The 250,426-nt window shown below is 55.0% G+C and overlaps 12 protein-coding genes, 1 long non-coding RNA gene, 2 other non-coding genes and 2 pseudogenes across 43 annotated transcripts; 6 read left to right on the forward strand and 11 right to left on the reverse strand.

Annotated features, from left to right (window-relative positions):
• Positions 1–8,119: 8,119 nt before the first annotated feature.
• Positions 8,120–8,225, reverse strand: LOC141573016 (U6 spliceosomal RNA). The gene has a single exon (XR_012498601.1). It is a non-coding gene; the product is annotated as a U6 spliceosomal RNA (small nuclear RNA).
• Positions 8,226–19,210: 10,985 nt separating this feature from the next.
• NFIC (nuclear factor I C) lies at positions 19,211–80,413 on the forward strand. 4 transcript variants are annotated; one of them, XM_074337564.2, is made up of 11 exons: positions 19,284–19,445; positions 28,576–29,107; positions 53,597–53,668; positions 57,608–57,682; positions 58,463–58,586; positions 59,196–59,320; positions 64,928–65,053; positions 66,639–66,823; positions 67,411–67,558; positions 69,803–69,888; positions 74,092–74,316. In XM_074337564.2, the coding sequence occupies exons 1-11, from the start codon at positions 19,416–19,418 to the stop codon at positions 74,107–74,109; spliced, it is 1,521 nt and encodes a 506-aa protein (XP_074193665.1). In that variant the 5' UTR covers positions 19,284–19,415; the 3' UTR covers positions 74,110–74,316. The 4 variants fall into 4 exon arrangements, with proteins under 4 accessions (XP_074193668.1, XP_074193665.1, XP_088648399.1 ...); XM_074337567.2 differs by lacking the exon at positions 67,411–67,558 and having other exon boundaries at positions 19,211–19,445; positions 74,092–80,413; XM_088792273.1 differs by lacking the exon at positions 64,928–65,053 and having other exon boundaries at positions 74,092–74,287.
• A 452-nt stretch (positions 80,414–80,865) lies between these two features.
• On the reverse strand, positions 80,866–80,939 carry TRNAT-CGU (transfer RNA threonine (anticodon CGU)). The gene has a single exon. It is a non-coding gene; the product is annotated as a tRNA-Thr (tRNA).
• An 853-nt stretch (positions 80,940–81,792) lies between these two features.
• On the reverse strand, positions 81,793–85,137 carry LOC109453924 (small integral membrane protein 24-like). The gene is made up of 3 exons (XM_019744053.3): positions 83,898–85,137; positions 83,693–83,804; positions 81,793–82,923 (listed from the first exon to the last, which is right to left on the reverse strand). The coding sequence occupies exons 1-3, from the start codon at positions 83,974–83,976 to the stop codon at positions 82,800–82,802; spliced, it is 315 nt and encodes a 104-aa protein (XP_019599612.2). The 5' UTR covers positions 83,977–85,137; the 3' UTR covers positions 81,793–82,799.
• Positions 85,138–85,276: 139 nt separating this feature from the next.
• Positions 85,277–91,726, reverse strand: LOC109453922 (uncharacterized). The gene is made up of 6 exons (XM_019744051.3): positions 91,367–91,726; positions 90,060–90,267; positions 88,284–88,373; positions 87,386–87,500; positions 87,033–87,095; positions 85,277–85,787 (listed from the first exon to the last, which is right to left on the reverse strand). Exons 1-6 carry the CDS (start codon positions 91,562–91,564, stop codon positions 85,652–85,654), a joined length of 810 nt encoding a protein of 269 aa, XP_019599610.3. The 5' UTR covers positions 91,565–91,726; the 3' UTR covers positions 85,277–85,651.
• Positions 91,727–91,854: 128 nt separating this feature from the next.
• Positions 91,855–131,794, forward strand: FZR1 (fizzy and cell division cycle 20 related 1). 5 transcript variants are annotated; one of them, XM_074337562.2, is made up of 14 exons: positions 91,855–92,589; positions 123,009–123,131; positions 124,395–124,520; positions 124,641–124,704; positions 124,798–124,925; positions 125,625–125,707; positions 126,253–126,436; positions 127,216–127,281; positions 127,811–127,913; positions 128,018–128,202; positions 128,394–128,627; positions 128,952–129,056; positions 129,683–129,775; positions 130,082–131,794. In XM_074337562.2, the coding sequence occupies exons 2-14, from the start codon at positions 123,063–123,065 to the stop codon at positions 130,121–130,123; spliced, it is 1,482 nt and encodes a 493-aa protein (XP_074193663.2). In that variant the 5' UTR covers positions 91,855–92,589; positions 123,009–123,062; the 3' UTR covers positions 130,124–131,794. The 5 variants fall into 5 exon arrangements, with proteins under 5 accessions (XP_074193663.2, XP_019599679.2, XP_074193662.2 ...); XM_019744120.3 differs by having other exon boundaries at positions 91,931–92,589; positions 129,683–129,784; XM_074337561.2 differs by lacking the exon at positions 91,855–92,589 and adding an exon at positions 99,154–99,291 and having other exon boundaries at positions 129,683–129,784.
• DOHH (deoxyhypusine hydroxylase) lies at positions 93,793–99,169 on the reverse strand. The gene is made up of 5 exons (XM_019744129.2): positions 99,038–99,169; positions 96,353–96,671; positions 95,782–95,858; positions 94,957–95,197; positions 93,793–94,556 (listed from the first exon to the last, which is right to left on the reverse strand). The coding sequence occupies exons 2-5, from the start codon at positions 96,624–96,626 to the stop codon at positions 94,237–94,239; spliced, it is 912 nt and encodes a 303-aa protein (XP_019599688.1). The 5' UTR covers positions 96,627–96,671; positions 99,038–99,169; the 3' UTR covers positions 93,793–94,236.
• LOC141572668 (small ribosomal subunit protein uS13 pseudogene) lies at positions 108,176–120,822 on the forward strand (annotated as a pseudogene).
• Positions 131,795–133,400: 1,606 nt separating the features above from the next.
• TEKTIP1 (tektin bundle interacting protein 1) lies at positions 133,401–136,637 on the forward strand. 2 transcript variants are annotated; one of them, XM_019744127.3, is made up of 4 exons: positions 133,401–133,761; positions 135,863–136,101; positions 136,190–136,318; positions 136,425–136,637. In XM_019744127.3, exons 1-4 carry the CDS (start codon positions 133,475–133,477, stop codon positions 136,601–136,603), a joined length of 834 nt encoding a protein of 277 aa, XP_019599686.3. In that variant the 5' UTR covers positions 133,401–133,474; the 3' UTR covers positions 136,604–136,637. The 2 variants fall into 2 exon arrangements, with proteins under 2 accessions (XP_019599686.3, XP_019599687.3); XM_019744128.3 differs by having other exon boundaries at positions 136,193–136,318.
• Positions 136,638–136,739: 102 nt separating this feature from the next.
• Positions 136,740–146,502, reverse strand: MFSD12 (major facilitator superfamily domain containing 12). The gene is made up of 10 exons (XM_019744122.3): positions 146,047–146,502; positions 142,084–142,294; positions 140,163–140,301; positions 139,858–140,034; positions 139,474–139,566; positions 139,286–139,378; positions 138,657–138,827; positions 138,471–138,565; positions 137,310–137,440; positions 136,740–137,200 (listed from the first exon to the last, which is right to left on the reverse strand). The coding sequence occupies exons 1-10, from the start codon at positions 146,342–146,344 to the stop codon at positions 137,178–137,180; spliced, it is 1,431 nt and encodes a 476-aa protein (XP_019599681.1). The 5' UTR covers positions 146,345–146,502; the 3' UTR covers positions 136,740–137,177.
• A 5,045-nt stretch (positions 146,503–151,547) lies between these two features.
• Positions 151,548–153,779, reverse strand: LOC148755224 (uncharacterized). Its single transcript, XR_016018987.1, has 2 exons — positions 153,148–153,779; positions 151,548–152,567 (listed from the first exon to the last, which is right to left on the reverse strand). It is a non-coding gene; the product is annotated as an uncharacterized LOC148755224 (long non-coding RNA).
• Positions 153,780–153,781: 2 nt separating this feature from the next.
• Positions 153,782–159,137, forward strand: HMG20B (high mobility group 20B). Of its 7 annotated transcripts, none has more exons than XM_088792276.1 (10): positions 153,782–153,880; positions 154,161–154,216; positions 154,522–154,630; positions 155,060–155,332; positions 155,948–156,068; positions 156,272–156,318; positions 156,552–156,624; positions 156,868–157,083; positions 157,819–157,951; positions 158,478–159,137. In XM_088792276.1, the coding sequence occupies exons 2-10, from the start codon at positions 154,179–154,181 to the stop codon at positions 158,488–158,490; spliced, it is 1,023 nt and encodes a 340-aa protein (XP_088648402.1). In that variant the 5' UTR covers positions 153,782–153,880; positions 154,161–154,178; the 3' UTR covers positions 158,491–159,137. The 7 variants fall into 7 exon arrangements, with proteins under 7 accessions (XP_088648402.1, XP_019599843.2, XP_019599839.2 ...); XM_019744284.3 differs by having other exon boundaries at positions 153,783–153,880; positions 155,129–155,332; XM_019744280.3 differs by having other exon boundaries at positions 153,785–153,880; positions 154,444–154,630.
• Positions 159,138–159,269: 132 nt separating this feature from the next.
• GIPC3 (GIPC PDZ domain containing family member 3) lies at positions 159,270–167,200 on the forward strand. Of its 4 annotated transcripts, none has more exons than XM_074337580.2 (6): positions 159,270–160,789; positions 161,536–161,721; positions 161,834–162,014; positions 163,423–163,535; positions 163,811–163,905; positions 164,020–167,200. In XM_074337580.2, the coding sequence occupies exons 1-6, from the start codon at positions 160,565–160,567 to the stop codon at positions 166,892–166,894; spliced, it is 3,675 nt and encodes a 1,224-aa protein (XP_074193681.2). In that variant the 5' UTR covers positions 159,270–160,564; the 3' UTR covers positions 166,895–167,200. The 4 variants fall into 4 exon arrangements, with proteins under 4 accessions (XP_074193681.2, XP_019599491.2, XP_074193683.1 ...); XM_019743932.3 differs by having other exon boundaries at positions 163,811–163,892; positions 164,020–164,309; XM_074337582.2 differs by lacking the exon at positions 163,811–163,905 and having other exon boundaries at positions 164,020–164,231.
• Positions 167,201–167,375: 175 nt separating this feature from the next.
• Positions 167,376–175,779, reverse strand: TBXA2R (thromboxane A2 receptor). Of its 2 annotated transcripts, none has more exons than XM_019744276.3 (3): positions 175,152–175,779; positions 169,592–170,460; positions 167,376–168,534 (listed from the first exon to the last, which is right to left on the reverse strand). In XM_019744276.3, exons 2-3 carry the CDS (start codon positions 170,375–170,377, stop codon positions 168,289–168,291), a joined length of 1,032 nt encoding a protein of 343 aa, XP_019599835.1. In that variant the 5' UTR covers positions 170,378–170,460; positions 175,152–175,779; the 3' UTR covers positions 167,376–168,288. The 2 variants fall into 2 exon arrangements, with proteins under 2 accessions (XP_019599835.1, XP_019599834.1); XM_019744275.3 differs by having other exon boundaries at positions 175,172–175,777.
• Positions 175,780–179,519: 3,740 nt separating this feature from the next.
• Positions 179,520–195,189, reverse strand: CACTIN (cactin, spliceosome C complex subunit). The gene is made up of 10 exons (XM_019744257.3): positions 194,959–195,189; positions 191,195–191,672; positions 188,324–188,419; positions 187,678–187,823; positions 186,571–186,733; positions 186,364–186,478; positions 182,931–183,123; positions 182,125–182,247; positions 181,740–182,023; positions 179,520–181,120 (listed from the first exon to the last, which is right to left on the reverse strand). Exons 1-10 carry the CDS (start codon positions 195,132–195,134, stop codon positions 180,630–180,632), a joined length of 2,265 nt encoding a protein of 754 aa, XP_019599816.1. The 5' UTR covers positions 195,135–195,189; the 3' UTR covers positions 179,520–180,629.
• A 1,541-nt stretch (positions 195,190–196,730) lies between these two features.
• Positions 196,731–199,699, reverse strand: LOC148755225 (uncharacterized; annotated as a pseudogene).
• On the reverse strand, positions 196,731–248,039 carry PIP5K1C (phosphatidylinositol-4-phosphate 5-kinase type 1 gamma). 11 transcript variants are annotated; one of them, XR_016018986.1, is made up of 20 exons: positions 247,821–248,038; positions 224,167–224,198; positions 222,328–222,420; positions 220,237–220,367; positions 219,329–219,446; positions 218,819–218,971; positions 216,961–217,260; positions 215,800–216,005; positions 213,891–213,974; positions 212,299–212,347; positions 210,175–210,259; positions 208,403–208,564; positions 207,503–207,641; positions 207,356–207,388; positions 206,067–206,171; positions 203,976–204,099; positions 202,403–202,480; positions 199,996–200,079; positions 197,727–199,726; positions 196,731–196,903 (listed from the first exon to the last, which is right to left on the reverse strand). XR_016018986.1 is itself a non-coding variant. In XM_019744133.3 (19 exons), the coding sequence occupies exons 1-19, from the start codon at positions 247,912–247,914 to the stop codon at positions 199,724–199,726; spliced, it is 2,073 nt and encodes a 690-aa protein (XP_019599692.1). In that variant the 5' UTR covers positions 247,915–248,038; the 3' UTR covers positions 196,731–199,723. The 11 variants fall into 11 exon arrangements, 3 of the variants coding, with proteins under 3 accessions (XP_019599692.1, XP_019599693.1, XP_019599697.1); XR_016018985.1 differs by having other exon boundaries at positions 197,102–199,726; XR_012498012.2 differs by lacking the exon at positions 202,403–202,480.
• Between the last annotated feature and the right edge of the window lie 2,387 nt (positions 248,040–250,426).

Raw genomic sequence — 250,426 nt, forward strand, 5'->3', positions numbered from 1 at the left:
CCACGGGCAAGTGGTTAGAGCTACTCAAACTGCAGTCACCCTGTCTTCTCCAAAAGGGTCATCACTCACCTGCTCTTGGCTCAGGTTCACTTTTCAAGGTGTGAAATGTGTCTACAGGGGGAGAAAAACTGGGTACATTTCCTGTTCCACAGATCTCCAAACCCAGGAAGTGCTTCCAGGTGTCTAGCCCAAGTCTCTCTTGCTGCTTTGCTTCTCCTCTCAGCTGTTTGGAGGACCATGGGGAGGACCCCAGAGAAGCCCTGAGCATGTCAACAGTAGTACATCCCCCCTTCCAGGAGGGTTTGGGTGAGGGGCTAGGGAGGCCCAGCTCAGTGGAAACATAGGCAGTGGCCTCTAAGCGTGGAACTGGATCCCACGAAGGTGCTCGGATGCAAGTCTGAGGTGACCTGGCAATCTACAGGGCCACGGAACCCTGGAAGAGATGTGTACCTCTCTGTGCCTCAGTTTCCCCATCTGTAAAATGGGAGCAATATCCCCCTCAAAGGCAGCTTTGAGAGTCCATGCTAAGAGTGTGTAAAGGATTTAGCACAGGGTCTGGTGCCCAGCAGGCTCTTGTCGATATTATAATACCAGTGAGTCTGTCTGCACTGCATACAGGGGTGCTATCCAAAGCATTTAACCACCACCAGAGCTTGTGCTGACTATGAGAATAGATCCCTGTTGTGGATACTGGGAACAGCTTATGGGTGGGTGAACAGGTGCTCTCCGTCCTAGGCACATGTTGGGGGGCTGGACACCAGGAGCACCTACTATGCATTCTTGTCAAACCAGGGCAGACTATGGAGGTGGATACAGTGGTCAGTGGGCAGAGGACAGAGAGCCCGGGGCAGGGCCAGACATTGGCATGGAGGGAGCCTGAGTTGGCCTTGGGCTCAGAGTTTGACCAGGGGCAGGTGCCTCAGTTTGCACATCTGTGAAATGGGGCAAGGAGAGACGGCTACATGTGGGCGAGGGATGTGAGATGGACTCACATGCAGAAGAGGCGCAGGTGGTGCCTGGCATACAGTAGGTGCAAAATAAACTTGCTCTGCTTTCATTGTTGCCACCTCCCAAAGCTGTCATGAGGATAAATGAAGCTTACCCTAGAAGGGCCGGGCCCACGGCAGCGGGCCGATAAACGCTTGTTGAGTAAATAATCATAACCGGGTAGCCCCTTTCATACACATAGTCTTCTCCAGTTTCCAGAACATCTAGACCTCTATGCAGAGTCCCTCCCCCCTGGGCACTGCTGACATTGGGGCTGGGTTGTTCTCTGTGGGGTGTCCTGGACACTGTGGGGGCTTGAGCAGCATCCCTGGCCCCACCCACCCACTCCATGCCAGGAGCACCCCCAGTGTGAAAACCACAGATGTCCCCAGCTATCACCCATTGTGTCCCCTGGGGGGAAGAACCACCCCCCTCAGGACCCCTGATTTATGGCCTCATTAGCATATGGTCAAAGTTCTCCTTTAGCAGAGGAGAGAATTAAGGCTCAGAGGAGCACTGACTTGCCTCCTGTACACAGCACATTGGGTGGAGTGGGCCCCTGTGCCCTGGGCTCCTGCGCTGCTTATGACTTTAGGCCCACGTGGGGAGGGGTGGGCAGTCGATACCCCCGGCCATGCCAGGGTTCCAGGAACTGGCAGAAGGAGCCCAGGGCATTCCAAAGTTGCAACATCTGAGGGCGGCATACTGGCATGCCTGGGCAGTGCCACCACCTCAGCCCTGCAGGCACCGCCAGGAAAGAGAAAGCAACTCAGAACTGGGCACCAGGACAAATGGTGGAACCCCACGCCTCGGGGTGCCCCTGGAAGCAGGGCCCAGTTAGAGACAGTGTCTTACTGTGTGGCCTATCAGGACATGGCTGGGCATGTCCTGACCATTGAGAAGGCCCCAACTAGTCAGGCCACACCCCCAGGTGAAACCCATTGACCCAATAAAAGGGTTAGGGGCAGGTCCCTTAAAGTCTCCCAAATCCAACGCTCTTTGTCCCTTACAGAGGATCCCCTGTTAAGTGCTTCCTAATATGGGGGCTCCAAAGGTTAGTTTGATGGAGCTCCCCACTCAGATATGTGCTCCTGAGCTGTTACCACCTTATTGGAGCTAGAATTATGCTTAAAATTTCAGTAAGTCATTCACTAAACATTTATTGAGGATGTGAAGATGAGCAAGGCAGAGCTAAGGAAAAGCCACATTAGAGGGAGAGCATTCAGGCAACGGTGCAGCCTGTGCAAAAGCCCTGGGGCAGGACCATGCCTGGTTCATTAGAGGAACAGTAAGGAGAGGGCCATGTGGCTGGAGCAGAGTGACTGAGGGGGGGAGAGGGGAAGGTGAGGGCAGGCAGGGGAAACGGCAGGTCAAGCAGATTCCCTGCCAGGTCCTTGTGTGACGCATGGAGGAGAGTGGATTACATCAAAGGCAATGGGGAGCCCTGGAGGGCTTTAGACAGTGAGAAGATGTGATGTGCGTAAAGTTTGTAGGCTGTGAGGCAAGTTCCTTTTCCTCTCTGGGCTATAATCTCATCCATCAAAGGGGGGAGTGATAATACCTACTTGGGAAGCTGATGTGAAGGTAAAGAAAGGGTCCAGTGAAGTGGTTGGCATATAGTAGGTGCACAGCCTTCATTTGATCCAGGCCCTATTATCGCCAACCTGGACATATCACCCACCAGTACCCCCAGTCCTGGTCCCCCAGCTCATGCTTTTGTTCCTTACAGTCTGTCCCCTCCACAGTGGCCAGAGGGCACCTGTGAGCACCTGAGTCAGGTCCCACCCCTCCTCTGCCCACAGCCCTCCTGGGCTCCCACCTCCCTCAGGGTAAAAGCCCAAATCTTCCTCCAGGCCCACAAGACCCTGCACAACCTGCCCTGTCCCCTCCCTGCCCTCACCGCCTCCCGGTCTCCTCCTCGCTCACTCTGCTCCAGGCACATGGGTCTCCTCCCTCTTCCTCCAACATGCCAGGCCTGGTCCTGCCTCAAGGCCTTTGCACATGCTGGTTCCCTCTGGAACACTCTCCCCTCGGAGAACCACATGGGTCCTCCTTCACCTCCTTCAGGTCTCAGCTCCTTAAAATTGCACCCCTCCAAGCCTGACCCTCACTTCCGCTCCCCCTCTCTTCCTAACTTTATTTTTCTCAGTCATACTCACATCGAGCAGCCCTCAGCCTCCTCGTCATGCTGATAGCCACTTATATGTCCACTAGATTTGCATTCTGAGTTAGAAGCAGAGTAAACGAGCTGGTGGCTGTGTTTGTGTTCATGGGAAGCTTCCATGGCCTGGCCAGGCCTTGCTAAGCAGCTGGCCGGGCCTTAGTTCTGGCCTGCGTCTGAAGGTGTTCGCCTGGTTCCTTCGTGTGCAGATGTGTGTAGGGGTCTTCACCTCCCACCCAGCCCAGAAGCCCAGCTTGGACCATCACAGGGCACTGAGGCCCAGGCCAGCTCTTTCTTCCTCCATTTCAGGCCCAGGGGCCCGGCCGTTAGCTCCAGAATCTCTCTGCCAATGTAACCCCAGTGCTGAGGTTTTCCATGAGGAACAAACAGATGGTCTCAGGCTGGGGAGGGATGTGGGGTGCTGAACTGACCCCTGGAGCAGCCCTGCTGCCCTCCCAGAAGGGAAACTGAGGCAAGGAGCTCCTCCGTGCCTCTGTGCTCAGGGTGGGGGTGCCACCCTCACAAGGTCCCCCAGTTTGGCCACGTAGTGCTTGGCAGAGGACAACGTGGGGGAGGGCGGAGACCTGGGCCTTCTGCCATGTCAAATTCCTCCCAGCAGTGGTGGAAGCAGGGGGAGAGGTTTTTTGTTGTGTTTTTTTTTCTTTTCTTTTTTCCAACAGAATCAAAAGGAGAGAGAGAGAGAGAACTGTTGGCAGGACGAAGGTATTGGAGCCAAGCCTAGGCGGGCTCACTTCTGGCCTCGAGCTCGGCAGCTGGGGGTGGGGTGGGGTGTCAGGGAGGGACAATGGAGAGGTTCATCTTCCACCCGCATCCTCCTCGCATTTTGCAGAAAAGGGGTAGCCTCCTCAAAGGACACCAGATGCAGCCTTCAAGGGCCTCTGGGCAGCGGCTGCAGCCTCCTCTCCCACCAGCAGGCTTCACTGCTCTAGACATTTGCTTAGACTGTTCCCTCTGCCTGGGATGCCCTTCCCATCCATCTCAGGCCACCCTGGATCTGGTGGATTCTGTCTCCCTGGATCTACAGGGCTAATGGGCACCAGTGTGGAGCCTGAGGCAAAAAAAGAAAAATAGTAATACTGATCCTGTATTTATTTAAACATGATATTGCGTTCACTGTGGATTTTCTGCATTCATTTGGATTCATTTTAAAAGATGCGTTATGGGGATGTAAGGTACAGCACAGGGAATATAGTCAATAATATCGTAATAACTATGTAGGGAGCCAGGTGGGTACCACTTCGTAAATTATACAAATGTCTGACCACTACACTGTATACCTGAAGCTAATATAAAATAATATTGAATGTCAAATGTGATTGAAAAAAAAGATATGTTAAAAGATTAGTTATCTTGATGACTGAATTTTCGGCACCCCCCTCCCTCAAATGTTGTGCTCGCTACAATAAGTGCCTCACTTGCCTCATGCTCATTTTGGCCCTGGAGCTATAGTTTGTGCCAGGGCCCATCAAAAGCCCAGGGGAGGGGAGGGATATCAGGCAAGGAATAAGAAGATGGAAATCTGGCCCCCACTCCTGGAGACAGACCCGTGGGGACATGATTTCAGCAGACCTGGTCACACCAACTTATCCACTGTGTGACCCTGGGCGAGTCATTTCCACTTCTGGGCCTGAGCCGATTCCTCATCTATCAAGCGTTCCCCTGCCTGCCTCGAGGGCTGTGTGTCTGTCAAATGGGATAATAGCCCTAAACAGCTGCCGACACAATGTAAGCTGTCATTAGGGCTTCATGGCCACCCATGGGCCTCAATTTCCTCATCTATAAAATGGGTGTAATGATACCTGCTGCTGCTAACTTCCCAGAGCTCCGGAGAATTCAAGGGGTAGTGATGATGTTTTGCAGAAGGGACATCTGATGGCTGAGACAGTTCTACAAAGATAGGGACAGTGGCTTCTGTTGCGAAGTCTGGACCCCTCATCCCCTGCCCCAATTTATAATAACACCTCCTACAGAAACATTGAAAAGGCAAAAAAATCAGCCAACACCATTGTTGCAATTTTGACCTCTTTCCTCCTAGTCCATCCCTCCCCAACACCTTTTTTTTCCTTCCCCCTACCCCCGGCCCTTTTTTACAGCAAAGAGCTAGAAGGTTAGGAAGATGGGCCTTGTGAGCCAGGCTGCCCCAGTTCAAATCCCAGGATTACCATGTACTGGCTGTGTGACCTTGGGCAACTCCTTCAACCTCTCTGTGCCTCAGCTTCCTTGTCTGTAAATGGGAATGATGACAGTACTTTTCATGTGGAGCTGTGGCAATAATTTAACTCAGGGATCAGCAAACTAGAGACTGGATTTGTTTAGCACTTGAGCTAAGAATTGTTTTTACATTTTTAAATGGTTGGAAGAAATCAAAAGAATAATATTTTGTGGCATGTGAAAATTATGTGAAATTCACATTTCAGTGTTTGATAATAAAGTTTTATTGGCTCACGGCCCATTAGTTGACATGCCATCCTTGGTGGCTTTTGGCTCTCAAGTTATAAGGGAAGAGCTAAGTAGGTGTGACAGAGACCATCTGGCCGGCAAAGCTGAAAATATTTACTCTCTGGCTCTTTACAGAAAAAGTTTACGACCCCTGAGTTACTTTGAACAGCACTGGGCACAAAATGGGCTTGGTTTAGGCATGGTTGCTATTGTTAAATGTGAGGTTTGTACAAAAGTCACAGCTATTTCTTCCCCTGTAAATGTCGCATTTCTCCCACACCACTGACGATTCTTGGAAGCCTGCCTTACTCCATCCTGTGAAATCTTCACAATCCCCTACTGTTGGGCACTTTGGTTGTTCCTAGTGGCCAAGGCAGAGCTTCAGTGAACAACCTCATTTCTCCAGCTGGATTTGTTTTTTATGTAACAAACATATCTCTGTCATTCACTGGCTGCTAGGCCCTGTTCTAGGCACTGTGCAAATAATTTATTTAATCTTTGCTATGATTACCATGATCCCCCCATTTTACAGATGGGCAAACTGAGGCTCAGAGAATTAAGGTGACTTGCCCAGGGTCACACTGTCAGGATTTGAACCCAGGCTGGCTGGCTCCTGTCTGTGCCTTGAGCCACTCTCTTCATTCCTTGAGGTAGAGACCCAGAAACCAAATTCTTGTATCAAATGAGGACAAAGATTCAGGACTCCGACCATTGGCAAACTGCCCCCACTGGACATCTATGGAGATCACTTAGGGCCAACCTGGGGTTTGATGCTCTTGACCCAACTACGGTCTCCCAAGGGAAAGCCCTGGGCTCAGAGTTGCCAAGAGAATTGGCCATCCTGGTTAGAATCCAACAACTCCTGGTTAGAATCCAGGTGTGGTGGCCCTGTCCCAAACCTGTAGCTGCTCCTGTCCCCTGGGCCTGGGGAGTATGGCCAGCAAGGCTCTGCGTAATCCAGCCACTGCTGGATTTATCCCTCACCTGGCTCACTCCCTCACCGCCGCTGCCATCTGATTGGCACTCTTCCCATCACTCACCCAAACGGCACATCTGTGCCTGTGTTCATTCTCTGCCATGAGATGTGGGGCAGCTGGAACTCCCAGTCTTTGTTGGTGGGCATGTCAAATAGTGCAACCACTTTGGAAAACAGTCTGGCAGGTTCTTAAAAAGTTAAACACACACACTAACCACCAGGGGATCCAGCCTTTCACTCCTAGGTCTTTACCCGAGAGGAATGAAAGGCTATGGCCATGCAAAGACTTGCACATCAATGTACTTAGTGTATGGCCTATTCCACTCTTGGACAGTCACCTGGGAGGAATAAAAGCAACTGTCTTATGAAGGCTTGTGCACAGAGGCTCAGAGACGCTTTGGCTGTAACAGTCCAGACCTGGAAACAACGCAGGTGTCCATTAGCAGGTGAATGGATAAACAAATGGTAACATATTCAGACAATGGCTTACTAGCATAAAAAGGCATGCACTATTGGTACACGTGACAATGTGTATGAACTGCAAAATAATTATGCCCAGTGTAAGAAGCCAGACCAGAAAGCATGTGATGGACACAGTCACACACATTACTTTACTGTCTATGTATGCTTTTGTGCTACAAAGGCAGAGTGGGATAGTAAGAAACTTCAGGTAGCTAGTAAGTAACCCTGGGCCTCAGTTCCTTCATCTGCAAAATGGGACTAGGTATCTGCCGCTTTGTACTGTGTGGCTTTGTTTGTGTTCTTCTTATACAAGTGTTGGAAGCATGTCTTTATCATTCAATGATTTGGGTTTTCTTTTTTCCCCTCCATAACAAGGCACCTTGAAGATTAGCTCATATCAGTGCTGTGTTTGAGGAAGCTGTGTGTGTGTGTGTGTGTGATTCTTTTAAATATGTGTATTTACATATTTAATAACAGGGGTGCCCCAAAATGTATGCTAGTGGACACTTTGGTCAACATTGCTCAAGCAGTAGTTTGCCGTAATCAGAAGTGTCTGGACGCTGATGGTCACCACTTTGAGCACCTCCTGTAATTGCAGAAGTCAAATGTGACTTGTATTCATCTTCTGTTATTGGTATTTATTGAGTATTACAACTTTAATACAGTTTTCCATTCGTAAAATGGGTATACATTTTGTTGGCACCCTCTGTATATTTAATATTCATATTAAATATATATACATATATTATATAATATATAATTACATATGTATATAGTGCATATTGAATATCTAATCTGTATACATATATACACAATACATATTTAATAATACACATTTTATATAGAATACATTTTATATATGTAATATGTATTATACTTAATACATATACATTTTATATAATACATTTTTATATGTGTATACTATATAACACATAATACATATATTTAATACATGTATTAATACAGCATATATACCCTTTCTCAATATGCATATATATGATTCTTTTTTTATTAGTTCCAGGTGTACAAAATAATGCAATAGTTAGACAATTCACCCCTCACAAAGTGATAAAAAAAATATGGAACGCTTCACGAATTTGCGTGTCATCCTTGCAAGGGGTCATGCTAAACTTCTCTGTATCATTCCAATTTTAGTATATGTGCTGCCGAAGTGAGCACTATATGATTCTTTTTTTTTTTAAATTGGGGAAGGGGTACAGGGCTTTATTGGGGAACAGTGTGTACTTCCAGGACTTTTTTCCAAGTCAAGTTGTTGTCCTTTCAGTCTTAGTTGTGGAGGGTGCTGTTCAGCTCCAGGTCCAGTTGCCATTGCTAGTTGCAGGGGGCGCAGCCCACCATCCCTTGCGGGAGTTGAACTGGCAACCTTGTGGTTGAGAGGATGTGCTCCAACCAACTGAGCCATCCCGGAGCTAAGCTGCAGCTCAGCTCAAGGTGCTGTGTTCAATCTTAGTTACAGGGGGCGCTGCCCACTATCCCTTGTGGGAGTCGAGGAATTGAACTGGCAACCTTGTGGTTGAGAGCCCACTGGCCCATGTGGGAATTGAACCGGCAGCCTTCGGAGTTAGGAGCACGGAGCTCTAACCACCTGAGCCACCGGGCCTGCCCCTATATGATTCTTTTTAAAATGGAATTTAAAAGGCCTTCGGTCCCTCTGAGACTTTCATTCATTCCACAAATATTTATTGAGCATTTACTATGTGCCAAGCACTGTTTTCAGTGTCAGGGATTCAGCTGTGAACAAGACAGACTCTCCCCAACCCCCCAACATGGAGCTGACAGTCTATTCTCAGCACATTCTAATTTTGAGTTAGTGATTTAGCTATTTATCTGGGCTTTAGATGCTGGAATGCGTTTAATCCCGGTCTGACTCACAACTTGCTTTCATCATTGTTGCATTTATTAGTAAATGTAAAAGTTTGCTAATAGAGTAAATGCCTCAAAATTCAACAACACCAAGATAAGCAGAACTTTAGCACTAACCCACACCCCAAAATAATTCTCCTTCATCCATTCTCTCCCCAAAGTTAACTACACTTCTGAATCTGGAATTTATCCTTTTCTTGCTTGAAAATAATTGTATCTCAATTGTATTCCCCCCAAAATATTTCACTTTAGTTACTATAACATCATAAAGAGAGTATCATGCTGTGTATAATATTTGGGAGCATCTTGTTCCACTGGATGTTATGTTGCTAAATCTATCCATACTGTTTGTGTGTGGCTGGAACACCACTGTGGCTGCTGATTAGTAGACCTTGGGTGAATTTTCTCCATTCACTCAGCGATGGGCATTCAGGTTTTGTCTGGGTTTTCACCTTCTTCACATTGCAATGAGGAACATTCTGGGGCATGTTTCTGGGGCAACAAACAAAGGTTTCTTGTGGCAATGTATCTGGGAGAGGAAAGGCTATGTTATGTGGCACATGAATGTTCGGTGTTGTGATTAATGTTAGTTTGTTTTCCGAAGTGGTTGCAATGTGGAAGAGCCCTGTGTATTCATAGCCTCGCTGACATTTAGCGTTCTTGGACATTTTAAATTTGGGGCAATGATATAGGGGTAACATGGGGTTTCATTGTGGCCTTGTCATGCATTTCTTGATCCCTAAAGAGATTGGACATCTCTCCATGCACTGGTTGCCCACCCACATTTCATCATTCACAATATGCCTGTTCATGCTTTTTGCACATTTTCCTCTTGAGTAGTTGTCTTTTTCTTACTGCAACTTCATTCTTTTTAAAGGACTGTATCACATTGCATCAGAAGACTATGCCATTATTTATATTTATAGCATACATTATCAACTTGGGCAAAAATTGATTCTTGGGGTTGTGAAAAAAATCTTACTCTTTCAATGTACAAAACACACACACACACACACACACATATATATATATATATATATATATATATATATATATATATATATATATATACACACACACACACAGTACATAAACAAATATGCAGTATATCTATGGTATTAAAATTTCATTGGGGTGGATGATTAAGTAAAAATGTCTAAAACAGCTCTAGGGGGAGCAATAATGGAAAAAGGCTGAGAAACACTGAGTTATAGCAATTTTCACAAGTATATAGCAATGAACATTTTAAACAGCATATATACCCTTTCTCAAGTTCAGGATAGACTCCTGGAAGATGGACCATATGGTCTGAACTTGTCTTAGACCTCTGCCATACTTATCAAACTGCTTTCCCAATTCATACACAAATTTACCTCCAAGCAATTTATGAAAATGCCTGTTTCACCACATCCTTACCAGCACTGGGTTTTATCAATTTAAAAATCTTTACCCACTTTGATGAGTACCAGATCATGGTATGCTCTTATTTTTTGTTACCCTTTCTTTGGTCTCTGTAAAGCAGACATTTTTTAAATGTTTGCTTATCAAGGCCAATGTATATGGAGGAAAGGAGATCCTTATTATAGAGGGGCAGAAACATAGCTGAGTTGTGTCCTACAGTTAAACAGAAAGCAGAACTTGTAAGTAACTGATGAACTTGGATATTTAGCAGAGAGGGATTTCCTGGTTTCTTCTTGTTGCTCACAGTAAAACGTGAAAGGAAAGCGAAAGATGGAGGGAAGGACGGGTAAGCAAAAAGAAAGCAGGATTTGATGATTTGAGAGATTCTCAGTCTATTCAGATGGCAAAAGAAGCTAAAATTAGATCCATTGTCAGGAAAGCAGCCTATGGACCATCATCACTTACCAGCAGGGTGACCTTGGGCAAGTGTCTAACCTCTGTGAGCCTCAGTTTCCTCACCTGTGAAATGGGGTTGGAGGTAACAGCACCCATCTCATAGGGGTGTGAGGGGTAAATGAGTAGGCTCAGGTAAAGCACTTAACACTACCTCTGCAGGTCAAGGGGTGGCCTCCGGAAGAAAATGATGGGTGGGGAGCTGCTGCTGTGCCTCCGCTTAGTGCCCTCTGGACCCCAATCCCTGCTTGGCTGCTCTCAACTCACCCCTCCAGTCTTCCCCTCCCAGGTACCTAATTCCCTGAGGCCAGGGAGGGACTGAGGATTCCAGCTGGGGATTAACAGAGGCAGATTAGAGATGCACTGGGCAAGGAATGGGGGTGGGGGGGGTGTCTCTATCTTCTTAACCCTTTCCTCTCCAGAGTTAGAGTTCTCACCCTGCTTCCTTTGGCTTCAGGTTTGGGAGAGGGGAGGCACCTCCAGAACCTCCCTCACCCCCACCAGCGGAGGACCCTAAATAAGGAATTATGATCAGGTTCCTTGGGCTTCTGACATGCTGGTTGACCTGGGGAAGATGAGTTCCCTTCTCTGGGCCTCACTTTTCTCCTCTGAATAACCAGGAGAAAAAATGTGCAGACGAAACAGAAAACCTCAGCGTCCCAGAGTGAATGCTCTTGGGTGGTTGCGATTGGCTACACGGAGTGGATACTTGCTGAGCATCTACTGTGTAGGCAGGGCTGTTGTCACCACCATTTGCCCAAGATTTCCCAGGCCTCTCCCTCCGGGGGGGGGGGGGACAGCATCGCAAATAGAACCAGAGGATCAACTTCCAGAAGACCCCAGAGTCAGCCATAGCTCCAGAAGGGCGGTCCAGGGCCTGATTCTCTCCACTTGGGGTGCTGCCTGCCCCCACCCTAAACCCTGGCGTCCTCCCTGGGGGAGTAGGGAACCACTTCCCCAAAGGGGTCCCTGAATTCCTGAAGGGAACTGGGGTCGCAGGCTGGGGCAAACCCAAACAGAAGGATTGTAACGGAATCTTCACCCCACCAGGCTGGGAAAGCCCCCCTTTCATTGTCCCCAGCTAGGCTAGACGCAGAGCCTGGGAGGGGGAAAAAGGGGAGGTGCCTACTCTGCGGCTGCCAGAGGAGGGGGGACTGCGGGAGAGCGCTTGGGGGTGGGGAAGCGCTGCGGCACCGCATCCCAGCCCTCAGCTGCCGGCGCGGCAGGGGCGGGGGCGCTGACCCTCCTCGTCCCGGCCCCCACCCCCGCTGCAGGGACAGCGTCTTTAATCCTGACCCGGGGAGGGGCCGCCCGCTCCCCTCTCCACCTATGGAGCTGCCACGAGCTCCCCACCCCTGCCCCGCAGGAAGCCCCTGCGGGACCCCCAGGGGACCCCCACCCCCCAGGTCTGTCGCCCTCGGTGTCCAAGTCTCTTGTCTATTCCCATCTGTCCCATCTCCCCTCTGTGCGTGTTTGTGACTGTGTATCCGGGACACCTGCACTCACGGGCCAGGGTGGCTGGCAGGATGGCCTGGGACAGGGGTCCTGAGGATGGTGTGTGGGTCAGTCCTAGGTCTGGGGTGTCTTTCTATGACTGTCAATGTGCGTGTCTGGGTGACGTCCTGCAGGCTGTGAGTCCGTATGTGGCAGCGTGGAAGCTCTGGGTGCCTAGGTGACACCCCTCAGGCTGTGAGCATGTGGGTCCCCGTGTCTGTCTGGGTGACACCCGCAGGCTGTCTGTGTTGATGGCATCCTGCAGGAGGTGTGCGTCCACGACACCCTATCGGCTGTACGCGTGGGTCCCTGTGTGTCTGGGTGACACCCGCAGGCTACGTGTGTCTGTAACACGCTGCAGGAGCCCAGTGTGCGGGTCTGCGCGCGTCGGTGTATGTGGTGACTGTGTTGGAGCCGAGGCGGCCCGGGCCGCGAGTGTCCCCAGCCGTCTGCGTGCGTGTGTGTGTGAGCGCGCGCGCGCCGCGGCGAAGGTGGATCCGCTCAGTAAGCCGCGAGCCCGACCCGAGACCCACGACCCGTCGCCGCCGCCGCTCTCCTGGCCTCCCCTTGAGCGGGCCGGGCCGGGGATGGAGCTGCGGCAGCCTGGGCCGGGGCGCCCAGCGGCCTGAGGCGCGGGCGGAGAGCGGGGCCGGGGGAGGCGGGCCGAGGGGAGGGTCCTGCGGGCTGGGGGGGCGGGCGCGGCGCGCCCCCTCCCTCGCGCGTTCTCTCCCTCCCCCGCGCGCCCTCCCTCGCCGCCTCCTCCCGCCGCCTCCGGCCCCCCCTCTACGGGGACCGAGCGCGCTCGCTCCGGCGCCGGCCTCGCCTCCTCGCAGCAGCGCCATGGTACGTCGCCGCCCCCACTTTCGTTTTCGCCCGGGGAGTTTTTGGGGTGGTGCGTGGGCTCCCGGCGAAAGTTGCTAGGTCTGGGGGGACCGTCTGGGGGAGGGGCTCGATGCGTGGACACCCCCCCCCCGCCCGCCACATCAGGACCCCAGTCAGCCGATGCCCCCTCCCCGCGGCTGGGGGCGGAGTTGGCGGGCGGGGCGCAGCGGGGGACCCCAAGTGGGGGGCCCCTCGTGGGCTCCGCGGAGTTAGCGGGAAGGGCGGGGCTCCGGGAGAGGGTCCCCCCAACCAGGCCGGGCCCCCGCCCCCTCTCTGGCGGGGCTGGAGGCGGGTGGGCGCGGCCGGGGGCGAACGACCCCCGAGCGTGCAGCCCGCGAGGGAGCGGGAACCGGGAGTGGACACCCGGCGGTACGGGGTGGGGCGGAGGTCGCGGCGGCCGCCGGGGATACCCTGGCCCGGGCGAACGCGGCGCGCCAGCTAGCGGAAAATGGCCGCTGCGGAGAGGGGCGGAGAGCGCGCCGCGGCCGCCGCCGGGCGCCTTGAACTTGGAGCCAAGCGGTCGGCAGTGCTCGGCGCCGCGCCGGGACAGCCCCCGGGCCTGCCCTAGCGCCGCCTGAGGCCCGCCCCCAGGCCGACCCCGGCCCTGCCGTGGCGCACGCCGGGTCTCCGCCGGCGGGGGTGGTGGTGGGGGGGATCACCAGGTCTCGGTGCCGCGCGTCCCAGGCCCGCGAGCATCGGTGGCTGCACTTGAGGGTTCCGGTGTCCGGTCTGCTGGCGTCGGTGGCATCCGCATTCGAGGGGTGCGTTTGGGTGCTCCAGTGCTCCCAAACGGTCAGCATGGGAATTGGGGATGCGTTCGCGGGTCTGTGCGGCTGGGTCGTCCCGTTCCTGTCCGAGGGTCTGTGGGTCCCAAAGGCGTCGGGTCCTCTCCTTTATGCGTCTGTGTATGTCTGCGCATCCACGTGGCTGGGTGTGTTGTGTTGCGTATGTTAGAGCATTGTGCGGCCCTGGGACAGTGTATCTTTGGGTAACTGGGCAACTGTGCTGTGCGTCCCTGTGGAATGGTGTTGTGAAGCTGTGTGGCTGCGTTGTGTGTCCCCGGGGGCCGTGATGTCCCTCGGTGAGTGTGTGGGGTGGCCCGTGTGAGTGTGTGGCGGTTACGGGGTTGCCGGTGAATGGGAAATAGTGTCGTGTGGATGCGTCCCCGGGGACAGTTGGGTGTCTCTGTCTGACTGGCGCTGAGTGACTATCTTGGGGATGGGTCTACATTCTCCCTCTCCCCGTCCCCCGCGTCCCCCAGTTCTTGTTTTTCTTTTCTGCAACTGGGCTGCTAGGTGGGGGGTGGGTGCTTCCGCTACTATGCCAAAACCCTGTCTCCTCATCTCATCCCCCACCCTGTCCCCTCCCTCCACTTCGCCCTGCCTCGGGTCCCTAATGGGCGCGGCCCCAGGTAGTCTGGCCTGAGGTTCTGGCGCGTGGTGGCGCCGGGACCCGACCACTCGGTGGCGGCGATGTCTCCCTCCAGGGGCGGCGCGTGCACGCGCGGGGATCTGCCCCGAGGGAGGACGGAATCGGCGGGGTACCCCCCACCCGCTGCGGATAAGGTACTGAAGGAGGGGTGATTACAGAAGCCCAGGGGTTAGGTCGGGCCCAGCGGGGGTGGCCAAGGAGACCTCCTCACTCCACAGCCTGAGGGCAATCCCCCCAGTCCTGCCTCCTAGCACTTGTCCGAGACTAGGCCACACAGGGTGGGGGAACGGGGGCAACAAAGTGTTCTTTTCTGCCCTCGAGGGAATCCTTTTTGCGCCCACCCCCACCCCAGGGCCTTTATATAATTTTTAAAATATGAAAGCCTCAAGGCCAGGCCAAGTTTCTGCTTTCTACCTTAAACCTGCATCCCATTTTAAGGGGCTGTTTGGGAAGAGAAAAAGGGGTTCAGTGGCACAGGTACATACGCATCGATCAGGGTCCCATACTTTCATCAGTTCCCCCACCCTCAGACTCCTCCAGTCTTACCCTGCCTCACCTCCACCGCCTGACAGCACTCAGACAATCGTCTCCCACCACACTCCTGTGTAGTCACACACACCTGGCCTGCCCCACACCATGCTCGCTTCCATTCCCACTTGTCACCAGGTGCTCAGGGGGACACATTCATGTGTGCACCTTCATGAGCATACACCTATGACATACCCTTGCAGGGTGCCCAGGGTCCCAGCCACATGTGTACATAACTGCGCACACACAGGTGCGCACAACCACACAGATCTACACTGACATACAGGCACAAATACACACACACATTCACAGACAGGCACCTGCATTTGTGGGAGGCGGAGGACCCCAGCTGTGGGGGGAGTTGATAAGGATGCCAAGGGGAGGAGCAGGGATGTGGTGTGCCATGTGTCATTGCATGTGAGTGCACATGTGCCTGTGTGTGAATACTGGAAGGGGTTCTGTTGTGGGCGTGTGTGCTTATAAGATGTCATTGTGTTTGGGTGTGAGTGATTGTGGATGAGTGTATGTGTATTGTGTTTGAGGTTGTGTGTGCACTTGTGTGGGTCTGTGTGTGTGTCTGCAGGGCTGTCTTCATGTGAATCTCTGTGTCACTGTGTATGTGTCAGTGTGTTACTGTGTGTGGTCATGTTGGATCTGTCTGTATCTGAGTCTGTGTGTGTGAAAATCTGGGCCTGTGTAGCATGTTTGTGTATGTCTGTGTGAATCTGACTCTGTGGTGTGTTGTGTGTGTCTGTATCTGTGCCAGCCCTAGAGTCACATCCCACCTTTACTTCTCATGACCGAGGACCTGAACATGCCCTTCTAGAGCCTCAGTTTCTCATCTGCAAAATGGGAACACACAGGACCCCCTTTGAGGGCTGAGGAGAAATGGCACCATCAGGACCAAGTATTCACAAGGCCTGGCCCCAGGCCTGTCCTCTGTTCTCTGGGTGTGGCAGCTGTGGCGTTACCACGCAGGCTCCTGTCATCCCTACCTGAGCTGCTCCGTGAATTCCACTCTTTCAAAGTTTACTTTTTAACTACGCAAGCCACCCCTACCCCGGTGGAACCCCAATCCAGAGAGGTCCTGTGTCCTGCAGCTTTGAACAACTGAAGGTGGAACAGATGCACATTCTTGTAAAGGATACATACATATTCTTGTAAAAGATACGTGTGTGTCTTTTTTTTTTTATTAAATTTATTGGGGTGACAATTGTTAGTAAAATTACATAGATTTCAGGTGTACAATTCTGTATTACATCATCTATAAATCCCATTGGTGTGTGTCTTTATAAAGGATATGTGTATATTCTTATAAAGGATACGCATATATTCTTGTAAAGGGTACATGTATATTTTTAAAAATTCCAAATGAGATCTTGTGCTACAGCAGGGTTTCTCAACTGGATGTGGTTCTGCCCCCAAGGGACACTGGGCGATGTCTGGGGACATTTGTGGTTGTCATGACGGGGGGGGGGGGGTGCTCCTGGCATCAAGTGGGAGGAAGAATCTGGTCCAGACCTCGCTTTCCCCAGCATGTGTCTTGGAGACGTCTCCATGTGGGAGCCCCTTGTTCTTTTAAGAAACTGCGTAGTATTCCAACCTGTGCCCACGCTGGCACTACCAAACTGGCCTCCCACAGAGGGACATGATGGCTGGTTCCAAGTTGTTGGCATTAGTGTTACAGGGAGGCAGTCAACACTCCTGTGCATCTGTATCTGGGACAAGTCACAGAGAAGCCTAAGAGGGAATTCTAGGGAGTGTGCACTTCTACTTTTTAACGAATGAGCTAAACTGTGCTCCAAAATGCCAGGAACTATACCCCCTTCCTGGCCCTCACACATAGGTCTGCATCCACCGGTTGCTTTGCTAAGAAACCGCTGCATTCAGGCACTGTTCTAAGCTGGTTTATCCACAATCTGGTTCACAGAGGAGGAAGCTGAGGCACAGGGATGTTAAGCTGCTGGTTGGAGAAGATACAGACCTAGGCTACAACTGTGCACCACAACTGCCCTGCTGCGGACCTACTGTGTGCACTGCAGGGGTCTCTCCTGCCTGAACTGTGGGAGATTTTACACACACACACACACACACACACACACACACACACACACACCTGTTAGTGAACTTGCAGAAGGTCTGCCATGACTAATGATATTAACAGTCCTCACACACATTGTCTCAAGTTCTCCGATTTCCCCAGTCTTCCAAGATGCGTCCTAATGTTGCTGTTTCACAGATGTGGAAACTGAGGTTCCAAGAGGAGCAGTCTGTGGTCTCCAAACTTTACCTTGGAAAGGAACCTCAACTGCCCCGTGAAGGTTGCAGGCAGGGCGGGGATGGGGGGCCAGTCTGAGGGGGATTCTCGGAAATCCACTTTAATTTTTAAATGTCTGTGAATTGAGGATGTGCCCTCTGTGTTCATGGCATTTTAAAAATAAAATACTGCTTTATGTTGGTATTTGGGTTCCTAGCACTTGCCTCCCCGTTTATCCTGGGATTTGAAGTGCCCACTGCAGCCGCTCAATGGGGTTTTTTTAAACCATCTGTGAAGTGCGCATGATGTGCTAAGCGCTGTCTGAATAACCATCAGCCACATGCAGTGAGGAGCGCGAGGACCTGGGAGTACGTGCTGTGTATGAATCCTGCTCCCTCCTAGTCCGGCCCTGGGACCCTGGGCTAGTGGCCTCCATTCTCTGGGCTTCAGTTTCCTTCCCTGTAACACAGGAGAATATCAGCGTTGCTGGCATCTTCCATACCCCTGGACATGGGGCAGCTGCCCCAAGTTGCTAACAGGGTGTCATTGGCCTCAGGATACCCAGAGAGACTAGTCAAAATGGCCAAGTTTTCTAAGAATGCCTCCGTGTACATTTGGTAGAAAGTCAAGACCCTGCTAAGTGACTTTATCCTTATGCCAACTGACCCCACATGGGTGGGCACTTTACAGAGCAGGACACCAAGGGACAGAAGCGAGGGTCCAGGTCACCCTAGTTTGTGAGGTGGGAAGGAGAGCTGCGGCAGCCTCTGAGCCCGGATAGGAGGATTCAGGGAGTAAACCGGGTGAGGATTTATTTGGTCATGATCATCAGATGTCCTGGGGGCTCAGACTGGGGGAGGGCAGGTCTGTGTTTAGTTATTCTACACAGAGAACAATGGCGCTTGAATTTGTGCTGCAGGGGCTGATGGCCTGGCTCCTAGCTATTCACTGTGCCTGTTTCCAGATCTGTGAAATGGGCACAAGGCTGGGGTGGGTAGGAATCACTGGACACCTGGAAACAGGTTTATCTGGCCAGCCTGAGGTTCTGTCTGGTCATCTTCCTGCTGGGGTAAGGGGGAGACATAGGGGAGGCCAAAGCCACCCCTCAATTCCCTTTCGGTGCTGGTGGAGGAGGAAGGAGCCGATTCCTGGAGGTTCCTGGGTTAGCTGGGGTCCGTCTGGCCAACGGGGGTACAATTATAGCCAAGCCCCTCAGCCCAGGCACTGCAGCCCCTATCTGACCCTCGGAGGAGCAGGGGAAAAGAGTGTGGGGGACCCTCCTCTCCTGCACCCCGGGATGTACATCTTTAAGGGGAAAGCCGCGCGCTCGGGCCGGGCCTCTGCACACGTCACTGCTTCATTCTTTCCCTCCCCCCCCCCCATCCCCTTGGCTCGTTTCTCCAACTTCCCGGCCAGCTCGGGGTGGGTTGGGGGGGAGTCTTAAAAATCCACCTCCGGCCCCCAAATGTCCGCGCCTCCTCCCCACTTGACTTGGGCGGGAGGTCTTGGAGGAACCTCTGGGGTCCGGGCGCTCGAGGCCGCGGGCCCCTATCGGTTGGCCAGGACCTGGGCGGCTTAAAATTCGTAGTAATAGCAATAATGGGGTTCGTGAGGCCTGGCGGGGAGCGGCTCTCCTTCCTCGCTCGCGCTCTTTTTTTCCCTCGTTTCTTTGAAAGTTGGATGTTGTGAAGTGGGAGGTTCGAGTGGGAGGGGAGAGAAATTGGGGGGAGAGGGGGGAGGTTGCCAGAGGGAGGAGAGACAGAGACTCAGAGACGGAGGAGGGGAGAGGGAAAGAGGAGGTGGGGGGGACAGGAAAGGAAGGAAGGGAGAGGGGGAGAGAGAGAGAGAGAGAGAGAGAGAGAGAGAGAGAAGAGAGGGAGGGAGAGAGCGGGAGGGAGGAGGGAGGGAGACCAAGGGAGGAGGCGGCGAGGAGCGCGCGCCGGCCGCGGCCGCGGGGGGGGGGGGGGGGGTTGGAAAAATGACTCAGTAAGTTCAGCGCGCCCGCTCCGGCCGGCCCTGCGCCTCCCGCCGCGCCCGGGATGTATTCGTCCCCGCTCTGCCTGACTCAGGTACGCCCCCCGTCTGCGCCCCCCACGCCACGGCCCCGCGCCCCCCGCATCCCGGCCGGGGAGTTTGGAAGCCCGAGGAGGCGGGACGAAAAAGGCGCGCGTCCCTCCCGCCCAGCTGGCCGGGATGCCCCAATACTGGCCAGGGGCGGGTAGGGGGTGGGCTGGGCCCGGAGACCCTCCCTTACACCTGGGACCCTCACCCGGGACTCCTGCTCAGCGGCCCCCGCCAAGGGACGCCCAGGACCTCTCCCCTTCCCGGACGTGGGGCTCTGACTGCAGGTTCGCCACCCCCATGCAGGACGCGCTCCCCCGCTCACCCAGGAAGGTCTGGGGGGTGCTCCCAAAGACAGGGCTCTGCGTGAACCGTGTGCCTGGACCCGGGCCTCCCTCTAAGAGTAATTGCGGGGGTCCTGGCTCCCTGGGCTCCCCAGCACTCTTGAGGAGGGCACCCCTCCGATGTAGTCCCCGGACCCCCAAACCAAGGTTGCGTCCTACCATGCCAGCCCAGGCCGCCTTCCCCCCATTATTGGCCCACGTGTGCGTGGAGGGGGAGGGGGCGCGCGAACTTGGAGGCGCCAGCGGTGGGGGGAGGGGGTGCTCGACGTCCCGGCTTGGTCTCCCTCACCACGCCAACCCCCCACCGCCCCGATGTTTTCGCCGCATCGATTTGGGGATTATTGAGTCGCCGGCAGCCGGGAGGAGCCGGGAGGCCGGCGCTCCGGGGTCTGGCGGGCACTGCGGCGCTGCGCACGCCCTAGCCCGCCGGCACCTGCCCCTGCCCCCTCCCGTAGCCTCTCACCCCTGGCCGCGCTCCCAGGCTACCCCGCTGAGTTCTGATGCAATGACCTGAGAGGGGTGGGTGGACCCTCCCCCAGACTGCACGGCACTCCGGGGACTCTCCAGCTCCCTCCCGGACCACCCCCCAGGTCTTCTTGTTCTATCGTCCAGCCCTGCCCTCCCACCCCACGTCCTTGTGTGTCTAGGTCAGTGGAGTACCAGCCTCAGTCTGCTCTGAGATGATATGAGACTAAGGCAGGTTCTGGAGAGAGGGGCAGCATGGCCTACAAAGTACAGTCCTGGGTGTCCCGAGGAGCACTGAGTGGGGAGTATCAGGGACTGCCAGTCTCCGCTTTTTGTCATTGGCCTCCTCCGGCCCTGCTGGGGAGTTCCTGTCTTCCAGCAGACACAGTGAGGGCTGGTGCTTGGCGGGGTGTGTGTGTGTGTGTGTGTGTGTGTGTGTGTCTAAGGATTCTCCTACCCATGATCTCCTGGGTGACCTTGGACAAGTCCCTGCCCCTCTCCAGGCCTCCGTTTCCCCCTCTGAGCAACTTTTGGGGAGTCTCAAAGCATTATTGCTGGCCTACTTCTGTCTCCCAGTTGCCCTGAAGCTCCCCAATAACAACTAGGGTTCTAGTCCAGTTGCCGCGTGACCTTGGACCTCCCAGTCTCTGGGCTTAGGGGGGTGGGTGGCCTGGGTGGCTCTGGGTGCCCCCACCCCCTCCGCCCTTCCCGCGCTCTCTAGCTCCAAGAGCCACATGGGGGGTCAGGCAGAGGAAGGCTATTCCAGGCAAGCAGATTGGAAGGCCGCCTTTTGTCACTGCGCCCTGGAATTCCCCCATCAGGACGCCTCAGGAGACAGGCCTCCATCCACGTTGCCGAGAGGGGGTGGCAGGGAGAACCAGAGCCCTGGAGTTGCCAGTGAACTTGGACACTCACTGGGCCTGGCTTTCCCCATGAGCAGGGCAAGGATCAGCTGGGCGGCTCTCGGTGAGAAACATAAAATCACAAAAATCAGAGGTTGCTGGGTACAAGGGATGTGGGGACAAGGAGACAGAGACAAGCAGAGAGATCCAAGCACTCCTCCTGGGGTGGGAAGGGAGCGGCCCAAACGAAGGGGCTCCTCCTCCTCTGTTTATTCCACACATGGCCCCCACCATGGAGGAGAGCCCCTGAACCCCTCTCAGGCTGCCTCCCCCTGTAACCTCAGTGTAGTCCTCACAGCCCCAGCGTGGTCTGGGGTCTCCAGTGGGGGATCTGGGAGCACCCTGATTGCCCCTGCAGGACCCCCACCCCTGGCTGGCTGGCTCAGTCTCCCTAATCTGTCCCCACCCCATTTCTCTATCTTCATCTCTGTCTCTATCTCTTCATCTCTGTCTTTTCCTCTCTCTCTGCCTCTCTGTCACTTAGTCTATCCCTTCTGTCTCTGTTTCTCTCTTTCCAGATCTCTCCATCTCCGTTTCTCACTGTCTTTCCCCCCTCTCTTTGTCTCAGTGTGTCTCTCTCCTTACCCCACCTGTCTCTCCCTGTGTCTCTGTCTCTGGGCCTCCATCTCCCCCTTTGACCCGACTAATTTTACAACCTGAGTCCAGCCTAAAATAGCTCCCTTTTAGCTGATCTGACCCCGATCTTTCTAGGAGCTGAGACCAGCTAGGGGAAGAAGGGGCCCAGTGGCTCTGGTGCCAACCCACCCTGTACCCACCCCCCCACCCACCCCGGCCCTGTCCACCGAAGGGGGGCAGCAGCGGCTGGGGCAGCCCTGGAGGATTCTGGGAGCCCTGTCCCTGTTTCAATGGTGGTGACTCAAGCGCTTTTTCACTTTTACTCTTAAGAGGAACTGTGTGGAGCAGCCGTTACTTCCATAAATCCTGCAGGCGGGAAGGCCAGCCTCCCTGCGCTTGCCCCGCTCTGGGCCTCCCTCCTTGTCTCCCTCCCGCCCGCCACCACCGCCACGTTAGTTATTCCGGGTTTGGGGCCAAATCCCTCTTGGCTGCAGTGCCCAGGATTCCCTGAGGCCATGGCCAGCCCTGCCGCCAGGGCCCCCTCCCTCATTCATTCATTCTTTCCTTCATTCCTTCATCTCGATCCTTCTCAGGGAGGCACTCTTTTTACTGCCATTTCTCCAGGGGGGAGACTAAGATTGGGAGAGGGCCCCCGACTTTTATTTAATAGATTTTATTAAGCACCTTCTATGGGCCAGGTGTAGGGGGGAGGCCAAAAGCAGTGAAGTCTAGGTCTGGTGTGGGTTCTGCGGGTCAGGGTTCCCCCAGCACCTCTGGGCTGGGAGAGGGGCCAGTACAGCATGACTAGTGAGGCTGAGGGTTGGGTCATTTCCCACCTGACTGGTTGGCCAGGCCTGGGCAGGTGGGCACTCCCTGTGTGCCCCTTACCTGGGGTCTGATTGCCTCCGATTGGATCTTGTAAAAGGCACAACCATGTCTCTCCCTGTCTCTCTCCGCGTCTGTGTCTCTCTGTCTCTTCCCCCCTCCCTTTTCTGCGGTGGAGGTGCCTCAGCGCCAGGACCCGGCGCCTTGTAAATCACGAAGCTGGGATTCTGGCCGAGTCAGCGTTCTCTCTCTCTCTCTCTCTCTCTCTCTCTCTCTCTCTCTTGCTCCCCCCCCTTCCCTCTCTCTCTGTCTCTCTCTCCCTCTTCTTATGTCTCTTTCTCTCGTTCTGCCTGAGCTTCCCTCCCTGTCTCACGAGAAATGGATGGGAAATACCGCCATGTCCAGTGCCTTCTGCCCCATGCAGCCCCTGCCCATTTTAATGCACCTGGGTGCCTGTGAACCAGAGGTCTGCAGTGCAGGGGCTCCCACAGGCCTGAACTGCACACCACCCGTGTATGTACGCTCCCTGACACCATACCTATGAGGACACAGCCCCACCCCGCCTTGGATGTGCCCTAAGGGGGAGGGGACACAGACCTGCATGCAAATCTTGTTTAGGAGGCGCAGAATGGAGTTCTCCTCTTTCCAGTTTTGTGACTCTGGGTGGGTGACCTAGGCCTCCCGTGCCCCTTTCTCATCCCGTGAAATGACGTAAATGGTAACCCTCAGCTCAGGCTGCCTGAGGATTCAGGGGGGCAGGCAGCTCCCAGGTGCAGGACGTAGGGCCTGGCACACAGTCAGTGCTCATAAATGTTTTTTGCATGAATGGACAGATGGGTGGTTCTGCCAGCTGAGAGAAGGCGCGGGAGTCTCTCTGAGCCTCAGTCTCTCCCCTTCGGTCCCGCAATGCAAATACAATTGTGCCTTCCTCTGATGCTTCACCTTTAGCACAGTACCTGGTATACAGTAGGTGCCAAGTAACAGTGGATAGCAGTGACCCCCACAGAAAATGGAGCTTTGACCCTCAAGGGTTTTTCTGTTGGCCTTTCCTTGAGGCCCATCCCTGTCGAGGGTCTCCCTGAGTTTGGCCAGACCCACGTGGCTACCAGCAGCCTTTGTCAGTTGGGGTGCATGAATGGGGGCAACAGGCAGAGGATGAGGTTGTTCCTTCATTGATCTGGATTCTGGGGACACAGTGGTGAACAAAACAGATCAAATCTGTCTCCTTAGGGGGCTGCAGTCCAGGCGAGGGGAGGGGCAGGCACAAGGTGACAGGGCAGGACCAGGCTGCTGGTTTGGCTGGCATGGACCTCCTCAGGAGAAGATGGTGTATTGCCTGGAACTGAGCAGAAGGAAGGAACCACACGGAATTCAGAGAGAGCATGCAGGGTGCAGAGTGGGCATAGTTGGGGAGCCCCAAGAATGGAGCCAGACCTTGTGCTCAAGGGGCCCAGCAGAGGGGTTAAGGAGTCAGGGCGTCCATGGTCATAGGGACCTGGGTTCAGGTCCCAGCTCTGCTCCTCCTGGCTGCATGGACGGTGGCTTCAACGCTCAGTGCCTCAGTGTCTTCCCTCTGGACAGTGAGCACAATAAATGCTCAGCCTCTAAAAGCATGATCTCCTCCTTGTCTCTCTCTAACACCGTGGCCCTCTGGCTCAGCCCCCATCCTCTTCCTGGGACACCAAGGCACAGAGAAGGAAGTCAGGAGATCCAGGGCTCAGACTCACTGGTCAGTTTAGCAGGGGTTTTTCACTCTCTGGCCTCAGTTTACCCAAATTCTTCCCCAAGGTCCATCAGGCTCTGCAGAACCAGCGTCCCCTCCCCTCCCTGCCTTCACCTCCACTCTCCCTCTCGTTCACTCTGCGGCAGCTCCACCAGCCTCCTCCCTGTTCCCATATAATATTAGGCACAGTCCTGCCTCCAAACCTCTGCACGTGTTGTTTTCTCTACTTGGAAAGCTCCTACTCCGATTATAATCTTTCAGGTCAAGAGAAATCTTCCCTGACCACTTGCCACTAAAAGACAACCCCCAAGGGATGTCCTACCCCCCTCAAAGTCCTTTAAATTTCTTCAAACCACTTTGTTCCGTCTGACGTTTTATTGCATCCTTGTTGGCTTGTTTAATGTCCATTGTGCCCCAGATCAGGATCCAGGTGAGGGCTGAGCCCAGGTCACTGCTGGGTCCCCAGGACTGTGCATGCACCTGGCACACGGTAGACAGTAAATGTTTATTGAACAACTGAACGACTCTTTCCCTTATTAGATAAGAGCTGTTCATAAGCTCTGATGCTCTGAGCTTGCGGGGGAGGAGTGACGCTAGGTTAGGACCCTAAGACTGGTACCAGATGGGTCTGTGTTCACATATGAGCTCTGCTGTTTGCCATTTAACCTGGAGGAGACGACATTGCAGCCAGGGCTTTGAAGGATGCGTAGGAGTTTTGGATAAGTTCTTGAGAGGTAGATAAGAAAGACCCGCAATGTTTGTTAAATCGGTTAGTGAAGGAAGGAGAGAGAATCCTTCCCAGAACACTTTTGGGGTGAGAAATGGAGTTTCATGTCCTGATTTGCTGTCCTGGACTGTCAGAGTGGGAGGGCCACAGGGAAGTCCAGTGCGGGGCACAGCCCAGTGCACAACTGTCCAATCCATAGGGCTCACCAAGGACTTGGACCCAACTGCTGCTGCCCTTTTTGGCTACAAAGTCTTAGTGAGCGAAGTGGGGTTTCTGGGAAAGGCCTGGCCTTGCTCCCCCTCCCACCACAATTTGTATCTCTGGTTACCAGGGCAATAGACAAGCCTGCAACCCCCAACAGGCTGCAATGTCACTTCCTGCCCATTATATAGAATGAGAAACTGTAGCCCAAAGTGGAGCAGTTATTTGTTCCTGGGTCATACAAAAGGTGAAAATGGAGGCTGATATCACCCAGCCTCATTCCCTCACAAGGTCTGCTTGGCAATGAGTACCTCAGCTCTGGGCCTCAGGGTTGGGGAAGGAGTGAGAGCTGCTGTGGTCCAGGCTAGGTCTAGGAGAACCCTGAGGCGAGCAGGAAAGGCTGCCTGAAGGAATACTGGTGATAGGGCTTTGAGGGATGTGTAGGAGTTCAGGAGGATTCTCTGCATCTGGCTTTCCTTGGCTGTCTCCTTTGCCCAGTCAACCAGTAAGGGCATTGGGCAGTGCCTGGGGAAGAGGCCTTGGTTGTTACAGGTCTTCTGGGACAAAGAGAGTGACAGACCTGCCTTTCACCTGGCCTGACCTCCCTGGGAGGATGAGGGAGGACAGAGCAGCAGGTCCATGACCCAGTTACGGACTGTTTGTCTTCCTTTCTCCAGGACCAGCTTGGGGTCACTGGTGACGTGGGCTCCCACCCCTGCCCGCCTCCCTGGCATCTTTCTCCAGAGAGGGCCCAGAGAAGGGGTAGAGATCAGAGGGGGAGGGGGGCTCAGATAGGGGAGGAGCTGGAAGAGGGGTGGAGGCTCACAGAGGAAGAGCCCAGACCAAGAAAAGGAATTGAGGGAGAGGAGCTCAGAAGTGGGGAGGTACTCAGAGAGGAAGGGGTTCAAGGAGAGGAGGAATCGGGGGGTGGTCGCCCGCCCCTGCTGGCTGACACCCCAGCTGCCCCTTCCTAATTTCCTCTTATCAAGGGCCCCAGTAATCACCAGAACTTGGGTGGCAGCCACGGCCCAACATCCACACCATTGTCCTGGCCTCTGGCCACTCTGGCATCCCCTCCATGGGGGCAGCAACCTGTGCCTCTATTGATTCCCTGACCCAGGCTTTTCCAGCCAGACTACCTGGGCTCTGGTCCCAATTCTGCTGACCGGCTGTGTGACCCTGGGCGAGTGGTTCTCCATCTCTGGGGCTGGCATGTCAAGTGCCACAGGACAGGCAACTCTGAGGTGGACAGGGACTGGCAGGGAATGGGCCCCCTCCGTTCTCCCTCTGCCTCAGCAGTTCACCCGGGTGGGGGGGGGGGCAGCGGAAAAGGGCCCCAAGGTCCAGTGCGTGCCACAGCTGTTCCAGTGACTCACGCTTCGGGGGACATTGGAGTGAGGAGTTGGGCGCACAAGCTGAGCCCTGTCCCACCCCACCCTGGCGAGGACGGGAGGCTATTTTCAGAGCCTCAGTAATAGGTGAAATCTGAGGTCGTCCCCCTCCCCCCAGCACCCCATGGCCAGAGGTGGCCCAAGGGGAGATGGAGCACAGAGCAGGGAGGGTGCACGGGTGGTGGGTACTGTGAGTGTCCAGGCCTGGAGGTAGGATCCAGCCCAGCCACATCCATCTAGAAAGCAAACCAAGGGTCCAGAGCAGCTGTTTTATCTCTGTCCCAGAGACCTCAGCCTTGTGGAGAGCAGGCTGCTCTGAGAGAGGGGCTCAGTGGCCTTCGTGGAGGTGGCGTCCTGGGTTCTTATCCTTACACAGGCCCTTACACAGGCTTTGGGCCTTTTCCTGCCCCCTGGAAGATTGCAGGCAACCAAAATAATCATAACATCAGTAACAATAGTAATAGCGTAATCCAGCCTTTTGAGAGCTGGGCGGATAATGGGGTTCATAAGCCAGGAAGAGATGTCACCTTATTCAAGAAGTGCAGCCCAGCCCAGACAGGAGTGGGCCGATGGGACTGATGGTGTTCTTCTGGCTCCCTTTCTCCTTGAATGTCTTGCTCTTTGAGGTTGAGAAACCAGGTCCCAGATGTTCTGCAGTTTCCCTTGCTGGAAAATGGAGAGAATGACATAACCCTCCCACCCCCATGGAAGGGGATGGGGGTCTCCCATGTGGCTTGCCGAGGGGCCCGACTGGAGCTGCTGCTTTCATGAGGGAAGTCAGATGGGTGTGGGGTCCAGTTCCAGCCCCTCATGACTGGGTCCACTCTTGGGGCCTCAGTTTTCTTGTCTATAAAATGAATGTTGTGGGCCCAGCAATACCAATTAGGCCTGATGGGAGGGGGATGTTGAAGTCACAGCTCTAGCCAGGTCTCAATCTCCCCAGGCCTCAGTCTTCCACAGGCCAACTGTGGAATGGGTCTGTGAGGGACAGGATAGGGTGAACTGGCCCCCATGTACCAGCTCTGAACCTCCACGGTTGAACTCCCCTGTCTCTAGTGCATTCTGACCTCATGTCTCCTTGGGCCTCAGTTTTCCTGGCCCCTGCAGTGGGTCTGTGCAGGAGACTCCACCCTTCCATCAGCCCCTGACGTCCAGGTGTCCCTAGCCTTGGCCTGTGGGCCTCAGCCAGTCCTGTCTGTACATGTGGTCTTTAGTAATGGTCCCTTGTCCTCATTTTTTCCATCAATGTCAAGGGCCAGTAGAAGCAGCCCTGGATGCCCCCCCCCCCATCTGGTATCAGCTTCCTCTGTGGAGCAGTGGGTCTGAGGAAGGAGCCTGGTTTCTCCTGCAGTTATTGAGCATCCATTGTGTATTCAGCTCTGCTCTAAACGTTAGAGCTCACACTACAGCCAGGAGCCCAATGCCCACCATCTGTTTCTGTCAATAAAGTTTTATTGGAATACCGCCGTGCCTGTCCTTCGCATCTCAGCTATGGTGAATGTTGCACTACAGGATAGAGTGGCAACAGAGACTAAAGTATTCACTATCTGGTTCTTTATGGTACTTTCAAAGTGGGATTTGCTTCTAGAAGGCAAAGAATGGATCCAGGACATCCTATTATCCCAACTTCACTTTTCCCATCTGTGCGGTGGGTCCCCATCAGCCTCCACCTGGAACCCTCAGCTTGTCTTGTCTTTACATTGGGGTTCAAGATGGTCCTCAATGCTTGGACTAGTCCCACCTAGTTCAAGCCTGTTTCCCCATCTGGGCAATGGGTTCTTTACTGTTCTCTGTGAACTTCTGCTGGGTCCCTTCAGTTGTCCCCAGTAGGTGGAGGGGTCTGCAGTGGCTCCCTGCCCACATTTACTTGGCCCTCCCCGCTTAGTGGGTTTACCTGGAGATCCCCAGGCGTCAAGTCTTCTGGGCCGGACAGTGGGTTCCTGGCTCCCAGCGCCTCCTGACCTAGGGCCTCTCCCACCCACAGGATGAGTTCCACCCGTTCATCGAGGCGCTGCTGCCTCACGTGCGCGCCTTCGCCTACACCTGGTTCAACCTGCAGGCGCGGAAGCGTAAGTACTTCAAGAAGCACGAGAAGCGGATGTCCAAGGACGAGGAGCGGGCAGTGAAGGACGAGCTTCTGGGTGAGAAAGCTGAGGTGAAGCAGAAGTGGGCGTCGCGGCTGCTGGCCAAGCTGCGCAAGGACATCCGGCCCGAGTGCCGCGAGGACTTCGTGCTGGCCATCACCGGCAAGAAGGCGCCTGGCTGCGTGCTCTCCAACCCCGACCAGAAGGGCAAGATGCGCCGCATCGACTGCCTGCGCCAGGCCGACAAGGTGTGGAGGCTGGACCTGGTCATGGTCATCCTCTTCAAGGGCATCCCGCTGGAGAGCACCGATGGCGAGCGCCTGGTGAAGGCCGCGCAGTGCGGCCACCCTGTGCTCTGCGTGCAGCCGCACCACATTGGCGTGGCCGTCAAGGAGCTAGACCTCTACCTGGCCTACTTCGTGCGAGAACGAGGTGAGCTGGCTCTGCGTGGACCAGGGCCCAACGGGGAGATGGGGGGGGGCGGCACTCGTCTCCGAAGGTGGGCGGGGACCCATGAGAGGTGCCGGGGGTTGGCGGGCTAACCCAGGCGAGGTCTGAAGGAGGAGGCAGCCCACACGCCCTAAAGAGGGAGGCAGATGCAATGGGAAGGTCTGAAGGGTGAATGAGCTTACACTGAGGTCCAAGTGGCCAGGCTCATGCTGTGTGAAGGTCTAAGGGAAAGAGAGATGGTTCAAGGAGAGTCTGAGGGGGGAAGCAGGTGTGTTCTGGGGGTCTGAAGGTAGAGGCAGGCGCTGATCTTAATGTCTGAGGGGGGCTGGCAGGCTCTTGAGGTCTCAGGAGATGAGACCCTATCCCAGAAGGTCTGAGGGGCAAGATACAGCCTTGTCAGGAGCAGGGATGAAGACAAAAGAGTGACTGATGGGAGACAGACAGTCTGATGTTTTCAGAAAAAGTTGGGAGAGTGCTGGGGTTGTGTGCTGTGAACGCTGGTTGATTGACTCTCAGAGCTCCAGCAGAGTCCTGACGGGGCAAACATTTGTGCCACAAGTGGAAAGCTGGGGTGCTGTGTGACTTTGGTTAGGTCACCACCTTCTCTGATCCCCAGCGTCCCCCTGCTCTAGCCCTTCCAGCTGGGTGTTTCCTGGTTCTGTGGTCAAATGCCTAAGGTTGAAACTTGCAGGGTTTATGAGAGTGGGGAATTCTATGGCAGCTTCCTGGAAGAGGAGGTGTGGCTGAGCTAAGCTCTGCAGGATGGCTGGGTAGTGAGTGGAGTGGGGTATGCCAGGTGGTCAGAAGCTTAGGTGGAGATGTGGAGGCTGGATGAGTGGTCTAGCCTCTCGAGGTCACGGGTGCTGGTGGTCAAGGGGCCACTGCTTCCTGTCGGTGTGTCTGTGTTCCATATGCATCTCCTGTGTGACTTTGGACATATCACTGTTCTGTGCCTCAGTTTCCCCCTCTGTACAATAGGGATAACAACCGTGCGGACTCCTAGGTATGGGGTATAAGGATTAGATGAGGCCGTGGAGCTCCATGTCTTCAGGATGTGTGGGAAGGAAAGCCAGGCAGTTTCCCAGTCTTGACCTTGATTTTTTGACCTTGACCCAGTCTGCCCCTTCCCCTGCCCCCACCAATTAGCAACAAGGACACTGGGGCCTGCAGTGAAGCCGTGTTCAGGGGGCATGGAGTCAGAGGGGTGGACCAGGTGACAGTCTCAGGCAGGGGACAGGGGGCAGGGGCAGTCTTGGCTCATTACCATGCAGGTCCAGGTCTCCCCCTCCACAGCCATCCTCCATGCCCAACCCTGCCCCCACCTCCTCCGCACAGAGATGATAAAATTTTGAAGCGAGTTTTCTGCTGGCATCAGCACAATCTCCAGGCGCCTCCCCTCCCCCAGCCAGCCCCCTTCCCCCCTGGGCTCAGCAGGCAGGCCAGGCCTCCAGCCTCCCTAGACACCTTCAAGCCTGGCTGCTATGCCTTTGCCGGCCAGTCTGGTCAGCCTCCTTGAATGAGGGCCAGGGAAGGTCAACGCTGCACCCTCCCCTGCTTCTAGCCGGCTCCTTCATCCCAGGGGAATCCCTGCTCACACTGGCCGCAGCTGACCCAGCCCCAGCTGGCTGGGAGTGAGGGTCGGGTGTGGGGCGATTCCAGCCCCAGTTTAGCTGCCTGCTGCTGGGTGATCTGGGGCAAGTCACTTACCCTCTCTGCTTTGTTTCCTTGTCTATAAAATAGGAAGCTCAAAATTAGCTGCCTGTTGGAGCGTTGGGTACTCGTGGTCAGTGCTCAACAAACAACCTTTATGGGATTGAAGACAAGTGCCAAGCACAGGGTTAGGACTCCATGGATGGTTATGGTACATCCTCATTCTGATTATGATTTCCCACCTCCAGGCCTTTGCTCATGCTGTTCCCTCTGCCTGTGATGCCTTTCCTATATGGAAAACTCCTCCTTATACTTCAATTCCCCCAACTCCTAGCTCTGCTTTCTCTCTGACAGGCATTTTTTCCTGAGGGCTTAGCAGTTCCTTTCCATTCTTACAGCAGCCCTATGAGGCAGGAATCATTGTTGTAGCCATTTCACAGATGAGGAAACAGAGGCCCAAAGAAGGAACCTGTCCTGTGCAGCTAAGAGAGGGCAGAAATGGGATTTGGATGTAGGCAGCTTCTGTCACTAACATTGCCCCCTTCCCTAGCCTTCCATGCTCAATGGTGGAAAGGGATGGAGGGAAATCACGGTTTGCAATGTGGGCAGCCAGGCATCATGGCTTGACCACCTCCAGGCTGGGTCTGTGTTCTAGGCTTCCACCAGTCAAAGTCTCATCCAGGGTCCCAGGCCGAGGCCACCCTCCAGGATCCCCCTACTGAGCCCCAGTGCCCCGACATTTATCCCAGGACCTCATTCTGGGCCAGAGTTAAGTCTGTTCTTGGCCAGGCAGGTATCAGTTTAATGGCAGAGAACACTGGCCACCACTTCCCTGCTCCCACCCTGTGGGTCCCAGGGCTGGATGGGGTCCCAACCTAGGCCAGAGCACAGCATCCACTTTACTCAGCCCTGCAGGGAGGCCATGGAATTGATGGGTGGATGGGGATGGGCGTCAGCTGACCTCGAGGGGCACAGGGTAGGTATTGGGGGGCACCCACCATCCAGCTAAAAGGAAGTACCACCTCCAATGTCAGGAGTGGGGCCTCGTAGCAATGAAAGGACACACACACACACACACACACACACACACACACACGCAGACAGAAACACAGAAAGACTCATAGGCACCGCACATGCCTGCCCTGTCTCACTCAGTCTTTCCTTGACCTTGGACAAGGCCTGCTCCCCCCTCTCCCCAGCCTCCCCACCTCTCCTAAGGGGTGTCAGGTGGACTGGTGGGGCTGTGCCCCAAAGGGGAATCCCAAGCCTCCTTGGGTTTATTTTGGGGAATGTAGGGGTGGGGACAAACCATGAGAATGTCTCTTCAGCACTGGGGCTGTTAGAGCCCAGAGCACCTCCTGGGGCCTAATCTGGCTGCCCCACGTGTCCATCTGGTGCCACTGTGGCCATAGGAGCCTGGTTCCTGCACTGAACGCAGTGTGTTCCCTGGGGCCAGGCTAGGGGACAGCTGGGGTGATTGTAATGAGGGGGTGATGTGAGCCTCCCCTTGGGACATTGAAGGCTGCCTGCTAAATGCATGTACTTTGGGGCGGGAAAATGGTGGCCATGTGTACCTGAGCAGGGGATGGGGAAGCTGACAATTCACAGTTAAATTAATAACATGATGTCAGGGCAACAAAGCAGGGGAGGGGTATGGAGAGGGGCAGGAGGCATTCTAGACAGGGAGGATGAGGCCTGCAGGAGATGGGGGAAGCCTGGAGGGATTGAATGAGAGTGCAGCAGGCAGGTCACATCCACTGCAAAGGCCCTGGGCATGGAATGGCCAAGAGGCTGTCGGAGAGGGAGGTGGTGAGGGTGATGGGGAGGCCAGGAGCCGGTGAATCTGGCATTCCTCAACCTGCCTTGCATTTGGGAAGGAGCAGGGTGGAAACAGGGCCCAGAGAGGGAAGCCGACTGCCCAGCCCCGGAGCCCAGCCAGACCTCCCCGCCCCCTCTGACGGCCTAAGAAACCTGAGGCTGGTGGGCTCAGTGCCAGGGGCAGGCGGGGGAGGGGCTATCAGGCCTGCCCGCTCCAGGCAGCTGCCAGCCCTCCCCAGCCGCCAGCCCAGCTGGTGCCCATTTGCTGATGCTGCCGTGGGCTGGCCTCCTGTTCCCGCCTTGCGCGGTGCCAACCTCCTGGGACAGCGCTGTGGACAGGGACCAGCTTGGGAAGCTTGCATCGGAGATGAGCTGCCCAGGGTGCCCCAGGGAAGGGGGCAGTTGAAAATGAGGGGTCCCTAACCCCTTCTGGATGAAACTGGGAAGCAATAATGACAGAGATACTAGTAATTGTCAACACATATTGAGTGCTTGCTGTGTGGCCAGTTCTGAGCCCATCCCACATCTCAAGTGGTTTAATTCTTTCCACCACCCTGGGAGGGAGGGACCGCCCATGTTTCTGATAAGGAAACAGAGGCCCAGAGACAGTCAGGCACTTGCCCAAGGTCACACAGCTCCTAAGAGGCAGAATAGATTTAGAACCCACGGATCCTGAGTCCTGAAAACCCCTGAAAGGAAAACAACTAAAAACCACTTTTGAGGTTATCAGGCGGGACCCCACACACTCCCAGTTGTACAGATGATAATAAGGGCAGGCCCTGAGTACACAGTGAATAAATGAATGAAGAGGGGTGAAACATACGAGGTCAGAAAATTAAGTTCCTGAACTCATCCTGGAAAAAGTGTTACGTACCTCATTGCTGAATATCACTACGGTCACCTTCCAAGTACTCCTCTTGGGAAGTTATGCACCAATGCCACCCTTCAGAGCAATTTTGGAACTCTTTTTCTGGAATGGCCACCAGAGCTGTCATCGTATTACCCTTGATGTCCTGAATGTCATCAAAATGTCTTCCTTTCAATATTTCCTTTATCTTCGGGTAAAGAAAGAAATCATTGGGGGCCAGATCAGATGAGTAGGGAGGGTGTTTCAATACAGTTACTTGTTTACAGGCTAAAAACTCCCTCACAGACGGTGCCGTGTGAACTGGTGCATTGTTGTGATGCAAGAGCCATGAATTGTCGGTGAAAAGTTCATGTTGTCTAACTTTTTCATGCAGCCTTTTCAGCACTTCCAAATAGTGAACTTGGTTAACTGTCCAGTTGGTACAAATTCATAATGAATAATCCCCCTGATATCAACAAAAGGTTAGCAACAAAGTTCACGCACTTAATTCCCAGACCTCGTATTAAAGTGCCTGCTGTGCCCAAGCCTGGGTGCCATGGTCTCCATAAAGGGCATCTTGGGCTCAGGTGACAGGGGAAGGGCCTCTGCCTGGAGCGAGAGGGCCTGGGTCAGCCACAGCTCTGCCCCTGACTTGCTGTGTGACTTAGGGCAAAGTCTTGCCCTCTCTGATCTAGGGTTGGGGGGAGGCTGAAGGCAGCAAGGTGGGGCCTTGTGGGCCACAGAAAGAAGCAGGTTGGGCCCTCACTGAGGGTCTTCTGGTCCCCCATTAATCTTCGTCCCAGCAGTGGGTGCTGTGCTGGGGAGACAAAGGGTAGACGGGAGGGTACATGAGGGTGCCTGTTTCTTTGTATAACGGGCACGATTCGTGTTCATGCTTGCTGCATACTATGTGAGGTACATCCCCCTTTCTGAGCTTCAGTTTTCCCGCCTGTAAATGTGGTGAATACGAACTGCGTCCACTGCACTGAGGGATCAGAGTCAGTGATCCCGAAAAAGCATATAGGAGGCACTGAATAAGTGCTCGGCCCCTTTCTGGAACCTCTGCCCAGCCGCCTGAGGCAATGGGGAGAACTCAGTTTTGCTCTGAGACCCTGAGCCTCTTTCTGCCCACCCAGTGAACCCACAGGGGCACCTATGACCCAGGATGGGCTCCTGCTGGAAGCCAGACCACGTCTCCTCTCCAGATGTCTGCGTGGTGGAGGTGTGAGGGGCTCCTGGCAGCCTGGATTTTCCCAGGGCCAGGCATCCAGGTGTGCCAGCTGTCTGTCTGCAGGGAAGGTGGCTGCACAGTTTGAGGCCCAGATGCCAGCTGACGGTGTATTTATAGTGATGGTGGGAGGCCTCTGGGCTCACAGTTAGTGGCAAAGGAGGACTAACAGGTGAAGGTACTGCTAACACAGCAGGCCCGGAGCCCATGAGGGGAGCGGTGCAGTGTCGGGAAGTTAGGGGCATAGGAGTGGGCTTATTGCCGCTGAACTGTGCACTTAAAAATGCTTAAAATGGTCAATTTTATGTTACTGTTATTGAACCACAATTTGAAATGTTATTTGTTGTTGTATATAATAATTAATAAGTAGTGATGCTTTCCATAGGCATAAATGTAATAATAAGTAATTAATAAATATAATATCAGTGATGGTAATATAATAGTAATTATTATCACGACCATTATCATCATCATTACTGTGGTTTTAGGCCCAGCTCTGCCCTCTGGCCCGCTGGGCAGCCTTTGACAAGTTAGTACCCATCTCTGTGCTTGTATTCTGCATTTGCAAAATCAGCATAGGGAGTCTCCAGCGATGGGAATTCAGATAGCATCTATGAGAAAGAAGGCTTGCAGCACATGGCGAGTGCTCAGACATGGGAGCTCTTGGTAAGCAAGTCCTCCCCTCTGCGGACGCCCCTGCATGTGCGTCTGGGTGACATGTCCGCACATGCCAGTGCCAGGGTGCCGAGGCAGCCCGTGAGGATGCCCTTCTCCACACAGGCATGGCCCAGCCCTCTGAGGAGCCCTCAGAAGTGGAAGGCATCACATTGCACCTGTGGTGGCCACCCTCTGTGGCAGGGCTACAGTTGGCACCCTGGCCCCTGGCCCAGGAGCTAAGGGGTGGCTGAGGGCAATTAGGGACATCTCTGGGCCCCCCTTCCCAGCCAGCTGTCAGGTCAGCCCCTCTCCCTTCAGCTGGGTGTGGGCAGGAAGTCACAGATGGTCAGAGATGGTGAGGGATGAGGGAGGGAGCACTTGGGGACACAGATGTCTTGTCCACATGGGAAACTGAGGCCCAGAGAGGGGTGTGGCACTGTCTGGGGTCGCCCAGTAAGGGCCCTTCCTCTGGTCCATTCTGACCCATCTTCTGTTCCAGGCCAATTTGTGGGTTGCCAGGGCAGGGAAAGCGAGGACCCTCATATCCTGGAGTAAAGGAGTTGCAAGTTAGGAAGGGGTTGCACAGGTCAAATGGGGGGCACTGTAGGATGCCAGAGCTGAGGTGGTTTTCAGGGCATCCAGGGAGCAAGTTCTGCAAGTCCCAGAGTTGGGGTCTTCACCTTCTAGGCGATTCTAGAATTTTTCTAGGTGAGTTCTAGAACAGCACAGTCCAAGAAATACAGTGTGAGCTACATAATTTAACATTTTTCCGGTATCCACACTTACAAATGGGAACCTACAGAGGAAATTAATTTTAGCAACCTATGCTATTTAACCCAAGATATCCAAAATAGTGTCATTTTGACACAATATCAACATGAAAAAGTTACTGAGACGTTTTACATTCTTTTTTTTTTTTTTTGTCCTAAGTCTGTGAAATTCAGCATGTGTTTTACACTCAAATCTCGATTCCAACTGACGGCATTTCAGGTGCTCAGTGTCACGTGTGGCCCAGTTGGGCAGCTTAGCTCTAGAACATCTGAGTTCTAGAGTATTCTGAGGTAGGTCTCAAGTCTCCCAAAGCGGGTTATAAGAATGCAAGGAGTGGGTTCTAGAAGGTGTCAGCTTGGGGCTTTTGAATACAGAAAGACAGGGTCTCCCCTGCATTACAGCTGACACTGGAGCCAGGACATTTCTGTAGGGGGCCGTCCTGGGCACTGTGGGGTGTTAAGCAGCACACCTGGTCCCCACCCACTTGATGTCAGGAACACCCCCCAAATGTGACAACCAAAAATATCTCTAGATATCATCCAGCATCCTTAGGGAGCAGAATCACTCCCGTGAGAACCAGTGTATTAAGGGAAGCCTTACAATTTTTTGAAGTTAGGTTACTTGCCACCCAAGAAATGGTTCTAGAATCCCACAAGTGGGGCCTTGATCTAGAATTCCTCAAGTCTATTCTTTACCATCCAGGAGCAGGATCAAGAATTTCCTGAGTTGGGTTTCTGAGTGTCCAGAAGCAAGGCCCCAAATTTTTTTACATTGGGTGTTTGCTTACCCAAGGACAAGCTCCTGAATTCTGTGAGTTGGGTTCTAAAATACCCTGGGGTGGGTTCTAGCATTCTTCGAGGCGAGTTTTTACAGTCTGGAAACAGCTCTCAAATCTCCCAAGCAGGGTTCTCAAGAATGTGAGGCTAGATTCTAAATCCTCCAAATTTATCATCAATTATCTAATCTAGTATTGGTTTTACTGATATTCAAGAAACCCTTAAGTGTATTCTGGACCATTGATGGCAGGTTCCAGAATTCCTTATGCTAGGTTTTTCCATGCCCAATGACAGGCTTTTGAATTGTTTTGAGCTGGGTTCTAGAACATCCGGGGGTGGGGGGAGGCATGTTCTAGAAATCTCGGAGTCAAGGACCCAGAAAGTTCAGGTCAGAGTCCAGTAAGCCTGTCCTCAGACAACAGTGACTGAGAAGAATATTCCAGAAAAGATGCCTACAGAGGGGGAAAGAAGTACATTTTAGTTTCTCTGGGGCTCTGTCCACACTGGCTGCCGTTTTGGGGGCAACTGGCTGGATGAAGGTCCCCATGTGGAGTGAGGTGTTTGGGAGCAGCTGGTGGGGGTACATGGCTGTGAGAACCTGGGACCAGATAGTCCCAGGAATGAGTCAAAACTTTATTTAATCCCTATTTAATTTGTTTATTGGATGTGGGACATGGAACCCAGGCTGTGTTTGCAGAGGCTGTTGTGAGGCCGTGGGTGCTTAGTATATCCTCAGTCGAAGGCAGCGGCTACAATAGGTGATGGTGACATCTGGCGGGAGGCAGGGTTTGCCTGCCTGTGTGTTTGGGGTACTGGGGGTGCTTACAGGAGAACTGCAGATGTATTGAGAGTTTACACAGTTAAACCTTCAGTATATGTCAGGAAGTATTAGTACTGTTTCATTTTACCATAAGCCCACTGAGGTAGGGATTATCATTAATTGCGTTTAACAGATGGGCAAATTGAGGCCCAGAGAGGCAAAGCCACTAGTTCAAGGTTGCACACCTAAGAGGCAGAGTCAGGATTCAGACCCTGGTCTGGTAGTTCACAGGGGCTCACAATAGTCCCCTGAGAAGGGGCTGTTTGGGGTGTGTCAGGGACTTCCCCAGAATGTCCCTGGAGGTCGGTCCCCTTTGGGCCCAGAGGACTTTGGCACTGGTGTGCCAGGTTCAGCTGGATCAAGAAGCAGCTTTGGAGGCTGCAGCCTGGCTGGGGGGATAGGCGAGCCTCAGACCCTCAAGGGCGGGGGAAGGGGGAACCAGGGAGGTAGAGGCGCAGCGGAGGCCAGCTGGTCCCTTTCTGTCTCTCTGTCTCTGGGTCTCTCTGTCTCTTTCTCTCTCTCCTAGTCCTTCTCTGCTTTGCCTACCCCTAGTCTCGGCCCTGCCTTTGCCAGTTTCCTCCCCACCTCCCACCCCAGGCCAACCTGTGGGCTGCCCGGAGGCAGCAGTGGCAGCAGCTGAATGGGCCCCTTGTTCCCGACCACACCCGCCCCTTGGGGTCACCCCAGGACAAGCCCTAGCAGCCTGCTGCCTTAAAGGGCCAGCATCCAGAGGGAAGGGGGAGGAGAGAGACTGCCTTCGCTCCCAAGCCACACACCCCCCAAAGATGGAACTGATATGCATGGTGGGGCAGGAGGACACCATACTCAGACACCCCCAAATCCACGTGGTCAGAGGGGTGGACCCAGAGGCCTGCCTGCCTGGGGGAGGAGACAGTGCATGCCTGGTAGGGCTTGGGTTTGACCTTGGACATATCCCTTCTTTCTATGCCTTGCTTTCCCCATCTGTGTCTGGGGCTCTTTGTGCTCACCCCCAAGGGTTTTGGGGAAGATGGAATAGTACCTGGGCCAAGATTCAGTATAGTCAGCACTCTTCCTGTGCCTATTGTGCGATTATACAGCACCTGCCACCCGGGCATCTCATGAGTGGGCATTCACCCACCATGTGGACAGGGCAATTCTCTGTCTTTCTCCATGCCTCAGTTTCTTCAAATGTAGAATGAGTTCTACTGGTAAGTGTTAAGCCAGTTAATAGAATTAACAGGGGTTTGGAACAGGGCCCACCACCAAGTTTAAGGCTGCATTTATTGAGCACCGACTACACACCAGGCCTTGCAGAGAAAGGTCCTATTTTGCAATTCCATCTCGGAGGGAGGAACTGAGAGATTAAGGCTTGAGCTGAGGCTACACAGCCCAGATTTCACCCCAGTCTGCCACCTTCGCCCTCTGCTCCAGGCTGTACAGCTCCAGACTGCTTGCTTGCCTTCTCTGGGCCTCAGTTTCACCTTCAGAGCAATGGGAACAACCCTTGTTCACTTGTGCAGTAGAAGCCTTTCACTCCCCCCACCCCCACACTCAGAGGCTGCTGTGTCTGGGAGTTGGGGTGTACCCTGGGCTGGAGCTGCACCTAGTGGCCACTCTGGGCTGCCTCAGCGCTCCTGTGCCCCAGGCTGGCCCCATAGACAGCCTGGGACAGGTTGCTGCTGGATGGACAAGCCTGTTCCCTGCTTTCTTATGTAATCAGGTTATGCAAGGGCAGCTGGCCTGCTTACATAAGGGGAGGCGGGCCAGAGCCCAGCTGGGGAGGGGGAGGCTCTTAAAGGAGCCCATGTCCCCTAAGTCTCCCCTTCAGGGCCCTGCAGGAACCCATGGAGGGGCACCTTATGAACCCTGGTCAATTCTGCACTTATGGATACAATAACTGCCATCATTATTGTCATTGTCACTGATGTTGTTTATTGTCACCCTATTCTTTCCCAATGACAGTGGGTCAGTTGGGCAAGGCACAAAGCCCTGGCTTGGCCCATTGTGCTTCAGATACTCGGTTAGTCACGTCTCTCCCTGAGCCTCAGTTTTCCCATCTGGGCAATGGGGATGTCAGTGAAGGAAAGCAGTGGGGTATAATGGGGGTCTTGCCCCTGCCACCTGCTCACCATGTGACCTTAGGCAAGTGGTGTCCCTCTCTGGGCCTCAGTTTCCCCATCTATAAAATCTGCCTCCCTCAAGGGGCTGCTGAGGGAGACATGAGTGAAACCACAAAAAGGGTTAGAACAGCATTGCGCACACATGCTCAGCACTCAGCCAAAAGAACTACTTTGTTGTCAGTAAATATTTATTAAGCACTTACTGTGTGCCAAGCACTTGTCTAGGTCCTGGGGACACCACAGTGAACAAGACAGACAAAACCCAATCTTCGTGGGGCTCACAGTCTGTTGGGGGAAACGGACAAAGAGCAAGAAATTAACATCAGTTCATGATAAGGGCTATCGAGAAAAATTAAAAAAAAGGGAATACAGAGTGATGGACTATTTGGGGGAGGTCTATCTGAGGACTTGACATGTGAGCTGAGACCTGAGGGGTGAGGAGGAACCAGTTGTGTGAAGAACTAGGGGAAGGGCATTCTAGGCAGAGGGCACAGCCCGTGCAAAGGCCCTGGGGCAGGGCCAGGCTTGGCGTGTTAGAGGAACAGCGAGGAGGCCTGTGTGGCTGGAGCAGAGTGAGCGAGGGGTAAAGAGGGAGGAGGTGAGGGCAGGGAGGGGATGGAGCCTGGCAGGACTTGGGCTTTTACTCAGAGGGAGGTGGGAGTCCTGGAGGGCTATGGGCAGAGGAGGGATGGTACCTGACTTGGGCTCAGGAGCCTTGTGGCAATGGTGGAGAGGACAGACTGGGGGGCCAGGGTGGGAGTTGAGAGATCCAAGCTGAGGCCCCTGCACTGGTTCAGGTGAGCGATAATGGGAGCCCACCAGGCAGAGGCAGATTCCAGAAGTGTGAGAATTCGGTGGCGATTGTCAGCCTGGACAGTGCAGGTTGGTCACCAAGATCACATCGCTCCTTCTGAGGCTGGCAGTGGCCTTCTTGTGCCCTACCTGTAGCAGCACCTGCCTGGGAATATGCAAGGAAGGGAGGGGCAAGGTGAGGGCATGGCGCCTCAGACACACCCAGGGACACTCCTGAAATCAGGATGTTGTTAGCGGGCAAGCTGGGATGTGGCTCTAGTGCCCTGGCGGCCCGCAGGGCTCTGGGTGGGCCGGGCGGGTAACTGCCGGCTGCCCAGCCCCACTTTGGGTGTTCCACCTGCACAGTCAGTATTATTCCAGGTTTTATTCCCAGTCTCACCAGGTAAGCTTGGGCCAGCACCTGTGTGCCCACCCAGCCCCTGCTATAGCCAGACACATTTAGCGAGGTAGCAGGTGATGCAGCTGTCTCAGCATGGGTTCGAATCCTGACTGCGGGCACTCAGACCAGTTGCCTAACCTTCTGGGGCCTCATCTGCACCTCTCTCTAAGTCTATTTGTAGCTCCTGGGATTGTATCAAACTCCTGGCATATAAGCACTCAAAAAAATGCAAGTTGTAATTTCCCCCCCATACATTATTCTCTTTCCCCACAAGCCCATTATGTGCCTGGCAAACTCCTACTCATACATCAATGTGCCAGCTCAAATGTCCCCTCCTCCAGGAAGCCCTCCTGGCCCCCCAGGCCACTTTCCTGTTACTTCCTTGGGCTTCTTTTACCACAGGTCCTTCCCTCTGATATCCAGGACCTGGAGCAGTTGGTGGGGGGAACGAGCTTCTCGAAATAGATTTCTCCTGATCCTCAAAGGACCAAGGGGACCTAGATGGGCAGTGCTTGGGTGACATTTCACACCCTGCCCTGGGCCTATTGTCAGAAAACCCTTGTGTCACCATTGGTTGGAGTCTATATCCCCCTAAACATGTTCTTTCCCTCTGAATATCCCCCAGTTATCCCAGCATTCCTCAGATTCTTTTGTCTGACAAGCATTTATTTTGCACTTGTGTATGCCATCCCTATCAGGAGAATCCCAATTATTCATTCATTAAGCATGTATTGGATGCCTACTGTATGCCAGGCTCTGCTGGAATAATCACACTCACTTGTCTGCAAGCATCTATTGAGTGCCAACTATGTGCAAGAATTTATTAAGCACCAACTATATGCCAGGCTCCAGGAAGAGAGGCCACAGGAAGAAGGGGGTTGAGAAGGGACAAGAAACATCTCCTGTAACCACTCCCTTCAGGCTTGGGCCCTCTAGTTTCCAATCTCCTCCTGCGTTGGAAGTAGTGGGTTAAAAATGTGGGCGCTGGAACCACAGCAGCTGGGCTCCAATCCACTTATCCACGTACTGCCCATGAGACGTGGGGCAAGCCTCTTCTATCCCTGACCCTCAACTTCCCCCTCTCTAAAATGGAGCACCCAGCAATCTGACGTGTGTGCAGTTCAACGCCTATTTTCTGCAGAAAGGGAAACTGAGGCACGGAACGGGGCCACAACATATCTGTTAGTCTGACCTCCTCAAGCAAAACTGGATGGGACTCGTTCTACTGACCCCCACTCCAAGGTCAGGGTGCTCCCCACTGAGGCCCAGAGAGGGACAGGGTTTGCCTGAAGCCACACAGTCCGGGGCTGACTCTGCCCTGTTTCTTGAATGCTCTCCTTGGTGCCTGCCTCCCGCGGCCAGGCTGCCAGCCTCCAGCCTCCCGATTCCCCTGGGGCTGCTGGGTCAGTGATGCGGCCCCAGAAGCACCAGAAGGACTGGGAAGCGGGGAAGGGCCCCCCCCCCATCCTTGGCAGATGATGTGCTGTGGTGCGTCCTCCCAGCTCTGTCCACCATGTGGCCACAAATGGCTTCCAGGGCTGGCCCGTCCCCCTCCTGTGGGCCTGCACATGTGTGTTGAGTCCATGGGCACATGTGGCTCCGGGAGTCCCTCCATCCTCTCCACCCCCACCCCCCCTTGCCCCATCTCCCCACAGCAGCCGCTGAACCAGGCAGGCCTGCCAGGGAGGCGGGAGGAGGCCTTGACTTGGCTGCTGGAGAAGCCAAGAATTTGCTCCAAATGTAAACAGCGAGTTATTTTAAGTTGCCCCCCCCCTTCCCGGGGGGTGTTGACACATTTGACATTGGAGGGGACCAGGAGAGGGGGGCGAGGGTGCGTGTGTGGGTATTTTTAACCTTGTTTTTCACATCCTTGGTGCCACCCGGAGTTTGGTTTGTGCCAATGGCAATGATGGGGGGCCACGGTGGCGCAGAGACCTGTGCAGAGGTGCCGGGAGCTCCAGGCTGGCAGCGGGCATGCGCCACCAGGCTGCCTGGCATGGCCACCGCCCTGTTGGCACATGTGTGTTTAACCCCCTGGAGGCTGCAGAGGAAGCCGGAGGAGGGGGAGGCAGGACAGAGTCCGGTGGTGTGCAGGGAGGTCCCCCCATTCACCCCACCCAGGAGGGGAGGGTCCGGCACTCCAATCCTGTGCCAGCCCGCTCCTTCTGCATGCACAAAATGGCCGCTGAGGCCAGGAGAAGCATCTGGAACCTGGGAGAGGGAGAGTTGAGAAAATGGCCGCCAGAGCGATGATGTCATAAGGTGGTGTGGTGGCCAAAAGCATCCCGGGATGGGATGAGTCCCTGCTTGCAGGCCTCAAAGTGAGCCCTGTGGCCTACCGGGGCCTCCCCACCGGATTCTCAGGCTGGACACCCCAAAACAATCCTTGCAAAGCTCCCTTTGGAGCCCTCCCCCACCTTCCAAGTCTAGCCCAAGGCCGCCAGCTGGCACAACACAGGCCCAGCACTTGGGGACTCTGGGGTGGTGGACAGCCATTACCCTGACCCACTGGCCCGAGGTGTCCACGAGCGCCTGGCGGGGCCCAGAGCCAGGCCATGGAGAAGGCGGGGGCGAGAGCGGCTGAGTGGGAAGAAAAAAGAAACTTCTTTGAAAGTGATTCTGAAGCAGGTTGGCTCTGGCCCAGGCGGCCAGCAGCGGGGGGAGAGGGAGATGGAAAGTGTGGTCCAGACTTGAGGAACGCAGTGGGTCAGGAAGGACAAGGCAGGGGAGGCCCTGGCGGAGGTCAGTGTCTAGGAGGTGACCGTGGCCATGCCCTTTTGCCTCTTGGGTCCCCCACTTCTTGTCCAGATTTCCCAGACCACTCCCTAGGGGCCGATTGGTACTATGAGCGTCTAGAATCTGGCTTCTTTCCTTTGATTTGTCCAAACAGCCCCTGGAAAAGGGCTGGGCCAGGGTTTGCGATCCTGTGTGCTAAAATGTTCAGGCTCAGAGAGGGAAAGGACTTTTGCTGGGGTCACACAGCATTGGCATTACTGATAGCCGTTTTTCACTGTTGTTGGTCTTGGGGACAGGAAGGGGTATCTCCAGGGAATTCCTTGAAGACCAGGGAAATTTTGGTTCTGGTCCTTCTGCCACACTACCAGGGAAGTCAAGTTCAGTTTAGCCCAAGGCCTTCAGGCAGTGGCTCAACTCCTGGCCCTCCTCAGGATGGTTGGGAGAAAGCCCATGACTGTGAACCTCACAGGGCAGGTCTTTGTCTGTTTTGTTCATTGTTGTGTCCCTGGAGCCTAGGACAGGGCCTGGTATACGATACACACTCAATACATATGTCAAGTGAAAGAATCACCGTTTCCCCTTATACTTGGGTTTGCGCAGTATGAGGTGGAGGTGGAGGCCAGGGACACAAAGCAGGTTGTAGCATAACTGCATACACATGGAACCTGTTGTCACACTTGGGAGGGTCACGAGGAGGTAAGTTCCCAAACTTCCCCAACATCAAGCCCAGATTCAGTGCCTGGTCCTGAGGACACATAAACCACATTTGAGCAGAGACCTGAATAAGTGAGGGAGTGAGCCAGGTAGGCATTTGCAGGAAAGGCATTCCAGGTAGCAGGAACAGCATGTACAAAGGCCCTGGGGCAGGATCATGCCTAGTATGTTCAAGGAGACCCGAGTGGCTGGAGCAGAGTAAGCGGAGGCGGAGGAAAAGGAGGTGAGGGCAGGGAAGGGACGGGGGCAGGTCATGCAGGGCCTTGTGGGCCATGGGGAGGGGTTTGGACTTTTGTATATTTATAGACCCAGACTCAGTCCAGTGTGATGGAGGCTAGGACAAAGGTTTGGACAGAGAGCCAGGGGAGGGTGTTCCAGAAAAGAAGGTGTTAAAGCTGACCTGGGAAAGGTGGCTAGAGTTTGCCTGAGAGGGGGAGGGTCAGGGAAGGTGCCTGGCAGGAGTTGGTAGGGAATGAAGGCCGGGGTCGTGTGTTTGGCACAGCTTTCCAGGATAAAGAAGTCAAAACTTAGCTGCTAATATTTAAAAATGGCTGGTGACACGTGGAAGCTGGGGATTCCAGGGCCTGGCTTTGGTTCTCTCTCTAGCTGGCTGGTGTTGGGAGGCGGACGTGGCACCCGGCAAAGCCAGCTACATTTGGAAGGCCGCTAAGGTTGGAAATTAAACCAGGAGAGCTCACAGTGGCAGCCGATGCTGGCCCAGCAGACAAGCCACTGGGCCCTAGTGGGAATGCTAGGCTCTCCTATATCCTGCCAGGTTTTAAATAAGTGTAATTATGGTTTCAGCAAGTCCTGTCCTTTCTGCATCCCAAAGATTAATTAAATATGACCTGTCTGTCCATCCCTAGGCCACCACCCTGGGCCAGGCTGTTATGCCTGCCGGGACGCCTGCCCACACCTCCCACACCTCCACTCTGCCCTCCCAGCACCCAAGGTCCACAGTTCACTCAGCAGCCAGAGACTGTGTGTGTGTGTGTATGTAGGTAAAATATATATGACAAAAATTCACCCCCTTAACCACTTTTAAGCGCACAGTTCAGTGGCATTAAGTACACTCACATTGTGCAGCCGTCCCCACCATCATCTCTAGACCTTCCCATCTTCCCAAACTGAAACTCTGTCCCCATTAAACACTCACTCCCCTCCCCTCCCCCATCCCCTGGCCCCCACTGTCTACTCTCTGTCTCTATGAATCTGACTCCTCTGGGGACCTCCTGTGAGTGGGATCATATAGTGTTTATCCTTTTGTGACTGGCTTATGTCACTGAACATAATCTCCTCAAGGTTCATTCATATGGCAACAGGTGTCAGAGTGTCCTTACTTTTTAAGGCTGAACAATATTCCATTGTTTGGATGGACCACTGTGTTTATCCATTCACCCGTCGATGAGCATGTCCATCCGTCGATGGGCCCCTGGGTTGTTTCCACTTCGGGCTGTTGTGAGTGCTGCTGTCAACATGGGGGTGCAAATATCTGTTTGAGTCCCTGCTCTCAATTCTTTCGGGTACGTATGTAGGAGCAGGATAGCTGGGTCATAGGGAAATTCTATGTTTAACTGTTTGAGCAACCTCCAAGCCGATTTCTACAGTGGCTGCACCATTTTACATTCCCACCAATGGTGCACGAGGATTCTAATTTCTCCACATCCTCGTAGCCGGGCATTTTTAAATATAACGTCAGTCGAGTCATCACTCCTTATCGTGCTTGAGAATAACACCCAAGCTTTTCACGGTGGCCCACATTGCCCTGAGTAGTCCAGCTTGTCTCCCTTTCAGTTCTCTTTGTTCACCATGTTTGAGCCACGTGGTCTGCCTCCATTCCTCAAACATCCCATGTTTATTCCCGCCCCAGAACCTTTGCACTTGCTGTGCCATCTGCCCCAGCTCTCCCAATGGCTGGCTCCTTTCCCTTCTTAGGTCCTCAATGCTGTTACCACCTCAGAGAGGTTCTGCTTCACTTCTCTGTCAAAATCACCCCCAAAGCCACTCTCTGTCCCCTCACCCAGTTTTATTGCCTTAGTGAAACTTAGAACCATGTGAAATGATCTCAGCCTTCTTCTGTTTGCTCGTTTCCTGTCTGTCTCTCCTCCCTTGGCTTTCTGCCATTTCTCCGATGCCTGGCAAGTAGTAGGTGATCAGTAAACATCTGTGACATGAGTGCCGGGTGATGCATTGATCTTCCAGTTATGAACACTAGAGGTTTTAGCCACCGGAATAGAGGGAGTTGTTGGGTGCAAAGGGAGTGGGTGCTCCGGGGCGGGAAGGGCGGCACCGGCCATGGCGGCGCCTTTGTCATGAGCTGGGACAGACCAAATTTGGGCTCATGGCCACGGATAGGAAAGAACAGTTTGTACACTCTGTCAACGGGATCCAGGTTACATTTCTGTTGTTGCTATGATCATGTGTTTGTTTGAGCAAAAGGCTGTAGGGGGTGATGACGTTCCAGCTGCACATGAACACCCGCGGACCTAGGAAGTCGAGAGAACTGGTCCCCAGCCCAACGAGGGTGTCACTTGAAATACAGCTGCTGTCAAGGGCCAGAGTCTCACTCATACTAGCATGAGTGTGGTTAGCTATGCTTCATGCATAGTTCTAAAGAGCCTTGTGTGTCTCTCTGAGAAGATCTTTGAGGAAGGCCCTGGAATAAGGGGACCGTGCCAGCCGTGTAGATTCTGAGGGAATAGAGCGCCACGCAGCGGGCACAGCCTATACAAAGGCCCTGGGGCAGCCCTGTGCCTAGCATGTTGGAGGAACAGCGAGGAGGCTGGAGCAGTGAGCGAGGAGGAGAGGGAGGAGGTGAAATCAGGTTGTGAAGGGCCTTGTGGGCCAAAGGGAGGACTTGGGCTTTTACCCTGAGGGAGGTGGGAGCCCTGGAGGCTGTGAGCAGAGAAGGGGCAAAGTTCATTTAACTTCTGAGTTTGGCAAAATGCTGTCACCAAAACAGTATTTATCCCCTTATCTGTGATTTGCTCTTTCCCGCCCTGAGCTCAAAAAACCTCACACCTGTAAAGTCAGGCAACAATTGAGAATTTCCACTTTACAGATGGGGAAAACCAAGGCTTGGAGGGGAGAGAGACAAGAGTAGTCCAAGGTCATACACCAGGTTGTGCCAGGGCTGGGAAAACGCAGGTTTTGGGGCATGGCTGTAGCTTCCAGAAGATGCCTCAAGTTCAGAGGAGTTTGGGACCCGCCACGAGTTTGGGACCCGCCACCTCTTCTTCAAGACCCCAGCACATTTTAAAGGCTCTCAAAGCCCCACACTTGCCCTGAGAACTCCAAAGCGATGCCTCTGATCACGGACCCCCATGCTCTGAGAAAGTGTATTCATATCTCGAGGCACACCGGGAGGACATCCCCAGCTTGGCCGCTGACAGCATAAACTCTCATTCACTGGCTTCCACAGTTCTGCTTAGGTTTTACAGTGTGTCCATCCACGTTTTCCTTGTATGATTGAGAAGGTATACTGAGCATCACCAAGGGCCAAATTGAATACCTGGTCTGAGTTGGACGGCAGAAAATAGATTTGGGCCAAAGGGGCAGGGTTGATGAGGTCAGGAAAAAACGCACACAAGCAAACCTTTTAAAGCTGGTGATCTATATTATGTAAAATTCAATAAGATATTCATTTATATGTTTTCAAAGAGGACAAATAAAACCAGGTCAGTATATCCATTTTCTTTGCTGTGTGGCCTTGGGTAACTTATTTATCCTCTCTGGGTCACCTGGGGTTGTGAGCCTCAGTCAAGGACTGCTGCAGGGAGTTGGGTGAGAGGATATCAAATGCATCAGTTTCCCCATCTAGGAAATGGGTTTGATAATCAAATGTCTGTCCTGGGGGAGTTTCGAAGATTAAATGAGTCAATGGAAGTGAAACTTGCAGCCCCATATAGTCAAAAGAATGACTCACTAAGTGTTAACCATAGGATGTACTGTCCCAAATGGGAGAGACCTCGTCAACCCTCCCAAGAGTCCAGCCGCAACCCTCACTCACCAGGCACTGCTACTCACATCTCCAGGTTTGTGTGGCCTCGCCTGCACTTGGCATGGCCTGAAATTCTCCTCCTGATTTATTTGATTACTTATTCATTACCTGTTGCTCCCCTCATTAGGACGTCAGTGCCACAAGGGCAGGGATTTTTGTCTATCTTGGTCACCATTGTGTCCCCCAAGCCTTTGGCACCCAGTAGGATCTAAGTGATCAAAGGAAGTAAATGGCAGTGCAGTTCAGCTCCAGTTAATGGGTGAGGAAACGGAGCCTCAGAGGTGTCAAAGACCTTGCCCAGGAACACACAGTGAAGGGCCACATAGACAATATTTTAGACCTGGCAGGTCACATACGGTTTCTGTCATGTATTCTTTTCTCTTTTTACAACACTTTAAAAATGTACAAGACCCCTTGTTTTTTTATTATTGCCTCTCCCTAAATAACCTTTTTAGACATTTTCCCCCTAATCACTCCACCTGCATGAAATTTTAATTTCACAAGTATATCATATTTATATCTACATATCTATATTTTATACATAAAAAGAGGAAAACTCTAGCTCCTCCATGCCTCCTGCCCCAAGAACCAGTTTTCAAGAATGGATAGATCTAGACCAGGGTCTCTCCCCCTTGGCACTGCTGCTAGGAGCAGGGTCATTCTCTGGTGGGAGGGCCGTCCTTGGCACTGTGGGATGTTGAGCTTCATCCCTGGTCCCCCACCCCATCGATGCCAAGAGCACCTCCAGTGTGACAAACACAGATGACCGCAGACATCGTCCTTGGGGGCAGAATGGCACCAGTTAAGAACCCCTACGCTAGGCAGACGACTTCTAATTTACATCAACTTTGAGAAATAGACTGTCTGAGCTGGGCCTCGGTTTTCTAACCTCATCAATTGGGCGGATTTAATCAAATGGTTCCATGAAGCTCTTAACACAGTAAGCTCAGCAACTGAAAGCTGCCCCCTTGGGGGCTGGGACGTCTTGGGGCACTGGCCTTGAGGCATTAGCTGGCCTTTAGACATTACCTACCTGTGGGTACATCTGTTCAGACTGAAGGAAGGTCTGTTTTAGGGCTGGATGTATAAGTACAATGGAGGAGGAAGAGGAATTATCTGTGTTCTCTCTTTCTTTTCCTGATTTTTCACGGAACACCCAGAGCTGCTTGGCCCAGTAGAACTTTCCGTGTTGATGGCGATGTTTGGCACCGTCCAGTTTGGTCTCCACCAGCCACGTGTGTCTCTTGAGTACTGAAAGGTGACCAGTCCCACTGAAGTTCTGACCATTTAATTTAATTTCAATTTAGCTCATTTCAATGCAAAGTCACATGTGGCTAGTGGAGCCATACTAGACAGCTCTAGAAGCTGGGGAGTTTTCAGGAGCCACATGATAGGCAAGTGATCAGCAGGTGGATGAGAAATATTTTGAGGTTTCAGAGATGATTAAAAATAAGATGGCGTAATAAAAAGGAAGGACATCCTGACACCTGCTATAACATGGATTGAACTGAGGACATGATGCTCAGTGAAATAAGCCAGACACAGAAGGACAGGCATTGTGTGATTGCACTCACAGGAGATCCCCAGAGGAGTCAAATCGATAGAGACAGAGAGTAGATGGTGGGGGCCAGGGGCTGGGGGATGAGAGGGGAGGGAGTGTTTAATGGGGACAGAGTGTCAGTTTGGGGAGATGGAAAGTTTGGGAGATGGATGGTGGGGATGGCTGCACAACAGTGTGAAATGTGCTTAATGCCACCGAGCTGTGCACTTAAAAATGGTTCTGATGGTAAATTTTATGTTATGTATTCAACCACAATATAAAAATTAAATTTAAAAAATTTCAATGCAATGGCATATAAGTACAGCATCATATTATTTAGAAACTACACTTATTTAAATAAAGAAACAGACTTCCCTGAACTGTGGAAAAGGTTAAGAACTTCTCCAACACAACAAGGGATCTATAGAAACCCACAACTAACATCATAGTGGTGAGAGATGAATGACTTCCCCTAAGATCAGAAGCGAGACAAGGACACATGCTCTCCCCACTTTTACTTAACATGGCATTGGATGTCCCAACCAACGCAATAAGGCAAGAAAAGGAAATCAGAGGCGTACAGACTGGAAAGGAAGAAATAAAATTGTTCCTATTTGCAAATGACATGATGGTCTACATAGAAAATCCCAAGGAATCTAAACAAAAAAGGCTCTTAGAGCTCAAAAATGAGTTCAGCAAGGTTGCTGAATACAAGATTAACATACAAAACCCAATCGCATTTCTGAATGCTAGCTATGAACAATTAGAAACAAAAATTAAGTTAAAAACCCAGTATCATTTATAATCTCTCCCCAATGCTGCTGTGTATTATTGTCAAATTGATGGCAACCCTTTTACACTTACTAGCTGACTTGGCAACCCAACAAACCCTGGAGGGTGGGGTTTATTATCTCCCCCATTTTACAGAGGAAGAAAGTGAAGCTCAGAGAGGTGGGGAGCTGGCCTGAGGTCATCGAGTGAATGAACAGTGAGACAGAGGCTCCCACTGGAGCCAGCCATAGTCTAGCACCATAGCTTTTAATGGATACAGAGTAACTGAGGCACAGACAGCAACAGAAATGGTAATACTAGTAGTAAGGCCCCTCCAGTTGATGAAGCACTTCCTACTTCCTATGGATGGAGAACCACTGTTTGGAGCACTTTATTGCATGCATTGTCACCTTTTCCCTGACAAGCAGCCTCTGAGGGAGGTGTGGTGGTTGTGCCTGTTTCACAGATGAGAGTGAGGCACAGAGAGAGATGAGGCATTGCATCTGAGGCCCACAACTAGGTCTGCCTGGTGCCAAAGCACAAGCACAGAGGTGATGCTCAAGAAACATCTCCCCTTCTTGGGGGAGTGCCCAAGTGCCAACCAGGCACTGCTGCCTGCAGAGTCCATGTGGGCACAGTTCCTGAAGAGGGTCCTGTGCCCAAGGCCCGGAGCCCAACGGATGGCTGCCCGGGCTGGGCACTTCCCAACCGAGTGGCCACCTGTGACCAGCCTTGGGGCCATCCAAGCAGGACTGGCCAGCTCTGAGGGGCCGCTGGCTGCCCAGCCCAGCAGTGGCCACAGGGCTCAGGGCCGAGCCGGGCACACTCCCCTCGGCCGCTGCCCAGCCATGCTCAGCCCAGGCAGCCATGACTGGGGCTGCAAATACAGGTCAAGGAGGGGCTGCTCCTGGATGTGAAACTGAGACACGGCCTTGCACAAGCCCCGCTCCTGTGCTGTTTATGGCACCCTCAATCTTAGCAGCCAGTAGGTGTGCAAAACACAGTGTGTGCAAAGCCACTAGCACAGTGCCAGACAAACAGCAAGGGCTCATGACTGTTTTAGGAAGTATCATTATTATTATTATCCCCATGACAACCCTGAAGGAACTGAGGCCCCCAGAGAGGAAGTGACCTCCCCTTGACCACACCTCCTCTGAGGCTCCCAGACAGATGGGAACTCAGGCATCTGATCCCAGAAGCCAGCCGGCTCACGCACACACAGGGCATTGGAGGTCTGGCTGCCCACACAAACCAAGGAACGAAATACAGCTGACCCTTTAACAGCATGGATTTGAACTGTGTGGGTCCACTTACACGTGGGGTTTTTTTCAGTAAATACTGTAAATGTATTTTCTCTTATGATTTACCAAATAACCTTTTTTCCTCTTGTTTATTGTAAGAATACAGTATATAATTCGTGTAACATACAAAATATATATGAATTGACTATTTACATTATCAATAAGGCTTCCGGTCAAGGCTTCCAGTAAGCTATTAGTTAAGTTTTTGGGGAGTCAAATTATACAAGGATTTTTGACTGCACAGGGGATCGGTGCTGCTAATCCCCGTATTGTTCAAGAGTCACCTGTGACCTTCATAACAGAGCACAAGTGGCTTGGGGTGGGGAACATTTCATTTTCTAACTCGTTTTCCTTGCCTATAAAATAGGTACAATAATAATGCCAGCTTTGTAGCTATCTTAAGGATTTAAGGGAACATACAAAATGGGAACAATAAAGTGCCATATTTGCGATCTTCTTAGAGATCTAAAAAACTTAGTAATTGTCACAATAGGAATAATAATGTGACTGACGTTACCATGTATGCCCTGAACACTTCATATGGATTATGTCCTTACTGCCTCCTGCAGGGTCTGGGCAATGCTCACACCCATTTGAAAGGGGAGAAAACTGGCTCAGAACAGTTAAGTGACTTGCCTGAGGGGGCACACACACACACACACACACACACACACACACACACACACACAGAGTTACTCCCAGCTTTGCGGTGTGGCAGGTGGAGCGCCCTGATTCTTTCTCTGGTATTTGATGGTGATTTCCACCACCTTCCTGTTTGACCTGAGAGACAGATGAGTGAGTCCGGGGATCCCTGTCTGGCTGGGCTCAGCCATGTGCCCCCTGCAGCCCCGGTCCTGAATGGATGTGGGGACTATGGAGCGAGCTGGCGTGATCACCTTCCATCCAGGCCACCGGAGCCGATAAAGCTGAGCTCAGCGTCTGTCTGCTATGCCCGTCTGCCAAGGAGCCTGATTATTTTTAGATAAGATGGAGGGGCAGACGCCGGGGCGGGAGGGAGCCCCCATGCCAGGCAGGTGGGTGGGGGCATTGCAGCTACAGAGGGACGCCCTTCTGTCCCATCTTTGGGGGCCCTGAGTGGCCCCCCAAGACCAAGGGCTGAACCCTTAGGACTTCAAGGCTGAGGGGAGGGAGCCCGAGGGCTCAAGGACTTCTTACTGGTCCTCAGTTTCCCCATGCCAGTAAGATAGGGATGATAGCTCCTACCTACTAGGTTTAAGGCTGGATTAAACGAACTACCCTATTTCACAGATGAGGAAACTGAGGCTCAGAGTGGGAAGAGTTCTAACCCACAGCAGAGCCAGCCCCTGCACATACATTCTTGTACTGTGCGTGAGGCCACATTCCAGCACGTGGGGACCTGCGCTGGGGTTTGCAGGTGCCCTGCCAGACATCCGTGATCTTCTGGGACAGCAGCCAAGGGAGGGGGCCAAGAAGAGACCCTGGATCCTCTCATGTTCAGGGGCCATCCTCTCCTCTTGCGGTGGGGGTCCCTGCAGTGTCACCAACTCCTCCTCCCTTTCTTTGCAGATGCAGAACAGAGTGGCAGTCCCCGGGCAGGGATGGGCTCTGACCAGGAAGACAGCAAGCCCATCACGCTGGGTGAGTCTGGGGAAGGCGAGGGGTGGAGAGCACAGCCCCATTCCCATCTTTTATTTGGGTATCATTTTCTGAGCATCCCCATGTACTCTGTGTGGCTCTGGGTGCATGCTTTACACATACGAGTATGAACGGTTCATTTCTCACAGCGATGCTGTGGGGTAGGTGCTGTGTTGTTCCATTTTGCAGATGAGGAAACTGAGGCTCAGAGAGGTTAAGGGGCCTGCCCAGGGCCACCCAGTGCTTTGAACCCACAACTCTGAGCTCCCAGTGCCTGGGATCCAAGGTACTCATCCCACTAGAGGGGCCCTGGAGGGCCCTGCAGTCCCATGGGACATTTAACAATGAGTAGGATAACTCAGTTCTGTGTTGGGGGATGGAAAGTGGGAGAGTTTGCCAGAGGCAGGGCTGGGAGCAGAGCCCCAAAGGACAGAAAGGATTCGGAAGCTGATTCTGCCCTGATCCCCCCAGGATCCCAACCTCCACAGTCTGTCCTCCCCGAAGTGGCCAGAAGGTGCCACAGGTCCCACCCCTCCTCTACCCACAGCCCTCCAGGGGTCCTGTCTCTTCTGGGTAAAAAGCTCAAGTCCTCCCTGCAGCCCCCAAGGCCCTGAACGAACGACCTGCCCTGTTCCCTCCCTGCCCTTGCCTCTGCCTTCTCTCCCCCTCGCTCACTCCGCTCCAGCCACAAGTACCTCTTTACTGTTCCTCCAGCATGCCAGGCACAGTTCTACCCCAGGACCTTTGCACATGTGCTGTCTGCTCTCCCTCTCCAGATTTCCCAGGTCTCAGCTCAGACGCCCCCCTCTTAGAGAGATCTTCCCTGAGTCCCTGAGCTCAAGCAGCCTAAGCCTCTCTTGATTGATCACCGCCCTCTATTTTATTTTTTCAGAGAAAGTTAGTAATTGCCTATGTATTTGCTTATCTGTCCTAATGGAACATCACCTCTTCAAGGGCAGAGGTTTTTGTCTGTCTTGATCGCTATTGTGCACTCAGTGCCTAGAACAGGACCTGGTACACAGTAGGTGCTCAATAAATATTTGTAGAGAAAGGAGGGAGGAATGAAGCAGAGAGAAAGAGAAACTAGAGAGATGGTGTATCAGGGACGAGTAAGAAGGAGAGATAAAAAGAAAGGAAGGAAGGAACAACCAGTGTGTGAGGGCATCCGGTTGGATGGACCGGCACAGCCATGCCCAGGGAAGCCAGCTGGTTCCAGGAGGTTCACAGCCCCCGCCCCAGACCGCTGCTCACTGGCCGTCTGTGACCCTGAGTCCTCCATGGCCTCCCGAAATCCCCAGGCACCTCCGTCCAAGCCAGATGTTCAAGGCCGGCTGGGGCAGCAGCGCTTGGCCTGGCCCCCTGGGGAGCTCCAGCGTCTGGCGGAGGAAATCACTTCCTCCCTGCTCGCCAGGGAGTCCCCTGGAGATGGAGCTGGGCAAGCGCTGCACAAACAGGAAACCCCGGTGGGGGAGGGCGGAGGGGCGTGCTGACACCAGCTGGGTCAGCAGGAAGCAGCCATGGCCACTTCCCCTGGACACTGGGGGACCACCGCCCTGTCCTCCCCAGGATGTTGTGGCCCTGAGCATGCCAGCATGAGCCTGGGAAGATAGTAAGTGCTCAATAAATGGTGTGCACAAAGCTTGTAACCAGGGAGGCTGGGGTTCCCGGACCATCCAGGGTCTCCGACAGCTTGGGAACTGAGCTCCGTGGTAAGCTCCCTGTGGCCCATGCTGCCCCCTGGGGGCCTGGAGAAGAACTGCTCCCAGCACATACTGCCCCCCATGCTGAGATGCCTGCCTGCCTGTCCTACCTTCTCTCTGACCACTCTCCCTGGTTCCTTCCGCGCCAGCCCTGTTAGCCTCCAGCTCACCAAGTGTGTTCCAACCCCAAGGTCTTTTGCACAGGCCGTTTGCACCACCAGGAACTTTATGGCCCCTGGGGAAGAGGCAAAACATCACATTTAAGATCACCCTATTAAGAATAGCCAATACTGCCAGGTGTTGTTCTTGGCAGTATCCAAATTTTAACTCATGTATTCCTATTATCCACCAGTACCCTGTGGTCTTGGTAAAATGTTACCTCTCAGCGAGGCCTTCTCTGAGTCCTTTGGGTAAGATAGGTCTCCTTCCCTGCAGGCTCCCCAACCCTGCCTGCCTTACCCCTACCTGACACACCTTATGTTGGACTTACTATTTATTTTTAAAAAAATTTATTGGGGAACAGTGTGTTTCTCCAGGGCCCATCAGCTCCAAGTCATTGTCCTTCAATCTAGTTGTGGAGAGCACAGCTCAGCTCCAAGTCCAGTCACCGTTTTCAATCTTAGTTGCAGGGTTGCAGGAGGCTGCCATGCGGGAACTGAACTGTGAGAGCTCTCTCTCCAACCAGCCGAGCCATCTGGTTGCCCCTTTGGAAGCTTAGCGGCAGCTCACTGTCTTCAATCTAGTTGTGGAAGGCGCAGCTCACTGACCCATGAGGGAATTGAACTGGCAACCCCATTGTTCAGAGCCTGTGCTCCAACCAACTGAGCCATCCGGCTGCCCCAGACTTAATGATATATTTTTTTTAATTTTGTATTATAGGGGGCAGCTGGTTAGCTCCGTTGGTTAGAGCAAGATGCTCATGACACCAGGGTTGCCGGTTCGATCCTCACATGGGCCAGTGTAAGCTGAGTCCTCCACTACTAGATTGAAACAACTACTTGACTTGGAGCTGGTGGGTCCTAGAAAAACGCACTTAAAATAAATAAAAGCTTTTTAAAAAATGTATTACAAAATACACATAAGATAAAATGTGTCATTTTAACCATATTACAATGTAAAATCCAGTGACATTTAGTACATTCACAATATTGTGCAACTACCACTACTAATTCCGGAACATTTCATCACCCCAAAAGAAACCCTGTTCCCATCCCCCTCCTCCAGCCCCTAGCAACCACTAACCACTTTCTGTCTCTGTGGATTTGCTTGTTCTGGACATTTCACATAAATGGAATCACACACTGTGTGGCCTTGAGTGTCCGGCTTCTCTCACTGAGTCCCGTGTGTTCAAGGTCCATCCACGTTGTAGCGAGTGTCAGCGCCTCCCTCCTTTTCATGGCCGAGTAATATTCCAGTGTTGGGATGGGCCACGTTGTGTTGATCCATTCATCCACTGATGGACAGTTGGGTTGTTTCCAGTTTTGGTTAATGTGGTCATGCTGTTGTGATCATTCGTGTATAAACCACACCAAGCCCGGAGAGGAGGGTCCTCTTCCTTTGACATTGGGAAGGAGCAGTTCTGGGGACACAGGATTTTAACTGCTACCCGTGGGCCCTCCATTCAACTTGTCGTTCTGAGCCCATTTGAGAGGCTCTAGTCTAGGCACTGGGGACACGGCTGGGCCTGGGCAGAGACATCCCTGCCTTTGTGGAGCTCCCAGTCTGGAGGGAGAAGGATATGAAATGGCAGTGTTGCCTGGGATGATGAGTGATGCAAGGAGAGCAAGCCCACCCCTCCTATATAGTTTGCTTCATATGTCACAGCTGCCCTGATGACAGGGTGTGTGGACCCCATTTTCGTGATTAGGGATCATCAAGACTCAGGGAGGGGAAGGGATTTGCACCAGATCACAGCCAAGTGGGTAGCCGAGCCAAGATTTGAACCCAGGTCCAGCCTCTGCTTGCAGCCTAAAGACGAGGCTGGATATGAGGCCCACCTGGGGCCTCCCCAGAGAAGGGGAGACTGGCTGAGGATACTAAGAAAAGAATGTATGCTCCAGCTCTGTGAGAGCTGAGGCACTCAATCAAACCAGCGAGGCTTAGCTGGCTAGCTCCCCACTGCAGGACTGCAGGGGGTGACGGGGTGACCGCCCACACTGGGTCCAGCCCCTGGAGACTGGGCAGCCCCAAGGTGTCGAGGAGGGAAACAGACCTGCTGACCCCCTTTCTCTCCCTATTCCAGACACGACTGACTTCCAGGAGAGCTTCATCACTTCCGGTGTGTTCAGTGTCACCGAGCTCATCCAAGTGTCCCGGAGTGAGTGTTCCCACCCACCCTGCGCTGGGACCTAGTGAGGGGAGGGGCTCATACAGGGCAAGTGGTGTTGAAAGAGAAGTGACCTTGGGATGGAGACTAAGAGGATCTCAGGGAGAGGGGACGGGCTCAGGGAGCAGGAAGGAACCCACCCCTGCCTTACCCCTCGTCTTCTCCAGCCACCCCATCACCACCAAGCCAAGGTTCCTAGGAAGGGCAGTATCCTAGGAAGAGCCCAAGATCAAGGTGACACGCTCCTCCCCAAGAAATAGACTTCAGATGCTGGAAGAGCTAAAGAACCTTCTGCCCAGCATCCTTCCTTCCTGGGGCCTCCCCTACTCTGTCCCAGGAGGAGACCCCAGAAGGCTCTACCTCCCCTACCCGCTTTGCTTCCTGTCCTCGTCTTCCCTATGAAAACACTGGTGACCCATTCCACTCCCTCAGACACCCCCGTTTGAATCCCACCTCAACGTTCTGCTTAACTGTGACCATCACCCTCCCATCCAGATCAGCAGAGCCTGGCCTCTGGGAGTGCTGGGAAGCTTGGCCTCCAGCTCTGGCTATGCCTCTGCCTCACAATGCTACCTTAGCCTATCCTGATGGCCTTGGTCTTCTGATCCATAGAATAACTCCAGTTTCAGCCAAATTAGGAATCAGGCCAATTTGGGAAGGGGTTCTCATTCTGACCACCTGCCCCCAGATGGCTCTCCCCACTCCTCTAGGGCCAACTGCAGTCCTGGACCTTGTTCCCTCCCTCATTCACCTCTCTGTCACTTTCTGCAGCACCTGTGGTGACAGGAACAGGACCCAACTTCTCCCTGGGGGAGCTGCAGGGGCATCTGGCATACGACCTGAATCCAGCCAGCACTGGCATGAGAAGAACGCTACCCAGCACTTCCTCCAGTGGGTACGTGACCGGGTCCCCACCTCTGGGCATTTCACGACCTCTCACCCACCTCCATCTGGCCCCAGCTGACTCATTCCTGTCCCTGCAATGCCTGTTTTCATGGTCCACTTGGGAAACTCCTTCTCATCCTTCAAAACCCAGCCCTGAGTGCCTCTTTCCCCAGCCCTGACACCCCACTCTAGGCTTGAGTCCTATAGGCCCAGCCCTTGAGAGACTCCATGGGAATCAAGCCACTGGCTCTTGATGACATATGATGTGTGACCATGAGCTGGTCACATTGTGTTTGTTTTGGTTTCCTCATCTGTAAAATGGGATCATAATCCTAGTGGGTTGTTCTAGGGATTCCAGTAGACCAAGTGACTGGCCTTCAGTCTGCACCTTGCTAGCTTGCTGTGAGTCCCTCCCTGCCTCTGGCCCCGGGTGTGCCATCTAAGCAACCGCAGGTTGAAACAGGTGTTGATAAAACTGGCTGAAAGTCCGCGGTTCCATGATGTCTCGCGAGAGCACTCCTCTCGCCCCACCCCTGAGAACCGGAAGTTTGCAAAGCCCGCCGCCTCCGCCTGCGTCTCTGTGGTAACCAGCCTGCGCTCTGCTTCCCTCACCCTTTAGGAGCAAGCGGCACAAATCAGGCTCCATGGAGGAAGATGTGGACACGAGCCCCGGCGGTGATTACTACACCTCACCCAGCTCTCCAACGAGTAGCAGCCGAAACTGGACAGAGGACATGGAAGGAGGTGGGGCTGGCTGCGGGGGTGGAGCCGGCCTTCCGGTTGGGGTTACGGCGGCGGGGACAACGTATTCCGGCCGGCACTGCGTGGGCGCCAGGGAGCGAGTTGGTGCCTAGAACCGCTCGGCCTCCTGGGATTTGTAGTCACGCGAGCTGCGCTCTGTTAGAAGTGAAGTTCGGGCTCAGGTTCCCGGCGCCTTTTTGATTCGGCTCAGGCCGGGGAGGGCGAAGTCTTTTCCTTTCCCTACTTTCCTGCCCACACAGGGGCCCATCTCTGTGCGGTTCTTGATCTACAGAATTGACTCAATAGGGATTCTGATCAACAGGGTGCTTCTTTCAGGGACTTGCCATAGACCTCATCTAGAAGGCCCCAGCTCCAGGGTCCTGAGATGTAGGAACCCTTATTGAGGTCCAACATGGATTTCCTATATTTACGATATTACCATGGGATCTTATCCTGTGTGATTCTAGTTGTGTAGGAGCCCCGTCTCTTTTCTCATAGGGTCCTTTTCTAGGGAGATTTTGTTCTGTTACTGTTTTGTCTTCACAGGGTTCTCTGCAGACTGTCGTGGGGTTCCTATTCCGTAGTGTCAGCAGTTCCATAGGGTCTCTTTTCTATTGAGCGCTAGCTCCTGGGGATTCTTTGTTTACATATCGTGTCCCCAATGGCTTTCTCCAAAGATTTCCCTTCTTTGGGGTTCCCATCTCTACCGCGGTTCTCATTTTCATCTCTTTCAAGGTTCTGCTTTCTATCTGGCCGCATCTGTGACTGTCCGGAAATGGTGTGCAAAGTGGCCCACAGGTTTGCGTTACACTGGAAGGGCGTCCCTGTCATTCCTCATGTTTTCTGTAGGGTCTTGCCCCCAAATTTCAGAAGCACCACCGCTGTATCTAATCCTTTGTGCCTTATTAAGGGTTCACCCCATGGGATAGCCTAGTGCTTACGAATGTGGACTGGAGTCCACCAGCCCTTACAGCTTCTTGGTGACCCCACCACTCTGAGCCTCAGTTTCCTCATCTCCAAAATGGGAGTGATGAGATCATTCATTTTTCAGAAAGTCAGAAGGAGGAAATGGTAAAATGTGCATAAAGCAACGGTCTGGCACCTGATGAGTGCCCAGGAAACAGGAGAGTTTATTGTTGCTCCTGTCTATAAAATTCCCATCTCTTTGAATCGGTCTCTAACACATCTGGTTTTGACAGTTGAGGTCCCAAGCGTCCTCCATCTTTCATGGTGTGAGCTCCCAGAGCAGGTACCTAACTCTGGGAGGACCTGTCCCTGTATTTGTTAGGCTCTAATTTGGGTCAAAGTGTCTCTTTGGTTCTATTTGTGGGTTCCCCGTCTCTGTCAGGTTTGTCTCTATAAAGATTCTGTATTCAATAAGCTTTAAGTTTGATTGTGAGAAACAGAAAACCCAAAAGAACAGTACATTTCTCTCACAAGTAAATGGCCAGCCATCAGCAGCCCTGGGCAAGTGTGATATAAGGGACTTAGGCTCCTGCCTTGTGCTCCACTGAAGGTGGTTTTCGTTCCCACCTCGTGGTCCAAGAAACTGCTGGAGCTCCAGCCATCATGTCTGCATTCTAGCTAGCAGGAAAAAAGAAGGATCAAGTCTGGGCATGTCATCTTCCTTTAAGAATAATTCTCAAAAGATGCACTTACCTCCTCTGCTTGTCTCTGTGCCCCTGAATTAGTCATGTGACCGTACTCTGCTACAGAGGGACACTGGGAACTGTAGTCTTATTTTGGGCAATTATGTGCCCATCCCAAATTTGAGGATTCTGTTACTACAGAAGAAGGGTAGAAGACATATTGGGAGACTTCTGCCCTATCATTTACTGACTGGGAACTCAAAAGCATTTCTCATGAACTCTGTGATTGAAGAGGCTGTCTGCATATAAAATGTCTACTGTTTAGAACTGAAAGACAGTCTCCGTGATGTAAGCAGCAGCATCCCTGAGAGGGAAAATTATAGCATAAGTCTATTGATTAGGAAAAGAGTAAGGTTGGAAATAAAGAATCTAGTTTTCTATTTAGGAAGTTCAAAAAAGAAAAAGTTTTAAAAAGAAGGAAATGTTAGAGTGAGTCACTGGGGCTTCGTCTGACCTTCCTGCCCCTTGAGAATGGCAGCAATGGGAGTGACAGCAATAAGAGAGGACAAGGAGGAAACCTGTACCAGCATCTGGTGTGTGATGAGGAATCATGGAGCTGGAAGGGAATGTCACAGGGGGCCTGTCCCCCTCTAGTTTCCATTGGTTGCCTCTGGTGATGGCAAACTTACTCCCTCCTTTGACAGCCTCAGTAAAATCCCCGACTGTATGTCTGTCCCTGCCCTGCAAGTGCTCACAGCCTAGTGGGGGAGATGGATTTGTGTCTCTTCCTCTCCCTCCTCCCCCGTACACCTCCTCTTTCTCCTCCTCCTGGCTTCCTCCAGCTTCCTGTCTAGACAGCCCCCAATTAGCTGCTCATTAAGGGGGTTAAACTAATTAGATCATTCTCCCTTCCTCTGCTGTGGCTACTGTGAGCAGCTAATGCCGCACCCCCAACAGCCACACTCTGGTTCTTGGGAGGGGCAGAGGTCTGGGGGGGTATCATGCCAGCCCCACCCAGGCAAGACCCTGGAGCCACATCGCTGAGGCCTGATGAGCCAGTCTCGAGGCCTTTGCCCCCTCCATGCCCTTTTCCTCCTGGCCACCACCTCTTGAGGCCTTCTCTGATTACCCATCCAAGCAAGGCAGAAAGAGGGCACCCTCTGCTCAGCTCCCAGGGTGCTTTGTTTTTGCTGCTTCTGCAGCCCAACTGCAGGGGGCGTAGGCCCCACAGATGGGCGGTTATTATATAGGTGAAGCAGGCAATCCCCCACCCCTCCCAGGGCTCTCCTATCTCTGTTTGAACTTGAAGGGCAAAAGGGGGTAGCAGATCATGGTCTGTGGAGTTAGAGTTAGGTTTGAATCTCAGCTCCACCACTTATTGACTCTGGCCTTGGGCAAGTGACTTCTCCCTTCAGGCCTCTGTCTCCACATCTGTGACACGGGGGTGACTCCTATAAGCCATGCATGGGTAGTTGTGAGGATGACATCAGAGCAGGCTCAGAGTGCTCTACGCAAGACCTTGAAAAGGGTCTTTACTGGGTTGGTTCTGCTCCCAGGGGACACTGGGAGGTGTCTGGGGACATCTGTTGGTGTGACTGAGGATGGTCCTGGCATCGAGTGGGAGGGGGCAGGGATACTGCTGAGCAGCCCGCAGGGCCCAGGACGGCCACACAGAGAGTCAGCCAGCCCCAATTCCTGCAGTGCCAGGGGAGAGAGGCGTTATACCTAGCAAACACTCACTGAATGGTGGCTTGTCTCACCAGAACTAAGCACTCCATCCATTTACCACACACTCTCACTGACCCTGTGTTCTGGGGCCCTGGAGACCCAGCGGTCAGCTAGAGTGGACCCCTTCCCCAGTAGAGCTGGTATTCTAGTGTGGATGGCCTGGTTTGTGATGCAAACGGATGGATACTGAGATGAGAGCCATACAGGCCTGCTTGTTCATTGCAGAGTGTGTGCTTCAGTGGGGACAGACAGGCATGCATGTTCATTAAGGCACATGTCTTCAATGGGGGCATACAGGAGGCTCAGATGGGGACCTATAGATGAGTGTGTTGAGAGAAAGATGGCCGCTCAGATGGGGGGAATATTACAGGTTAAATGGAGAGCCAGGGGCTTAGATGGGGGACATAAAGGCATTGTGTTACTGGACGGCAGTGTCTCAAATTTGGGCATTACAGGCCTTTTTGCTGAACAAACGGGATGCCCAGATGTGGGGGTGCACTCTCAGGGCCCTCTGGAGCCTGCCCAGGAGCAGGAAGGGTTATTCTTGCAGCGCCCGCCAGGTTCCCGCCTGCCCTGGCTCCTACAGGCTCCATCTCAGGAAACTCTTGGGGGCAGGGCTGCGCCAGACTATTTCCATCCAGGACAGGCTGTTCTAGGAAATCCTCCTAAGTGAGCATCTGACAGCCCTAACCTCGTTCTGCTGCAGCCCGCCACCCATCCTGCTTAGCGTGCGCATGCGTGAACACACACACACACACACACACACACACACACACACACACACACAGCCTACAGGACCAGCCTCCTCTCCTGCCCACAGCCCTGGGTCCCACCAGCTCCTCCTGTTTCCTGGGAAGGCATGGGCCCTGACTCCCTCCCCCCTGCCAACCCACGTGCCCGGACATGCGCACTCACACAGCATGGTGCGTCCTCAGGGCCATCAAGAACTGTGGGGTTTGTAACAGCAAAAGCAGTTAACTGCCTGAGTAGCCGTCAGGGCGCCTGGTTCTCAGATCTGGTTCACCCCAAGCTCTGCTGTCAGAAAGGACAGGAAGCTCCCTATTTGGAAACGCCGCCAGGGGAAGGGTGCAGCAGCACGCTGGGGGCCATGTGCAGAAGCCCACCCACAGAGCTGTCAGAGGAGACCCCAGAAACAATGACAACATGCCTCCGAGGAGGGCAAGGGGTTCTAACTGGGGTGACTCCTCCTGCAGGGGATACTGGACATCTGTGGTTGTCACATGGGGGCAGCTCCTGGCACCGAGTGGGTGGGGCCCAGAGGTTGCTCAGCACCCAGTGCCCAGGATGGCCGTGACGTCAGCAGTGCTGAGGGACAGACCCTGGAGCAGGGACCAGGTGCTGGGTGGCAGGAAAGTCAAACCCCTCACCATGGCCTCACCCTAAAAGAAATTTTAAAAATAGTTTCCAAACATATACTTTCTGGGCCCCACTTCCCTGAGAAACCAATTCCAGGAATGGGACCAGGCCCAGGCCCCTGCATTTTGGGGAGCACACCACCATCCTTAGCTCTCATATCCAGAGGATGGCAAAGGTGGGGTGCAGGGAGAAAGACAAGGGGCACTCATGTTTCTTCAGGGCTGACGTGTGCCTAGCACTGGTGTGGTACATCTTCTGTATCATGAGCCAGTGTTCGGTCTGTGCCGGGGTCTCCATGAGTGCCTATGTTATACCATTCATTCATTCATTCATTCATTCATTCATTCAGGAAGGTACAAGGGGCTGAGCTGTCAGGGTTCCCCAGGGCCAGGGCAGGGGAGGTAGTAAGGACCCCGTCTTCGGAGGAATGACAATTAGCAAGTAATTCCAGCGAGAGGGTGTGCTCCAGGCTCTGGTCTAATAGCTTCACATGTTGTATCTCAGTTAATCCTCGCAATGACCCTGAAAGGAAGGTTCTCTTCCTTCCCCTAGTAAGATTGAGGGAATGTGAGCACAGCTGCTCAGAGGCTTGTCTGTGTTCTCTCAGCTCGCCAGGGCCCTCCCCTCCCCTCTGCTCACCCTGCTGCCTTCTCCAGGGTTCTGGCATCCCCTGGGGGGACTTATCTCTGGAAGGAGAGGACGTGTGAAGCCAGGTTGTGACATCGGGGGCCCATGTTGGCATCAAGGCCATGGACCCCAGGCAGCTACCTTCACTGCTCTGAGCCTCAGTTTGCTCTGTCTGTAAAATGGGCCCCCATGCCCATGCCCACAGGCTGCTGGAATAAAGGGGCAGGGCCCCCGCAGGGAAGCTAGGGGTGCCCACAGCCCTGTGACCCTCAGGCCCTTTCCCACACAGGCATCTCATCCCCGGTGAAGAAAACAGAGATGGACAAGTCACCTTTCAACAGCCCATCTCCCCAGGACTCACCGCGCCTCTCCAGCTTCACCCAGCACCACCGGCCCGTCATCGCTGTGCACAGTGGTGAGCACCACGGGCCCAGGCAGGGAGGGGCAGCCCGGCCCTCTGATCAGGCCCCTCACGGCCAAGAAGTCCCATTGCTATAGCCACCCTGCTGGGCTAGGAAGCCTGGAAATGCCACGGTGGAGAGCACCCGGGCCTGACTTGTCTCTTTGGATCTCAGTTTCCCCTTTTGCATGAGGAGGAGGTGCACACGCCTGTGGCTCAGCCCTCAACCTGCTTCCCTATGTCACACTTGAGCAACCCTCAAACAGACAATGGTTTCAGGTGGTCCCAGAAGGAAGTAGGCCACGCAGGGGATACAGGGATGCTACAGGCACGTGGACAGGAAGCGTCACACTCACAGCAGAGGGAGACAGGCTCCAGCAACCACAGGGTGTGAGCTGAGCCAGTCACTCTGCACCTGGCCCTCCCTGTGCTCACCTGTCAGTTGGGGCCCCCCCTCCCAGGGCTGTCATTAGGACAGAATGAGAAGTCGTGGCAAGCTCTCGATTGCCTGTTACCCCATTGTTAACGATGATAATGATTTAGGTCCATACAGGGACCTAAATCAACATAGCACAGTAGTTTAGGCTAGTGGGTAGCCAACCATGGCCCATGGCGTGTGTTCTTATAAATAAAGTTTGATTGACCCATGGCCACACCCATTAATTTACATATAGTCTGTGGCTGCTTTCAGGCTATGATGGCAGAGTTGAGTAATTGCAACAGGGACCATATGGCCCAAAAAGCCAAAAATATTTCCTATCTGCCCAGAGGCTAGAGAGAGAGAGAGAGTGACTGCAAGTGGGCACAGGGCTCCTTTTTGGGGTGATGAGAATGTCCTGGAATTAGAGAATAAATATAATTTTTTTAAAAATCACTGAATTGTTCAGCAAAAGAAAAAAAGCAAATACCACAATGAAATGTTATTTGGTCATGAAAAGGAGGGAGGCGCTGACACTCGCCACAACGTGGATGGACCTTGAACACACGGTGCTCATGAGAGAAGCCGGACACACAGGCCACACAGTGTGTGATTCCACTTATGGGAAATGTCCAGAACAGGTGCATCCAGAGATAAGACGTGGGTTAGCGGTTGCCAGGGGCTGGGGTGGGGGGTGGGGGCTTGTTTTCGGGATGATGAAAATTTTCTAAAAGATTACAGTGATAGTTGAATGTGCTAAGAAAATTATATGCTTTAAAAAGGTGAATTTTATAGTATGCAAATTACATCTCAAGTTTCAAAAAGTACTGACCACTTGGCCCTTTACAGAACGAGCCATGGGGCCAGACAGCCTGGGCTTGAACCCTGGGTTGGCTACCTGCTTGCTGTGTGGCCTGGGGCAGGGATATAACCTCTGAAAGCCACCATGTCATTCTCTGTTTGAAAAAAAAAGCAGGGGTGACAGCAGAACCCAAAGGTTTTCCCTGAAAGTCAGCGTGTTTGGGCGTGTGAATGACAACATGGCCTGGCCTGTGGCAGGCACTGCTAGGTCCCACAGCTGTCATTATTAAATGCACTGCGAAGTGGGCATGACCCACGAACATCACAGGGCAGAGGGAACTGGCCAGAGCCCCCATGACTGCCCCCTCCCTGTCTCTGCAGGGATCGCCCGGAGCCCTCATCCATCCTCAGCCCTGCACTTCCCCACGACCTCCATCCTGCCCCAGACGGCCTCCACCTACTTCCCACATACGGCTATCCGCTATCCACCTCACCTCAATCCCCAGGACCCGCTCAAAGATCTCGTCTCACTGGCTTGTGACCCAGCCAGCCAGCAACCTGGACCGGTGAGTTTGGGGGGCGCAGACCTCCCCTCTGCTCCACACTTGGCTCCAGGCGACCTCCCTGGGGCCTGGGGCTGCCTTGGGTGGCTCTCTGATGTGGAGCCCCTATTTCAAAGGGTTTTGTGCAAGGCGGGGATCCACTTAGGCTTTTTCAGATGTTAGAATTGACAGTATATATTTTATGAGATGCTTTGAAATCAAACACGGTCATATAGCTGCAGCTCAGGCTGGCTTTTGCCAAACTTCCACAAAAAACTTCCAGTGTTCAGAGCTTTGCGGATTTTGGAAATGTGGATGCGGCGGTGGACGTAGATCCTGGTAATGCGGAAAAGCACAAAGACCACCCATGAGGTGGACTCATGTTGTTTAGGGTGAGGAGGCATCACGTGGAAGGAAAGTGTGGGGGTCTAAAGTGGCTTAAGGAGGAGACGAAGGCAGTGTGGTCCCAGGATGCTAAAGGCCTGCGGGGCCCACGGTACCCACCAAACTCGTCTGGACACGCCAGCCTTGTCCCCCAGGCAGGCCGAGGATGGCAGCCCGAGGTGAGGGGGCGCCACCGCCTTAACCACCTGTCTCTCTGTTCCCCCCAGTTAAATGGAAGTGGTCAGCTCAAAATGTCCAGTCACTGCCTTTCTGCTCAGATGCTGGCACCCCCGCCCCCCGGGCTGCCGCGGCTGGCGCTCCCCCCTGCCACCAAACCCACCTCCGAGGGAGGAAGCACGTCGCCGACCTCGCCCTGTAAGCACTCGGGAAGCGGTGCCCGTGGCAGGGCGGGCGTCCCTGAGGGGCCCCCTCCACTCCCTTCCCCGACTGCTGGGGTTGGGGGCTCAGGCCTGGCCTGGTGGGTACTGGCGAGTTTGGTGGGTCCCCAGATAGAGGCCTGGGTGGGGGCCGCAGGGTTGGGCCCACGTGGGGCCAGGGCAGACTTAGGAGATGGCAGGAGCAAGTCTGCAGTCTACCCTGATTGGCCAAGTGGCGCGGGGTCCCCATTGCCCACTCTGCGCCCCTGAGCCCTCCTCCGTATCAAGAAGCAGCTGGCAGTAGATGAAGGTCTCCAACTGGTGGGCTGAGGGCCTCACCCAGCCCCCAGATGCCCTTCAGTTGTGAAAAATGAGACTCTGTTGTGTTCAAATCAGGACATTTCACATAAAAACGCGAGAATTCTAAATTCTTGAGGGAGGCACGGGAATGGCCACAGTAGGCCCTGTTCTTGCCAGTGACCTGGGCTGAGCCACACCTGTAGATGGGACATTCCCCACCTGCCTACTTGACCCTGGAAGACCCTGATTGAGCCACCTGGTCTTCTGGAATTTCCCACTCTCTTGGTGTGGTTTCAGGGGGTAGGTACCCTGGTTGAAAGCCCTAGGTTGGTATCCTCACCTTCTAGAACCTTCCACTCTCTAGTCATGGTTCCAGGTGGTAGCCTGCTGGAAGGCCCTGGGTTGGTCTCTTCACCTTCTAGAAGTTCCCACCCTTTGGATGTGGCTCCAGATTACAGCTCACCAGCCCACAGGGCACTCCCCCCATCCAGGGCTCCTCCAGGCTGAGAAGCTGCTCCCAGATTCCCCATACTGGGGTCTACCCTGTCAACGGGGGCTCTATACCCAGCCTCTTCCTGGACACCAGAGCAGGCTAGGGTGGGCCGCCCATGCTTTACCAGGCTGCTTCGCTTGGGGCCACCTACCTCAGCACCCAGAGCCTCATCCTGCCTCCTCTCAGGCCTATCCTCTCCAATCAGGGGCCCTGGGCAGACAGTCTCAGAGCCCCCAGACTTCTCCCACCATCTCATTCTACCCCTTACCTCCTTTTTGAGTGTCTCTCTCCCTCGTTCCCCAAATGAAATTCCTCACCCCACCTGAGCAGGAGGGGCCAGCAGTACCATCTGGGCCCCGTTGGCCCCCTTCCCTGCATGCGGCACCCCCTGCCCCCAGCATTCCTTCCCCTCCCCCCACCACATCTACTGCCTGCCAAGATCCAGGGCAGCTTCCGTTACAGAGGGGCTGTGTCTGAACATCAAATGCAGTGCTGGACATTGGGTTTGAATCCAGCCTCTGCAGCTCTTCCTGTGTGACCTTGGGCAAATGTCCTCCCCTCTCTGAGCCTCAGTTTCTCAGCCAAAAAATGGGACAGTCACAGTACCGGATTCAGAGAGGTGTGGTACAAGTCGGTGAAATAGATCAGGGAGAACATTTAGTGCGATGTCAGGTACAGAGTAGAGTCAGTATGTGGTGCTGGTGACCACTGACTATCTACTTTCTCATCTGTGAAATGGGGATAATTATGTTGGCTTCATTGAGGCCCTTGAGTGTTAAATGGGATTAGGCCCAGTGTCTGGCATACAATAGATACTTAATAGATGCAGAATAAACAGATTCCCTCTCCTCCTCTACACTGGGTTCTTAACTGCAAGTCCAGCCTGCTTCTCCCCATAGCCCCGGATCCTCACTGCCTCCCACTTAACCCCACCCCGGCTGAGACTCTGTGGGGACCCTCTCACCATCCCAGTCCCAACCTGTCTGAGGCCCCTGAGCCCCAGTGGCACCTAACTGTGAATTCACTGGCCGACAAAATGTAATCGGTGAGACTAAAATATACGTGTGTGTGTGTGGATGCAAGCACCCAGCCTTCCCCATACCTCTCCAGGAGGAAAATTAATAAATAAAGCGCCCTCAATAATTGATGGTGCCCTGCATGGGATTCAGGCCGCAGTCGCAGGGTGTGCCAGGTAGTGGAACACCCTGAATAATTGACAGGCGGTTTCTGAATTATGACTCTTTCATCCTGCACCTTTGCTTCCAGCAGGTGCCTCTCCCTTGTAACCCCAATCCCAGGGGCCTGTGACTGGGTTTTTCTGGGTGCCCGGATTGGCCTGGGGGGGCGGGGCGCTGGGTTCTTTGTGACCCTGGGCAGCGGCCACCCTCTCTGGGTGCTCCCGCGCAGCCCCCTTCTCTAACGGGCTCTCGGTCTCTCTCCTCCCCGCAGCCTACTCTACGCCCGGCACGTCCCCTGCAAACCGTTCCTTTGTGGGATTAGGACCAAGGGATCCAGCGGGCATTTATCAGGCACAGGTAGGGGCCGAGAGGCCGGCTGGTGGGGGGGAGGGAGGTCCAGGGCAGAGGGGTTGGCCTGGGCGCACAGGGAGAGGCCGGCCTGCTGGGTCCCGTGCCACCCCCTCCCCCCGCCAAACCCCCAGCACAGTGGCCGTTAAATGTGGCAGGGGGACCAGCCTCCCATACCTTTCCAGAGCCTCAAGTATAGCCGTACCCCAAAACCCTGCCTACAACTTCCTACTGGGAGACCTTCATGGGCTATCGCCACCCCAGGCCCATTTGTACAGATGGGGAGACTGAGTCCCATAGAGGCAATGGGATTTGCCCAGGATCACACAGCACATCAGCCTAAGCTTTCAATCCCCCAGCCCTCATCCCTTTCCATGCCGCCGGCCAGCGGGACCATGGGGGAAGAGGGCCAGGGGTGGCAGAGGACTCCAGAATGCCAGGGGCAGGTGGGGAACCTAAGGCAGCCTGTGGCAGCAGGTGGCGGGGGGGTCACCCAGTAGAGCATGCGTACTCCCACCCCAGACTCCAGCCTGCGAGGTGGGGCGAGGCGGCAGAGGCCGAGTTGGTATTACTGCAGCTGAGTGTTTACCAGGGTCGGGGGAGGGGGGGGGAGGAAGGCCATCTGAAGACAAGACCAGGAGGCTCAGAGAGGAGGAGCAAGTTGCCTGAGGCTGCACAGCAGTGGAGGATAGCCCTGATGGGTCCAGAACTAAGACTGGCTCCCAGCTTCTGGTGGAGTGGGAGGTGGCCTCAACCTGCTGCCTGTGTGTCCTGACACCTGACCTCACGTCAGAGTCCGAATCTGTGCTCTGTGCAGGCCGGGAATATGTTGGCAATCAGTGTCCGAGGGTGATGGCTGGTCCCTAGAGTATCCACTTCTCAGTGTGTGTGGGGGTGGGGCTTGCAGAATATAAAATAGCCCAAGGGCCGCACCAGCCCCTACAGGCCGTCTGAGGCCCAGGCACAGAGAAAACCTGTGCGGGGCTCCCCAGCAGCCTCTAATCGCCAGAACCACAGAGCGTGGGGATTTGTGGGGCCCCAGGGGCCATATTTAGACCCTTTGGCCACTGTGGGAGGGTCCCTTGCATCAGAGTCCACAGGCAGGGGTGGGGAGGAGGTGAAGAGGTATCCATATCTCCCATCCTCAGCTAAGACCAAAATCAGCCATTCTGACCAGGCCCAAGGAACAGCCTGGCCTCCTGGGGACCCTCCAAGGCTGGCCTTGTTACAGCTCAAGATATATAAAGTGTGGGGAGAGGACCCAGCCATCCTCCTCCCTCCTTGCCCACGTCTCAAACCCAGCCCTGCTTTAACTACTCTGAACCTCTGTCTCTTCTTCTGGCCTTGGGCACCTCCCAGGGATTCTTTGAAGGGTCTGGAGTGTTAGGGGACCAGTTTCGTCCAGAAAGGGCACTGAAAGGCCAGGACCACTCTACACACCCTCCCGTGTCCCAAATATTGAGCATCTTGCCTTTCAGAGCTCCAGCTGGAATCCAGAGATTTCACTTGGTCAGGGTCACCCAGCAAGCTGAGGCAGCCCTAGGACTCCCCACTTTGTGTTTTGGGCCACCCACAGCCACCCTTTTTAAGTCCTGGAGGTATGGACGCCTCCGCCCCTCCAGTGCTCAAGGAACCAGGCGTTTCCTTCCCCCCCACGGCCCCCACCCCACATGCCTCCCCATAGGAGGCTGGGAAGGTCCTGATTGTTTCAGAAACCAAAGCTAATAAAAACGACAGGGAGGGCCCTGCCTGCTTAACCCTTCCCCAGCCTCCTCTACCTCATCTCCATTCTCAACCTCTGCAAGGTTGATCAGCCCCAAGCAGACAACTTGGAAGGGGAGGGAAACTGAGGCAGGCAAGGACAGCGCCTTTGCTTCCACATGTTTCACGTCGCCCCTCTTGGACAGGGGGTTGGTTGCTGGGGACCCAGAGAGAGTGGGACAAGGCTAGTGAAGCTCCGAGGTGGGGAGCCTCCAGGGTGCTGCCTGGGTGGGGAGAGGTTGGATCTCAGTGGCAAAGGCTGGCCAGGCAGAGAAGGATGAGGGTGCCCAGGCATGGGCTTGGCACTGACAAAGGCTGGAGGTGATGGAGAAATAGCTGGAATGTGGAAAACCTCAAACTCAGGTTTTGGCCAGGGACCATGGGAGCCATGGAAGGGTTTAGAGTGAGGGACACAACCAGGTCTGAGAACGGGAAAGAACTTTCTGGGACTGGTGTTGGGAGGGGCATGGAAGGGAGGTGACAGATTAATGAGACTCCCAAGGGAGCCTGGGTTATGGGGGAGGAGAGGCCCCCAATATGGGTGAACAGGGAGGGCAGGTCTGGGGGGAACCCCATCGGCACTGTCTAGGCTGGACCCCGGGTCACTGGACTAAGGTCACCTTAGTCCCTGGGTCGGGTCAGCCCCCCACCCTGCAGAAGGGAGGAGGAGGAAGCCATGAGTGGGGCCCATCTCCCCCCTCTCAAAGCCCCTGCACACAGGCCTCAGAGCTTAGGGGCCTCTCATTTCTGGCCCAGTCAGCACTTCTGCCTCTGTCTTCACTATTCCTGGCAGGTTTGCTTTCCTCTGCCTCTCCTTGCCCCCACGTCTGCCCCCAGCCTGCAGGGGCTTCTCTCCGTCTCGTGCCTTCCCCCGTATCAGTATTCCCCTCCCCCTGGTTAATGTCCTTTGAGGTCCCCTGTTCAATTGCCCTTCTACGCCATAACCCCCCACTTTCCATCTTTCACCATCAATCCCACCAGTCCTGAGCCATCCATCACTTTGGCCCCCAGAGGGGGTTCCGGGGACTCTGACACCCTGCCCCTCTTATGTGTGACGGGATCTCCCTGGCTGAGCATTTTGCTACACCAGATGCTTTCTGCCCAAGAGCCCATCATGCCTGTTCAGCAGATGAGTAAACTGAGGGCCAGAAGGATTAAGTCACCATGTGCCCAAAGCCACATTGGTGGCTCCATCCAGGCCAGGGGGTTGCCAGAGCCTGGGACTCATCCCTTGTACTGCGCTGATTCAGTTTCCCCCTCAGATGAGGGGGAAGATAATTGAGTTGAGGGTGCCCCCCACCAAACACGGGGGGCCAGAGCCTGGCAGCGGGCCTGGGAAGGGAGGAAGGAGGGAGGAAGGGCCGAGGGGAGGCCCGCCACCACTAGGGAGGGCCACGCCCAGTGTCTTGTCTGGTTGCCAACGGAAACCAGACATGAGGTAATGGCCAACATGAACTTGAACTTGGCTGGAGATGGGGGGCTCGGAGCCAGAGCGCCAGTGCTATGTGATGGTCCAGCGACTGCAGGGCAACCTGGTTGGAGGGGGTACAGTTGATTTACAGCAGGGGTGGGGGGCATCACGTGGTCCCCGTGCCCACCCAAGACGAGCAGGTTGGATGCATTTCCAGGGGAAGGGTCTGTACAGCAGCTTCCCTGTGGAGACCAAGGCCTTCTGAGAGCTGTCCCGTGCAGTCCTGACCTCCCAACTGGGAGCTTCCATCTCCCCCTCTGCAAGGTGGGGGTCGTGACGCCCTGGAGGTCCAGGCTAAGGGGTCAGCCCTGGGCAGGGGGGAAAGCAAGGACCGGAGGCTCTCAGGCCTGAGTACACATTCTGGCTCTGCTTCGCCCATGATGGTGACCTCAGGCAAATTACTTGACTTCTCCGAGCCCAGTTTTCTCCACCACGAAACAGGGTGATCCCTCCTTCACAAGGGTGCTGGGGGGATCATTAAATGGGAGAATGTTTGTTTAACAAGGAAAGGAAACAGTCCTGGGCACAGTGCCTCCATAAGATTCACTTGGAGGCAGAGTGAGACTACATACGCCCCCAGCCCATTTTACACTCAAAGCAAGAGGCTCAGAGTTCACGTTGCCAGATTCAGCAAACAAAACTACAAGATGCTCAGATAGATTTGAATTCCAGATAAATAAAGGATTAATTTTTTTGTCTTTTTTAGTGTAAGTGTATCCCAAAAGTTGCACAGCATATACTTATACTAAAATGTTTATGGGAAATTCAGATTTCACTGGGCATCCTGTGTTTTATCTAGCAGCCCCGCTCAGGGGTGAAGTCACTTGCCTAGGGTCACCAAGCAGGTGATGACAGGTCTGGGATGCGGGAAACAGGTAACTAGGAGGTGGGTGGGGCTGATGTGGGTGTGGGCAGTGGCAGACCTGACCCTCGTTTCTCTCTTTCTCTCTTTCTCTGTGTATCCATGTTGGGCCGGCCAGTCCTGGTATCTGGGATAAGAAAGATTTCTTCCCACGCCTTGCTCCTTCGTCCCGGGGTGGGGGTCACACAGCCGGCCCCCGGCCCATGTTTTCGGTGGAAAGTTAGAGCAAGCAAGAACACCCCACCGACTCCCAGCCGAAAAGACAAAACACATAGACACATACACACAGGAAGAAAAAAAGAAAAAAAAAAAAGGCCAAAAAAAAGACAAATGAGAAAAAAAATCATAAAAATAAACCCACCCAAGCAAGAAGACAAAAGGTAAAGACGGCAATGCTTCAGACTCTCGGGACGCCACGGCTGGACCTGCCACCCCTCGGGAGAGGGCCTGACAAAGTGACTACGTGGTGTGACAGTGCTGCGACAGGGGTCTCCCTAAGTTATTCATCTCGCTGCTGCTCTGGAAGGGCTGGCACCCGCTCCCGCCTCCGCCCAGGACCAGGTGAGCGCAGCCTGGTGCCTGCGCCCAGGCCCCATGGGACAGGAAGGACACCCAGCAAGGCCACCTCTCCCTGCATCCCCACCGTCACCCGCAGCCTGGATGTCGGCTGGGCTTTCCACGCTGGTGTTTCCAAGCCGGTAGGCAGGCCCTGGAGGCCAGGGCGGGCAGGGACGTGACAAGGGCAGAAGAGGGTTGTGGGAGACGCCAGGCATCACCAGGGCACAAGGACACGTGGCAGATTCTTTCTCAGGAGTGTCCTGCTGTCGGTTGTGGGACCTCCACACGCCCCAAAGTGTGCGGTGCTGGGCTGGTTCGGGACTCTGTCTTTCAGCCCCATGCCTGCCTGTTTGGGAGGAGAAGTCTCTATGCAATTGCCCCCCAGCCCCACCCTGCGGCATAGGAGGCCACCCCCCACTGCACCCTGCCTGCTGGCTCCACACCCCGGGGAGGGATCCATGTTGCACACACTGTAAGAAATGCACTTTTGGAGGAAGGGGCTGGGGGAGGCGGAGCGGAGAGACCCAGAGCTCCCCAAGAAAGGGTGTGGTCTGGGGTGTCCATCCACCGAACCCTAGGAGGGGAGGACTCCCCCCACCCCACTTAGCCAGTGGAGGTGGGAGGTGAGAGTGAGTGGATTAAAGTGCCTGATTCCCACCGCCTGCCCCCTTTGTCCAGCTGAGCCACAAGTGGCTGTGGGCATCCCCATCCCCTCCCCCACAGCCTGGCCACCTCCAGTCGCTGACCCCTCATTGCTGTGCTCCCCTCAGAGCTAGAGAGATGGGACCCCCCAGGGGCCCAAGGGGCAAAGCTGGGTGTCTCCCAAGCATCCTGCTGTGCTGGGGCACAGGGGCACGGTCTGGGGAAGCCGGTGTGCGCCCCACGCCTCCTCTGCCAGTGCCTTACATCCTGGAGCGACACCCCCTCCCTGGTGCCTCTCAGCCCAAAGGGGGACCATGGTTTGCACTTTTATCTCACCCCCCAAGTGGGGCGCAGCCAGGGAGGTGCATCACAGCTGGGCCTCCAGAAGGAGTAGAGTCCTCACGATCCCGGATCACCAGGTCGAGGGTTCTTTCTGGTGGGAGGGGGGTTCCAGCACCTTTGGGACCCTTGCGGCTGCGTGGGGGACCTCCCATCTGCTAAGCGTTTTCCGTTGAGCCGCTCCAAAAACACTAAGCTGGGGATACCGGGTGCCCCCCTACCCGGGCTCCCCAACCCCATCCCTGCCCTCCCCCCGGGATGGCCATCTTAGGTGGGGGGCCTGAGAAAGGGTGTTAGGTGTTCTAGGGTCACCAAGCCCAAACACAGGGACCCTTCCTGGCCCATACATCTGAGCCCCCACTGGCCGCCTCCATGCCTGGCACTGGGGAATATCTCCCCTACCACGACCCCACCGTGGGCCTCGGCCAAAGCCATTGCCCTGGGCAGGGCCTCCGCCTCATCTCCCAGCCTGGCCCTCTGCTCCCTCTTGGTACCCCTAGGCCTGGCCAGCCTCCCCCCACCTCCAGAAACCGGACTTTCCTCCCAAACCAGCCCAAGGGGCTTGGCAGACCCACTCAATCATAAACAGAAAGACCCAAGACCCTTCCCCACTGATCCCCCTCCCGTTGTCCAGAGGGGTTCAAGGACCCCTGGTCCTTCTGTCTGTCCCCAGGGTCCCTCCACCAGGTGTCCTTTGGGGACCAAAGCATGGGCCGCTCTCTGGGAGGGCAGGAGGGGTGGGTTGTGCAGCTGGGGTATCCAGAAGCTTCTCAGCCGGGAACCTTAGGGTACAGGTAGGCGGGGTAGGGGAGGGGGCTCCTGGCAGCCCCCAGCGACCTAACTTTGCATGGTGCTTAGTCGAGGACTCCTGTGACCTGGCTCCTGCTGTCAGCTCGCAGAGCCTGACACTGCATGGCAAATTATACCTGGCTCTAGCTCCCGTCCCCAGCCCCCACCACTCCCCCTCCTCTTTAAAAAAAAAAAAAAGATAAAAAAAAAACCTTTAAAAAAGTCCATGTTTCCTAATTTGCACGAAATTTTCTACCACATGATGTGCCTTGCCTTCCGAAAATAAGTATTACCTTTAAACAATATCAGCGCAAAGGTAGCTGCATGCCCTGCTCGTGTAGTTAAAAAGACAAAACAGTGACATGAAATAAAAAGTAAAAATGGAAAAGGGATGTATTTCTATTTGTAAAAAAAAAAAATTTTTAAACAAAAATCCCATGCTAAAAAAAGCAATCCACAAAGCAATTGCCCCGTGACCTGCCCCCACGGCCTGCGCCCCACCCTCCCTGGGCTCTGTCGCCATGGCTCTGCTGCATTGGGGGTTTTCCCTGGTGCTCCACCACCCCCAGCCCCACCCCTGGGCTCCAAGGGGTCATTTCTGAAGCCCCCGCCCATAGCAGCAGACAGACCTCAGGGGTGTGCCCTGGCCCCTGGGCCACAGGTCAGCCCCCCCCCCCAGACGCCACACATGCATGCAAGACCCGGGGCGGCCCCCCCATGGGGTGGCCACCTTGCCGACAGCCAAACTCCCCCCATCTCATACAAGCTGGTGTCCCTCTGGCTCAGGGTCAAATTGCTTCCCCAGCCCCACCCTCAAAGATGTCAACTCTTCTGTGCAGCCCTCTCCTTCTTGCCAAAGGACCCACTTGTCCCCCATCCTCAGAGACCTGCCTTGGGTGGCAGTTCTCTCCTGCCCTCTCCTTGCCTCCAACACCCAGTTCTATGTCTTCCAGTTCTGACTATGGAGGGTATCGGGTATGAAACAAAAAGCCAAACTCGATATATGCAATATCTGTTTGTCTGAACCTGTAGGTGTAGCTCAGCCATCGGAGGCCTGGTTAGGGAGGCCAGCAAGGGGGCACCCTGTCATAGGCCTCTGCCCTGGTGGCTGGCCATGCTGTTGTCTTGTTTTTTGTTTTCTTTTTCCTGTTTTTTTTTTTTTTTAATTCTGATTTCCTCTGCCTTCAACTCAACCAAAGGTGAGATAATAGCAGACAGCGTGGTATCTGGGTGGGGAGGACCAAAGGGCTAGTGGGTTTTCCAACCTCAGGCCACTACCACCTCCGGCCCCCACCTTGACCCCCCCAGCATCTCCTGAGGGAACGCACCAGGCAGAGGATAGTCCCCATTCATTCGCCTGCCTGCTGTCCCCTCCCCAGACTTTAGAATTGTCTCCAGAGCAGGGTGGGGCTTTGCCAAAAGGTCCCAGCTTTCATCCACCATCTTATGCTCACCCATATTTTCTTCCCAAAAGACCTCAGCAAGCCCCAGGAGATAGACGGAGAGCCCAGGCCTCGGCCTCAGCTGGCCATGACGCGTAACTGTCCCTTGGCCAGAGAGCCCAAGGCCATGTGTGTCAGTTTTCATGTGGCTGATACTTGGTTCTTATTCTCCCTGCCCCCCAGGGAAGTGGGGAGCAGCAGGTAGCAGAGGGCTTCCCTACCGGGACCCCTTTCCAAGGGCTTTGCTGGGACCCTCTTGTCCCTCCATGACCTGTACCCCACCTTGCCACCCTCCCTTGCCCCAGCTGTGTGATCTCACTCATCAGTAGTGCTGTGTGCACATCCTTCCCAGCCAGTGCGTTATCCCTGGGTTCTTCCCATTTCTCAGAAAAGCAGCAGGAGCCCCGTTAGGCAAAATTCCCAGGCTCCTCACTACAGGCAGAATAAGGCAGAAAGACCAGGAACCAGATCCCTGACCCACCTCTGTAGTGGGGGTTCATGCCCCGAGGTGGGGATGGGGGACAGGGTGTTGGGTTTGTGTTTTTGTGTTTTGTTTTGTTTTTACATATATGAAACTGACATCTCAAACCCCATCCCCACCCAAGCCTGCCGTCACCCACCACTCATCGTCCATCCCCTCCCATACAAAGCCCCCCAGCCTGACCCTGGGGGCCAGCTCATGCTGTGGAAAAGAATAGAGAGGCCTCCCAAATATATACAGATTGCCCCCATCCCTTTCTTGGATGAGAGCACTAGATATCGACCAGGGTGAAGAGAGAGGTGCGAAGAGACCCAGCCCTATCTGACTGGGAACGGGTATCCGGGGTTCCCCATGCCCAAGTCTGGAATCCTTCTGGCCCAGTTCAGAGTTGCACCCTGAGCTAGACAATCAGACCCAAAAAGAACCCCAAAGGAGACTCGGGGGGCTGTGGCAGCTCCCCAAGCAGCAGACAATTCCAGCCTGAGCCCCATGCATCCCCCTCCCTGCTCCAGAACCTTCTGTCTGTCCCCAGAGACAGTAGTTCCAGGGGCAGGCAGACTTGACTGGACAGTGGCCAGTTAGGACCCCAGGGCCAGGAGCAACCATGCAGCCCCCCCCCAAGAGACAGCACACGGACCCCCGCCCCACTCCGCTTCTCCAATGGTACTTTGACATCCAGTGTAGGGCTATACTATACATATATATATATATATATATATATATATATATATATATATATATATATAATTTTGGAATTTTTTTCCTTGTAATACAGATTATACAGTGGCTACTTTTTTATTTTGGCCTGGATTCTCTCTGAGACCCAGATTTTTACTTGCTTTCTGGAGGGTGTTGAGAGAGAGGTCCCAGAGATCCATCCTCAAATCCAGCTTCCTCCGCTCCTGTGTCTCCCCATTTCTGCGCCTTTGGACACTTCCTGAGAGTCCCACCTCCAAAAGACACAGCCTCCCCCATCCATCCATCCATCCCTAAACATTTCAGAATGTGTGGGGTCCGAGCTGGCCCCGAGGCCCCCCGCCCCCTGCCCCCAGGCAGGGACACAAACCCAAAGCGATACCAGCAGGACTTGTTGCCAGTGATACCAAAACAGACTTCCCAAGCAGTGCCTCACATGTCTGCTGGTGTGGTTTTGGGGTTCTCCTCCCCTGCTCCCCGGGGGGGCCCTAGGCCTCAGGAAAGAGAAGGTGGGATCCAACAGGAATAAGGGCTGGGGGAGGGGAAAGAAGTCATACCCCCCAAGCTATCACCCTCCCAACAGCCCTCTATTCACTGGCTAGAAGAGGACCCACTGGAAAAGGGAGGGGAGCTTCCCAGTCCCCCTCCAGTTGGGAATCCTCAAAGCCCACTCCCAAGATGCTTTGACACTTCTGTTGATCCTCCCATCTTGGGTGCCAGCCAGCCCCCCCCCCCGAAACCAAAGCCCCATTCAAGTCCAGGGGTCCTGACCCCTGCCCCTAGATTTCTACCCTCCCCCTCCCCCGAGGACCCCACATTGGGGAAAGATAAGCAATGTCCACAGGACAGAGCACATAGTGTAGGGGGACAATGGAGGAGGGAGAGAGAACCATTTTCCTCTGAACTTCCTTCTTTCCTTCCTTTCTTCCTTCCTATTTTTGGTGGTGTTGCTGTTCATTTTCTTTTCCCTCTGAGATATTTTTTGAGGTTTTTCTCATTTTGTATTTTACTGATATTACCAGGATAGTTTACTCTATTTCTCGCTTTCTGCTTGCCTCACACACCGGGTAACACAGACACACACACCCCATGCTCATGAACCCAAGCCTGGAAAAGGTTCAGGCTGGGTCTGCCTCCCACCTCGTCCTTCTCCTCCTCCTCCTCCTCCCCGTGTGGGGACAGGATGGGGGTAAGGGGACATCTGGGTAGATCTGGACCCAACCTTCTCCCTTTCCAGCTCACCCACCCTGCTCCCGCACTTCATACTCCCATCATAACCTGTATATTACGCAGTCATTTCGGTTTCCGTGGACACGCCTAAGTACCATTTACAGAAAGTGACTCTGGCTGTTATTATTTTGTTTGTTTCCCTATGCAAAAAAAAAAAAAAGAAAAAAAGAAAAAGGGGGGGGGGTTCCATAAAAGATTAATAAATAAAAGGCAAAAAAAAAAAGAAAATGTATAAAAATTAAACAAGCTATGCTTCGACTCTTTCTGGCTGTCTTGAGTCCTCCTCTTTGTGTTCAGTGCCGGCTGTTCTGTGTTCTGTGCCAAAGTGAAGGGAAGAAGCTGGAGGGGCAGGTGGCCACAGGAAACAGGCTGACCCCAATACTCTGGCTGAGCTGGCAGGTGTTCTGAGACCTTTAGCTCAAATGACCCCAGGGGACATTCCACAATGTCTGGGGACATCTGTGGTGGTTTTATGACTGGGGAAAGCTACTGGTACCGTGTGTGGGGGGGGGAATTGATGCTGCTCGTCAACCCCCAGTGCCCAGGACGGCCCCACACAGAGAACAAATGTCTAACCCCAAATGTCAGCAATGCTGAGCGGGAGACACCGGCTTTATTTTATTTTCTTATTGGGGAATATTGGGGAACAGTGTGTTTTTCCAGGACCCATAAGCTCCAAGTCGTTTTCAATCTAGTTGTGGAGGGTGCAGCTCACTGGCCCATGTGGGAATCGAACCCACAACCTGGGTGTTACGAGCACTGCGCTCTAACCAACTGAGCCAACTGGCCGCCAGAGACACGTGCTTTAGATGGTGACTTTGGGTGAGCTCTGGGTCCAGGCCCTTACCCCCTCCCGCCGCCCCCCCCCCCCAAGGCCCCTGATGATTCCAACCCTTCCCACTCCTAGGATGGGCCCTCGCTCTTTCCCGCAGCCTCTATGTTCTGGCGCCCCCTTGTGGGAAGACGGGGTACCTGGACCCAGAAACCAGGTTCTGGGCGGAGAGGTGAGCTGGTGGCCCCCACCCGCCTCCGCTCGCAAGCCCACGGTCCCGACCCTCACTGTAGCCAGAATGGGGGACACTCGTAGGAGCTGCCTTTGCGGAGTGAGGGGCTCAGCTGGGGTCAGGTGTTCAGCCGAAGAAGGCTTAGGAGTGGTTTGGGGGAGGGCTCAGTGGGGTCGGAGCTAAGTCCGGTTGGGGTAAGCAATCTGGCCTTTGATCTCAAGGAAAGCCTCAGTGTTTTTCAGCCATTGGCCCCTAGGATGAAGCAATTCTTTGCTTTGAGGTGCTGCCCCAGCACTGCAGGGTGTTTGCCATCCCTGGGTCCCCACTAAATGCCATAAAAGGGGGCTTGCTTGCGACAACCCAAAAGACGCCCCCCTAAATTTCCCAGACGCCCCCTAGCGGGGAAGTGCCGCCCGAACAGCCCCTTCTCCCTTCCCTCCTCTCCCCAGCACCCCACCCACCGGGAACCCCTAGACTGGGCACAGAAGAGAGGAGGCAGGAAATTCCTGCACTCCCAGAGCTGCGATCTAAGAACACACCCCCTAACCTTCAGAATCTCCCTAGTCTGAGGGGGGGAGGTTCATTCGCCCTGCCCAATCTTCATTTCAGCATAACAAAAAGCTGACACTTATTAATGCTTTTTGGGTTCTGTGCTCAGGATTTTTGTAGACATCATTGCATTTAATCCTCATGAAGACTTCTGAAAGAATAGTTATTTTCCTCCCTTTTTACAGAACAAGACACTTAAGCACAGAGAGGTTAAGTTATTTGTCCCAAGTCACACAGCAAGAAAGTTGGGATTCCAATTCGTTCTCCGCGGAGCCACCACCAGGAATGGAGGACAGGAAGAGTGGGGTGATGATGCTGTGCACCCCACATCCAGCTCCTGGGTGTTATAACGTTCCAGGACAGGGCCCTGAAACTCAGCATATAGTGGGAGGGGCTCTCATCTCCCAGGGAACAGCCTGGTGCTGAGCCTGCTCAAAGTTCAAGTTCACGAGCAGCAAAAGGGAGATTGCACGAGGAGTGTTGGCTCTGCCCCGAGTCCTGCAGTCTGGCAGAACTATTTGCACGGTTTCTCCCCACCTTCCCTCTTGCCAGTGAAAAGGAGGGCTTGAGCAAGATGTGGTGGGGATTCCCCCAGCTTCCATGTGGCAGAGACACATACTGAGGCCAGGAAAGGGGCTGGCCTATGGACTCGTTGGAGCAGGACCTTGAAAGATTTTGGAGATAGGAGAGCAGGAGAAGAACTGGATTCTATGGTGAATTCCAAAGGACAGCAGAAAGGTGGGAAAAGAAATCAGGCAGTGGGTTAAGAAGATGGCTGCAGCGCAGATTGGGTAGAGATATAAGATGGTGGGGGTGTCGGGGATGTGATGAGCTCCTCATCCAGGGGTGCCTGCCCGCTGAGCTTGAGAATTACCAGATGGAGACCAAGCTTGGGAAGGGGGTGTGTAATGCCTAGGAAACATGCAAACAGCCCTCTAGGAGGGACTTGGGGTTTGTCCTGGGCCTTCTTCATTCAGGGACACTCCACCCTGGTGGAGTCATTTCACACCCCAGGATCAGGTCTTTGCTTCTAGGGTGCAGAGCAGGTATTGGTGCATCCCCTGGGTGCTGCCTGGAGAAGGTGAGCGGGAAGCCTTCATGAGGAGCTCATCACTCTTGCGTGGTTTGGAGGCTCCTCTTTCTCCTCCAGCTCCAGCCCCCAGTCACCCTCTCCTTCCTTTTCCTCCTTTCTCACAGTCTCTTCTTCCTTCTCTTTATTACTGTGGAGACAAGAAGGGCCCAGATAACCCAATTTAGTAAGGACTTAGAATGTTCCAGAACCTCTAAGTTCTGCACCCTTGTTGTTCCCATTGTTCAGAAAGGGATACTGAGACTCAGGTGAGGACACTTGCCCAATTTGAACAGGAAGGAAGTGCTGGAGCCCAGGTTTGAGTTACATGAGCCCAAACCATGCTCTTAACATCTGGTCTCTCTGGCTTCCCAGGTCTCAAAACTGGGGGCAAGTAGATGGGCAGAGAGATGGATGCACAGGTAAATGAGTGGATGGGTGGACAGATGAACAGATGGACTGTGAATAAATGGTGGGAAGGTGGATGGATGGGTGGATGGACAGACAGAGGGATGGATGATGGAGGGATGGAGGAGGGAGAGAGGAAGAGAGGGACGATGGATGGCTGGAAGGAGAGAGGGTTGGATGGGTGGATGGATAAATGGATGGATAAGTGGATGTGAATGAAAGGGGAGGTGGTAAAGGCTACAGATCCCATATGAAGCACATACAAGTGTAGGGGTGGGGTTCTCTGTGAGAAAGCCACCTCATTTGGTAAGTAGGTAGTCAGGAGGGAGTCAGCAAGATTATGAGGCCCCCTTGATTCTGAATCAAAGAATGAATTACCCCCTCCTCACCTTACTCAGAGGACTCTGAGAGGACAGGGACTTACGAGAGGGTAGGGACCAGTGGAGAGAGGGCCTCTGAGAGGGGCGGAGCTCAGAGGGGAGAGGAAGAGGCTCAGAGAGAATGAGGCCCACCTGTGCCGAGACTCACTGCACCAGATGGCGTAGACCACCGTGAGGATGAAGATGAGGACGAGGAAAGCCAGAACGGCCCCCAGCCCCACCAGCCACTGCTTCCTCTGGACCACTGCAGGCGGGAGCAGAGCGGGGTCAGCAGCCTGGCCACCAGGTTGGGGATCCCCCCTCTTCCTGCCTCCCTGCCCCCTCCCCTAGGCCTTACAGGGGTGGGCCTGAACTGGCCACAGGACCAGAGCTGCCAGAAGGGAGAGTCGGCCAGGGGTCATCCAGAATCTGTCCATCCTAGTCCGTCTGTCCTAGCCCCTGCCCAATGGGTTCTGGGCTGCAGCCAGGCTGGAGGAGGAAGTGGACTGTACCCAGTGCAGGGTGTGGCCAGCGCCACCACAGGAAGTGGGGGGTGGGGTGGGGCTCCCTTCCGTGGGTTCCAGGCTCCCTGGGGAGGGGCCCAGGGTTCCAAGCATCCCAGCACCCTGTCTCCCTGAAGCTTACCCTGACCTCCTCACTCCTGACAGCCAGAGCCCTGAAAGGGGGAGGCTCAGGAAAGGTGGGGAACTCATGTCCTGAGTACGTACAATGTGCCAGGTCTTGCAATCGCTCTTGAGCCGCCATGCCTCCTTCAAGCCTCACACTAGTGGTTGGAACTCTTGTTTTCCCTTTGCAGAAGGGCCAGCTCAAGACTCAGAGGTCAGGTCACCTCCTGGGGTGGCCACACAGCACTGCAGAGAAGCACAGTTCTCCCGGGTGGGAACCATGCTAAGGAAAGAATACCCTTCACCTCAACCTCCCTCACCATCCTAGGACCTGAACCTCCAAATTTGACCATAGCCACAGCCTGCAAAGGCTCCCATATTTTGGGCAAATTGAACGTCCCTCCCAGCTCTGCCAACAACAGCCAGGGAGGCCTGGCCAGTGGCTTTCCTCTTTCTAACCCGCAGTATTTTCAGCCCGAAATTTGGACTAGGTAGGTGCTGATGGAGACTGAGAGGATAAACATGCGAGGTGTTCAGTGGGCGCATCTATTAGAGTGTTTATTGTGTGTGTTCTATGTGTATGTATGGTTTTTTCGTCCCCTGGTGGACGATCCTGGAAGTGTTCTCAGAAGGCTTTTGGGCAGGATCCTACCACCCCCACCCCCACCCCAGCTACGGGCCCCAGAACAGCGCCCCAAATGCCATACTTTGTCAACGTCCTCATTAAGCATATTCAACTTGTTAAGAAATACGTAATGTCCAGGGCAAGGTCCAGGATCCAGAGAAAGTGAGGAAATGGGGGAGGCTGGAAACAGGAGAAAATGTTTGTTTCTTCCCAAGAAAATGCAGGGACCCTGGGCCCCCCACACTCCAAGACCCAGTTCTCAGAAACAGAGTCAAGTGACCCAAAACACCGGGGAGGAGGGAACAAGGATTTCCCAGGAGATGACCCTTGGGGCTCAAAGTCCAGCAAAATCAAGATTGCAGGGGTTGCATTTACTCTGCCCAGAGCAGATCTTCCATACCTGCCCGGGCATTGCCCCCCAAACCCAAAGCTGCTGCCCCCAGGGGGAAACAGTCCCAAGAGAAGACAGGAGCCCTTCTGAAGGGCTCTGGTCAATTCTTTAATGCAGATCCCCAAGAGGTAGCCCCTGGCTCATAGTGGTCCTGAGGCTTTGTTTCTGGTCAAGAGATACCAGGCAGAGGGAAAAGAAAGTAGGCAGTGGGTAGAAGCAGGGGGAGCCATGAGATTGTGGGGGCTTGGGAGTTTCTCCACAACCAAGGGCAAGAAGAATCACCAGGCAGGACAACTAGGGAAGGAGGGTACATAGAGACCATGTAAGGTGCAAAGAAGGGGCAGGGCAGGCTTGCCCTGTATTCCAACCCCAGGTGGAGTCACTCGGTGCCTTTAAGTCCCAGTCATTGAATCTAGAGTGTGGAAAGGGCATCTCTGGGGGGTCTGCCTGGAGGAGGTGGCAGACAGTGTTCACATGGCTGTGTCCTTGGCTTTCTCCTGGTCTGTGGGCTCCTCTTTCTCCTCGAGCTCCAGCCCCAAGTTGCTCTCTCCTTCCTTCTTGGCCTTTTCTTCCTTCTCTTCATTCTTCTCCCTCTTGCCTTCTTTACTGTAGGGACACAAAAGCCCCAGACCAGAATAAGAAACAGAGACACTCCCATTTAATGGACACTTACTGTGCCAGGCCTTGTGACAAGTGTTTTACAGAAAGTATCTTCATTGAATTCTCAAAACAGCCCTAACGAGGCAGCCTTGTTTCCATTTCACAAAGACAGAAACTGAAGTTCAATTGTCCCGTGCACAGACAGGTGGATGAGTAGGGGGGAAGGATGGATGGATAGATGGATGGAAATGTAAGTGGGTGGGTAAGTGGGTGGTAGGTGGATAGGTGGGTGGGTGGATGGATAGGTGGATAGATGAGTAGTTAGGTGAAGGGAAAGTTGCATGGACGAATGAATAGATAAATTAATGGGTAGGTGAACAGATTAATTGGAGGAAGGAGAGAGTGGTGGGTCAATGATGGATGGATGGGAATGTAGATGGGTAGAAGCATGGATAGATTGGTGGGCTGATGGGTGGGTGAGCAGGTGAATGTGTAGGTGACAGAATGGGTGAGTGGATGGATGGATGGATGATGGGTAGAAAAGTAGTTAGGTTAATGGATAGCTGCATGGAAGGATGAGTAAATGAATGGGAAGGTGAGTGAATGAACAGGAGGAAGAAGAGAATGATAGATCAATAGATGGCAGTGTAAATGGGTAGATGGACTAATAGGCAGGTGGATTGACGGATGAATGATGGATGTTGGAGGGTGAAGACTTGGTAGGCAGACGGAGGGCAGGAGGGAGGGATGAAAAGGGAAGAAACTACTAATGTAGAATCACGTGGGCCTTGGAACCCCCCGCACATCCTGGGAGTAGGAGCCACGTTTCACTGGGGCTGAGCTGGGCCTTGTACAAAGCAGCCAGGTCCACACCTCTCCATCAGGCACGTCTTGGGCTCAGCTGAGAATCTTTCAGCCAGGCTGGTCTCCTCCCAGCTCTGCACTCCTGCCCCCAAGCCTTTGCTCCCCCAATCCTGAGCACATGGCTGTGGGACACAGTGTCAGGAAGGCTGGTGGTCAGGGTGGAAACTGTGAGGAGGAAACTGAAATCCCTGTGAGCCAGGACTGAAGGAGAAGGAGCGAGCCAGAAGATACAGGAAAAGGTGTTCCAATCAGAGCCAGCAATAAGTGCAAAGGTCCTGGGGCAGGAATGTGCTTGAGGTGTTCAGGGACAGAAAGAGGTCACCTGTGCACATCCACCCAGCCCCCGTGACCTCCATACATGTCTACACATGCTCACACAGGCAGTACCTCAGGTCCCTGTCTTGGTATGGGCTGATCTCCATTCTGAACATGGATTCCTCACCCTCGGCTCTGTAGGAGAAATGGAGATGCGGTGAGGGTGGGTGAAAGGCCGGAGGTGGCATGATAGCCTCACTGCCTCTGGGGGTCATGAATTCTGAGAAGCAAGGAGGCTGTGATCTGCATAGCTGTCTTGGTCTGTGGGATGGGGGTCCAAAGAGCAGCAGGGAACTGGGGAGGGAGGAGACAGGACCAGAGAGGGTCAGGAAGTGGGAGGGGGTGCCCAGCACTTTGGGGAGGTGGAGGGATGGGGAAGGGGGCACAGGGATGGGCAGCCTCGGGGTGGGGAGAGGGGCTCCCACCTCCCTTTGGAGCACCAGATGCGGTTGGCCAGCATGAGGAGGAAGACTATGAACAGGAAGCCCACCACAGCAGCAAGGCCCACCAGCCACGGCTTCAGGCGCAGGTGTTCTGTGGCTGTTGAAAGGGGAGGGGAGGGGGGATTCAGAGAAGGGAGGGGAGGGCCCCCCAAAGTGAGAGGAAGAAGGGAGCCAGGGTTGCTCAGATAGATGGGGGGTCTTGGAAAGGGGCTGGGTTGTTTTTTTTTTTTTAATGATTTTATTGGGGAAGGGGAACAGGACTTTATTGGGGAACAGTGTGCACTTCCAGGACTTTTTTCTTTTCCAAATCAAGTTGTTGTCCTTTCAATCTTAATTGTGGAGGGTGCCATTCAGCTTCAAGTTGTTGTCCTTTCAGTTTTAGTTGTGGAGGGCACAGCTCAGCTCCAGGTCCAGTTACCGTTGCTAGTTGCAGGGGGCGCAGCCCACCATCCCTTGCGGGAATCAAACCGGCAACCTTGTGGTTGAGAGGACGCGCTCCAACCAACTGAGCCATCCGGGAGCTCAGCGGCAGCTCAGCTCAAGGTGCCGTGTTCAATCTTAGTTGCAGGAGGCGCTGCCCACCATCCCTTGCGGGACTCGAGGAATTGAACTGGGAACCTTGTGGTTGAGAGCCCACTGGCCCATGTGGGAATCGAACCGGCAGCCTTCGGAGTTAGGAGCACGGAGCTCTAACCACCTGAGCCACCGGGCCGGCCCCAAGGGGCTGGGTTTTAGTGCAGGAGAAGGAGCTCAGCTTGGGGTGCGGGGCTCCCTTTCCTCTTCTGCTTGCACCCTCTCTGAATCCTGGGTTTCTCATTATTGAAAATCAGGAGATGGTGAGCCCCTCCCCACCCCACCACCCCAGAGGTGGGAGCCCTACCTTGCTGGGCCTCGGCAGGCAAGAGGAACAGGGTGCTGAATACGAAAAGGGTCTCCACAGTCCCCATGGCTACGGAGGAGCCAGCAGCGGGAGAGCACAGTCCAGGCGGGTGCTGTCCTCTTTGGCTGGGCGAGGCCCTGCCCAGACCCTGATAAGGCGCAGGTGGGTCTGGGGCAGGGGCAGGCCCTCCCTTCACCCCACCTGGTTGGCAGCCCCTGCTTCCCCAAGGAGGGAAGACTCTGGACCTGGTATAATGATTAACCTGGGGAGTGCGGCCCCTGTGCCTGCCCAGGACCTCCTGCCCTGAGGTCACCCAGGCTCCCTGCCACAGGGCCTGGGCTGAGATGGCCCTGAACAGGTTACGTTTCTTCTCTGAATACCCCACAAAATTTGCCACCTCCATTTCACAGAAGCTCAGTGAGGCCAGAAGCCCCAAGGTCATACAGAAATAGGCAGAGCTGGGTTTGACGCTGGGTCTCCCTCACCACCAGCTTATGCTGCCTCTTCCTGGCTCCCCTACCCCTGGGGACCCACAGCTACTGAGGGGTAAACACAGAGATTGAAAGAAATAGATCACGTGCCCACCAGCTATCTCCAAACTCAGCCGCTCCCACACAGGACACCCCAGCAGCTGATGACTCAGGCTCCAGGCTCTCCTGCCCGTCTACCTTGGTCCCTGGGTTGATTAGATAGGGGGCCCTGCCCGGGCAAAGGTGGACCCCACCCCAGCTGCCACAGGACAGCCACGGCCCAGGCATATGGCAGGAAGTCCAGGATCGGAGAGCCTGGTCCTCCAGGCCTGTGAGACCTCCGCAGGGTCCCCTGGGGGCTGGGGAAATGCCAGCATCATTGAACACACATTTATGAAGTGCCTTCTGTATGCCCTGTCCTGTGCAAAGCTTGGAAGGGAAGGAAGCCTCAGGCGTTGTCCCCCCGGAATTCTCAAGCTACTTGGGAAGTCAGGACCCCCAGAGAGACAGATCCAGCAGCCAAGCAGCAGAGCTAGGAATAAGGTGGGAGGTGGGAGGTGGAGAAGCTTTGGAAGTGGGGAGCGCACTTACTTGGCACAATAGCAGGTACATACTAAGCATTAGGTAAAGGCTGGCTGTTATTTTTTTAAATCTTCTTGGTGTACTTCGTTTACAGACTGCCAACAGCTTGATGGAGGCTGAGTGGGGTTAGGCTCTGGGAGTTGGGGGAGCAGGAGTGCAGCAACAGCCAGTGTCCAACCACCAGAACCTGCCCGCCAAGAGAAACGTTCTCCAGCACGACAGGCACGTCAGTGGAGAAAGGGCTCTGAGCACAGGTCCAGTCTAGAGAACGCCAAAGGGGTTGGTGTCTGGCTCAGTGCAGCCTCCAGAAAGAGCTTCGGACGGGTGGGTCCTTGAAGGCAATGGAGGGGCGGTGGGGGTCCCCAGTGGGGGCTACTGCAAGGACGCCCTCACTCTCCGCACCAGCAGCCTCATCGCCCCACCATGCCAGGGCCAGCTGGAGGTCCAGCTGCTCCAGATCCTCGCCCTCCAGGTTCGGGCGCAGCTCCCTGGGCGTGTCCTCCTGGTCCGGCTTCAGGCCGAAGGCCCAGTCTGTGGCAGGAGACTGGTGAGGAGCCTCCCGGGGCCCTGTCCACCCTCTGTCCCCTGAACTGACCCCATAGAGGCCCTTGGCCTCCCCAGGTTCTCTGTCCACCCTCCTACCCTCCTGACTGGGAGGCGTCCTCGGACCCCCCCCAGTGGCCCTGCACGCTCCCAAGGCTCATGGTGGGTTGGGGCTCACCAGCCAGGTCATGGGCGAGGTCCTTGATGAGATGCCCGACAATGGCATAGGCCACGACCACCACTAGGAGAGCAGCCAGGAGCAGGTACAGCACGTATCTGGGCAGGCGGATGGTATCCAGTGGTGGTGGGCGGTACTCTTCATACAGTGGTGGGGTCTGGCTCCACACCTGGGTCCCCTCCGCGTCCACCAGCTCTGGCATTGCGGCCGCCTAGAGAAGGAGCGGCCCGGACATGACCCGTGCAGTGGAAGTATTAAGGGGCTTTGGGTAAGAAGATTAGGGTTCCCCCATGACCACCATCTGCCTGCGTGAATCATATAGCAAATCACATTTGCCCACTGGCCCTGGCCCTGGCTTGACTCCAGGCACACCAGCTGCCCCCCTGCATGTCCATCCCCACCTCAGGGTCTTTGCACTGGCTGTTCCCTCTCCTGGGAAAATCCCTACCCTCATGTAGCTGACATTCAAAGTGGGGAGAGGGACTGAGTAAAACAGAACCTTAGAGTAAATGCCATATTGGGTTAGAAAGTGAAGAATGGTATGGGGCAAGAGGGGGTGGGCAGAGACATGGTCTAAGGCAGGGGTGTTAAAACTGTGGCCCATGGGCCAACTGCGGTCCGCAATCCATTGTTAATTGGCCTGCAGCAAATTCCAAAAATATATTTAGTTTATTTAAAGAAACCAGGTGAGGCAATACATACTTCACCTCGAGTGAGTGGCCCGGCTATTTGTGTATTTTACCGCATATGGCCCTTGGTAAAAAACGTTGAAAAACGTTTGGACACCCCTGGTCTAAGGGGATGGCATTGCTTGAAAGGGAGTTAAAGTTTAAAATGGGGTAGCCAAGTCCACACCAAACGACACTTGAGCAGAGACCCAGAGGAGGAAGGGAACCAGCTATGGCGGTACCAAGGGGAAGAGTGTTCCAAGCGGAGGAAACAAACAGGCTGTACAAAAGCCCTGAGGCAGGACCGTGCCTGGCATGTTGGAGAAACAGTGAGGAGGCCCGTGTGGCTGGAGCAGTGATAAGGGGGAGAGAGGGAGGAGGTGAGGGCAGGGCGGGCACGGGGCAGGTCGTGCAGGGCCCTGGGGGCCCCCCAGGAGGGCTTAGGCTTTTACCCCAGGGAGGTGGGAGCCCTGGAGGGGCTGTGTGCAGAGGTGGGCTGGGACCTGATTTGGGTGCTCATGGGTGCCCTCTGGTGGCTGCTGGGGGAGGACAGACCATGGGGGACTAGGGCAGAGGGGACCTGAGCTGGTCAGGAAGGGAGAGAAGTGGGAGGATCTGGGGTAGATTTTAAACTGGTCATACCTGACTGTTTGTAAGCTGCACCTGGAATGATGGAGTTTCCATTTCCTGTGGGAGGAGCAACTTCGGAGGTAACAGGAGGAATTGTAAGGACATATTGGGTTTGGGGTGCCTTATCAATAACAAAATGGAGATGTTGAGAGGCGGCTGGACCCAGAGTGTGGAGCTCAGGGGAGAAGACAGGACTGTGGGTGTCATCATGGCGTAGGCGGGGTTGGAGCCCCGAGTGGAACAGGTCGCCTGGAGGGGTGCAGTTTGGGGAAAGAAGAGACCACAGGATCCAGCCCTGAGCAACGAGGGAGAGGGGAACTGAGGGGTCCCAGAAAGGTGGGAGGGAAGCCAGGCGAGCACTGGGTCCCTGAGGAGTTCCCAGGAGGAAGGGGGGCTAGCTGGGTCAGATGCTGGTGGGGGGGGGACAGAGACTGAAATGTGACCATCAGATTGGACACCGGGAGGTCACCTGCGGACAAAAACAATTCTGGGGACAGGAGAGACAGAGCCTGGTTGGGACCAGTCTCAGAGAGAGAAGGGAGTGACCTGGGAGCTGGTGTGGGTTCGACGGGTCTTCCTTCCCTGGGCTTTCACTGTCAAGAGCAGAGAAGAATGGGGGCGAGAGCTGAATGACAGTGGGGGAAGGAGGGGTTCTGGGTTTTTCCCCTTGTTTTTAAGATACGACTGCCTGTCTGTGCTGATGGGTGGAGAGGGAAAACAGATGAGAATGGAGAATGGCTGAAGCGATAGCTGAATTAGCAACAGGGACTGGGGGGTCTGGTGCATAAATGGAGGGGCTCAGGCAGCCGGCGCCAGAAGGATGCCTGTGACACTGAGATAAGACATATGTTTGGTCTTCGTCCAGCTTCCTGGAGCCAAGCTCCTAAAACCCTGTCATTTTCTGAGTGATGAGGGTGAAAGGGCCCCTTTGTGCTTCTTAATTCACCTCTCACCACACCTGAGCAAATGCTAATGAGGATTGGGCTGTGGGCGGAGCGCCTACCGCGGGGGAGAGGGACCTTGCCGCTGCACCCGAGGCCGCCTGCAGGGCGGATCACCTACAAGTGGTGACTTAATCCACGTGCTTCCGTAAAATCCCTGAATGAAAAGGCTTGGGGAGCTTCGTGTGCTAGGAAGAAGGCTGCCCCAGTTCCATGGGGACAGATGCTCCTGCGCTGGGGACCTCTGCAGACCCTGCCTCATGTGCCTCTTCATCTGTTCTTGACAAGAAATAGGTAAGTGCTTTCCTGAGTCGTTAAGCCATTCTAACAAATCCTCAAATGTGGGGGTGGTGGAACCCCAGTCGGTCAAAAGTATGGGACGGCTAGCTGGGCTTGGGACCTGTCTGAAGTGGGGGTGGTCCTGGGGAGTTGCGCCCTGAACCTGTGGGGTCTGATAATTCCGGGTGTTAGTGTCAGGACTGATTTGCAGGACACCCAGCTGGTGTCTGCAGAGAAATGGGAGAACTGCTTGCTGTGGAAAACCCATGCATTTGGTGTCAGAAGGGTTGTGAGCAGAAGCGATTGTAGTAAAAACAGGTAGTCGTGGTGCCTGAGGACCCCCTGGCACCTGTGCCCTCATGGAATCCCCTCCATCTCCAGGAAGGTTGTTGTTGACTCATAGAAAGCAGCAGAAACGAGGATGTGCCACATGTGAAATTAGGCTGTTGTTAGGCTGGTTTCATAGAGCCATAAATGGTGTGGGGACAGAGCCAGGAGTGGTTTTCAGGCTCTTGGCCTCACATGGAAAGGTGCTGGCTCAGGTAGTAAATGGCCATCAACTGTGATTGGATGGCCATCAGCTGTGGCTAGTTGGCCGTCAGCGGTAACCAGTGAGCCACTGGCCACTAATATAACTGCTGTAGCTACGCTAGCAAAAAATGGGGGCTAGCAAGAAGATGGTGGCTGAGCTAGCAAGAGTGGATTGCAGAGAGGCGGATGCCGCCAGCGAGAATATAATGGTATGACTCCCCTATCTGTGGCTCCATGGGTGTTCCTGTTTGGCCTCACCATGTCCTGCGTTCTTATGTGGGGAGCGGGAGCTGAGACCCTGTATGACAAATGGTGCAGCGAGCAGGTCTCCAGCACAAACGGGCTGCTCAAGGCTGCACCGGGAGGAAGGGGTGAGTTGGGATGGGAACGCATAGCCCAGGCTCTTAGCCATACCACCAAACCCTTTCCTCTATGCCCCCATGAGGGTCTGGGGAGGGCCAGGCTCGAGGGCCCCTGACCCCCTGGGAGGGGGTCTGACTGGACAGATATTCCCCCCGGGAAAGGTGGTGAAACAGGAACAGAGGCTTTTGTCGGTCACATGTTGTCTGGCACAGGGCAGGCAGATCACAGAGCTGAGCTCTGCAAACCACCCCCCTCACTCACTGAAGACACGTTCCTTGCGAGTAGCCAACCGCCGCCCTGCAGCCCCCACACACTGAGTCATCGCTTGGCAAACATAATTTAATGTTCCACGTAAGCAATGACCAGGGGCCTGCTCATCCCTCTCCAGGCTGAGTCCCTAGCCCAGCCCACCGAGGGACCACCTCGCCACCCTGCCCAGGCCCCCGGGACAGGTGCCCCCACAGTGCCTTTCCCTGCAGCCCCTCACTCCAGAAGCTCCCCAGAGCACAGCCCCTCCCCTGCATGCCCTCCCTCCCACACTGACATCCCGCCCCATGCACTGCAGCCCTCTGCTAGGCCCCTTGATGGAGGGACAGCAGAGACCTCAGCCTGGCCCCGGGGGGACTCAAGATGCAAAAGTGGCTGTGATCCCACCAAGCAGACAGGTCCAGTGAGCCGGGAAAGTGAGATCCGATTCACACCCACACGATTCATGGTTCATGTGCCCAGTCCCGCAGGGGAGAGGCCTGGGCTAGGCTGTCAGTGGCTCTAGGAGAGGGATGGCCGCAGCTGCTCCAGCCCATTGGCATACTGGAAGGCCGGCCCCGTCTCATACTCATACATGTCCAAGGCCACCTCGCAGCTCTCCCGCACCACGCGCTCAGGGTCGGCCACATGGGCCCGCAGGGCGGCCAGACAGGCGGGCCGGGCGATCGCTCCCAGGGCCTCGGCGCACTCATGTCGCACCATGGGGCTCTCGGTTCGCTGGGCCAGGGCAGCCACCAGCTGGGGCACTGCCGCCTCATGCTGCAGCTGGCCCAGGACATAGCCGATCTCATGGCGGAAGAGGGCGCTGCCACAGCGCAGGCCTGTAGGAGGGAGGGGGGAGAGCGGTCACTGGCTGGGCGGTACCATCAGGGCAGTTGGGATACTCAGGGACACGGGGCTGGGCATTCGAGGGGCAGAGACAAGTAATAACAGGAAGTGGGGCAAGGATGCTGGAGTCAGGCTGCCGAGGGTCAAATCCCAACTCTGCTGATTGTTGACAGGCTGTGTGACCTCAGGCAAGTCTCTGCCTCTCTGGGCTTCAGGTACCCCCATGGAGAATGGGAGGAATAAGAGTGCCCACACTGCTCTGCGGATGGCTTAATTTGCGCTCAGCCCGTGAGGAACTGCTAGAAGCTGAGCTCAGGGAGCATGTCCCCTGGGACGAGTTTCTCCATGTCACAGACATGGCCACTGAGCCTTGCCCAGGGGCCCCCTCCTCACCCTCAGCCAGCGCCAGGGCAGCCTCCTCACTACCCGCATCACGCAGGGCGAACATGGCTCGGTATCGGTCGAAAAGCGGCCGGGCCTCGTCCAGCAGTGCCTCCCTCAGCCGCCCCACATCGTGCTCCTCGGCTGGTGGGGCTGGGTCCACCGAGAGGTAGGGCCCAGCTGCTGCCGGCTCCCCACTGAGCTGCTGCAGCCACTCCAGCCGCCGGAGGGCCAGCTGGCACGTCTCAGCCACCTGCAGGGAGAGGGGTGACAGGCAACCACTGGGGACATGGTGGTGGGCCTGACAGGACCCCATCCCCATCCTCCAGGGGTGATTAGGGAGTGATGAGGGAGACAGAGGGCCAGGGAGGGGCTCGATGTGGAGGTGATGTTGGGACCAAGTGAGAGAATGAGTCAGGTGGCAACAGCCAGTGCAAAGCCAGAAGCAGGCCCTGCCGGACCCATCAGGGGAGAGCCAATAATAGGCTGAGGGGAAGCTAGGCACGGCTGGTCAGGCATTAGGACAGACTACTTAGGACCTATGGGCCACAGTGTGGACTTGGGATTTTGTCCTAAAGGTGGTAAGAAGCCATGAAAGGGATGGACAGAGAAGTTAGGATGGCTCCTCCGTGGTTCGAGGTGTGAGACAGGCTGGCCAAGCGGGGCAGATTTTGGTGGGACTGAAGTGTTCAGTTTTGCCCAGTGGGGCAGCGGCTTGTACCTCCTGATTGCCACCTCTCTCTTGAATCCCTGGCCAAGCAGTTGCCCTGGCAACCAGACCCAGGGTCAGAGGTTGGTACAGGCCGGGGCAGGGAAAGGAGGGCCTGGCCACGTTACCTCTACGACAGGGTCGGTGGAGTACTGCTTCAGGATCTCCAGAACTTCCAGGTCCCCGATAGCCCCCAGGGCCTCCCCTGAGAAGAACAAGACAGAGCTCTTGTTGATTGGTTGGCTGGAAAAGGCCCTGGCCACCTCAGGGGACGCACACAACAGGTGCTCAAAAAAAACATTTGCCCAATGAATGAAACGAATGGATGAAACAGACATCAGGGGTTCCATCAGGGGTTGTCAGTCTATAGCACACCACCTGTTTTTTTTATGAGTGAAGAATGGTTTTTATGGTTTAGAAAATATGTTTTTTAATCAAGGGGATAATATTTCACGACACGTGAAAATTGTATGAAACTCAAATCTCAGCGTCCATAAAGTTTTACTGGCACACGACCACACCCATCTTTTGACTGGTTTATGGTAGCTTTTCTGCTGTGATGGCAGAGTTGAGTTGTAGCAACAGACTGTCTGGCTGGCAGGACTGAAAATCTTGCCTACCTGCCCTTTACGGAGCCCATTTGCTGAGCCCTGGTTTGGGCCATGTGTGAGTGAACATGCCCTCACTCCTGCCACTCACCTGCCTCATGGCGCACCATGGGCTCCTGGCAGGTGTCACGCAGCACATCCACCAGCACAGGGATGGCCCGGCGATCCTGCATCTGGCCCAGGCAGTAGGCCAGCTCGTGCTTGAGCAGGGCGGAGTCATCACTGAAGGCCTGGCTGATCCAGGTGATGGCGGCTGGGCCACCCAGGCCTCTAAGTGTGAAGAGCGCCCGGAAGCGGGCCTGCAGGGGCTGCTGGGGGTCTACCAGCGTCTGCCCAATGGCCTCCACCTCCTGTTCCGTTACCATGGCACCTGCCTGTTTCCTTCCACAGCCTCTCTCCAGCACAAGAACCTAGGGTGGAAACCAAACGGCCAAGTTAGAGGCATCCTTCTCCTGCTCACTGACTTGTTCATTTAAGTTAGGACCTGGTGGGGTGGCTTCCTACCCGCTACCCAGCCTGGGCATCTAGGTTGACAGTCTGGCTCTAGCCCCGCCTACTTGCTGTATGGCCCTACCTAAGTTACTTTCCCTTTCTGGGCCTTTGGCCTATACATCAGCAATGACCTCCACTGTTCTGCTCTCCACACAGCAGCCAGAGGGACTGTGGTAACTGGTGCGCAAGATGGCCCCCAATGGCCCCCACCTCTTGGTATCAATGCTCTGTAAGGCCCCCTCCCACAATGAATAGGCTAACCTGTGTGAACAATAGGATATGGAAAAAATAACAGTGTGACTTCTGAGGGTAGATCACAAGAAACACTGTAATTTGTTACACAGCACAGGTAACTGATACAGGAATCCTTTAAGCATATAGACCAGACAATGTGACTCCCTTGCAAAATGCTATGGTACCTCATTACTCTAAAATCCTTGACAGTCTCAAAAGCCCTGTGTGACCTGCCCCTGTCCCCTCTACACCTTCACTTCCTCCCTCTCTCCCCCTTGTTCATTCCACTCCACCAAACAGGCCTCCTCAATATTCCTCCAACACACCAGGCACAGTCCTGCCCCAGGGCCTTTGCATGAGCTGTTGTCGCCTTCAGGAACACTCTCCCCCAAATGCCCCCATGCTCACTCTCTCACTTCTATGAGTCTCAAATGTCACCTCCTCAGGAAAGCCTTCCCTGATCACAATCTTCAGCGTTGCTCCTCCATCTCTTTTCTTTGTTCTGCTTTATCTTTCTTCAAAGTGCTTACCACCACTACATACCATAGTGGATATTTACAAGGACGATAACCCTAACAGTAACAGCAGCTGACATTTACCTACAGAGCATGTGCTATGTGCCAGGCACCTCTTCTTATCCCTTTACAGTCATGAATTCATTTAATCCTCACCACAACTTGATGAGACAGACACTAGGATTGTCACCATTTTACAGGAAAGGAAACACAAGCACAGAGATTAATGACTTGCTTAGAAACATTGTGAAGTTATGAATCCAGAAGGCTGGCCTCCAGAATCGAGCTCTAAACCACAGCCGCTGTGTTGAATGGATGAAATAAGATGAAATGACACAGCTGGGAGGAGGGTCCCCCTCTCCGTCTTCTAGACCAATGAGGACCCAGTGGCCGCTTCACAAACATGATAAGCAGGCTGCAGCATACCAGCAGCCCTCTGGCTCCCAGCGGCATCAGCAGGGTCACCCGGGGTTTAATGGGGTTTAATAAGGGAGGTGCAGCTGTTTGAGCACAGGCAACCATCAAAAGAGAGGTCACCTGAAAGAGGGATCCTCAGAATCCACAGAAGCCAGGAGTGAGCCACAGCTAGTCAAGGGCAGATGAGACTCAGGACTCCTGACAGGTCCTTGATAAGTATGTGTCGAGGAATCGAACATCTACTGCCTGCCAGGCACGCCTCTAAGCACTCCGTACACAGTATAAATCCGTATCATCCGTAAAATGGGCTGAAGGGGACACAGGGACCTCACAGAGTTACTGTGATGAAGTTATGGTCATACACAGAATGCCGAGCACAACCGGTGCCACCCAGTACCCACTTAATAAACCTGAGCTAGTATTTTTGCAGGGAGCCTGACACCTGCCTCTGTGCTCCCAAGACAACGGAGGGTACACCAACCACCTCAAAGCCCGCAGCTCACACCTGAGGCCCATTTTTCAGTGGGATGGGGGACCAGGGTGTGGGTGTGGGGTTGAGGGAGTCAGTCCTTAACCAACGCAGAATGTGGGAATCCGTTCATGCCTGTGAAGGTCTCAGAGACAGACACGATGAATTAGTAAAGGATGGAAGAAGAGACCCAGATCCTGGAAATCCCTCCCCTTCCTAGAGACCTCTTAAACCAAGAATTTCCAACAAAAAGATCTCCGGTAACTAGACTCCCTACCCCCCAGAGGAGTTGCCCCACACGGGATCCTTTAGGGCTGCTCGCCGGATCCCTTTCCTTGGAAGACACTCCTAGGAACCGGATGCCTCAAGATCTACCTACGCAGATCTACCTACTGCCGGATCCCTCACAAATTGGTTCTCTCTAAACTCCGATAAAGGAGTTTTCCGACATGGGACCCCACAGACACATGAGCTGGGTCCCCAGCTAAGGGATTCCCGGAGAATGGTCCCAGAACCCGGGGAAGAGCTTGCCGGGACTCGAGACCCCTCAGGAGGAGACCCCTCAAACCGCCAGCGAATACATCCCAGAGCCAGGTTCCCCCAACGAGGCGTCTATCCTATGCCTGCCCTCCAGGTCCGGGTCCCGCACCGTGCTCCCCGCCGCCGGAACGCCTGAACGAACTCGCGAAACGCAGGACCGGCCAGGATATGTCGCCGCCGCCGCTTCACCAGCCGCGACGCTCGCGATGAACTCTGGGGGCTGCCATCTTGCTGACCACGTGAGCTGGCCGGACTGCACCAACGCAGCGCTCAGGGGGGAAGTGCCATCAAAGGTTCCTCAGCGGGAGGAGGCCCAGGAACGCCAGTCGGCACCGGTACCATAGCTCACACTTCCACACCAGGGTAAGTCTAAGGGCATTCCTCAGGAAAGGGAGAAGGCACTAGAACAGATTCTCTGCGGCCCCCCCCCACTCGATACTACAGGTGGAAATGGTTTGTGCCGATTCAACCCCGAGAGGGCGGGGCTAGCGACGGAGGACGCGCAGCATCCCAGGAGCACGTCCAAACCTAGGGCGTGGCCAATTGGCGTAGCTTGACGCGAGACGGAAGGAAGGGGTTAAAAGAAAAAAAAGATACGGTTCATTCATTTATTCATTTACCGGGTGGTAAATGGGCGCTGAAGACGAGACAGCCTGCTGGCTTTACCTTTGAGAAGATGCTGGCGTGTCGTAATCGGGGAAACGACATGCCCGGACTTAGGTATTATGAAGATCATTCAGGCTGGTGGGTAGAAAACAGACAATAGGATTCTGGGTTAATTTTGAATGTGGAGAAACCAGGAATTGCGGATGGATTGGAAATGGAATTTGGGAGAAAGAGTCTTATCTTGTCAAGCATAAATACAAGGTTGTTGACATGAGTAAGTGGAGGGATGGAGTGGCCATTAAGCATCAGCCTCTCTATCCAGTCCATCCACAGTCCTGTTGATTCTACCTCTGAAAGAGTCGCAATCAGTCGCGTCGCTCATCTTTTACCGCCCCCGTGAGAGTCCAAGCCACCACTGTCTGTCACCAGGATGCTGTCCACACAAGAAAAAGGGAGTTTTTAAGTGACTATGTCAAATCAGTGTGGTGGTTCCTCAAAAAGTTAAACATAAAACTCCCATAGGTATACACCCAGGGGATGAAAGCAGGGACTCAAACAATTGTCCACCGATGTTCATAGCATTATTCACAGTGGCCACAGACCCTGTTAACTTCTATTATATTTCTTCTCTATGAATTTGATTTCTCTAGGGACCTCATAAAGTGGAACCGTTTGTCCTTTTGTGTCTGGCTTATTTTGTTGAGCATAATGACCTTAGGGCTCATCCACGTTGTAGCATGTATCAGAATTTCCTTCTTTTTCTAAGTTGAATAATATTCTATTGGTTTGAATGGACTACATTTTTGTTTATTCATCTGTTGATGGACATAGGTTTTTCTCACCTTTTGGCTACTGTGAATTGTGTTGTTGTGAACATGGGTGTGCAAGTATTTTTGATTCCCTATTTTCAAATTTGGGGGATGGATGCCTAGGAGTGGAATTATTAGATCATATGGTTACTCTATGTTTAACTTTTGAAAAAATCCCCATACTATTTTCCATAGTGGCTGCACCATTTTACATTCCCACCAACAGTGCACAAGTGTTCTAATTTCTGCATATTCTCGCCAACACTTGTTATTTTCCACTTTTTGATAGTAGACATCCTAATAAGTGTGCAACTTATTTTGAGATTCATAAAAAATTTGATGTATAGGGCCGGCCTGGTGGTTCAGGCGTTTGGAGCTCCATGCTCCTAACTCCTAAGGCTGCCGGTTCGATTCCCACATGGGCCAGTGGGCTCTCAACCATAAGGCTGCCCGTTCAACTCCTCGAGTCCCGCAAGGGATGGTGGGCTGCACACCCTGCAACTAAGATTGAACATGGCACCTTGAGCTGAGCTGCCGCTGAGCTCCCGGATGGCTCAGTTGGTTGGAGCGCATCATCTCAACAACAAAGGTTGCCGGTTAGACTCCCGCAAGGGATGGTGGGCTGCGCCCTCTGCAACTAGGAAAGGCAACTAACTGGACCTGGAGCTGAGCTGCGCTCCCCACAACTAAGACTGAAAGGACAACAACTTGACTTGGAAAAAAAAAAAGTCCTAGAAGTACACACTGTTCCCCAATAAAGTCCTGTTCCCTTTCCCCAATAAAAAAAAATATTTAAAAAAAAAATTGATGTATTGATTAGTGGATAGAAGGATGCATAGATCGATAATAGAGAAAATATAGCAAAATAGTAACTGGAGAAAGTGGACAGTGGGCATATGACAATTCACTGTAAAATTCTTTAAACTTTTCTATACATTTGAAAATTTTCATAATAAACCACTGGAAAAATAGGTGGCAGGAAAAGGAGGGCTACTTCTATTCTCAGTTTGAGTATTTCCAAGTTAAACATTTGAAAAGTGTTTTAACTTTTAAATGTGGAATCTTTGAGTCTACCAATCTATTGTGACGAATTTATCTGACAGCAGTGTAAAAAAAAATTGAAAATGAAGCACTCATTGCAACATTATTTGAAACGGCAAAAAGAAACAGGAAAAACACTAACAGCCCTGCCTCTGCCTCTGGGATCCAGCCCCCATGATCATTTACCTGGACCAGTGCAGTCCCCTCCACCCTGGACCACTGGATCTCACCCTCCTCCCCCTCAGTTTGTACACCCCACAGCAGTCGCGACAGGGTGCCCGTGAGCACCCAAGTCTGTCCTGTCTCTCCTCTGTCCACAGCCCTCCAGGGCTCCTACTTCCTTGGGGTAAAAGCCCAAGTCCTCCTCGCAGCCCACAAGGCCCTGCACGACCTGTCCTTGTTTCCTCCCCACACTCACCTCTTCCCTCTCTCCCCCTCACTCACTCTTCTCCAGTCACCAGGGCCTTTTCACTGTTCCTCAACACGCCAGGCACAGTCCTGCCCCAGGGCCTTTGCACACAGTGTTCACTCCACCTGGAACATTTTTTTCTTCCACATATCTCTGTTTACTCCCTTGCCGAAACGTTTGCTCTTTTGCTCAAATGTTACCTCCTCAATGAAGCCTTCCCTGAGCACATTAATTAAAATTATAACCTCACCCCCAGCATTCCTTTATCCAGCTCCCTGCTTTATTTTCCCCCATAGCATCTATATTTTACTGTATGCTTTTCTACTTTTTTTGTTTACTGCCTGTCTTCTGAACTAGAATATAAACACCATGAAAGCAGGGATTTTTGTTACTTTGTACTCCATGAGATTATACAGTCTGTCTGGAAAATAAAAATAGAGCCCTGATTTTTAGTGTTTGCCTGTTCCTGTGGTGGAAACAGTCCCAGCATAATCCACTTTCCTGACAGTGACTCTTGTGAGTCAATACACATGGGCCCCAGCACATCATTAATTGGACCCCCAGCACCTATTACATACCTGGCACAGTAGGTGCTGAATAAACATTTGAGGGAGTAATAAATGAACCATTCATCAATAGGGGGATTGATTAAATAAATAATGGATTAAAACTGCCATGCATAGCAACAAACTCACTTTGATAGGCTAAGTAAGGGTTTAAGATATTTGGTCATTCTTTCACAAATATTTGTTGAGCATCTACTATGTGGCAAGCACTGTCCCAGGCATGGAGGACATAAAATAAACAGTCTCTGGCCTCATGGAGCTCAAGTGATTAGTATTATTTTATTGTCTTCTTATATGTTCAAATGCTGACCCCGAATAACTGGCTTTGCCGCAGACCTTGGCTGGCTTGCAAGGACACCCTCTCGACCACGTTTTTGTTACTCAGGCTAATGTTCTGGGGGGGGAGGGGCTTCCTGTGGGCCAGGTGCTGTGTTTATTCTGGAAGGATACAGGGCAACAGGCCAGGTGTGATCAGTCCCAAGGCTGCTCTGGGGGAAAGAGATAGGCCCAGGGCTGCAGGAAGCAGATATGGAAGCCACACCCAAAAGCAAGGCTTGTGTCAGTCAGGGAACTTGGACTCCTCAACTGCAGACCTGTAAGAACCTCATAGCAGGAGAGAAGCCTGCACCTTCTGTTCTAGGCCTCCTCTATGCTTGAGCAAGGCCATGGAGGTGAGGAGTCCAAACTCAAGGAGCCATAGGGCTGCGCTCCCTCCGAAGGCTCTAGGGGAAGGCCTTTCCTGCTTGTAGTGGCCTGTAGTCCTTGGCTTGTAGACGCATCACTCCAGTGTCTGCCCTGCCTTCCCATGGCCGTCTGGGTGTGCATCAAGGTCTGTCTGAAATGAAAGGGGGAAGTATTACGGATTGTGACCGTTTTTCATCACCATCAGATGTTTTAAAAAAGATATAGTGCATCCGAATCATTTTGTTTAGTTCTATGTGTCATGTTTTAGCTGGAATGTTGATAATCCGAGTTTGGGGTGAGTCAGTAAATATTAGGTACATGTTTATTGAGTCAGGTACTGGGCCTAAGAAAAGAGATAAATCAGACCTAATCTGGAGGGGCAGATATTCAGGAAGTTTCTTCATTCGACATTTATTGATCTCCTAATCTGTGCTGGGCACAGCCCTGGACCTTCTTTGTCCAACAGAATTTTCTACGATAGACACATTCTGTATCTGCACCATCCAATCTGGTAGCTAATATCCAGGTGTGGCTATGGAGCATTTGAAATGTGGCCACTACAGAACTGAATTTTTAACTTGTAAAAATTTAAGTAATTTAAATGGAAAGGGAAAAATCTGATACTCAATTCACTTATTGGAAAACTCTTAAGCATGTTTGGAACTGCTGGCATCTCTGGATCTACTTTTTCCATTGTAAAATTTTATAAAATATAAACAGAAATGTGGGGCAGCTGGATGGCTTATTTGGTTAGAGCACGAGCTCTGAACAACAGGGTTGCCGGTTTGATTCCCACACGGGCCAGTGAGCTGCGCCTTCCACAACTAGATTGAAGGACAATGACTTGGAGCTGACGGGCCTTGGAGAAACACACTGTTCCCAATATTCCCCAATAAAATTAAAAAATAAACATAAATAAACTGAGGTGTGTTCAAGCTAGAGAATATTGTGTAGCAATTCCAAAATGTACAGGATCCCTTTGAAACAACCTGGAGAGATCTCTAAGAGATGTCATTGATTGATAACTGCAGAGCGATAAGTATAGTACATCATTTATAAAATATTTATATATATATATATAAATATATATACACATATATATACACACACACACAGAAATCAAGTATTTCCAGTGAAAATTGGCACCCAAATCGAGATGGGCTGTAAGTATACCATTCACACTGGATTTTAAAACTTACTTATGAAAAGTAACATGAGGGCAGCCACTTGGCTCAGTTGGTTAGAGCGTAGTGCTCATAACACCAAGGTCGCTGGTTCAATTCCCACATGGGCCAGTGAGCTGTGCTCTCCACAACTAGACTGAAAACAACGATTTGACTTGGAGCTGATGTGTCCTGGAAAAACACACTGTTCCCCAATATTCCCCAATAAAAATTTTTTAAAAAAATTTATTTAAAAAATTGAAAAAGTAACAAACTATCTCATTGGTAATTGTTGATTTTGATTACATGTTGAAATGTAAATAATTTTGACATATCGAGTTGATAAAATAGATGATTAAAATGAATTACATTGGTTTAGTTTTAATGTGGTGACTAGAAAATTTAAAATTACTTACATGTCTCATGTTTCTATTGGATAGTATTGCTATACATCCTATGGTCGTTGCAGAGTTCACTGAAATCAGATCAACGTGTATTTATATGCTATAATTTCATACCAAATGATTGAATGCGCAGAAGTCATGTACTGTTGCACGTTTTCTTTCATATCTTTGCCCAAATGTCATCCTTGCAGTGATACCTCTCCTGATCACTGTATTTGAGACTGTAGCCCCTTGCTTTCCACTTTCCTTTTTTTTTTTTTTTTTTTTTTTTTGTTATTCTCCATAATTCAGCTCCAGGAAGACAGAAAAGTTTATAACCGCTACATTGAGATATAATTCACATGCTGTAAAATTCACTCATTTAAAATGTATACTTCAGTGGGGTTTCGTATATTTTGAGTTGCGCAACCATCACATCAATTTTAGAATATTTTCATCACATCAGTAAGTCCCTAGAAATTACTCCCCACTCCTTCCTTCTCTAAGCCCCTGGCAACCACGAACCCACTTCCTGTCTCTCTGGATGTGCGTGTTGTGGACATTTCACATACATGGAATCACACACTATATGGCATTGTGTGGCTGGCTTCTGTCACTGAGCGTTGTATTTTCAAGTTTCATCCACGTTGTTGTGTCAGTGCTTCACTCCTTTTTACTGCCAAACAGTATGCCATGATATGGATATAATACATTGTTTACCTATCCATCCACTGATGGGTTGTTTGCAGTTTGGGGCTATTATGTATAATGCTGCTATGAACATTCGTGTACAAATATTTATGTGGATACGTCTTTAATTCTCATGGGTATATACCTAAGAGTGGAATTGCTGGGTCATATGCTCACTCTATGTTTAACTTTTCCACAGTGGCTGCAACAACTTTCCATTCCAACCAGCTTGAGGGTTACAGTTGCTTCACATCTTGGCCAATACTTGTTATACACTGGGTTGGGGGAGGGTGTCCTTTGGTTTTTGTTTTTTATCATTTCCATCTTAGTATGCAGGGCTTGGTACCACACAGTGATTCTGATTTGCATTGCATTTCCCTAATGACTAATGATGGTGAGCATCTTTTCATGTACTTCTTGGCCATTCATTTATTTTCTTTGGAGAATTGTCTGTCAGGATCCTTTGCCCATTTTTGGAGAAAATGGCACCTGTTTTGTTCCATGCTCGGCGGGCAAGGAGGAGCACTCGGTAGGAGCATTAAATGTTTGAAGAATGAATGATGAATGAAAGTCAGCAAGCAGTGGTGTTTACATGTATTGCACATGCACCTATTATTTGGGTCCCATACCCCGGGGTGGGGGGGCTCTCACTGCCTCACTGCTCTGTGGGTCCGGCTTCCGTCCACCCAATTGCGGGTCTGCCCTTAGGCGCCCCTTTCTGCGGCCGTCCTCTACTAAGAACCACACTCTAAACTGAGCAGCCGTTTTCCAATATTCCAGGGAGCTGCCTCCCCAGCCGCCAGTCCTCTTCCGGCCTTGGTTGCCCTTGGCAACGCGTGGCGGCGTGCCTCCTGTATTGATTCGAATAGCAAGCTACGTCAGGTTCTCCCGAGATGCCCCACTGCGCGCAGGCGCAGCCCTGTGGGATGGGCGGGGCTCGGGCATGAGGCCTGGCGCGCGGGGGCGTGGTGGCGGCACGCAGCGCGCCAGCGCGGGGGCGTGGCCGGCCGCGGGAGCGCGCGCGGTGGAGGAGGGCGCCGGAGGCCGTGTAGCCGCGATCGCCGCCATATTAAGGATCGCGGAGCCCGGAATCCCGTCAGCGGCGGCCCGGGTCGGACCCAGCGGGGCTGCGGGAAGCAGAGGCCGCGTAGTGCAGCGCCGGAAGAGGCGGGGCTGGCGGAACCAGCGGGTGACGAGAGCGAGCCAGGTGAGGTGGCTGGGGTCTGGGGACCCGCCCCCCGGGCCCGAGCCTCGACCCCTGAGTCGGGCCTGGAGGCGGTGCGGATCAACCCAAAGGCCCCTGGGACCGAGCCGACTGGCCGGGCTGCGATCCCCAAGCCAGAGCCCTTCCAGGAACCGGCCGGACCCCCGAACGCCGCCCCCGTAGCCGAGTGAGGCCCGGGGTGACCTCAGCATCCTATTACCATTTTAACCCCTAAATCCGAGCTATCCCCCAAACCCGGCTCTGCGTGACCTCCCCAACCTGGTCCACCTGCGTCCCGCGACCTCCTCTCTCAGTCATCGTCCCCAACTTGCTTTTAAGCGTGGAGCCGAGCTTTGTCCCCCCAAACCGGGGGACCGCCCCCCACTCCCAGAACACCCAGATCCAGGCGCTAACCTGTGCTGTTCATCTCTGTCTTGTCAAACCTGGGTCTTCCAAGTTCAGATCATCCCAGTGCAGGCCCTGCCCAAATTTAAACCGCCCTCCATAGTTGTCAAGACTCCCCCAGGCTCAAACCATCCCCTGCCCCAATAAAAGACAATCCGAGCCTTGTGGACCCTAAATCAAGTAGGCTGAGGTGTGGAGACCCTGTCTTTCTGGGCTCCCCATTGTATTCATGCCACACACACCGTACCCCTCCACCCCCAGCTCCAGACACACAACATTTAGGCAACTTGGTTTGAATGCATGAATGCTCTCATCTCCCCCAGCTCCTCTGCTTTTTGCTCCTCCACCCTCCCAGCTTGACCCATTCCAGCCACCAGCCACCCAGAATCAAGTTCTCCTATTTGGTGCTGACCCCTCCAAAATCTGAGACAGCCTGTGTGTGCTCTGAGATCCAGGACCTTTCTGTCTCTTCCTGAAAGCCCAAGCACCCCCAACCGGTACCTCCCCGGGGGCCCGTCTCCCCTTGTCAGAGCCTTTTTCTCCTACTATTAACAAAAACTGTGCCTCCTATCCCCACATTAGTCCTGCACAGCCTAGACCTACCCCTAACCCAAAGCCTGAGACCTGCCACTGAGCAGATGTCCAGCCTAAACCTGGTTTTCCCTGTTCTTTCGCCCCCAAAAATCATCCCCTTGTTCATCGTGCCTCTCAGGCTGGGAACTAGATACCCTCACTCCCACCCACCAAGCAATGACCTCATGTCTCACTGGTGAGGCTGTACCCACCTTCCACCTCCCCCCATCTTGTCATACTTTTTTTTTCCAATTATAGTTGACGCACAATATTAGTTTCAGGTGTACAACATAGTGTTTAGACATTTATATACCTTACAAAGTTATCACCCCCAAATCCAAGCCTCCCCCAAACCTGGCCCTGCGTGATCTTTCCAACCTGAGCCACCAGCAGCCAGCGACCCCTCCCCCCTCAGTCAACGTCCACAATCCTTTGTACGCAGCAGGCTGAACTCTGCCCTTCAAAACCAGGGGGCACCCCCCCATCCCTCCCCCAGAACAGCAGCATCAGGCCCTAATCTGTGCTTTTAGGAGCTAGCCAATTGTCGTACCCACGTGATGCCATCCATAGTTACAATATTACTGTGTTTCCCCGAAAATAAGACCTAGCCAGACAATCAGCTCTAATGCGTCTTTTGGAGCAAAAATTAATGTAAGACCTGGTCTTATGTTAGATAAGACCCAATCTTATAGTAAAATAAGACCGGGTCTTATATTAATTTTTGCTCCAAAAGACGCATTAGAGCCGATTGTCTGGCTAGGTCTTATTTTCAGGGAAACATGGTATTGACTATATTCCTTATTGTGTACAATTACATCCCCGTGACTATTTTTATAACTGGCAATTTGTACTTCTTAACTGCTTCGCCTTACCACACTTTAAATGAGGACCATTTACCCAAAGAAAAACCGTCCACCCACAGCTTGTATAGACTACCTCCTTGGATTGGAGACAGGTGGGAAGAACTTTGAAATGAAGGAGGTTGGGTGGTCTACCCTGGAGGTTGGGGGCGGGATTTGCACACCGGAAGCTGATGAGATCCTCTGGGGACAGTCCCCAGAGTGGTGCATTGTCCCATAGAACGCATCCTAGGCTGTTTTATTGGGCAGAATTCCTCGTGGGCCGGCTTGGCCTTTGATGTCGAGGGCCCCTTCTGTTTTGGCCATAATGGACTGGTGATTTCTTCTGAACTCAGAGCGGAAGCAGGTGTGCTGGCCGCCGCCCGGGCTTTGTGTAACAAGCAAGGTTGGACTGCTCCGGGAAGGTTTTGTTAGGGATGCAGGCCCTCCCTCTGCAAAAACCAGGGCTCTGATCCTTAGACAGCTCTTGGGTCAAAGGACTGTTGCTTTGCTGTGGTGGGGACAGTGTCTCTGGTGACTGCGCTGGCCAGCTTGCTCCATAACTGTTTCCCAGGAAAAATCTCAGAATCTGTGTGCTGGCTGGTGGTGGTGGCAGTTTGGGGCTGACAGGTGGAGGGGTGGGTATCTGGAAGCAAACAGGAAAACCTGATGAGTCTTCAGAAGTAAGTCTGCATTGATTTCTCACTGGCTCCTCTGGTTCAGCAGAAATCATCCACTGATGTTACTTACTGGGGCCTCTGGCCAGGCTTTTGTATACTTCGGACTCCTGAGTTTGGGGAGGTCTGGAATGGGGTTGGTTGTGGGATCTTTTGCTAGGTGTCACCAAGAGGGACAAGGACCCAAAGTCATTCTGTCTGGAGGGTCCATTCGGAGACTTGTGGTTGGCGTCGAGATCAAGAGACTTGGTCTTTTAGGAACTAGCCAAATTGTAGTCCCTTGTCATTTTCCTCTTCACGAGCAGAGGTTCTCAGCCGAGGACATCTGTGGTTGTCACAGTGGGGGTGCTCTTAGAATTGAGTGTGTGGGGGCCAGGGATGCTGCTCAGCACCCCACAGTGCCTGGGATGTCCCCCCCCCCCCAGAGAATGACCCCACCTCAATGTCAGCAGTGCTGGGGGGGGGGCGGGGGGTCCCTGGACTAGAGTCCAGATTGTGAGCCCTGTGAGGATGGACTCTGTCCCCAGAGCCTTCACAGTGCCCTGCCCAGGCTGGACCTGGAGCACGCTGGCTGGAGTAGGTGCTGAGGGTGCTTGGGGGTTGGCACAGGGAGCCCGTAGAGCTGGGAAAGGAGTGTGGCCAGCTCTCTCTGTCCTGACAGCTCCTTGTAGTCTGGTTTCTGCCCCATCACAAACCCCAAAGACCTCCTCCCTATCAACTCCATAGGTCACTGCCCCGCCTACCCATCACTCGGTCTCTCCGAGGCTTAGGCCACTGCGTGGCCTGCGCTTGCTTACAGACAGGAGCCCGGCGAGCCCCACAGCTGCTCCCCTCAGCGTACAGGTATCTGTTGAGCTCTGGGACTCAGAACACAACCAGAGGCCCCCTTATGTGGTACTCTGGCCGGGACATTCATGCCCCTGGCCACCATGCATCCTGTGTCCTTGGGGAGTGACTACTTTCTCTTGCCTCAGTTTCCTCACTTGTGAATAAAATGACAGAACACACTGGGCGTTCTACCCAGCCTAGCTTTATTTAGTCATTTGACCATTATGCATAATAAATGGTGCCCCTTCCCAAATAAAAAAGTAGAATGTAGAGTCCACCCTCTTCTGGCTTCCTGTGTGTTCCTGTCTCCTTCACTGGCCCTCCTTTTTATCTTAATTTTTGTTGGTAACAGCTTTATTCAGTTATAATTCTCATGCCGTACAATCCACCCATTTAAAGTGTACAATTCAGTGGTTTTCAGTATATTCACAAGCTTGTGCATCCATCACCACTATCCAGTTCCAGAACATTCTCATCACCCGAAAAAGAAACCCTGTCCCCATCAACAGTCAGTCCCCACCCCAGCCCCTGGCAACCATGAACCCACTTCCTGTCTCTGTGGACTTTCCTGTTCTAGACACTTCACATAAATGGAATCACACACTGTGTGGCCTTGTGTGTCTGGCTTCTTTCACTGAGCATCACGTTTTCAAGGTTGTAACGTGTGTCAGTGCTTTGTTCTTGTTCGTGGCAAAATAATACTCCAGTGTGTGGATGTGGCACATTTTGTTCGTCCGTTCGCCTCTTGGTGGACACTTGAGCTGTTTCTACCTCTTGCCTGTCATGAGTAGAGCTGCTTCGATCAGGTAGGAACAGGTTCTTGTGTGGTGGCCCTCCTTATCAATCCTGACTCGGATGCCTCTTCCATCCTGTGCATGTGCTCCTTGGTGGCCTGCCTGTGGCCCTTAACTTCCTGTCCTCGTTTGCTCCTGGTGCCCAAAGCTAACTCCTGAACTCCAGGCCCATTCAGCCAGCCACATCGTCTCTCCTGGGTGGCCTGTCCATGTCTCCTGTGCACCTCCGGTTGAGTGTGTCTAGAAGACGTCATTCTTTCCACAAACCCAACCCCACTCCCTTATCCCACCCCCGTTTCTGACTCTCACCTCTCGCACCACAGAGCACCCAGATTGTGAGCCCTGTGAGGGGCCCCTCCTCTCCATCCCCCACCCCCTTCTCAGGACCGCCTACTTTCTCACCTGGACAGGCGGGCCCCTTCTCCCTGCTCCCCACCTCTGCCTCCACTCTACACCCCTGTCAGCCTATAAACCTATATCTGATCGTGCCACTCTGCTCCCGGTCCCTTCCCCATCTCCCTGCCACCAGCCACAGGAGACTGCCCTTCTGGCCTTGCCACCTGTCCCTCTTCCTGCCCCCAGCATGCTCCTTCTACCGAGCCTCCCCAGACTGCTGCAGGCCGTTGCTTCTGGATCCCATGGATTTTTGCACATACTCCTCCCAGATCAGATTGGACCCAGGAACCACAGCTTTGTGATTCTCGGGGAAGATCTTGTCCCTACAGATCATGACAGCTGCTGCAGAAAGGGCCAGGCTGCACTTGTGCTGTCTCCCACAATAAGTAGAGGCCTGCTGGGTGGACGGTAGAAGGATGGTGGGAACAGGGAGGGGCAGACAGCTGGGTGGAGGGTATCTGTCTGTCTGTCTGTACTTTTGGAAGGGCTGAGCAAGTAAGAGGTTAGTGCTGGTCTGTGGAGCCTGGGGGAAGCAACTGTTTCCCTAAGGATTCCCCTAAATTGGGAGTCTCCACTGGGGGCAATGTCTGGGGACGTGTGCGGTTGTCACGATGGGGGAGGTACTCCTGGCATCGAGTGGGTGGGGGGCAGGGATGCTGCTCAACATCCCACAGTGCCCAGGATACCCCACAGAGAATGACCTGTCCCTGATGTCAGCAGTGCTGGGGGAGGGGGAGAAGAAGGGGAGATACCCTGCCCTAAACATACTAGGTTTTTCCTTCTACCCCCCCTCCACCTTGGATCCGTGGGTGAGAACAGCAGTGAGACAGACCGAGGAAGCACTTCCTGACGTTCAGGCTGTTAGGGGGTGAGCTCCCTGTCCCTGTAGGTATGCAAGCAGACGCAGAGTTGTGAGGGCTCCGGAAATCTGATGGGACTTAATGTGATCCCCTTTACGGTCCCTTGTAACCTGGAGAGTCGGCTCTCTGGCATCAGTCACAGTAATCATGTAAGTGATTCTAAATCATTTGAGTGTGGTACCCAAGTTGACTTTCCTTCATGTTGGGTTTGTGTCCTTTGGGCTATCAGACCCCAATGGCCTTTTGGTCTGAACGGAGGAGTGGTGCTCTGTGGTGCGAGAGGTGAGAGACAGAAATGTTCACCGCCCTTTGGGCATTATTTCCGGGACTTAGAGCAGCAGTTCTCACTTGGGGTGGGTGCTGCCCCTGCGCCAGCTGTGTCACCTGGGGTCCCCAGAGTAGGTGTTGATGGAATTCTCAGTCTCTGACCTGTGAGCCCTAGGGGACAGCAACACCAAGTCTCTGCTTCCCAGCTCCTTGAGCAGCTCCTGGGCTGCGTGCACTGCTACATGGGACCAAGCGTCAGCTGAGTGAATGCATGCATGCATGCTGGGACGTGCTCTTCAGGGGCCCCGGCCAGAGGCCTCCCCGGAATAACTTGTCTTGTGGTGTTTCACATCAGCACCCAGGAAAGGTGTGCTGTCTTTCCGCTGCGTGCCGTTTGCTTTCGTTGGAGGTAAGGGACCACTAGCTGATGTTACCCCTGCAGAGTGGGAACACTCCCCTCAAAGATCCCAGTCTGTGTCTTGTTTGTCATGAGGCCAAGCGAGGGATTCCGGTCCAGAGTCCACGTGTGTAAGACCACAGCCAGCCCTCCTGCCAGGCAGCCCTGTTCCTTCTATGTCTTTGACTGAGGAGAGACTCGGGGAAGTCTGTCCTTTTCACCTGCTTGGGCAGCATGGGAGGAGATGGAGCCCTGCCTGGCCGCCTGGTCTCTGCAGCTATGGCCAGCAGGTCGTTGGAGCAGCAGCCATGGCCGCCAAGTCACCTCCCATGCCACACAGCCCAGGCGTACTGTGTGATGAAGGAGCAGGAATCAGGCATGTCTGGGACCTGTAGTGCACCTGTCCCTGGGCCCTTGGGAACAACCACCACTTCTACGTGTCATCTTCTTTGAGTCAGACATTCTGCTAGCTGCCTCGAAGAAGCCATGCCCAGTTTCATAGCAACATAGGCAGCGTTAGCCCTTTATCCCCACTTTCTAGATGAACAGACAGAGGTTTAAAGAGGAGAAGTTGCTTGCCCCAAACTATGCAGCCATTAAGGCTTGGAGGCAGGACTCAAAGCCAGGTTTGTCCTGCAAAGCCCTCCTTTTCTCCGTTATATGCTGCATAACTGGCTGTATGGTATTTTGTTTGCTGTGGAAGGAGGAGGGAACCTTGAGGGCTGGTCACCGGCTTCCTGAGCTGAGGCAAAGAGCAAAGCCAGAGACTCCTCTCTTAGCCTCCCACACCCGACGTGAGTGGAAAATTGGACGACTCCCCCTATTTCTGGTTGGGTCTTCCTCATATGGGACTACTCCCCCAAAATGGCTGGGAATACATGAATGGCCCCTGGGCCCCTGGTGTGATACCCCCTGCACCTTTCCCAAGAGGATGGGGCTGGTTCAAGGCCCACAGGTAGTGTGGGGGCACCTAGTGCCACATCCGGTCCTCCTGCTTCCTCTGCCTGTATTCTGGAGGTTTCGGGGTCCTGTGAAAGGCTGTGGCCCGAAATGACAGTTCCCAGGGAGCCCCCAGCCCTCTAACTGGATGGTTCCCAGAAAGTGCTTGGTAGAGATTTACATGTGGTGTAAGGAGCCATCCATCCAGTGCAGGTCTTGGAAGTTTAGCCTGCTGGCTACCTCTCTGCTGAGCTTGGGGACCCTCACCTATGGGAATGTCGTGACCTGAGTGGTAGTGACAGGCAGAGTTCCAATCCCAGCTCCGCCACCCACCAGCTACCCGTGCGCCCAGTTCCTCATTTGTGAAATGGAGATAGATAGGATCGTGTCTGGGGACAAAATTAAATAAAGCATGTTGAGTGCTTTGAGTTGTGCTGGCTCTTGGAGAGGGGCAGATGCAATTTGCCACTGTCATTGTCATTTGTGTTCTCATTATTTCTCCACGGGGCCAGGAGCAGTGTCCCGTTCACCCAGGACCCCGGTGCCTACACAGGACACGGCCAGGTGGGTGATGACAGGCTCCTGCTAGCGGACTTTACCCCCACTCCCACCTTCTCCATACCCCTCATGGGTAGCAAGTGCCACCTGAGCCCTCTAACCGTTGGCTGGTGCGACTGCCCCCCTTCCCCCAGAGGCTGGAGTTGCCCCCACCTGGGGCATTTCTGCTCCCAGGGGACACTGCGATGTGTGAGACATTTGTGGTTGTCACAGTGTTGGGGGAAGGTTACTCCTGGCATCAAGTGCTCAACCCCCCACAGTGTCCAGGATGGCCCCCCCATGGAGAATGACTGGGCCCCCCCAGTACCAGCAGTGCCAAAGGGGAAACCCCAGTGTAAGCCATTTCGTAGATACTAGTACATTTAGACTAGTCAGTGTCAAAACACTGAGTCATGGAAGACATGTCGTGGGGATGTTTCATTTCCTTTGGCTCCTTTTAGAGCCTTACAAAATATAAAACCAGTGGGGGCCAGTTTTTCGAGATAAGCAAGGCCTTGAAACTTGGCTGCTGCAAGCAGAGTGCTGTGATCCTGGGGCGTCAGGCCAGCTGTGAACTCGAGGCCGTGTGCCTGATAGGAGGAGGCCCTGCGTGCGTGTGACTGCTCGCCGTGGCCGCGCCCCCACGGAGGAAGCCTGGAAAACAGTCTTGAGGAGCTGCATGCTCTGTCATCTGTGCTGCCCAAACAGGCTCCTCCACCTCATTTCCTCATTTGTGAGGTGAGGTGGTTCCTGCCCACACTTGGGGGCCAGTGGGTGACTGGGCGGGGTTAAAGCTCGTTCACCGTTTTGTTCCTCACATGGAACCCTAGCCCACCGCTGGCTTCAGCTGCGAGAGGGAGTCACAGGGGTGGGCACAGGATTGTCTTCAGGCCCCTTTGGCCCTGCTAAGCCCAGGGCCAGCCCACATGTGTCATCATCTCACCCAGCTGGTGGCCTGGCCCTACACCAGGTCTCAGCACTGCTGACACCGGAGCTGGGTCACTCTCTGCAGGCCGTGCTGGGCGCTGCAGGGGGTTGAGCAGCCTCCCTGGCCCCACCCACTCGATGCCAGAGCACTCCCCGTCACTGCCCACAGGTGTCTCCAGATGTTTGCCAGTGTCCCATGGGGGCAGAGTCACCCCGCGAGAACTGCTGGGTTATCTGTCCTTCGAGCCATGTTTGCTCAGTGTCTGATGAGTGGGAACCATGTGAGCCCTACAGGACCTGTGAGGTGGGAGTTACCAGCAGAAGGGAAGCCTCCTCGAGGATGCAGTGGGCCGCTGGGCAGCCAGGCTGAAAGCAAGGGCCCTGCTCCCTGGGGCCGGAGTCTGCTCACTCTCAGAGAGGGCCTGGCTGGATTGTGCACACGGAGTGACGGGCAGTGCAGCCCCCACGTGTCTGGGTGATACTGGCACGCTGGCGCTAGTAGTGTGGGGACCTCATCACTGTCCTTTCAAGTGACTGGCATTGTGCTCATTTCCCAGACAAGTAGGTTGAAGCTTATCTGAGGCAGTGGCAGAAGGTGGGCTTCCTCGTTTTTCATTCTGGGGGGTCACAGGGGAAAGACAACTGGCTTGGCAGATGAGTGAGCCCTTTAGTGACAGTTCCCTGCAGGACAGTGGCAGTGGGAAGCCGGGCAGCCAGGGCCCTGGCCACCTCAGCAGACCACAGACATCAGCCTGCAGGAGGTGCCCCTGGATGAGCAGGGCGAGCACCTCCCCAGGGCCAGAGTTCTCGCCCCCACCTCGCAAGGCCCGTGCATGGCTTCCTGCCCAGCTCTGCCGTCAGCATCAGCCCGATCTTAGAGCCTGGGGGAGCCTTTCCAGTAGGGCCTTGCAGATTGTCTGTGCTCAGTGACTACTCGTTAACAGAAATCACTGCTTTCTCTGACATTTTATTAGGAAACTTCAGACATACAGCAAAGGCGGCAGAATGTTCTGTTACACAGCCAGCTGTGTCCCCACCACCGAGACTCTTGCTGTCATGTCCAGGGTTTATGTGGTCCCATCTTTCCCTGGTCAGTTTATTCCTGTGAATAGCGAACATGTTCCTGATTCAGAATTCGAGAAGTACAAAATTATGTGTCAGGGGAAACAAGGCTTCCTCCCTCTCTTAACCCTTGTTCTCTAGTTCCTCTCCCCAGAGTGACCTCTGCTATGAGTTTCTTCAGCCTTCCAGAAATCACTCGTCTGCATGGTGCTGGTCTCATGGGCAGCAGGTCCCCAAGACCCTCCAGCCTGCCTTTTTTTTTTCAGTGTCTCCTGGAGGGGAAGAAGCCCCACCCGTTAGGTCATGTCCTGCTCTCATAAGCTGTCTGCACAGAATATCTTTGTACACAGGGTTTTACACACAGGCCCCCAGAGTTGCTAAGGCAAATTCTTAGAAGTAGAAACACGGTATGGAAAGGGATGTGCATTTTTGGATTTTGAAAGCAATTGCCAAATTGTCTTCCTTAGAAGTTGTACCAGTTTCAGTTCCTGCCAGCAGTGTGGGCGAGTGTCAGCTGGCAAGGGCGTGTCACCTGCTCAGAATCGTGCCAGGCTGGCAGGTAGAAGCCGCCTTCTCTGACTGCTAGTGAGGTCGGGCATCTTTTCCCAGGAGCAGTTGTTCATGTCCTGTGCCACTTTGGTTTATCTTCAGGGTGGCAGATATTTTTCTCCATCGTCATCTTTTAAAAAAAATGTGGTGTGTTTCAGACACTTTTCATTTCTCCGGTGGTGAATTGACCAGCCTTTTCTCTTATGGTGTTGGCATCTTTTGTTCTTCCTGCGGTGGAGCAAGCAGCGATCTTAGAGGAGGGGCGTGGGACTGAGGTACCAAGCTGGCACTGAGGTACGGGTGCTTCCTGAGGTCCCCATCCTGGGACCAAGAGCCTTTGCTCTGGAATGGGTCGGTCTGCAAGCTGGCCAAGCTCCAGGCCTCAGTTCTGAGTTTGGCTGGAGCAAGGTCTCCAGGCTGCTGAGCAGGCCTTGCCACGTGATTCTGTTCCCCAGGGTCATGCATTTGGGTGTGAGTTTGCAGCCGGTCAGACCTGCTAGTTGTCGCTCTCCTTCTGAGATCTTGGTCTCTGCACATAGAGTCTGTCTCCCTCCACCTCTGGTGGTGAGGGTGGGATTCCTGAGGGGTAAGGCTCACTCCTGTCGGGGCCATTACCTACTTTACCAGGTCAGAGTCTGGGAAGAGTTAGTTCTGGAGCCCATCTGCCATGGCTGCACCCCCATGGGTCCCTCTGAGGGTATCTGGTCTTAGAGAGACCATCTCAGCTTGGGTGCTAGGATCCAGTGGCCCCTCGGCCCATACCCCCTCCACCTTGCCCATACTCGAACAGCTAGGATGTTGAAGCCACTTTTTCAGTGTGCTTCCTGGTAGTAGATGTTGCCACCCAAAATGGTTCTACATCTAGTTCCATGTGTCTGGCCTGCCACCCCCGATAGGTAGGGAGCTTGGGAGGGGTGGACCGTGACCGTCTCCTTGCCTGCTCTACCCCAGTGCCTGCCCTGGGTCTGCAAGCAGGCACTCAGCAAAATGAGCGGAATGAAGTTGGCAGAATAAAGGCCCACTTCCGATAGACGCAAGGATCTCAGAAGTCGGGTGGGGGAGGGGTCATGGAGAGAGAAGTGAGAAGAAGGGTTGTTGGCCATCGACAGTGAGTCCCATGGGACTGGGCAGAGAGAAGGCCTCTGAGGCCCTGTGTTGAGCCAAGGATCTCAGGAAGCTGCCCAGCAGCCGCCGCCCCCAGAAAGACCAGTGAAGGAAGATTGCAGTGTGGTCACCACTGTCCTCTGTCCTGGTGTTTGTCCTGAAGCTGCTATAACAAGTCACCACAAATTCGGTGGCCTAAAACAACAAATTCTCACAGTCCTGGAGGTCAGGAGTCCGACCCAGTCTCACAGGGCTAAACCTAGGTGTGAGCAGGGCCAGTCCTTCCAGAGGCCCCGGGAGAACCGTTTCCGGCTTCTAGAGGCACCGCGTCCCTGGCTCGTGGCCCCTCCTCCATCGTCACAGCCAGCAGTGCAGCCTCTTCCATGTCTCTGACTCTGAGCCTCCTGCCTCCCTCTTATGAGGACCCGGTGATGACACTGGGCCCCCTGGAATCCAGGGTCGTCCCCATCTCGGGGGCCCTGACTTAATCCCACCTACAGAGTCCCTTGGCCACATGAGGTGACAAATCCACAGGTCCCAGGAACGAGGACCCTATACACGTGGGCAGTTCAGAACCTGTGTCTCTCAGCAGCCATGTCTGTAAATGGTGAGACACCACCCCCTGCACGGGCTTCTTTCTAGAAGCGGCCTTGTCAGGATGCTTAGCCGGCAGAGGGCAGCTGACCTGGTAACAGGAGGGCGTGCTCTGCTGGATGCATTGTCTGGGCTCAAATTCAGCACACGGCCGGCTGTATGGCACTTAGCTTCATAACTCACCCTGGGAAAGCAGACTCCCACTCTGTCTGTGAGATGACCAGCGTTTTGGGCTCTGCTTACTGTATTTTGCCGTGTATAATGCGCTCCCGTGTATAATGCACACCCATGTTTTTGGCCCACACTTTCAGGGGAAAAAATCTTTCATCTTAATTTTTTAATTCAAATTTTTATTTGTTTACATGTAGGTACTTGTTTTTTTGTATTATAAATAACTTTAGCATTTATTTTTCAACAATGGTACAAGAAATTTTATGTAACAAATAATTACGAAACACAAGAACAGATACAAGGTACAAGAAAGTTTAGCTTTTTCTGCAGGAGGCCTATATGCTGTCGCTGGGGCTGCTGTCATGTCTTTAGTGACCCCTGAGAAGTTCCAGCACATTTTGCGAGTACTCAGCACCAATATCAATGGGCAGCGGAAAACTGCCTTCGCCATCACTGCAGTTGAGGGTTTCGGGTGCAGATACACTCCTGTGGTGTCGAGGAAAGCAGACATTGACCTCGCTGAGAGGGCAGGAGGGCGCCCTGAGTGTGAGGTGGAACGTGTGATCACCGTTACGCAGAAGTTGCGCCACTGCAGGAGTCCAGACTGATTCTTGAACAGACAGAAGGACGTGACGGACAGAAAATACAGCCAGGTCCTGGCCAGGGTCTGGACAACAAGCTCCGTGAAGACCTGGAGCAACTGGAGGAAATTCGGGCCCACAGAGGGCTGCGCCACCTCTGGGGACTTGGTGCTCAAGGCCCACACACCGAGACCCTGGCCGCGGGCTGCACTGTGGGTGTGTCGAAGAAGAAGTAGATCCGTAGGCCTTGTCTGTTAATAAATAGTTTATATGCCTGGGAAAAAAAGAAATGTACTGGTAACAAATTTATGATATTTACCCATCATAGAAGGCCAAGAACTCTTCGTCATTGCAAGTTCGCTGTAAGTTCGACAAAACCGATTACCATATTCCAGGGTATTATTTTGCATACAGATATCGTTATTGATTTCTAGAGTTACACTTTTAACTCATAAGCATAAATAAAAGAATTGAAAACATTTATATAGATGCAGAATTAGTACTACCCATGTATAACGCGCATCCTTATTTTCCCCTCACAAATTTGGGCAAAAAATGTGCACATTATACCAGGCAAAATAACGGTAATTTCTGGAGCATGGAGGGAGTCACGTGGGGCCTGCTGTCATGAAACAGCCCAGCCCTGCCGGCCTCCCAGTGTGGTGGCATTGCCCTGTGAAGGAGGTGGTTTCCATAGGAAATGTGCACATCTGGCCCAGAGGTTTGGAGCACTGTCCACAGCGTGACCGGTCCCCACAATGAAGCCCCAGAGGGCCTTTCCTGTGGCGAGCTCTCCTTCCCCCAGAGCCTACCAGTCTTAAGTCTCCCAGCCTAGGGAGAGCGAGCTGCTGACTTGGTTTGGAAAAGTTCACTTGCAGCAGTGGTGCCCGGAGGGCCTGCAGTGCTTTTGGGAGCCGTGGAGAAGTGACCACTGAGCACAGGGAGCGGGCACGGCCTTCACCCCATCTCCCAAGGGCTCACTGCCCAGTGGCTGGCAAGCGAAGTCCCAGGCACTGGTACTGGCAGGAATAAGTTAGCCAGCCTTTCTGAGCCTTGTTTCCTTGTCTGCAAAGCAGGGGGACAACCAACTGACCCACTTCTGGTAAAGCACCCACGGACGGTCAGAACTTACTAGAATGAAGCCATTACTGCTTCTCTGTGTCCAGCTCCCTATGAACCCCACTTAGGATGCTTGCTCAAGGTCTGGTTTGCACGGAACCGGGCACTGTGTTCACTGAGATGATTGGGCCTGACTGTGGGAAACTATCCTTTGAACGGGTATCTCCACCTGGGACTGACGCTCAGACAGGCGTCTTCATGTCCCAAGTATAGCCGTGCTGTCCCAGGAGTGGTTAGGTGTGGTGAGGGCACACAGAGGCTCTGGGCATGGCCTAGGCTTTTGGGGGGACCTGGCAGGGTGGAAGAAGGATGCAGATGAATCCTGGGGCAAGGCATGGGTGCACTTTGAGCAAGGTGGGGCCAGACTGGGCCGGCAGGGGAGGAGGAGGTTGGTGAAGTGACCCCGGCCCAAGAGAGGTGAGGAAGGAGACAGCGTCAGCCCCTTCAGCAACTGTCCTGTGGCCACAATGGACCGAAATGTGTCTGAGGACCTCTGCTGGGGCAGGGTAGGTGGAGGGGCAGGAAGCCTGTAGCCAGGAGGGGGGCGGCTGCTCCCAGAGATTTACCCAGGATGGAGGGGAGCTACGTATTGCAGCCCCACTTTTCTCACCAAAGCAGGAGGCCTGCTGTCTGCCAAGGTGGGGGATGGTGGGGCTTGGGGCTCCAGGCGGGCATGGGCTCAGAGGAGCCCTAGGCCATGGAGGGAGGCCAGTGGGCATGCTGGGGGTGTTGCTGCCACTTGGTCTTCACGCCTTCGTCTGCACAGGTGTGGGTGGGGTGGGTGGGGTGGGCTCCCAGCTCATGATGCCGTGCAGGGGGAACACGAGCTAAAACATGCAAGCCCGCTAACGTGGCATGTGGTGGGAGCACCATGGTGGCAGCTGGCTGCGTCCTGCTCTTTGGCCAGACGTCCAGCGTCTGGCCTGGGCCACATCAAAGCAGCCCCATGTGTCCCATAAGGCAGGTGAGGCTCAAGGACGTGGCAGGCTCACGCTCGTGCTTCAGCTGCACGGTGTGTGTGGTCTCCGTGATGGGCCAGGGATTTCTCAGAGGCCGTTGGGGGATGTGAACACAGAACTTAGGCAAACTTGCCTAATATGTCAGTGTGGTCTCACACGAAGGGACGTGCGTGATGTCAGCTCAGATTGGTTCCCTGCCTGGTGATGCTGAGCTAGGACTTTCCTCAGATGCCTTTTGTAAAAGGGGCAGTTGATCCTCTAGTCTGCTCTGTCTCTATGAATCTGACTCCCCTGGGGACCTCCTATGAATGGAATCACACAGTGTTTGTCCTTCTGTGTCTGGCTTATCTCACTGAGCATAATGTCCTCCAGGTTCATCCACGTTGTAGCAGGTGTCAGAACTTCCATGTTATGACTGAGTAATATTCCACTGTATGGATGGACCATAGTTTGTGTATTTATTCATCTTTCAATGGGCACTTGGGTTGTTTCTCTTTTTGGTGATTGTGAATATTGCTGATAAGAACATTCGAGTGCTAGTTTCCATGTGGGTCTGTTTCCTTTCTTCTGCATGCAAGCCTCGGTGTTGAATTGCTGGGCCATGTGGCTGTGTATGTGACTTCTGGAGGAGCTAATGGGGGTCGGGGCGGGATGGGGAGTTAGGGGTCAAAGTTTCAGTTTGGGAAGATGAGAAAGTTCTGGAGGTGGATGGTGGTGACAGTTGTAGAGCAGTGTGAGTCCACTTAATGCCACTGATCTGTGCACTTAAAATGGTTAGGATGGTGATTTTATGTTTATGTATTTTCCCATAGCTTTTTTCAGGCAAGTGCTGACTTCACCAGGGTGCTACACCCAGGAATTCATAAGCTTTGAGATTTTGGCCTTTACCTTAGGCTTCCTGATGCTTGGTCTGTTGTCGGTCCAGGCACCCACGTGGAGACTCGCGGAACTGTCACGGCGCTGCTGTGCATTGGGGGCTTTGACTCCAGCCAGACGAGCTGAGGGACAGTGACTGGGGGGTCGGGGGCAGGTGTAGAGCAGGCCCACAGCAAGGAGCTGCAGTCTGCTGAGCCCTCTGTGCCTGGCTCTGTCCTAGAAACTTGCTTCACCTTCCATACTCTGCGGTGCCTCCACCGGAGGCAGGACTGGCAAACATTTTCTTCTGAGAGCAGCCAGAGATACAGCTGTGGGCCTGGTTTGTCCCTGGGCCCTGGTTGCCATCCCCGCTGGAAAGAGCATCCCTTCTCTCTGAGGCTGCCCTTCACATCTGCCCTTCGCTCTCTAGAATGTTCTTCTCCAGCCTTCTCACTGGCGTACTCTCCTCTTCCTCGGAGAGGCTTCCCCGTCATGGGTATGCACTGGACGCTGACATCCCTGGGCCACGACCTGGTCGGCCTGGCCCTGGAGCCTAAGTGCTGGCATGGGGTCTGGTGCCCGGTCAGCCCTGGCAGACTCCCATGGAGCATACTGATACCCCCCATGGTGTAACTCGGGACACACAGGCCGCCCTGCTGAGAAGAAGGAATCCTTGCTGGGACCACCCCAATCCTTGTCCAGCCCCCTGCTTCCCTTTTGTGGCCAAGGAGCAGGGACATGGTCTCGTGGATGGCTTGTGGTCTCATAGGGTCTAAAGCAGGAAGGCAATGAGTGGAGGGCCTGGGGCAAGCCCTGGGGTCAGGGATGGAGGGAATCTTGCCCTAGCCAAGACAGAGGCGAGGGGGCCTGGAGGAAGGTCCCCACAGTGGAGTTGGACGGGAGTCCCATTTGTCCCATCACATCTCCCTCTGACTTCCAGGGCCTGTGGGGTGCCACTGAGCCCATGCTCTGGGCTCCTGGGATGGAGGGCCCCATCATGTGGTGCGGGGACTTGCTGTTCCCTGTGGTCACCAGGTAGTGGTGGGGGCCGCTGCCCACTGGAGCTGACCTCTCCTGCCCTTCCTGCCCCAGGCTGACCTTGGCTGGCTGACCTTGGCCGGCAGGCCGTGCCTGCCCTGTGTCACCATGGACCAGGACTACGAGCGGCGCCTCCTCCGGCAGATTGTCATCCAAAATGAGAACACGATGCCATGTGTGAGTACCTGACGGCGCCCCTGCAGCACTGGCCGGGCGCGGTGGAGTTGGTCGGGAGATGGTGGGGTGCAGTTGGCCACTGGGCTTCAGCCCTCAGCAAACAAATGTGCTGGGCAGATGAGAAACACGTCCTCCCCATGGCTCTCCCTTGGCCATGTCACTGCCACACCCCAGGTGTGAGTCCCGACACATGCTTCCGTGCACCCCCCCTTCCAACTGCTGAGGCCCCTTATTCTCATAGGGCCTGGGGCCTGTGCTTCCCGGTCTGCAGGGCATGCCGGCCCTTCCCATGGGGACTTAGGACTGACTGGTGATGAGGGAATGAGAGCTGCCTTCCCATTGGGGTGGTGAAGGACCAAGCATAGCAGAGCTGGGGTTCAGCCCCAACCCCAAACCGTGCAGGGGAGCTGGCTTGTGGGGCTGGGCTGCCATGGGAGGGGGTCAGGGTGCTGGGACACGGGAGCCTATGATGCAGGGCTGACAGGACAGACAGGCCCCGGGAGGGTCCTTCCTGCCCTTCCAGCTTCTGATGCTACTGGCGGTCCTTGGCATATAGACCCATCACTCTGGTCTCCACCTCATGTTCACGTCCCCTTCTCTGTCAGTGTCTCTGTCTCTTATACGGACACCGGACATTCAATTTAGGGCTCAGTCTACTCCAGTGTGACCTCATCTTAACTTGATTCCATCTGTAGACCCTGTTTCCAAATAAGGTCACATTGCGGGTACCAAGGGTTAGGACTTCAGCCTATGCTTTTGGGGGACACAGTTCAACCCACAGCAGATCCCTTACAGGTTAAGGACATTCCCGGGACAGTCGAGTGGGGTTGGAGGTTCACTGGGAGTGACGCACTGCCTTCCTTCCCGTCCTGATTTGGGTGGGTAGGTCGTGGTTCCGTGGGAGAATATCCTCATGTGCGGGAAATGGGGATGATGGGGTAGCAGCCTCTGCGCTCAGGAAATAAACGTTTTCTTCCCATACTTACACCTTTCTGTCTGTCCTCATTGCTTAGAAGTAAAGCCACCTTGCAGGGTTCAAGTTTCTCGAGCTCTGTAGCTCCCTGGCCTCTTCCTGCCTCACGGAGCCCCCAGCAGGGTTTAGCACGTGAGGAACTTCCCCAAATGTTTTACTTCTACCCCTCGGGTTCCCAAGATCAGGCTCCTCTTTCAACGACCAGAGGCCAAATACAGCAGGCAAGGCGGGCTAGGCTGAGCTTGGCGTGCTCTCTGATGCACCCAGCCCCTCACTGCTTATCTTTCCAGGTCACGGAGATGCGGCGGACCCTGACACCTGCCAACTCCCCCTTGTCCTCCCCCAGCAAGCATGGGGACCGCTTCATCCCCTCAAGAGCCGGTGCCAACTGGAGTGTGAATTTCCACAGGATCAATGTGAGGGCCCCGGAGGGCAGAGGGCGGGGAGGGTTGGGGAGAAGGACCACTAACCGCGCAGCCGTGGGCCGGGCCAGGCCGCTCCAGCTCACTCCCATCCTCTCCCTCCCTCTGCCGCAGGAAAATGAGAAGTCTCCCAGCCAGAACCGGAAAGCCAAGGATGCCACCTCAGACAATGGCAAAGGTCGGGAGTCAGGGCCCCAGACACCCCTTTCATCCCCCACCCTGCCCCTCACCCCACCCCGGCCCAGCCTCTTACCGTGCTTGGTGCCCACAGATGGCCTGGCCTACTCAGCCCTGCTGAAGAATGAGCTGCTGGGAGCTGGCATCGAGAAGGTACAGGACCCGCAGACGGAGGACCGCAGGCTGCAGCCATCCACACCCGAGAAGAAGGGCCTCTTCACGGTGAGCCTGCCGGCCGTGCCCACACGGCTGCTCCCGCTGGGCAGACACTCCTGTCCCCAGGACTGTGCCAGGCTCGACCTCGGCTCCGCCTCCTGCACTGTGTGGCCGTTCCTCCAGGCCCCCAGCATCGGCCTTCCTGAGAGGCTCCCCCATGTCCCAGCCCTGCTGGGGCCCTGAACCCCAGAGAGAATGGGGATACCTGCCTGAGGAAGGCAGGGCCAGGCTCCTTTACTCTGAAGTTTGCCCCGGGCCTGTCACCCTCCTGGGAACCTGCTGAGAAAAAGGTGACCCTGGGGCAGGTGCTCGGACAACTGACAGGCAGCCAGGTGCAGGGTGAAGGGGCAGCAACCTTGGCAGAGCCGCCCCACAGAGCATGTCCGTGCCATCCTGGGTCATGGGGGCCCCTGGCAGTGTCAGAAAGAGCCTGGCTTGGGTCCCACAGGGTGGCTGAGGGGCTGTTGGCCGCAAGGGGCGCGGGAGCATGTTGGCAGGCACTGCCGGGAGGGTGCAAGAGGAGGCCTGGTTTGCTTCTTTGAGTTCCCAGAACCCAAGATACCCCCATTCAGAGCTGCTCCTGGTTTGGGCCCCCACTCTCCCGCCCAATCGCCAGGAGCTCAGGGCACCCAAGCTTTGGGTCTGAGGTTCCCAAGCTCTGGGGCCACGGTGTCCATTCAGCCGGTGTGCGTCCCCCCTCCCTAGTATTCCCTCAGCACCAAGCGCTCGAGCCCTGACGATGGCAACGACGTGTCTCCCTATTCCTTATCCCCCGTCAGCAACAAAAGGTGAGTCCGGGCCTGCAACAGCGGGACAGGGAAGGCGACAGCGGGGCAGAGAGCTCGGTGGGCGTTGGGACAGGGCAAAGCGGGTGTTGGGGCAGGGAAGGTGGGCGGCAGGGCAGGGATGGTGGGCGGCAGGACAGGGCAAGGTGGGCGGTGGGTCAGGGAAGGCAGGCGGCGGGACGGTGCATGGGAGGGGCAGTTAGTCCTAGGACAGTGCGCAATATGCAGAGGGTCTTGGGGACACCTCACCCAGGGCACTGTCGGCCTAAAGGCCTTGACCCCAAAATGGGGACGGGGAGTCAGGGAGGGCTCTCCGGAGGAGGTGCTGGGCAGAGGGGGCAGCATGGCACTTGAGCCTCAGGGTGCAAACACCCGAGAGCAAAGGGCCTCGTGTCCATGGGGTACCCACAGTTTGGGGTCATGTGGGCAGAGGGGAAGGACGAGTGGGAAGAGAGTCGCCAAGGCACCAGGAGGTAACGTTAGCCGAGGAGAACTGATAACTACGTGGCTGCTTGGCACCAAATCACCAACTCAGGCTCTCCCCACAGTCAGAAGTTACTGCGATCGCCACGAAAACCCACCCGCAAGATCTCCAAGATTCCCTTCAAGGTCCTGGATGCACCCGAGCTGCAGGACGACTTCTACCTGAACCTGGTGGACTGGTCCTCTCTCAATGTGCTCAGTGTTGGGCTGGGCACCTGTGTGTACCTGTGGAGTGCCTGCACCAGCCAGGTGGGTACCCCAGCACCTGCTCACGCACGTCTGCCTGTGTGTGTGCAATGGGGAGTGGGACGGCTTCTCCCAGTAGCTGAGCACAGTCGGGCCTGTATAAAGGGTGCTCCAGGGCCCGGGGCAGCACCCGGTTGCCTCTCTCAGCACTGGGGCCTACCCTCTGTGCAGACGAGGACCCAGCATCAGTCAGCAGGGGTGAGCAGAGGCCCAGTGCCCCTCCCGCTGTGAGCTGGCTCCCGTGACCAGGGGCATCCTTGCTGCCGACCTGAGTGTGGCCTTTGCCTGTGTCTGCAGAGGAGAGGTGACAGGTGTCTGGCCTGGCTGAGCCTGGGGGCTGCCCCACTCCTCCCCCAGCAGTACCTCTCTGAGCGGCTGCCAGGCCCATTGTGGACTCAGGCGCTGCCCCCGCCAGGGTAGGAGGTTTTCAGAGATAAAACCAAATGCAAATGGGTTCAGAAGAAGGTGAGCGAAGCCTCCCCAGAGAGGGCTATACCTGCTGGGAGTACCCCCTCTGTGTGATGCCCTCATCACCTGAGTGTCCCGCCTAGCTCTGCAGTCACTCATCCCTGTGCTGGCATGGGTCCCCTTGCAGCCTGCAGCCTCCAGGGCAGCCCAGCTTCATTCTCCTGGGTCCCAGCACTGACACCAGTGCCCAGAAGCCTGAGGTGTGACTTAGTGAGTGAATGAACAGATGGATGAAGGGATGGATGATCGGTTAGGCCTTGAATGACCAGCAGGCAGCATGTCACCTCACATCGATCACTCCCTCTTTCCTCCAGGTGACCCGACTCTGTGACCTCTCAGTGGAAGGGGACTCGGTGACCTCCGTGGGCTGGTCTGAGCGGGTCAGTACACAGGGCTTGTCCTCTGGTTGGGAGGTCTGACTGTGCCTCGCTGGCAGGAGCCCTCGTGGTGTTTGGGGGCCAGGGAGATCCAGAGGAGCAGAACCCAGCCTGTTGGTCTTGCCCAAGTCCCAGGGCGATGTCTGCACCCCACTTGTCCCCAGCCTGGTAGAGAGGGTTACAGTAACGGGCTCCTGACAGGGCTTCTCCCCAGGGACACAGGGTTGGTGGTGGCCCCCAGAGAGCCCTGCCCCCATGGAGCCTGGGCTCCACCCACCAAGTGGGTCCACATGTTGAAGTTCATGGCCTTAACTGCGTGTTGACTGGATTTTGACAAACCCGTGTGTTGTGTAACCATCCCCCCAGGAAGTTCCAAGGGTGGCTGTCACATTGATCCAAAGGGACATGCATTAAAGATTTGAGAGAAATGGCCCCAAGGTCCTGTAGTGAGGAGATGGAGGGGAGAGCCCAGGGAGGACGGGTCCCCACACCGGGGCCTGATGCCCGCTCTTGCCTGCATCCTTGATCCTAGGGGAACCTGGTGGCCGTGGGCACGCACAAAGGCTTCGTGCAGATCTGGGACGCAGCTGCGGGGAAGAAGCTGTCCATGCTAGAAGGGCACACGGCACGTGTCGGTGAGTGATCCAGGGTGCTGTTGGGTGGGGGTGATGCCCAGCACACACGCCCATTCCCGAGAGGCCAGGCCTTGGCCTCACCCCGCCCTCCACCTGGCCTCCAGGGGCGCTGGCCTGGAACGCCGACCAGCTCTCATCTGGGAGCCGGGACCGCATGATCCTACAGAGGGACATCCGCACCCCACCTCTGCAGTCGGAGCGGCGGCTGCAGGGCCACCGGCAGGAGGTGTGTGGGCTCAAGTGGTCCACGGACCACCAGCTCCTCGCCTCTGGGGGCAACGACAACAAGGTAGGCGCCTGGGCCCCTCGCCATCTCAGCCGAGGGATTCTCATTCCCACCTGTCTAGAGCAGGGGTGACGAGGCTGTCCCCCATGGAGGACATGGCAGGCTGGGGTGAGGCCATCCATCTTCCCTGGGGGAGCCAGCCGGCCTCGGCCGCAGCCCACCAGCTGGGAGCCTCACAGTTGCTGCTCCCACAGCTGCTGGTCTGGAACCACTCGAGCCTGAGCCCTGTGCAGCAGTACACAGAGCACTTGGCGGCCGTGAAGGCCATCGCCTGGTCCCCGCACCAGCATGGGCTGCTGGCATCCGGCGGTGGGACAGCTGACCGCTGCATCCGCTTCTGGAACACACTCACGGGGCAGCCACTGCAGTGCATCGACACGGGCTCCCAGGTGTGCAACCTGGCCTGGTCCAAGCACGCCAACGAGCTGGTGAGTGTAGCGCAGAGCTCAGGCGTGTGGGAGCCCTGGGCCCAGGGGCCTCCCCTGCATTCTTGGGGGGAAGCCAGGCCCCTGCCGCCCAGGTCACACAAGCTCAGTCTGGAAGTGCCCATCCGTGCCCACTGACCACGAGTAGAGACTGGCAGAACTCTGGGTGTAATGTGGTTCCCTGCCACCCTCCAGTCATCTACCAGAGGTGGGGGTGGGCAGTGGCCGGGCGGGCCCAGGATGTGGGGGAATCGACAGCTTGTCTCTGAGCCCTGGGGCTGTCGGAGGGGAGCCCCAGGTTCCGACAGCATCCTCTCCACCCCCCAGGTGAGCACGCATGGCTACTCGCAGAACCAGATCCTGGTCTGGAAGTACCCATCCCTGACCCAGGTGGCCAAGCTGACCGGACACTCCTACCGGGTCCTGTACCTGGTGAGTCTGCGCTGGCAGGTCCTGGACCTGGCGTCCACAACCCTGGGAAGGCAGGGTGCAGATCCGGAGCGCAGCCTCCCACCTGGGCCTGTGGAGGCTTCCCCCGGCCAGCCCCCTTCTCTGGCCTGAAGAGCAGGGAGGGTTGGTTCTGCTTTCAAATGTTACCTGTGTCATCACTTTGGATCTATTATACTTTCCTGAACTCCCCAGCGCTTGGGAAGCTCTGCCCTCCCAAGAACTTCCACACATTTATCTTTACCAAAAAATTACATATATGTATGTACGTGAAGAAGCCGAAACTAACCCACATCCAACCACTCAGAAAATCTCTGAGGACGGTTCACCAGATACCCGTTTGCATGTGCCTGGGGACAGGGGCCCTGCCCCAAACGCACTCCTTCTTCAAGCATTTTTGTTGCTTTCTAGAAAAAATGTTTTGTGCTTGAACCATTGTATCCTTTGCTTCGAGTGCACAGAATACACCGACCCTCGTGGGTGGCGGTGGGATGTCCTGTGTTTTTGGCTTTCGTGGGGACCCCCCCCACCGCACCCTACGCCCATCATCAGCTCCATCCATGTGGCCAGCTGCGGGGCTACAAGGATAATGGGGCTCCTCCCTCCTGCAGGCCATGTCCCCTGATGGAGAGGCCATTGTTACTGGTGCTGGAGATGAAACCCTGAGGTTCTGGAATGTCTTTAGCAAAACCCGTTCAACAAAGGTAAAGTGGGTCGGTATCAGCACCAGATGTTCCCCATGTGCGTCCCCTCAGCCTGTCTTGGGGGCCGTCCTCCACTGCTGCCTGAGCAGCCCCCTTCACCAAACTGCTGTAACTTCACCCTGGGACCCCCGCAGCCCCGCTCTGCTCCTGTATCACAATACACCCCAGCCAGGGCGTTCAGGGTGCCGCAGCCTGTACACGTCAGGTCGCTGGGGACAAGCAGTGCCCACTCCGGCCCCCCTCCAGCCCGAAGCCTTGGCCCCCCTCCCCACTGTGGACTCAGCAGCCCTCTCATGTGCCCTGCAGGAGTCCGTGTCTGTCCTCAACCTCTTCACCAGGATCCGGTAAACCTCGGGCAGCGCCATCCAGGGCCGAGGAGCGCCGCCTGTCATCATGTGCATGGACCCGCCTTCCCCTCTCGTTCCCAGAAGCAGCAGCCGGGTGGGCGGGGAGCCGGGCCTGGAGAGACCCTGAAGATTCTCATTAAAGCCTGATTGCCAACCCTGTCAGCGATGTTTGGGGCGGGGACGTGGTCGGGCAGCCGCTGGCACGGGCTCCAGCTCCTTCCACACGGTGGCCCCGTGGCGCCAGCTCCGACTGTCTGCACTCTGAGCGGGACGGACGCGTCCCTGGACCCCCGCCTGCTTCCCTTGTGCTCATCTGCCTCACTGGGCTGCATGCTCTTCCCAGAAGCACATGCTCGCCGTTGTCACCACCCGCGCCTGTGACCGGACACAGCTGGACACCAGGCCGCCCAGCCAGGGGAGCTCCCAACAGGAGGATGGTTCAGGTCAGCCCATGGATGTAAGGGACATTCCTGCCTGATAGGTCCCTTTTCGGCCATCTCTGCTGTCCCTGTGCCGGCAGCCATCCTGGGGACTTTTCCAGGGGCCAGGCGTTGGGAGCAGGCCCCAGGCAGTCTGTGCACCGGAGGAGGTCATCTCGAGATGGACTTGTGCAAGGAAAACTGAAGTTGGGTCCACTTGCTGTCATGTGCTTGCCCTGACCCTGCACTGTCCTTGTCACTGACTGTGTCACAGCCAAGCTCTGTCCCCAAGCGGGACTCTGGTTCTTGGGGCTTGCTGGGCCAATAGGTCCAGGTAACCTGAGGGTTGTGCCTCACCCTCCTCTCCAGCCCCTTCCCCACCAGGCTATCCCTGTGTCCTGTCCATCTGCACCTATGGCCACGGGGAAGCCAGGGAGGAGAACGAGTGGAGGGGTGCCCCTTGATCCCCCCAGTGGCTTCCTGAGCGTCCCTGGACCCTGGCCCTGAGCTGCATCTGGATACCACCCTCTCTGGCCTCATGTCAGTCAAGACCTGGAGAAGTCAGAGAGAGGGAGGTGGGCCCAGGTGTGGCCAGGGGCCCAAGCAGCCCTCAGCCTCTTCCCCCTCAGAACAGAGGTCAATGACAGGAAGTCGCCTGGGCTGAGCAGGCCTCCGTGGGGTGGAGGGTCACCCCAGCTCCTCCAGTGTCCCCACCACGGTCAGCCCCATGTATGCACGTGTATATATGTATTTGTGACTTTGAGTTTGTTTTGTGTTTTTGTAGATGGGTCCCAGAAATGTTTGAGGCTAGCTGGGGAGACGGGGCCATAGCTTTTAACGCCCTCATTTGAGAGGGGTGATGAGCTGAACGTGCTTGGACTTGGGGAAGGGTGGGGCCCTGCCTCCCCAGCCCCATCTCGGCATCTGCCTGCCGCAGGGACGGGCAAGGACAGTGTACATAGACGGATTTATTTTGATTGGTCAAGAACTTATTTTTGTTTGTTTGAGTTTTTAATAAGAAAACAATCCATTTCTACTGCACCCTCACCCTGTTCGGCTGCCAAAGACCCTAGGAGCTGGCTCTGGGCGTGTGGGACCCATGCCAGGGAGTCTGACAACAAAGGGGGTGCAAAATGTGTGCCCTTGCCTGCGAGTCTGGTGGGCTGGGTGCAGGGAGGGTACCCGATGCAGAGCCAGCCTGTTTCTCATGTAACACAATGTCATTGTCATTAAACCAGCTGTGGGTTCATGCACTGCTAGGGCTGGCTGTCCATCTGTCTGTCTGGTCCCCAGCTAGGGTGGCTGACAGCTGAAGTCGGCACATGCCCAGGGCCCCAGACCAGCCTGAATGTCACAAAAGGTGGTGAGCAGTCGTCTTTGAGGGACGACAGTGTCCCTGGATTCCTGGTCTACTGGGGGTGAGGACGACATGCATTACACCAGTTCTTGAGGCCCAGCTGGGGAAGAGGTGTCCACAGGACCAGGGAGCTGGGGGCAGGAGAGGTCCTCTCAGGGCAGGCGCTGCCGTCACCTCCACCTGACACGGGGTGACCGAGGCCAGCAGCAGGGTGAAGGCCCGGGTGGGCTGAGGCAAGGTCTGTTGGGTTTCTGGTGGTCATCAAGTGTAGCTTTTTCAGTAAAGGGGGAAAAAAGTGAAGGGTGAGGCAGAAGCCAGTACAGCAGTGAGGCCGGGAGAACCCAGGGGACCTCGCTGCTGCCCATGACAGGTGGAGCACCCTAGGCCCTTCCCTCCAGCTGAAGATCCGCAGTCTGGGCACTGGGGACAACAAAACAGACCAGCTCCCAAGACCTGCTCTCATGGAGCTTCTGTTGAATGGTATGTGAGAGGGACATACGTGCTATGTCATGGGTAGGAGGCTTTGGGAGTGGCCAGCTTTGAATCCGGGACTTGCTACAAACCCGACTTTTGAGCAAGGGCCCAAAGAAAAGCAGGAGACACCGGGGCCAAGGACTTTCCAGGCAGTGGGCACTGCCAGTGCAAAGGCCCTAAGGCAGGACAGTGCCTGGCGTGTTGGAGGAACAGCGAGGAGGCCCGTGTGGCTGGAGAAGAGTGAGCGAGGGGAAGACGGAAGGGACGGGGGCAGGTCATGCAGGGCCTGTGGCCACGGGAGGACTTGGGCTTCTGTCCCGAGGGAGGGAGGTGCCTAGTGTGTGCTGAATTGAGAAGGGACGAGACTGCTGTGTGGAGACCTGACAACAGTGGTGCAGAGGCCACCGAGGAGGGTCTGCCAGGCAGGTGAGGACGTGACTGGCCAGGACCAGGCAGAGGTGGTGAAAGGGGCAAATTCTGCATTTTATGTTACTTTTTAAAATTATGGTAAAATATACGTAACTTCCAGTTTATCACCTCAAAGTGAACAATTCAGTGGCATTTGATACATTCACCATGTTGTGCAACCACCACCTATGTGTAACTCCAAAATATTTCCATCACCCCAAAAAGAAACCCCTCCCCATTAGCTGTCATCCCCAGCCCCTGGCAACCATGATCCCACATCCTGTTTGTGAACTTGCCTGTTCTGGATGTTTCACATACATGGAATCACACTGTGTAGCCGGCTTCTCTCATGAGCACCGTGTGTTCAGGGTCCATCCACGCTGTGCGAGTGGCAGCGCCTCCGTCCTTTTCACGGCCGACTAATAGTCCAGTGTGTGGACGGGTCACGCTTATCCAATTGATGGGCATTTGGGTTGTTTGCACTTTCTGATAGTTGTGAATCATGCTGCTTTGTGAACATGTGTGTGCAGGTTTTTGCTCTGATGTAAACAGATGAAGGGCTGGATGGGGGTGAGAAGGGAAGCATTGGGAAGGGGGGGCGGGGCGCGGTCCCAGCCTGAGCACCTGGAAAGGTGGAGCTGAGGATGCGGGAGTGAAATTCAGCTGTTTGGCACAGAGACCCCGGAGGGGGACCATGGGGAGGAGGCCAGAGAAGCGGTGGTGGGATCGCTGGGCCCGAGCCTCCCAGGCACGGCCCTACTCCTTCCTTCAGCCCCTCTACTGGGGCGGGAGGGAATGGTCAGGACTGTTGCCAGGACACCACAGGACGGCCTTTGTTGCTGTCAACAATGGCCCCACAGGCCTTCTAGGCAGGAGCACCCAGCAACCAGAGGCAGACATGCAGACTCTGAGGCAGGAGGCTGCCAGGCCCTACGTCCCCCAGGGGAGCCTCGAAGTGGCCTTCCCGGCACCTTGCTACAGGTGAGTGCCCACCATGCTGGAGCATGGCCTGTCTGGTTCTTGGGTGTGATTGGATTTGGTTTGGCTTCTCCTGACTGTCACTACTTCATAAAAGGCACGTTGGCACTGCACCCTCCCCTGGCTGATCCCTGCGTCTTCCCACCCACCTGCACCGGGGTCCCCTCCTCCCCACCAGAGGTGAGAGCAGGGCAGGGGCATGTGTAGGTCACACCTGCTCACTCACTGTGTGCACAAGTCGCATGCCCACACAGAAACTGAGAAGACAGGTGTCTAGGACTTGCCTGGGACTGTGTAACAACACAGACGAGGCAGCTGACAAACCAGATTTATTCTCTTCCAGTCGGGAGGTCAGAAGTCCGAGATCAAGGTGTCGGCAGGGCTGGCTCCTTCTGAGGCTGAGGGAGTATCTGTTCCATGCTCTCCCAGCTTCTGGTGGTTTGCTGGCAGTCCTTGGCGCTCCTTGGCTTGTGGGCGCACCACCCCATCTGTGCCTCCGTCATCACGTGACCTTATCTGTCCAGATCCCCTCTCCTTACAAGGACACTGGGGCCCGCTCTAACCCACCATGACCTCATCTTAACGAATTCTGTTACAACCCTGTTTCCAAATAAGGTCACGTTCTGAGGTTCTAGGTGGACGTGAATTTGGGGGGACACTCAACCCAGTAGAGTATCCATTAATAAGTGACTGTTTCAGTACATTACAATGATTACTCTGCAGCTATAAAATAAAAAGAACAGAGGAGTAAGCACCCTTTGTGCCACTCCATTGCCAAGAAAATTAAACATGATGTGAAACTGCAGCAGGTTCCCACATTTCTGTACTATAAGGGCCACACCCATACACTGCCCACTTCTGGAAGAAGGCAGAAGAAGGTAGAGCAGCAGCCCAGGTCCGGCCTGGGGTAAGTGAACAATCACTTGTCATTGCATGTTGCTTTAGAGTGCGAAGCACCATAGGTGGTCCTGAACCATCTCTGGGTGCAAACCCAGGCTGCGTCAGGCTCCTGAGGCTGATGTTCTAGAAACGACCAGGCTTGTCCCACCTTTTATGAGACCTGTGCGTTTCTAGTTTTGATGCTCTGATCGGATCCACTGGAGTAAGAACTCTGAGCTGGGCTCCGCACAGGGCAGAGATGAAAGCGTTTTGTCAGTGGCCTGCTGAGGCCATCTTGGGGTAGCCAGCCTCATTCTTCAGGTGATTTCCCAGGATCAAACTCACCAGGTCAGAGCACACGCACAGCTGTCTCTGGGGCAGTGGTGCTACTAGCATGTGTTCTGGAAGGAATTAGCATTTGAGGAGTCTGCTTAAGCAAGTTTCACTAGTTTGGGGTTTTTTCACTTTTCCTTAATTTTAGTTTTAATGGTACCTCATTGAGGTTTGATTTTTGCCATCATTAGCATAGTTCCACTAACCTCTCTGCACTGCAGCCTCTCTGTTCCTTAAACTGTCCTCTGCTGCCCTGGGGCCTTTGCACATGTCACTCCATCCACTTGGAGTGGGCCGCCTCCTCTGGGAAGCCCTCCTGCTGCTCTCAGCCTAGGACAGGCTCTGGCATTAGGGGCCCTCTGGAACAGGCACGAATATGTAGCTACAAAGCTTATCCTTTAACTGTGAACTTGTCTTCACTCAGTTGGTCCCTGATGACTAGGTGGATGACGATGACATAACTTCTCTGAGGGTTGTCTCAGGAATCTGGACGGCTCAGCCAAGACCACCTCCCCTGGTGTGCCTGCAGGCCGGGGGACTTCCTGGAGGAAGTGGACTGCGGGTCTGGGAGGCTGGAAAAGGACTTAGGACCCTGGGAGTGGCCAGAGCTTTTGTATCCTCCTCCCTGGTGTCCCTGGGGAGCATGTGGCAGAGAAGGGGGAAGCCTCCCTCTCCTCTGCCAGCCTGGGCGTGGGTGTCCAGTTCTGAAGGACACGTGGCCGAGTGGAGATGGAAAAAGAAGGCCACGCAGCATGGGCCAGGCCTTTGCACCCTTAATGCCACAACATGTGGCAGAGGATAAAAGGCCCATTCTAGAGACGGGCAAGATGTGGCTCAGGGAGGGGCAGGGGACAGCCGCAGGCTCAGCCTCTGTCCCCTCCCTGGCCCTTAGTGATGACTACCTGTCCCTGGAGGGGCCCCACTGGATGCCGGCCATCAAGCAGGCAACATGCTGGAAGTACACGCCCATGGGACGAGACACGGCCGGCCAGCTGTGGTATACTGGCCTAACCAACTCAGACTCCCGCGAAGCCTGGTACATGCTCCCACGGGCCCTGGACAACCCCTACCGCGAGGCTTACTCCCACTGGCACGGATGCTACAGCCACCGGGAGCGGGGCATGCCCTCGGGTGAGTGCCCAGCCTGCCTGCCCTGACCCAGGTCAGCCCCGAGGGGAGGGCGAGGGCCAGAGATGATTTCCCCCACTCACTGTCCCAGCAGCCTACACCCAGCACCTTCGGGAGACCGCCTGGTACGACCCCATCATGCCTGCCCAGCACAAGGCCCCCAGCACGCGGTGGGGGACCATGCTATGGAAAGACAGACCCATCTGGGGCAAGGAATACGGTGAGGCCAGGGTCACGGAGGCCACGGGATGGGGCGGGAACAAGGCCACCTAGGCCGGGGGTGACACTGCCTGGGGCCAGGAGGTAACCCAGGTTCTGCCCCACAGTGGTCGACAGGCACCGACGCGGGGTGGAGCCGCGGGGGCAGGTGTCCAACCACGTGCCCTACCTGTCGGCGCAGCAGCGTCCACGCTACACGGCCCAAAACTACCGGCAGTGGGACCTGGAACCCTACTGCCCATCCACTGGCCAGCAGCCCCCACCTGTCCACACTCCCACTCTCTGATAAAGACCGTCCCCCTGCGGGGACACTGCGCCTCTCCCCGAGCATCTGTCCACATCTGGGGATCAGGGCATTGGGCGGTCTGGTAAAGGGAGTTAGTTACTAGCCACATCCCCAGGCAGACAGCTGAGGCCACTCGTCACCGTGAATGGCTCTTTATTCACTGTCAACAGCGTTCTGGGTGCAGGGAGCTGGACATGGACCCCCAGGCTGGGGATCCAGGAAGGCTAAGTGACAACGCCATCCTTGGGGGGGCCTAGCAGCACCCATGAGATCCCAGCCAGGCCAGGGATGATGTGGAGCTCAGTGCAGCCCCAGGACCTTCACATCCTGCCCTCGTGCAACACACAGGGCACCCTGACTCATCCTTTAGAGTTAGACTCGGGCACCCCCAAACCCATGGGCCCCTGGATACCAGAGGGCCTAGCTAGTTGTCTCACCCCAGCTGGGGTACTGCCCTCACCACCCACTGACCCCACAGCCAGGCAAGGAAGGAGGGGTGGAACCCGGAAGAGCAGGGCATAGAATGTGCACAGTCGCAGCTCATTTGCATAGGACAGGAGGCCATGGGGGAATGTCAGGGCTGGGCTCCGGGGTCCCCTGCAAGAGAGGGGTGGGGTTAGTGAGCATGGGGCCTGTCTCTGCCCCGGGCTGCCCACTCATGGCCAGGTTGGGTGTTTAGGGGGATGGAGGGGGGTCCACAACTCACAGCTCCGCAGGTGGAGGGGCCAGATGAGAAGACTGCACAGAGACAGGGTGGCAGCCATGCCCACGCCACCTGTCACGGCCACCATCACCCAGTGGTAGAAGCCCACACAGGCCTTGCAGCAGAGCTCTGAGCTGGGGTAGGGGAGGACAGCGTAGGTGAGTGGACACTCGTGGGGACCCTCCAGCCTGGACCTCCCATTCCTCCCACCTCAGCCAGCAGTCAGGCTAGAACCTGGGGGTCGCCCTCCTCCCCCCACTCTCCTCCCACATCTGATACTTCAGCCAACACTGTTGGCTCTGCCTTCAGAATCTATCCCAGATCTGCCCACTTGCTCCCGCCCATCACCACCCACCTGGACCAATGCACACTTCTGCCCTGGTCCCCAGGTTCCAGCCCTCACCTTCCAGACTGTCCTCCCCACAGCAGGCACCAGAGAGCACCTGTGAGCACCCAAGTGAGGCCCCACACTCCTGCCCACCTCCCTCTGAGTGAAAGCCGAAGTCCTCCACACGGCCCTGCAACCTGCCCCCGCCCCCTCCCTGCCCTCCCCTCTCCCCTCCTCCCTCTCTTCCCCTCACTCTGCTCCAGCCACTTGGGTCGCCTCACTGTTTGTCCAAGTCAGGTACGGTCCTGCCCCAGGGTCTTTGCACTGGCTATTCTCCCCATTTGCCTAGAACTCCCTGGTTTCTACCGGGGCTCTGGACCATGTCACCTCCTCCAAGAAATCTTCCTTGACCTCCTGTCCCAATCAGGCCTCCTATGTGGTGTTCTTCACACCACTCGTCGACCACACGTTTATGTGTGTGGTTTACATGATTGCTGTTGCCCCCAGCTCCATAAGGACAGAGGACCAGGCCAGCTCTGCTTCCCAGATCCTGGGCTTCTGCAACGTGAGAACCATTGGGTCTGGAACCCCAGGTTCCGAATATCTGAGTGACACAGATTCTGGCTCTCCCGTAGTCCTGCCCACTCACATCCAATACCTCAGCACACACAGCAGACTCAGGGTTTGTTGAATGAATAAACAAAGTGCCCGAGCTCAGAAACAACCAGGTCTCCCAGGCCTATGAACCCCACTCCAAATCCCCTGACCTGGAGCAGTGCCTGGCACACAGCATACTCGGTAGACTCTGGTTAAATGACTGCATGAGTCGCACTCACGCGCAAGGGTACAGGCTCTGGATGACCATGACTGCCAGCCCATTGGCCACCTTATCCGAGAAGCTCATGGCGCCGTACACAAAGGCTCCACTGTGCTGGGGGGACATAGGCAGGAAGGCGGTCAGCACCCGTGGCCAGGCCCCGGGCCCCAAGACCCGCCTACCTGGCCCTGCCCACCAGCCCTACCGTGTGCGGGCCGATGAGGTCAGCTGTCATGGCCAGCGAGGTGACGAGGATGGTGGCACAGCCCGTGCCTAACAGCACAGCCGCTGCATACACAGCCACGCCCAGCTCCTCTGCCAGCGCCACCCAGGCTGCGAAGGCCAGGATAACCAGGAGGCCCACGAAATAGGTCATCTGCAGCAGAGACCAGTATCAGGCCTGCCTCACGGGCTTGCCCTCTCTGGTCTTCAATCCACCCCCCCCCCAGCCCCCAGCCCCAAGCCCAGAGAGTGAGGGGGTCAAGTTGGACTGTCCCCAAAGAGCCCCCAGCTCTGACCAGAGAGCTGACATTCTAGAGACAGGTGGCTTTACATCTAAGTGCATATCAATTAAAATTAGGTAAAATGGAGCATTCAGTTCCTCAGTCATGCCAGCCACATTTCAGGTACTCATAGCCACCCTGGCTAGCACACCGGTCAGAAAGTTCTAGAGCTCTGTAGCTCCAAGAGTCTCAGAAGCCAGGGCCTAGAGACTCAGGTTCCAGACGAGGTGTGAATGCTGTGGTCTGAAATCACCCGGGCTGCACGCGTCTGAATTTCAGGGTCCTCATCGGGCATCTCCCCACTGCCCCCAACGGCCCTGGGCGCACTCACATTCCTTCCGATCCACTTGTTGACTGGCTTCATGAGGAAGGAGGAGAAGAAACCGCTGAGGTACATCACCAGTGGGATGGTGGCGATGAACTTCTGCGGGGCAGAGTGGGTGGGCATGGGTGTGTCAGGTGAGGCGGCTTGGGCTTGAGGCCCATGGCCCTGGCCCGCCCCCGCCCTGCCCAGCTCACCTTGGGCAGATTGAGGGAATAGGTGAGGTACATGGCCATGTACGTCTGGGACAAGTTCACAATGAGCCTCGTGCTCATGTATAGGAAGCCCACCTGTGGGCAGACGGAGGGTTCAGGGGTCAGGCAGGGCCCTTCTCCACTCCCATCTGCAGGGAGCGCCAGGGGCCTAGCTACAGCTAGCATCTGATCCACGAGTAGTGACTGCCTAGCTGGTCCGGGCAGAGAAGAGAGCAATGAGTGCCGAGCAATGTCTGCCCTGGGTGGGGAATGGACAGTGGATGTGTTTGCTCCTCTCTTGGCTATCCCTGACTGCAGCCCCGCAGAGGTCAGGGCCTAGGAGGAGAGCGGTAGCCACTGCAGCCCGCTCTGCTCCCCACAACATACCTGGTAAAAGGCCGGCTCCCGAAGCCAGTGTTTCCAGAGCAGCAAGGGCCGGGCAGTGGCAGGCGCCAACAGGGGGCTGTGTTCGTCCGGCTCCTCCACCTGTCGCCCCTCCCTGGTGCCCAGGTGGAACAGCAGTGAGAAGACAGCTCCAATGCCCACCACTAACAGGGAGAGGTTCTGGGGACCAGGCAGGAAACGGGTCAGCAGTAGCTCTCGAGGCCCGAGCCCCGTGATCAGGACCTGGGGGGTTGTCCTATTTGCCCAGGAGCAGCCTTGCCCCCATCCCCACTCCGGCCCCAGCTCACCCGAAACACTGGCACATCCTGGACCCCCAGCTGGTCACTGGCATCCTGCATGGGCCCTATGTGTGCAGAGGCCTGCAGGTGGAACATGAGCCAGGCAGTGCCGTAGACGGTGATGTTGGCCACCACTGTGAAGGCGTACCTGGCAGGGCAGGGAAGGCCTCAGCATGGCAGCCCAGGAAGCCACACAGCCACTTCTTCCCCAGGCAGCCGCAGTCAGAGCTACTTGTGGCGTCCGGGGAACCTTGTGACGGGTGATTTCAGCCGCCAAACCTTGGGTGGTCCCAAAGAAGCCCCTGCTGGCCTCAGTTACCCCAGTCTGTACCTTATCTGATGATTTACAACTCTGACCCACGACCACGGTGATGGGGGTGGGGGAGGAGCTGGGGTTCAGAGCAGGGCCCAGTCAGAGCTGCAACCCAAGTCTGAAAATCCGCGATGCTCAGAAGCCAGAATTCTGGAATTTTTGGTACCCTGATCCTGGGCTTCAACAGGGCAAGGTCTCCATAGTCTAGAATCATCGGGGTCTGCTCCTGCCTGTAGCCCTAGAGCAATGTCCCTTCAGGGGCTGGGTGGGCAGGGGAGGCGGGCCTCTGGATCTCAGCAGGACTCAGTCTCCCTTTATGAAAGTGAGATCAAGACTATCCCCGAGGTCACAGTGAAGATGACACAAGGATGGCAATAAAGCACTTGCAGGTGGAAAGTACCCCAGAATGTGGGCGTGGCCCAGCCCAGCCTGTCCCATCAGCTGGGGCCCTTGGGGGCCCAGTCATTGAGCATCCCCTGTTGCTAGCGCCTGTAGCTCTTGGTCATAATGAGGAACTCAAAGGCAGGGGTGGAGAGGAAGCCAGACTGGGCCAAACAGGCTGAGGTGGAGACAGACGGGACCCTCAACAAAGAGGCTATCCTAACAAGAATAACACACTTACCGAGCGCCAGCTGTGAGCCAGGCCTTTCTCTGAGCTCCAGCCATACTGGCCACCCTCACATGTGCTGTCCCTTCTGGCTGGAACTGTCATCTCCTGTACCTTTTTCCTACTGCACACGTCCCATAGGTACCTTGCTCTGTCTGGCCTTGGGCACATGATAGCCTGGGCTTGCCATGAGGATTAAAGAAGATAATTCATGTGAAGGGCCTAGAACTGTGTCTGGCATACAGCAAGCACTCCATAAATGCTCCTATGATCATGAAATCCAGAATAACCTCCTTTAGCACCTCAAGCAAGTGAACAAATAAGCCAGGCACTGACTATATCCACGTGCAGCAGGCAGGATACTAAGATGGCCCCAGAAATCCCCAAGCCCTGGCCCTGCCCTGTTGAACCCTTTCCCCTTGAGGATGGAACCTATGACTATGATGGGATGCCACTCCCATGTGGAGGTAACTTTCTGTGGCACAGGTGAAGGGATTTTGCAGATGTAATTAAAGGAGATTATCCTGGGTGGGCCTGACCTAATAAGGCGATTCTTAGAGAAGGGGCTGAAGCCGTCCCTGAGATCTGATGCATGTCTCCAAGCACCGCAAGCCACCATGAGCTCTACATCTGCAAGAAAATGAATTCTGCCACCAAGTACCTGAGCAGGGTAGAGGGACCCCAAGCCTCAGGTGAGAAACCAGCCCTAGACAACACCTTGATTGAAGCCTCAAGACGGATACTGAAGCAGAAAACCCAGCTAAGCCGAGAGAGACTCTTAACCCACAGAAACCATGACATTAACCGTGTGCTGTTTGAAGCTGCTTTGTGGCCATTTGTTCCGCAAGCAGCAGCAGCTGACTGATAACACCTTCCCAGATGTACAAGCGGCTGCTGAGAGTCCCGGAGCCGCACCGCCAGGCAGCGCCCACACAAACAGGGTGGCCCTGGGTCCCCCGGCCTCACCTGCTCTGCGTGTGCCATCCCTGCCCTGCCCTGCGAGGTGATACCTGAGAGCTGTGAGCTCCACCTTCTCATGGTCATTGGTGACGAGCTCGGGGATGAGGCTGAGGTGGGCAATCTGTGTAGCAGCCCAGCCAAACTGGAAGATGACAATGAAGGGCCCGTAGTAGAAGAGGGCAACCCACTCGGGCGTGGTCTCCCCGCAGCCCAGGCAGGGACTGAAGATGAAGGGGAAGGAGAGCAGGACGCAGAAGGTGCCTGTGGATGGGGCAGAGCGGGAGGTCACATCACCTGGCCTTCCCACAGGGGCCCAGGGCTCCCTGGGGTGTGACCAGGTGGGGATCAAATAGACATAGAAAGGCGAGAGACCCTCCCAAAGACACACAGTGGGGTATGTGGCATCAGCAGGCCAGCGCGCCCCAGGCTTATGGCCCCTGAGACAAATGGGGAAACTGAGGCAGAGATCTGGGGTCCCCCAGAGGTCACATAGCAGGTTGAAAGAGCGCTGTGGGGAGCCCTGGAGAACTGCCCACCAGAGACGCACCCTTTACACCCACAACTTTCCCTTCCTGTCTCACCCAAGAAATGGGGCTTTTCCGCCCCCAGCTCCTATCAAGGATCCTGTGGGGCCATCAGGAGTCAGGAGATCAAGTGATGCTGAACTCCGCCCTCTCTGAGCCCCAGGGTCCCCATCAGCCCATAGGAGGATCTCTCCCTGGAAAACATTCCAGTAGCTCAGGACATTCAAGTCCTCCCCTGGCCCACCAGCCCTGCTCGACCTGCCCCGTCCCCTCCCCTGACCTCACCTCCCTCCCGCCCTCACTCACTGCTCCAGCCACACAGGGCTCCTTGCTGTTCCAATACACCAGCCCTAGAGGATGATCTTTGCATGTGCTGTGCCCTCTGCCTCAAATGCTCTTCCCCTAACATCTTAGCAAGGCTGGCTCCTATTCATCCCTCAGGATTCAACTCAAATGCTACCTCCTCAAAGAAGTCCTTCCTGACCAGCTCCGTCACCAGCAGTCCCCTACCCACCCCGACACACTCTATCTGGACTTTGCTTTCTTTTCTTCACATCCCTCAGCACATGCAGGAATTCTTTTGTCTGTCTCTTTGCTTGTTTCCTGCCTGCCTCTGCCACCAGACTATGGGCTCTGTGGGGGTGGGTACCTGATCGCTCTAAGTCACTTCTATGTCCCTGGCATCCAGCACAGAGCCTGGCACATCAATATCTTTTGACGGAGTGAATAACAGTGCCTCTATTTACAGCCCAAAGGGGTGAATGTGTGTTATACTGGTGTTATTATTATCATCCCCATTTTCCAGATGAGGAAACTGAGGTCCATTGAGTGAGCCACAGAGCTGAAAATCCAGCCTGCTGAACTCAGTCTTGCTCCTTCCCTCCAGTCCTGCAGCCTTCTCCCATCCCTGCACCTAGAAGGAGACTAGCAGCTGGACTTTCCTCCTCCCCCAGGCTCCAGATGTGACCTAATCCCCAGACTCTGGGCCTAACCAGCAGTCCTGGGATGAGGAAATGAAAACAAAACCAGCCTGGCTCTTTCTCTGGAACTGGGAGGGGCATCCTGGGCAGATGCCTGAGGACTTGAGGCCACCCGGGGGCCAGGGGCCAACTGCAGACTCTAGTCAGAAGAATGTGCTGCCCTGGATGGACTCTACCCTGCTGCTGCCCAGGCCAGGTTAACCATTGTTGGAGCTAGGCTGCCTGGCTGTGGGTCTCGGGCATGTGACTTTGCCTCTCTGGGCCTCAGTTTCCAGAAAATGGAGATAATGGAAATATCTGCTTCCTGAGGTAGATGTGAAAATTGAGAGTTAATGTGTGAAAGCAGGAGATCCAACTACTCTGAGCCACTTCTTGCCTCAGCAGCTTCAAAGCCATGATATTTCACACCTTTACACAAGCCCTTTCAACAACTTGGAATGTCCCCCACATACAAATACACATACTCCTATTCATCTTTCAAAACCCCAAAGCCAATGTTCCATCCTCCAGAGTTCTACTTCTTTCTTATGAAGCCCAGTCCACACCTGCCCCAGCCTGGACCCCACAGGAGTGTCCACGTTTGGCTCTGAAGGTCCTCTCTGGGCTCGATGGGGAAGCCACGAGGGCCTATTAAGGGGAAGAACAAGTTAATCACCACCCCCCAGACTCAGGGGCAAACAGAGAAGTGGGCACTGTTGCCAGGGTGACCTTTGCTCAAATCACCTTATCAGGCACCCAGCTTCCTTTCCCCACAGATCATCCACCCAGAAAATGGAAGGGGTGCAGGTGGAGGCCTTGGTGTCTCGTAAGAGCACCCATCTCCCAGGCCTGTTTTGCATAAACACAAAGCCTCAGTCCTTTATTTACAAAAATGCCTCCAGGCCCCTCCCCACCCCGCTTCTGCAAGGGGACTCAGGTTCTTCCTGAGGTCAGGTGGGACCCTCACTGAATCCCAGGCCCCCCACCTATGAAAGCAGAGTCAGGCTTGGAGTCTCTGAGATGGTAACAGGTCCCACCTCTGGGCCTTTGCACATGCACTGCCCACTGCCAGGGCTACCTTCTCATGCTGGCTCCATCTCCCTGGATGGGGTCTCCCCTGACCCTCCCCCAAAAAAATAGCCCTTCCCCCCCCCATTACCCCACTCATCTCTCTGGCATAAGAACTACCTGTACCTTGTTTGTGTGTCAATGAGTTGACACTATTATTATTTTTAAAAAGCCTGCCTTTGAGACCCGGGGGTCAGCTCTGCAAGCAAACCCAACATCAGCCCAAAGAGGGACACCTCGAATGCCCGCTTTCAGGTGATGCAGTCACTGGTCTGAGTCTCCTGCAGACTAAAGTGGCCCAAACACAGCCTAGGCATCCTCAGCACCTGACAAACCTGAAATCCAGTCCCAGGCTGAGGTGGCAGTGATGCTAGCTACCCTCAGGTCACGTGGCGATCTGCGGCACCTCACAAAAATGTCATCTATGAGGGCCGGAAGCCAATCACTGCCTCCCAGGTCACTGTTTCCAAGAGCAAGAATACACCAGTTAGCCCCTCCTGCCTTCTAGAAAGCTGCCGCCCAGAATTCCCCAAGTGGCAGGATTCCTGGCCTTGCTTCCTGAAATGCCCAGTGAGCCCCCATTGCTAGGATGCAGCAGACACCCCTGCCAGGGGAGGAACAGCAGGGAAAGTGGCCTGGGCTAATCTCAAAGCCCAGAACGCCGGTGGGCAGAGAAGGGATGCCCGGACACAGGCCTTATCATTGGTGTGCACAGGGCAGGGTGCCCAGCCCCCTGGGATCCGCCTCCTCCCCTCCCCAACAGCCCTCTGGGTCCGCAACATCCCCAGGCCAGAGGGCAACACCATTATCTGCCCTTCAGACCCCATCCCGGTCAGCCAATCACAGATCCCTGACCCTTCTAATTGACCCACCACCAACTCTCAGCTGCCAGGGCAGCTCCTCCCAAATGCCCAAGTGACAGTTCACCAGAGATGGGGGAGGAGATGGACAGAGAGCGCTGGGGGAAAGAACAGAGGGGTCTCTAGGCAGCTTGACCCTCACTCAGACCAAGCTGTCCTGGTGGTCACCCTGATAGACAGATGGGGAGATCAAGCCTGACCAGACAGATGGACAGAGGCAGCACTGGGCAGTCAGACCCAACCTAAAGCGAGTTCAGGGAGCCACCAGGGGTCAGACAGACGAAGGGAAGTGACACTGGAGGGTCACACCAACAGTCAAATAGAGGGGGCTTCACAGGTCAGACGGGAGCCATACAGCGGACAGAGGTGGGGGACTCAGGCCACGGGACAGACAAAGGGGGGGGTTCAGGACATGTGGCAGAGACAGAAGGGGGCCTGGGCAGTTAAGCAGACAGATAGGGAGGCCCCTGGGTCAGGCAGATAGAGGTGCTAAGTAGTCAGACAGAGGGCTCAGGCCCTGGGGCGGACAGAAGCGGGGGAGGCTCAGGCCAGTGAGGGCACTGGGCTGGCAAGTCGGATGGGGCGGCTCGGCTGCGACTTACCGACCAGGTGCCAGGACTTGCGCGGCCCACAGCGACCGCAGCGGCCCGCGGCGCGGTCGGCCTCGTAGCCCACCAGGGGCGTGCAGAGCCCGTCAGCCACCTGGCCGAGCAGCAGCAGCAGCCCGGCGCCGCGCGAGCTGTAGGCGCGCACCGAGTGCAGGTAAAGCAGCAGGTAGGTGAACCACATGGACGCGCACAGGTCGTTGAGGAAGTGGCCCACGGCGTAGCTCAGGCGCGCCGTCAGGGACAGCGGCCGCGGGGGCGCGCCCGCTCCAGCCGCGGGGGGTCCGGGGCCCATGGCGGCGCTCCGGGCTCGGGCGGGGACGTCCGGCGCTTCGCAAACTGGACCCTGGCTCTGGCCCTGCGCGTCCCGCACTCCCCGCCGCTGCTCGCGTCCGCCCTGCCCCCCCCGCCCGGCTCGGCGCGCCAGTGACCGCAAAGCCGCTGAGTCCAAGACAGCAGCCCGGGTGGGGCGGGGCATCGTGGGAGCAGCGGCTGCCTCCACCAATCGGGGCCGTGCGCCGGTGCCCGAGAGCCAGTAATCGGGGAGATAGGCGTGGCCTCTGGGTTAGCCCGGCGCCCACGGAGCCGCGTGGTCCTAGGGACCGACCGTAGCTTTGGTTTGTGGGACCCTCCGCACGGAAGTTGGGGGCGACGCAAGGAGATTTCCCCTCAGACTCCCGTCGCCAGGCCCGCGCCACCCTAGCCTGCCCGCTGCTTTACAAGGCCTAATGTGGCCCGGGGAGAACGGGGTGGGCTGGGGTGTGGGTTGGGGGGAGGTCTCGCCTCCTTTGGGGTCCGGTAACTTCCCGGCCTGGAGAGACACGGTCGGATGCGGAGAGGACGTATTACTTCTAATTAATTAGTTTTAAGGATAATAATGAGGATAATCATCATAATAACACCAGCTGGCATTTAATGAGCGCCAACTGTGCCAAGCGCCCCACGTGGATTTCCTCATCCCAGCTGGGAGAGGCGGAACAAGTCTCCCAATTCCAGGCCAGAAACACGCCCAAAGAGGGAGAAGGTGCTCTGAGCGCTCTGGGCGCACAGTGCTCACCTGACACAGTGAGTCAGGTGCATGCAGTTCGTAGGCCAGTGCTCTCGACCCCTCCCCAGCTTCCTCCAACCGCCCTCCCTCGACTGGGTCACCACACAAGCGGTTTCAAGTTCCTCCAAGCGTTGGTTGCGGTTCCTCCTTCCCCCACCCCGGCCTCCAGGCCTCTTCCAGGAATGGTTTTAAACCTGCGTGGCCAGAGTCACGGCGTCCAGACCAGCCCCACCCCTCTAGCTGTTCCAGCTGGGACAAGTCCCTTAACTTCGTGGGGCTCAGTCTCCCCAGTTCTAGAATGGGTATAATGTATGTTAAAAGTGATGGACGTGGTGGGGAGGGCGGTGGTAGATGAGGGTAAAGGGAATCAAATATATGGTGATGGAAGTGATGGAAATGTTAGTTCTTAATATTCTCAGCCAGAAAGCGTTCTCAGTGAGCCCTTGTCCCCTGTCAGTTATTACTCTGGGTTTCCACCGTGCCCTGGACTTCCCCCATCACAAGCCTGATATCTGCTTCCTACCCTTAGCTGTAACCATCTTGTCTGTCCTCACTGGACTATGATCCTGATGGAGGCCGGGACCAGGGCGGTCTCAGTCACTGCATTGTCCAGCAATGCCTGGCACATAGTAAGAGCTCAAGAAATATCTGTGGAGACAACAGAATGGTGGTTCCCGGGGGGTGGGGGGGGAGAGGGGGGAAGGAGGACGAAGAAGGTAAAGGGGTCAAATACATGGTGACAGAAGGAGACTAGACTTTGGATGGTGAACACACAATGGAGTACACATATGTTGCATTATAAATTGTACACCTGATATTTATATAATGTTACTAACTGATGTTACCCCTCCAATACATTTAATTAAAATAAAAAATAAATATGGCAAATAACTGAATGGTGGACATACAGGCAGAGAATCAGAAATGGCGATAGAAACTGGGAAATAGACAGGAACCCACTTATAAACTTGAGGCTCTGGCAGCCCAAAGGGTGTCCAGCCCAGCCCCCACCTAATGCAGACCACCACCACAACATATACTCTTTTATCAAAAGGAGCCTGAAAAACCGGTGTGAGTGGGATCGTGGATGCTCAAAGAGAACCTAGCAGGGGAAGAGGAGATATTAGGATAGACCGCTTTGGAGGAGATAAAGGGATAAGGAAAGATAAGAACCTCAATTCTTTCCTTCCTGCAGGCCAAGCTCTCTTTAGATTTCTCCAAGAAAAATTAAAGACTTTTAAAAATACTAGCCTAAACTTTTTATTTCCATTCCTTGCCTCCTTTCTTCCCATGATACCCCTAAGAGATTTTATACCACTTCACGTCCATTTTCCAGATAAGAAAACTAAGGTTCAGACTGACATCCCTTGTTGAGCAACATGTGACCTCTAATATCTTTGAGTTCTTTATTCCCTGACAGGGGAGGGTCCACCTGAATAGGACAAAGTGGCTCACTCTTCACTGTTCTATCAGCTTCCTGTGAGGAGGCAGGAACCCAGGGAATTATTCTGCAGACCCAGCACAGGCAGGAGGGGGACGCCCCAACACACCTCTGGGTTCCGATCCTATTGGAGCTGGCTATTTCCTGGCCTTAACTGTAGGGAAGGCAGGAAAAAGGCTGCCCTTGACCCTGGGGTCCAGCCAGGGAGCTGTCCCTGCGTCATGTCATTCATGAACTCATTCATTCAGTGATCTGGGCTCATGCTGGGCAATGCTGGAGCCCAGAAGATTTGAAGCCCCTAGTCTGAGGGAGGAGGACAGAGCTGGACCCTCCAAGCCCCCATGGTCAGGGCTGTCGCTGAAGAAATGAGACTCAGAGGGTGACTGAATGACAGATAAGGAGTAAGGACCCCCAGGTCAACGAGGAGTTAAGGTAGGGATCAGAGAAAGGGTGGGAGGGTTAGATAAAAAGTCCTATGGGGGTGGAGGTGGGGCGGTTTATTCCAACACAGACCTCAGCTGCAGGTTGGGCAACCAGTGGAGAGCACATGTGCCCTGAATAAGAAGGGGTCCGATTTGGGAACAGGACAGACTGATAGGCGTGGGGTCGGGAGTGATCCGGACAGCTTTTGATATCCCCAGAGCAGCGTCCTCAGCTGCCTGTCTGACGCCAAACCTGCGTCCCCCCTTCCCTGGCCAGAGATCGGATGTCCTGGTGGCCCCGGACCGGACCGGGGGAAGGGATGTGGGGGAGGAAGGGGAGTGGGGGTGTTTCCTTTCATCTTCTCTCTGACCCAGGCCCAGGATGACCAGGAGTGGAGGGTGGAGGAGGGGGTGGGGGAGGAAAGGGGAGGGATGGTTTCCAGGCTCCTTAGAAAGGCCCTTAGGTCACAAGGTGACTGGAGTCGGGGGCATGTGGCACCAGATCATTCTTTGTGGTGGGCAGCTGTGCCTGTGCATTGCAACATCCCTGGCCTCCACCCACTCAATGCCCAGAGCATCCCTCCCACCCAGTCGTGACAACCAAAAAAAACATCTCTAGACATCACCCAGTGTCCCCTGGAGGGCTGAATGGCCCCTGGGTGGAACCCCAGCACTAGAAAATTCTCTGCAACAGGGGTTTCATTCTTGGTGGACAAGAGTAGTATTAGCTACTCTTGTGTAGCACAGACTGGCTAGGCCTGGTTCTGAGTGCCAAGCGTCAATTAAACTCAGTAAATCCTTTCAACGATAATTACTATCCCACTTCACAGAGGGGTAAACTAAGACACAGAGTTTTGGTGAGTTGCTCAAGTCACACAGCTGGGGTTCAGTGCCACCTCCCTGAGCATCTGAGGGTCTAGCAGTAGCGGGGGTTCCCTTCCTCAGAAGCCTCAGACCTCTGTCCCCACACCCCTTCATTCCAGCAGCTGCTACCCCTGTGCTTCCCTTTCACATTCTCAGCCTTTCAACACTGGTTAAAGTGATCCCTTTTGTTAAATTTGCTCTGTGAAAAAGCGCCTAGAGGGCTGGGATATCCTGGGAGTACCACCCGCACCCTAATTTCTCCTCCGGGTGGAGAAGAAAGAGTTGAACCACCCCATGTTGGCAAATAAGCATTAAAAATTTTAAATGGGAAGGGCCACAACCCATCAATTTCATGACTTCGTACCTACCCTAGAAAAGCAGTCCATGGGCCTCAGACAGTAGGTTGGGGATGTTTGTGGCCCGGGGCTGTGATACTGGGAAGGACCCTAAGTAGCATCAGCCAGGACTTGCTAAACAGGCGGTGGTCCAGTCCTACTGTACAATGTTACCCAGCATCAGAGAGCCTGAGGTACTGCTGTATGCCTAACATATAACGGCACTGGGAGAAATGTTACAGCATGAAAGCAGCAGATTGCAGATTGATGTTTACAGCAAGAGGGCAGTGTGATCACAATAGCAAGATCTGACTTCATATTTTTTATAGGAATACAAACACATATTTAAGTTACATGTGTATGCATGTGTTCTGCTTTGCATTGTGTCCCCCAAAAACTTAATAAGAGAAAGCCTGACCCCCAGGATCTCAGAATATGACCTTATTTGGAAACAGTGTGGTTGCAGATGTAATTAGTTGAGTCACCAGCACTATGACTGGTGTCCTTATACAAAGGGGAAATTTGGACACGGACTCACACACACAAGAAGAATATCATGTGACGACGGAGGGAGAAATGGGGTGACGCTTCTGTAAGCCAGGGGAGGCCAGGGGTTGCTAGCAAACCACTGGAAGCTGGGAGAGAGCATGGAACAATTTCTCCCTTACAACTCTCAGGAGGAACCAATCCTGGCCAAGTCATTGATCTTGGAATTCTGGCCCCCAGAACTGTGAGACAATAAATTTCTGTTGTTTAAGCCACCCACTTTGTGGTGCTTTGTTCATGCAGCCCGAGGACACTAACAGCCTCTGTGTGTGTGTGTGTGCGTGTGTGTGTGCGTGTGTGTGTGTGTGTGTGTAAAGTTTTAGTAAGAAATGTAACAAGTCAAATATATGATGATGGAAGAACTGACTCTGGGTGGTGAACACAAAATGTGATCTATAGATGATGTAATACAGAATTGTACACCTAAAATCTGTGTAATTTTACTAACAATGGTCACCTCAATAAATTTGAATTAAAAAAGAAATGTAACAAGCTGATAATGGGGAGTTATGGTGGCCTTAATACACTACTTTAATTTTGTACAAATGGATCTCCTGTTTCTAGGAGTACAAACTGGGATGCTCCTCCTGCCTTCATACTACAAACATTTCCAAATGAAGCACGAAAATGAATGCAAAGAAACTAACATGAAAGTACACCTTCAGACAGCCATGGTTAAATGGCTGTACTGAGAGCTGAGGATAGAGAGAGCTTCATGTTGCCAAGAAAAACTGGTTTATAATTTTGAGGCAAAAAGGATATGCTTTTAGATAAATGTGTGAAGTCAAATAGCATAAATGCTGCTTGGTGGTGGGGTGGGGTGTGTATATAGATCTCATAAATTGAACTGAATACCACCTTTATTTTTTCTAGAAAATATCCTTGTAGCAAGGCATTTTTCTTGATGCCAAAGAGCTACAAAGTACTTTCAAAATCAACCTGAAAATGCTTCATTTCTTTTTGATGTGCAGGAAAAGCCCTGAATTCCTTGGGTGGTACCTGGAATGGAAAAAACGGTTTTTAGGGCAACACCAGACCTGTCAATCAAATAAAAGAGGCGGGGCTCAGAGAGCGGATCGTCCCCTTTCTTGCAGCTTGCAAGGCTCCCCTTGATTGTTTTCAACCCAGCAGAGAGAGGCAAGGGAGACGTGGGAGATCACACAGCCCAAGAAGCAACAGAGCAGGATCTGGAATCTGGGTCTGTCAAGATTCCCGGACATGTTTATCCTCTTAGCCAGATTTAATTCGCACACCATATAACGCACCCATTTGAAGTGTGTAATTCCATAGTTTTTAGCATATTTACAGAGTTATGCAAGCATCACTGCAGTCTAATTTTAGAATATTTTGATCACCCAAAAAGAAACCTCACCCTGTTTACAGTCACTGCCCATCCTCCTCCCCACTAGTTATTTATGTCCAGGCAACCAGGAATCCACTTTCTGTCTGTGGATTTGCCTGTTCTGGATATTTTATATAAATGGAATCACACACTTATGTGGCCTTTTGTGACTGGCATCTTTTACTAAGCATCATGTTGCAAGGTTCAACACTGTGGTAGCATGAATCAGCAATTTATTTCTTTTTATGGCCAATAATATTATATTGTTCTACATAATATTCTTTTGGACCACATTTTCTTTATTTGTTAATCGATTGGTGGACATCTGGGTTGTTTCTTCTTTTTGGCTATTGTGAATCCTGCTGCTGTGAACATTCTTGCACACGTTTCTGTGTGAATGAGTGTTTTCAATTATCTTGGGTGGATACTTAGAAGTGGAATTGTGGATCGCATGGTAACTCCATGTTTATTTAACCTTCTGAGGAGCTGTCACACTGTTTTACAAAGCCGCTGCATCTGCCTGTTTAGAAATGTACAGGATTCATTCATTCATTTGATGAATGAATGATACATACATTCTACATCATTCGATACATAATGAATATGTATCGAGCGTTCCTATGGGCACTATTCTAGGTGCTGGGAATACAGCAAGAAAACATAAGACGGGGTGTATGAGGTGGGGTACAAGCCTGGGAAAGCCTCACTCAGAGGTGATATTTGAGCAAGATTTAAAGGAGGTCAAGCAGTGAGCTAGAAAGATAATCTGGGGAAAGAACACACGGGGTGGAGGGAACAGAGAGTGCAAAGGCTCAGAGGTGGGAATGAATGAAATGAACATATTTTAGGAACACAGGGTGTGGAGTAAAGAGGGGGAGAGTGGAGGGAGATGAGGACAGAAAGTGATGTCGGCAGATTATTTAGGATCTAATGGGCTATCGTGAGCCCTTAATGACCGCTCCTGGCATTCTGGAAGTAGATGCAACCCCAGGCCAGGCAATGGAAAAACCAGGCTGCTGCCTGGGGCACCCAAGATCACACGGTAGAGCCTCCTGCCCCTCCAACTTCGTAAGGTCCTACCAGCCTTCCTGTCTCACCACCTTTTTCCAAATTATTCCAGTCTGGCTTCTGGTCTCAGCTTCACAGTATCCCAGCGTCCTGGTCCTGGACTACGTGCAATGCAATGTCCCCATTGCACAGGAGGGAGTACAGCTCCTGCGTCCAGAAGCCCCTGCTCAGAGCAGGGCCAGGCATAGCGGGGCGTCGGGGGTCGTAAGTCCCGTCAATAAACGGGAAACTTCCCCGCCAAATTTTCAGGAAGTTAAGAACCGGTTCCACCTTGCCCTGGTGCAGGTGGGTACCCCGAAGGTCCTTAACCCTTTCCGTAGCAACCTGCCGCCATCCCCATGGCAACTGGGGCGGGGCCAAACCAGCCCTACAGGTTCCGGACTCGCAGCAGCCGGAGTCTCGCCTTCGGAGGGAGTCCGCGCCGCGCCTACTGGCCCTTTAAGAGACTCCGCCTGTTTGGCTTCAAAACGCTTTGATTGGTTCCGAGAGCAGCCGAGCACAGCCGAACTTGACGCACCGCCCGCAGCCTTCCTTGTCCACCTCCCACGCGGCTCAGCGGCCGCACCAGCCAATCGCTGACCGGCGCGCCGACCCTCATCTACATGGTCAAGTCCCAGTGAACACGCGCACCCAATCCGACCGCTCGCTGAGGCCATCATTAGCATGCCGGGGGCGGAGTGGGGCGGGGCGGTCGGCAGGGGAGGGCTCGAGGCGGTTGGTTGGAGCGTCGCGGCACCGGAGAGGTCCGGGAAAGTTTCTTTGGAGGTGAAAACAACAGGGGAACTCGGGGCCCTGCGAGGGGGCGGGAGCACTGGGGTCCCGAGGCCGGGTGGGGGACCGTCCCAGGCCAGGGGGGCAGGACCAGGGCCTGCCGGCGCCCGCTCGCCCAACAAAGGATCCCTGAGGTGCCCGCCCTGGAGGCCCTCCCAGCCCCCGGATCCGGCCCCCCCGAAGCGCTCCGGGCCCGGCATTCCGAGGCTCCCCAGCCGGGCCCCGCGGTCGGCGGCTCGGGCGCCCCTCACTCGGCTACACGTCTGCGTTCCAGGTGCGGCCGGGAGCCGCCATGTCCCACGGCTCCAAGCAGCCCGGCGCGGCGGCCGCGTGAGTGCGACATCCCCTCCCCTCATCCCACTCGAGGCTGCAGCTAAGCCCCCGTCCACCCCATCGGAACTCCTCGACCCGTCCCCCAGGGTTTTGACTCCCCGCCACCCACCCGGGCAGGTCTTCCCCTAGAGCCCCCACGGGCTTCTAACCCCACCCTGGCTCAAGGCCTTCCCCGGGGTCCCTACTGGCCCTAGTAACGCTCCAGCCCCGACCCGTCCCCTCAGGACTCAGGCCCCCACGCTGCTGCCAGATCCGCCGTCAGAGTGGGGGGTGGAAGTGACCCTGGCGTCCCATGGCTCCAGGCCGGCGGGTGGCAAGGCTCCTGGACAGCATGGGGGCTTCGTGGTCTCTGTCAAGCAAGAGCGCGGCGAGGGCCCGCGGGCCGGCGAGAAGGGCTCCCAGGAAGAGGAGGTGAGAGTCCCCGCATTGTGGTGGGAGAGGCCCTGGGTCTCGCACCACAGCCTTGAAGCCCCGCCTTGAACTAGATTTGAATTTGCTGTGGCTCCGCCCACAGCCCAGATTTCTCTCTGGAAACTGAGACCCCACCTCTGCTAGGTGCCACGCCCCCAAAGGCCACTGCCACTCTAGTTCAGGCCCTGCTCTCTACCGAATACCAGTTCCTCCCACTGCTCGCCTTCCCGGGGAAGGCAACTTCCGCAGGTCCGGTGGGCCCTTTATACAGAGCAAGCCACACCTATATTACAGAGGCCACACCCACAACAAGTCAGCCCCGAACCCGTGTCCCCAGTACCTCTGATCGTCTCACCCCCGTCCAGGGTACCTCTAAATCCCCTCATAATCCTAGCCACACCTTCAGGCCTTCCGGGTTCTACCTCCTAGCTAGGCCCCGCCCACGTCTTCCAAAGCCCCGCCCCAGACCCCTTCCAATGGGGCGGCCCGGTTCTGCAGCCGGTGAAGAAGCGTGGCTGGCCCAAGGGCAAGAAGCGGAAGAAGATCCTGCCGAACGGTCCCAAAGCACCGGTCACCGGCTACGTGCGCTTCCTGAATGAGCGGCGCGAGCAGATCCGCTCGCGCCACCCGGACCTGCCCTTTCCCGAGATCACCAAGATGCTGGGCGCCGAGTGGAGCAAACTGCAGCCGGCTGAGAAGCAGGTGGACGGCAGGGGGCGGCGGATGGGGCCGACACGGTATCACTGACCTCCCCCCATCCATTCGGACAAACCCCGCAGCCACAGCCCCCAAAGGGTGTGGAGGGTCCTTCCTTCCACCTAGAGAACTGACCACCCATGAAGCCTCCCCAGCTTGTTGTGGGAGGGTAGCAGTAGGTGAGAGTAGACGTGAAACTTCACCAGTGTGGTAACCCAGTGTCTAAAGACGTAGTGCTGGGGGCTGGATTTTTATGTAAAACCTTCTGATTTTCAAATCCTGGTAATTTAAAAATTGCAAAAACAGAAGGGAAAGGTAACAAAAACCACCACGTGTTTGCACCCTCATAATTGGGATTTTAACAGGCAAAATGGATGCAGGAGGGCAGCCTGGAGGTGGGGCGTGCAGTCACTCAAACCGGTGATTTATAAAGGCTGGTGTTGGGGTGAGGAGCTAGGAGGTGCCATGAGCAACAGGCTGAAGGGCGGGGTTTTGTCTGAAGGGTAGTAGGGAGTTCTGGGAAGGTGCAGCACAGTAAACTGAGTGATGGAGATGGGGGCCTGGCCTTGGAGGCCTCCCCTGCCCTTAGGCTGGGCCAAGCTTTCTCATGCTACCTGCCAGCGGTACCTGGACGAGGCTGAGCGGGAGAAGCAGCAGTACATGAAGGAGCTTCGGGCATACCAGCAGTCGGAAGCCTACAAGATGTGCACCGAGAAGATCCAGGAAAAGAAGATCAAGAAAGGTGGGAGGGCCCCAGCTCCCAAGCAGCTGAGTGCCTGCTCTGAGATAGATGACCCTGGCAGATCAACCTGTCCCCCTCCAAGGGGTTCATATGGGGGAGGGGAAAGAGGGTGTTCCAGGCAGGGGGAACAGCGCATGTAAAGCAAAGCAGGGTCAGAGGAGACCTGGGAGGCTGACCCTGCCCTCCTCCCTCCCCCCCACCAGAGGACTCTGGCTCCGGGCTCATGAATACTCTCTTGAATGGACACAAGGTAAGTGCCCCTCCTCCAAGGAGAGCACCTGGGTGAGAGGTCTGGAGGTTAGGCCCTCGGGATGAACCAGACCTACACTCATGGGAGGAAGTGAGCGCCCTTGTTCATACTGTGCAAGTAGAGGCCCTGGGAATGTTGAACGGACTTGAACCTAAGTGGTTCGAGGAGATACCCCCCCCCCCAAGCTTGGGGGCCGCCCCCTTAAAAATATATTGCCACCTGTCTTGTCCCAGGGTGGGGACTGCGATGGCTTCTCCACCTTCGACGTCCCCATTTTCACTGAAGAGTTCTTGGACCAAAACAAAGGTGAGCGCCAACTAGGGGTTCTTGGGGAAGCAGGTGTTAGGAGAGAGGATGGGCCAAAAGAGGGCTGGCTCCAAGGCCAGAGACAGTGGGTGGGGGGAACTTACCCCTAAAAGCCGAGCCCTCTTCCTCCCCCAGCCCCGAGGCAGAGCAGAGACAGTAGGCCTGGCAGGGGTCACAGCTAGGGCAAAGGCCCGGCAGAGGGAAGGGGAGGAAACCCCAGGCTGACCCAGCTCCTCGCTGCAGCGCGGGAGGCGGAGCTGCGGCGCTTGCGGAAGATGAACGTGGCCTTCGAGGAGCAGAATGCGGTGCTGCAGAGGCACACGCAGAACATGAGCAGCGCGCGCGAGCGCCTGGAGCAGGAGCTGGCGTTGGAAGAGCGGCGGATGCTGGCGCTGCAGCAGCAGCTCCAGGCCGTGCGCCAGGCGCTCACTGCCAGCTTCGCCTCGCTGCCAGTGCCGGGTGCGGAAGCCCCGCCCCCGCCCGCCGAGTCCCGCCCCCACTGCGCCCGTAACTACCTGGAGCTCGGCTCCGACTCACCGGGAGAATCTTGCCCTAGCTGACTCCGCCTACCCTGCCCTATGACCTAGCGAGTTATCTCTATGACCCTGCCCCACGAGTCCCTACCCACAGACCCGGCCTCCCTCCATAAACCCCTGCTTCTCCCCAGACCACCCCGCTAACCCCACCTCTGACCACCCCGCTAACCCCACCTCTGACCACCCGAGCCCAGTTCCCTATGACCCCTTAACGACCCAGAGTCTGGCTTGCGCCTACCTGGTGGTTGCCCCGCCCCCGGCCGCTCCCCTAACCCCTACTAGCTCTAAGCGCGGCTGCCCCGCCCTCCTTGACCCCTGCCAGCGCCAGGCCCGCCCTCACTTTCGGGCCCCGCCTGCTGCAATCCCCTCCGACCCTGCCTTTCACAAGTGTCTAAAGTTGACCTTGGCTAACTCCTCCCCCAGTAAATCCCGTACCCCCCACCAGGACCTCGCCTCCGCCAACTAACACCTTACCCCCACCCACAGCTGACGTTCATTTTTTCCAGTTCAGATGCCCTGACCACCCGGCCCCCTCGACAAGTGCCAAGAGCCCCCTCCCCAGGACCCTGCCCTTACCCTCAGACCTCTGTTCCTGTAGAGTCCAAACCGCGGTGCCTCCCGCGCTGGGCTCGTCTGACCGGTCCCCTGCAATCTCCAGGCACGGGCGAGACGCCCACTCTCAGCACGGTGGATTTCTACATGGCCCGGCTGCACGGTGCCATCGAGCGTGACCCTGCCCAGCATGAGAAGCTCATCGTTCGTATCAAAGAGATCCTAGCCCAGGTCCCCAGGTGTGTGCACAGGCTGGTCTGCCCGGCCCACTCAGCCTAGGTGGGGTGACCCTGCATGGGGGACAGCCTCAGGTTAGACCTGCCTTGGCGGGCCTCTGCGGAAATGCCTGCATTTCGCCCTCCCGTGGGGTTCCCGGGTCTGTGGGCACAGCGGGGTGGGATCCAGCAGCTAGATCGTGTTTCAAGGGTCCTGCCCATGCGAGATTTACCAGGTGGGACTTATTTGACACATACGTGGGTGATGGTGGGACCACTGGGCGGGTGCTGATCAGGTCTTGAATTGTGTTAACACTACCAGTCCGCCTTAACCAGTGAGAGCCACTCCCTTTGACTAAAACTTCCCCAAAGCTTCTTGGTGGGTTATTCTGGGTAACTTCTGGCTGTCGAGGTTTGATGGGATCAACTTTGGTCCCCACATCGTCACATCTGTGTGAAGGAACTGAGGATGGGTGGCTCTCCCAGGATGGGAGTGGGGGCTGAGAGATGATGGGGTCCCCCATCAGAACTCCCCTTTGTCCTGTCGCAGTGAGCACCTATGAGGGCATTGGCCACCCTGAGGATCCAGAGAAGACCAAGCTCTGGTCATGGCCCCTCCCTCACCCCCACCCATTGGAGGAGGGGTGGGGGTCTACCCTTTGGGGCCAGGCCTGATCCTGCACCTTGGGGGCTCCAGCCCCCCTAAAATTAAATTTCTGTAGCATCCCTTTAGCTTTCAGCCTCCCCAGTACCTGGAACCCAGAGAAGTCACCCGCCATGCACCACGAACATAGAACCCCACGACCTCACAGGGTACATCACGGTCCAGGGACACGGGAACACCACCCGTGAGCAGCATAACCCAGGACACAGGGACTCAGCAGCTCACACACCTGGTGTGGGGAGGGTGACACAGGCTACACCAGCTCTCCAAGACCCGCCCCAGGACACAGGACAGCAAACCCACACGACACACTGGGCGGGACTCCCTGAAGGTGCTGACCACAAGTGCCCCACACAGGCAGGCACTCTGCGGGACACACTCTCAAACTTGGTCAGGGCCCTCTGCTTGTCACTCTCAAATTCCTGCACCCCAGGATGGGGGTGCTGGTACTGACCATCCTGTCCAGCCGAGGGACGCTTGTGGAGGCAGCCCCTTTGCCACCACTTAATCTGACGTTTTAAATTAAAAAAAAAAGTTGAATTTGAACTTAACGCTTGTGACTATGCTTTTTGTTGGGGAATGGACCAGAAGATGTGCCCAGGGCCCCCAAGATGCCCCTGCTGGGGATCCCAGACCTACCCTCTCCCAGCCCCAGGCAACTACGAATCCATTTCCTGTCTGTGTGGATATGCCTGTTCTGGACATTTCACATACATGGAATCACACACTGAGGCCTTGTGTGTCCAGCTTCTCTCATTGAGTACCCTGTGTTCAAAGTCCGTCCATGTTGTCCGTCCACTAGTGTCATGTTTTGCAGGGTTTTAACTTGACATAAGTTTTCTTACATCAGCCAAAGCCTGCAACTTGCCTTTTTCCATCAATGTCTGGTTTCTGAGATTCTTCCAAGGTTGGAGACCCCTCTTTTACACTGCTTTATGGCATTCCACTGTTGTTGATTGAGCCAACATTCCTGATGCCTAGTGTTGTATTCCAAGGGGATTCTTGCAGACGCCTCCTGATGCCAGAGCGTCTTTCTTCATTTGTAACCTGGGGATCTATTCCTTCACCAAAGATGTCCTGAGCACCCCCTGTGTGCCAGGCACTGAGCAGCAGGGGTCAGGGGGGAGACCAGAACCCCTGCCCTCCAGGAGCGGACATTCCAATTGGGGAGACAGATGGGACACGAAATTAGTAAAATACCTGATATGTCGGGTGATGCTCAATGCTAGGGAGAAAAAGAAAGCTGGGAAGAGAGACGAGGTGGTGAGAGGAGGTGACATTTGAACAAAGAGCTGAGGGAAGTGAGGGAAGGAACCACATAGAGAACTGAGAGGTGTTCCAGGCAAAGGACACAGCAGGTGCAAAGGCCCTGGGACAGGACCATGTCTGGCATGTTGGAACAGAGAGGAGCTCTCCTGTGGCTGGAGCAGAGTGAGCCAGGAAGAGACTGAGGAAGTGAGGGCAGGGAGGGGACAGGGTAGGTCCTGCAGGGTAGTGTAGGCTGTGGGGAGGATTTGAGCTTTCATTCTGAGGGAGGTGGGAGACTTGCAGCGCTGTGGGCAGAGATGGGACAGGATGTGGTTTAGGATATACTAGGATGACCCTCCTCCCACCTCCTTGGGCCGTTGCAGGATTAAATTAGCGCGCCTTGCAGAGAGTGAGCGCTCTGGCGCACTCAGCTGTCCCAGTCCTTATTTGTGATCCGTGTTTTTCCTGGGCCGCTACTCAGGCCCCTGCGGACCGCCCGGCGTCCCCCGGGAGCGTGCAGCTGGCTCTGGCAGGGCCCGAACAGCTGGGGCCCAGCTCCCCCTCTACACCCCACGGTGTCGCCTTCCTGGGCGGCTCGTGTTCCCGGATCCCCTTACACCGGCGGCTCGGCTGTCGCGCCCTGGGCCGGGGGAGGGGAGGCTGCAGGAAACAGTGGATCCAGCGGCGGCGGAGGAGGTGGCCCTGGTGGCCGAGCTCCTCCGGCCATGGAGAGCGCGGCGGCCCGCGAGGCCCGGGGGGCCGAGGCCCCGCGCCCGCCTGCGCCCCCGCCCTCGCCCTCGGAGCCCCCGGCCGCGCCCCGCGCCCGGCCGCGCCTCGTCTTCCGCACGCAGCTGGCGCACGGCAGCCCCACCGGCAAGATCGAGGGCTTCACCAACGTCCGCGAGCTCTATGCCAAGATCGCTGAAGCATTTGGGATCGCGCCCACCGAGGTGAGGGCCCTGGACCCCCAGCGACCGACTGGGCTGACCAGGGGTAGGGGTGGAGCTTGGACCCCTGATCTGTGGGCCTCGGATCCCCCATTCCTGGATGGAGGGAACCCGATCTCCGGATCTCAGAGACCTGCTTCTCAGATCCAGAGGTGCCCATACCCTGGGGATGAACCCTTTGCACAAAAGATGAGCAGGTTTTAAGCTTAGTGGGTCCCTAAATGTTCTGGAACTCACTCCACCCACCCAGCTAGGGTGGATCCCAGCCCTCAGGTAAACGCCTCTGTGGTTCCTGGGCGCGGCTGGGGCCTAGTATTCCAGGCAGCCCCCCTCCAGACGAGACGCGGGAGGCTGTCGGGGTCAGGAGCTGGGCTGCAGAGCGGTGCGCTTCGCAGCCCCCAGGGGGCGCCAGCACATACAGAAAGGCCTGAAAAAAGATGGTCTGGGGGTCACCTCACCAAAGGGTTAAAATTGGAAACCTGCGGGGCTGGAGAGAGGGGGTCTCTTCCTGCCCAAAGACTCCTCACCCTGCTCCCCATTCTAGGGGCCCCAATCTCTTTCTCTCCCCTCACCCCATTCTGAGGGTCCCATGGGTGGGATCCTGGTGGCCAGGTGACTGGGCCAGTTTTATGCCTCTTTGTGTCTCGGTTTCCCTATCAGGACACTGAGCCCATTGGCTGGTGGTCCTGCGCAGACAGTGGGGGATGAGCGCTGTCATTAATACTAGACTCCCCCTCCCCTCGGGACAGATCTTATTCTGCACCCTAAATAGCCACAAAGTGGACATGCAGAAACTCCTGGGAGGCCAGATAGGGCTGGAGGACTTTATCTTTGCGCATGTGCGCGGTGAGACCAAGGAGGTGGAGGTAACGAAGACGGAGGACGCCCTGGGGCTGACCATCACGGACAACGGGGCCGGCTACGCCTTCATCAAGGTGCCTGCGGGGGTGGGAGGAGGGGACTCCCCGACTGCTCGGTGAACTGGTTTAAGTGGGCTCTGGAGACCAGGGAAGGGGTTGTCCCGCAAGTGACTTTGAGTCCCTGCAGAGGATCAAGGAGGGCAGCATCATCAACAGAATTGAGGCTGTGTGCGTGGGCGATAGCATCGAAGCCATCAACGACCACTCCATCGTCGGCTGCCGCCACTACGAAGTCGCCAAGATGCTCCGTGAGCTGCCCAAGTCCCAGCCCTTCACCCTGCGCCTGGTGCAGCCCAAGAGAGCCTTTGGTGAGGGCCACCTGTCTGGTGGGGGGCGCTCATCCGGGAATGGGTTATCTGCATGTCCAGGAAGGGTGAGGGTGGGAAGATGGGATGGGACAGAAGGTTCTAGATGCCTCTGATGAGCTTCTGGCACTGTGTCAGTGTGTCTGGGGTGGAGGGACATAGGGGGAAGTTTGGGAAGATCAGGAAAGAGGAGGTGTCCAGATCTATTTTGTCACCTGGCTGGGAGATCTTAAAGGACTGCTTTGAGGCTACAGTGAGTTCCAGAGAATGGTTTTCTTTTCTTTTTTTTCCTTCTTCCGCCTCCCCCACCCCCACCCCCACCCCCACCCCCACCCCAACCCTCCCAACTCCGATTCAAGCTGTTGTTTCGCAGTCTAGTTGTATAGGACACAGCTCCCCGGCCCATGCTGGCGTTATGAGCCTTGCGCTCCCCCTGGCTGAGGCAGCTCACCGCAGCCCAGCTCCAGGGGGAGCTGTTGTTCACAATCTTAGCTGTAGGGGGCGCAGCTCATTGGCCCATGTGAGAATAAACCCGGCAACCTCGGCGTTGTTAGGAGACCGGCGCTCCAGCCACCTGAAGAATGGTTTCAAAGTGAGTTCTAGAATGGTGCTTTTCAAAGAGAAGTCTGCAGTTGGTCCATGGATGAGATAAGGAGCTTGCCCTAGAAGTGGGCTTCTTAACCTCAGTACTATTGACGTTGGGGGGCCAGATCACTGTGGTGGGCACATCTTGGGCACTGTAGGGTGTTAAGCAGCACCTCTGGCTTTGACCCAACAGATGTCAGTGGCTCCCCCAAGTTGTGACAACCAAAAATGCCTCAGATATTGTCAATGTCCCCTTAAGGACAATCACGCCTCTGCTACCACCGGCTTGAGAACCCCCGGTCTAGAGCGGTGATTACCCTGGTTTGTTGAGCAGACTTTTTTTCATGGCTAGACCTACTCAAGAAAGGATGGTGTATGTTCATTCCATTCTGGCACAGCCTTCTTCTCTCATCGTGGACTGACACTTTGAGCAGCACTGTTCTAGAACAAGAAGTTCTAGAAGTGCCCTGGTATATCTGGAGAAAGACCCCAAGGAGAGTGGGACAGGATGGGATTCTAGATATACTCTGTTTCATGGCAATGAACTCTGAAGGCCATTCCTAAAAGTTAGGAACAACCAGTCGTAGGGCAACCTTCTGGCCACAGGAGGGTCTCAAGTCCCTTCTAGAGAGTCACTTTAAGACGAGGAGGGAAATTTGGGGGAAGATAGGATTTCAAGCAAAGTCTCTAAAGATATACCCATAGACATAAGGAGGCCTTTGAAGGATAAGAAGGTTCTGGAAAGTCTCAGCTGGTGGCTTCCCAGTATTTACAAAGAGTGGATCCACCCAGAACACATGCCCCTCCCCCACACTGTCCCCTCCAGATATGATTGGCCAGAGGAGCCGGAGCAGCAAATGCCCCGTGGAAGCAAAAGTGACCAGCGGGCGGGAGACCCTACGACTTCGTTCTGGGGGGGCCGCCACAGTAGAGGAAGTGGTGAGTGAAGGGCAAGGGGGTCTTCAGGGGCTCTTGCACCTAGAGCTCTGCTGCTAAGTCACTGTGACCTTAGGTAAGACCTTCTCCTTCACCCAGCTTCAATTTCTCCATCTGCAAAATGGGTCTCCGTGGTGAGGCAGGGCAATAGTGGTTGTACAGAAGCATTGACACGTGAGGTCTCAGCCTGCTCTCACCCAGGGGGTGAGCCCAGGAAGGGGATGGGCTGGAGGACAGCCGAGATTCTGACCCTCTGCTTTGTCCCCCTACACACCCAGCCCAGTGAATTTGAGGAGGAGGCATCTCGGAGGGTGGATGACCTGCTAGAGAGTTACATGGGCATTCGGGACCCAGAGCTGGGTAAGGGGCCAGGGTAAGCCGGGTGGACCCTGGGGGGAGGCAAGCCCACAGGGAGGAGGTAGGGAGTCCCAAGGGGAAGATGGGGCCCCAAGAGCACCCTTACCCACTTCCCCTCCCGCTCTGGCAGCATCCACCATGGTGGAGACATCCAAGAAGACGACGAGCGTTCAGGAGTTTGCGCGCCACTTAGACTCCGTCTTGGGCGAGTTCGCCTTTCCGGACGAGTTTGTGGTGGAGGTGTGGGCCGCCATCGGCGAGGCCAGGGAGGCCTGTGGCTAGTCTGTCCTGGGGCCGAGCGCAGCCCCAGCCCGGAGGCCAGTCCCCTTCCCCAGCCCTGCCGGCCGGTTCCCGAAGCCCAGCCCTGCTCCAGAGCCCAGCCCAGATCTGAGACCCAGCCCTCCTCTAGAGCCCAGGCCGGCTCTGAGACCCAGGTCATCTCTAGAACCTATACCAGTTCTGAGACCAAGCCCAGCTCTGAGACCAAGCCCTACTCTAGACTCCAAGCCAGCTCTGAGGCCAAGTTCATCTCTAGAACCTCACCTGGTTCTGAGACCCAACCCAGCTCTAGAACCCAGGCTAGCTCTGAAACCAAATTCACCTCTAGAATCCATACCAGTTCCAAGACCAAGCCCAGCTCTGAGACAAAGCCCTGTTCTAGAACCAAGCTCAGTTCTGAGACCAAGCCCTGTTCTAGACCCCAGACCAGCTCTGAGACTAAGTTCATCTCTAGAACCTCGTCTGGTTCTGAGACCCAACCCAGCTCCAGAGCTCAGCCGAGTTCCAAAACCCAGCCCTCCTCTAGAACCCAGGACAGCTCTGAGGCCAAGCCAAGCTCTGGCACCAAGTTCAGTTCTGGAACCCAGACAAGTTTTAAGACCCAGCCCAGCTTAGAGATCAATCCCAGTTCTGGAAGCCAGCCCAGCTCTATGAACAAACCCGGCCATAAAACTCGACCTGACTCTGGAACTCAAGACAGCTCCATTGCACAGCCATACCTGGACACCCGGTCTAGCTCAGGAACACCAGTTAGTTGTGAAACCCAGGTGAGACTCAAGAAGCAGCCCAGCTACAAAAGCCATGTCAGCTCAGGATTCAAAGACGGCTCCCAAACTCAACCCTATTTACAAACCCAGACCAGCTCAGGAACCCAGATGTATGCAGCACCTCAGTCCAGATCCAGAACCCAACCGTACTCTAAATCCCCGCTGCACTCAAGTATCCACCCCCATTCTGGGGCCCAATCCAGCTCCAGTGAGGAGTCCAGCTCAGAGACTGACCCCAGATCTAGATCCCAGCCTTCTGCTACAACCAGACCCATCTCCAGAATCCAGACAAGCTCTGAAACACCACCCATCTCTGAGGCTAGGCCTGCCTCCAGAGCTCAGCTTGACACTGAGTCCCGCTCTCACTGCAGTAAGCAGACCAGCTTTACAATGCCATCTGACTCTAAGACCCAGACCAACTTCAAGGCTTGGCCAATTTCCAGACCTCAGTCCAGCTCAGGCACCCTACCCAGGCCCAGAATTCAGCTCAGTTCTGGAGCACAGACTGGCTCTGAAATCCCATCCAGCTCCAAAACCCAGTCAGTTGCTGAGACCCAGTTGAGTTCCAGAATCCAGTTAAACTCTGGAATCCAATCTAGTCCTGGGATCCAAACCAATGTAACAACAGACCTAAGCACCACAACACTGTCTCACTCCAAGAGCAGGCCCAGCTCCACAACCCATCCCTGCATAGCTCAATCAATCTCTGGGACTCAGCTCATCTCTGAAACCCTGCCAAGCTCTAGAGACCAGCTCCAGGCCACAACCCAAGGCAGCTCTGGTACTGAGCCAGACTTTGGGAAGCAGACTAGCTCTGGAACTCAGCTCACCTCTAGAGCCCAGCTCAGCTCCAGGATTCGGTTCAACTCTGAGACTCAACCCAACTCTGAAATCCAGACCAGTTCAAGAATACAGCCCAGCTCTGGAAACCACCTTAGTTCTAGAACCCAGCCTGTTTCTGGAACCCAACCCAACTTCAGAACCCAGTCCAGTTCTGGAACCCAGCTCCGTTCTGAGACCCAGCCCAGCTCTGGGATCCAGAACAGTGCAAGAATTCAACCCAGCTCTGGACCCCAGCTCAGCTCCAGAACCCTGTTTAGTACCAGGATTCAGTTCAGCTCTGAGACCCAGCCCAGCTCTGGGACTCAAGCCAGTTCAAGAATGCAGTCTAGTTCCAGAACCCAGCCTATTTCTAGAACCCAAACCAGTTTCAGAACCCAGACCAGTTTTGGAACCCAGTTTGTCTCTGAGACCCATCCCAGCTCTGGAGCCCAGCCCCCCTCTGAGACCCATCCCAGCTCTGGAGCCCAGCCCAGCTCTGAGATCCAGCCCAGCTCTGGAACCCAGGCCAGTTCAAGAATTCAGCCCAGCTCTGGAGCCCAACTCAGCTCTGAAACCCAGCCCAGTTCTGAATTCCAGAGCAGTTCAAGAACTCAGCCCAGCTCTGGAGTCCACTGTAGTTCCAGAACCCAGCCTGTTTCTGAACCCCAATCCAGCTCCAGAAACCAAACCAGCTCAAGAATCCAGCTTAGCTTTAGAAATGGGCTTCGCCCACAGACCCCCGGCCTTGATCCTAGAACCCGGCCTGATTCCACTCCCCAAGCCCGACCTCAGCCCCCAGGCCCACCACCCAGAGCCCTGACTCCAGTTCCTAGCAAAGTACCTCAGCCCCAGCCCCAGCCCCATGATCTGGTACATGGAACCCAGGCCAACATTGGCCTGGGCCGAGGCTCACCAACTTCCCACCTGGCCCCACAGCCACAGGTGCCTTCAGCTCCCCAGAAACCAGCCCTTTTCCCCAAGCCCCAGATGGGGCCCTGTAAGTCCACCCCACCCTCCATATCTGTCATCCCTAGTTCTGCCTCCAGGGTGGCCCTCCTGCAGCCCCAGCCCCCGGAACCTCCAGCTCAGGGGCCTGCCACCTCCCCCATGCTCAGGGAGTTGGGGACTGCTCCATGAGTATCAGAGCCCCTCCCCCATCATGGGGGGTTGTAGCTTGGGAGTGACATAGTTTTGGCCCCTGTGGACCCCATTCCCTTTCCTGCCCTGCTCAGCCCAGGTCCTCCAGAAGCAGCAGGTGACCTCATTCCCCTACAGGCAGGGGGAGGAAGAGTGGAAACAGGGGCTTCAGTTTCACTGGACCAGGCTCTGGGAGGTGTAAGCAGATCCCATGTCTGTGGAGGGGAAAGAGGGGGGTCAGGGGATGGTTTGTTCTTCATGTACCTCGAGGGCTCGTGGGGAATAAAGGCACCTCCCACCCCTGCAGCCAGGTGTGTTGTTTTGGGGGCAGTTTGGGGAAGAGCAGAGGAAGGGCCTGGGAGGCTATGACAACGCTGGCTTCTTAAGTCCCTACTGTGTGCCAGGTGCTTTGTAAGTACTCACTGTGCATGTGATCATGTACTTGAATATACATAGCGCGCCTCAAAAGCTCAGTCGTTCGTCCATTCAGTGGATCTTTATTGAGCACCGACTATTGGCCTGGTGCTGTTTGTTCAAGGCATTGGGAGTCTGACTGTTGAGCAGATGAATGGCTGAATAAGCTTATGAGAGAGTGACTCATCTGGAGCGGACGAAGCAGGTGTTACTCTGTGGTTTTGTGTGTGTCTCTCCTTCTTTTCCTCATCTGGGTTTAATACCAGAACACTCTGTAGGGGCTGTAGGGAGGATTCCAGGAGATCTGACCTGTAAAGTGCTTGGTAAAGACTCAGTAAAGGAGGTGGGGAGAGGAGCCAGAAGCCCGCCTTGTCCTCTCTGCCCTTCCCTCACAGCCCCACCTGCTCTCACTCTCAGCTGCCACACCATTGATAGCAATCTGATGCACCAAACTTCAATGACTGATGACGACGCCAAAGGAAAATAAAGCCAGGTGGAGATATGTCTTGGCAAGAGACGGGGTGTCCTTTGTGTTCACATTCAATCTTTTCTAGACAGAGCCTTCTCAGGTTAGGGTGTCAAAGGGGATCAACTGTACCCCAGAGAGTCAGTCATATTCAGGGGTCAGAATCCTCCATTTCCTGAGGACTTCTGGAAGGGAGGCTTACAAGTCTAATTGCTGTCAGACACTCTCCCTACGTGCCCACTCCCCCTTCCTGGGGTTGGGAGGGGGGCTGAGAGAGGACAGGCCTTGGAAAGGGGATCAGGAAAGAGTTGGGGGTGGTCCCCAGGGTTGATGGAAGACAGATCATGGTTCTGCCACTCAAACTCTGTGTCTATCCGCCACTCCCGGCTCCTGGACTTCAGAATGGGTCGATATGACCATCAGGGAGGACCGAGGTTGAATGGGGGACACGCGGGCAGGATGTTCTGTCTGGCTGTCCTTTCAGAGCCACACCAATCAATGTCCACCTCTGGCCCTATGCCATGGTGGGCCTCCGGGTGAGCTGGGGCTGCAGGGAGAGCGACCTGGGCCGTGTGCTTAGGCGAGGGTGGAGACGCCGGATCACGGCTCGGCGGAACAAGATGTACACCCACGGGTCCAGGATCTGGTTCCATGTGGCCACGCGCAGGTAAATGAGCAGCTCTTGCTCGGTGGCTCGGGACAGCTGCCCAGAGGGGCTCATGGCTGGCGGGCTCCGCAGCACCGTCTGGGCGATGAAGACCTGCAGAGAGCCAGAGTGGTTAGCCAGGAGTCAGGCCGGCTGCCAGCCCAGCCCCTCTACCAACTCCCGGGGTCCCTGAGATCAAGTGCCAATTCTGTCACTGCTTTGCTGTGTGACCTTGGGAGAGCTGCCAGACCTTTCTGCGCTTTAGTTGATGTGGCTGCAAAACAGCAGACTTTTCCTGCTCCTCTCCTGAGTACGATTAAACATGGTGGAAAAGAATACTTGCAGGTGCAAACAGAATTACTGTTAAGGCCAGAGTTGTTATTCTATTAAGCATCTTATATCTTATAAACATTTTATAATATAATACAACTATAGTATAAATTGTATATGAAATAATTTTTATATTTCATTTTAAAGGATTGTATGTTGTATTAAAATTTATGTTATATAACATATTTATGACAAATAGTTGTATATTAAATAATTTTTCTATTAAATTCTAGAATAAATTATTTTCATATAGTTTACTAAGTATTGGATTCTATATTTAATATTACATAACATGTGATATAATATTTACAAAATGATTATATAACAGAATATAATTATCTAAAAATTAATATATTGTTAATTATAATAGTTATATATTATGTAGCATTTAACAGTTATATATAACATGTAATTATATATTACATAGTAATTGATAAAATTATTAATTATAATGCAACACAATTATAATATGTATTATATTTTATAATTAAAAACTATATTATGTAAAATATAATTATAACTCATATTGTAGTAAATGTATTAGATTAAAACAAATTATTATATTAAAATTCTATTAAAATGACTTCCTGAGTCCTACTGTGTGCTGGGCGAGGCTTTGGACCTGCAATGGACAAGGCAGACCCAGTCTCGCCCCCAGTTTCGGGGTTTTCTGCATCTTGCTCACGAGCTCCTCAAGGAAGAGAACACTTGAACAGTGGGATGTGTGCCCACATTTTCTTGGGTAGGTGAGACCTGAGGCTTTAAATCCATTCTGAATGAACCAAGGCCTGGTCACCAAGGGTGGCAGGAACCTCCGGCAGACCCTGTACCCGCCACTCACCAGCAGTGGCATCCAGCAGACGCTGGCCACCACCATGATGCCCATGAGCTGAGCCATCATCTCGACCTCGCAGTCCCGTGGGCGTTGCTGGGCGGCCTCCTGCCCGTGGTAGACATGGCACAGAGTGGCCACGCTGATCGTGTTGAGCAGGAAGGACAAACCCACCGAGAAGCTGCCGAGGAGCGAGAACAGCAGGCCAAAGGCCACGTCCCCGGGCTCGGGGCCCAGCGTGAGGAAGCACCAGGAGCCCGGGTACTGCATGGTGTAGCGGCCCACGCCCAGCAGAGGCAGCAGGCCCAGTGCCAGTGCGGTGGCCCATACCAGCCCCACGGTGGCCCAGGCACGGCGCTGTGAGGTGGACGCCGGGCGCGAGAAGGGCCGCGTGATGCCCAGGTAGCGTTCTGAGGCCATGGCGGCTCCCAGCAGCAGTGGGCACAGGCCGAAGAAGACCATGACGACGCCGAAGAAGCGGCAGAGACGGCAGCTGGGGTCCACGGCACGCCAGTCGAAGAGGACAGCGTGCTGGGACACCACAATGGCACCCGTGATCAGCAGCCCCATGAAGTCGGTGAGGACCAGGCCGCAGAGGAAGGTGAGGAAGGAAGAGCGCGAGTGCGAGCTGCCCTGCCTGGCCCTTGCCAGCACGCTCAGGGCCAGCAGGTTGGAGGCCAGGCCCACCAGGCAAAAGGAGGCCGCGAACCAGGGAGAGGCGATCAGGCGCCGATCCTCCAGCGTAATGTTTGTTGGCCGGAAACAGGGCCGCAGAGAGCTGCCATTGTGCCACATGGCGCTAGAGTGCGGTGGGAAGGGTCAGCACCTCATCGGGCTGAGACTGTAGGTGGGGTGGGCTGGCACTGGCTCAGGCACACCTGGCAGGAGTGAAGAGAAAAATTTTCTGATGATTAGTTCTGCATTTTAATCTGAATGGCCCTGGTGAACTCCTATACAACCTTCAATGCCCCAACTCAAATACTCCCTTCTTAAGGAAGCCTTTCCTGACTTATCTCACTCTGCAGTCATAAGTTTTACTATTATTACTGCCTCCAGCTCTGTCCTGCCCCAAACTCAGTGACCCTCACGGGTGAGGACCAGTGCTGTCTCCTATGGGACCCTTGGAGGACACCAGTTAGTATCTGCTGGGTCACAGAGATGGGCTGAGAAGCCCTAGCTTTGAACTCCAGCCCTGGCTTTGAACTCCAGCCCTGGCTCCCACTGCGCGACCCCAGACAAGCAATTTTTTCTTTCTGAGCTTCTGTTTCTGGGCTGGTCTCCTATTCAAGCCTTTGGCGGGACCACAGCATCCAGGACAGATTGCAGCTGCTGTAAGACAGGATGTGTCCAGGGTGGGGAGGACAGCTGGCTGTTGGCCAGAGGTCGTTGGCTTTTGCACTGGCCCTGAGGTCAGCCTCATAGGTCACAATTTCTCTTTAAAAGCATGAGGACAAGTCCCAGCCATTGGTGTTTTAGGGAGATTCTTCCTCACACATTTTAAAGTCATGTGGATTCTTTTCCCCCTCATTTTCATGGCATCGCTTTTATAATAAGAAATAAACCCAGAGATCCAGTCATTCTGGGAACAAAAAACAGCTCATTTGGAGCAACAGGTTCCCCCAGTACAGACTATAACCAGCACCAGGAGGACCCGTCACCCCACGTGGGGCTGGTGGAGAAAACCAGACAAACATCTGGGCCTGGGTGACACAAGTGTGGACAAATTGGCCAGATATGCGGATGTCAAATAGCAATAAAATGAGATCATTCAAAAAGCAGCTATCAGGGGTGGCCAGTTAGCTCAGCTGGTTAGAGCTCAGGTGCTTTTAGCAACAAGGTTGCCAGTTCGATCCCCACATGGGCCACTGTGAGCTGCGCCCTCCACAACTAAATTGAAACAACTGCTTGACTTGGAGCTGATGGGTCCTGGAAAAACACACTTAAAAATAAACAAAAGTTAAAAAATAAAATATAAAAAGCAGCTCTCAGATCTCAAAAAGGACACACCAGAGAGGACAAAAGATTGCCCGGGGAGACGGGGCTAGCACCTGGGTACCAGCCTTCTGCCCTGGGCACACACCACAAGTCATGCTTGTGTTGGCAGTGAGGGTGTACCTGGTGGAGGGATCAGAGTGGGCAAAGTTGGGGAGGCGGGACTGTGGGAGGGATGGAGGAACCAGGTGCAAACTGTGGCACAGAGAGGTTAACTAACTTGTCCAAGGTCATGCAGCCTGGCCAGAGCTGATCTGAGGTTTAAACTCCAGTCTCATTACATATACATGTGTGTAAGTGATTCAAAAGTCTGCTCATCAGACAGAAGCTGATGCCAGGTGGGTGTGGGCATTTGCAATCATTGGAATTTTCTTTAAGGAGGGATAGAATTTTCTTTTTTCTTTAAAAAAAAAAGTTTTTTATTGGGGAATATTGGGGAACAGTGCGTTTTTCTAGGACCTATTAGCTCTATGTCAAGTCGTTTTTTTTTTCAACCTAGTTGTGGGGGTGGTGGGCACAGCTCACTGGCCCATGTGGGAATTGAACCAGCGACCTTGGTGTTATGAGCACTGTACTCTAACCACTGAGCAAACTGGCCGCCTGGGATAGAATTTTCTAAAAAGTTGGTCAGACCAGATTCAAATACTGGATTTGCATGTATCCTCTCACTGCTATTGGGCTCCTCATATCCCCACTCCGAGCCTCAGTTTCCCTTCTTGTAAAATGGGGCTCATGGTGGGAATGAGTTCATCTGGGTACAGGACTTAGGACATTGTGGGTGCTCAGTTCGTGCAAATGTGTCCAGCGGGTAGCTGCCAGCCCTCATTCCCCATCTCCATAATTGGCGCCTTGGCCTGGCCCCTTGGCTCCACAACTCCTTATCTAGTCTCATAAATTATCCAGCTCCTGACAGCTGCCCTGAGCTTCCCTCCCAGGCTCAGGGCCAAAGCCACCACCACTTTGGTGGGAACGGGGCCTCCAGTGGAGAAACAGAGGCCCAGGAAGGTGGGGTGGGTGGACGGGCTGCTTTCCACAGTGACTGGTGACCTTAGACCTCCACTGCGGGCTAGGGGCGTCCTCCTTGCCATCTCAGATTTGGCCTGCACTTGAATTTCTCCTGAGAAATGGCGCTCCCTCCCTCGAGAGCTGGTATGCGCCGTTTCTGAACATTCTTGGGGACTTAGGCTGCGCCTGCAGCCACTGCCCTGGCCTCTGCATCGAGTGACCGTCAGCCCCTCCTGGGTCTTAGTTCCTTGGTCCCCACCCTCCTGCAGGAGCTCCTACACCACTCACGCACCCGGGTACACACATCCCTGAGACTACCTCACGCTCCCCAAGTCTGGGAACAAACTTGTGACCCCGAGCCTATGGTCTGGGGGAGGCTGGAAACTGGCACAACTCCCTCTGGCCACAGCCTGTGGTTTCCAGTACCTCCGCCCCACCCCCCACCCCACGGGTTCAGGTGATAGTGGCCATCTCAAGTTCCCCAGGCAAGCGGGCCAGTAGGGGCACCTGGCAAGTCCTCCCCTTCCCTTCCGACATTGGCCAGGGGGGCTGGCAGGCCTCCTACCCTGCAAGGAACCATTGAAGTGGTGCTGTGTGGCCACTGGGGGAATCCATCTCCCTCTCTGTTCCTCATGGGAGGCATGGACTCCAGGTTCTCACCCCAGATTTGCTGGACAAACCCAGGATTCCATGACCCAAGAGTGGAAGTTTTGGACTTTGAAGGTCCAGGCTTCTGGAATTTGAATGAGTTCCCAGTTCTGGAAACTGGAAAGCCTCCAGAGTCTAGAATTCCAAGGGGCTGAGGTTCCAGAACTTTGATAGGAGGTTGGCTGGGTCCTGGGTTCCAGAAATCTCTGTCTCAGCAACTGGCTCCTTATTGGAGCCTGGACAATTGGTTTTCTCTCATCTCACGTCGCTGAGGCTGGTGGGGTTTCCATCCATCCCTGTGTCTGGGGCCTGGGCACTGGCATCAGCCAGGCCCCCAGTGGAATGTGATTCTTTGGTTCCCAAGCTCCAGGCCCCTCCTCTGACTGATCGTCCATCATCGACTACCCCACTTTCCTCCTCCCCGCCCCAGCAAGCCATCCGCTTCTCAACTATTCCCTCTCCCACTCTACACCCCACCTCACCCCCTGGCCTGCCAAGCCTGCCTGTCCCCATGCCTGGGACCCACCCAGCCTTCCCCAGGGGTGATGCTGACCTCAGACAAGCTCCCTGATCTGCCACTGCCAAGCTGGGGGCTCAACCTTGCCGAGCCTCAGTTTCCCCACTCTGTGAAATGGCAGGAACACCGACTCTCCTGCTGGCATTCTGGCTAGTCTTCCCAGGCCTGACTTACTCCTGCCAGGAGCCTTTGCCTCAGCTGTGCCCCCTGCCTGGTATGCCCTTTCTGCTCCTGGCTGTGTTCACAGTGTATCTCGTGGCCAGGTGTGGGGGGGTAGGGGGCAGCCAGGCAGGAGCCCTGATATCCTGCCTGACCTAGCCCAGCCCTGCCTCTCAGCGTGTTTCCAACATTTCCTGTCCTCTAACTGCAGACAGTCCAGGAGTCCCAAGACGCCCTTTGGCATGCAAGTGCAGAGCCCAGGTCCATCCCTGCAGCAGTCAGTCCCGGTCAAGGCCTGATGTACGCTGGTACCTCCGTGGGGACCGCCTCTACTCTTGTGTGTGCACATTCATGCGTGCGCGACACACACAGACACACACAGACACACACAGACACACAGACACACACACACACACACACACACACACACACACACACACACACACCACATCAGCCCCAGCCCAGGCCTGATGTGTTCTCCCACATCCAAGGCGACTGCCTCCGCGCCCGTGCGCCCCCCCCCACCCCCGTGCGCACGCGCACATGGACTCTCAGTCCCCAGGCCCGCCACGCCTCCCCTCACCACAATGCTCAGTTTCCGGGACCTTTTCCTGTTTGTGACACTAACCAGGCCCCCACCCCGGAGGGTGCAGAGCAGGGGCTCCACAGGCAGCCTGGTTAGGTTGGAGCCGAGCCTCATATGGTCCCTCTGAGCCTCAGTTTCCTTATCTGTTCAATGGGCGTCCTCCCAGTGCTCTCCAGTTGAGGCTGCCAGGAGGGCCACACGAGAAGGTGGGTGTGAGGAGGGGCTGGGACCCAGGCCATGGCTGGTGGTTAATGATGGACACAAGAATTACAGTGATCATAAGGACCCACCCGTCATTGTGCACATACACATGTGCACGTGTGCATGTGCACGCGCACACACACACACTTGCCCCAGCCACACCCAGCGCTTTGGCACCCTACGAGCACCACAGCACCCTGAGTGGCCTCGCACAGACACAGGGAAACCCACATACAAACTTTCTCAGCTACACTGGGGTACCGCCACACATGACCACACACGACCCAGGCAGGCAGCAGAGCGCAATGCCACATCCTAGGCACAGACCCGGTCTCACCAATGTCCCAGGACACCCAGCACCTGGCTGCTGTCACTGCCCAGGGAGACATACCCACAGCAGGGCAGGTGACCGCAGGAAACACCCTAGCAACACCTGCCCACTCTCAGACCCCGCCCCTAACCTGGCCAGCTGTGTCTTCACCTGGCGATGATGAAGATGATGATGAATGGATGGGCTGTTCTAGTCCTGGCCGGAAAGCAGGCGGAGCAGGGCGACCCAGACTCCTGGACTCCTGGGTAAACTGAGTCACGGCGGGGGCGGGCCCACGGAGGACCCTGGGGCTGCCAAGTCGCCAGCGGCACAGGACACCCCAGTGTGCGGGGTCCTGGGCAGGAGGGTTGAGGTTACTTCCGGGCTTGGAGGATTCGCGGGGGCTAAAAATAGCTGGGGTAGGGGCACCGCCTTACAGCCCGCGCCCTGTTGGTCTCTATCCGCGTCTCGATGTCTTTCAGTGGGTCTCTCCCTCATAAGCCCCTCCCCCCTGCGCTGGCCACGCCTCAGTCCCTGGCCTGATTGATGGGGATCAGCGGTAGCCCCCCAGCCCGGTGCGGGCACCGCGTAGCCTCTGGGGCACTCGAGGGACCCCACGCCGCAGGGTCATGGATGCGGTAACTAGGGTGGCCAGAGCCTTCCGGGAGGCCCCCCTCCCCCAGCATTTGCCCGCTGTTCCAGCCAGCCCCACTCCAGGCGCTCCTGCCGCATTATTCACTGTCTGGGAAGCACCCGAGGCCGGGATGGGGCGGGGCAGGGTCTGGGCAAGGCAGGGTCAGCTCCCTGGGGTGCCCAGGGGCCCAGGGCTGTGAGCGAGTGAACCCAGTAGGGTTGGTTCTGGCACACAGTAGGTGCCTAATTACTGTAAGGTCGGGTTGAGGCTCCTGCTAGGGCTGGAGGGTTGGGGTGCAGGGTGTTTAGAAGGGAGGGGCGACCAGACTCTCCAGCCAGATGAGTGGGCAGCCTACTGAGAGGGGCCCTCCTGCAGCATGCGAGCTGAGAGGGCTGTGGGTGACCGGTGATGTGAAGGCACTTCCAGGGAGGATCTAGTGAGACAAAGGCTGGGAGTGGGCCTTGGGGCCAGGAGTGGGAAAGCCTCTAGCAGAGCTGCCTGAGTGGGGGTGGGGAGGTTGGTTCCCCCCCCCCCCCCCCCCCCGCCCCTCTACCCCCCAGTGTAGGGTGAGGAAGAAGGCCTGGAGCCTGTCACTGCAGGAATGATCAGAGGAGGCAGGCAGCAGGAACAGGACTCTGAAATGCGCTCCCCAGGCAGGGTCCGCTTCCTTGAAAGCCCCCAGACATAGTCGGGGCTCTTTGCCAGGGTCTCATCAGCCCAAAGCAGTGAACTCAGGGTGACCAGGCTAGAGCAAAGGCACAGAGGACGGAGGGTTCTACAGGAAAGTGAGAAACTTGAAAGCCCTTCCTGCCCACAGTCCTGGGACCTCAGGTAGGGAGAGGGTCCACAGGCCTGGGCATTGAGGGGTGAACTTGGGCCTTCTTGGCCCAGAATTAAGGCCTAGAGTGGGCTAGGACTAGCTTAGCTGGCTTGGCCTTGACTTCACCCTGCTCAGTCCTTGGGGCCTGGCAGGGGCACACGAGGGTAGGCTCTGAGTGAAGGACTCCAGCCCTGGACTCCCCTAGGCTGGTGGGAAAGCCTCTTCTCTGGCTTCCCCACCCACCATCCTTGGGGCCTCCAGGCCTTTGCTCACACCCACCAACCTTCCAGATGGACCCTCCCTGTTTCATCCTATTATCTGAGTCCTGAGCCATTTAACCCTAACTTTTCTTGGCAAGGAGTCTTCCTAACTCCTGAGCATCTGGCAGAGCTCTGGCTCCAAGGACCCCTCCTCTGTAAAGCCTTCATCTCCCATGCAGTCTTGCTCCCCTCTAACTCCTCCTCAAGGGCAACTCTGTGTACGGCCCATGTGGTGGGACAATTCTGAGCCTAGGTAGTACTGGAAACCAGACCTGCTTTCAAGGACACCCCAGGCTGCAGAAAGAGCTGGACACAGACAGTCCCAGCCCCCTGCAGTCAGAGGAAGTGACAGGGCATAGGGGGACCCAGAAGGGGAGTCAGGAAGGCATCCTGGGGGGAGAAGGCATGAGAACTGGGGCTTTGTGGGATGAGTAGGAGTTCCCCAGGTCAAAGAGACATGGCAGAAATCACATGTTCAAAACTTTGGAGGCAAGAGAGAGCATAAGACTTTGGGGAGGGGCCGGCCCAGTGGCTCAGGCAGTTGGAGCTCCGTGCTTCTAACGCTGATGCCGGTTCAATTCCCACATGGGCCAGTGGGCTCTCAACCACAAGGTTACCGGTTCGATTCCTAGACTCCTGCAAAGGATGGTGGGCTCTGGATGGCTCAGTTGGTTGGAGCGCGGGCTCTCAACCACAAGGTTGCCAGTTCGACTCCCTCAAGGGATGGTGGGCTGCGCCCCCTGCAACTAACAACAGCAACTGGACCTGGAGCTGAGCTGTGCCCTCCACAACTGAAAGGACAACAACTTGACTTGGAGAAAGTACTGGAAGTACACACTGTTCCCCAATAAAGTCCTTTCCCCTTCCCCAATAAAATCTTTAAAAAAAAAAAAAAAAGAAAGACTTTGGGGACCTGCAGATGTGGTGGGAAGAGGATGTGGGGCTCCAGATGGCAGGGGAAGAGATGGAGGGAGATTGTTCTGTTCCTACTTCCTCTGTCCTGAGATAAGGAGGACACTGCTCCTTCTGGCAAACAGCCAGGGCAGGGGTCAGAGCAGCTCACTTGACTCGAATTTAGTCTGGGTGTCACCACAGCTCTGCAAGGCAGGGGGTAAAGATGTTCATTTTACAGATGGGGAAACTGAGGCCCAGAAGGAGGAAATGATATGGCCAAGGCCATGTGGATGGGATTTGAAGTTGAGCTCTGGGCTTCCTCCTACTCCTGGCATCTGTTGGCCCCTACTCAGTTCCATGGGCACACAAGAGGCTTGGGAGACTTTGAGATGGCCTGGGGGGGCCAGATGGTGGGAACAGAGGGACAGGCTCAGGACATGCCTCCCGTGGCTGTGGTTTCCGGTGGGGGCCAGGCAGGGAGCATCTATTCTTAGCTTTGGACACAGCTACCGGCAGGAAGAGGCTGGGGTGGGAGGTGGGGGCAGTTTAAGGGACACCCGGTGGACCTTGGGCCAGCGTGGGGGTGATTGGGCAGCTGGGTGGGTGCAGTACCTCCAGTCTGCCTGAGGGCTCTCCTTGACACCCAGCTCGTGGCCCTGCACAGCTCACTCACTCACGCTGTATGACTCCCCAGTGCCTCGGGTGGAGTCCAGCTCCTAGGCTTGCATTCAGCCCTGCTGAGCCCCCAGCACTGGGTGTACCATCTGCCTTTTCCCCTGCAAGGTAGGACCCACCCTCCTTTTCTGCCCAGCAGCCTTGCTGGAGGAAGCCTTCAGTGTCCCTTCTGGGGTCCTCTAGACCCAGTGCCTTCTCCCCACCCCAGCCTGATTTCTTGGGCTGCTGGTGTCTGAGCCTAACTCTCTCTCCTCCAGACTAAGGGCTCCTGGCTAAATACAACCAACAAGTTGTGGGGCATGATCACCTTGTAACCCCTGCCTAGTACAACTGCCTCCCTGGAGCTGGGAGGATTCCTCTGGGGAAACAGGCTGGGACATAAGCGGTGGCCTGGGGGGTGGGGTCCTCCAAGTTGGAGAAACCAGGTTTGAACTCTTGACTGCCACTTTCTAGGTTTGAAAATGTGGGCCCCCGTTTCCCCAAATGGATATAAATCCTGTCTTGTAGGGTTGGTATGAGGTCCGGGGGTGTGGGAGGGGCTGCAACAGCCACACACAGCCCATGCTGAGAACAGAATGGGCCTTACCACCTCCTGTCCAAGCCCCATGCTGGACACAGAAGTGCCTCCTGAGTCTGCCCCAGACTCAACCTGCTCCCAGAGGCCTGCCCTGCACCAGGTGGCGGCTGCCAGCTGCTTGGAGGATGCCCAGAGGCTTCTAATGTTGCTCTGGCAATTAGTGATTGATTAGTTATGTCTGCCAAGGGTTCCGAGGGGGACCATGGGGGCGGCAATTGTCAGTGTGCTGCCATATGGGGTATTCTTCATCCTGGACCAGGTTGGCTGGGCGAGCCAGGGTCTGCAATGTGAGAGGGTGCCCCTTGGCCAGACATACTTCCCTGAGTCATCCCCTGACCTAGGTGAGCAGCTACTCACCTCCCGGCATCCATGGTCGAGTCGAATGTTTGTGATGGCACCCTCCTTGTGGGAGGAGAGGCTGTGGGCCGGAGGCAGAGACGGAAGAAGCCTGCCAACTACAAGAAACTTCCTAAGGAACAATTGTTGACTATTTTTAGGTGTCTGGTTGTTTTTTTGAAAGATTGTCTTAGTTGGGTTTCATGCCTTCATTGTGACAAATGTGCTATGCTTATGTGCGAAGGTAACAATGGGGGCAGCTGGGGGTGGGGGTGGGTGCAGACTCTCTGGACAATCTTTCTAGCGTTTCTGAAAATCTAAAATTATTCTAAAATAAAGTGTTTATTAAAAAAGCATGCACCCTCATGAGCAGACAAACTACATGAAAATAAGCAGGATTTCTCCCCCACCTAAAAAAGTCTTTTTAGAGAAACCACCTGAAATATTTCCACATGAAGTTGGTATTGGGCAGGACTGACCGAGGAGCTGGGTGGTGGCACTTCAAGGTCTGGTGTAGGTTCTTCCCACGTCAGGCTGCAAATGTCTCTGTAATAAATCGCTAAAAGAAATGTTTCTGGGGTCAGTCTGCCTGGTGCACTGTTGACAGTGACTGTGGGTGACTGTCCCTGTCGGACTCACAGGAACAAGGAGGATGGGCAGCTTTGCGATGGCGGGGACGTGGCCTGTGTCACTCCTGTCCCAAGGTGAGAGGAACACCCAGGCCAGACGGGGGCACTGCAGCTGCACCCACAGAGGCGGGGCTCCTGGGAGCGCCTGTCATCAGTGGCTGAGGAAGGACGTCTCAGTGACCTGTGGTTCCTGGACCTGATGGTGGACAATAACACGTCCTTCATGCCCACCTGGGGGGAAACTGACCCCACTGCCAGCATCGGGGGCAAGGTGGGGGGACTACAGAACGTGGCTGTCCCTCAGATGGTCTCTCCTGGAACACGCACAGCAAGGCTCCGGGATCCACTGCTACAGGCTCCGAGGGAGGCAGCTGGGAAAGGGCCCGGAGTGTGGGCCCTGCGGCTGCTGGCTGTGTCCGAGGGCCCATCAACGCTTTGGACTTGGGTTTCCTGCCCCTCAAAAGCCTGACACCCCAGGTCCTGGCTCCACGCAGCCCCCAGCTCAGGGCACACACTGCCAGGCTTGGGCCCGTCTGCCATGTGGACAGTGAGGTTGGTCGATACCAGCTGCGTTCCCTGGGCTCTGAGAACGCACCAGGGGCCCCTCCTGCGTGTCAGAATCCTGGGCCGACCTGGCCTGCTCATCCCCACCATTTTCCAAGGCAGTTCCTGTGACCTGCTGTTCACACAGGCAAAGTGAGGGAGGCAAGGGGAAGGACCAGCCTGAGGTGGGCTGTGAACCGGCTGGGGGTGGCGGCCAGCTTCACCACCGCCATCAAGTGGTCCTGGAGAAACGTGAGGCCGTCACCGCCGGTAGCGGTAGCGCTTGAAGTGGAACCAGAGCTGGAATATGCCATTGGCAAACTGGCAGCGGAAGCCATGGCGGTGCGAGTACTCCCACTCGCGGTTGACGATCTTGAAGGCGATGTCCTCGTAGGGCGGCCCGGCGTGGAAGCGCAGGGTGGCGAAGTCCTTGTTGTCGGGACAGGCCTCCAGGAAGTACTCGGGCGTGGAGCGCTTGTCGATGAGGTCAGGGTAGAAGATGTTGAACTTGTAGCCCTGCACGATCTTGGGCGGCGGGTTGTCGAAGTCATAGTGCGTCTGGTTGTACTTGTTCCACTCGAAGCCCGTGTGCACGCGGTTGAAGAAGCGTGGCTTGCGTGGCCGGTACTTGTCGGCCCACAGGTAGGCCTTGCCAGTCAGTGGCATCTCCACGCTGAACTGCGCCTCGTCCTGACCCATGCCCTCCTTGGCCCGCCGGAAGAAGATGTCCTCTGCGCTCTCACTCGCGTCACCTGTGAGTGGCACGGCTGTTATCCAGGACTGAGGAACCACTGAGCCTTGGTTTCCCCCCATTACCAGCCACCTCGCTCCCAGTGTGGTGTGGAGGGCAGCCTGGCCGCCCCATCCCACCAGGCCTCTCACAGAAGACCTGAGACTCAGGCTGAAGGCACAAGGAGTAGCAGGCCCAGGCCTGCAACGTGCCCCGCTGCCCTGTACCCCCATCCTTGGCCATCTCTGCCCCAGGGCAGACACCAAACACCATGTGTCCACTGCCAAGTGGCCAGAGAGCCTAGGGATTAGATCCACAGGGGGCACCCCAGGTAGGGGCCTTTTTGAGGCTGTTTCTCTTCTGTATGCAGGGCGATGGTGGCCCAGAGAGGCCAAGATGCTCCCCAGCGAAGAGCATAAGGAGCTCAAAGCAGAGCTGGGCACAGGAAGTAAAAAACACCATTCCTCTGTCCTTGGGGCCACCTGGTCACTGTGCCCCAATGAATGAATGAGCGAGTGATGAGTGGATACTCAGCCAGGGAGGAAGGGGGACAGACAGGTCTGCTATCAAGGCCCTGCTGGCTGGCCCCACCCCTCGCCCCGCCCCTCCGCCCAGCTCTGCGGCCGGGCCGCAGCGCGCACCTGTGACCTGCAGCTGCTGCCGAGACAGCTGCAGGCGCTGCAGGTCTTCGTCCGGCTCCAGCACGTGGGCGTCCAGCGGCAGCTCGTGGGCCGTGAGCAGCCGGGGGCTGTACTTGCCGGCGTCATAGTCGTCCAGGCTCTGCTGGATCAGGTCCTCCTCCATAAGCACGGCCTCCCCCTCCGGCTCCCCCTCCACCTGCGCAGCCCCCTCCGCCTCAGGCTCTGCGGAGCCGCCCTCTGAGGAGGGCCCAGGGGGTGTTGAGGCCGGGTTTTCAGGCTCCAGGCTGCGAGAAGAGAGGGCTGGGTGGGTAGGGGGTGGGTGAGGGGTGGGTGAGGGGTGGGCGGGCCCCCGGATGGGGAAGGGGTACTTCCGGGCCCGGCCTACCTGTGACCGGGGGACTGGGGCTCCTGCTTGAGGATGGGGAACAGAGGCTCACTTTCCACGCCCTGCTCCTGCTTCAGCTTGTAGAGCTTCTGCCGCAGCACGTCCTGGTGCCGCTCCCGGAGCCTGGAACATGGGCTGGGTGGTCACCCCGACTGGGAGGAAAGGGGCCCTGCTCCCCCTCAGGCTTTCTCATGACCCCACCCCCTTTTTGCTGCAAGGACAGATGTTGACAGGGCACTAAGTGGGTACGATACAGTCTGGGACGCCAGCCCAGTGTGGTCAGTCTAAGGTCAAAGCTTTGGCCTCGACCTTGGAGTAAATGGAGAACTTGGGGCCACAGACCCTGGAGAACTGTCCCATGGCCAGGAGGGGTGGAACTGGTCGTGGAGCAGGCAGGGAGGAGGGCAAATTTAGAGGCGAGCACACAGCGGCAGACAGGCTGTGTTTACACAGCGGTGCCAAGCATGCTGAGAATTTGTACACAGGGTGCAGGGCCGGAGGAAGGTGGGGACAGGCAGCCTGGGGGCTTCCTGTGATGCCTGCTGACCCCGTGGGAAGCAAAGGCCAGCCAGGTGCTCAGTAAGGGCTGGAAGGCAGGTTGCTGCAGGAGGCCCTGCCTGACTCCAGGTGTGGGGCAGGAGAGCACTGTGGGGGCCTTGGCCCCCAAGGTTAGTTACTTAAGGGCCAGCCCCATCCACTGTGCCTGGTGGAGGTGGCTTCTGTCCCGCAGGCGAGATCCTGAGAAGAATGAGACCCACCTTGGGCAGCACCTAACTAAGGGGCCTGAGGCCCCACTGCCTGCTCACCTGGCACGTGCCATGTGGGCGCGCAGCTGCTGCAGCAGGCTCTCCCAATAGCCCATGTCCAGATTGGGGCCCCCAGCCCGGATCTTGCCCTCGATGCCTTGGAAGATGACCTGCAGCTGGCTGTACGTCTTCCCCTTGAAGACTGACTGCACATCGGAGCTGACTGACGCATTGACGCCCTCTCGCCTCTCACCTGCAGTGGGGGTGGGGGTGCTCAGAACAGGGCCAGGACCACCAACCTTGCCCACACTGCCTTTCCTGCACCATATGGAGGAGCCAAAAGGTCTGCCTGGCAGCCAGACTGTCTGGAACACATCCCAGCTGTGTGACCTTGGGCAGGTGTCTTACTCTCTCTGGGCCTGTTTTCCCCTCTGTGAAGCCCAACGAGACCATGCATGTGAACGCTGGCCTGTGCCTGGCCTGCACGCTCCACCACAACAAGGAGAGATGCTCGTTCGCCAAGTGCTGTGGGAAGTCCTGATACTACCCTGAGGTAAACAGGCCCCACTATCCTTCAGGGGAGTCTGTCCCAGCATCCTTCACAAGCTGGGGACCCAGGTACGTGCCCTTTCCCCTCTAAACTGAGAGGTCCCCAAGTTCAAGGCTGGTGCCTGACCCTATGTACGTGCTTTGGCATGCCAGTCTTGTTGCTCATCAAAGATGCCAAGCCCCGCCCCATCCTTTGCACATGTGCTACTTTCTGTCAGCAACAACCATCCTCAGCGCTCAGCGAGACCGTCCTTTCTATCAGGAAGCCTCCTCCAACGCCTGGTCTGCACACCTGCTATGTGGCTTCCTGAAGGCAGGGACCTCCCAGGGCTTCCGGCTGCTGTTTCCCCAGCCCTGGGCTGGGCCCACGGTGAGGTCCCAAGGTAGCTGCTGGGTGAATGAGGGGGTGGGCGACCAGCCCGTGCTCCCTGCTAGAAAACAGGCTTCAGGAACCCCTGCCACTGGACACACGGTCACAGATGACCAGACAGGCTCAAGAAGGACCTGAGTCCCTGTAGCCAACCAACCTGGGACCCTGGAATCAGCACCTAGAGCCTCAGACACTTTGCTGGGCACCCCAGCAGCCCCGGGCGGCACTGGACGCAGTGGCCAACCCACGGGCCAGCAGCCCTGTGACAGGCGCAGAAACATTGCGGGACCAAATTCAGCGACACCACCAGGCCTGTGCTCTCACTCAAATGGAAGGAGCCTCCGGTGAAAACTTATAACCCAAACAGAAGCCCCGCTGGCACCACTGCCACAGAAGCCAAGCGCTACTAAGTCATGTTTAAAGGAAGCCAGGTCCCAGGCCTGGACACCATCTGCATGTCCGGCAGGGCCTGCTACTCCCATGAGGGGGACGGGGGCTGTCACGTCGACTGGGACACTGAGGCAGAAGGCAGCACCTGGGGGTAGGGGAGGCTCCTCCTCAGAGACCCTCTCTGGGAGGACCCGCAGAAAATGGTAATGGGGGGGCCACTGGGGACCCACTTTCTATTGCACCTGCTACGTGCTTAGAATTTTCCAGTTATGGGGAGGGGGGGAGGGAAAAGAGCCCAACTGAATTTAAAGACAGCTCTGTGGGTGCCCAGGAATGGTGGAGTCAAGACCTCTCAGCTCCCTTCTTCTCTTGGAAATCACGCCAAAACTAAAGCTCATCTTTGAAAGCACCTATAGCCACCCGGGACGCCAGCTGTAACACGTGAGAAGGAAAAGCAGACAGAGGGGTGACTGAAGTAGTAGAGAGAGAAGGGACACGTCACAGAAGGGACCACCTGAGAAGCCTGTGGGGCTTTGGAAGCAGGCAGACATGTGGCGAAGGGTATTCTTATTCTGCATCCGAAGGAAACACGCAGCCCAGAGAGTGTAGCCAGCCTCGCTGCCACCAGCCAGAGGGAGAGAAGCATTTCCCAACACTCAGGATGTCAAAGAGTTTCCTGCCTTTCTCCGGAAGTTATGGCAGGACAGGCTCCACCAAGATGAGGGCACAAACCACAGAAGGGACATGCAAGGTCCCAGAAAGTGGGGCTCCCTTACTGGAGTCTAGGGAGCCCAGGAGGGTGGCAGGGGCCAACCTACCTGGGTGGGGTGGGGGTGGGGGTGGCAGAGAAAGGGCCCGGGAACAAGGAAAGGCGGCCTGATTGGCTCTCGAAGTATCTGAGCACCTCAGCTGGAAGGCTGGGGTGGTAGTGGACAGTCAGTGTCACGAGCAGATGCTGTTTCGAGTATCTGACACTATTTACTCTTCTCTTCATGCAGTCCTCCTGGAGGAGTTTTATCATCCCCATGTGATAAAAGGGACAACCAGCTTCCAGAAAACAGCCAGCCAGTCAAGGTCGCTGAGTTGTTTGGTGGCATGGATTTGTACTCAGAGCTACGCTCATAATTGTCACTCTGTAGCTGGGCCCTACATGCCCTTTCAAACAGTTCTATACCCAGCCCCACTGACCCCAAAGGAGACTTCCTGGACTCATTTCTGATGACAAAGAGTTTCCCTTCCTTTCTCCGGAAGTTACTACAGGATGTGACCTGCTAAGAGGACAAGAAAAACAAAACTCCATTTATAAAAATAAAGGATATTCGTCCTTTTCCTGAGAGAAAGGAAACCATCCCAACCCACATCTGAGCAGCAAATGATATTTACACACGCCAGGGGAAGGGGAGGGCAGGCGTCTCTGGCCACCAGAAGCAGGCGATGAAGGATGGAGCTTAGCGACAGGGACAGGAGGAGGCCCCAGGAACTGGAATTGTTACAGTCATTGGCTTTAGTGGGAGGGCCTGCTGGGGTTGGGCATGAGCTTTTAGAGCAGTGGTGATTCTGCCACCAGGACACTGGATTGTCTGGGGACACCTGCAGGTGTCACACTGGGTGTGCTCCTGACGCTGAATGGGCGGGGGCAGGGCACTGCTCAGCACCCCCAGTGCCCAGGACGGCCCCACAGTGACCCAGCCCGTGTCAGCAGTGCCAAGCAGAAATCCTGCTTCAGAGCTCATTTCCTTTGCGATTATTAGATGTCATCACTTTGAAAGGAAAATGCAAAGCGAGTTATAAAAGAACACCAGGTTGACCAGATCGGGGCTGCATTGGGTTCCCAGCCAAGTGGAGTCGGGTCCTGCTCTCACTTAAACTGACTGAGCCTCTGGAGAAAACTTGAAACCCAAACAAAAAGGCTCTGCGGGCGCAGCTCCCAGGAAAGCCCAGCGATGCAGAGTGATCATTTAAGGAAGGCCTGCTCCCAGGACGCCGGCTCCTGCTGCCCGGTGCTGCCCCCTGGTGGCTCATAGAGGCCTCCCCAATGGGGCCACAGGTCCGCAGAGCGCCTGAGGCTTCCCATGGAACCATAGGGCCCCCAGCAGCTCCCACCAACCCACATATGCATGGCCAAGAGCACACCCTGGCGCCTTCCTGGTCACCTGGCTTGGAGTCGGCGCTCGCCTGCATTACCTGGGCCCTTGCCCGAGGCCTCCAGCTTGCGGAGCTTGGAGATCTCGTCCTCTGTGATGATGGTCATGTCCCGCCAGAAGTCCACGTTCTTGCCCTGCTCAAGTTCCATGTACACCTGGAGGCGGAGGCACAGAAGGGAGGGGTGAAGGCACGTCCTGGGGGGCCAGGGTGTAGGTGGCAGGGCCTGGCAGCGGGGCCGGGCCGTACTTGGATGTCCTCCAGCAGGTCCTCCATGTCGGCGACTGTGAGGCCGTTGAGGAAGGTGTAAGGCTCATGCATCTCCACAGCCAGGTCGTCGTCCTCCGCGCTGATGTACTTGGCCAACAGGTCAATGGGCTTGGCCCGCCCGTCCCGGATACGGATCTTGGAGCTGCAGGAAGTGTTGGGGGGGGGGGGTGTCAGAACCAAGGGTGTGCATGCCCTCCCTCCTGAAGACCCTGCCCACAGGGGTGACAGTGTGGAAGCCAGGGGAGGAGCTGGCCTGCAGGGGGTGGTGGTAAGGGAAGGCTTTCTGCAAGAGGAGGCGTCAGGTGGAAGAGGAAGATGGGTCAGCCAGGATGCACAGAACAGGAAAGGGGCAGGGGCAGGAACGAGCATGGGGTCTGAAGAGAAGTGGGTGGGAGTGGACCAGAGGGGCAGAGAGGCCCGCCTCCCAGTGATGGGCTGCCCAAGCTGGGCGATCCAGAGCCTCGACGCTGTGCCCTCGGGGACACGTGCTAGAGAGTTCGTCTAACCTGAGGGAGCCCCTTGACCAGGCAGGTGTAAGACCCTGGCCATGGCTCGGCTGGTGGGCAGAGGGCGAGAAGGGGGCGGGAGGTGGCCAGAGCATACACGACAGGACTGGCACTGATACCCGTGTGGCCGTGAATTCATGACCCCCAGGAGCCTCGTTTTCCTTGTCTGTAAACAGAGCTGATAACCCTGTGGGCTGCGAGCGGAGGGACTAGCGCAGTCCCTGCGGCCCCGCATCCAGCACACTACTTCGCGCGTGTACCTCGGCCACATGGCACAGGTAGATTCAGGTGTCTCCTCCACACCCAGCCCAACGGGTGAGACAGGACACACCAGCAACAGGTGTGCACACAAAGCAGGGGCTGGTGCCAGAAAGGGGGCCGGGGAGGGCCTCCCAAGGAGGCAATAGGCAGAAACCCAAAGGGTGAAGGGGAGCAGCTCGGGCCATGGGTTCCAAGCAGCGTGAACGAGTGCACAGGCCCTGGGGCAAGCACGGGCTCCGTGTGTTTGGGCCCCGGAGCTGGGAATGAGGGAGAGGACACAGCATGGCGGGCAGACCCCGCGCCCCCCGCGCCCCCGCACCGCAGCTTGGCCTGCTGGAGGTGGAAATTATCCTCCTGTTCTTCCCAGGTCTTGAAGTGCTCTGCCTCCTTCTCCCGCTGCAGCATCTCCAGCTCTTGTTCCCGCATAGCCTTCTCCCGCTCTCGCTCCAGCCGTAGCTGCTTCACCTGAAGGCACATGGGGAGGATGAGGGTGGGACACCTGGACAATGGGAGTCTCGTGGGGCCTGCCTGTCCTGCGAGCTCTTAGGCCATGGGGTTCCCTGGGGTCAGGGGTAGGATTGTAACCCGGGCCTGGCTCTAACCCACCAGCCCTGGATAGAGATTGGTCCACGGACACCTGAGGTTTCAGACAGACCCTGGTGCAGAAGGGGCCCTCTTTCCACTGGAGACACAGCAGCTTGGAGCTAGTGGGGCCATTTTAGCCACCCTGAGGGGAGCATCTGAAAGTAAAGCCCAGAGGCCAGCAGAGCCAAGCTGGACAGAAACAGCTCATGGGAGACATTGCCTCAACCCCTGGATCCCGCTGTGCGTAAAGCCATGTTTCCCTGGACTTCTCATGTAAGCCAATCAGGTCTCATCTGACTTAAGACAGAGTGAACCAGCCTAGGCGCCCCAATGGTGGAAGGCCTCCTGACCCCATGTGGGCAGGCCAAGGGCACCCCGACCTTCTGTAGCTCCAGCCGATTGTCCTCCTGGATCCTTTTGTTCCGCTCCTTCAGCTCCTTCTCCTCCAGGTGGCTGATCCCCTTCTTCTCCAGGGCCTGGAAGGGTCAGTCACATGCCTGTTGAGCAGAGTTGCCTCCCCCCCCACCCGGCACCCCCACCAGGGAGCTTCGATGCACTGGTGAACAGGCCGGGACGCCTGGGCCGCAGCATCTGCTCTGCAGGCGAGGACAGTGGGGCTGAGAAAAGTGAGCCGCCCCAGCCCCACCTTGCTGTGTCTGCTAGAAGACACGCCCCTCAATGCCTAGAGAACCGATTCCATATGGTCCAACCTTTCGGAGCCCCCTCTACTGTGAGGGAGACGTGTGCTAAGACACACAGGAGGCAGTCTGGCGCCCCATGGGGCTCGCGGAGTCTCACTTGGAATGGGACCTGCTGACTCCTCACACAGAAGCCTAGCTGCACCGGCCGTGTGGCGTCCTTACCCGCAGCAGCTCAGACCCCAGCTGCCTGTCGGGAGAGGCAGGAACAGCGACTGAATGAGAGGGAGACCCTGAAAGCAGGCTTGTCCAGGGTCACAGAACCTTAGGGCACCACGAACTCAGTCAGAGGTTCTTCCCTGTATCCTCGCCTGGGCTTGGGACGGCTCAAACCCTCTGACATCACCCCACATTTCTGGCCTGAGCTGGGCACCGAGCCCCACACTTCCAGACAATCAGCCTCCCCACCACTGGCTCCGAGGTGCATTCAAGGATCCCCCTTTACCTGGAAAAACACACCTCCAGGGGACATAGGGCTGCCGGGCTCAGGGCCACTCACCCCTCGATGCCCGTGCCACTCCTTGGTTTCCCCAGCCACATGATTTCCCGTCTCTATGGCTACACAGAACAACAGGTACAGACCCAGATGGGGAGCCGGTTCAAATCCCAGCTCTGCCATTCCAGAGCGGGGTGACCTTGGGCAAGCAGCTCAGTGGCCTGACGCGGATGAGGCTGCAGCAAGACGAGCCCTTTGAACAACGCCTGGTGCACAGTGTGTGTGAATGTTCAGCATGACTGCCCAGCCTGCCAGCCCAGTGGCCCCAAGAACAGGGGGACAAGATGTGTGACACCGCCCAACTGCCGGCCTATCTGTCTAGCACCCTCCCTGGCCTAGAGAGGCCTCAGTGGCTGAGCTGGGGTCAACCCTTCATGTGCTTATCACGGGGGGGCGGGGGGGGGGGCGGGGGGGGGCAGGGGACTGATGAAGCCCTCCTGTGGGGTGAGCTCCCCGAGGCTGGGCAGGGATCCAAGAAAGCTCGTTGGGGAAATGCCTGAGCACGCATGTGCACACACCACACCGAGCTACAGCAAGCTTGTTCATTCACACTTATTGAGCGCGTACTGTGTGCCAGGCTCTGGGGACAGAGCTTGCCCTGTGGCGCTCAGTCTGGTAGGAAGTACACGTTATTAATTAGGATGTGTATTTAGATGTCACGTTTGCAGTGCGACCTTTCTGGACCAGCTTATGAAACGGCAGCCACCACCCCACCCTGCTCTCTCCTATTCATACTTTGCCAACTTACTCATTTACAGTCGCCTCCCACAAAGACTGCTGGCCCCACAGGGACAGGGATTTTTGTCTCGCTCATCGTGGATGTGTGCCCAGGACCTACGTGGTCTCTACCACCCCCAGGCGCACGATACACATTTGTCAGTAAAGTACTAGGAAGGGAGAGGCAGTGTCACAATAAAGAATACGGGGTGGGGGGTGGGGGGGGCAGGGGAGGACCTTAGGGACCAAGGGGGCAGGAGGGCCTCTCAGAAGAGGGACCATGTCAACCAAGGTCTGAAGGACGAGAAAGAACCAGCCAGGGGAAAAGGCGGGGAGTGTTCCAAGGCAGAGGAATGGCAAGAGCACGGGCCCTGAGGTGGAATGGGCTCGGTGTGTTCAAGACAATGGCAAGAAACCATTCCCTGGAGTGTGTGTGACGAGCGGGAGACACCCTGGCCTCTGGCTGTGCCCACCTGCTCACCTTCCCCACCACCGACGGGCACTGTCAGGTTGAACTATGTCTCCCAAAAGTTATGTCCATGTCCCAACACCCAGACCCTGTGACTGTGACCTTATTTGGAAATAGGGTCTCTGCAGGTGGAATTAGTTAGGATGAGGTCATACTGGATGAGGCTGGGCCCTAATCCAATGACTGGCGTCCTTATAGGGAAAGGGAAATTTAGACCCAGATACAGAGATGACGCCCCATGTGAAGACAGAGGGAAGATGGCCGTATGACAGCAGAGGCAGAGACTGGAGCGATGCGTCTACAAGCCACGGGTTGCCAGCAACCACCAGAAGCTGGACGAGGCAGGGAGGACCCTCCCCCAGGCCCTCCAGACGGAGCATGGCCCTACTGACACCCTGATTTCAGACTTCTGGCCTCCAGAACTGAGAGAAATTCTGTTATTTTCGACCATGTACCCAAGGCCATGGGTGTAGGGAAGTGATCGGGTGTAGTATGCGACTCAAGAATCAGCGGACAGCAGTCTCTAACTGTGGAATCCCATCTTGGGCGCGTGACGCTAAGAACCAGTTCTCTAGTCACACTGAGGTCAGGCTGGTTTGGGGGGCAAAGTGCACCTGAAATGTTACCCTGCAATGGACAGTTAACGGAGTGAAGGCTGGCAGAACCGGTGTGTGTGCGCGCACGTGTGTGTGTAAGATAAACTCTGCAAGGCATAGTCTGGGAACGTGTGCTACGAGTGCTACAAACGTCTCTTGAAACAGAAGTTGTAAAAAGTATGCAAAGCAGAAACAATCAGAAAGGCAGGAAGAATGTGCGATCGGTGCCAACAGAACCGCCTGCCAGGCGTGGCGTGCGGCTCAGACGGGCTCACCTTGTTCCAGATGAAGGTGCCCAGGAGGTTGTTGTCGCCGAAGGGGTTGTCGGTGTTGGTGTAGCCCATGTACTCCTCGCCCCAGCCCATCTTCTCCCGCTTCTTCCTCTCCTTGGCCTCCTTCTTGGCCAGGCGCCGGGCCCGCTTCTCCTCAGGCGTCTCGAAGGCCTTCATCAGCTCCTCCTGCTGCTTCCGCTCCTCACGCAGCCGCAGCCGCTCCTGCAGGCTCTGCTGCTGGCTCAGGGCCTCGGCTGCCTCCCGTGAGCTCTGGGACAGGTCTGGTGATGCTGAGCTGGACACGGAGGAGCCCGGAGACCAAGAGCGCGTCCACCGCCTGCGGGCCCAGTGGCCCCGCTGCCGCCGCCGCTCACTGCCTGAATCAGACTGAGAGGACCAGTCCTTTGAGCGCCATCGAGGGGTTCTGGGGCTCCGGCTCTGTCTCCCTCGCCGCTGCCACTGGTCCTCCTCTGAATCCGACCTGCAGACAGAATCACAAAGGTCTGCTTACTGCCCGCTGGTCACTCATTTGGTCGACAGATGTTTAGTGAGCGCCTGCTGTGCGTCAGGTGCTGTTCTAAGTTCTGGGGACCCAGCAGGGACCAAAACATTGATGGCCCCTGCCTTCATGGGGCTCACACTGACAAGTAAACACGGTGTGATACTGTGCTTTGAGCCACAAAGAATGATATAACATCAGGATAGAAGGTCACAGAGAGTCTCCCTGTGGAGGTTACTCTGGAAGCAGTGGGGGAGGGCGCTATGGGGAGATCTGGGGAGAGGATGATCCAGGCAGAAGGCAAAACAGAAGCAAAGGCCCTGGGGCAGGAATTTACTCGGCATATTCAAGGAATAGCGAGGAGGCCCCTGTGGCTGGAGCAGAGTAAGTGAGCGGGAGAGGAAGAGGGTGAGGGCAGGATGGTGTAGAAACTCTACGTGTATGGACCAGAGAATCTGATCTGTCCAAGGTATCAAGTGAGGGCTTCCAGGAGAAGGTGCGCTTAAACTGGTCCTACAGAATGGGCAGGAGTGAACTAGAATAAAACTGTCAGCAATAAAGAGCCAGGGAAGGGCACTGGGAGGAGGGAAGGGAATGGGCACACCCCTAAGGATAGATTCATTAGTGTTTCGAGGCCTTTGAACATGGAGAGTAACATCCAAGTGTGTATTTAGTTTGTTAAACAGTCCACCTAGTAAGCTCACTGAACTACGGAAACATAGTTCAGGAAAAATCCTGAACTATGAAAACCAATTATTTTGCAGTCCTTGAACATGGACTATAAAATTGATAAAAGTTTCATAAACATTAATTACATATTTAGGGTTGGCTGATTCTTGTGAACAATTCAAATACTAGAAAACAGTAGATGGAAAAATACAAAGATGGTAATAACAAGATTTATTGCTACATGTCAGGCAATGCTAAAATATCACCACCGGAGCCTTAATCCAGGGTCAGCAAACTTTTTCTGCAAAAAAGCAGCTCTGCCGTTGTAGTGCAAAAACAGTGTGGACAGAGGCAGCCGGATGGCTCAGTTGGTTGGAGCACGGGCTCTGAACAACAGGGTTGCTGGTTCAATTCCCACATGGGCCAGTGAGCTGCGCCCTCCACAACTAGATTGAAGGAAAATGACTTGGAGCTGATGAGCCTTAGAGAAACACACTATTCCCCAATATTCCCCAATAAAAAAAATTAAATAAAAAATGCAATAATTGCTACAGATTGAAATGTAAAAAACAAAAAAAAAACCCCAAAACAGTGTGGATGGTATGTAAACAAATGGGCATGGCTATATTCAAATAAAATTTTAGTCTGGACACCAAAATTTGAATTTCATATAATTCTCACATCTTCCTTTCTATTTCAAAATGTAAAAATTCTTCTTGGTCACAGACTACTGTTGGCCAAACCCCCGGTCAACCCACCTCTTCATTATTTCTGTTCTGCTATTTATATCTTCCTGGAATTCTTGGGTGGCAATGATCTTATGAGACTGAAAAGAAAAAGCCACCTCCTCAGCCTCGAGGACGATCACAGTGCCTGACTACAGCCACTCTGGCGATGGAGTGGGGAACAGGCTGGAAGGATGGGAGACAAGGCATTGTCTGGAGAGGCCCCCACGGAAATCTTGAAGACACAGTGCGGCAGAGACTGGCCTGGGTATCACAGCCTGTTAGGGGCTGAGTCAGCACTGGGACCCAGGTCTGGGAGTCAGTTCCCATCACTGGTTCCTTTGTGCTAGAACAGACTCAAGCCAAGACTGGCCAGTTGCCCCACTCCAGAAGAAAAGGACTGTGACCCATGGGGAAGCTGAGACCCAGGTCCTAGTAGGAATCACCTGAGTCCTGCCACCTGTCATCAATAGTTCTTCCCTCTTACACCCACCTCCATTAGCAAATGTCACCTCTACTTCTGAAATCCCACTCAAATCTACCCACTTTCCCACCGGTGCCTCCCACACCCTCCTTCTTATGAAGGCCACCATCCTCTGTTGCCTTGGTCACAGGCTGCAGTTGGCTAAACCCTGGCTTAAAGCATCTCTCCATTATTTCTGTTCTGTTACTTATATCTTCGTGGAATTCCTGGCTGGCAACGACCTTATAAGACTCAAAAGGAAAAGCCACCTTCTCAGCCTCGAGGGCAATCAGCTGTGCCTAATTACAGCCACTATGGCGATGGATGGTGACACCTGTATCATCCTCCTCTCCCCTGGTGTCACTCTTGCCTACCCCCTCAGCCAGTCCCTTTCCACGCGAAAACCACAGGGAGTTCTGCAATAGTAAGTCATACCACATGACTCCCTACTTCCCTCCAAATAATGGCTAAACCCTTTGCCACGGTACAGAAGATTCTGCACAGTCTGGTCTTGTAACCGCACATGAACTTCATTTCTTTAGTATGCATTCTGCTTGAATCCAAGCTGGCTTTGTTCAGCCTCACAGAACCACAACACCCTTCCATTCTTTCCGCCAGATCTTTCTACCTGTCCGTATACCGTATGCCTGCTCCATTTTTATCATTAAGCCCTTAGAACATTAGGTTCTGGTGAACATCAAATTCATTTAAGAATAAAGCTTCAGTTCTATCAACCATGACTAGGATATAATAATTAAACCTCAAGCTAGAATAATGTTTTAATAAAACAAGAATAAGAGCTTGGCCTCAGTTATGTTTCAGCTCGTCTTATGAAAGCCGAACGGCCCCACGGACGCATTCCTTGAAAACGTGACCGAATAGTACCGTGACACCAGGACCTGAAGCCATGATCAACTGCTCCTGGTCTCAGCCCTGACCAATCAGTAGAGCCCCCAGCCCCAACTCCCATAGCAACCACGATTAATGACTTTTTTCATATATAACCTGGCCACTAGAGGCCATCGGGGAGCCAGGTTTTTGAAAGCAATAGCTCACCTGAGTCTCCGGACGTGGCGCCAACTCCTCAAATAAACCTTTACTTTCTTTGCGGCAAATTCTTGCTCGTGTTTACTTTTGGCTTGGATGAGCACAGGCAAGCGGACCCTTTTGAGTCCATGGTAACAGTCTGCCGTTACCCTTCTCACCTCATCTCCTACTTCCCCCCGCCGCGCTCACTGCGCTCCTTGCTGTCCTTGTCACCACCAGGTGCCCTGCCTGGAATGCCACTCGCCTTCCTTTCGCTGTCTGACGTCTCGTTTTCCAGAAAGCCTCCCCAACTAACTCAGGGGGTCTTCTAGCTCCCCGAGGGCAGAAGCCTGATTCCCCTACGCTGCTCACGTAGCAACCCCACCTGCGCTCACGGCTCCGCCGCCTCCGCCTGCTCCGCCGCCTCCGCCTGTGCCGCCCCTCGTCGTCCCGGTGCCGCCGGTTTCGCCCATGGCTCCCGCTCCGACTTCGGCTCCGACTCCGCTGCCTTTGGCCTCTACGACCAGCCGACCGCGAGCGGGAGCGTGTGTCCCGACCCATCGGGGGGGACGGTAGCGGCAGCGCTGACACAAATATCCGGGGCCTGCGCCAGGGGCCTTCCTCGGCCGTGGCGCGCGCCGGTCTGTCCCGTCCGCGCCTGAGCCGGGAGATAAGAACCCATCCTGCCACCCCATCCCGCGGGGACTCGGACGCCCTGTAACCTCCCACCTCCTGCAAACATTGTACGCGTGATGGACTCCAGCCGGACTGTGGCTTCCAGAGTCGGGGTCTCGCCCTTCAGGTAGTGCTAGGGGCAGCCCCATGTGGGTCCTCGTGCTTTAGGATTACGCGAGGTGCTGTGGGCGGTGCAAGGACGAACCAGGAACTGAGTGGTGCGGGTCTAGGGGGGAGGTACCAAGAAGAGGCGGGTCCAGGGAAGAAGCAGAGCTGGTGTGGGCGGGGCCTAGGAGGAGGGCATCAAGAGAACGTAGCCTGGGGCAGAGCCAGGGAGGTGGGGCCAAGTAGAGGCCTGTTTGGGGAGTGAGGTCCCTTGGCCCTCAGAGCCCATGTATTTCAGGGGTTGTTTTATTTTTTTATTTTTATACTTGAATTTCAACTCCGAGTTCCCCATCAACCCATTTTATATATGGCGAAACTGAGGCTCAGAGAGTCATTTTAACACCTCCCCTCCCCTGACCCCAAAGAGGAAGCGTGGAGCTGCAATTTTAACTTGGTGGTCAGCTTCGTTCTGTGAGTGCTAGGGAGCCGAGGGAGGGATGAACGGGGTACTGGCTGTTGGAGGAGTCCCCGTGGGGCTAGTGGAGAAGATGGACCATAGGGAACAGAACTGGAGGCCAGGAAATGTGGAGGACCCAGAAGTCCTGCTCCTAGCTCCCCCAGCCCACCCCAGAGAATGGTACTTAATATTTTAAGGTAATTCTTTAAATGTTTATTTTAAAATATAGCTTCATAACACCACCCTAAATGCTGGCATTGCATGCTCTGCTTCTGTTTGGTACCCAGGTGTGGGGTGGGTGTGGTGGCACAGAGGGAGCCTTCTAAAGGAAACATTGAAGGCCATCTCCCACCACCCTGATAGTCATGGGATGTGGGTGGTCCCGGTGATGGGATGGCCCAAAATGGGAGGGGGCCTGGCCCCATGAGCTTCAAAATGCAGATGCGTCTGTGAGAGTATTTGCGTACTAATCTTTGAACATAAGGAAAGCACATCCCAGATCATCTGCGTGTCTGGTTTTCAAATGAGCTATGCCATTCTACATCTCCATCTATGATCACAACTGGGTTTCCCAGGGCTCACTCACAGACCAGACCTTTCAACGCAATGTTTCTTAAATTGGGAGTCTGGAGGAAATAGTTTCTCCTTAAAAGGGGTCCATGCATTACTCAATTTGACCCACTCTGGCAGAAGGAATACAAACTTTGGGGAGTGTTTGTTCCTTTGAGCTAGGCTGCACTGATATCAGAAGCTTTTAAGTTTTTCAAGCTGAACTGAAACCCAAAAGAGGCCACCCTTATTAAGGAATTTGCATTTTGTTATTTTAAATCTCACGAGGGTTTTCAAAGCCAGTCCTCAAACTCCCAACCAGACACCACGGGAACAAATGCACAGAGAAGCAAAGAGGCAAAGAGACGACAGAGCTTCTTACCCGATTTATTAGATCTCTTCAACGTAAAAAGGGGCAGGGATGGGGCCCAGGGCTGCATATGAATGTTATGGGGCCAGCAGTGGCTGCACGGTCAGAGGCGCCCACAGGAGGCCGTGCTCTGGATTGTCGCACACCAGATCTTGGGCTGAGGACACAGGACCCCTGGTGAAAATTAAGACACACAAGGTTTGCAGTTTCGTTGTGTTTCAACATCAGGTCAGCCATAAAAACGAGGTTGGGGTGGAGACCGAGGGCCTGCAAGGAAGAGTACCATGGCAAGGGACCCCACCGGGGACGGGAGTATTGCACTGAGCCAGGTGGTAGGAGGGGATAGTGAGAGGAGGCTGGCAGGGGACTCACAGAAAGTTCCACTTGTCAGTCTCAAGAAATGCCTTTCCTTTTTACAGTACATCAAGTCAGATGCTGCCCACATTCTCAGCGACAGCAGCCATGGAGGGAGGGGCATGACTCAGGAGGGAAACTGGCCAATTTACAGATTTCCATCCTGGAGGGGGCGGGGCAACAGCTGGGTGGGTCCAGGAACTTCCTGGCAGGCGGTCTGGCGAAGGCCAGGAGTTCACTACATATTATAAATAAGGTCTTGCCTCCCCCCACCCCCAAAAAGAATAAAAAAATGCCTCACATTCGAACAGTCCTGGGACCACTTTAACATTGAGGTTACCAATCTCTGAAGTGGGACAAAGAATGCAACACAAAATGGGTCTCCTAAGGGATCTTCGTGACTTAACATGAAAATAGAAATGTCATGATATCCAGTTTTGCAAATTTCTCCTACAAGTCAGCATCTGACTATGCACTTGTTCCGTGATCCACTCAGGAGAACCTGAGGGGCCCAGCAGGGACCGGGGACCTGACGGCCACGCGGGTGGCTCCCCTCCTCACTCATAGCTCCAGGAGGCTGAGGTGGCCTTGGATACAGCGCCCACTGCTTAAGGACTGTGGCTGCTGCTCTGGGTATCCCCACCTGAACTCACGATGTCTCTGGGAGCCTGGGTGGGGATGCCCACGTCGGCATTTGGATGATACAGCTGTCCCGGTTCATCCTCGAGGTCCAAGATGTACCTTCAGAGCTCTGCCCGCTCAGCCTGCCTGCCCGCTTGGTGGGACGAGTCATGGACAGACTGAGGACTTGTGGCACGTGGCCTGCATGTCTGCACTGCTCTGAAATCCAGGTGAGGGCGCTCCCAGGATCTGGACAAATCCTCCATAGGTAGGAAGGAGAGGAGGCCGTTTTGCTTCTAGTCTGGGCCACCCACCAGCTTGTTCTGACAGGTCCTCTGGGTGGCACCTTCCCCAGGCTACGCAGTGTCCCTGGCAACCCTGCTCAGAGCCGGGTGCTGCCCCAGGGGCAACAAGGGGTGAACCCCCAGGGCACAGTCTGGTTCTCCGGGGAGGAGCTGACGGCAGCCAGGCCAACATGTTCCCTCCAGCAGGCTGTGCAAGGGGGACAAGAGGCAGTAGTGTATACAGCTTGCAACAGACTCAAAAAATCAGACTCCTAGATTGGTGGGTTCTCTAGCTGTCTCAGGCTCTCCCAGGGAGGCACGGACTGGTCACAAATTCTTCCAGGTGCAGCTTCCACTCTGAGCTGGCTCCCAGCTCCTCCCATGTGGAGCTGAGTGGGGGTCTGCAGAGCGGGCAGGAGGCAGCCATCACTGACATTCCACCTCTCAGGAGGTGGGAGTGAATCTGCTTAGCGGCAGGAGAGACCCTGCAAAGCTGTTGGCTCCAGCAGCCCCCTCCGCACACAGCAGGGTACCCTGGCAGCCACCCTATGGGACTCTGGGCCCAGGAGTGGCTGTCCTGAAGATGACAAACCAAAGAAAAAAATTATTTTTCATGAAGAATTTCTTCCCCTTTTAATTGTCACAGATGTCACTATCATTTAAAAATGAGAAAGCCTGCCCACCCAAGTCTGGGGGGAACTTTTGCTGGAGAGGGTCTGTCCCTCTAGGCCGTGTGGTCTGCCCATGGGGAGGGCCCCTGCTCCAGGACATAAGCTCTCCGGAAGTCCTGTGGCAGAGGGCCTGGCCGTATCCTCTCAGAGTTGGACGTGTGGGGGGAAATCCTGCTTTAAAAGGATGTCTCTCATCACTTGGGCCCTGTCCTCCCAACACTGAGCTGTGCATGTGAAGGAGAGAGACAGCCACAGCCCTGAGCTCCATTGAGAGGGGGCGGCCATGTGTCCGAATTTCAGTTGCTGCCCGGTGATTCCTGCTCCCAGGTCATCTGGGGTGGGGGTGGTGGTGGAGAAACAGACGCTGAGAGTTGGAGGGGTCAGTAGGATGGAGAGCCACCCCCAGGCCACCAGTCAGCCTCCCCCAAAGATGGATGTCCAGCCCGCAGCCCGCAAACCTGAGTTGAGAGTGGCTGCTGGGTGCGGGTGGGGGGCCTCGAGAGGTGCCCTGGGGACCAGTAGGGACCCGATGGCCCTTCCCTTCTAGGAGCTCCATCCAAGATGGAGAGAGGCGGAGCAGGGCGGCGCTGGCTGAGACTCAGAGCATAGATTTTCAGTCAGGGTGACCAGGCCACTGGGGTGCAGGTCCCCAAAGCCAATGGGCTTTGTTCCCTCAGCAAGACACATGCAAGCACAGCAAAGAACGAAAAAAGTGCATGGAATGGAGTCTCTTTTTCCGTTGTTTTTCTTCTTTCTTTTTTTTAAAAAAAGCACATATGTGCCGCCATCTCTGTGCAAAGAGTAAGGACCCAAAATAAATATGTGATTGGAAATTCAGAAAGGTTCACAGTATCAAAGGCATAGGTAGTTGACGGAGCCTGGGCCGTCACTCTGCAGCTTCGAGCATTGGCGACCGTCGCAGAGGGGAGGACGTGGGCGAGCAAAGTCCAGCGGTGGCCAGGAGGCATGTCCCGCGCTCTGGGCTGAACTGGGTGGGTAGCGCTTCCAGGAAGCAACCAGGGTGGCAGTGGGCGCTCTGCTCCGGGTCGGTGACTACATAGAGATTACTGTAGAAGGCAAGAGGGGAGGGTGAGGGCGCAATGGGCGGGGGCCAGACCCCCACCCGCCGGGCCTCCCACGGTGGTGCCTGGCCCCAGTGCTGACATATTGGGCATGAAGGCCAGACATAGGCCCCAATACTTACCCCATGGGCCAGCTCGCAGTAAGAGACCAGGCCTGCCCCTCCCACCCAAGACCTGTCTCCCCATCTGTTCTTAGGGTGTCTGGGGGGGTCATGGTGCCAAATGGGCAAGGCTGGTGGGTCGGGTGCACTTACTGTGTCGCTCTCGCCGTCGGAGGCTGGGTGGGCCTGCGTGCTATAGTGGAGTGGGGAGTAAACCCAGCTCCTGTCATCGGTGGGCTGGAGAGCGGGCGGGCGGCACGTGCAAGAAGGGCGCAGAAGAGCAGGGTGTGAGGAGGCACAAGAGAGGTGAGAGGGAGGAAGGAAGAAACAGAAATAAAAGAGGCGGACCCTCAATGCGGGACAAGTGGGTAGCTCAGCCCCCGGCTGCCCTCTCCCTTGGGACCTGCCCCCAACCTGGATGGCCCTTGGGCGACGCAGGATTGGGGGCCAGGCCTCTGGGGCTGAGTGGCTGGGGCAGGCAGGATGGGCAGCAGGAAGTGCTGAGTGCAGTCAGGGCAGGCCGGGCACAGCAGGAGGAGGAGGAAGGGTGGCGGGGCTTGGTGTGCTCTGCTGTCCTCTCCCCATGGCACTCCAACCTCAGATCCTGCCTGCCATGTGGGCTCCAGGGGCTGTTGGCCCACAGGGTGGTGGTGGTGGTGGGTGGCTGGTCTTCCAGCTGTGTCTAGGGAGGGTCCCCCATTCTGTGTCAGATGGGGTGGGTGCACGTCCTTGCCAGGTCTGCTCCCACCTAAAGAACCTCCCTAGGCCCTGGAGGCCTCCTCAGGGCTCCTGCAGTCTGCTTTCTCCTCCTTTCTCTCCTGTCTCCCAAAAGCTCCCACCCCTGGCTTTCAATGCCAAGAGACCCCTGCTTGGCCTCTGAGGGGAGCACCTGCCCTGACCATGTCCACCTGGGTGTCCCAGGGCCCCTATACCCACCACAGCCACACCAAGCAGCCCTCAGACCTGCCCCTTCTATCCCACCTGCTGCCTCTCTCCATCTGTGTGCCTGCTCTACCCCACCCTCCTGTAGTTTTTGCCTCAACACCTGCCCTCACAGGCCAGACTCCCAGGCTTGCGTGGGCCACGCAGGCCGATCACTGAGGACGCGGTGCCTGGCCCAGCACCCTGGGAGGCCCTGTGGACTGGCACAAAGGCACGGGGGGCAGCAGAGTGAGACCCCAGCATAGGCCCTACCTGTTCCTTTAGACAGTCACGGAACAATAAAAACCCCTGACCACTGGTGGCAGCTTGATCTGCCTCCCCCACCCACCTGGGAGCCTGGTGGCTGGGGCTGGGCCATCTGGGTGCCGACTGTGCCCAGTGCCCAACACAGGGTGGCTGCTGGGGCAGCTGCCCTGCTGGGGCTCAGAACGTGGGACAAGGTTCCCCACTGGAACCCTGTAGAGAGCTGAGCCTGGGGGAGGGAGGCATCTAGAAAGTGGTGGTGATCTCACTAAAATCAGGCCATGGGCATGTCCTCCCTGCTTGCCTGAGGGTTCCTCCCACCGCTCGTCCAGCTGTCCTCCCGTCCAGCCCGCACGCTTCTGTTTCTGCTTTGTCACCTGCCAAGACGCCCTTTCCTCTTCCTCTCCACACCCCAGGTATCTGTTTCAAAATCCGGGTCAACCCCCTCCAGGCAAAATGCTCCCCCGGGGAGCCCTTGAGGGCTGCTGTATGTCCTAAGCCATTGAATCACGGAGCATCACTGGGAGGGAGCATCCCATTTCAGGAGGACAGAGTGTAGCGAGAGGCACTGGGGAAGGGGTGGCTCGGCAGCACCCAACACCCAGGGACTTGCAGAGGAGTTTGCTTTGGGGCTGGGGTGTGAGCCTCTGAGGGTCTGCCTCTCGAGAACAGACATTCTTGCTTCAGTTCTTCACCCTGTTCTGCCAGTTCACGCTGTGCGGATCTAGGCCCCTCATTTATTGCTCATGACGACAATAACAAGACAAGGCCATCGCTGCATGACAGCCACATAGCGTCCCAAGCATGCTGGGTAGACAAGCGTCTACTACACACAGGGGCTGCTTGGGGTCTGCACCCAGATTTTGACTAAACCGTGTGCTCTCATGGGCTTCCTGGGGAACCAAAGCCTCTGTTTTTCCATCTGTGAAACGGGTATGGAGATACCATCTCCACTCTCCTGCACCTAAGAAACCAGCTTTACAGTCCCTCACTGACCTATGTGATAGTCCCCATCAGAGGGGGACATGGCCCTTGGGGAGCTGTCAGCATCAAGGTCCAAACAAGTGAGACATGTCTGCCCCACACATCCCTGGCTTGGGAGGCTGGGATGAGGGGCAGAGATGGCCTATGGCTGGGGGTCAGATGCAGACCCCTGGGCTCCCGCAGTGCACCTGCCAGTTGCTCATGCCCACTTCGCAGGGGATTAAGCAACATCACTGCGGGACGCACTCAGCACAGCGACCCGCACAACTGCCCTCGGCTGTGTGATTCTTTTCCCCAGGTCCCTTCTCAGAGGAAATGGGATGGCCAGGCCCTGAGGCTCCCGACTATTCCGGGCAGCGGGGCTCCCTGAAGGCCTGCTGTGGTCACTTACAGTCCCTGAGGAGCTCAGCGTCATGGCCCGCAGTCGGCGATGCCGGGGAGAGTAAATCCAGTACCTCCCATCCATGAACTGGGCGGGCAGGGTGGGCGGAGGAGGCAAAGAGAGGACAGGATGAGGTGACAGGAATCTGGTGGCAGTCAGGCAAAAGGTCAGGCAGAGCGGGTGCTGGGTGGGGGCAGGTGAGCTGAGGGCCAAGCAGGAGGAGGGTTTCAGGGTGGCGAGGTCACACTGGCCACTAACCTTCTCTGCTACACACAGGGCCCGGCCACCCACTCACAGGACATAGTCCAGCCACCTCACACACTGATCCAGAGAACAGGACACTGACCAACCCCCAGGGATGGGGAGACAATGCCGGGAGGCAGCACACATGGTTCGCCAGCTACTGCTCCAGGCCTGGCAGGCACCTCACGACCTGGCAGCACTGGCTCGGACAGCAGGATGGTGGTAGTTACGGAGCAGTGAAAGGAGGGCTGGGCTCACTCAAACTGTCCCAAGGCCCTGCGGCTTGGAGGCCGGGTACCAGGGCAGTGGGGAGTCCCCAGCTCACCTTCCATTGGGGGCAGAGATGAGAACGAAGGTCTGGGAAGACGGTGGGCACCTGGGCTGCAGTGTCTGGCCCTCCTGTTACAACTGGGGACATCTGATCCCTGACTCACTGTCAGGGGCTACTGGACTAGACTTGGGGCCTTAGTGGCCCAGCATCTACCTCACCCAGGCTCCTGGCTCATCTAACCTGTCTGCCTGTGGGAGATACAAGGGCAGGGGAGGTGACCCCGGCTCTGGGAGAGGGAGGCCCTGGTGCCCAGGACAGGGACCCTTCCCACTCTCAGGGACCTTGCCTTGTCCAGGAGCAGCCGCGTGTCCTTGGCCAGTGACGCTGACAGCGTGAGGCCCACCTGCCCCTCACCAGTCCCCCTTCAGGAGCCCACCTGGCCGCACCCACCATCCAGCAGGAGGAGATCCATGGCATTTCCAGTCCACCTCAGCTAGCCCGGCGCTGCCCAATGACCCAGGGGCCCGGCAGGGCTGAGAACATGAGGACTCTGATGTTTCCCAGGGGGGTGGGGGGGACACAGCCGGGGCCTTGGCTCGCACCAGGCAGATGGTCACAAGGTTGGGGAGGAGAGGAGGCGGCAGTTCCTGGACCTTGGAATGGCCCAGCCTGGGTGGCCGGGCGCAGTGGTCACACATATGCATGTGTTCGAGAGCATGCCAGTGTCTGTGAGCGTGCAAGCGCACACTGTGAGTGTGCCAATGGGTGTGCAAGAGCATGTGCATGTTGAGAGGCGAGCACGTGTGTGCCCGAGTGCGTGAGTGCATGTGCACGTGTGTGTGTACCTTTCAAGTGAGTGTGATGTGTCTGTGAGCACCTTGCGAGTATGTCCATGTCAGTGTGACCGTGTGCAAATGTGGGAGTGTGTGTACATGAGGACGTGTGTGTGCATGCATACAAGCTCATGTGTGCAGGTGTGGCTGCGTGTGCAACGTGTGCCAATATGGGTGCATGGGTAAGCATGTGTCTGGTTGAGAAGCTGGTGACAGGAGAGCCCCGGGGACTTACAAAGTAGATGTCAGTGGCAGGTGCGTCCTCCTCGTCCGAAGCCTGGCTGGCGGGCTCTGAGGCCTGGCTGGTGGTTTCTACTTCTACAACAGCAGCAGAGGCACAGGCTGGGGAAGCCTCCACCCTGGGGACAGGGAAAGACACCGGAGTCCTGAAGCGGGGCTCTCAACAACACCACATCCTCCTGCCCCCTCCCTCCCTCATCAGTGTGTCACCACAGAGACAAAAGTCTCAGGAAGCCAAATTAAACCAAACACCCACCAGTACTGCTGCGGCCCAGGTAATGACTGGCCTGCCTAGACCGCTCCCCAGCTTGGGCACACGCACCGACCTTACCCCACCACTCTCTCGCTGTGCAATCCTGGAGCTTACTTTCCTTCTCTGAGCCTCAGTTTCCTCATCTGTAAAGTGGGGGCAAACGGCACTGAGCACTTGTTACTATGAGCCTGCTCAAGAGCCTTGTGTGAATGAACCTACTGACTCTCCCTCAGGGAGAGGGTGCTGCTGTCCCGTGTCACAGACGAGGAGACTGAGGCTCAGAGAGGTGAGGAGCGTGCCCAGGCCTGGCTGGTGGCTATGTGATCGCTCTGTGATTTTCGTCTCACGAAGAAAATGACAAGCTCTGAGGTGACAGAGTGTCTCTAACTGTGGAGAAGTTGTTCCCCGGTCATGTGTGAGGTCAAATTTTGTCTGGACAAAGGCTGAATGACACATTACACTGTAAGAATTCAGTTAACAGCAAAAAAGCAGACACTGTCAGAGACTGTGTGTGTGTGTGTGTGTGTGTGTGTGTGTGTGTGTGTGTGTGTAATAAACTCTTAATGGCAAAACGCAGCCTGGGACGATGTACTGTGAGCACTAAGTAAGGTCTCTTAAATTAGAACAGAAATGCTAAATTATAGTATTAAATAAACTAAACAGACGAGAAACAAGTAAGAGCATAAACTGAATGCCAGCAATCAATACGTTGGACGGAACAGGCTTACAGAGTACTTTCCACACCCCCAACAGAGAATACACATTTCTCCCATATGTCCATGGATATTAGAAAACAAAAACAAACAAACAAACAAACAAAAATGAATGTTGTACTTGACCATAAAGACTGTAATATGTAAAAAAAAAAAAATAGCACCGATTTTTTTTTTAAGGCCACTTTCTTCAATTCCAAATCTAGTAAAATTAGAAGTACTAAAAGGTTAAAAAAAAAATCCTGAAGTACCCAGAAGTGAAGAGACACTCCTAAATAAACCTTAGTTCAAGGTGTCTCCTCCTGGGCCCTGTTGACGTCAGCGCCAGGTCATTCTCTGTGGGAGGCCATCCTGAACACTGTGGGTGTTGAGAAACACCATGGCACCCACCCACTCAATGCCAGAAGCACCCCTAGTTGTGATAACCACAGATGTCCCCAGATATGACCCAGTGTCCCCTGGGGGCAGAACTACCCCAGGTGGTTGAAATTCACTGCCTTGGATCAAAGAGGATATTAAAAGAAAAATCACTATCCATATATGATCCAATGTAAAAAGAAACTGCTTCATGTCAAAACTCATGGGATATAGCAAAAGCAGTACTCAGAGGAAAATGTATAGCCTTAAGCACCTTGTTATTAAAGAGAAAAAGGGAACTTAAGTACTCAACCTATATTGGAGAAAAACAAACGAGAGAAAACAAACTAGAATTTAGAAGGAAGAAATTATCGATGAGTTAAAGTACATGAAATAAGAACAAAACAAGATGGGAGAAAGGGTGACTAAGTCCAAAAGTGGTTCTTTGAAGAAACTGGTCAGTTATCCTCTGGCAAGTGCAGGCAAGACTAAGAGCAAGGGCGGAAAGGGGAAAAGGAGCTGAAGATCATGATGAGGAACAATCTTAGGACTGAAGCATTACCTGCAGCTCTGCAAGTTAATCTGAGGTCCCCAACACCCCAGTGCCTGAACCCCATTCCCAGCCTCTGCTCCCTGGAACGCAGACTACATTTTCCAGCCTGCCTTGTTGCTGGTGGGTCACATGACCACACTCGGCCAATGAGATAGGAGCAAAAGTCGAGGAACCAGACAACTGGAAAACATGGATTGAGTGGCCACTTACCCCTCGTCCTCCTCCTTGGGGACCACGATCTCCACGCTGCAAGTGGGCTCCACCTGCACCGTAATCTGCTGCACATCCTCTTCCACATGCGCCTCCTCCTGTGGCCTGGAGGCAATGGGAAGCTAGGCCTCAATTGCCCTCCTCACCCTCCCTGGGCCTCAGGAGCATCCACCAAGCTCCTCTAGGCTGGTGCTGATTTCAGTCCCAGTGGGATGGTGAGGTGCCATCTCCAGGTGCCACGTGACCAGCGCCCTGAGCAGGTCCAGCCAATTCCTGGTCCCTCTGGCTGCCACACCCACCTGGCGGGTGCAAGGGGGCAGTGACTGACTGTCCACCTGGGGTCGTCCTGTTACTCTGGCACCAGCAGGTACATAATGAGTGGCGACCTGGATCCTTACTCCACTCCTGGGGTGGCTGGGCACCTGCCTGGGGCCTCGACTAGGGATGGGGAGAATTCTGGAGAACCCAGAAACCAAGGCCCCTGATGTAGGTGGGTCAGAACCTTCCGGGAACCAGGCAAAAAGGCCAGTAATGTCAGAGCAGGCAGCTGGACAGGAGACACACTTTCCACCAAATGTGCTTTGTACCATGACTTCTTCTACCTCACAGGAATTATCCCCCAAAAAACTAATTGTGGAAAGGAACCCCTATTCACTGCAGTAGTGTGACAAGATCAAACAACTGAGAGCAACCCAAGTGTCCCCTGAGGACAAACAGCCCATCAAAGGTTCCAGATGCTCACAGGGACACCTTCATCTGGAAAAGTGACAAAGCAAGGGGTAGTGGGGGCAGAGCCACTGCTTGTGTCAAAAAAAAAAAAAAAAAAGGGAGAACAGGCATATTTGCTCGTATATTCTCCAGAAAGAGACAAAAATATCTCCAGAAAGAGACAAAAAGCCCTATCCAGGGGGTGCTCCCAGGGAGGGGACCTGCCTAGGGCAGGGGCAGGCCTTTCACATGCTCCCTTTCGTATCTCTCAAAAGAAAAAAGAAAAAACAAAGATCAACAGACGTGGGGGAGGGGGTGTCCTCTGGGCCCCCAGTTGGAAGAGAAACACAAAGTCACTCCAGATTCTGTGCAGTTCTAGGGTCTGACGATTGATCAATTGCCAACTTAAATCTGTTCCCAGGAAAGAGGGACTCTGGGTAGAACTGCAGAGGTAGAGCTATGCAGGGGGGAAGGGAAGGGAGGAAGAGTAGGGGGAGATGGGGGGCCGTGCAAGGGAGGAGCTGGGGAGACTGTTGGGAAAGGAGACGAGATGGGGGAAAGGGGCTAGGGTCTCATCTCACCGGCCATCCTGTCCGGAGGACTGTGTGCGCCGCCTGAAGAGAGAAGACGAACAGGTGCAACAGGTGTGGCAAGTCTCCCTACCTGGCCCGCCTCCCAGGATGCAGACCCAACAGAGACCCCAGAGGAAGATGCCCGCTTCCGCTCACCTGTACCGTGGCTGCTCTGATGTCTCCGAAGGGGACCGCTCTGGGATGGAGAGGGATGTGGAGGACAGGGTTGTGGCTATGGAGGCGGTGGTGGCCTCCTCAAAAGAAGGCGGCGTGCAAGGCAGGAGGTCGGGCCGGCCTGTGGGGATGAGGCAGTGGGCACCGTCAGGAGCTAGGCCCCCAGGGCTGCCCTGAGGGCCTCCGGGCTCTACCGTAGTTCCCACTGGTCACCCGCACTCTGTTCTCTTCACAACATGGGATTCAGTAGCTTTCTGCTGCTCTCAAACTAAAATCCAAACCGCCTCCCAGCGGTCGTGCCTGACCTGCTCTGTCACCTCCCTGCCCTCACCTCCTCCCTCTCTCCCCCTCGCTCACTCTGTCCCAGCCGCAAGGGCCTCTTTGTTGTTCCTCCAACACGCCAGGCACAGTCCTGCCCCAGGACCTTTCTACAGTCAGCACCTCCCTTCCTTAATGCTATTCCCCCAGCCCCTTCCTGCCTGAAATCTTTACCCCTGGATGCTGGGAGGGACCTTCCAAACACCTGGCCCAAACTCACTGAGTGCGTCATCCCTCTAGGTCTCTGTACACCTCTGGTGACGTGAAGGGAGGCTGTCATCTCCCTGGGTGGCGCCTTCTATCAGTTCTCCCTGCAGCTCTTCCCAAGGCCCAGTCCCAGGGGCTCCGCACTCCCCAGGGGGCTACAAATCTTGGACTGGAAGCTGGGGACTGTGACTTAGGGCCCTTCCATCCAGGTTTGGCTCAACTTCAGGGGATCCCTTCCTTGTACTGCGTTGCTGCTTTGCTCCCTGCGCCCCTCCAAACCTCCAGGGACAGTAACTTTCCTCAGCGGCCCCTTCATCTGTCCCGTCACAAATGCACCCACTCCCGCTGCCTGGTCACCTTCATCCTCCAACGTGGGGTAGCTGCGGGCCCCCCGCAGGTCATACTGTGTGTCCTCCCGCTCGCTGGGGATCTGGCTGGCTGAGAAGGCGGCTGTAGGCCCCAGGGGCTTAACGGCCAGCAAGGCACTGCGGCCCTTCTTGGACGGTGACGACTTCAGGGCTGTGGAGGGAGGGCAGTTGGTGTGCTTGGGGCAGCAACACCGAGGCAGGGCCCCACAGACCCCCAGCCCTCTTTTGCACAGAAATGTGGTGGGCACCAAGAGGCCTGCCACCTGCACACATGACCCCTCCCCACCGCCTCCATCCAGCCTGCCCCTCAAGCCTGGGCAAAAGCAACGCCCTTCCCTGAGAATGCCCTGCCCTGTGTTCCGTCTGGCTCTGCCCACTGCCACAGATGGAACCCAGCACCCCCACCCTGGGGCCTCCGGAAACAGCAAACTGAATCAGCAGCTGCCAATGTTTATTGAGTCTCATCCCCTTTGTCGCAGCCCACTCCACCTGTGGCCCAACGTTCAGATAAGGACATGGAAGGCAGTGGGCAGTGCAGGGCTCGATACCCAGGGCCCGTGTCCCCGTCTGCAATACCAGGGTCAAGCGAGGCAGGTGAAGCCGTAACGCCCTCTGCTCCAGGTCCATCAGCACCCATCACCATCCTCTCCTTACTCCTTGTGACCTCTGCCCCAGGGTGGCCAGCACAGCTCCCGGCACACAGTAGGTGCTCAGTTTTCCCTGTGCACAGCCATCCAGTCCCCAGTGGCCAGCAGAATCCTCTGGACCACCTCAAGAAGGTTCCAGGAAGTGCTGTGCTAGTGAAGTTAACAACCAGCTCTCTGGAGACAAAGCTGGGCTGTGGTGTTTGCTGAATTCTATGGTATAACTGTTCCTGCCACAGTGAGTCTCAAGCTACTGACTAGATGTCACAGAATGTAGAGCAGTCTTGACTCTACGAGCCAGCGCTAGGCAACAAGGGCTGGCTAGCGGCCCACAAAGGGCTGGCTTGGGCTGGGAGAGAGGCCCTGCATGTGGAGCGCCCCATGGGGATGGAGGCCTGGGGAGTACAGTGCACACAGATACTTAATGAGCTCCTACTGTGTGCTAGGCCCCAGGCTGGACACTGGTGAAACAGTGACCAAGGCCAACAAGCACCTTGACTTTTGGGGGCAGAGGGCCAGGGGAGCAGATGACAGACAGACATGTGGGGAGAAAGACCATTTTAGTGGCACGTGGGACCCCAGCGTGGGGTGTGCACCAGAGTCCACGACTCTCAAGGCCCAGCACAGATGTGGGACCTCCTGAGACCACCCACCTGAGACAGGGCAGAAGCCGCCACTGCTCACCCTGTGCTCTCCCTCACAATGGCCTGTTAGGCCAATGACCAGCCACCTCGGTGCCCACCCAGGCCATGTGTCCTTGGTGATGGCACGAGGCTGTGGGTAGCCCCACTGAATGCCGGTGCTGGGCCAAGCCCATCTGTCAAGTGTGTAAAAACATGTCTCCCTCACAGCTCTGTACAGATAGGGAAACTGAAACCCTTGACTGCCACTGGCTCGGTCGGTCACACAGCAGGACAAGATGGAGCCAGGACTCAAACGAGGACAGCAGGCGCCAGGCCCTGTGCTGTCCTGCCAGGGGGCTGCCTGACTGCCGTTCTCAGGACCAAGTCCCTGACCGAGGCCCAAGGCTGACCAAATGGCAGGACGAGGCACCTGGGGTCTCCCTGCTCTCTCCACACCCCGGGTCCCTCCCTCCCAAAGGGCCAGGGCGACTCACAGGAGTTCTTCCGAAAGACCGTGTTGCTCATGAACTTGAAGAAGCGCTCAGCGTAGAAGCTGGGCCGGTGGACGGAGACGGTGTCCTGTGAAGAGAAGTGGGAGCTCGAGGGCCAGCAGGGGCGTGAGCGCCATCACTCCCCTTGTCCCACAGGACAGACTGCTGTGGGGGCGGGGTGCCACCGTCTCTGTGGAGGGGGAGATGGGGCCACGGCATGGGGCTTGCTGGAGGGGACCCAGGGATCAGGTAACGGTGGCAGGGAGGGAGCACGAGGGAGATTTTTTACATTATATACCCATTTGTATTTTTAATTTTTTGAGCCACGTGAATAAGATAGGTATTCAAAGAAGTAAACAAATAAATATCAAAATAAAGGAACCAGAGGAATTCTCTAAAGCCAGGGTTGGCAGAGCACGACCCAACACCTGTTTTATAAGGAAAGTTTTATTGGTACACGGCCATGCCCACTCCAAGGGCAGAGCTGATCAGCCGTGACAGGTGGAAGCTGGCGTTACTAGTGCTGGGCAGACCCGACTGTCCCAATGCTCCCCATCAGGGTGACCCTGCGCAGTGCACACTGCCCCTTGTGGATGCTGTTTCCTTTTTTGTGCAAAAGGGAGACTGGATACCCTACGCTCACCAGGATTTACATAAGGCAGGGAGCCCAGCACATAGTTGGTGCTCAGTACACGTCAGGCCCCTAAGGCAGAAACTCCTTATTGCTCCCCAGGATACAGTCTCTTCACCTTCTATGGTATGGCCCCCCCACCTTAACATGATTGACACTGGGGCCGGATCACTCTGCGGGGGCCGTCTTGGGCACCGTGGGGTGTTGAGCAGCATCCCTGGACCCCACCCACTTGATGCCAGGAGCACCCCCAGTGTGACAACCACAGATGTCCCCAGACATGGGCCAGTGTCCTCCCCCTGCTGTAACATAACAGAACCTGTCTAGACACGCAGACTCCCAGAATAAAAACTACATTACCCATCCCTTCCTGTGCTGAGGTGTGGCCATGTGACCATATTCTGGCCAATGGAGTGTGAGTCAAGACAGTGAGTCTCTCTGCTCTTAGAGGAAAGGGCGACCCGCCTATGCTCCTCTGCACCTCCTCTGGTTGGAGCGTGAGGTGGAGCCAGTCACCTGGGCCAGGGGCCAAGGGCAACACCAGGGGGTGTGCAGTGACACATGACGCCAACACCATAGGGTCACTCACCCTGCCAGACTGCTCACAGCTGGATGGCTACTGTGGTCAACTTTTGGGGCCTCCTTGGTCTGACCCAAAACCTATCTGAGAGGTTACAGCCAGCCTCATCAGGACAGCTCTCCTGTCCGCTGTGGGTTTGTGACACTGCGAAAGAGCCTCCTGCCAGCTGAACACCACCCGGACCTTCTTGATGCACATTCTGGAAACTCCCACCTGGACCCTCCAAACACTCTGAGGGGCGTGGGGGATTGCGGGGATCTTGGATTTTACAGACTACAGGCACATGGACGCCTTAGCACTTTAGTTAGAACTGGTCTGAAGGGAGCTGTGAGAGGAGGCTCCTGCCGGGCTGGCTGTTGGCACAGCTGGACCAGGGCTGCAAGGGCTGCCTGGAGCCCGCAGGTGGGTTCTGTTTGGCCCCCACTGGTTGGTCCTCACAGTCTGTCATGTTTAGAAATAATCCGCTGCCAGCGTTTATGTGTTGGCAGCACTCAGAAAAAAGTGCACTACAAGCTTTCCTCAACTAAGACGTCCTGCCCAAGTGGGCCACATGCCCACGTGGCAACAGGGGCCAGAGTTATGCGGCCTCCTGGCTAAGACCCCCTCCACAGTCATGTTTCCAGATTTTTCTTTGCCTTGCTGGGCCCTGACTTTCCCAGTCAGCCTGTCCTTCGGAAGCCTTCCAACTCAGCTTGCGAGTCCCCTCCTTCAGGAAGCCTTCCTGTGCCCCTCATGATGGCTCCCTGACCCCTTGGCCTGTGACTGTCTGGTCACAGGGATACCCCACGAGACAGCGACTCCAGGAAGGGGGACATGTCTCTTGGCTCTTTAGCACCTGTGCCCAGGAAGATGATCACTACATTTGTGGCCTGACAGACGGAACAAACGAATGAGTGAATGAATAAACGACGCTCACCCCATCGTGGACAAGAGCCTTCCAGGTGTGCTCCAGCTTCTTGATAAACCTGCAGAGAAAACACCCAGAACGTTAGCCAAACCTTCAGGTCCAGGGGTTCTCTACCAGGGCAATTTTGTCCCCAGGGGACACCAGGCGACATCTGGGGACACTGGTGGTCATCACAACTGCAGGTGCTCCTGGCATCGAACAGGTGGAGAAGTCCAGGTATAGAGAAAATAGGCTGTCTGTTGCATCAGCCAGGTGCCACCCCCCCACTTCCTGTCCCTCCTTGCCCCGTCCCTGAATGTTGGCGGCTCCCACTACTGCTGCTCTGGGGAAGAAAGTGAAAAGGCCCTGGAGAACAGCCAGCCAGCGTCTCCTGGAGCCTGCCCTTCCTCTCTGCTGGAGTTAGCGCCCTGTGCTGTGGCTCCCAGCAAGACCCCCACACCACACCTGGGCTGGGAATAATGTTGCCTCCCCCAGGCAGCCTTTCTGGATGCCCCGCCTCAGGTCTTCAGAGGAAAGGATCCCCTCTTTAGCACACAAGCCTTTACAACACCCCTATCCCTACTTGCCTGCCTGCCACGTGCCACCTGCCCTCTCAGACCCACCTGGGGCCTGGGCAGAGACTCTGGCTGGTTACTTGGAAAGCTGCCTAACTGCTCCAAACTGACTGGGAGATCCCTGTAGGAGACGAGGGAGGTCAGCCCCTCAGGTGGGGGAAAAACAGGCAGTGAAACATCAATGGGCAGGAGCCTGTTTTTATTAATATAGGGTAAGTCCTCACTTACTGTGGGCAGGTTCTGCAACTTTAAGTGAAACAATGTATGATGAAACCAGCTTCACCAGAAGCTGATACAAACTAGAGTCCTGTTCCTAGGCTTCTCAGCAACATTGTAACTAAACGACATTGAACAAAGCCACTTAGTCAAGGACCTGCTGTATTTAAAAAAGAGAAAAACACATAAAGAAATCACCCAATGCCAAGCAGGTTTTGGGGAACGGTGTGGAGGTATGGCTGGGAAACAGGGACTGCCACGTTCACAACCTGCCCTCTATGGTGTTTGGATTATGTGTAATGAATATGTTACTCTTACAATGAAAAACAATTAAATCAACAATTAAAAAAGTATTCACTGCAGAAGTCTCACAGAGGATAAGGCACAGATAACGGGGTTGCCTCTCATCCCCGCTTTAAGCTCTGGGTAAAGCTTCAGGTGCCCGTTTCTTCAGGCGTTGCCATGCACATGGCATGTGGCACTGGCACATGTATTTCTTCCTGTTGTAGGAACTTTTCAGAGACGCATGCTTCAGACATGTGGCATTTCTGTCTTGCTCTTGTTCGCTCAGCACTTGGCACACAGTTGGTGCTCGGCAGACAAGGCTGGATGGAAGATCGGCCGGCAATGCTCTACCCACCCTCATGTCTCATGCCAGCGTTGACCTGCCTGTGACATCACAGAGTCCCTAAGACGAATCCCGGAGGTGGAACTGCTGCGTCCAGGACCAAACGCCTCCCTTCAGGGCTTGGGAGGAGGGTGGCGAAGCCGGGGCCTTCCAGAAGGCACGGCGCCCAGCTTCTGTGGGCGAGTGTGTTGGGCGGCACCCACCTGTAGGACTGCAGGATGTCAATGATCCCGATGTGCAGCAGCAGACGCTCCCCGCGGCCGTTCACTGCAGGGATCCCGCCCATCCTGCAGAGAGAGGCCCAGAGTGCTGTCAGCGCCCCGCAGCTGACGGGGGACGGGGGCTGGACCCGCCTGCTACGAGCCTGCGCTGGAGGCGGCTGGGACTCGGCACTGGGGGATGGAGGGAGGAGCAGTCAGGATGGAAGGGCCCTGGGCTTGAGAGTCTGCCCGTGCCCTGTGGGAGGCAGCTTGGCTGGGCCTTCAGAGGCGGTCCCAGCACCTGCGAACCCATCCTGCTGTGGAATCCAGCAGCTCTCCCAGCCAGCTCACAAATTCAAAGTGGGAAGCCCGAGGCTACCCAGGGGTCCCAGCCATGAGACCCAGGTGCACACACATGCACACACTCACATTCGCATGCACACATGCAACCTATACACACACGCACACACAGGCACACTTGCAGTGCACTCATGCACGCACATGCACACACACTTGCACACACATCCATACATATGCACACGCATACTCCCAGACAGGGCCTCAAGGGCTCTTGGGTACAATCTGGGGGGTGGATCACCTCACACAGCCCCAGACCTGCACATGCCTGGCCCAAAGTGGTTAGTGAGGTCACACGAAGCAGCAGCTGTCCCAAAGCCACCATGACCCCAGACCCACCAGGCCCAGGCTCTGCTCCCTGCACTCCATGCACTGCTGGGCTCACCTGTGCGGCCTGCCATCCCTCCAGGCCCTGTGCAGACCCTACAAATACCAGGAGGGTCTGAGGTCAGGGCCAGCTGCGCAGGCCTTTGCATATGCCCCTGCCCTGCACCTCACTAGTCACAGTCCTGCACCTGGCTCCTTGTCTGTCCTCCGCAGCTGGTGACCTAGTGCAGTGGCCAGGCTGGGGTTAAGCCTTAGCCCCACCACCAGCTGGCTGTGCACTCAGGACAGCGGTCTCCACCCCATCTCTGAGCTTGTTTCCCCAGCTGAAGATGGGGGGACACCACCCTCCTCCTCCAGGGCCCACGTAACAACAGAACAGGGCAACAGAAGTGGGGAGTCCAGCTGGTTCCTGGTGTGGTCAGTGCGTGATGACAAGGGCAAATCTTGACCCGTCTATAGCAGTGGTTCTCACCCAGGGTGACTCCTCCCCCAGGGGACACTGGGACATGTCTGGGGACATCTGTGGTTGCTATGACTGGGGTGCTCCTGCATCGAGTTGGTGGGGGCCAGGGGTGCTGCTCAGCCCCCACAGTGCCCAGGATGGCCCTCCTCAGAGAACGCCAGCCCCAGTGTCTCCAGTGCCAACGAGGGGGGCATGCTATAAGTCTGTCTCCCCAACTAAAGCCTGAGACTCCAGGGCAGGACCAGGCTGGGCGGCGGAGGCTGAGTGGGTGCGGTCGGGGGACAGACTCCTCTCTAAACTCTATGACCTTGTCATCTGGTGTGGCCGCCACTCATCTTTGGGGGGAGCCACGCTCTCAATCCTGCTCGTTGGCGGATTCTGGGTTAGGGATCTTGCTATAAATGGGCGCCTCATCCCCGGCTGTCTCCACCTTCTCCTGTGACGTCTTTCAACACCTGTCAGGTTGTGCTCAGACAGTGCGGTCCAGCAGGAGGGAGGAGACATCTGTGTTTCCCACGTGGCCTCAGTCCACTGATTACTCCGCAACACTGCGGTCTAAACACCTAGGCTGCAGCTATGGGTCATCTGTCTGCCCTCATGGGGCCTGGCAGACACGGCTATCCCTGTGTACAAGCCAGAAACTGGCCACAGACAGGCTTCCCTTGCTTTGTAATTTCTTGCCTTTCATGCCGACTCGTCCTGCCCATGATCACGCCTGGCAAGAGAGTATAGGCAGAGACAATAACTGGAAGCCCCACCACCTACGTGTCGTCCGTCTCGATAGCCTCCCCACGCGCAGCCCCGCCCTGGATGGATTCCATGGCCGTGGAGTAGAGCGCCTTCTGGCCCAGTGGCCGCTTCTCGTCGGCCGTGCTCTGGGCGCCCTCAGCCTGCCGCTCCCGCTCCTGCTGGTCGATGTTGTGCACACCCAGGAGCAGGCTGTAGTCCATGATCTTGAAGCTCTCCAGCACCTGCCAGGCGTGGGGGAGGGGTCAGGAGGGCACATGCCGCCCGTCCCCCTGCCCCCGACCCCGGTGGGGACCCCAAGCTGCACACCCTGCGTCTGTGTCCACTCAGTCCCCAGTCATGTGGGGAGATCTTGTCCCCATCCCCATTTCATAGAGCAGGAGGCTGAGCGAGGGGTGGAAGGACAGGCCATGCAGAGGGTAGATGGAGGCAGAGCCGGGACTGGCCAGAGCCAGAGCAGCCAGCTCTGCGCTCCCACTGCCCTGACACCGGATGAGGAGCCTGGGTGCTGCACACGTGACACCTGCTCCCGGCCCCACGGTGCAGCCCAGGCACGCGGACACCTAGGCTCTGGGGATGGGCTCCTAGAAGCGCCAGGCCTTGAGACATTGGGGCAATTTTCTGGTAACTTTGTGTCAAATTTTCAAAGGGGTTTGGGAGCAGGAGGCAGTGAGGTAAGGGGGTGGGTATGCAGAGCAGAGGACCACACAGGACCCAGCCCGGCCCTGATGGGCTGGGCCCCTCACCACGCCTGTTTCCGCATCTCTAGAGAGGTGAGTGGCCTGCCTTTTCAGGCTGGGAGGGGTGAGCTGAAACTGTAAAGGCTCATGAAGAGCCCAGTAGGGCATTCTTTTTCCCTAAAGAGCACCTAACTATGGAAGAGGGCCACAAGGAACCAGCGTGTGCTTCGTGGTGGGGTGTGTCTGGAAATGAGGCACCCTTTAAGGGACATGAGAACGTAGGGGCTGCTTCAAGGTGTGGGGACAGACAGAGGGAGCCTGGCATGGAGCTCACGCTGCACTAGCTTCCACCAGCATCCCGGAGGCTCAGAGAGGGGAGCAACACGCTCAAGGCCACATGGGGGCGTCCCCACCCTTAACCACCTGCACCACCAGGGCAAGAGCGCCTCTCTGGCCCCGGGCTCCTCCTCAGCAGGGGGGGTCAGGGACACAGGCTCACCAGGCAGTCCCGCTGCAGGGTCTTGACGAGTGCGGAGAAGGTGTCAGCATCAAGCAGGAGACCCTCGGGCATGTCCTGGATGAAGTCCAGGTCCTTGTAGGTGGGGATGCTCTTCTCCCTTTCCTTCTTGCTGGCCCGCCGCTTGTACGTGGAGCCCTTGAGGTCGAACTTGAGGTGCATCTTGACCACACGTGGCAGAATATTGTTCATGACCACCACGCGGATGTTCTTGCCCCCTGACTGCACACAATACAGCCCGTAGAACTTGGGCAGCAACGTCCGAGGGTTCTGGTTGAGGTTCTGGGGGGAGAAGGGAAAGGGTGGACGGATAGTGGCTGGGGTGCCACGCCATTCCTCAGAGCCACCCTGTATCCCATAGCCGCTCAGCAGGGAGCTGTCCCCACCCAGCCACCACTTGCCCCTCAGATCTCAGGCCAGAGATCCCTCCCCAGCATGCCAGCTTTACGCAGGTCACACCAGCCAGTTTAATTCTCCATCTCCCCACCCAACAAGAAGCACCAGGAGGGTGTTTCCACAGAGCCAGGCCCGGCGAGATGGCCTTCGATAAAGAACCCCATGGGACGACATCAAGGTGTCCAGGCACAGTTCCCACCAGGTGAGACCAGGTGTCCCTCTTCCCATCCCACCCTGGTGGGACATGGGGGGCACAGCCTCCAGGTATGTACAGGGCAGGGGTTGGCAAACTCTGGTCCAAGGGCCAAATCCTTCCAGCTGTTCTTTCTTGTAAGAATGGTTTTATATTAGGAAAGAGTTAGAAAAAAACAAACAAACAGGAAGAATAGCATTTTGTAACGTGAAAATTACATAAAATTCACATTTCAATATCCATAAATCAAGTTTTATTAGCATTCGGCCCTCCCGCCCGCTCAGGTGCTGTCAATGGTGGCTTGGTCCCAATGGGATCAAGCATTACGGCCAGTCTCAGGATGTCCCCAGTATCCACTCTCCCTTCCTTGATTAGCAACAGAACCCGTAATGTTGGCTGGGCACATGGTCACCTGGAAGAAGACCACTGGCCAGCCTGTACTAATGGCAGAGCTGAGCTGTGGGGATAGGCTGTTGGCTCACAAAGCTGAGAACATTTACTGTCTGGCTCTTCAGAGAAAGTTTGCCAACCCCCGACCTAGGGGAGCCAGGAGTCCCACCAAGATCACACACAGTGATGAAGGACACTGTAAGGGGAGATGGTCACAACCTGTGCAGAGCACTCAGAGGGACCTATCCCCACGCCTGCCAGGTTGGGCCCAGCAGGGTGGTCAGCACTCAGGTACAGCCCACTTGAGTATCAGGACCCCTGCTCCCACTCTATCCAGGGGCCTGATGTGCCATTTCGGGTCCTAAGCCACACCTGAGCAGCTGGTCCTTTATGAGGCGCCAGCTGGCAGCCTCTGAGTCACTGCATGCTGAGATTTGCAGCTCCTGAGCCACTATTTCTATACCCAAGATTAACGGTGTGAGTGGGGTAGGGCATGGGGAGACATGCGGGGCTGGTACCCACCCCCCACCCTTCTGGGGATGGCCACCAGGGCCTAAATGGCAATGCCTGCCCATAAATGTCAGGGGACCGCCTGAGGCATTCCCGAGGGTGAGGCTCAGTGACACAGGAAGGCCATCCATGGCCACCCAGAGGGTGTGTGGTGCCCTGGGGATATTAGGAACCCATCTGCCAGGGCGTTGAAGCCCTTTGCTCCTGCACTTCTGCGGAAAGGAGCTGGGGGCAGAGTGGAAGTGCTGCACATGCTGGAGGGAAGAGGAGCATGAGGCTGGGAGAGGCAGACAGGGGCTAGAGGGAAACCCAGCGCTCTGCCACCCTCCCTAAATCTTTCGGGAGCCCTACCATGTAGTAGCCAGGCAGCAGCTTCTGCAGGAACTCGGCCTCCTTATGCATCACCGTCTTGATGATGAACTCGTCATCACTGGTGACGTAGAAGAGGGAGCCACTGGCACCAGGGTTGGACAGCTCGATCAGCGGCTCGTTGCACAGCGAGTACTGGAAGGGGAGGTGGTGAGTGGGTGGGGAGTCCTGTGATGAGCTCACAGGAGATGGCTAACATCTGCTTTGCTGGCAGGCTCCCTCTCTCCCCTGTGGAAGGAACAGAAGCCCCCGCCCACTGCCAGCAAGGAACTTCCCAATGATGACATTGAACTTGGCAGCAGACCCCCAGGCTAGTCTTACATGAGACCCCAGCCTCTGCCCACCCCTTAATTACAACCCTGAGCAAAGAACCCAACTGAACTGCACCCAATTCTTAACCCACAAAAACTGTGAGGTAACAGCCCGGTGGTGTTTTCAGTCACTCAGTCGGTGCTAACTTATTACACTGCAACAGCTGATTAACACGCTTACCAAGTAATCATCTGGCCGGATCCCGAAGAGTTCCCGGAAGTAGCGGAAGGCAACGGGCGCATAGGTCTTGAACCTGAAGTCCTGGAAGTGGTGGGCGGGGGTGAGGTTGCTGCCTTCACTGCAGAGGAAGGAGGGAGGGAAGCCTGTGAAGAATAGTGCCTCTAGCTACTGAGCTCAATGGCCTCCCCTCAGTGGCCGATCCAAAAGGCAGCTCGGGGCTCCCAATGGGACCAAGCATTACGGCCCAGGATTCACTCTCCCTTCCTTGATTAGCAACAGAAGCCATAACGTTGGCTGGGCACATGGTCACCTGGAAGAAGACCACTGGCCAGCCTCTCATGCAGCTAGGCCTGGTTATATGACTGTGGTCAGCCAATGAGCTGAAGCAGAAATGATGTGTGTCATTTCCTAGTCGTGCCCTTAAAGGAAAGGGGCTTGTGCTCCCCTTCCCCTTCTCCTCCTTCCTGCTATTGGAATGGCAGACGTGACGGCAGGAGCTTGGGTAGCCACCGGGGACCGCTCATTAGGGAAGATGGATATTGAAGAAGGCAGAGCAACAAGAGGGAACCTGGGGCCCACCTGACCAGCCCGGGATTGTCTGTCAGTTCTGTGTGTGTGTGTGTGTGTGTGTGTGTGATGTGTATGTATGTGAGACAGACAGAGAACAAACTTCTATCTTTTTTGTCCCTATTTTTTTTTTATAAAAAACACTTATATTGGCTCCCTCCGATTCAAAAGCAAACTAATATCCTAATGGATTCCGAGCTGGACCTCAAAGCCAAGCAGATGCCAGGAGAGGCCAGTGCTATTTGCAGCAGAACAGGGAGCTCAGAGAATAGAGGCTGTTTCGTATGACAACAGTGTGTGTCTGCGGGGCGAGCTGTCAGAGGTGCAGGAGCCGGGCCTACCTGGGGAAGAAGATGCTCTCCACGACGTAGAAGTCCTGCATGAGCACGTCACGCTCTGGCTTAGAGCTCAGGTTGCCCACGGTGTAGCCGATGCCCAGCTGGATGGCCCCCTTCAGAGTGGAAGATGTGGTCTGCAGGGAAATGCAGCCACATCAAGACCCCAGGTCGGCCCTTGCCCCGCCCTTGGACCCCAGGGCACCTAAGGAGCACCCGTCACAGAGGCCCACCAGCCTCAGGCCAGTTACTCAGCCCACACAACCACCCAGCAAGGAAGTGCCCTGGCCGAGACTCCAACACTGCCTCATGTGGCCCTAAGGCCCATTTTTAATCAAGGTTCTAGAACATTCCCACATCTCAAAACTGCCCTGACTGAGCAAGGGTCTATCCACCATCAGGATTTTTTTTTTTTTTTTTTTGGGGGGGGGAACACAATTTACAGAGTGACACCCAAACTTCACTGCCATAGACCTGGGTTCCTTCTATCCACTTTCAAGGTGATTTATGTTGTCATGACCAGGGAGAGACATTGCCTCTCCATGCCTTGGTTTTCCCACCCATAGTAGGGGATGGCGGTGACAGTGCGTTAGATCATGTGAGTGGCCTGGGCCAAAGGCTGCCCACAACTGAGAAGCATTCGCTGTCTGAACTTTTCTTATCAGCGTGGTTTAAAGGATTGTCACTGTGTAGTCTAAGCAGCGTGTGTAACACTGAGGAAAGGTCCCCAGCACTCGTCTCAGGTACAAGTGGCAGGGAGGGCGGGCAGGAGTTAGTTTTTGCCTCTGAGCAAGCCCATCCTCCTGTGCGAGGACTACACGGCCTTCAGATGCCTCTCCTGACCCCGTCGCCGGGAGGGCCTGTCCTGCCCCCTGAGCTCACCTTCCTCGAGGTGCCATTGACTGAACATTTTCCTAGCAGAGATACACAAATGGCCAACACGCACAGGAGAAGGTCCTCAACACCATTAGCCATCAGGAAAATGCAAATCAAAACCACAGTGAGACACCCCTTCACACCCCCTAGGATATGTGTGAGCAGAAGGCAGGCAAGTACAGGTGAAGACGAGGAGAAACGGGAATCCCTGTGCACAGGTGCTGGGAATGGAGAATGGGGCAGCTGCTGTGGAAACAGTTCCTCAAATGGTTAAATAGTTTCCATATGACCCAGCAATTCCACTGCTAGGTATGTGCCTCAAAGACATGAAAGCACATGTCCATACAAAAATATGTCCATGAATGTTCACAGCAGCATGATTCCTAATAGCCCCAAAGTGGAAACAACCCAAATGTCCATTCATGGGTGGATGGATAAACACAACACACGGGATTATTACTCGGCCATGAAAAGGAGGACGCACTGACACTCCCTCCCTACAACATGGACAGACCTTGAAAACATGATGCTCAATGAGAAAAGCCAGACACACAAGGCCATACAGTGTGTGATTCCATCTATGTGAAATGTCCAGAACAGGCACATCCACAGACAGAAAAGTGGGGTCGTGGTTGTCAGGGGCTGGGGTGGGGGATGGGGGTGACTGCTGATGGGGACAGGGTGTCTTTTTGAGGAGATGGAAATGTTCTAAAATTGACTATGGTCATAGTTGCACAACTCTGAATACTCTAGAAACTAATTGTACACTTCAAAAGGGGGAAATCACATGGTGCGTGCACTCTCAGCAAAGCTATCCTATCTATTAGGAAGTGTAACTGAGGCACATGGAACTACTGGCAGTGGGGGCTGGGCCTGGCTCAGAGCTTCCCATCGCAGCCTCATCTCAGCCTCATTTTCTGAGGAAATAGGAGGGGAAGAGAGGGGAGCTGCAATTTCCTCCCTCTCTAGATGAGCCAGCAGAGCTGGGAGCTGAGGGTTCAACCAAGGTCAGGCGATTGCCAAGTCTGTACTGCCTGCCTGGCTGTTGGGACCTTGCCAGGACTGAGGGTCCTATAGGAGGGGCCTGGGCCAAGAGCTTGGCCATGGCACACACCCAAGCTTCAGTGGACCCTTTGTGTGCAATGGGGGCAGACGGGCCCTCAGAACCACTGGGAGCCCCCTTTTTACCCCATCCCAGCCAGCTAAGGGCAGAGGAGGAACCTTTTTGTAAGTGGTTTCACCGGATGCATCCACACCCCTATGGCCCAGCTTCCTCCCATGGCCAGGGCCTGGCTGTCCAGTCATTAACGGGGCCTAGAGAAGAGGAAACAGGAAGCATTAAAAGTCAGCAAGGAGGCAACGCCAGGGCCAGAATACTCTAGAAATCCTTGGGAGAGGGGGATTTATCATTGCGCCCAGCTGCAGCCCAAGACGGGGCCACGTGGGATGTGCATGGGGCAGGAAGCTGTGCAGGCGGAATGCACACCCCGTGGGTAACGTCTCGCATCCAGAAGGGCCCAGGCTCCTCAAAAAAAGCTGGAAGCCAGCAGTCCCGGCCACCCGGCTGTGGGGAAGAGGAGCCCTAATTGCAGGGTCTCCCCTCAGTGCTGCGGACACGGAGTCAGGTCGTTCTCTGTGGGGGGCCGTCCTGGGCACTGTGGGGGGCTGAGCAGCACCCTAGTCCCCATCCACTCAATGCCAGGAGCACCCCCAGTATGACCACAGATGCCACCAAATGTCACACAGCGTCCCTTATGCACAGACTTGCCCATGATGCGATATGCCCTCCCTAAGGGACAGGGTCCTGCTGGCCTAGGAGGAGGCCCAGCTCCTATGAGCTCTAGGCGACAGCTGTGGCAGGCATGACATGGCCATCCCAGCAAACTTGTGTGGAAGCCCTGGCCCTCATGTGTGACGTCATAGGGGGAGGATGGTGGAAGGGGCCACGGGGGCCTGGAGGGACACAAGCCAACTCAAAGCAGGGGTCTGAGGCCAGCCAGCAGACAGAACTGGGTGTCCCTTTGGTGGCTCTGTCACTGACATTTAGGAAGCACCACTGTGTACCTGCCATCATTAGAAGAGCCCACACAGCCCTCCTGGCCACCAGCCTGACCCGCACTGCCCCAACACCAGTTCCAGGGAGCCCTGGAATGCCCCCCACCTGCCACTGCTCTCAGCTTGGCTTCCGCATGTTCCACACACTGGCCACCAGGGGGCAGGCTCCCCTCAGAAATTGTTGCAGCCCCTACTCCACACCCCTCACTGGTTCCCCACTACCCTCAGAGCACTGGGCCTGCCCCCCTCCCTTCTACTGCCCTGTGGCAGGTGGACAAAGCCCTCCTTAGGACCCACATGGCAGCTGGCATCCTGGGAGAGACCTGGCTCCAAGGCAACACGGGACGCCCAGGCAGGACTCCTGCTATCGCAGACGTCAGCATGCCACAGCTGGGCTGCTCCTTCTGGAAAATTCAGGAGCGATGGGAAACCAGAGACAGTGCTGACCCTGCCTGTACCTGGCGGACAGGCAGCAGGGGAGCCAATGGGGTGGTAGAGGCATGTGTGCATGACAGCAATCATCATGAGGGAAAGCTCTCTAGGAACACAGCTGGAAGATGGTAAACGCGGGCGTGGAGAACCAAAGGGACCCTGTGCTCTTGTCTGGGTTGCCAGGGGACATTATGCTAAAGGCGCAGCTAGTCAGGCATCAGGCACCGCCCTCCTGGCAAGACCACGCCTCCACAGGGACCACGCCCCCACCCTGCCTCCTGCACTCCCAGGGCTGCCCAATCACTTCTCCTGTACCCTGCGGCCTCTCCGGCCTCCCCCACCCTCATTGGACCAGGGCTAGGTCCTCGAGCCTCGTCCTTCCCCCACGCGCACCCCTCCCTGAAACTCAAAAGGCTGGCAGCTGAGATGGGATTTTCACCCATCTGACACTGGCCAGTACTTGGAGCCCAGAGACAGGCAGTGAGTTGCCCGAGGCCACAGAGCAGGACTGGGTACTTCCTCATCTGTCTTCTGGGGGGAGGCAGGTCAGGGTGGGGCCGACAGGACACTCACCTCCATCGGGGCCATCTTTTTCTGGGCCAAACCTGAGGAAGAGAAGGGAGAGACTTCAGAATGGCAGCAGGGAGCCCAGGCTGCAGGACGCCGCCGCTGTCATCATGCTCCACCCAGGGCTCAGAGAGGTCAGTGGTGGGCCTGAAGCCTTCCCTCGGGGGCTGGCACCTACAACCTCACTCGGCACCCTGTGTCGCTGAGGAGGGTTGCACGGACCCCTCGTGGGACACGGGGGCATTGAGACAGGATGGGCCAAGATGGCAGGAGGACTGGACGCTGGGTGACCCCCAGGCGGGAGCAGCAGGGAGCGACCACACCCCGACTGTGACCCAAAATTTACCCACAATATATCAGGTACTTGGTAGCAAAGGACTGAGTAACTCTGAATTGAAAAAGTGCTATCTTCCTCTGCTGGTAGGAGCAGGGCTTAACCAGATGCTTGGGTCACAGAGAAATCAGGTGACCCAGAGGGGAGAGGTTGGGGTGGTGTCACGGGGAGGGCCTGGGCCTGGGGGGCTGTGGTCAGTGGGCAGTGGTCGGGGACCCAGGCTGAAGCAATGGCGCCAGCTCTCCCTGCCCTCTTGAGGGAGCCGGCCCTGGAAAGCCAGCCAAGGATGTGGCTCCAGGCACCAGCTCCTGGGAGAGCTTACCCTGCAGAAGGAAGCTCCCAGGAGGAAGGCACCATTCCCTCCAACCCTGGCCAGCCCCCGAGGGGAGGCTTCAGGCCCACCCACCACTGACCTCTCTGAGCCCTGGTAGCCTCACCCACAAAGTGGCTTCTGCTGAGGATTAGCTGTTCAATAAGGGCGGCCCGCAGATATGCTATGCTCCCCCCACCCAAAGATGTCCACGTCCTGATCCCAAAACAGGCTTTGCAGACGTAACTGAGTTAAGGCCCCTGAGAGGGGGGCATGACCCTGGATTCCCCGGGGGGGCCCAGTGTCATCACCGGGTCCTCATAAGAGGGAGGCAGGAGGCTCAGAGTCAGAGACATGGAAGAGGCTGCACTGCTGGCTGTGATGATGGAGGAGGGGCCACGAGCCAGGCTCTGCGCCTCTAGAAGCTGGAAAACACTAGAAATGGAAATGATTCTCCCGTGGGGCCTATGGAAGGACAGCCCATCCACATTGAGGTTTAGCCCCGTGAGACCCGGGTTGGACTCCTGACCCCTGAACTGTTAGAGAATCAACGTGGGGTTTTACACCAAGTTTGCAGTGATTTGTTTCAGCTGCAACAGGAAGCTCATTCATTGGATGTCAATCAGGTATCAGCCTGAGAGGAAGCAAGTGGTGACCAGGACAAACCCGGCCCCTGCCCTCAAGGGCTCACAGTGGGAAGCAGAGAAGGGCCTGGACAGGCCGGTGAGTGCCATGAGGATGACTCAGGGTGACAGGGTATGGGGTGCAGATCAGCAATAGCGGTCTTCGGCTTTTACCTTGAGGAAGGTGGGAGCCCTGGAAGGTTGTGGGCAGAGAGGGGACAAGACCTGACTTGGGTGCTCACATGCGCCCTCTGGTGGCTGCTTCAGGGATGGCAGATTGTGGGGGGCTAAGGGCACAAAGTGGGGACCAGGGAAAGAGGTCTGCCTGGTTCAGGTGGGCACTAATGGGGTGGGTGAGGTGGGGGTGGGGGTTCAGGAGCGGGGAGAAGTCTGGATTCTGGAAAGATCTAAAGTTAGGACAGACAGGCTGTGCTCATGGAGGTGAAGAACAGCAAGGAGTCAGGAATGACTAAGGATTTTGACTGGAGCAATTAACAGAAGTTCGGACAAAGCTGCTGCAGCTGAGGTGGAGACCAGGCAGTAGCAGGTTTGGGGGATGGTCTGGCACAGCACAGCATGTGGAGTGTGAGAGCCCCACGAGCCTTCTACATGGAGATGTCAAGGGGCAGCCGCACCCTGAGTCTGGAGCTCAGAAGTGGCCCCACTAGAGACAGGACTGTGGGCGTCATCAGGGCGCAGATGACGTTGGAGCCCCATGAGTGGACCAGGTTGCCTGGAAAGGGTGTAGGCTGGGGAGGGAGACAGAGCCCCTCCCCAGCAGAGTGGCAGGCCCAGGTGAAGGGTCAGAGGTCAATCTCACGCTTCCCCCATCACCCCCCCTGAAAAGGAGGGACCTGCTCTGTTCAAATCAGTGGTGACAGTTGCACATTGTGAAGATATGATAAATGCTGAACTGTATGCTTAAAAGTGTGAATTTTATGGTATACGAATTATCTCTCGATAAAAAAGTATAAAACAAACCCAAGACGCCATTGAGCCACAGGCATGGCCGGGCCAGCAGGGTGGGGACTCCTGTCCTCTTTGAGCTGTGACCACCAGCCCAGCCACCACATCAAGCGCCCACCTGTGCATGCGCCAGGTGCTGAGACCCCTAAGAGATGGTTCAGATAGGGAAACTGAGGCTGGGTGGGAGGCAGGTGGTCAAGACAAAGGTCACGGCTACAGGGCACACCAGAGGGGACCCTGGCTTCCAGGACAAAGCCAACAGAGTAAGGCTGAGTCTCCAGCCCAGGGTCCCAGAAGGCCGCTGACAACAGCCAGACCAGGACACACCATCCATGTGGGGGTCACACTGGGCCCAGTGAGACATGCAAGGACTCCCCTCCTGGGTGTCCTGGCCTCAAGGACAAACCTGGGCTTTGGCACATCCCAAGGCCCAGACGATGGCAAGCGGGGGCCAAAAGGTACTGGAAAGCTGACATAATATTTTTGTTGGCCGCCCAACAGCAGAACAATTCATGGTTTTGCGTTTGGGATGTGGGGGAAGGAAGAGGAGAGAGGGCAGGAAGCTGGCAGTGAACCAGGGTGGAATATTCTAGACCTTGTGTAGGGGCCCCTGAAGTCCCCCTTCTTAGCCTCCCTGGGGCCCCTGGGCCCAGAGCCCACCCAGAGGTGCCCACCTTTGTCCTCCACAGCTCCTGGCCCATTATCCCAGGGCTTCTGCCCGAGCAGGTCCAACACCAAGGTCCTGGCCGCCCTTCCTGTGTCCTCCTGCTCCCCCGTAAAGTGTCTGAATTCTTGTGGGACTGTGTGGGGCATCCTACTGCCCAGGCCAGTCCAACACCATCATCCAACAGGAAGTCCTGGCCAGGCTGCCCTGCCCAGGGAAACGGCTGTGACCTTCTCGACACTCAGCGGCACTGACCATACCAGACACCTCAGGAGGCCAGCAGGAAGGCCATTTGCTGGCCCAGGGTCACAGGGCAGGGGGTAGCAGGGGCAGGGTTTACTATGGGGTGTGTGGCTGGAGCAGAGCACATGGAAGGAGGTGAGGGCCAGGCAGGCTGGGGGCCACTGGGACGAGTTCACAGCAGAGCAGCGAATGGACACACGCACACCTCAGAGCCTTGGCACATGCCGCTGCCTCTGCTCAGAACACCCTCCCCCAGAGCTCCCCGTGGCCTTCAGGTGTCAGCCCAGCCTCTCCTCAGAGGGGCCTCCCTGGTCACCAACCTGTTCTGTCACTCAGGCCACATCCCCCACCCACTCTCTGAAATTCCTTTTTCTAACTTCGTCTTCTCCACCACAGCGTGATGCCTGTGAAGGCAGCGACCTGTCACTCTCACCAAACCTTGGTGCCTGGACCTCACAGGGTCTTCAGAGGAGGGGCAACCCGCTCAGGGCTGAGTCCGTTGTACGAGGTCACGCAGCTGCAGTGGGTGGCGGGCACCCGCAGGACCAGGCTGGGAAAGACAGAGACCACACCAACATATCGCCAAGATGTGGAGCTCCTCCCAGCCCAAGATGTGACCAATTATCTTCTGAATGAGCCACCCGGTTTTTGAGGAAATTCAGTTTTAAAAATAGCCGAGGGGAGGGGAAGAGCCTGACATGCAGTGGGGGGAGAGCAGGCCCCACTCAGCCCTCATCTCCAGGCCAAGACCCACCCAGGACACAGCTGTGCCTACCAGGCTGGCCCTGCTCTTGGCAGACACCTGGGAACATTTGTTGACTGACTGACCAATGGAAGGACAGACATAGTCCTCTCCCCTCTGCACACATACAAGTCTCAGCAGGAGCTGCTTGCTTCTCCACATTTGTTTGATGTGGAAACTGAGACAGGGAATGCTCCCAAAGGACTGGGGGTCCCCCAGGAACCAGGGAAGAGGCCTTAACATATGTCCTTCAGCAAAAGCACTGGGCTCTACCTTTAGTCTGTCCAGAATCTGTCACTGCTCCCCGCTCCTCAGCTGCGTCACTGCCCACCTGGACCAGCAGTCCCCTCTGCCCTAGCCACTCCCAGCTTGTCCTCCCCGCAGCAGCCACCAGAGAGCGCCAGTGAGCACCGAGCCAGGTCCTGTCCCTGACCTGCCCCATTGCCCTCCCAGGCGAGACCTCCCTCAGGATAAAACCCCAAGACCTCCCTCTGGACCAGCCCGTCCTCTCCCTGCCCTCACCTCTTCCCTCTCTCCCCCTCGCTCACTCTGCTCCAGCCACAAGGACCTCCTCACATGTCCAGCCTCCATGGTCCTGCCCCAGGGCCTCTGCAAAGGCTTTGTATCCTTAGGCTGCTGTGTCCCAAGGGCCTAGAATAAAACCTGGCCCATAGGAGACACTCAAGAAACCGGGGATGAATGAATGAACAAATGAATGATTAAACTGGCCCCAGATACGATGTCAGAGGGGCAACAGATTGAGGGAGGGGGTTATCACTTTGTGAGGGGTGAAATGTCTAACTTCTGCATTGTTTTGTACACCTGAAACTAATTTAAAAAAATAAAATACAAAGAAAAATAAACCCAATATATACACACACACACAAAAAGCCCCATTGCTTTTGGCCTCTTACAGTCTTTGGCAATTGTTTTCTTGAAAAAAAAAGGAAAAGAAATTAGCCCCAGCCACCCCAACTCCAGTGCACGACAGACCTCTGCTGAAGGCAAGGCCAGTGTGGACTCCACAATCAGGCCAAAAATAAGAATGAGGAAGAAAAGGTGTAGACTGACGAAAAAAATAAAGAAAAAAGTTTTTTAATGTAGCGAGGAAACAGAAAACTCTGGCTGGGTTGATGGGACTGGGGCTCTGCCTGTCAAAGGCCTAGTGAGGCAAAAATGGGGGTGTGTAAAGCTGGCACCGTGCCCCACCCTCAGGGAGAAAGCAGCCCCTCTCCTGCAGTGAGTGCCCACTGGGTGCCAAGACATCAGGTGGAGGGCTGGGTGGGACGGGGCCCCGCGGGGCCTTCTCACCTGCGACCCTGACAGGGTTTGGGGGCCTGACCCAGCATGGTGAGCACGGTCTGGATGGCTTCTCAAGGAAAAGAAAATAGCTGCCTCGGCTCAGAGTGCGAAAGGCCAAGTCCCGAGGGTTAGGGAGGAGGAAGTCACCGTGAAAGGCTGTTCTGAGAACAGCAATGAGCGCCCACAAGGCCCAGATGAGGCAGCACAGGAGCCTGCGGGGACCGGGAGCCTCGGCTGGCAAGGCCAAGTGGGAGGCACGCCCATCGGTGATAGGGTCTCACTCAGCCTCACTATGACCCTTCAGGGCAATAATCATGTCCTTTTACATCAGGAGACCCCATAGCGACTGTGTCACCTGCCCACCCACCCCGCTGCGCTTCCACCACCTCCCTCTCTCCCCCCACCTCGCTCACTCTGCTCCAGCCACATGGGCCTCCTTGATGTTCCTCCAACAAGCCAGGCCCAGTCCTGACCCAGGACCTTTGCACTGGCTGTCCCCCCAAAACTGAATCCTTGCAGGGTTTGATCCCTTGCTTCATCTAAGACCTGGCTCAAATGTCATCCCCTGAGAGAGGTTATCCCCCAACCACCATGCCCAAAACAGTCCCTCCGAGGTCCCCCTACCCACCTCCCCAGCTTTCTCAGTCTTCCTGGCACTCAGGACCACAAGGTACTTGTGTATTGTGCCTCTCCCATGACAGGTGGACTGGGTCTGCTTTGTCACGCACAGCACAGAGAGGGGAGTCACCGCTGTAAAGGGGCGGCAGGGGAACATGAAGCCTGTTGGATCTGTGCAGGGACTGTGTCCCAGGGCGGATGGAGCCACAGTCCGGAGTCGACCACCTGGTGCCCAGGATGGAGCCTGCAACCCTGCAAAGCCAGGAGGCAGCCAGCTACGGGCCCACCTCCATGATTAGCTGGAACGATCTGCCTGACCTTTGAGCCTCCCACTGTGCAGGCCTCCCTAGGAGGACAGCCTAGGAGAGCCTAGGGGAGGCCACCACTCCCTGGGCACAGCAGGGAGCTGAGCTGGGAGCCCCAGAGTGCCTGAGCCAGACACCACCTGACTTAATGCTCTCATTTCACTATCGCATTTTACAGGCAGGGAAACAGTTTCCCAAAGTCAAAGGTGAAAAATCCTACGATCACACCTCAGAATCCAGAAAAGCATTCAGTAAAATTCAACATAAATTTTATGTCCAAAAACCTAGAAAGAAAGAAAAAAGCAGAGGTTGCAGGGAGAACTGCCTTTACTAGAAAGTAAGTACAAAGCAAAACCTCATGACAAACTGGTTAATATCCACCACAGGACAAGGAAGGCAGCAGAGATCTTCCACTGTGTGTGTGTGGGGGTGGTGGTGGTGGTGGTGGGGTGGAGTGTACTCACCAACACAATAAGGCAAGAAAAAAGAAAAACAATGAAGATTGGAAAGAAAAAGACAAAATTTTACAGAATCCAAGAGAACCAAATGACCAACCATTAGAACTAAATGGGGGGCAAGGTGGCCAGTGACTTACCCAAGTTCATGCTGCAGCTACACGAAGAGAGGAGGGAGGCAGGGGTTTCTGCCCTTTGTACCCACTGCCTGCTCTTTACTGGCTGCCTTTCCATGGTTTCGGGCTAGGGTTAATTTTTATCTGAGAAATGTAGATGCCCTCTGATTAAGACGCCTGTGCTAAGGCCCCAGCAGCTGCTAACCCTTCCTCACCAGGTTCACACCAGGTGTGACACTAAGTAGGTGTGACACCGAGTAGGTGTGAATCTCAGGGTCAACACTATGCCATAGCAGATACAAAGAACTTTCATATTCTGCAGTATCTCACACTTTTACCACCAGTACTAGGATGGGAAAGGCTAAGAATTCTAGAGTTAATATCTGATCAGAGTAGTTCACACTGTAAAAAAGAACATGTTGAAATACATCAAACTCTAATTAATGATACACACACTGACGTGTTTACAGGTGGAGAGTGCTGATGTCTGCAACTTTGAAGTGCATCCAAAACATTAGATGGAAGGGGGGTGGATGGATGAGGGAAAGAGGGGAGATGGGGAGGGATGGGTGAAGTAAACAGCCAAATGTCAGTTGTAGGCTCCAAGTGGTAAGTAGTGAGTTTCCATTGTCCAATTCCTTCAACTATTGAATACAGTTGAAAATTTACTCAATAAAATCATTTTAAAATTTGATCTTTGATGCCAGGTGTTTTCAAGCTTTGGAGAAACACATTTTTTGAGTGGATTCTGCCCAAGAAATGGGAGTGATCACACGGGTAGTAGTGGGCACTACTAAGCACCAGTGTGCCAGGTGCTGTGCCACAGGTGTCACACGCATGGGCTCATCACGTTCCTACCCAGGGCCTTTGCACTGGCCGTGCCCTCTGCCTAGAATGTGCTATTCCTACATCTCTGCATGGCTGGCTCCCGCCCTCCATCACTCAGATCTCAGACATTCATGTATCACCTCCTAGAGAGACCTTTCCTGACCACACACTCATTAATTTCTTTATTCCAAACGCAATGAGGGTCTCCTGGGTGCTGGGCCCTCTTTTGAGGATAAAATGTATGGCGGGGGACTGGCTCTCGGTCTAAATGTTTAAGAAGAAAAGATTTTAAGCATCCAGAAAAGCACAGAATACTCTAAAAGACACCAGTATATTGCTAGGTAGGTTAGACAAATCATTTTTGGGGTATCTCTTAAGTCAGGGGTGGGCAAACATTTCCTGTGAGGGCCAGAGTCCTGGCGGAGGGTAAGACAGGCATCCAGGTCGGAAAGGGGTGATCTGTAGGTGGTTCTCAACTGGTGTGATCCTGCCCCCAAGGGACACTGGGACATGTCTGGGGACGTCTGTGGTGGTCATGACTGGGGGTGCTCCTGGCACAGAGTGGGTGGGGGCCAGGGACGCTACTCAACACCCCACAGTGCCCAGTGACCGGCCTGGTGTCAGCAGTGCCCAGGGGGAGCCCTGGAGCAAATGCAGCAGCATAAAGATGCATAGGGAAAGGGAAAGGCAGTGTGTGGGTGTTCGTTACATTATTCTCTGGGTATCTAAAATATTTCACGACAAAAATATATTTAATTGTACTATCCTGTCTATGTTTGTCTTTTGTTTGAAGTTGCATGTAATAAAATGCCACAACACAACCACCCCGCACATAGGCTGGCGCCCTACAAGCCACATCTCCAACCCTCCCAATTCTCCCAGGAGTAATCGTCCTTGGACCCATGTTATGGCTGGGGAGACTGAGATGCAGACCTGGGCAAGTTCAAGGCTGCGGAGCTGCAGGGGGCCCGGAGCTCCCGTGTACACCCTGGGCCCCTACAGCCTGAGCTGGCCCATCCTCACTAGCGACCAGATGCTCCCTCCTGAAGCACTTCCACGGCTCGCTCTGAAACCCCAGGTGGAGCTGCAGCCCCCCAGTGTGCTCCCAGGCACCTGGCCTGGTGTCCTGCAGCCTGATCACCTGTCCCCATCTTAAGTGAGCTCAAAAACAGAGTCCCTGCCAGGCCCAGCACCGGCCTGGCACAGAGCGCCGACCCACCCATGCTTGTTGACAGACGTTTCCTCTGCCCTGGGCACAGACTCGCCTGGTTGTGCACTATCTCTGAGCCTGGGCAACCTTCTGAAGAGCACCTGCCATGCACCCCCAGCAGTCACTGACCTGCCCGATTGCCCCCAGGCGCTCACAACCTGCCCCCAGCACCACCTGCCCGCCCCCCACCCAGGCGCCCCCCTCCTGCTCACTGTACTCCAGTCTGATTCTCCCTCAGGTCCTCCACCGTCCAGGTTCCCTCACACCCCTGAACCCTGGGCGCTGTGCTGCCTGTACCGCCTCCTCCCCACCTCCCTCCCTCGCCTCCTCCCCACCTCCCTCCCTCGGCTTGATGAACGCTTCCCTGTGCCTGTCCTGGGGCCTAGGTGTTCCGGGTTCAACCCTTTCCTAGCCACCTGGGCATCTCCCTCTGACACACCACGCTGCCATCCTGCCTTCAGTGGTCTCCCTGCTCCCCTGAGAGCTCCGTGGGGCAGGCCCCCTCTCCTTGTCCCTCTCCGTGACTCCACAGTAGCCCAGTGTTGGGCACAGAGCAGACCTTAGTGAGCATCTGCTGAGTGAGACACCTGGAGGACTGCATGGAGGAAGCTACACATGAGCATCACCAGAGCAGTGGGAACGGAGCTCACACACTCATCCAGCACATGTTCCCTTGAGCCAAACGTTCAACCAAGAGCTGAATGCCCAGCAAGGCCACAGCGGAGCTTCTGGCCTGTCCCGTCCCAAGCAATGCCCATCTCCACTCTTCTAGGGACAAGGGTGTGGGAAAAGGGGCGACTGAGGCTCAGAGAAGTGGTATTAGGATGTTTTGTTGAACAGAAGCTTAACTCACGCTGTTTGTAAAAAAAGGTGTATAGGGAAGGTATCTGTTAACATAATTCAGGCCAGCAAACTGCCCTGCGAATCAAACCTGCCCACACCTGTTTTTATAAATAAAGTTTTATTGGCACACAGCCACACCACTTGTGTACGAATCTCTACAAGGGCAGAATTGAATAGGTGCAATAGGTACCTGCTGGCCCTTCATGGAAAAGCTCACCAACCCCCAACATAACCTAAGATGTGATGGGCTTCAAGCCTGGCTGGACCGGGGGGCACCGAGGACTTGTCTCCCCACCTCTCCACACTGTGTCCTCCCTGCTGACACCACAGCCAGGTGCCTAACTGTCCCTCACAAGTCCCAGGGAAGGGCTCCACAGGTCACGTGCCAAGGCATATACACCTCTGACCGCCAGGCCTGGGTGCTCCCATCCCAGGAGCCAACCGCACTCTGCCTTGGTGTGGAGGACAGGCCCTCCCCACGGGGACCCCAGGTCCCATTGCTGGATATGCAGCCGCAGACCTCCAGTGGGGAAGGGCCCAGCAGCCTTGAGCTAGATCCCAGGACATCCGTACAGGGTGCACTGGGAGAAGGCTCCCCCCGCAGGCGCCTGGCGAGGGTCACGCGCTGTCTCAGGACCCACTTGTGAGGTTTCGTGGCCCAGTTTTCCTTCCAGATGTATTTTTACTCTTCAGCAGCCGAGCTGGGCCGCAGACACTTCACCTGGATTCTAGAATATAGAGAGCTGTTGCGGCCACTCAACTGGAGCCCCCCTGGGCTTGGCTCTTGTAGCTCAGGGGATGGATGCCCACAGGTCAGGCCAACGGTAGGAGCATGGAGCCGGGCATTCTCTCAACACTCCAGTCCTTCACACAATTTCCCAGTGGCAGTGGGTCTAGGCCTCTAGAATCCTAGGGGCAGGAGCTGGCTCTGTATTACATGGAGGCTAAGGGGTGGGGGTCGGGGGCAGCATTTGCCTGAAGCCCCACAGCAAGTTGGTGACTGAGCCAGGCTGGATCCAGGCTCCGAGCATGCGCCTAAGCTCTGGGCTTATTACAGGAGCTCCTGTATACATCAAGGGTCCCTCTGTGCCAGGCATGTGCTGACTACTCAACTCACTCCTCAATCCGTCCTATGAGGCGAGGGTACAACCACCCCATTTTACAGATGAAGAGAGGGAGGCTCTGGAGCCAAACAAGCTGCCTGATGTGCTGGCCAGCCTCCAGGATGGCCCCGGGATCCACATCGTCCCACAATGGCAGGGGGGCATGGACAACAGAATACGGTTGAAGTGACAGAACGTGACTCCTGACGCAGGGTCATAAAAAAACACCGCGGTGTCCACCTTGCTCTTGGATCGCTCACCGGGGGGAAGCCGCCACCATGCTGGGAGCACACTCAGTGACCTGTGTAACTGAGGCTGCTGCCCACAGCCATGTGGGGGCGCCAGCTCGGGAGCAGTTCCTCCAGCCCCAGATGAACCTTCGCATGAAGCAACCCAGGCCAACAGCTCAACTGCAACCTCGTGAGATACCCTGAGCCAGAACCACACAGCTCTGGTACCCTTGGATTTCTGACCCACAGAAACTGAGATAACAATTGTTTATTATTGCTTAAAGCCACTACCTTTGGGGGTAATCTGTTTTGCAGCAATCACTAACTGATATACCTGGGTTTTCAACTTGGCATCATCCATCTACATGCCACTCCATCTGCTGTCCTTTGTGCCCTCAGGGTGAAGCCCTGGGCCACCTAGTGCTGAATGACCACCACCCAGCCTCACCTGCGCTCCTTCCAGGCGCCACCACCTACACTCATCCCTCCAGGCCTGGCACACAGTAGGTGCTCAATAAAGAGCTGACGAGCAAACTAAATGCATGGCTGGCAGGCATACAATGGAATATTATACAGCTGTTTAAAAGGATATGGCGGCTCCAATCTACAGACCAAGAACCGAGCCAGACTTAATGTATTAAAAGGCAAAATGTACAACAGAGGTAGAAGACTCACATTTCCCATTTCAAAATTGACCACAAAGCTCCATGACTAAGACAGCATGGAAGGTACTGGCACAAAGACAGGCAGAGGTTGACGCAACAGCCCAGAATAGACCCACTGAGATTCCAGAACTGAGCCTGCACATTTAGTGGACTGATTTCGACAAGCGCACCACAACTCAGCAGGGAACAAACTAGTGTCCCAAAGTGGTGCTGGGACACCTGGATCTCCACACAGGGAATGGAGCTGGACCCCACCTCACGCCACACACAACACTGACTCAAAGCACATCGTGTGGATACTAGACTTTTGGTGGTGAGCACGCTGGAGTGTATGTAAATATTCAGATGTAATTCTGTATGCCTGAAACATACATTAACCAACGTTACCTCACTTAAAAAAACACATCAAAAATTTCTAAACGAATATAAGAGCTGAAACTATAAAACTCTCGTAAGAGAACAGGGGTAATTCTTCATTACCTTGGGTCAAGCAGTGCTTTCTCAGATATGACAACTAACTCACAAGCAACCAGACAAATAAATAAGATAAGCTGGATGCCACTGAAATTAAAAACACTTGTGCATCAAAGGACATCATCAAAAAAGTAAAGAGACACCCACAGAATGGAAGAAAATATCTGTGAATCACATATCTGGTAAGAGTCTTGTATAAAGAATGTTACAATTCAATAATAAAAAGAAAAATAGTCCCAGTTGAAAAACAAGCAAAGGTCCTGAACAGACATTTCTCCAGAGAATCACACATGGCCAATACGCCCATGAAAAGGTGCTCCACACCTCTGATCGTCAAGACCACAGTGAGCTACCACCTCCCACTACCAGGACGGCTAGGATGAAAAAGATGGACGATACCCTGTTTCCCCAAAATAAGACCTAGCCAGACAATCAGCTCTAATGCGTGTTTTGGAGCAAAAATTAATGTAAGACTCGGTCTTATATCATGTAAGACGTGGCATTATATTATATTATTATTATATTATACCTGGTCTTATAGTAAAATAAAACTGGATCTTATATTAATTTTTGCTCCAAAAGACACAATAGAGTTGATTGTCCGGCAAGGTCTTATTTTTGGGAAACACGGTAAGAGAGCTAGCTAGGACATGGAGAAATCAGAGCCCTTACGCCTGGCTGGTGGGCATGTGCAACAGTGCAGCCACCACGAAAAAAGCTGGCAGGTCCTCAAAAGGTTAAACAGAGAGTTTCCATCTGACCCAGCAGTTCTGCTCCTGGGTATCCACCCAAGAGAAGTGAAAACATCAGTCCACACAAAAAGCTGCACTCATATGGTCATGGCAGCATATTCACAACAGCCCAAAGGTGGGAACAAACCAAGTGTCCATCCACAGATGATGGATAGACAGTGTGGCCCACCCACACTGGAATATTACTCGGTCGTGAAAAGGAGGGAGGCACTGACGCCACAACCTGGACGGACCTTGAACACACGGTGCTCAGTGCGAGAAGCCAGACACACAGTGTGTAATTCCATTTACGTGAAATGTCCAGAACAGGCACATCCACAAAGACAGAAAGTGGTTAGTGGTTTCCAGGGATTGGAGTGGTGACTATTATGACTGCTGATGGGGACAGGGCGTATTTTGGGGGTGCTTAATAAGCCAGACACTAAAGGATAAATACTGTGTATTCCACTCATAGGAGGTCGCCCAGGAGTCAGATTCACAGAGACAGAGAGTAGATGGTGGGGTTGGGGACTGGGGGAGGGGACGGGAGTAACGCTAATAGGGACAGGACTTTCTTTTGGGTGGGTAGGAATGTCTTAAAACTGGTGATAGACGCACAACACTGAATGTAGTAAAAACCAATGCATTGTACGCTTTAGATGAAATGTGGTGTGTGAATTATACCTCAATAAAGTGTTACCCAAAAAAATGTTTACAAAAAATGTCAACATGCAGAATAAGGTATATTTTACAAACATGATGGGAAGAGGTGTATGACCAGGGTGCTTGTAGATGGCTGAGTGCCACACAAGGAGAGAGAGAAGCTGGCAACGGAGATGCCTGGGGGCAGGGCAAGGCCTGCATTTTGTCATGAACACCTGACATCTTTCCAAAGGAGGGAAAAGAAAAATCACAAGAGAGCACTGAATTCTACACGGGGGGCAGGGGAGCCCTGCACAAGCAAGAGCCCTGGCGTGACAAGACAGGACAGGACGCTTTCCAGTAACAGCAAAGAAAAGGCTTGGTATGACTGGAGGGGAGGGTGCAGCTGGGGGCCAGGGGGCAAGAACAGAGCAGGGGGCAGCTGGGCAGAGCTCTGACAGCTGCCCTTCTTCCCCCACATAGAAATCTGCCCTCATTCTTTCTGCCCGTCTGCTTCCCACCTCCCTTGATCTCTTCAACAGTGGATGCGTTTCCAGAGTGGTAAACAGGAAGCCCTGTAGAGGACGTGGGGGGGCGGCGGGGGGGTGAGGCGAGGAGGATTAACCCAGAACTCCACAAGCCCTAAGCCACTGGACAGCCCAGTATTCAAGAAAAAGAGAAAGAAGGTTCCAGAACCTTCACCTCTCATGCCACAAAGACAACCGCACATCTGTCTGCCCAGCACAGGCCCTGCCACCAAAGTCCGGGGCCGAGATGCTGGGCAAAGTCCCATGATGCTGCAGGAAGGGCTAAGTGAGGGGGCTTTGGCCGAGGGAATAAGGCTGGCTTCCTGGATGAGGAGGGAGAGGACCAGGGCTTTGCGGGATGGGGGGTGGAAGAAGGACGAGGTAGGGAGAGTGGCTCATTCTCAACGGGTCCACAGGTAGAAAGAAGGATTCTGACAGCCGGGGCAAGGTCCACGGAACCATCAGCCCGGGGAAGCAAGTTTGTCCAGTCTCAGGCCTCGGGTGACCCTGCTGTTCCCCGGTCTCCACGTGCTGTGTGATCCCGGACTGAATCCTAGAGAGGGAGCAGGCCCAACACAGGACAACTGTGGATCCATCGATGAAACTGTGAAGCCTGACTATGGACCATACCACGTTAAATCCCCTAAACTCCACCCCTGCCCCCAACTGAGAGAGTATCTTTGCTTATAAGGTACACACAGTCCGTGCTTGGTTTGGTATCCATAGCTGCAAATTCACCTACTGGCTAAAATTTATTTGTAATCCCACATCCATCCTCGTGGGGCTTTCACAGTAATTCGCAGACACACGCAGGGTAGTGAAAAATGTGAGTCACCCCCACACGTGCCCAGCTGGGGTCAAACCAGGCCACACTCTGCCTTCTCGTTTCAGCTCTTGCACTGTAGATGTAAGTGTCCTTTTCATGGCCTAGCAAGTGCCACTTCTTTTTGCATTTTTGTGCTTATTTTGGTGATTTTGCTGCTTAAAATGTCCCCCAAGCGAAGAGCTGAAATGCCATCTAGGGTTCTGAGCGCAAAAAGGCTGAGGTGTGTCTTTCAGGGAGGAGAGGAGAAGCTCGGTGCCGGCGTGAGGTACAGGCTGCAGCCTGGGAGCGCAGTGCTAATGAGGCAACAGTGTATATGAAATAGGCTGTCTTTAAACAGAACACGCACAACACAAGGTTGCTTACTGATCGGTTGACTAAAATGCTGTGAATAGAGGCTGGCAGGACTCTACCCCTGCATTTCCCCAGGAGCAGGGGCTCAGTGTTCCTGGCAACTTTACAGAACAGAACTGCTGCGAGTAACGAGAATCGACTGTACTTACGTATTAGGGACAAAGGGGCATCATGCCTGCAACTGACTCTCCAATGTCCCAGCAAAATAACACACACACACACACACACACACACACCCCACTCCCCCCCCCCCCCCCCGCAATGAAGCAAAATATGAATAACTGGGGAATCTCAGTAAAGGGCACATAGCTATTCACCTTAGTACTCTTGCAAGTTTTTCTGCAGGCTTGAAAGTTTTCAAAATGTTAAAAAAAAAAAAAAAAAAAAAAAAAGAATCTATATGGAGACCGGTATGTACGGGCACAGAAACAACATCTGGAATGACTGGTCGTTATCTCCATAGAAACGGAGAGGGAGAGACAGAAATATTCATTTTCTACTGACTGTGGGTCTGGTCATTGCTTTTTCACAGGAATCGTGTTATTACTTGTAGTTTAAGACATGCCTGCTGTATGAGACACAGGCAGACAAATGGGACAAAATAGAAAGTCCAGAAATAGACCAGCCACATACAGGAATCTGGTATATAACCAAGGTGGCACCTCAAATGGGTGAGGAAAAGAGACTATCCAGAAAGTGTGGGCTGAGACAACTCTGAGCCACCTGGAAAAGCTTGGAGCAACTCAACCCTCATACACCTTATGCCAGGATAAATTCCAAATATGGTAAGAATTTAAATATTTTTTAAAAAAGTGAAATTACAGAAGTACTAGAAGAATTTAATTACAACCTCAGAACAAGAAAAGACTTTTCTGCCTATGACACCAAACTGGAAAACCATAAAAGGAGAGACTGATAAATCTGACCACATGAAAACAAAAATACCTGCCTGGCGTTAATAAGCATCGTAAGAGAAGATGGGGAAAAAACTACTTGCACTTGTGTAACAGATTCAAACAAAAAAACTTCCACAATATATAAAGAGTACCTACAAATCAGTAAGAAATGGAATATGAGAAAGACACAATTATATGGTTCCCAGAAAACGAAGTAAGAGTTTTCAGATGTGTGTGATTAAATGTAGGAACACGGGTGGGTGAGAAAAGAGTGGTCTGTGAGTGTGGAACCAAGACAGATGGGAAGAGGAGCCACAGAGCTCGCCTGAGCAAAGGCAACAAAGGGCCTCTGCGATGGCCCTGACGCCCTAGTGGGTGCCGCTCCATTTTCTAGCTCTGACAAAAATACGGGATACTGTTGGGGTGAGAGGGCAGGCGAGAGCCCCCCTACCAGTCCTGCCACCATCCCTGTGTGATCTGGATGGGCAAGTCACTGTATCTTAGGCTTGTCTCTGCTCCCTTTGCTTGAAAGTATTTTTAATAAAACAACGATGAAACATTAAAAGGAAAAGCTATACAAAGAGCTTTCACTCCTATTCATGAGATTAATCCAAATTGCAGCTATGCCGAGATGTCACTTTGTACCCATAAGATTGACAAAGAAAGGGACCAGACAGAGGTGCCCCCACCCACTGCCAGAGGGAACTCAGAATGGTCCATCTGGTCCTGGGTTAGTCATGTATTTTTCCTCTATTTTCTGATGCTCGGACACCTCAGGGGCCTTGCAGACCTGGGGGACTGTCCCTCCTAGTGTTGGCCAGCTCAGAGACCACAAACAACTGTGAGTGCACCCTTGATGTGCAAACCAAGCAACCCACGACCGGCACCCCCAACTTCTGTCTGCCTCACACCCAAGCCCACCTTTACCTGCCCTGGTCACCCCAGGGCCAGGTACTCACTACCCCTATCGTGCAGAGCCCACTGAAAATTTTCAAACTAGCCAATTGTAAGCTTACTCAGCGTAGTACCCCACTTCGTCCATTCTGTCCTAATGAAACCCCAGTAAAGGCCCACGCTTTCCCCTCACCCCCTCTGCATCCTGGTGCGAGCCCTGTGCCCCACGTGGCCCCTCCTCTTGGGACATGAGTAACAAACTCTCTTTCTGATGGCGATCATCTCCTGATCAGTGGGCCTCACCACACATCCCAGGTACATTTCAGTACAGGAAGCACCTTTCTAAATTACAGGCACAGAGCCTTTACCCCGGCAGTTCTGCCTCCAGGGATTCAGCCAATAGAGATGGCCCTGCAGGTGACGCTTTGCAGTATCATTAGAGCATGAGACTGGCCACCACCAAATGTCAACAGTTGCCTCAGAATTTATCATCCAAGACGGGGCTCCTCTGATCATGACATAGGAACCATGGCTGTGGGCTGGGATTTGCATATGCACCTCTGCCAGGTAACTGGGCACATTCAATGTGACAGCAGGCCTGTCTCCTGGGTCTCTGGGTGATTATAATGAGCACAACTTCCCTTTTGACCCGCCAGGGATACTAGGCACAAGAGAGAAATGAGCCTCTGGGACAGACCACTGAGATATGGGGATGTTTGTCACACAGCAGGTCCTAAACCGTGCTGACTGATACAGGCCAGGGTCTCCCCTGACAGAGACGTGGCCCGGCCACGCAGCTGGGACCAGGGCCACATGGGCTCACACTGGGCCAGCAGGCCAAGGGGCCCGGGAGGCAGCCTGCCCAGACTCTAAGCTGACTGCTGCCCTGCACAGCTTCCCAGCTGCCCTACCAAGTTTGGGGCACAAAGCCCTGTCCCAGGCTGCCCAGCCCAAGCTGCTTGCCTTTGCTCCCCATTTCCTGAGCATCTGCACATGCTGGGCCTTTCATGGGTGCTGACTCACCTAATCCTCACGTGAACCAGAGGAAAGCACGTCTGTGATCCTGCTGTGCAAATGAGGAAACTGAGGCATAGAGCCGCTGAACAACTTGCTCCCGTGGCTGCTGGGACCTCACTTCCCGCATCTCTTCTCTTCTCCATCTATGCCCACCCCCTTGGTTCCCTCACCTGGTCACACGCTGTAAGTACCATCTCCTGCCAAGAGCTCCCAAAGTGCCTCCAGCTAAGATGGCTCCCCAGACGGGGACACACGAAGGTCTGTTATAGCTCCACATGAGGGGATGCCGCCCACAGAACACGACCAAATCCACACTTCCCTGAAACCTTCAACAGAACCCCACATCTCCACCTAAGATAAAGGTCACAAAATGTGTGCATGACACATGTGCGAGAGGAGACGACTGTGACAAGATGTTGGGGCTCCTTTCTTCAATCAAGGCCAGAAGTCAGGTCCCCAAAATTTTTCCACAGGCTCAGGCACTTGGGGCCCCTCAGGTGGACCCCACACCCTCTGGTGCAGCCTGGTGGGTGAGGAGGCAAAGGGCCCCACAGCTAATCCCCTGTCAGTAATCTCCCCACAGGGATAGGCCCCCCCTCAGGCTGCGAGTCCAGCTGGCAGCAGCAGGGAAATCTCCAGCAGGGTCTCAACCTGCCTTGTCACGCATGGTGACACGTGTCTTGGTCACGGTGGCAGGATTTGGGAGCAGGAAGGCCTGGGGACCCAAGACCCCCTTAGAGCACACACATCAGTGCAAGCTTACCAAAGCTCAGCCCTCCCAGACCTGCTCCTTCTTGGGCCCTCCCCAACCAGCCACCAAATCCAGGGTGCAGGCCAAACCCTCCTGGGTTCCTGGTCTTCCTCACCTCCTTTCACCCCACCCCATCCTACCCCCATCCAAGGCCCCTGCAGCCCCTTTCCACCAAGCAGCCAGAGAGCGATCTGCAGAACAGACTCAGTACTCACTGCCCTATTTCAACCTGCCAGCTCCACCAACTGGACTCAGAACAAAACCAAGGCGAGGCCAGGGCCTCCTAGGCCCCACGCGGCTGGCCCTGCTTATCTTAGCCCCCCCAACACACACACTAACACAGTCACCTCTGTGGCTCCAACAAATCAGCCTCAGAGCCTTTGCATGTTCCCTCTGCCTGAAAGCTCCATCTCACTCAGGTCACCTCCTTCCCTGACCACCTACATCAGGCCCTGGTCACTTGTATCGCCAGGATGCCTGTTTCATTCCCTCTGCATACTCATCACTGTTTTATTCAGGGGTCAGCTAACATTTTCTGCAAAGGACCAGACAGTGAATATTTTCCACTTTCCATGAGGTCTCTGTCCCAAGACTCAGCTCTGCCACTGTTGTGTGAAAACAGCCATGGACACCATGTGAGCGAGTGGGCGTCGCCATGTGCCAATAAAACTTTATTTACAAAAAACAGCGGTAGACAGCACTGGGAGGGGGGAGTACAGACTGCTGCCCCCTGGTGCTATCTATTGAGTTGTTCCCATCTGCTTCCTGACCTCCCACCAATCTGAGCACCATGAGGGCAGCAAGAGAGGCCCCCAGTCGCTGACGTGACCTGGGTACCCAGAACCCCACAGCTGGTGCTTGATGAATGGTCAATAAGCATTATCCAAGGACTAAGAGGCAACTGCACATCCTCATGTGTCCTGAGTCCCACGGCACCCACTTTGTGCCAGGTTCTGCGGGAGTTCACGACAACGCGGGTGCAGACCCGACACGGAAAACCCCAGCGCTCGCATGGAGTCGGCTCTGTGCCAGGTGGCCTTAAGGGTTCTGCACGTCAACTAGCTCATTCCTGCCCTATGAGCGAGACACAGTCAACACGCCCATTTTACAGACAGAGACACTGAGGCAGTGTGTCCCCGGCTGGTAAAGGTGGTCCAGCTCCCAAGGCCTCTCCACGGAACGGATGGAGGCTGCCAGTCCAAGTGTCTGATGTTGCATCACTAGAAAGCGGCCAGGGCAGAATTCAAACTGGAAGTTTTCTGTCTCCTCAGGCAACTCGCAAAGAGGGGACAAGGGATATTACAGCACCCAATTACCATTCACCCACAGCTGTGATGACATCGTAGCCCAGCCACACTGACCCCTGCTGTGCTCTTAGCGTACCAGGCCTTTGCCTGGGCTGGGCTGTCTTCCGGCCCCTCTTTCAGGCCTCCCTCAATGTCAGGGGAAGCCTCACTGAGGACAGATTTCAGCAAAAACTCAGAAGAGCTAAGAAAGCAAACGACATAGATATGGACGAGTGTTCTAGGCAGAGGACACAGCCCGTGCAAAGGCCCTGGGACAGAATCAAGCGTGGCATGTTGGAGAAATAATGATGAGGCCTGGTGGTGGGAGCAGAGTAAGCAAGGGGTGAGGGCAAGGAGGGGACGGGGGCAGGTCACGCAGGGCCTTGTGGGCTGTAAGGAGCACTGGGGCTTTTATCCCAGGGAGGTGGGAGCCCTGGAGGGATGTGAGCAGAGGAGGGGTGGGATCTGAGTCAGTTTTTAATGGAGCTTTCTGGAATGAACTGTAGGAAGCATGGGAAGGGATGGGGGACCAGGCCAGCGATAAATGATGGGGCTGGACCAGGAGGAGGAAGAGGAGGGATAGAAGTGGGAAGGCTCTGGGTCCATTTAAAGGCAAAGCTGACACAATTTGCCCCTCAGATTAGATGTGGGAGGGGCTGGAGGGTCGCGGCAAAGGCCAGCTGCTCTGAGGTATCACAGAAGCAGGAAGGACAGGAGGGATATGGCTCAGAAACAGCAGACTACAGCTCAGGCCAGAAGCCCACAAGCAGCTCATGGGCCTCGCAGTTGTCCCCGTGAATGTGTCCAAGTCCCTGAGAATCAGACACCCCACACAGTCCCCAAAAGCCAACGGAGAACCCCATCAGGCCTTCTCTGGACTGGGCCTTGGGAGCTCAGGCTTTTAAAGTAACCAGATTCTAAACACCAACAAGATGCATTTCACCTCCCATCAGATTGGCCAAAATGACCGAGGCTGATAACATCAGGAGCTGGCAACACTATGAGGAGACAGATAGTCTCTTTCAGCCCCTGCCCGACCTTCCTGAAAAGCCATCAAGTGTCTGAGAGTCATTTTTCAATCTGCTTGCCCCTGACCCAGCCATCCCAAGGCAGGACTCCAAATGTTAGGAATCGAAGCACCCAGTTACAGGCCCATGTTCAAAGACAAGCTGTTTACTGTTTTAACAGCAAAAGGCGACTCCAGAAACAACTTGAATGTTCCTCAGCAGGAGGCTGGTGAATCAGCAATGGCTCGTGCCTCCAGCAGCTGTCGCTAATGTTTACTAAGCACTCTCACCTCATTTTACAGATGGAAACACTGAGATATCAGAGAGGTCAAGGCATTTGCCCTCCAAGGTCACACAGCAACTGAGTGGAACTCAGGCAGTGTAACTCTGGGGTTCCCACCCTCTTAACCATTGCACCGCTTTCTCTCTCTCTCTGAAAAAAAATAACTGATACCAACGTGAGGGGAAAAAATCCAGATTATTACAGATAAAAAGCAAGCAAGTTTCAGAATAACAGGTATAGTACAATGGCTTGCCCCCAGGGTGACTGTGTCTCCAGGGGATACTGGGCCATGTCTGGGACATCTGTAGTTGTCACAACTGGGGGGGAGATGTTCTGGCACTGAGTGGATGGGGGCCAGGGATGCTGCTCAACACCCCCTGCTGCCCAGTGCCCTCCAAAACAAAGAATTTTCTGGTCCAAAACATCAACAGTGCTGAGGGGGAGACCCTGTTGTAACAGGAATCATCCTGGAGAAGCAGGAACCAACCTGGAGCAGAACATGCAGAACCGTTTATGTGTTTACATATTTGTACAGGAATAGGAAAGCATGGGCAGCTATTACCCAAACTTCACAGACCTCAGGTCAAGAGAAGTGGGTTTGGAAGGGGAGAGGCAGGTCTTAACCTTAAAGTGAGTAAAATACATGATTAGCTGAAGGGCTGGAGGAGGTAGATTTCTGCAGATTTTGGTTACAAGCAGGGAGAACTGGCCTCTTATCTTCTAGGTCCCAGGCTCATACCCAGCTGGGGCCTGGGATTTTATGTCCCCATCAGCTCACCCAGCCGGATAAGACAAATGTTTGCTCTGCAGCTTTCCCGTGGTCACCGAATCTGGGGTTATTTTGTTTCTGACCACCCCAGACCAGAGGGCTGATGGCAGAGGTTAGGGGGCTGAGAAAGGACCTTGCTGGGGCTTTCAGCCATGTGTGGTGCTGGCCATATCAGGGCACCTACCACTGGCAAAGAACAAGGGCAGGCAACTGGATGGTCAGAAGGAACCGGGTCATCTACCAGGTGGTTCCAGATGGCAATGAGAAAGGAAGCAGTGGGAGTCTTTCAGAGCCCAGGGATGCTCGTTCTGGCTTGCATTTTCTCTCCAGACACTTCTCCCAACTCCCAGGCAGCAGAGCATCTCCCTGACTGCCAAGGAAGCTTCGGGAGGCCCGGGGGAGAAGGAGGGCGGATGCCCATGTGGGTGTCTACAGGGCTCTGCCTGTCAGGGCTGCCTGGGGGGAGCAGAGTGCCGCGGCTCAGGAAACTTCCTATTTGGGAGCTTGTGACCTCCTCGACCAGAGAAGGAACCGTTCCTCCAGGACAGTGGCTGGTCTCTGCACACCACCCCAGGGAAAGGCAGGCTGGGAGCCCACAGGCCTGGGCGAGGCTCCCTATCCCCAACACCTACTCTGCTGGAGGGCAAGGGAGGTAGGCCAAGGAGAGGGGCTGGAGGAAGCAATTGCCGTCCATGGCTACAGCGGCCCCCCACAGTCCAGGGAGAAGGCTTGGGAGGGGGCTCCTCCTCCCCCCGTTTGCTTACAGAGACCTAGCACTAAAGGTGCCTGAAAATGTCAGGCCCTTAGCTCCCTCCTGTGATAGGGAGGTAAACTGAGGCCCACAAAGGGAAGAAATGGCCAGTGCACCGGAACCTGGGTCTGGTAACTTCCATGAAGAGAAATGAGCTAAGAGGTTGACCCTCCCTCCTCCACCCCCCAGCTACCCCTGCCTTCGGGACCAACAAGATGTGCCCATAGTGGTGACTGCTTGTTGGGGGAGGAATGAGGCCCAGATGCTGATACCAGCAAGGTGGACGGCCCAGAGGAGTAGGTCGAGGCAGGAGAGCATATGTGGGGCAGTGTCAACCTCCTGCCATGTCCCGCCTTGGAGACAGGGCCCCACCCTGAACGGGAGTACTCCACCATTCCACACAGGCAGAACAGCCCCCCAAGAAGACTGGAAGGATGTCGTTCCCGAGCATCCTCAGTAGGAGGCGGTGCACTCACCCACCACGCGTCCAACATGGGGGTCTCACCACCCCCAGAAATGAAGACCCGTCTTCTCCGCATGCCTCCAAAAAGGGCTACTCCACCCACGGCCTCTCAGAATAAAGCCCCGCACCCACCCCCGGCCCCAGCCCGGCGGCCCCCCTCATCCCCACGGGACCCCCGGAATGGGCGGCGCCACTCCGAGCCTTTCAGGCGGGGCGTTCCATCCTCCCTCGGGCCCGGCGGCGCGTCCCCGGGCCCGGGTGTGGGGCGTTCCATCCCCCCGCGAGCGCCCCCGAGTGGAACGTTCCAGCCTCCCCGCAGTGGGTCCCGGCGCCCCTCCGGCGCTCGGACGGGTCCACTAGGCTCCAGCGGGGGGGAGAGGGGGCCGGCGGGTCCATTCGGGCATCAGGGAGGAATGCGAGGTCCGGAACCGTTACCTGCCGCCGCGCCGCTCTCCGCGGCCCAGGCCGCCTCCGAGGTCACGGCCCCCGCCTCGGCGCTCTCCGCCTCGTCCGGCACCTCAAGCTCCATGGCCGCGCGCACGGACCAGCCGGCGGACGGACGAGCTGCCGGAGGCTGCGACCCGAGCGGCGGGCGCCGCCGCTGAACAACAACCGCCACCGGCTGGAGGGCGGAGGGAGGGGGCCAGGCCTGGGAAGCAGGGGGCGGGACCGAGGGCGGGGCTAGGCGCTGCGCCATCGCGCACCGCGCGCGCCGCCAATAGAGGTTCCGAGGAGGGGCCTGCGTGCGTCCCCGGCCCCGGGGGCGCCTCGAGCGCCCCCTCACGTCCACGGTGTGAAGGGCAGCGCCATTCCTGTCAATTTCGCAGCTAGTAGTAATGTTATATACCATAATAAACATAAATAAGGTTTATAATTAACAAATACTTATCACAACATTAACATAACACTTATGTTATATACTTTAACATAAGTAGTAATTATAATACAGTAAAGTTTGATTTTATGCACATTATACAAATTATATGTAACAGTACACGTATTGTTATTACTAAATAAAAATTAATGCATTATAATATAAATAACATTAACATGTAATGTACAGACATAATATGTGACATTACTTATAATAGGATGATAAATAAGTTATGCATAATAATAATATTATTAAATTTTAGGCTTGATGCTAAAGCCTTTGTATGCAATATCTCAGGGGCCTGTTTTTTGTTTCCTTTTTTTTTATTGCTAATACGTATATTCCCAGTACCTAACAGAACCTTACACCTAGAAGTCAATAAATATTTGATAGTATTGATCAACCAATAGATGAAAACTATTATCAGCCCCATTTTACACATGAGAAAACGAGACCTCAGAGAGCTGAAGCCACTTGCTCTGAATCACAAAGAATCATGCTGTGAATCATTGTATTTCTGTATTAAGAATAACTGTATTAATATTCTTATTAAAGTCTAATGGTGAACTTATTCGTGATATGGCTAGATGGTAATTAATTGTGAAGTCATGATTTAGGAGTAATAAATGTTGTTATTGTTTTTATTCATTACTAATAATTTCTGCTGGGAGATGCAGGGGAGAGTCCGGGCGCCCCTCTAGTGAGGGACAGAGCTGGGATGTTATCCCCAGGCCTGTCTGACTCCAGAGACAAAGTCGTTCATCACTGTCTGGGGTGTTGGAGAGGCCAGCGGGAGGCCAACGAGCCTGGGTTTTGGGGTGCTTGGCAATGGGGTGATAGAAGATCAGGAAGATGGAGCAGGTCACAGTCGGACCTAGGGATTAGGAAACTGCTCACAAAATATTCTCCTTCAAAACAAGGAAGCAGATCAAGAAAAGGGAAGATGTAATGAACAGGACCCAGGATGCGGCGAAGGGAACCCCCAGGTTTGCTCTGTTAGAAATGAGCTGAGCCAGAGTGGAGGAGTTAAAAGGCTCCAGGTAATCGACAGATGATGGATGAACACAATTGGTCCACCCAGACAGTGAAATATTATTCAGCCTTAAAAAAGAAGGACATCCTGACACCTGCTACAAAGTGGATGAATCCTGAGGACATTATGCTCAGTGAAATACGCCAGACACACAGGACAAGTACTATATGATCCACTCACAGGAGGTCTCCAGAGGAGTCAGATTCATAGAGACAGGAAGTAGATGGGGGGTAGGGGAGGGGAGTGAGTGTTTAATGGGGACAGAGTGTCAGTTTGGAAAAGTGAGAAAGTTCTGGAGATGGATGTGGGGATTGTTGCTCAATAATGTACTTAATGTCACTGAACCATACACTTAAAAATGGTAGAGATGGAAATTTTGTCATGTGTATTTTACCACCATGGAAAGCAAAACATAAGGCTCCAAGAAGAGTTCTTTGGACGTGTGCCATAAATAGAACTGATTCATCTTGAATCTGTCTTGGGAGAAGATTTAGACCAGCAGTTCTCAAAGCGTGGTCCCTGGACCAGCAGGGTCACCCAGGCATTTGATAGAAATGCAGAATCTCAGGCTTCATCCTAGCCCTCCTGTAACAGAAACTCAGGGGTGTGACCCATAATCTGGGTTTCAATGAGCCCACTGAGGCGATCTGAATGCCCCAGAGTTTGAGAAGCATTGGCTCAGACAAGCGGAGAAGGGCTGGGGGTTGGATCAGTGATAAGGATCATGAAAACGAAGCAAATTTTTTTAAAAACCGGCAACTTCAGGGTTGATTCTGAACCTCTCCTGGCTGGAAGTCAATACTAAAACTGAAAAATCAGGAAGTGGCAAAACAGGCATTAGTTAGAGACGCGGAAGTGAATAGCAACATGAAAAGTTAAAAGAAGCTAAAGGGACAGCGCCTTTGGGAAGAGAGAAATTGTGGGGTGGCAATGTCACTCTGCTAATTTTAACAAACCTGAATGAGAATTCGACTCTTTAAAGTGCATGCATGTATAAACTTTAATTAAAAATGAAAACCAAACTGGTGCCTGAGTTGGGGGGCAGTGAGGATAGGTAGGGAATAAAGGGGAGGAGCCGGGACCCGGGTGGGGCAGCAGCTCCTGGTACTCTTGATTCATCCTTCCACATCCCTG

The sequence above is a fragment of the Rhinolophus sinicus genome, chromosome 15, assembly GCF_057876585.1.
Source record: "Rhinolophus sinicus isolate RSI-liver-muscle chromosome 15, RSI-T2T, whole genome shotgun sequence".
Lineage (NCBI taxonomy): Eukaryota > Metazoa > Chordata > Mammalia > Chiroptera > Rhinolophidae > Rhinolophus > Rhinolophus sinicus.

What these genes read in the sequence shown, in the direction of transcription:
- NFIC (XM_074337564.2), top strand. Translation starts at nt 19,416, where the DNA reads ATGTATTCGTCCCCGCTCTGCCTGACTCAG. An exon ending in GCTCATCCAAGTGTCCCGGA is followed by an intron (nt 57,683 to 58,462) that starts GTGAGTGTTCCC and finishes CACTTTCTGCAG; the next exon opens with CACCTGTGGTGACAGGAACA. An exon ending in CGTCATCGCTGTGCACAGTG is followed by an intron (nt 65,054 to 66,638) that starts GTGAGCACCACG and finishes CTGTCTCTGCAG; the next exon opens with GGATCGCCCGGAGCCCTCAT.
- LOC109453924 (XM_019744053.3), bottom strand. Translation starts at nt 83,976, where the DNA reads ATGGACAGATTCTGGATGACCCCTGGCCGACTCTCCCTTCTGGCAGCT. An exon ending in GCCAGTTCAGGCCCACCCCT is followed by an intron (nt 83,805 to 83,897) that starts GTAAGGCCTAGG and finishes TCCCGCCTGCAG; the next exon opens with TGGTCCAGAGGAAGCAGTGG. An exon ending in TGCAGTGAGTCTCGGCACAG is followed by an intron (nt 82,924 to 83,692) that starts GTGGGCCTCATT and finishes TTGTCTCCACAG; the next exon opens with TAATAAAGAGAAGGAAGAAG.
- LOC109453922 (XM_019744051.3), bottom strand. Translation starts at nt 91,564, where the DNA reads ATGATGACACCCACAGTCCTGTCTTCTCCCCTGAGCTCCACACTCTGG. An exon ending in GGACCTCGCCCATGACCTGG is followed by an intron (nt 88,374 to 90,059) that starts CTGGTGAGCCCC and finishes GACTGTGCTCTC; the next exon opens with CCGCTGCTGGCTCCTCCGTA. An exon ending in GCCTGCCGAGGCCCAGCAAG is followed by an intron (nt 87,501 to 88,283) that starts GTAGGGCTCCCA and finishes CCCTTTCAACAG; the next exon opens with CCACAGAACACCTGCGCCTG.
- DOHH (XM_019744129.2), bottom strand. Translation starts at nt 96,626, where the DNA reads ATGGTAACGGAACAGGAGGTGGAGGCCATTGGGCAGACGCTGGTAGAC. An exon ending in CATGGTGCGCCATGAGGCAG is followed by an intron (nt 95,859 to 96,352) that starts GTGAGTGGCAGG and finishes TGTTCTTCTCAG; the next exon opens with GGGAGGCCCTGGGGGCTATC. An exon ending in TGCCCTGGCGCTGGCTGAGG is followed by an intron (nt 94,557 to 94,956) that starts GTGAGGAGGGGG and finishes TCCCTCCTACAG; the next exon opens with GCCTGCGCTGTGGCAGCGCC.
- FZR1 (XM_019744120.3), top strand. Translation starts at nt 123,063, where the DNA reads ATGGACCAGGACTACGAGCGGCGCCTCCTCCGGCAGATTGTCATCCAA. An exon ending in AGAAGAAGGGCCTCTTCACG is followed by an intron (nt 124,926 to 125,624) that starts GTGAGCCTGCCG and finishes CCCCCTCCCTAG; the next exon opens with TATTCCCTCAGCACCAAGCG. An exon ending in CCAAGCACGCCAACGAGCTG is followed by an intron (nt 128,628 to 128,951) that starts GTGAGTGTAGCG and finishes TCCACCCCCCAG; the next exon opens with GTGAGCACGCATGGCTACTC.
- TEKTIP1 (XM_019744127.3), top strand. Translation starts at nt 133,475, where the DNA reads ATGGGGAGGAGGCCAGAGAAGCGGTGGTGGGATCGCTGGGCCCGAGCC. An exon ending in GGAGCGGGGCATGCCCTCGG is followed by an intron (nt 136,102 to 136,189) that starts GTGAGTGCCCAG and finishes TCACTGTCCCAG; the next exon opens with CAGCCTACACCCAGCACCTT. An exon ending in CATCTGGGGCAAGGAATACG is followed by an intron (nt 136,319 to 136,424) that starts GTGAGGCCAGGG and finishes TCTGCCCCACAG; the next exon opens with TGGTCGACAGGCACCGACGC.
- MFSD12 (XM_019744122.3), bottom strand. Translation starts at nt 146,344, where the DNA reads ATGGGCCCCGGACCCCCCGCGGCTGGAGCGGGCGCGCCCCCGCGGCCG. An exon ending in ACAAGTGGATCGGAAGGAAT is followed by an intron (nt 138,828 to 139,285) that starts GTGAGTGCGCCC and finishes TCTCTGCTGCAG; the next exon opens with ATGACCTATTTCGTGGGCCT. An exon ending in GCCCCTCCACCTGCGGAGCT is followed by an intron (nt 137,201 to 137,309) that starts GTGAGTTGTGGA and finishes CCTCTCTTGCAG; the next exon opens with GGGACCCCGGAGCCCAGCCC.
- HMG20B (XM_019744280.3), top strand. Translation starts at nt 154,179, where the DNA reads ATGTCCCACGGCTCCAAGCAGCCCGGCGCGGCGGCCGC. An exon ending in GGAAAAGAAGATCAAGAAAG is followed by an intron (nt 156,069 to 156,271) that starts GTGGGAGGGCCC and finishes CCCCCCCACCAG; the next exon opens with AGGACTCTGGCTCCGGGCTC. An exon ending in CGCCTCGCTGCCAGTGCCGG is followed by an intron (nt 157,084 to 157,818) that starts GTGCGGAAGCCC and finishes TGCAATCTCCAG; the next exon opens with GCACGGGCGAGACGCCCACT.
- GIPC3 (XM_074337580.2), top strand. Translation starts at nt 160,565, where the DNA reads ATGGAGAGCGCGGCGGCCCGCGAGGCCCGGGGGGCCGAGGCCCCGCGC. An exon ending in GCAGCCCAAGAGAGCCTTTG is followed by an intron (nt 162,015 to 163,422) that starts GTGAGGGCCACC and finishes TGTCCCCTCCAG; the next exon opens with ATATGATTGGCCAGAGGAGC. An exon ending in CCGCCACAGTAGAGGAAGTG is followed by an intron (nt 163,536 to 163,810) that starts GTGAGTGAAGGG and finishes CTACACACCCAG; the next exon opens with CCCAGTGAATTTGAGGAGGA.
- TBXA2R (XM_019744276.3), bottom strand. Translation starts at nt 170,377, where the DNA reads ATGTGGCACAATGGCAGCTCTCTGCGGCCCTGTTTCCGGCCAACAAAC. An exon ending in TCTGCTGGATGCCACTGCTG is followed by an intron (nt 168,535 to 169,591) that starts GTGAGTGGCGGG and finishes GGCTCTCTGCAG; the next exon opens with GTCTTCATCGCCCAGACGGT.
- CACTIN (XM_019744257.3), bottom strand. Translation starts at nt 195,134, where the DNA reads ATGGGTCGGGACACACGCTCCCGCTCGCGGTCGGCTGGTCGTAGAGGC. An exon ending in GCACCTTCATCTGGAACAAG is followed by an intron (nt 188,420 to 191,194) that starts GTGAGCCCGTCT and finishes TGACCCTTCCAG; the next exon opens with GCCCTGGAGAAGAAGGGGAT. An exon ending in CTCCAGCAGGCCAAGCTGCG is followed by an intron (nt 186,734 to 187,677) that starts GTGCGGGGGCGC and finishes CACTTCCTGCAG; the next exon opens with CTCCAAGATCCGTATCCGGG.
- PIP5K1C (XM_019744133.3), bottom strand. Translation starts at nt 247,914, where the DNA reads ATGGAGCTTGAGGTGCCGGACGAGGCGGAGAGCGCCGAGGCGGGGGCC. An exon ending in CCCTGCAGCGGGACTGCCTG is followed by an intron (nt 216,006 to 216,960) that starts GTGAGCCTGTGT and finishes CACGCCTGGCAG; the next exon opens with GTGCTGGAGAGCTTCAAGAT. An exon ending in CTGCCACTGACATCTACTTT is followed by an intron (nt 202,481 to 203,975) that starts GTAAGTCCCCGG and finishes CTGCCCGCCCAG; the next exon opens with TTCATGGATGGGAGGTACTG.